The 213,825-nt window shown below is 41.1% G+C and overlaps 2 protein-coding genes across 4 annotated transcripts; one reads left to right on the forward strand and one right to left on the reverse strand.

Moving 5' to 3' along the window:
* The first annotated feature begins 413 nt into the window (after positions 1 to 413).
* DZIP1 (DAZ interacting zinc finger protein 1) lies at positions 414 to 52,476 on the forward strand. Its single transcript, XM_087814272.1, is given in 24 exon segments — positions 414 to 596; positions 1,254 to 1,348; positions 1,703 to 1,915; positions 2,676 to 2,911; positions 2,914 to 2,924; positions 3,038 to 3,595; positions 8,123 to 8,207; positions 11,043 to 11,167; positions 13,857 to 14,018; positions 17,264 to 17,401; positions 19,170 to 19,232; positions 25,262 to 25,402; positions 25,862 to 25,910; positions 27,083 to 27,139; positions 28,956 to 29,012; positions 33,781 to 33,840; positions 38,428 to 38,567; positions 41,460 to 41,622; positions 42,122 to 42,251; positions 42,839 to 42,892; positions 44,238 to 44,428; positions 45,654 to 45,784; positions 46,946 to 47,120; positions 48,988 to 52,476. Coding segments are annotated over 21 exon segments (2,589 nt in total). The 5' UTR covers positions 414 to 596; positions 1,254 to 1,348; positions 1,703 to 1,915; positions 2,676 to 2,889; the 3' UTR covers positions 49,065 to 52,476.
* Positions 52,477 to 54,063: 1,587 nt separating this feature from the next.
* Positions 54,064 to 157,855, reverse strand: CLDN10 (claudin 10). 3 transcript variants are annotated; one of them, XM_016224154.2, is made up of 5 exons: positions 157,627 to 157,855; positions 69,855 to 70,016; positions 69,680 to 69,761; positions 56,330 to 56,437; positions 54,064 to 55,727 (listed from the first exon to the last, which is right to left on the reverse strand). In XM_016224154.2, exons 1-5 carry the CDS (start codon positions 157,838 to 157,840, stop codon positions 55,607 to 55,609), a joined length of 687 nt encoding a protein of 228 aa, XP_016079640.1. In that variant the 5' UTR covers positions 157,841 to 157,855; the 3' UTR covers positions 54,064 to 55,606. The 3 variants fall into 3 exon arrangements, with proteins under 3 accessions (XP_016079640.1, XP_016079639.1, XP_016079638.2); XM_016224153.2 differs by lacking the exon at positions 157,627 to 157,855 and adding an exon at positions 76,535 to 76,783; XM_016224152.2 differs by lacking the exons at positions 54,064 to 55,727; positions 56,330 to 56,437; positions 157,627 to 157,855 and adding exons at positions 62,793 to 64,015; positions 76,535 to 76,783.
* Between the last annotated feature and the right edge of the window lie 55,970 nt (positions 157,856 to 213,825).

Here is a 213,825-nt window from a genome sequence, read left to right on the forward strand (position 1 = left end):
TCAAGGTCAGGGCTGCATTCGACAGCCCCTTGGAGGTCCCTTGCAGTTGCAGATTTCTGCGATTAAAAAGAGTCTCATCTTGGGAGTGAAATCAACTAGCTGAAGGCCAGGGTTAGAGTGAATCTGGTTTCTCTGCGAAAAGCCTTCTTGGGGAGAGCATCCCGCACCAGCCGCGGAGCAGCCCGGGGACCACGTGTCTGCGCCAAGAGCCGGATTGGCCCGGCGCGATTTAGCGCTGCAGTCTAGATGCGCAAGGTCCCGCCCAGCGGCCAGAGGAGCCGGGGCGCGCCGAGGAGAGGCAGGGAAGGATCGCGGAGGGGAGGGGGGCGGGAGGGGGGTGGGGGATCCAGAGGCGCCAGCGGCCTGGAATCTGGGAGGGCCCCGAGCTGCGCCTGGTGGCTGCCTTGCCACAACTTGCCCAGACCAGACAGGCTTCGTCCTGCACCTTGGAAGGAGCCGACTCGCTGCTCCCCGCTCGGCTGCTCCTGGGCCTCCGCAGGCCTGCCTGCACCGGCAGCGCGCCCTCGGTCTGCGTCCCCAGCTTCGCCCCCGTCCGCTTGCAGCGCCCGGCGCCCGCCCAGGAGCGCGCAGCTGGGGTGAGCCGAGGCCTGGGATGCGCCAGGCGCCCTTGGGAGCCCGCGGCAGAGCGGGCATCTTGGTGTCCACGAAGCTGGGGCCTCCTCGCGCTTCTCCATCTGCGAGCAGAGGCACTGCAGACCCCGCCGGCGTGGCCGCCGCAGCCCCCATTCCCATCTGCTTTCAAAGGGGCGGCGCCGAGGCCCAGGGGAGCCCGCGCCGCCCGGCCTTTGCCTCTGCGGGTTCGGGAGCCGGCCCCGGGGTGCGCCCCGTCTCGGCCCTGCCGGAGGATGGGGGACGGAGGGAACGGGGAAGCGTGCCCCCTTCTTTCCTGTTCCGGCCATCTTGGGAACGAGACTCAATCCAGGAGCGCGAGTGGCCAACCCCGCGGCGCCCGGGGCCGGGGTGGTGGGCGACCGCGATGGGTGCCCCGGGTCCCGTGCCTCCTCCCGGACTGCATTGGGTGGGGCTGCGTGGGACAGCCCCCCGCGTTCAGCTCCAAGGGCTTGGTCCCAGAGCACGGGTGAATCTCCCTAAAAGGCCAGAGGCCCAGAAAATAACGGGGTTAACGGCTGGGAGCTGACATTTGCTTGAAGCGCCTAACTCGTTTCATCATTCTTGATCCACATGTTCGTTCCGCAAATTCTTAAGGCCTCTGCCTGCCTGTCCTGTTCTAGGTGCTGGGAGATAACGGCGAGCAAGAGACCTCGGCCCTTGTTCCCGCGGATCCTGCAGCCCGGTGGATGGAGGCCGCCGCCCGCAGACCTGCCAGGTCGGTATCCCCACGCCCGTTAAACATGGCACAGCCGGGCCTAGTGCCGACAGCTTGCTCTAGTTTAGGTATCAACCAAACGGAAGATGCAAACTTTGAATCTAGATCTTTAAGGCTGTCATGCCGGCTGCAGTGAATCCGTATTAGCTCTTTCCCCCCAAAGTGCCATTAAAGGTTATTTCCATGTACGGTTCCTATGAGGTCATCTGAAGCGTGTGCTTGTTTCCTGGATGCTTTCATGCAGGCTGATTTCTAGTTACAGTTTCTGGAAAGTGGTAAAAATATTTGATATTACAGCTTTGCTCCTGGTTACTCTGAATTGTATTTTTCTTTCCTCTGTTCTTTGGCTGTTAGGAAAGACAAAAGTTTTCCTGATGGTTGGTCCAAGCCGGGGCTCCCCGGTGGATTGAGGAATGTCTGGCTTTTCCTCAGCTCCTTGATCTCTGTGGTAGACACAGGCAGCCCTCTGAAGACCCCAAGAATGAGAGGCCCGAGGTCTACAAGTTGCTGCTAGAAATTTTTTAGCCTCTCCAAAAACAGAATGCAGCTGCCACACAAGTTTGCAAGGTAGATACCAGAGCCCTGTAAAACTTGATGGTAAAGCTGATGGTTCAAGTTCCCCTCCATGTAATTTTTTTTTTTTTTTTTTTTTTAACTTTCACATTTTGAAAATACACCCTTTTGGAAAGACAAAGTATTAACTATTCGGGGAAGTTTTTAGGTTTGTACATCTATCAGAATGTTAACTTAGGTGGCCAACTCATAGAGAAAGAAAGAGTCCATTTAAAAAAGTATCTTTCATGTAAGAAATTTAGAAAGCCTACCATAAAATATAATTAACTACACTACGAATTTAATTTAAAAAAAACTTTATTGCGGTATTTACAAAATGCACCCTTATTTTCAGTGTGCAATTCGATGAATTTTGTCAGATGCCAGGGGAACCAACAAAACAATCAAACTAAAGAATATTTTTATTATACCCCGAAGTGTCTTTGTGCCCTTTGGCAGCCAGTCCCCCTCCATCCCACTTAATTTTACATAGTTTCGTTGCTTAATGTTTTCTGAGTTGTGTGTAAAGAATGAAGATGAACAGATCTTTCTCATCCCCAAACCTAAAGCGAGTAAATAATAACCAGAGGATGGCAACCAGGACCCAAAGGTCCCGGGTGTGTAGCTCCGCGCGCTTTAGGCACCTGGCGCGTCCTGCCCTAAGGCCCAGGAGGGTGGCGCCGGGGGAGCCGGCGCCGGGGAAGCGCCCTCTCGGGGTGGGCGCGGGTGTTCACTGGCGCTCAGGCGGGGCCCTCAGCTCTCCTCCCGCCCGCAGGGCCCCGCGCGCACGCTGACCGCGCGGGGGGGCCGGCGCGCCCTTTGCTCCGAGCCGCGGCGGCTGGGACGCTGCCATAGCAACGGCCCGACGCGCACACCGAGGCCGCCGCTGCCGCTGCCGCGGCCGCCGCCTCCGGGCACCTGGGCTTCTGCTCCGGAGGAGAGGGGCGGCGGCGGCCCGGACGCTGTAGACGAGACCGCCGTCTCCTCCGATGCCAGCAGAGGTGGCCGGTTTGCCCCAAGCATGGTAAGAGGCCGGAGGCCCGGGGCCGCCCCCCCGCGGACGCCTGGCTCGGGGTGGCGGGGTGTCCACGGCGCTCGCAGCTCCCCCGCCACTCCCGCCTTGTCTCCTTCCCGCAGCCCTTCCACAAGCAGGTCTACTACCCGCTCGCCGACGGCTTCGAGGGCCCCGACGGCCCCGGGGGGCCGGCGGCGGGCGCGGCCGCCATGGCCTGCTTCCCCCCCGGCGCGGCCTCGGGCCCCCTGCCGTTCTTCCAGTTCCGGCCGCGCCTGGAGAGCGTGGACTGGCGGCGGCTGAGCGCCATCGACGTGGACAAGGTGGCGGGAGCTGTGGACGTGCTCACGCTGCAGGAGAACATCATGAACATCACCTTCTGCAAGCTGGAGGACGAGAAGTGCCCGCACTGCCAGTCGGGGGTGGACCCGGTGCTGCTGAAGCTCATCCGCCTGGCGCAGCTGTCCATCGAGTACCTGATGCACTCGCAGGAGTTCCTCACGGCGCAGCTGCGCGGCCTGGAGGAGCGGCTGCGCCTCAGCCTGGCCAACGGCGAGCAGAGCAAGGAGCTGCTCGCCAAGCAGGCCGCGGAGATCAAGTTCCTCAAGGAGGAGTGCAAGCGCAGGAAAAAGATGATCTCCACCCAGCAAATGATGATGGAGGCCAAAGCCAGCTATTACCAGGTGGGAAACTGCGAGGTGATTACAATTCATACCCCCCCCCCCCCAAATCCTCAAATTCCCACTGGCCCGGATATTGAGAACCGTTTATATCCTTTTTTTTTTTTTTTTTTTTTGCTTTGTTTCATTTTTGAGATTTGTACTGTAGATTAGAAGAAACAGCCTATTTAAATTAACCAAAACAGTAATTTTAACTAACAGATGACATGGTTCGTTACCTTCTGTAGGCTACGCTAGGATTAATGATTAAACAAGTAAGGTCGTCTGCTGTGCTTTATTTAAGTCATGCAAAGGCTGGTTGTTTAAGAAGCTGTTTCCTGCTTCTAATCGGAGTAATGAAAAATAAGCCATGTGCGAATTGCAAATGATCTGGAATGATTACCTTCGTGGGCTTTTCTCATTTTTTATTTCAGAATCTTTTCAAATTTACAGAAACGTTGCAACAGTAGTGCAAAGAACTTCCTCATACCCTTCAGCCAGATTCACCAATTATTAACATTTGCCACATTTGTTTTATTTCCTTTGCCTCTATGTATATTATTGATCCATTTTACAGTAAGTTGCGGACTCCTAAATATTTCAATGTGTATATTTATTTCCTAAGAACAAGAAAACTCACCAATATAACAATAGTATTTTAAAAATTAAAAAATTTTGCTTTTCTGTTAATCTCCAACTGTTATGGGTTGGGCATTGAATCCAATTTTTGAATGTAATAGAAATCAACGTCTATGTCTTTTTCATCAGTTAGGTGGATGAAGTGCAGAAGGTATCAACAATGTTTGATAAAAATATCGAAGTAAGCAACAGACGGACAGGATTGACTTGATACCCTTACATTCTAGATATTTGGCTAAATATGGCTTAAAACATCTCAGTGGATTTGGGTAATAATGAATGCAGAGAACTGGGTATATGGTGCAGAAAATAGTGCTTCGTACTGACCCAACAGGAGTGTTGAGAGAAGTGTACTTAAAAGAGGTGAACAGTTGGGAAAGAGTACTGTTAGTGTTTACCTTTGGGTACACAACCCTGAGTTATGATTGTCAATGAGACTTGATGTTGCTAATGGCCTGTTTGTTTCATAAATGCTATTTAAAATCTAAATATTTATAAATAGTGCTGAAATGGCTCTTTATAAATATGTCTTATAGAATGAATTTAATGAGTCTATTTAAACATTAAAAAAAGTTTATCTTAAGATTGGTAGTAATCCAATAAAATGTTGAAACCTTTAACATATAGAAATTTTATAAACATTTTTTCATTCTTTTGGTTACCATAGAAACAGCTGTTAGTAAATCAAGATTTTCAAATGTGAATGCTATATAAGGATCAAAAGGTAATGGCTCAGTTTTTTCAAATGAGTGACACCTACCAACTCTAGTCCGGTCAGCAGACTCTGAATGACAGTGTTAGCTGTATGGTGTGTGCAGGTGTGACAAAGAACAGGTAGGAGGCACCAGACCATCTTTTCCTACATAGCACAGATATACTCTGCCCTCTATTAAGTGGCTTGACATTGTCTCACTATGGAGTCTTTGAGCACTTTAGGGTGACATTTCCAGAGTTAACCTTCCTGGCTTTAATTCCTAGCTGTTCCACTCTGTTAAGTGTTTTAACTTCCAAAACTCAATTTCCTCAATAAGAAAATGAGAATATTAGTAGTAGCTACTTTTTCAGGTGGTTCTGAGAGTTCCATGAGATATTACATGTAAAGCATGAGGAAGGCTCAGTAAATAGCATCTGACACATAGATGTTGGTTTCTGCAGTGGCTTCCCAGTAGTGAACTATGACTACCTATGATCTTTTTGTGAATCCTCAGACTTTTTTTAGGAGCTCATCATATAGTGGGGGTATAAAAAAGCAGGCCAGAGGTCACTGTGCTGATGCTATAAGAATCAGTGATTTAGGAAGGGGCAGTCAAAGACTGTTGCTAAGAATAGTTGGCACATAAGCTCGCTGGGGTTCCATGGTTTTATAATAATTGAAACTCCAATTTCGTAAGCATGCAGTCATGAATTTGTGTTTTCTGTTTTATTTATTTATTTTTATATGTTTTTATTGATTTCAGAGAGAGGAAGGGAGAGGGAGAGAGAGATAGAAACATCAGTGATGAGTCATTGATCCGCTGCCTCCTGCGCGCCCTCTACTACTGGGGATTGACCCCGAAACCCAGACATGTGCCCTAACTTAGAATCGAACCTTGACCTCCTGGGCTATAGGTCAACGATGTTCAATAACTGAGCCATGCTGACTGGACTTTTGTTTTATTTTTAATTGATCTTAGAGAGAGGAACATCGATCTGTTTCCTCCTGCATGTGCCCCGACTGGGGATTGAACCCACAACCTGAGTATGTGCCCTGACAGGGAATTGAACCCACCACCATTTGGTGTACAGGATGACACTCCAACCAACTTAGCCACACTGGTCAAGACATGAATTTGTGGTTAAGTAGAGACCTCCAATAGCTGAGGAAGTCTGATGGTCATGTGTAAAGGCCTGTGTGTACCAAGGACCTGGCTATCAAATTATATTTTTAAATTAAAAAATTTTAAAATAGTAGTGCATCATAACAGGACTTAGACTCATTCTAAGAAGATCTTTCATTTTCATAGCTGGAAGACTCAGGTGCATCTATCTCCATGTTCCAGCAACGCAGGCAGATTTTGGAATCTGCCAGTGAATTTCTGTTACTGCTTCCAATTATTCAGCCCCTTGGAGTTGAAGATGAGTGTTGGGGAGTAGAAAAAGCATGCATTTTGCAGTCGGAGAGACATAGGTTAAAATATATAATTGATAATACTGTAACTTAATTTTTCTGAGCTTTGATTTCTTCATAAAGTGGTGGCCATGTTGATTTAAAAAGATAAAGATGTTACAGGACCTAGCTTGGAGCTAGGTACAGTGGAAATGTTGGTTTCTTTGTACAAAGTTCCCCACTGCCACTGTCTTTGAGAGGTCTCAAAATTCTGGAGGAATAGAGAACCTCCATTTTACTTCATTTTGGTAAAGGAATCCTGAGTTCTTGTGTCAATTCCATTACATGAAATGTTTTTCATTTTTTAATGATTTCGAATGGAAGTTGTGTTAAGACAGGTTTCACACAGCGTATAATCTACATGCCGTCTACTTTGTTAAACCAAGTGTACTGAATGTAGTTTGACTCATTCTATCCTTGGAGTTGTCATGGAAAGAGCCTTGGATTTCTTTCTATGTGTATAATAGTACCTAGCTTTTCTTAATTCATGTCACTCTCTTCTTTTCTAAAAATGCTTTAAGGGATACTCTTTGAAATAGTTTATATCATTCATATGTATATCAAATTCATATAGCACATATATTTATCATATATATAAAACTATCTTTTTAAGAAAATGCAAAAGGTTTTAGAAGAGAGGGGGGTAACCTATAGACTTAAGGGATATAACAATCAGTTGCAGGATGTGGCTTTATTCGGATCCTGATTGAAAACAAACTAACATTTTTTTCTAAGACAATGTGAGCAGTATTGGGGAAATAAACAAATGATTGGATATTTGTTGATATCAAGGAATCAACAGTCACCCTTTAAAAGGTGGAATAATGATATTATGATTGTGTTAAGGGAAAGTTCTTTTAGAGATAAATTCTGAAATATTGACAAATGGAATATATAATATCCAGGATTTACTTCAGAGTAATCCCAGTGTGAGGCTAGAGATGAAACAAGTTGGATTTTTGCTTAAATTTCGAATCAGTATTTAAGTGGAAAAAGAGATTTGGTGGAATTGATTCTTTTTCAGTAAATTCATTTTAGGAGGCCAAGTATTTCTAAGCATTTGTTTAATCACTTATTGATGCTGGGCTTCGGAGACAAAGCTGTGAATAATATAGACAGGAGTCAGTGCTCTCAGGAACCTAGAGGGATTAGGCAGAGAAAATAAACAAGTGACGTAAATAAACATGAAAATATTAACTGGTGAGATGTACAATGATGGAAATAAGAGAATGTCACGGGTCAGTGACTGGCAGAAGGCTCATCCTTGAAGATCTTGTTAAGGACTTGCCACTCACCCCCAGCATGGAAAATGCTTCAGAAACGACATCCTGAATGACAAGAAGGGGTCAGTCATGGGAAGGTCTAGAGAGGGTTGAGGCAGGGGACTAGCTCATGCAAAGGCTCTGAGGTTGGCCCACTTGAGAGACAGAGCGAAGACTAACCTTGCTGGAGTGTCCCCACAAGTTGCTGGTGATAGGCTGGGCACCACCGGTCTAAAGGGAGTGGCATTAGGGGTTCTGGAAAGCACCATGATGGGCTACTTTAACACTTAAGTGACAGCTACCACTGCCTGGTGCTCAGATAGGAAGAATGCCCTTGGTTTATATTTGTCATTTTAGTCATGATTTCAGTATCCCTTGCCAGGATGCCATCTTGGGGGCGGGACAGTCCCCAAAAGGCAGTGCTTAGGTATCTGAATTCTAATTGAAGTGAGGTGGAAGGATACTCGTTATGGCCACTTTGATTTGTTGCTCTCTCCTTTTCAGTGCCATTTTTGTGACAAGGCCTTTATGAACCAAGCCTTTCTACAAAGTCATATTCAGCGCCGCCACCCTGAAGATCCTCACCTTGGTAAGTAACGAGCTCAACTTTAGTGAGCTGTTTTCTTTCCGGTAACCTTTTCTTTTTCCAGTGCATTTCTCAACCTTTTTAAAAGAAAATATCGCTGTCCCTGTCCATTCATGAAGGAAATATCGAGCCCCTACTATGTACCGGGCACTGCACTAGGGGCTGGGGACACAGCCCCAAGTGAAACAGACTAAGTCCTGGATTCTAATGGGAGGGGCTGAGGAAACACACTCACATGAATGAGCGATTCTTTTAAAATGGTGGCAAGTGCTAGGAATAAAATAAGTCAGGAGAATGGGACGGAGAATGACTCCAGGTAATCAGCAAAGGCTTCACTGAGAAGGTAGTACTTGATCAGAGACCAGAGTGATGAGTAGTTCCCATTCTGGGGAAAATCTGAGAAATGAATATGCCAGGCAAGGGAAGCGCACTGTGAGGGTGTGAGGGGGAGGCGGGACGGTGTGCCTGAGGGCCAGACAGGGTTGGTGGAGGAGATGAGCAGGGCAGTGACAGTGGTGACGCTGGAGAGGAAGGAGCCATGTCCCATGGGGCCTTGAACACCCTGGGCAGGAATGGCGGTGTTTTTATAAGCCTAATGGAAAGCCACTGGAGGATTTTAAGCACGGGAGAGATTTGTACAGCCTCATTTGTACCTGAGAAGGAGCGCTCTAGCCGCTGGGGGCGAATAGACAGCAGGGGCAACGGTGGAAGCAGGTGGAAGAGTGAAAGGGCTGCAAGAGCAGCTGCAGGGAGAGATGATGGCAGCTGGACCACGATGGTACCAGGGGAGATGGGACAAGTGAAGACGGAGAGAGTATGTTCCAGACACAGCCCATGGAGATGTGACAGCGTGAGAGGAAAAGATGAAGCAAAGGCTATTCTGGGTTTTTGCCTGTATATTTGGATGCACGGCAATGATATTTCCCAAGATGGGAAACCTAGAGGTGGGAAGCAGATCGAGGGAGGAAAGAGAATGGAGAGCTGTGCTGGCCATGGCTAAACTAGGCACACATACAATTGCCATAAAAGTGAAGATGCTGGAGGTCTGGAGGTCAAGGTGGAGGCCCAGGCTGGAGGTAGAAACCTGGGTGTCTGTCGTTAGCAGAGCTGGCTGGATGAGTCACCTAGACAGAGAAGAGAAGATAGCTAAGGGCCAGCTCCAAGGCTCTCCCAACACTGGGAGCTCAGTCTATTCTCCAACAGCTGAGGAGAGTTAAAAATAGCAGCTATGGAGGCAGGAGGGAAACCTGTGGAGTGTGTTATCATGGAAACCAAGGGAAATAAGTGTTTCAAAAAGGAGGCAATGGTCAGTTGTATTGAATGTTCCTGAGACACAGAGTATGATGAAGACTGAGAACTGACTATTGTTATCACTATGGCTGTTGGTGAACCTTGACACAGCAGCTTGGGTGGATTGGTGGGGACAGAATTCTGAATGGAGTGAGCTGAGCTGAGAATCAGGCGAGGACATGGTCATGTTGATTACAGACATTTATTTCAATAGTGTTTTCTGAGAAGGAGAGAAGAGACATGAGGCATTACCTGGAGGGAAATGCGGGATCAAGAGAAAATGTTTTGTTTGATGTGGGAGAAACTCAGATGTGTTTGGGTACCAATGTGAGTTAACCAGTGTGTAGAGGGGGAAACTAAAGAAGCAAGAGAGGGGAAGGGTTTTGTGGTTTATCAAGGAACCAGGTTTCCTGGTACTTAAATGTTCTCAAAAGTAAAGAATGCAAGGTCTATTTCTCCACAAGCAGATTAAAGCATTCTGTAGATTGCTACAGTAATCCACAGAAATTTTCATTCTGATTTACATATTTTTAGTATCTAGCCGTGCGTACTCCTGGTGTGTTGTTCAATGCCTACTTTCCTTTCCCTTTTGGGCCAGTCTGTTTCTGTTTCTGCCTATTTCAGGTAAATAGATGTATTTAGGAAATAGCTAAGCTTTTTGTAAGCAATATGAACAGCATAAAATTCCATTTATAAGCCATGGACTACTGATAAAATTTAGCGGTATATTGGAGAAATTGGAAAGATTAGATATTTTAATTAATCTACCATTCTTCAGTGTGAAACTGACTTTCTTTCTCTTCTGTTTCAGTACCTTATTCTATCTCATACTCGTTTCAGAGAGCACTTCACACTCTGAAATGAGTATTATTTCTTCAGGTCATCTTTGAGATTCTGACTTTCTACTTTGGTTTCCATACCTTTCATGTCTACACTCACAGACACATGTATATCCATTCAGTCATGTGTACATCTGCATGTAAGTACATGTACATAAATATTCCTCCCTTCACTTGTTGCTTCCTTTTACAACTTTTCAGTACCACGTTTTTGCCCTGTCGACAGGTTATGGCCCGAGTTTGCATCTTGACTGCCAGCCTCTGCTTGTATTAGCGCTGATGGGGTTCTCAGGGGAGTTTGGTGGGAGCAGAAGGATGGTGACCATAGAGATTTCAATATGGTGGTACCTGCAATGGAAGCCACTGCTTCCCTTCTCTGATTGAGACAGGCATCTTGAAGAAGGGCCCAGGGTTATTCCTTGTCACCATTACTGCTCCCTGAATGGGCTCTCCCACTATCTCTGTGGGATAATCCAACCTCAACACAGTGGCTGAAAGAATCTGCTAAAAATAATTCTGCGCCCAATAATAAAAAGGAATGCAAATAAACACTAAGTAGCAAAAATTGGCTCATGTGGCATGGAAAAAGTAATCTCCCAAGTAAGAGCAGTTTCCTTTGTCTTATCAGTAGCACTCTACCCCATAAGTTTTCAGATAGGTTTCATAAGCATAGGTTTCATAGTTTAACAAGATGTTTCTATTGCAACAGACTATAAGAAAAAGGAGTTGGCCCTTAAGCTCCAGAATGAGGTTGACATGCTGAAGGAGCAGCTGCAGCTCACCAAGTCTCAGTTAGAGGCTTCACAGCACGCCAACGCAGTCCGATACTCTAAGGTATGACACCAGATTTCAAAACAATGGTATGTTGATCAGTTGCCTCCTGCACACCCCCTACTGGGGATCAAGCCCCCAGCCCGGGCATATGCCCTGACCGGGAATCGAACCTTGATCTCCTGGATTCTAGGTTGATGCTCAGCCACTGAGCCACGCCAGCCGGGCTGTTGGGAGGTTTTTGATTACTGATTCAATTTCCTTACTCCTTACTGGTCTGTTCAGATTTCTTGTTTCTTCATGATTCAGTCTTGGTAGGTATGTTTCTAGGATTTTGTCCATTTCTTCTAGATTGTCCAATTTGTTGACATATAATTGTTCCTTGTAGTCTTTTATTGTTTTCTGTAATTCTGTGGTATCCATTATAATTTTTTAAAATATGCATTTTAAAATATATTTATTTTACTTATCTCCTCTTTTATTAATAATTTTATTTGAATTCTCTCTCTTTCTCGGTTAGTTTATCTAAAGTTTCTCAACTTTATCTTTTCAAAAAACCAACTCTTAGGTTTGTTGATCTTTTCTATTGTTTTCCTGTTCTCTATGATATTGATTTCTGTTCTAATCTTTATTATTTCCATCCCTATGCTAACTTTGGGCTTGTTTGTTTTTTTCCTAGTTATTTGAGGTGTAATATTAGGTTGTTTATTTGTGAATTCTTTCTTAATGTAGGTGTTTATAACTATTATACTTTCTTAGAACTATTTTTGCTGCATCCCGTAAGTTTTAATATGCTGTTTCCATTTTTGTTTGTCTCAAAATATTTTTGATTTTCTTCCTGATTTCTTCTTTGACCCATTGGTTGTTCAGGAGTGTGTTGTTTAATTTCCATGTATTTGTGAATTTTCCAATTTTCCTCTAGTTACTAATTTCTAGTTTCATTCCATTGTGGTCAGAAAAGATGCTTGAGCCCTGGCTGGGTAGCTCAGCTGGTTAGAGTGTCATCCCAGTTAACCAGGGCACATACAAGAATCAACCAATAAATGCATAAATAAGTGGAACAACAAATCGATGTTTCTTTCTTTGTCCCTCTCTCTCTTTTCCTCTCTCTGTCTCACATCAATAAAAAAATAATAAATAAAAGATGCTTGATATAATTTCAATCTTCTTGAATTTGTTAATACTTGTTTTGTACCTAGCATATGATCTATCCTGGAGAATGTCCTGTGTGTGCTGAGAGGAATGTGTGTCTGCTGCTGTTGGATGGATGTTCTGTATATGTCCTTTAGGTTCATTTGGCCTATAGCACCGATTTTCAGCTGGCATGCCACAAGAATTTTTGAAGCATGCAACATGCAATACCTGACTGTTTAGTCAGGAGCAATGACTAATAGATTGTCAAATTAAAAAAATGACAACAGCTAACATAACAATAGCCATCCAGTGTGAATGAATCAAAATGATACCTTTTTTTTGTCAGGTCAGCAAAAAATATATTTTTTGGTGTGCTGCAGAATTTTAGTAATTAGTTTATGTGTGCCATGAGATGAAAAAGGTTGAAAATTGCTGATCTATAGTGTTGTTCAAATCCTGTTTTTCTTCATCGATTTTCTGTCTGGATGATCTATTCATTGTTGAGAGCAGAGTATAAAGTCCCTACTATTGTGTTGCTGTTTATTTCTCCTTTCTGTCCTGTTAATATTTGCTTTATATATTTAGATGCTCCAAAGTTGGATATATAAATATTTACAACTCTTATATTTTGGTGATGAATTGACCCATTTATTATTATAGAATGACCCTCTTTGTTTCCTGAGAACTTTCTTTTTTAATGTAAGCATTTTCAGCTCTAAATTTCCCTCTGGGTACTGATTGGCTGCTTCCCTTTTCCGGTGCGTTGGTTTTGTTTTGTTTTGGGTTTTTTTTTGTGTGTGTGTGTTTGGTGTGTAATTTTCATTCATCTTAAAGTATTCTAATTACCCTAGTGATATTTTCTTTGACCTATTAGTTTAAAAGTATGTTACTCAATCTTCATGTATTTTTATTTTTCAATTTTCCTTCTGTTGATTTCTGATTTTACTCCATTGTGGTTGAAGAATATACTTAGCATGATTTCATTCTTTTTAAATTTATTGATACTCATTTTATGGCCTAATACATGGCCTCTCCTGCTGAATCTCCTGTGTGCACTTAACAAGATTGCGTATTCTGCTATTGATGGGTGCAGTGTTCTTTCTGTATATGTTTGTTAGGTTGAGTTTGTGTATAATTTGTTCAGGTCCCCAGTTAGGTTAAAAAAAACCTGAAGATCAATGAGAAATCAAAGGCTGCTTGACTAGACCTTGCATTTAGCTTGTATAAATATGAATTTGTGTTTTGGGGGGATGAGTGGGGCTACTATACCCAAATTGATATAGTAGCAATCTTGTCAAGAAAGGCACAGTAGACTTTTTCTTTTAAAATATATTTATATTTTACATACTGTTGTATGTCTACTCAACAATTTCATAGATCACAGAACTCTTGATACTTTGTGCCTCTGCATTTGCATTTTAAAGGATGTAAGGATATGTATTGCCTTTGGTTTGTAAAAATCATTGTGTGCAGACCTGCCATTATATGAAGTGTTACTGCATGCCTTACTGAAAGATGCAATACTAGCTTACACATTTGATTTATGCCCATTGATTTAAAGTTTTACGTATTTGTTTTATATCAGAACTATTAAAGTCATATTTTAAAATAATTTCAGGAATATGATATTCAGAAAGCAAAAGAGGAAGAATTTCTAAAGTTATTTCATAGATGGAAAGAAGAAGAAAGGGAGAAATTTGTTGATGAAATGGCAAAATTCAAGGAAATGTGTAAGAAGGAGTTTAAAGAATTAACTTCCAAGAATTCAGCATTAGAATCTGTAAGTATTAAGCCAAGAAGTCCTCCTAGCAGTGGTGGAATTGTTGCCTTGAAAGGTGGCGTGAGAATGGCATTTGACTGCCTGATCCAGGAGTTCCTTAATCATTCCCAGGTCCAGACACCCCTCTTCCCTGAGAGTCTTAAGGGAGCTCGAAGCATACAGAAGACATAGCAAGTCAGAAAAGTCATTTCTTTTAGAGGGAGCTTTGTTCCCAAACCTCCGTGTAGAATACTTGGTACATTTGGTCGGATGATAGAAGAGGGACCCTCTTTCATTAACCAGTTAGATTTAGAAAAACTTAAACCATAAACCCTTTCCTGAGTTTTGGAACTTTCCAGGAAAGGCTGACACAGATCACCAATGTGGGAGGAAAAGGGAGCCCATCCAGAAAGACAAGAGGGAGAACCTTTGCCAGGCCTGGCTGGTGAGGAAGCGGGCCTGGAGCAAGCTGGATGTGGCTAAACGAGGTCTCCTCTCCTGAGGAAGCAGCCTTGCTCCACACTGCGCTGGTTACACACATGGATGACAGACACGCCTTGCAGGGCTGGGACCTTCATCTTCTGTGAGCTCCTCCTTCAGACAGTGGCTGCTGTCACCCAGCTGAGAATGATTGGAGCTTGCTGGACAGCTCAGTGCTAAGTGATCCTTAGGGAAAAAGGAGACAGGGGAGTCAATGGAAGGTCCTTGAGCTCCCTCTAGGGGCGAATACATTTTATAAACTAAAATAGATTTTTGAGATACTGCTAAGATCCTTCTCTAAAACGCCCTGAACTCTCACATAAGGGTGGGAAAACTATGACCTGTGAACCAGATCTGGCTTACCTTTGTTTTTGTATGGCTAACAAAGGTTTTTACATTTTTAAATGGTTGAAAAAAGTCAAAAGAAGGATATTTTATGACATAGGAAAATTTTACATGAAGTTCACATTTCAGTATCCACAAGTAAAATTTTTCTTAACACAACCATGCTCATTCCCTTCCATTTTATCTATGGTGCTTTTGTGTTGGACCCATAGAGTTGAATGGTCTTGACTGAGACCCTATGTGTCTCACAAAACCAAAAATGTTTGCTGTCTGGCTCTTTACAGGAAAAGTTTGACAGCCCCTGTCATATCTTTATAGGCACAAGGTTAACAATAGGTGAAGGTGAAATGGATGTGTATGGTACTATTCTTTCACCTTTCTTGTAAGTTGTAATTTGGACACACACACACACACACACACACACACACAAATGGGGGGTGGAATAACATCAGATGGCTCATTGTGTCTTTTCTGTAGAGATTCCTTCAGGCAACTTCCTGTGGGTTCAGTTATCCCCCTATGACCTTTCCTTGCCTGCTAGTGTTCTTCCTCCTAAGCATCAGAACCCATAGGCCATAGTAATTTCTCTATCCATGGTTTCTTCTACACCCAAACCCCAGGGTCCTCTCCTGAACTCATATCTGTGGCTCCTTCTCTAAGGGGGTGCCCTGTTACCCACAGGAGTATATTCTGATACTAACCAATTTAAGACTGACTTCTTTCATCTTCCCCATGAATGCCACACTCATTTTCCCCCCCCTTGTGATAATCCTCCAGTTACCGTTCTTTTGCCTGAGATTTCCTCCATGGGCCTGCCCCCTGCTCCCTGCCCCCCAGATAATTGTGGCATAGGACATTTTCCCACAGCTGTACCATTCCTACCTAAAAAGAAAAGCTTTATTGAGATATAGTTCACATTCCCACCTAAAGAGTACAATTCAGTGGTTTTTAGTGTTCACAGACTTATGCAACCATCATCATGGTCATTTTAGAACATTTCATTACTCCAAGAAGAAACCTTGTACCCATTGGCACTCTCCCCACACCTCCCCCTTGGCCCAGCCCTTGGCAACCATGGATCTACTTTCTGTCTCTGGATCTACCTGTTCTGGACATTTCATATAAATTGAATGATACAATATGTAATCTTTTGAGAGTGGCATCTTTCACTTTGTATAATGTTTTCAAGATTCATCCTTGTAGTATTTATCAGTATTTTACTCTTATTTTTTATTGCCTAATGACATTGCATTGTATGAATATACCATATTCTATTTGTGCATTCTTCAGTTGATGGAACTTGTGTTGTTTGCCCTTTATGGCTATCAACAGATTTTAAAATTACTATTAAAAATAAATTATTAAAAATAGTTTTTGATGACCTGGACAATGTATATTGCAGGATGCCCTCTATTAGAATTGATTTGATATTCTTCTCACGGTGAGACTGGGCTTACAGACTTGGGGAAGAAGACCTCAGAGTTAAAGTACAATTTTCATCACATAATATCAAGGGTATATACCATCTACATGATTTATGGTTATTGATGTTGACCTTGACCACCTGGCTGAGGTCGAGTTTGTCAGATTTCTCCATTGAACAGTAACCCCCCTGCTGCCCCCCCCCCCCCCGCCCTAGCCAGTTTGGCTCAGTGGATAGAGCTTCGGCCTGCAGACTGAAGGGTCCCTGGGTTCCTTTCTAGCCAAGGGCATGTACCTCGATTCCGGCCCTGGTCGGGGTTCATGCGGGAGGCAACCAATCAATGTGTCTCTCTCACATTGATGTTTCTCTCCATCTCTCTCTCTCTCTCTCTTCTCTCTCCCTTCCACTCTCTCTGAAAAGCAATGGAAAAAATATCCTCTGGTGAGGATTAAAAGGAAAGGAAGAAACCTCCCCCTATTTCATACTGCACCCTTTGAAAAGAAGTGGCTATGTGCAGCCCAGACTAAAAGAGCGTAGAACTGTGCTCCCCCGCCCTTTTGTTTTTGAAGTTAACATACAGTATTATCTCCTGTGCTTATTGCTAGTAACTTTGGTACTAACATACAAGCAAAGGGTAAAATTAAAATGTTTTGTCCCTAGTGGATTCATGGATGCAGTCTTGGGTGAAGCTGGCCTCATCACTAAATTATCTTGAGAACCAGCTGCACCCAGTTCCTGTTTCTGGCAACTGTTACATGCCAATCAAAACATTTAAGACCCATTGTCTAAGATTAGAAAGTTAGGTTTTTCTTTCCCTTTTCAATCCTGTGCATGTTCCTTTGTTGGAAGACACAAAAGAAGAAAACCACTGGGAAGGAGAAGCAGGAGAAGCACAACGAGCATCCAATAGAATAGTCAGATTTAAAACATGGGTATGTGCTCCCCAATTTTATTCTCTGTCTCGGTCTTGCAAAAGTATAAACATTTGTACCAGTGATTTTTGCATTTCATTTTCCAGCAATTGTCAGAAATCCAGAAGTCCAACCTGCAGATCAAGTCTAACTTAGGCACGTTAAAAGATGCCCATGAGTTTAAAGAAGAATATCCCCAACATCCCCAGGATTTCCAAAATGTGATGCAATTTCTTGATAGTCAGGTATGTAAAAGTGGGAGATAAATGTGGTAGAGGCCTAATTTTTTAGTGAAATGATTTACAGCAAGCGTCTTCTACAGAAAAAGTATTTGTGTCTTTCAGTGACCATGAAGGTGGCTGATTCTATTTTCTTGTCCCTAATACACGTGTAATTCATAATAGGTGTTCATTAGCTATTTGTTGACTGACTAACAGATGTGCATACAGAACAATTGGCAAAATTGCTTCATTTTCCCCTGAGATAATATCTATTTGAATTGGTTAACATTACCTCAGTATTTATTTTTCATACTTCAGACATAGGTCTCAGTTTCAAAAGGCATATTGAAGCACTAACTTTATTTTTAGAGCTTAAATATACAACTTCATTGGTGGACAGATGATCTTTTACATTGATCAAACATAATTGCAATCATTTGAAAGTGAACCTCCATAATCAGTGCAGTCTTCGTACTGGCTATTTGGTCATACTGGTTTAGGGAAACATTGTGTTTTACCAGGAAACAAATAGAGATTAAAGTTTATGACTTCAGGATCCTTTTAAAAAACAATACGTGATTTAAAAAAATAAATGTTTTTTTGAAATACACACAAATGTCGGTGCTGCTTGCTTTGCCGCTTACATCGTGCCTGCCTCCCGCAAATCTGCCTTCCACGCCACAGCCAGGCTGACCGTGTTGCTATCCTATCTGAAATTTTTCAGTGGATCCCCATTTTTCACAGAACAAAGTCTCGAATCCTTAACCAGCACTCCAAGTCCCTGAGGATCTGGACCCTGCGTCACCTGCCACCTTTCTTGGCTTTACCTCGACATTCCAGCAGCACCAAACTGCCATGGTTCCCAGAACGCGGCATTCTGTTTCTGCTTTTGCTCCCAGTTTCAGGACCCGCAGCTTACTCATTCGGCTGGGGTAGCACCTCTTCTAAAGTGTTCTCCTGGACCTCTGGGGTTTTGCATTTTTGTAGTTCCCCAACAGGGACCCGATCACATGCACACTGCACGGAAACTCTCTCTGTTATGCCCACCTCCCTCATTGACAGGGAAGGACTTTCCTCTTTCTCCTCTCCTAGCCTGCTAGGGGCTGCCCAGCGAGGTGTCTGGTAGATGGCAGGGGATCAGCTGTTGACAGTTGCTCCCAGCAGGCTGGTCTCTCACGAAGTAAAGGTCTCAGTTGTGAAATCCTAAGGCCCTACCTAAATTTCTCCTGTTTCATTCCTATGAGCTGTGTTGTCAGTTCAGAACCCATGGACTTAGAAAACTTGGTGTTTCCTTTTAGTTTCTTAGGTTGGCCAGCCTCGCACCAATATTTTTGAAAACAAAATTTTATTGGAACACAGCCATACCCATTCATTTAGGTATTATCGCTGTTCTGCTACCACTAGCAGTAGTGACCCAACCATCTGGCTCCAGAGCCTTAAATACAGGGGTGGGCAAAAGTAGGTTTACAGTTGTTCATATGTAAAAAGACATGCAGGTTATGATGATCACAAAGCTTTATTCAAAAGAATGTCACAATGCAACTGTAAACCTACTTTGCCTACCCCTGTATTTACTATTTTCCCCTTAACAGAAAATGTTTGCTGATACCTGCCTTAGATTATAAGATTAAAACCAAGACAAATGTTTTTAAACATTTTGGACTCTATGGATTCTAAAAAATACCTGATAACATTTTACCAAATAGTTGAGTTTCATAGGTACTCACCAAAGAGGAAGATTCCATTTATATTACAATTGCACATAAATTACTCTTGCTTTACTGTTTCCTAGGAAAGCAAGTGGACAGCTCGATTTCAAGCTCTTAATCAAGAACACAAAAAAGAGAAGGGTCAGGTAAGGATTAAGAAAGCATCCTATGTTCATTGCAGCATTATTTACAATAGCCAAGACATGGAAGCAACCCAAATGTTCATCAATAGACAAATGGATAAAGAAGAGGTGGTACATATATACGATGGAATATTACTCAGCCATAAAAAAGAGTGAAATCTTGCCATTTGTGATAACATGGATGTATCTGAGTGTATTATGCTAAGTGAAGTAAGTCAGACAGAGAAAGACAAATACCATATGATTTTACTTACATGTGGAATCTGAAAAATAAAGTAAATGAACAAAACAAAGAAGCTCGTGGATACAGAGAACAAACTGATGGTTGCCAGATGGGAGGGGGGTTGGGGGAATGGGTGAAAAAGGAGAAGAGATTAAGAATCACAAATTGACAGTTATAAAATAGTCACAGGGATGTAAAGTACATCATAGGTAATATAGTCAATAATATTGTAATTATGTATGATGTCAGATGAGTACTAGAATTATCGGGGGGAACACTTCGTAAGTTATATAAAGGTCTAATCACTAGGTTGTACGCCTGAAACTAATATAATTTTGTATGTCAGCTGTATCAGGAAAACACAAAAACAAAAAGAAGCCAGTGGTCTATAAGCGGGTCAATTTTGCAAAGACTATTTGCTTTTCTTTATAATTAAGGTAGTATTTTTCACTTCATAAAGTTTGTGGTGAAATGTGTAGCAAAAATTAAAATTACTTATAGTTTCAATACCAAAGATAATCACTGCTACTGCTTTGTTATAATTTCTTTCAATATTTTTTCTGTGCTGTAAATGTTGCATTTCTATAAGTTAGAAACCCATACATGCAATCTTACAAATTTTGAATTATGCTTTATAACTTTATATACTTTTCACTTAATATATCCTATGTTTTAAAATATCCTTTTTTCATGATTACATTATGATCTTAGAGATGAAGCATACATTATTTAATCATTTCTTCATTGTTGAATGCGTTTTTAATTTTTCCATACAGAACAACAATCTAAATAATTTTTAAATAAAGGCAAGGATTATTCACATTAAAATCATTTTTATGAAAACAAAATTAAATTATAACAGTGATTCCCTTTCACCTGAATACATCAGAAATTTAAGTGTTAAAGTGACTTCACACTAGTGCAAAACATCTAAAGTAGATTTATTTAAGATCCTTTTCTTTAGGAAAAATTGTTTATTTTTTTCACTTTAAATTATATGTATTTTGTAGCCCTTTGTCTTAGTCAGGGTGGCTTAAAAATAGGTATTTATTTCTCAGTGTTCTAGAGGCTAGGATTCTGGGTGTTAATCAGTTCAATTCCTGGTGAGAGCCCTCTTGCAAATGGCCACTGTGTCCTGATATGGCAGAGAGAGAGAGAGGAGAGAGAAGGGATGGAGGGAGAGCAAGCTCAGGTCTTTTCTTTCTTTCTTTCTTTTTTAAAGTATATCTTTTTTATTGATTTCAGAAAGAGGAAAGGAGAGGGAGAGAGAGAGACAGAAACATCAATGATGAGAGAGTCATTGATCAAGCCCACAACCTGGGCATGTGCCCTGACCGGGAATCAAACCCCGATCGCCTGGATCCTAGGTCAACGCTCAACCGCTGACCCATGCCTGGCCAGGCCTCAGGTCTTTTCTTATAAGGGCATCATAAGGCCCTACCTTCATGACTTCATCTAAACCTAGTGACCTTGCAAAGGCCCCATCACCTAACACCATCATGTAGAGGGTTAGGGCTTCAACATGAATTTTGGGGGGACACAAACATCAAATCTGTAAGGCCAAGGGAAAGAGATTAAACACGACCTGTACTCTAGGGATGGGAACTTGAGCCATTTTAGATTTCTGCCTCCCACACCACTCCCTTTATTATTCTCACCACTTCATGAGTACAGCTCTGATCACTGTTGTAGATCACTTTTTGCTTATTTGTTTACTTGTTTAGTTTCTGCTTCTCCAACCAGATCAGTAGCCTTTCGAGGGAGGGGCTCTATTTGGTTCTCTGTTGTAGTCTCAACATTCATTAATGTGCCTAAAATGTGATTGAAACTCATTAACTATTTGCTCAATGAGTGTGGAAGGTTGCTAGATATCCAGAAGCGGGATCATTCAATCATGTTTTTATGGATGGAGAAATGCTGATTGTAGGGTTCAAAAGAGCAGGGCTGAAAGAGTTGTCTGTTGGAATGAGCATGGTATTTGAACCCAGGCCCTCTTAACCTCAGGGCCTGTTTGTCTGCCTCACTACCTTGCTTACCTGTCAGGTGTTAGGCACTTAGCCAGCTGGGGTGGGGACAGGGCAGTGATACTTAGAGTGGTTGCTTTTCTGTAAGAACATTCTAGCTTTCCTTTGAGATGCTCTTGGGTGATGGTTCCTACAGAGGGTTGCATTTCAGAATGAACTGAGGCTCTTTTCCAAAACACACATGTGCTTCTCTACCACATGAGATTCTCCTTCAGTAGGTAAGTCTGGGATATGCATATGTTTGGGGGAAAACAACAAAAAATCAAATCTGGACAGTTCTGTGTTGGATCAGCTCTTAGATAATTTGAAGTTCCTACTCTTATTGTTCAAGGCATCTTAAAGCTTTGGTATTTAGGGGCTGAATTCAGGCTTCCTTATTAATTGGGGGTGAGTTTTAATCTCTGCTCTTTTAAAGTTTCCTGAATTGAATGCAAGTTGCAGAGTTTCACACTTGCCACTATAAGTCGTGATAGTGGGAAGGACCGACTGCTGGCAGTTCAGAGGAAGCGTGAGAGGCCCTTCTGGTTCTGAGGAAGGCACCTCTTTTCCCGGATTGGGAGTGTGGTGTTTGGCTGCCGCTAGGCTACGCTGCGCCTTTGTCTGGTCGTTTGGTTTTGTTTGTTCAGAAACTGCCTACTTCTTCCTTCATTTCTCTTAAACCCTAACAGAGGGGTGAATTCAATCAGTTTAGTAATCTCTGCCCGAGACCTGACTGTTAATTATTCCACATGATTGGTGCCTGCTGTTCCTACAATGCACATATTGTATTTCTCTGTTTAAGGGAAGTTGCGTTTGCCAACTTTTTATTACTTTACCTAGATTCTTGGCAGCCTTTTTTTTTTTTTTTTTAAAACAACATTGGTAGGAGTTCAAAGGAAGTCACAGATAAATGATGGTATAGCCTTTTGACCCAACATTAGGCTCTCTAGAGCTTGGGAAGTTGTAGAATGGTCATGTAAGGGAAGGAGGGGGTGATGTGGGCTGATAGGAAAAAAGCAAAGATTTGAGTGGTAGGAGGTTGTAGCAGATGGACTCAAGAGCTGCAGACTTTTTGAAGTACTATCTGGCTATCCTTTGCTTAGATGATCACATTCCTCGCTCAGCGAACTTTTCTGTACCTTTGTGGTAAAATTCTCAATTCTGCTATCAAGGTGGTGCCATCCAGTCTTCTATCCTAGGTCCTCTTTGTTCTTGGGTCTGGGAATGACTTCTATATTGTTGATCCTAAACCTCTACCCAGAACCCTGGACATCTTTACGGGCTTTTACTTCTGTTTTCCAGCTCAGTGTTTCCTAAAATGCTTTTGGGGGCACTCTTCCAGTGATAGGTAAAAATGTGGAGGTTTTTGTCAATATCCTCCTTGGGGGAGAAGATTCTTAGCATCCGCTAGGATATGAAAGGTTATTTTTAGCCCTCACTCAGGAAACCTTTTCAGCTTGGTTTAGCCCAGTGTCTGTCCAATCTCATATAAGCACAGAGCCCTGCAGAGGGGGGACCCTGCAGTGTATTGATGGAGTGCATTAACTTTTTGTTGTTGTTATTATTTGTGTTTTAAATGTGATTGGACTGTTTTTTAGAGCAGTTTTAGGTTCACAGCAAAACTGAGCAGAAGGTATAGAGTTTCTAAATACTCCCTGCCCCCACATCCCATTAGCACAGCCTCCCCCACTATCAACATCGGTACCAGAGCGGTACATTTGTTACAATCAGTGAGCTTACATTGACACATCATTATCACCCAAAGTCCAGAGTTTACTTTAGAGTCCACCCTTGGTGTTCATTCTGTAAGTTTGGACAAGTGACATGTATTCACGACTGCAGTATCATACAGGATAGTTCCACTGCCTGTTCATCCCTCCCTTTCCCCTAACCCCTGATCTTTTTATTGTTTCTGTAGTTTTCCCTTTTCCAGAATGTCATGTAGTTGGAATCATACAGGATGTAGCCTTTTCAGTTTGGCTTCTTCCACTTAGTAATGTGAATTGAAAGTTCCTCCAAGTTAAGTCATTTCTTTTTAACACAGAATCGTATTCTTTTGTCTGGGTGGACCGCAGTTTATTTATCCATTTATCTAGTAAGGGCGTTTTGGTTGCCTCCAAATTCTGGCAGTGATGAATAAACCTGCCATATACACCTGTATGCAGGTTTCTGTGTAGACATGAGTTTTCGACTCCTTTGGGTAAATACCAAGGAGCATGAATGCTGGATTGTATGGTGAGAATATGTGTAGTTTTGTAAGAAACCTCCAAACTGTCTTGCAAAGTGGCTGTGCCATTTTGCGTTCCCACCAGCAGCGAGTGAGTTACTGCTCCTCCACATCCTCACCAGCATTTGGTGTTTTCAGTGGTCTGGATTTTGGCCATTGTAATAGGTACATTGCTGTTACTTTTTGATTTGGTGATTTATTTCTTAAGGCCTGGGGGCTGCTTGATTCTATACAGGTATTATTTATTAATATCTTTCATGACATAGACACTACATTTGGGAGTGTTGACTTTGAAGCCAGATGTGGAAGTTCAAGTCTGGGCCCTTCCCCCTCTAGCTGTCTGAGTCTTGACTAGCTACTTTCCCTCTCTAGATGTGAGTTTAGACAATGGGGTCAAAACTTGTGTCCTAAAGGTTGTGGTGTGGATTCAACAAGGGGAATTGCTTAACACAGCCTCTAGCACATGGTCAGTGTTTGTTAAAAAAATCAAGCATGTTAGGAAATGCTGCTCTAGACGCCTTTTGTACCCATCACAGGCATGGTTACTTCCCTCTTTATTTGACCTGTATGCCCTTGTCTCCATTTCCACGCTGTAGACTTGGAATGTCCTTAGCTCCAATTACCAAGTTTCCACCCCCCTCTTTGTTTAAACAACTACTGAAATTGCTTTGAGAATCTTTCCTTAAATTATTGAAAATAAATTCTTCTTGAATTATTTTCTTCTAATATATGATCCTCCCCAACATTAGCCTCTGAAGATGAATCCATGAATCTTTGCGTCTCTCTGTCCTCTGCATCTCTCCCTCTCTTTCTCTTCTTCCTTTCCTCCTTCTCTTCTTTCCTCTGCCCTCCTCCCTCCACCTTCTTTTCCTCAGTAAATATTTAAATTTAAAAAAAAATATATCTTTATTGATTTCAGAGAGAGGAAAGGAGAGAGAGAGAAACATCAGTGATGAGAGAGTCATTGATCAGCTGCCTCCTGCACGCCCCTGACTGGAGATCGAGCCCGCAACCCGGGCAGGTGCCCTGACCAGGAATCGAAACCCCCCCTCCGCCCCCCCGATCATTTGGATCCTATGTCGACGTTCAACTGCTGAGCCATGCCTGGCCGGGCTCAGTAAATATTTATTGAGAACCTGCTAAGGACCAGAGATTGTGCTAGTTGCTGGACACATAAACATAATCATAATCAAGATGGGCTCTGTGGCTCAAGGAGTGCACATTTGAGCCCGGATGGCACATGTGGGCATGTGAAGGACAGGACTGCATGGGATCGAAGCCACTCTGTGGGAGAAGCTTTGACTCTTTACCATTGTTCATCCCTGTGTTGTTTTATGTAGTGTGCTCAAGTTCACCCAGATGTTCACACTACCGGTGTTGTCATCTGAGCTCCCTGGGAACAGAAATGAAGCCCCTTGTACAGCCAGGGCCTTGGTACCCACTGATCAAAGATTTACTCCATGACTTAATGTGCACAGACAACATAAGGCCAGCAAGAAGGCAGGGCATGTCCATACAGACTGCAGAAGACAACTTACATGCAATTTGCAGACTGATGCTTCTCTTAATTTTTTCCCAGCTCCTGTCACATATAGAGAAACTTCAAACCTTAATGATAGACAATCTAAATGCAAATAATGATTTCTATAAGAAAAAGATGGATGAGCAAGGGCAGAGACTCCCGGAACAGAATGAACCGATTATCAATCAGAGACAACAGGTATTTTGGGCTAAATAACAGTACTGTTTTTCTTTAAGCAGAGCAATTTATCTGAGAACATGTGCCTTTATTTTAGAACATTTGTAAGTTGGATAAGACAAAGAAGATGGAATATTTTTTCCCTATGGTTGTTTGTAAAAATGAATTCAATCAAATTGGGTTTTAAAAGGTATTTTCAAATACTGTAGAGCAGATTTATTCATTCAATTAGAATTCAGAACAAGTTAGAAGGTTGATAAGAATTTCTTTTAGTAATAACTTTGAGAAGCAGCCAAATCCAAATGCTTCTTTCATAAAACTTTTGTCTCCCTGTCTTTAAAGTCCGTGTGTCCTCCGGTGTCTTTGGAGGATTTCATGAGAAGGTTAAATTTGCTAAGTCCAGTATCTGTCCGTTATTATCCAGTATGTTCCCATCTAATTTCAAACATGTATCGCTAGAAGACTGTTTTTTCATTGCAGATGAAAGAGTTTGCCAGTAAACCATTAAACAGTGTCATTGAACCCAAAGGTAAGTGGACCAGGACCCCAGTGCTGGAGGCAAGGCTGGACTCCTTAACCATTTCCTGGGCATCAAAATGTGGGGCCGCAATGTGTTACGGTGCTAAGATGGCATTCCTCTGGTTATTTTAATTCGGAAGATCTGTTATCACAGCCCCGAAAGTTGTAGAATTTTAAATCACTAAACGGTTATTGAATGGTCTCCTATATTTTTCATCAGAATATTGTTACGCCCAGTAACCATTTACCCCTGTACTTATGTGCAGTCAATGGAGTTTTGATTAAAAGGGTCTGGAGACAGACTGGGCTCAACTCCCATCTCTGGCACTTTGTAGCTTTCTGAGTCTCTGCCTCAGTTCCCTCAGCTCTAAAGTTGGAACGTTAATAATAACTACATCTTAGGCTTATTACAGGGATTACATGGGAGAACATGTAAAAAGTGCACTTATTAAACATTCATTAGTGTTCGCTGTTGTTACTGATATTAAAATCAGTTATTTTGAAGTACTGTAGAGGCTTACTGCATTATCTTCAGTTGCAGTTGTTTGGGGTGAAAGGTTTGTACTAAGCACATAGTGAGGACATACTCAACCTACTAACTGTAGCAATGTTAGCACCCATTTCTGTATCTTTCAGGAGATAGTCTAGATGGGAGACTGGCAACCAGAAGTACAGGGTCTCACAGTAAAACACAAAGCTTGCCTTCTGCCTGGTCTCCTTCCATGTGATCCCAGTCTTGTTTCATGCATGTCTCAGGCTGTTAAGGCATCTTGTCAACTTGAGGTTCACTAGCTGGGGATTGGAAATGGGCATATGAGCTGGGGTTCTCTATTTTAGGGGCCTCAGGAAAGACCTACACACTTGTTTCCTTTTTATTTTGAGAAAAAGGTTTGGGAAGGGCCGTGGTTCCCTAAAACTTCTCTTTAAGTAGTGAGAGTTCAGATAGTGAGGAATACCTGTATATTTAGTTAGATAACATAAATATTTGCCTGAAAAGTATTTTTAGGAAAAGTTAGCTTTATAAGGATTTCTGTTAAACATCTTTAATCTATTGGGTGAGTTGCTATATGTTGGTAAATGTCACTTATTGTTTTGTGGGAGAAACAGATTAGGGTAAGTGCTGGCAAAATATAATCCATAGCTTGTGATTTTTGTCATTAATTTATTCTTTTGTTATTTCAGGGAATCCTTTAACCTGGCAAACTGTTGAATCTAAACCAACTGCCCCAGCTGTACCCAGTAAGTTTCTATCCTTTAAAAGACGGCATTTAAATTCCCGTAGTGGGGTCTCCTGGCTGGAGCTTTTTTGGGCATTTAAATTCAGCTCTGCAGGCATTTACTTTTTTGCCGCTATCTTATCTATTTTTTGAGTTATTTATGAAAAGTAAAAACATTTATAAAGAAAATGTATTGTTTATTATTAAAGTTATCTTTTATTCGGCCAGCGGGGCCCACTCCTTGCCGGGAACTAAAGTTCTCTTTCGTCCGATAAAGGCTATAGTAAGCTCAAGGTTCTAACGATATTTTCTAAAGTGCTAAACCAATCCATAATTTCTATTTAGAGACTTTTCCTTGAAAACCATTGTGTTTGGAGATTACATAATGATCTATTTTGATTCCTGGCTTTTACCCAGTTCTACAGCCCAAGACTGTAAATATCCACATGTCTTTGTGGTGATTTTGGTTAGCCATTCCTATTATTTTGCAGTTCCTAATAAAGGGACAACTACAGATTCTTTAGCATCGCTCCAGTTCATACTTTTGGGTTTCCCAAGGTGATACACTGTGTGAAGATGTGACTGTGCGGTGGCCACCACATTTTGGCCTCATTGGGATTCTCAGTGCCACAGGCTTTGAAGTGCTGTTCCCTCTGTCACTCACTCAAGTTGAGCTCAGCACAGCTGTCTCCTGGAGCAATCAGGATGTGGTTATACTCCAAAAAGACATAACCTGTACTATTTAGAATCAAACAGGTTGTTTTTTTAATATGAGATATTTTTGTTTCTATTCAGGAAAGTGTAAGGGCAGAGGAAGTGAAGGAGGAGGTGATCCTGGGCAAGAGAGGACATGCGAGTGAACAGGGATCTGAATAAGGGGCGAGCCTGCACTGAGGCTACGCACCGAGTGGCACCTTTTATGTGCGCCCAGTACTGTGTAATAAGGAAAGAACATTGATGAATGTGATTGGGAATTTGGCACCATTGACCAGAAAATGCTACTGGCTTTAACCACTCGTCTGAGATGCTTCTTGAGGATTCTTTTTTTTTAATATGTCTTTATTGATTTCAGAGAGAGGAAGGCAGAGGGAGAGATAGAAACATCAATGATGAGAGAGTCATTGATCGGCTGTCTCCTGTACGCCCCCAAGTGGGGATCGAGCCCACAACCCTGCATGTGCCCTGACCAGGAATTGGTCCACGATCGCCTGGATCCTAGGTTGATGCTCAAACTCCAAGCCACTCCAGCTGGGCTTACTGAGAATTCTTGATGTTGCTTTTGTAATCTGAAGAGATTGAGAGGTGCTGAACAGGAGATGGTAGTTTAAATTGGAAGAGTAGGGCTGAGGGGAGAGTAGAAGCTGGACATATATCTTATGAAATGAAAATACATTTCAAAGAAGGATGAAAGATTAAAAGGCACTCAGTTATTATTGTTCATACTTTCATTATACTTGGCATAATATTGGAATAATAGTGTGTTCTAATAAAACTTTATTTATAATAACAGGTGGTGGGCTGATATGTCCCACGGACTTTAGTTTTCCAAACCCAGTAACTTCTACTGGTTAAAATTAAACAGCCTGACATAATCAAATCCCAAAGAGGCATATTTGTGAGGGAACTCTGCTCCCCTTCACACAACTGAGTATACTAAAACCCATTGAACTGTGTATTTTAAAAGTTATTTTAAATCTATTATTAAAAATTGGTTTAGATTAATTTGAAACATTTGTCACTTATAGTCTGTATATATTTTGACTAATTTGAGTAGTATCTGTTACTTCCGTGTTCAGATGCTGATGCTTTAATTATAGAGATTTTTTATGCTGTTTCAGTGAATGCCCCAGCCCCACAGACTTTGGATACTAAGTCAAGTCTAACAATGGCACATGGTAAGTTTCAGTAAAGTCTCAGTGTTTTATGTGCAGTTTCTACCCTGAGTTATATAACTTATTAACTGAAAGTGCTTTTCTGTGGGGGTAATTATGCAAAACAGAAAACATTTTAGTGAATGCAAAACAGTTAATAAAACATCAGTCTTCCTATTTAATATGGTAAACTGAACATACCCACGAAAGTCATAATGTGTAAAATGTATATGTTGCTGGATTCACCAGTAGAGATTTAAATTTTGAGTAGTACTTTCATTATTTATGATTTTTGGTGGAAAGTCATAGGTATTGGGTGAGAGGGTGACTTTCTAGACCAGCAACCAGCACATGCCACAGGGCATATGTGACTGTTTTTATAACTTTCAATGTGGCAGCAAGTCAACTTTTTAAAGTAAACAGTTTCAGCGATTGGTTGGGAAAAATCTAAAAAAGACATGTGATGGAAACCAAAGAAAAAATAGGAACCACTGGACGAAATTGCTGCCAGGATTCAGTTGTTGGACTAGACCACTGGGGTGATAACTGTTATTATTTTCACCCCATAGATAGGGTGAATATTTGTAGCCATATTTTACTTTCATACAATTAGGTGCTTATGATTTTTGTAGTGTTTTTAAATGCATTATTTTCCTATGGTCTGCTGTAGATTATAGATGAATTAAGATGGGAGAGGGACCATCTTTTTCCTGTTTTACCTAATGATTACTTCATTCCACATTTGTTTGTAGCCCTTTAATCAGACTTAAATCCATGACCAGTTGAGGCGAACTTTTTGTCTTCATAAATACTGTGGTTCGTATATGATGGCCTTTTTACTCCCTAAATGGCACATGAAGTATTTATTGTCCCTTGTTTTCTTCCTAAGATCATTTCAGGTGCATCAGTTCCCTTGAGCGTATGTTCACAATATGTGATGTGAATTCTCCACACTTTGGATGTTATTATTTATGTGTTTAGAATATGCAGGGGGGTTTACCTTTGGACCAGTAACAGATCAAATGTACATTGGACTTCTATAAAGTTTCTTGAATGATGAAATACAAGACAATTTTCTCTGGCATTACTGTCTATTCATATTTTATAATCAGGTCTAAAGTTTCTTAGGGTTAATTTTTATAAAGCAATAGCTGGCCACTTTTCTTTTGTACTTCAATAGTGTTTGGTTTCCTTTTCTCTTTTCTACTTTGCTAAAGTTAGCTTTCTGTATAACATTATAAAAGTTCCACATTTTCTTTGTTTTATATTTTTGGTGCCTGCTAAAGGACACACAAAGTCATTATGCTGAGCTGTCTGGGGTTAGTTCAAGGGTCCTGACAGATCTGTTGGTTCTAAAGCAGTGTGTTCCATCTGGACCCTGCCCTGATTGGGCCAGGGCCGCGGGAATCAACCATGCCCTCTGGCTGGCATCTGCTGGGATTGAAATGCTGCTTTTAAATGCCAGCCAGACTTGGCACGGGGCCTGCAAACCTTGGATTGGGATCAAAGCTGATCCATGCACATCTCAGTGGGCAGGACCAAGGCGTAGGCTTCGCTGGGGCTCACTGACCTGCCCCACCCCACTTGTGTTGGGGGTGCAGGGGGGTTAGTCATGTATTGCGTAATGCTAATTAGCATGATTATCTCTATCTTTCCTTTTATTCCAAATCAAAGCTTGGGGAGGTTCTTTGCCATAAGTAATGCCATGATTACTCATTGTCTTAGGTTGGGTTCCTTGAGAAATAGACTCAAGGGGAGGTTTGCAGGTGGGAGGTTTAGTAGGCAGTGCTCTTGGACAACACCTGCAAGAGATGCAGGACTGAGAGGTGTAGCTGCAGTGGAGCCCTCAGCAGATCTTACCAGGAGCTTTAGAGCTGGGATGGCACTTCCAAATTTTCCTAGTTTGAGGTGATCAGTTATTGGATGTGGGTTGCCCCAGGAAAGGCGTTGTGGGGAGATGCAAGGGCTGCTCCCTTCAGCTGAGACAAAGCAAAAAGCAGCAAAAGCTAGCAGTAAAGCACTAGATGTGAATTAATGGTGCAGATGAGTTACTTGGCTGAGCATAGAGTGTGCAGAATAGATTTGAAAGAAATAAGGGTGGTTGAGACTGTTCATGGCAACCACTGAGTTGACTGTATTTGTTTAGGGCTGTTCCTGTGACATTGTGTAGCCACTAAGTGTTCTGAAGCTGGACAATGCTCGATTGGAGAGCTGGGCTTCAGGAAGCTTAGCCTGGCCAGAGTATGTTCAAAGAATCAGAGCTGGGGAGACCAGTGGGAATGTTAGTAATAGACTATGTGAGATTCCTCACCTATGAACAGGTATGGTGGTGAAACCAGGGGGAGTAGACATAGAGCTGTTCAGTGGAATTGGTGGAAAGGCCGCACAAGTGGTTATGGGGCAAGGGTGAGGGTAGGGGCAGAACATGATGAGCTCAGACACTGGGTGGCAGTGCTGTTTAGAGAATCCAAAAGACAAACTCAGCAAGCACCAGTAGGGAGCTGTCATGGCTTCATGGCCAACAGCCTGGACTTTGCAAGCAGGCAGTGTGGATCCACAGTCGACTCATGAAACAATAGGCTTGGGTTTCCTTGCCTGCTAAACAGGGGACTGGTAACGGCTCCTTCAGTGAGCTGTAGAAAGGGCCGCGTGGAGCAGGGCCTTTGGAGCAGGCAGCACTCACTGACCAGGCACTGGCTCAGTGTTGGCGTGAAGGGGAGGTGCGCCGCCCAACAAAGGCAGCAAGTGGGAGAGAGGACGGAGTACAGATCTGAGAGTTTTTCTTCCAAAGGCAATGGTAGGAAACTGATAGAAGGATTTTTCTGGAAGCATCCAGCAAATTCAAAGTCTGGACCTGTGGCTTACACAGCATAAGAATGGCAGGCCCTCCCCTCCCCTCTTGGGACATCAGCCTGCTTGTTTTGGGAGCCAGGGCCTAGCTCACCTCACTTCCTCAGCCTCAGTAGTAGGACCCCGGGTTCAGGAATCTACCCTCCTCCAGGACCGCACCCTACCTACCACAGCAGGAAAAGTCAGAATTTTGGCAGTTTATCTGGACTCGAGAGAAGTAAGTCACAGAATTAGCCATATAATATAATGATAATAAATATGCACATGATTATTTTTTTGAGATTTTATAGAACTTTCCTCATAACCTTATTTTTATTGTTTTCAATGAAGTGTATAATAAAATATACACCATGTGACAGAAAAAACCTGAAATTGATTGTCCTCCTAAAATTTCTGTTTTCAGCAGTTCAAACTAGTAAAATAGTCAATTCGGGCATCTTTAAATCTCTATGCTGAGTAACAACTTTGAAAGCACATGTTTGGTGTTCAGTAGTTGTAGTGCATGGATGGACTTAAATGCTCCTTATCAGGGCCGTGTTCCTGTTTAAAATTAAAGTGAATTCCTACTTAACTAGTAGTCTGTGTTCCAAAAGTTCACTTGAAAGCACACTTGAAACCTATATGACCCTATTAACCAATATCACCCCAACACATTTCATTTTAAAAAGTAGTTTAAAATGTATTTCTTCCATATAGCCAATGTTAGATATGTTGACTAAGGTTGCTAGCCAAGCTTTAAGAGCCTATTTATATATGCCTAAATAACATATATGTACTTAATTGTATATGCCTTTATATAGGGGTGCGTGTGTGTGTACATGTATTTGTATATGCCTAAAATAGAGTGCCAGGAATAACCTTTAATAAATTAAAAGCCAGACCTTTAATGTAGGAGGTATTAAATCTAAGCTAATACGTGCAAAACACTTAAACCCATGGCTAGCAACCTGGTTAGCACGCAATAATTGTTGGCCAAATAATTGTTCTTACCTGCCACAAACTCTGGCGTCTGATGGTAGAATGAAATGACCTCTGCCCTGGGGGTGCAGGCAGAGAGCTCCCTTGGGAGGTGCCTTGTGTCAGTTTGCAAGGTGAACATGAATGAACCATGCACCCCCCTAGAATAAACAAGACTCCTTGGTTACATTTCATTCCGTGTCTAATGCCTGACTGCCATGGTTAGACCTTCAGCCAAAACCTGACCTTCCCCATGAAGGAACTTAGCCTTTGTTGATAGAATGGGGTTTGGCTTTATCCATGCTGCCTGAGGGTTTCCTTGTGTCTGCACAGTAACCTTTCCCTGGGAAGTCACCCAGAGGCCTTGTCTTCCCCACCACTGTTCTAAGATGGGATTGGGAAACGCCCATCTTCAACAGTCATTTGCAGCCTTGTCCTGGTGCCTCTCGGAGCAGAACTAGGTCTTAAAACCTGGTTTAGGGACATGGAGCTATTCAAGAATGGGTCTTAGCTCTGCTGCTGACCCTTGGGCAGCCTGTCCTTGCCCTTTACCATCCTGGTCCTACCACTTAAAGGCTCGTGAGAAGTGGGAGTCCCACGGTTCTGGAAATGTTTTATGTGTTTATCTTTGGGAAGTGAAATATTTTCAATAATTTTCTATTTAGCAACCTGGTCCAGTAGTGTCCTTGTGCATTAAAAGAATCATATCAGGCATGAGGCTGATGAATGCAAAATGTTAACTTAATTGTTTAAAAATATAATATCCTGAGAGTGGGGTTAATGGAAAATACATAGAAAGAGAAGATACCATGAAAAGTGAGCAGCTTTAACTGACTACCTCAATATTTTCCCCCCAGTAAATTCTTGCTCTTTTAGATGTGATTAAAATACTATAGAACTATAGCTTTCAAAATTGTTTGAAAGTAAACTGATTTTACTTTGCTGTTGTCCTGTTTGTACTATTCTTATCTTTCCTCATTAATAGAACAGGCATTCTCATCGCACATACTGGAACCAATAGAAGAACTTTCAGAGGAAGAAAAAGGTAACAAAGGGCTTGATCAGGGTTTATATCTGCATATATTATATTTAGATGCTAAAACCCAAGCCTTGAAGACACTATCCAGTGGATTTTAGTGCACTGTGTCAAAATTAGGGAAGATGTTTAGGTTTGGATTATATTTTCAATCCATATATAGTATTGTGTCATCTTACTCCCCTAATACACTGTTATATTTCCCCTTTGCTTTATTGTATTCTTAGCACATGAATAAGTTCCCCTTGTCAGGGAACTTGGAAAAAAATTAAGCCTTTTATGTCAATGCAGATATGTGACAAGTCGACACATGTGCATCAGGTAATACAAAAATATTCTTGTCACAGTAATTATTTCTCATACCCTGAATCTCTGAAATGAATGGGTGAAGTGCCCACTTCAACACTTATTTTTAATAGAAAGGAAAGCATAACATTCAAGCTCTGAATGTGGAATATTTACGTACAGAATAATGTTTCTGGTGGAATTTAGGAGCTATTACAGGTTTGAGGAGATAATTAAAATATTACTGTTTACTCATTTTATTAGCAGTTCTAAAATTTATTTTCTAGAAATTAATCTTTGAAGCTTATGAAAATCATTTTACAGTATTAAGAGTATTATCTAATGCTAGACTTGTAGTTTCTAAAACAATAGTACTTGAATCAGTTTATCATAATTTTCTCCTTAGTAATAATAATGCTTTACCATACATCACTTCTTTAGGAGAAAGCAAATTTTTCATATGTATATGAGCTCCGGTTTTGTCATTTTTGTTAGGAAGAGAAGTAAAATTATATATTCCAATATGTAAAGTCTTAATATTTGTTATAACTTCTTCTGTGTTCTCTAGACTTTTTCCAAAAATTTTTAACAAGGCTACAAATCCAGAAGTAACTAAATCAGGCATATCCATAATATCTATGTGATGTGTATTTTCACTTTACTTTCAAGTAGCATGCTTTCTCTTTCTTACGTATCATTCATTGATTTCTGGAACACAAAATATCTTATTCTCTGAAGAATTCATGAAATGTGTCAGGAAGTTCGTAAAAAAGGTCCAACATTTTGAAATGGGAGCCTCAGGTCGTATAGTTCATTCTCATTTAAAAAATGAGTCAGCTAGGTTCCAAGAGGAATCCTGACTTGTCCACCATCACCACTTCGGTTCCAGGTTCCACCCACTGCACCATTCTGCCCATGTTTCTTTTAGAGTTCTACCCAGAAAACATGAGACATGAGTTTGGGATCATTGACGGCAAACACTGTCATTGATTGTTGCCACATTAGAGGAATCAGAATGGGAAAGAAAATCTTTGCCACCATCCTTGGGTTCATACACAGTTCTAGTGGGAAGTAGTACTGAGGACCATCAAGAGACACCCCAGGGTCCCAATGCACCATTACAGAAACAGCGAGCACATCCTTCCAGTGCCTCTGCGGAGCCAGCATGCTGGCAACAGATTAATTGCCATCAATAAATTCCTCAGCTTGTGCTAACATTTTGTAGACAGTGCCTGTGCAGGTAGTGCCTTAGGCAGTGGCTTGCAAAACACTGGCTATTACCAAGAAGTAACTCATCCAGAAGATCGTTTCTGCATCCTTACTTATTGACAGTTGTGTTCTTGGTCTTGCTGTTTATATGGTGTTAGAGTGTGAGGGCCAGGAGATGGTGTCAGAGGCCATTTTATTATTCAGAAACTTGAAATGTGGAATAGGAGCTTGCTCCAAGTCATTGAGGTTAATTAGTGACAGGGCTGGAATTAAGTCCAAGTTTTCTTCTTTCTATAGTTTAATACAAAGAACAAAGTGATGGAGAGAGGCAAGCTGGTCCAGGCTCTGCAGGAGTAGCTGGGAGGTCTTAAGGAAAGTCTCTTCACTTCTTTGGTTTTGGTCCTCATGAAAAATGAGGAGGTTCATTACTAGATAATAAAGTCCCTTCCAACTCAGAAACTCTCCTTTTATTTTTATTTTTTTTCACTGTTTGCTTTGTGCTACCATTTATTTGCTTACCATAAATGCTATGTTGTACTGACAGAACTGATCACACGTGTGAGCTATTGTGCACTGGCCATCTGCTTTCATAAGTTTTTACATGTGTCATTAGAGGAAGTGCTGATACTTAGGAAGTTTTGTTTTGTTGATCTTGGTGAACAATACATGCTTTAACTGAAATCTTCAGCTTTTGTTGGTTTTCAAGTGATTAATTCCTTCTTTACATGAAAACTTGGTTATCACTCTTTTTCCTGTCCACTCTATATTCTTTCTCTTGCTTCCGCTGGCCAGCTCCAGCCTTCTAAGAGTCTTGTTTTCTAATTCATAAATGGCTTTCCAAAGCAAGGGCCAACATATAAAGTGAATCTGAAGACAGAAGAAAATGTGTAATCTGTAGTCACTGGGGAAACTAAGTCACCAAAAGGAACTTGTCATCATGGTTGAGGGTGAACCCAGATCAGTCAGCATGTGAACTCAGCTACTGCTATCAAAGACCTTACAGCTCTTCTCAACTGTGACCAAGCTGTTCCTGGCATCGCTTGACCCTTTTGTGTCTCCTTGGGTGCCGGGCCAGCCAGGGCCCAGAGCTTTTCCTCAGGCTATGCTTCTGTGCAGTAGCTTTTATATCCCAGATACTTGCCCCCCAAATTATCTCTGCGTATCAGGACAGGAGATGCTAGTATTTCAATGGTAGCACCATGACTTCCAGACTGTCTCTTGGTACCTCTTTTTATTTTTAGCCCTAGATAGTTGTAGACTCGGTGACCAACTAGCAGTCAAAGTCAGTGACACAGCCATTGGCTGTAGCTAAGTCATCTAGGTTATGATGCATTGTCAGTTTCTAGGACAGAAGTACTTTTTTAGGGTTGTTTCAGAATACTGGAAAACATTGGTTGGGAAAACAGCAGCATATGTGCCCAGAATATAAAATTTAAGATTATTTCAACTTTTAATCATATGTAATTATGTAAAATTTTATCATTTTGATTTAGAAAGCCACAGTAACAAAGCATAGGAAAGCGTCATCATGCAGGATTCCCACCCCCCATTTAATGTACACATAGTAATTTGACTAATATTACTGTCAGCAAAACCATTTATTAATGAAAGACAGTATTCTTTACCACTGGAATTGAACTAATGTTTAGAAAACATCTTAACCAAAGGCATTTTGTTTAAGATCTACAAATCCAAGTGCTGTACCTAAAAATCCCATCTACTGTAGTGGGTGAAGTGGGGGGAAATGGACTGTCTGTGGGGGCTGGCCTGCAGCCCCACACCCAGTCAATGGCATTTGGTGCTACTTGTATTAGGTGAGATCCCCCTGTTTGGAGATGAGAAGGTTAGATTCCAAAATGATAGTACTGTTGTTGTATTCCCCAGATCTGCCTCTGACCCTTTTGAGCAAGGGTCAGAACTGCCCAGTGTTGGGCTCTTTCATCAAACTTTCCGTATACTTTGACCTAAGGACTCAGTTCTTCAAGGTCATGTGATTATGCCCCTTCTCGGAACCCTCTTGAACTAGACATTTTTTTTAGTGGAGGAATAAAAGGGGAATAGGGAAGGAAGAGTAAGAAGAACCTGGCCTATTATTTTTCCTTTGTTTTAAATTATAGGTTGTTCAGGTGTGGGGAACCTTTTTTCTGCCAAGGGCCATTTGGATATTTATGACATCATTTGCAGGCCATACAAAATTATCAATTTAAAATTAGCTATGAAAACTCCTAGATTTATTGAATTTCGAGTCCAAATGATTTCATGGGCCATATGTACGGCCCTTGGACCAAACATTCCCCACCGCTGTAACAAAGCATGCTTTTCTTAAGACTTCTGTTAACCTCTTTTTCATTTTGGTAAATATTTTAAGAGGGATAGTTTCTCAGTTTGAAATTTTATATGAACTTCTATTAAATTTACTATATAAAACTTAATTATTTAAAATAAATTGAGCTTTTTCTACATGAAATGATACATAAACTCTAACTGAATTTAGGAAAAATGAATTGTTCAGGAAGTAGTAAAATAATTTTATTTGTTTTTATTATTTATTTATTTATTATTTTAAAAAATATATCTTTATTGATTTCAGAGAGAGGAAAGGAAAAGGAGAGAGAGAGAAACATCAATGCTGAGAGAGTCATTGATCAGCTACCTCCTGCACACCCCACATTGGGGATCGAGCCCACAACCCAGGCATGTGCCCTGAGTGGGAATTGAACCCCGATCGCCTGGATCCTAGGTGGATGCTCAACCACCGAGCCATGCCCAGGCTAATTTTAGAATAAAATGTTAAACTTCTAAATAAGGTTTTTTTTCATTGTGCTTCTTTAGAGACACATTTCTTGCATTATTTACCTAGGTATAATTCAGTTAAGTGATCAAGAAAGAGTCTTTAAAGACATTTGAAGTTTTGAAGCTGACCTAAGGAAGTTTTAAAAGCTACAGAACTTAAGCATTATATATTACACTGAATGACTAAAATATCCAAAAACTTAAAAGATTACAAATGCTTACTTGCTGTTTAAAAGTTGTTTTATTGTTTTCTACTTAGAGAATTAATGTATTTGTTTTTTTAACATATTTTTTGAAACCTTATTTCAGGAAGGGAAAATGAACAGAAATTAAATAACAAGAACCATTTCAGGAAAGCTTTGAAGAATAACCCCTCTCTCACTAAGAAAATAAGAACAATCTTGGAGCAGAGTTTGGTGCGGAAATTGGACACCTTGGGGATTAATGCAGTAAGTTTCTTTATTTTTGGAATATTTGCTGGTTTTGTTTTCTAAATAAAGAATCAGAGAAGAGAAGAAAGCATGTCAGTTCTGTCCACATTAGGAGACTGGAGGTTAATGCACCTTTCTAAGAGCTTCATGAATATTAAGTCATTTAAACATAGAAACAAATCTCTGAGGTAAGTGACAATATTATCTCCATTTTACAGAGGGCTTCAGGTCACACAGCTAGTAATGAAGGAGCCAGGGTTTGAATCTGGGTAGTTAGATTTCTGGTTTGGGGCTCTTTTTGACCATTTCATTCTTATACATGTCTTTTGGTGGACATTGGCATTCCTTTCTCTTGGATATCTATCTGGGAATGAAATTGCAGACTCTTAAGAGTATGCATGTTTCACTTTAATGGATATAGCCAAATAATTTTTCAAGTGTTAATGATACCATTGTAACTAACCCAGTTATTAATTAATTAACAGGAAAGGAGCAAAGGGAAGGTCAAATAATATAGGCAAGCCATTTGTGCCAAAAAGCTGCAGTTTAACACTCTCCAGGTCTGTTCCCTACAGACCCTGGGGAAGGGACTGGACAAAGGAAGAATAGACACACACTCAGTAAAGTCTAGGTGCTTACCTGTGAGTCACACCTGGAAGCAGGTCATTGGCCAGAATGGGCATGGCCACAGCAAGGGTGAGAAATCTGAGATACATAAGCTCCTGAAGAAAGGGAGTTCCTGCTCTTGGCCCTCTTGCCCTCTCGGGACTCCTGTTGCAGTGGGTGTGCTCTCACGCTCCCGCATTCGCCCGCATGGCCGCAGCCATGTGGGCCCCACACACAATGGACTAATGGACTGAGACTAGCTGGATGCTACATAGGACCCAACTCCACCATGGAACGGAAACTCTGGACACTTGCTTTGCTTCTAGTTCTGCTGGATCCCCAGCTGCACATTTTCCAGGACCCGTTTAAGGGAAATGGGACTTTAGAAACCGAGGGATATAACTTCATGCAAATAAAAATCACTCATTCTCCCGTGTGAGTCTTAGAAAATTATTTTTCTCATGATATCGTAAGAAACGGACCTCCAGCGCCCAGTGGAGAGAGAAATCCCCCACTTCAACTAGCAACAGAGAAATTCCATCCACACAATTTTCTGATAACATTTGTACCAGTGTACACTATTCCTATCAGTGCATGAGAGTTTCAGTTGCCTCACATCTTGCACCAGCTCTTAGTGTTGTCAATCTTTTAAATATCCGTAGACTTTTTTTTGGTGGATTTTGACCGCCCTTAGGGCAGTGGAAATCAAACATATTCATGAATGTTAATAATTCCTATGTGAATTGTTTTGTAGTTTTCATGTTGGTTATTTGTGTATGGCTTTTGGGTTTCATTTGGGACATTTCCTTTCATCCCAAGATTATAAAAACATTTAATATTTGTTGTTTTTCTATCTGGCCTTTAACTATTAAGTTTAGAAACACTGAGTTGGAGATATAATCTTATTTCCAGTTTGATTATCCCAAAATCATTTGTTGAATATTCTTCTCTTCCCCCATTTATTTGAAATGGCACTTTTGTAATATATGAAATTCCTGTATACATTTGGAACTTTTTTTTTTACTTTCATCCTTTTTACCCTGCATTTTTGTATTTCTTTGCCAACAACACACTGATTTAATTGCAGTAGCTTTGTCCTGAATTTTAATATTTGTTATAGGCCATGCCTTCTTCATTAGTCTTCTTATTTCAAAATTTCTTGGCAGTTCTTCCGTATTTTGTTTTCCAGTGAAGTTTAGAAACAGCTTCTGCAGTTCCAGAATTATCCCTATTGGGATTCTGATTGGAAGTCCCCTAAATTTTGTATAATTTAAATTTTGTATACTAATTAGGAAAATTGACATCAGTATAGTATTGGATGTTTCCATTCAGCTACAGGGTATAGGAAGACAGGCATTGAACAACTGCTCACACAGACAGGGTAGATCCATGATGATGGACTGTAGGACATGCAATGAAGGAAAAGAAGAGGGGATAGAATAACTGAGATCAGAGAAAACTTCTTGGATGTGGCACTTGATCTGATGACGGAGATTTCTATCAGGGCAACTGGGAGGATGGTGGGGTCACTTCATCCTGTAACAGGCAAGACTCAGGGAAGGGGGGAGGAGGGGGAGATGGGATATGGGTGTGTTACACTGCTATTGAATATACAGCCCTTTAACTAATTTTTTTTTTTCTGTCTACATACCCATCAAATCCAGATAAATTTTCTCAATTTACCTCTTTAATTATGCTGTTTTCATAACTGAAAACCTCTGATTACTTTCTTTTACTTGTGGAATAACCTTTAAACTTTTCAATTTGGCATTCAGTCTCCTTTTCTGATCCGCTCCCCATTCCTTTGTAGTACTAGGCACTGGACATGCCTTGACTATTTCTTCCCCAACACCTGCCTTTCCTGCAAGGTGCCTCCAGCCCAGTCCCTACCCACCTGGAATACGCCCTTGTTTCTGCTTGCGTGACTCTACCCATCATCCTTCAGGGCACAGCCCAGTCTCCCCCTCAAGCCTTCTAGCCTCTCTCCATGGAGCTCCTCTGGCCTTGTGGACTCACTTGGTCCCTATCACCCACCTTGATTGTTGGTTAATCAGCCATGTGCAACCACACACACCTGTGCATTCACAGCCAAGTACTGCTAACCGGTAATCTGCAAGTATCACACGCCTTATGTGCCCACTGCACTGTAAACTCCTTTTGGGGCCTGCACAGTATGTTATATTGGGGCATCCTCCACCTTACATGCAGCAGTAAGGACTAAAGGTTGGCAGTTAATGCTGCAAATGTCCATGAAATGAAAAACGTCACAGGAAAATTGACTAACTTAACATTTTATTCCTTCAGGATACACGTGGTATTCCAAGTGATCAATTGAATAGAGTGCTAAGAACCATGGAATCGAAAAGACATAATCAAGAAAGACAGATACCTAACATTCAGCAAATTCGAGAATTCCTTGAACATCAGGTCAACTGTAAAATTGAGGAGAGAGTATTATTGTCTTCAGGTAAGGCTGTTATGAACTGCCATTTCATTTCTGCAAAACAGAACAATCTTTTCATAATTTTAAATGGTTCACAGACTTTGGCACTTAATTTGCAACTTTATTACTGTTTCAATTATTAGGTGTCGGATTTTTTATCTTGATTTTACATTTAAAAGAAAGCCTGGCCCAGCTGGGCGTGGCTCAGCGGTTGAGCATCGACCTAGGATCCAGGCGATTGGGGTTCGATTCCCGGTCCGGGCACATGCCCGGGTTGCAGGCTAGGCAGCCGATCAATGACTCTCTCATCATTGATGTTTCTATCTCTCCCTCTCCTTTCCGCTCTCTGAAATCAATAAAGATATATTTAATAAAATAAATAAATAAATAAAAGAAAGCCTGTAGTGTGGCCTCTAGACCCTAGAAATGGGCTTGTTCATTTCAGTGCCAGCATAGACAGTATTATAGTCTTTTTTTCTGCTTTTCATGCAATAAAGGCTCATGAATGACACTACTATTCCAGACAGGTACAATGCTTCTCAAGTGGATATCATTTCAGCTGGAGAAATTTCCAAAGCAATACAATTTCCTCCCAAAAACAAACAATTGATTAGACAAAGACCTGTTTTCACTGATAGAACATCTGTTCCAAAGTGAGTATTTCTTAACCCTAAAATTTTTAGATTAATGTTTATTTTAGTCAGCTCGGGCTGCCATAACAAAATACCACAGAGCCAGGTAGCTTAAACAATAGAGATTTATTTTCTCACACTTCTGGATGCTGCATGTCCAAGATCAGGGTCCCAGCCTAGTCAGTGAGAGTTCTCTTCCTAAGGCTTGCAGGAGACTGCCTTCTGGCTGTATCCTCACGTGCAGGGAGAGTGAGCTCTGGTCTCTCTTCTTCTTATAAGGACACTAATCCCCTCATGGGGGCCCCACCCTCGTGACCTCAAACCCAGTTACCTCCCAAAGGCTCCTTCTCTAGATGTCACCACTTCAGGGGGCTAAGGCTCAACATACGATTTTAGGGGGACACAAACATTCAACCCACAACAACATTTAACCCAACAGAGAATCACAGTTGTAATTTCTAACCATGTCTCATTGGTATTGGGAGACTCTTGTTGCTCACCCTCTTTAATATATGTTAAAAGGAAAAATCACCAGTTACATAGAAATTTATGTTAAATTACATTATTCACTCATGCTGTTTAGAAATAGTTTTCTGGTTTTTTTTTAGAATTAAGAAAAATATCATAGAAGATCATCTTCCCAGAAAGTCTTCAACTATTACGTGAGTACTTGGGTGGGAGGAGATCATTTTAAAAATTCTTTCCACTGAACGTCCCTTTCATTGTAAATTAGTATGCGCATTGTGGTTAACTAAAGCTTTAATTATTAAATGTCATAATTAATTTGTTATTCCTTTGTGACATTTGTTTCTTTATTAGTTATTACATAAAGTAATAGTACATATCACATTGTGGCCTCCATTAAGAAATGAGACCACCCAGGGTGATTTCCATTACCCTCCTCAGTGTCTAGTAATTTTCAATAAGCTTGATAAATTAAAGGAATGATGTTGACTTTTAATGGCTGGATCCATGCTGGTATGGTCAGACGATATTTTAGCATTCTGAGGCTCACGGTTTCTTAGGGCACTAAGAATCCTAGCTCAGTCACTCATTAACTCTGTGCCATTGACTCAATTGCTTACCAGTTTAAGTCTCAGTTTTCTTATCTGTAATATGGGATGGTGCTGCCTTTGCCTTAGGATAGTTCTATAATTTAGTAAGAATATATGAAGTGGGCTTGGCCTCGGTGCTTGACACTTGCGGGTACCCAATATATTATAGGTATGTTATTGTTATTAATTATGAAGAATACTAATTTTATAATTAAATTTTATCATCATTGACTTATTCTAGAGATATTGACGCTATAAATCTCTTCATTGAGGCCTTATGTGTGTATATATATAGTAGTGACAGTAGAAATATAGTGGAGACAATATAAATAATGATTTACCCTTCAAAAGCACTTTTCATATATGTAATCTCATGGGAAGAGCCTTATTTCATGGGACTTAGTATAACTGAACAATGTCTGAAATCTAAGTGCTCAGTGAATATTTTTTAAATGAATGAACACTGCTCTGAACTTTTATTTCACTTTAAAATGGGGGTGACAATTCATGTGATAATACAAACGAGATTGTAGAAGAAGTACTTTGTAAGATGCAGTGTAAAGGTAAGTTATAAATAATGACACTATTTTAAAAGGTGGAATAGTTTTATTGCCAAAAATATTTTTTTCCCACTGAGAAATAGTTTTCTTAGGTATGTAAAAACCAAGAATGTTAAGAACATATAAGCTTAGATTTAGAGAACTGTCATAACTTCAGTCAATTTTGGTAAATATGCCAAATGGTTGGCAGGTCTGGATTTGAAACGGCTCTTCAGCCCTTTGCAAAAGTCCTGGGCCTTGCTGCCATCTTGTTCTGTGGCCGCACTGGCCTTTGTTTGTTATGCTCCCTGGGAATTACCTGAGAAAACTCCTACCACTTTAAGAGGCACATCATTTGTAAATCCTGAAACTTCTGAAAACGGTGCCCCCTGTTTGGGTTTTGATTTGTTCAGGACGCCTCCTTTTAGTTCAGAGGAAGAGTTGGATTCTGGCGACCTGGTCCAAGCATACACATCCCCAGACTTACTTCATGTGCAGTCATCTAAAAACAAGAGTAGCTTTGGAAGGAAAACGGTCAAAAGTGACGCTGACTGGACTGAAGGAAGTGAAATTGAGGACGCTGAGATTTCTCCCAAGCCCACAGGTGAGCTTTTATCATTGAAAATCCTTTTGGAAATCTGGCTTAGGGCCGTAGTTCTCAACCAGGGGCACCACACACAGCAGTCTGAGCTGGAAATATGCTCGAGGAAAGGATAGGGCTTATCCAAAAGCTATTGCTGCCTCAGGAAAGTAGACAGGGCTTAGCAACAGATTGATATTCAAGTGGAAGGAGAGGAAGGAGTCTGGAATACCTAGGTGTATTTGTCTCCTAGGGCCGCTATAACCAAGTACCACACACTGGGTGGGGGGTGGGGGAAGCTTAAACAAATGCAATGTATCGTCTCAGTTTGGAGGCTGGAAGGCCAAAATCAAGGAGGCAGAGTTGGTTCTTTCTGGGGGCTGTAGGGATATGTCCCATGTCTCTATTCGTGGCTTGTAGATGGCCATCTTCCTATGTATCATTACATCGACTTCCCTCAATGAGTGCATTTGTGTCCAGATTCCCCCTTTTTGTAAGGGCACCAGTCATGTGGGATTAGGGCTCACCCTAAGGACCGCACTTTGACTTGATTATCTCTTTAAAGGCCCTATATCTAAATAAGGTCACATTCTAAGGTACTGGTGGGGTTAGGACTTCAACATATGAATTTGGAGAGATACGATTCAACCCATAAAACTGGGTGACTATTAGCTGTTCTAATATGTTCTGCCGCCTTTTGGAGATGCAGTACTCAAGGAAAATAAGGTCCAAGTGTGTGACTGCTGTTAATTTCCTGAAGGGAAGTGGCAGAAATTCTGTTTAATGTAATTAAAAAATATATTTTAACTATATCAGTTGTAATTACTTTATTGTATTGTATATAATTTTTATATTCATATACTTATATAATTATGTAAAATATAACTAATTCATTTAAAATAATTAATATTGCTTTTGAAAATATCCATATGAATATTCCATTCATGTAGATTACCTCACTGAAATGAATGTTTCTGATCAGTATTTGAATGAGACTATCCTTCTTTGATTTAAAATGAAAATTTTATTGCTTCTGGTCTAGAGGATCATCATTTTTTAAAGGATTTTATATGTATTTAGTGTAACATTTTTAACCCCAAAATACATCAGTTGAGTTTATTTTAATAGTACATAATTATTTGCTAAGTTTAGACCTTCAACATTGCTTGTTAGGCTATTTTAGAACTGAAGATAGATGCACTAGATGCATGTTTTTAAAAACTTTTCCTATTTTCTATTGGTCATATAGGAACTGCGATTAAAACATTAACTGAAAAAGTTGAAAAGACAGTTTCAAATCAAAGAAATGTGAGTAAGCCAATTGGTGGGATTAATGTTGCTGAGGCATTCATCAAAAGAGAATTAAAAGAAGAACTAAAGGTGAGATCACTTTTACTTGCTAAGTATAAAAGAATTTCATCTTTTAATGAATACATTTTAATTTTATTTTTCGTAGTTTAGAGGTTGAGATTTTTACCATTTCTTGTTTTCAGTATTGCCTTTCTTTCCATTCCATAGAGAATCAAAGATATTGGAATTATAACTGGTAATAATATATCATATGCTTATCAAACTCTACAGGTTTTCAGAATCCTGTTTCATGTATTTGATGCTTGCTGATATTAGATGGTTTGTGCACAGAAACTTGTGACTGCCAAGAATCTGGGGCCTCTAGATCTGAGTCCAGGGACTTTTCTGCTACCAGGATGTGACCTGGAAGTAAAATAGGGACTTTTCAGAGTTTAGCCCAACTTGGTAGTCGTTGGAGAAATCCTTCAGAAAGATGTGTAAACTGAGTGGAGGGCAGAGCCCAAGCTCCATGCCTGAATAGAGGAGAGGCCCGACCACATTCCGAGCAGTTCCAACACCAAGGACCAGAAGTGTTTCTGTGGATGGAGATCTCCCATTGTATTTCTGGGCTACACGTGTTGACGGGGTCTTCCAGTAGTAGTCGTCTTTTCTTAATTTTTCATTTAGATTAATTCTTTTTCTGCTTGTCTATAGAATCCAGAGCATTCTGTTGAACTTATAGTAGTTAGTGCTATTTGTGTTACACAAGCCAAGTATGACCAAAAGCCATGTATGTATTTCAAGGCAGAGCTCATGTGTCTCCCTAAGAGAGTGGTAGATATGCATGCCCTTTTGCTTAGGGGCTATTTCTGCAGGGCCCACATGTGGATTAAATGTCATTATCACAGGGAAGAGCTCCAGAGCTGCCCTAGCTCCTACTTTGGGGAGCATCCTAACTTTACTTCTAAAATGTAATGTTTTTGGAGTTTTCTAAATTCATGATTGGTAGAGTAGGAAACACACATTTCCATGGCAAGAAACAAAACAAAGGTTTTTCCCTTCTATTTTCAAAAGATCGATTTCTAAATCCATTTCCTTGCCCTCCAGAAATGACTAGAGCAGGGATCCTCTGAGCTTCCCAGGTTCTTAATTATTCAGTGTCAGCAGCTTGATCTGGCCAGCAGAACAACTGAGGGGCTCTCCCATGTCCCACTTCTTTAGGAAACAATATTCTCCATGTATTTCTTTTAGTGCTCAGATGTGGATGACGATGACTGGGACATATCATCCTTAATAGAAGAAAAATCTCTGGGGAAAATAACTGGGAAGGAGCAGAAAGAGCCTCCGCCTATGAAGAATGAGTCACATTTGACTCAAGTGCCAACTGCCTGGGGTGCACCTGTTCCCAGAGGGCCAAAGAGAGAAGGTGTGCCACTTTGCTGTCTTGCAGAAGAAAACTTGGTCCACTTTCTGCTTATTTGTGTTTCATCTCTATAAATCTCTAATTAAACTACGCTAATATATCATCAACAGAAACACACTGTTGGCATAACAAAGACCTCGATACTTTATATTACTTTAGTAATGGCTGAATGTGTACAACTTACTGACTTGTGTATATTAACTAATTATTTTTATTTAATTTTAGGCCTAATCTCTAGTATTTAAATTTTTTATGCTATTTTTGGAAATGCCCATATAAATAAACTCTTCATGTAGGTGCCCCATAGAAATTAAAATTCTTGACCATGTACTTGAATGAGGCCATTCTCCTGGCAGTCTTCCTGCATTAGTCTGTTTACATATTAAGTGTTATTTTCTTTGAAGGAAGATTTTTTTTGTGGTGTTGTAGCCAGTGGGATAAATGACAAATGAAACCATTAGTAGAAATTGTTATTGGATAAGTTCTAGAGTCTGCATAAATCCAGTAACTTAACTCTCGATACATTAAATTAAAAAAATTTTTTTCAAAGTAATTCTTACACATGGTGAAAGTGAAGTCGTACAGAAGGACTCCTTCACCTGCAGTGCCTCTGATGAGAACCTCCCTGTCTGAGTAATGGGGTTAGACCACTATTTTTAGACTTTATCAACTTGAGACATTAACTGTTAATGTCATGCTAAGACAGAAGAAGATTTGGCTCATTTTCTCCATTCACTACATTTCTCATGCCCACTCATCAGTATTTTTGTACCTGAGTTTGTAATTTTATTTTTATTTTTTTAAAATGTGTTTTTATTGATTTCAGAGAGAGGAAGAGAGAGGGAGAGATAGATAGAAACATCAGTGATGAGAGAGAATCATCAATCGGCTGCCTCCTGCACGCCCCCTACTGGGAATTGAGCCCACAACCCGGGCGTGTGCCCCAACCAACCAGGAATCGAACTGTGGCCTCCTGGTTCATGGGTCTACATTCAACCACTGAGCTACACCGGCAGGTCCTGCGTTTGTAATTTTAAACTAACACATGTTAATGTTGACGGGCCACTTGCAGCAGTCTCTCTCACCCGCCCCACTTTGAAATGAACCATTGCTTCCTCTACCCTTCACTTCACCTTTTCCCTCCACCAGTGTGTCATCTGCGCCTTTACTTTCACGTTGTCTAATCATAACACCAGCCTCTGTTCTGGAACCGTCATTGAGTTGTCTGTGCTATGTCTGAATATCAGTTCTAATAGTTGAAAAGCCAAAAGGCCATTTTTACGGTACAGTGACTAAGTTCACAGGGCAGAGAGACCCTCTGAATCCATTTCCTTTTTCTTCTCCCAAAGCCATGACCCTAAGCACCTAAAAAACAAAAAAGCTAGCTAGAATCAAACTCAAGTGGAAGTCGCTGCACCGTACTATTTCAATGGCTCAAGACAGTTTTTAACTAACTTCATATTTAAGCTCACCTACCCTAGGAAATCTATTTTTAGCATTTAATCCCTATTTGGCTTGTTAATTTTATTCTTTTTTTTTTTTTTAACCACCTACTCAGAGTCAGTAACAAAAACAACAAAAGCAAAGTGAGTACTGTCAACGTACAGGCCCCGTGCCAAATGCAGGGAAGGATGGATGCAGGCGGCAGCTTCCACACAAGTATCCCGGAGAGTACCCCAGAGATGGGCCCATTTCGTGGTCAAATTGCCCTGCAGCTTCCTGCACAGCTCTGGGGGCTGGGGGTGGGGACTGGTGAACAGACCTAGACACTGAGTGACACACTGCAGTATGAAGTTAGGATTTTTGCAGGCTGGACAATGTGCTTGTTTAATCATTGGGACCTCTTCCTCCTCTCTCCCTCCCTCCACAGGCCTTCAAGATGAATTAAGCACACTGAAAAGCAGCTTAGTAACTGTGACTGATTGGAGTGACACTTCAGATGTGTAACTATAAGAAGATCCACATGTCAGAAGATCCAGGTGCCAACAGTATTTCAGCATCACAGCATGTCAGTAACTTGCCAACACGATACCAATGCTCCTGCCTTACAGCGCTTCCCACGATAACTGGGAAGCTGATTCAGAGAACAGGGGTCTCTTTAATGGCACCTGATACAATATCGAAAAACAAATTGTCAACAGTATTTTTAAGCATAAAAAATGTCTAAGGCTTCTGCTGCTTAAAAATAGCGTGTCATTGAAGTCATAAAAAGTTTTTTCTTTAGACTGGTACTCTAGTGTTTCAGTGTATTTTTTCCATCTAATTTTTAAGCGAAAAAATTTTAATTCTAGCAGGCAGGCCTTGGTTTGAATTAAAACTTTATGTCTTTCTTATATATGTTATCACACTGCAAGTGTTTTATTATAAAATTCTGTGAGTATCCTTAAAACTGAATTAGTGGAGTCAGTGAAATCTTAAGGGTAGATTGGTTATTTTTCATATAGAACTTTAGAACTATAAAAATATAGCTAGGCCCATGCTAAATACATTTTCCAGAAATACCTTTACCATGTTCAGCTTTGAGCCATTGTAAGCATGTTGTTATAAAACAATTATTTTAGAACTTTAAATGCCATTTCTGCAGCATAATGTTTACCTTGGATATTTTATGGATAAAATGTCACTATTTTTAAGATGGATTCGAGAATTAGGTCTCCCATCCTCTCTAGCTAGGCCTCCTCCATCAATAAACCTTTCTTTGCTCCAAACTCTGATCTATTGAGTATTCGCCTTTCTTTTGAAGCACTGGCACATGAACTTCGGGCCTGTAAGAAATGGCGAGCCAGCCAGGAGCTAGTGTTTCTGGTTGATTCGCCCCCACTGTACCATCTGCCTGCATTGCCTTGCACCCTGCACCCCCACTGCATGCCACCGCCTCACCCCCTCCTACGAATGCTGTATTTAGAATAAGGAAACATTTTTGGACTTCGGTCAGCTGTCTGTGAGATATAAGCAACCCCCCCCCCCCCCCCCCGCCTTAGAGCAGTTTGGTAAACTATACCTTTGTAAGCAATATTGAAACATATTTTTCTCCCTACCTGATCCCTCGAAAAAAATCTGTTTGTTATAATAGGACACAGATTGGAAACTCCTGATGAGGCTCTAACTGGAATGTCATGTCTGAGAGAGAGATGCACAGACTCTGGATGTCTCCAGAAAATGCTAGGGAATTAAGGTTGACGTTGGAGGCTGACCAGAAAACAGCCTGGTACCTTTCTCACATGGTTCATGGCAGTCTTTCCAGTTAAGGAATGAAGGTTGCTTTCCTGGGAGATGGCAAAGGAAGAACCTGAAGATACTTTAGGGGACCTTGAGAACCTGAGGAATTCTCCCACATTTATAGGTATTGCAGGCAAATGCTGATGGCCAACTACGTGGCTTGGCTTCTCAGCCCTGAGGGGCTAATTAAGGTTCAATCTGGAGATTGCTTATGAAATTCCAGCAAAGCAGACTTAAAAGAGCCTATATAATAATTTGCTATTCTTGTACTTATGCAAATAACAGACCAAATTTATTGAAACTAGACATATGCAATGAATTAGTTTTAACTTGGTTATTTAATAAAATGAGGGTTATTTTAGAGAGAAAAATTGTTTCAATAGAAACCATAATGTACAATTGTGGATATTATAGTTTGGTTAACTGTCTAAAGTTTTATTTTTTTCACCTGTGGACTGAACTGGATCCTGAAATTTTCTAGTGGAGGTGTTTGGTTGCAGCCCTTTCTGAACTAGTGTTTCATTTTTCTCCCTTCCTTTGCCTTGGAGTTATTGGGAACTAAAACTTTTTTCTGAGCCTTGTGATTGCAGACTGTAAGTAGATGACATAATGTAAACTTCCGAGAAATCATCACAACAGCTCATATTTGGACGGTTTAGGTGACTGATGCAGTGTAAGCCACACAGAGCGCTTACCTGAGCACCGGATGACATCATCAGGGACGTTTGGACTGCAGACCAGTGGAATCTGTCAAATGTTCACTGCCTACCTTCATTCCAGCAAAAATGAAGCTCTGAGCCTTTCATCTGGAGGTCTTCTAGACTGAGCCTTACAGACTCAGAGACTGACTTATGATTTGCTCTGATCATTACTTAGGGTACATGTATCCTGGCCTACTGTTTCTTCCACCATTGCAGTAGTCTGTTTGTAAATTGTATACCCAAAATGCCCCCTCCAAGGTTCAGGGATCATCTGGAAAGGGATGGGTGTGTGAGATTGTAAGAGCCAGATAGGAAAGCCAGATAAGAGGGGCACCATGGGCAGACTGATCTGACTCCATTTTACAAACTAATCGTCCCTCTTTATTGAACCTGGATCCAGTTGCTCTATTTCCCTCAAGGTTGAGAGATGAACAGAAAATGGGGGAATTATAACAATGAAATGCTTCCTTTCTCTGATGGCCTGCAGGCTAATAGTTCCTGCTATAAATATGCTACTTAACTAGCAGAATTCTGCTTGAGGCTTGAGCAGCCCCCTTGTCAGCAAAAAGGTGGGGAAACAGGCACAGGGTAATGACTTTTTCAAAGATTCACAGGAGTCTCCATAACTGGACTCAGATCAATGGGACTCAATGGATCCACCAGGAACAAAGGGACTGAGAAATTTCCCGCTCTTCCTTAGAGCCCTTTCAAGGCTTACCTGTCTATGACAGCACCCACCCCTTGCCTTGCCCCTTCCCCCTTCCCTTAGTGATAAGAGATGCTTGGATTCCAGACTCTCTTAAGAAGGATTTGAGAATTCTCCCATCTACTAAAGCTAGGACCTCTTCATCCATAAACCTTTCCTTGCTTAAAAAACAAAACAAAAAAGCTATTTTAGGTGCTGATTTATCAAGATATGAATAGAAAAAGCCTGGCCAGTGTGGCTCAGTGGTTGAGCATCGACCTAAGAACCACTCCGTCACCAGGTCACAGTTTGATTCCTGGGCAGGGCACATGCCCAGGTTGTGGGCTTGATTCCCCAGTATGGGGCATGCAGGAGGTAGCCGATCAATGACTTTCTCTCAATCATTGATGTTTTTATCTCTTTCCCTCTCTTTGAAATCAATAAAAACATTTAAAAAATATGAATAGAAAACATTGAGTCATTACTGAATCCATATGTGTATGTAGTTTTTTTTTACTTTTTAAAAATGTCCAACCTATATTATAAAATACCTCAACTGATTTAGTTCTTAACAATGGCATTGCCAGTGGTCAGAAAGTTCATATAAGGTGTTTTTGCTTTTTTTTTTTTTTTTTAATAGTTTGTGGTACTATCTGTATTGTTTCCCAAAAAGTAACATTTTAACTAAATGGTTTGTTGGGTTTTGGATTTTTTTCATTCATCATCCTTCTAAGTAAAGCTCTCCATTACTTCATTGTGACTTTGGCTGACTTATTAGAGATGATTTCTGAGTTAAACTTAACCTTGTTGGGGGATTTAAGGCCTTGTTAGCTATGCCATGTAACATCCTGATCTAAAGTTAGAGCAATTTATCTGTTTCTATCCCATCTCCTCCCATCTTTTTTACTTATAGTCCACTGACGTAGAAGCATGGAGCATACTGACGAATCTCAGAGGGAAGAGGGAAGGGAGGAAGAGATTAACCAAAGAACATATATGCATAACCCATGGACACCCATAATAGTGTGGTGAAGGCCTGGAGAGGGCGGGTACAGGGTAGAGGGGTCAATTGGGGAAGAAAAAGAGGGACACGTATAATACTTTCAACAATAAAGATAAATTTAAAAATAAAAACTACCCACAGGGGCCATTTTATGCAAATGTATACACTTTATATATAAGTTTCTAAAAGTTTTAAAAGCTGAATCAAATTATCATGCAGGACAGAAAAAACTTACAAAAACACACTGTGCCTAAGAAGGCACACAGGCACACAGGCCGCTGTGCTCATTCATTCAGTCAACAGATTGAGCTGCTTGGGTGTGTGTTTTTTTAACATGCATTATTAGTTAACTTTGAGACATAGGACATAGTTATAATAATCCTTATCCTAATGATAAGAGAAACAGAGTTACTAGGTACCTTGCCAAAGGCTATATAACTAGAAAGTGATAAGAGCAGGTTTTAAACGGGGTGTCAACTTCATGTTTTGTGTCTGCCAGGGACAGGGTTGGGGAAAGTGATGAACTTCTGCTAAGTACACCCCAAATTTAAATTTAGTCACTATATCTGTGTTGTAAAAGCCAATCCTTTAATTTACCTGTTCAGTCCTATCGTTTTGTCTACTGGATCTGGCTTGTTCATTTTTCTTTGGACCATCGCCTGATATTTCCCTCACTGAGGCACAACTAGCGTGTCTCTGCTTACCGGCTGAGCTTTTCCGTACTTTTACTCCCTCTTCTCCCTAAATTCTTCAGGAGCTAGAATAGTTCTGTTACAGGCACCTCTCACAGACACCAGAGAGGTGTTATGGGACAGCCCCGAGTCAGAGGGCAAGGGCTGTCCCCACCTTGATTCGTGTCATGCTCATAGGAATGAATTCAAACAAGTGATTCCAGATAATTGCATTGTGGTAAAGCCAATTTATTAAAAAATTAAGGAAATTTATTAAAGAAGCAAGGCAAACAAATCGACTAAACTACATCCGAGTCTGGTGGGGGTTCAAGGGGTTATATACCCTTCTGTGTATAGATTCTAAAATTCCTTTGCTAGGAATTGGTACAGGTTAACTCTGAAGGTCTCTCCTTTTGCTTTGTTATGGCTTTCCAAGAAAGTATGAGAAGCACCTGGCAATTAAATCCTAAGACTGCTGGCTTCTCTATTTAAACAGCGGGATGGGATAAGACTTCACTCTTCCTTCCCCCCTCCCTCTTCTCTGCTGCCTTTTAGTTGGTTTCAGGATGGATGAAGCTGTGTATTCTCCAGGTGCATCAGGAGTCCCCCTTCCCTTCCCCTTCCTCTCCTACATTCTTTGGAGAGACATTAACCATCTGCTCTCTAGCACCCTTGGTTGGGGGAAGGTAAAAGCTTGCTATTTACAAGCTGGCTGCCGGCTGCCAAACTGTCTGGCCTTGTTTAATTTTCTTGTCTCAGTTTCCCCATTCCTCCTGCCCTTGCTTCTTACTATCCTATAACAGTTCAGTACAATCTAAACACTATCTTTACTAGCACATCTCTGAAATTTTAAAATTTGTTTTAAACACACGGAATAAAACCCTGCCCCTACACTGGCCTGTGGCACCTAACTTCCCTTTATTGCTTTCAGTTCATTTGTGTCCCTGGGAAAGATATTTCAAGTATTATCATGGTTGTGTGCACACACACACACATATTTTTTTTTGGTAACAAACATGTTCATTTCCTTTTCTTTCCACTGAGCACCTCCAAACAATGTGATTTTCCCTTTTAAGTCTTTCGTGCGTCAGGAAAATGTTATTTTCACCTATGCTGTGATTGGTGTGGAAAGTTTCTTGCTCACAGGTAACACAGATACCAAGTCTTATTCAAAGCCTGAAGCTATATATTTACCCTCTACTGCCTCAGTTCAGAGTCCTGTTTTGTCACTCACTGTGGCAATTTACTGAAACTCTGCTTTCATTTCCTCCTCTGTCAATTCAGGTTGCTACCAGTACTAAGAGGGCAGTTGTGAGGATGAAGTGAGTCAGGGCACGGAAAATGCTCAGAACGGTGCTGGGCATTTGGTGAAAGGGCTGGTTCTAGGAATAAACCACTGTCTTTGTTCAAAAATCACTGGAGCACCTTACATATTTGAAAAATGGTCTCTCCTTGACCCAGTTAGTTCCACACACAGGACCTAAGAGACATCAGAACTTGGCCTGTGGGTTCTGTGTGAGGCAGGTGCCACGCGGGCTCCGGGCCTTCCTCTGTTGGCTTCAGAGTCAGCCATGACCAGCGTGTCTAGCTCGGCTCTTGCTGACGCTCCGCCCCAGAACCTGCTTTCTGTATAAGAGGAGCCGAAGCAGTTACTTAAGGCGGACGAGCCAGGTAATGGGCCCATTCGCCCTTCCTTGAGCAGTCACTGAATTACAGTGGCGCAGAACGTGTAAGAAACCAGAAGTCACTACACGCAGCCAGGAACATGTCCATCAACCCAAACACCCTCTGAGGAATAGTCTCAGATTGTCCCCATACTGTTTACCAGACACCACTCCTTATACACTTTCTGTTAAATATATGGAGAAAGAAACATAAGGAATGGGGACAAAGACTGCAACATAGGAATGATTAAGACTGCTTTACAAAGTACATCTTGACCCCCTTGGGTACCAAATACACATGCTAAAAACGTATAAGATATATGCAAATCCTGTAAATAACCTGTTTATTTTTTTATAGAAAGCCACAACAGAAAATGATTAGTATATAACTATGTAAGAACATTTACATCCATATAATCAACACATTCCTCAAATTCCTATTTTAAAAATAGTTTGAGTGTTAATTATAGGAGGGCCCTGAAGGGATCATTTTGTGAATGGTTCACCTTTATAACAAACTCAAGACAGTTTGCAGCAGTGCTCTTTCTAGACGTAAGCATTTTTATCAAACTGTTTCGGAGGGTTTGTGGTTTTGATATCTCCTTCACCACGATACTTTGTCCGAGAAGACATGACAGATGTGGCCCCGTTGTACGCATATCCCATTCTGAAAGGCAAAACACAGCTGGGTAGATTCTGTTTTGCACGCAGGGCGAACAAAAATGGGAAGAAACCATCCTCCCCCTACTTCTGTCATAGCTAAGTTTAAGTCTCCTGATTAGTGAGCTTTCTTCCCAAGAAATACTTCAAAATCATTTCTGAACGGCTGGTGTGACCATCTCTGCCGAAGAAACTCATGGCTTTTTCATTTGTTCAGCAACTCTCCTTCAAAATTATGATTTAAAACTCATCTTCCCGGAACCTAGGAGACCGCATGACCTTCATCAGTGATTTCTATGTGAAAATTATGATGAGGCCAAAGGGATGCCCCTGTTGTCAGACCCATAGTTCTACTTCCAGAAATAGCTTTGGGATGTAAGAATGATGAACTCTTTAAAAAAAATCAACAACAAAAAAAACTATAACGAACTATATTCTATTCAATATAATATCTACTATTCAATACATTATACTATTTATTCCTAATCTTACCCAATTCTGGGTTTTTGAAGTTTCTAAGAATCATGAACTATCTATAACTTATCCCATGTGTAGTAAATTAAAATAGTATTATACTTTTTCACGGGCCACTTTGTTTCTTTTTCATACCTGGGTGTTTTGTTGTTGTCCGATATTGAAAAGCAAAATATGACGCCCCCAATTATGCAGAGTGAGGCTCCCGACCATCCAATAAACAGAGCGGCTCCTAATTCGTACCTGTGAGGAAGTTTGCACAAGTATTACGGTTTAGTTGTTAAGGGGGTGGGGCAGGTAAACAGTAACCCTACTAGCCAACATTTACTGAATGCTAATTATAATTTTTTGCTATTAGAGCTTGTACAGGAAGTAGTAACACCTCGTATCCGTATAATGCTTTCAACTTTTCTCAAAGTGTTTTTATAGCCGTCACATGATTATATGTCCCCAGAGAAACAAAGAATGAGAAAAGTAAATCCAAATCTCAAGGGCTATGTGTTTTCCCATGTTGCCTATCCCATTTTTGAAGAATAGTGGGTGGCTGTTTTAATAAAGAAGTGGTTCTCAAACTTTTTTGGCCCATACACTGCCGCTGCAAGGGAAAAAATGATCGCCATTCCCTACCTAAGGGTGCTTTTCATTGTAAAGTGAAGTCACAGTAGGAAGGGTCTGATCACAGAGAATCCAGAGGAGCTGAGAAAGGAAAGTAAGAAGTGAGTTAAGAAAGACATGCCAAGGTTGGCTCCCTCACCAGCCCAACCCCCTGAACCAGGTGCGGGGTCTGGGCCAGGATGCAGCATCCAGGACACACCACGACGTTGGTCGCAGCTGGCCTATGCCTGTCCTGAGTTTGCCTCATCTCTTTCCATGAGCCGGGTCACTATCCAGGCTGCGCAGGCCTCCTGGCGTGACCCGAGTCGCAGCAGTGGTGGGTAGTGTAACAGCATGGCCCCCGCCGGCTGGGGGAGCAGGAAACAACACGTACAGATGAGGGGCTTACGGTCCACGTGCCTATTTTCAGATCTGACTACAGAGGCAATTTCAGGGCCTGTGTTTGCAACTGGGAGGGAGAGATGTACACAGTACATGCTGCCCTGTAATCCCTCCTGTCCTCACTCGTGCTGCCTTTCCTGGGAAACCAAGGTGACTGCCGAAGCAAGGAACAGCTGCGAACCGCTCATCCCGCCCCGGAGCCCCGATTAGGCTCTGGGAACTGAGAAACTTCCACCGGCACCACCAAAGGCAATCGCGGAAACGGAAGGCTGCGGTAAGTAGAGAAAAACATCTTTAGTCTGCACAAAATAAACAGTCCAGAAGAAGACTGAAGAGAGGCGTGCACAGGTGAAAAAGAAGTGAGCTGAGCAGACCAAGGGTGTTGAACTGGCAGTTTTATAAAAGATACCTTCATTAAATATACCTCGACAAAGGATATCCTGGATTCCACATCAGCCCTGCTTTTATGATGTTTAACAAGATTATGCAAATGGAACAAGCTGCAGGTGCACATCATCTGACCTCCTTAAAACATCTAAAAGCCCTATAGTAAGCTGGCATCAGATCCATCCATTCTCTTCCTCTTCCTGCAAAGGCAACTAAAGGAATGAGCATACTGAAAATCTCTACTTGAAGGATATTATTATGAGGTTACAATTTAATGATACTTTCCATTTTTCTCTATTTTTTCCCCTCTAGAGTTCAGGCTATCTTCTCTCCTGAAACTATGTATTAGTATTACTTAGTGTAAATACCCTGGAAGAAACAGTCTGAGATTTCTCTTAAACGATTTTTCTTAAACTATCCTCTCTTAAAAAAGGATGCCAGTGTCAGGTACTGTGGTTGATTAAAAACAAGTCTCTAATTATCACTAGTGGTTAGTTAGAAGTGAAGGTGATAGAAATACTACACCACAGCTCGGCACTACGAATTCGGAAGAGCATGCCAACATGTGCGCAGTGTTGTTACAAGTCAGAGGATGCATTACCCAGGCAGCTCAAATGTCAGCAAGTATGTCTCTATATTTATTTAAGCATCTTGAAACTTTCTGAAGGGATTTAAGAATCATGACTTTGGCTTATATTAAACATGAGTTCACGTATTCCTCTTTTAAATATGTTTTAATTTTCTTTACGTCAGTAAATACAGACTATTCCAAGGAAAATATCATTTCCATTTGAATTCTTTGTGACTTTTGTCAGAGACAAACTTTATAAATAGTAGTACAGTTTACAGTTGAGGTCTTTAAGAGACTCCACGTCTATGCCAATAATTTTTAACAATTCGGATGCGAGGGCTTTTGTGACTTGGTTCCTTCTCTTTCAGAGACTTTTTTCTTCTTTGTTCTGTTAAAAATCATGTATAGCAGACTTACTCAAGAGTTACTAGAATCCACACCTATCGGCGTGCGTGATTTGGCACAAGTGGACTTCCATTAGTGAAAGACAGGAATGAGGGAGTGCAATGTAATATCCACGGAGCACGCCTCCGTGATACTGACTGGGAAAGTCTGTGTCTGCCTGGAACTCTTTCTGCATGTTTGGTAACGCCAAGAAGCTGACTTCAACACCTTAGGAGACCTTAGGAGGCTATCCACATTTCAGGTGATCTGTTGCGGGCCTTTCTTTTGTTAACAATATCCTCCTGGCCCTAGACCAGCTTTCCCACTGTGTGGCCTCCTTACTGAGCTGTTATAATTGCCCAAGTGTCTTCATTATTCTGAAAGGCTATAAACCCCTGATCCCCAGGTTGAGGAGAGAACCTCGTTTTATAGATCAGAACATTGTTTTTGGAGCATCTCTTAGATATTCTGCTCACTTGATAGGACTAAACAAAAGCTGCCGGTATGACTTTAATTCATGTGCGTAACTGAATAAAATTTAGTGAGTAATGGGGAAATGTACTTGTATACGTAGACATTAAAACACAGATTATGCACTAAAAATTTTCCCAAAAAGGAACCCAAAGATCAAAGGCATTAAAATGTCCTCTGAACTACTGGATGAAGTTATATGCTCATGCGCCTGGCTGCGCCTGGGGCTCCAGGCTGTTGCTCATGTCTCTAATTTCATGTTGAGAGAACCAGAACTAGAACCACCCTTGGTGGCATGAATTTTGATGCCTTTCATACTTCACCTCCTATTTCAACCCTGCAACCTTCACAGTAATCCTGAGGGAATGGACTGAGGAACGCCCATTATTTATATTCACCTATTTTTGCCCTCCTTGCACCCAAACCCGTTAGCCCCTGACCTGCCATCCACCAGGAGCTGGTGAGCCTACCACAGAAACAGGCTAAGCCTTGTGCTAATCATGTGTTTCAGGGTGGATGAGAGAGACATAGCTCTTTTCTCAAGGATCTTACAGCCTAGTCGGAATAGTCCGACATTAAGCAAATAATTATAGTAAAGTGTGATGAAACATAACAATAGAATCAGAAGACCATTTTTTTGCAAAGTAAACGTTACCCCTTTCAAATCCACATAGGTGTGGTTCAAGTAAATGCCCACAGTGACAAAAGCTACTATTACTGTCAGTTCACAGTACTGGGAATTTTGTGTGCCAAGATTTTTTTACACGTATCATCATATTCGATCTTCACTGTAATTCCAAGAGATGGGTTTTACAAATGAGGAACTGAAGCTCAGGGAAATTAAATTATTTGCCCCATGTCATCTCAGCTAAGGAAATGGTAGAAGAAGCAGGATTTTAAACCCATAACTGTTATGTACACCTTAGCTAAGTAAAAGATTTCATTAGCATAAAAATGCAATGTGTGCACTGTAGTTTTAGTTGTCATTTAGTTGTCATTTTCAGAAAGCTGTGTGTGTGCTCTTTCCCTGGCTCATTATGTTCCCAGTGGCTCAAGAGCTCTAGGGTATGGAATTTTTCTAAATTCCCTCAGGCTATCTTTTCACCCAGCACAAAAAAAAGGTGAGTGCAGTAATTAAACTCAGGACGTGTTGGATTTGAAAAAGAGAAAATCAGCTCCTCTAAAAACAAAACAAGAACTGTTTAGTGAATGAAAACAACCTCATCCTTTTAAGATCTCCTGAGAAGTGAAGTGACCTTGTTGAAAGTCACAGAACCAGAAGCCAGGTCTTTTGACATTCAGGATAGTGACCTTTTCCCCCAAATATATTGTCCCACTCCTCATTTTAATCAAGAGTGAGTGGCAGGAGCCAAAATAAATATTCCAATTACCTTAAAACAACGAAATATGTGAAAAAATATTTAAAGTTTAGAAAGTACACCTATATATTATCAATGTTAACATTTTAAGATTGAATTCCACTGGTTTGCCTTCTTTTATTTTTTATTTTCTTTTATTTTTTTATTCCTCACCCGAGAATACGTTTTTATTGATTTTAGAGTGAGAGAAAGGGAGAGAGAGATAAAAAAAACATGGATGTGAGAGAGAAACATTGATCGGTTTTCTCTGGTACGCACCCTGACCAGGGATTGAACCCACAACATTTTGGTGTAAGGGACCAACTGAGCCACACAGGCCAGGGCAGTTTGCCTAACTCAGAGGCTCATAAAATCCAAGGTCTATATAACTGCATGGATGGATTTTATAGTAAATAAGTACTCTAAAGACATTACCTACAAACACACATTTCCCCCAAATACTCTACATTGGTGCTTAGTGCCCACCAAGCTGTGTATCTCCCTGAGGATGTCACAGTCTAGTCTCGCTTTGCAATTCACATCAGTTACCAGTTCCTTCATACTGCCTGGAAGGTGCCCCAAGATTTCCCACTTAAGGCTGAACATGAGACTACTAAGAAGTGGCAGGTACCTCCCAAATGGTGACTAAAGTAGAATGGGATAATTTGAATAATAACAAGTCTACTTATATATGGAAACTTGATGGAGAATTATCAAATTTCGGACACCCAAAATAAAGACTGATTTTTTTAGGGGGAGCTGATTCTAAATTGCTTTTCTATGGCTAGTTTAGAGCAGACATGCATACGTTATCTTCCATGTGTTGTGACTTATCATTAGGGTAGTTCAGAATTCTACAAATTCTTTATGGTATATTAATGCAGGTACACTGTAACACTTATTGATCACATACCATGTGCCACTGTGGTGGATGTTTTACATATGCTATTTTCTTTAATCCTTAACATTCACAAGCAGGAGGTGCTATTCTGTCACCCAGACTAGGCTTGATGTATCTCCCCTAACATCACAGAGGAGCAAGGGCCAGGACCAGGGTCTGATTCTAAAACTTGCCTCTTAACTGCTCCGCCTCCTTCCCTCTCTGTAAAGTGTTCAGTAGGTGTCTTTACAGGAGTTCAAATTTTTGGCCAATTATTCATGGGAACTGAAGAAACCATCCATAGTATTACTTAATATAATATTAGCCAAGGTAAATTATAACTGAAAAGAAACATCTCACGTCCCCAAAATTACATAGTTCAATTCAAAAGCAAACCTGTGGTTTAGCAACTTTCATGCCATTGATCTCCTCTATTCATGTGGATAATTGGGGGTTTACTGGGCCTGTATCTTAAGTGAGAAATGATGTGCTGAGTCATAATACTCCAAGTAGGCACAATAACATGTTTACATGCAGACTTTGAAATCTGGGTAAAGTGATACTGCACAGGGGGCTGTGCTTCACAATGGGAAACTCTGAAGACAACCAATGCTGCCCTGAGACACTTGAGGGCAAGACCAGCACTGGCAAGCACAGGTCAAGAATCTCTATGTGTGGAGACAGGTGGGCACATCTGTTTGTGTGGAGGGAAAAATATATGGATGGACTTACAGCAAAAAAAACTTGGGTTAATTAAAAGCATATCTGCATTTTGTTCAGAATCCTCAGCAGCCCACCTGAAAACATTTGAGAACCAACCCAGGTGTTGGGGAAGATGTATGTAGAGTGGGTTCTTATGGGAAGATCTCAAGACTATCCATTTGACAATTTCAATTTGTTGTGTATCTCTAAGTGAATGCCATGATTGGGATGATTAGCAATAAAGAGAAGAAACTACACAAGCCTTATTTCTTCTAAATGGTTTCATGCTCTGAACTTGAGAGCCAAGCGTCTTACAACAATGATCTTTTCTACTAGGTCTCCAACATTTCAATATACATTTCTCTGTGGCTAACCTTAATATACTGCATAAAGTAATAAGTTGCTACATTAACATACTCTGCTTAAGGGTCAGTACCCTTTAAAATAATAGCTAACATTTACTGAGTGCTTACTATGTGCTATGCACAGTTCTAAACAGCTGAAATGTACGATCTCACTTAATTCTCATAGTAACCTCACAGTACCTATATTACCCCATTTTACATATGAGCACCATAGACCACAGAAAGGACAAGTAACTTGCTGAATTATACAACTAATAAGTGGCAGAGCTGGGGTTTACTCCCAAGTAACCTGAATCTGGGGTCCTTAATCCTTTTTAAAAAAACAATTTGTAGCCCAGCCAGCATGGCTCAGTGGTTGAGCACTGATAAGTCACAGTTTGATTCCTGGGTTGCTGGCTGGATCCCCAGCAGGGGCCGTGCAAGAGGCAGCCAATCAGTGACTCTCATCATTGATGTTTCTATCTCTCCCACTCCCTTCCTCTCTGAAATCCATAAAAACATATTAAAAAAATAATTTTTAAAGTTTTAAGTAAATTTACATACACAAATATGCACAGGTCAAATTTCACAAATTCAACATGCATGGGCAACCAGAATCAGTACCTTAGAGCCCTGCCGTGCCCCCTTCCAGTCACTGCTCCCCTCTCTGACATCTAACAGCTCAGGTTAGTTTTGCAGGTTCTTGTGCTTAAATAAGTGGAACCATGCTGCATGTACTCTTTTGAGTCCGGCTTCTTTCACTCATCACTGAGCCTGAGATTTATCCAAATGGCTGCAGATGGTTCATTCTCATGTCTTTGCACTGTCCCATTGCGTAAATGTACTCCAATTTGTTTACCCACTTTACTGCTGATGGGCATCTGGGTAGTTTATATCTTAGGCTATTACAAAGAGTGTTGCTATGAACGTTGCATGTATATTTTTGTAAAAATAGGGATGTGTTTCTGTTGGGTACACCCCTAGGAATGAAATTCTTGGGTCACGTGCCCAGATTTAGTAGATGCTGCCACACAGGTTTCCAACGTGATTGTATCATTTCATGCTCCCACCAGCAGCGTATGAGAGTTCTGGTTGCTCTATGTCCTTGCCAATAATTTTTAAACACTATGTCCTCAAACAAAAGTTGTTAATTCAACTAACATTTTGAGAGCCTGCTATGTGTCAAGTGCTCTTCGAAGTGGTGGGGACATCGGGGTTCTCATTCGTAAACAGTACATTACACGGCCTCCTCTCCTCATTCACTTAACCAAAATCTCCACAAGCATGCTCATGCCTTTCTACTCCAGGAAAGATGCAGACAGACAGACAGTCACACAGCACTGCTGACTGACCATCCTTGCTGTAAATGTGGAACATGGACTAGCTGCAGAGACTCCACCAATCAGCAAGATGCCGTCTCCGTTTTGAGATGCTCCTGGTCTGCTCTGAGAGCTGCACCAATAAGCAAGTGCTAATTGCCCAGCAGGATTATGATAGAAGCGTGAGGTGCAAGAGCAGCAGCCAGGCGGACCCCCACCAGAATGCAAGTCCTGCAGGAGAAGCAGAGGGTAGCCAGGATGTGAAAAGGAGAGGGAAAGGGCTGGAGGGGAGGTGGGGGGGTGGTAGAAGCTGAGTGACCAGAAAGCAGGGCATACTGGCAGGGATGGGGACTTCCTTACTGGTGAGGAAAAACAAAACACAATTCCGTGAGGATAAGAAACTCTGAGACTGAAAAACAAAACAAAACAAAACACAGTTGCCAAACACTTGATTCTCAAGTAGATTTTTAAGTCACGCTAGCATAACAAAAGCATCAGATAATTAGTCTGAAGTGGCCCGTGCTACCATCAAACAAAGTCACAGAACACCACCACCTTCATAATATTTAACAGCCGAGCTGTTTTGTTCACCTGGCCCTTCTATGGAATCTCTTATCCAAGAATCAATCTATGAGCTGTTTACCAATATTAATTCATTCTTCAAACAACCTCATGAGTGAGTAAGCTTAAATAAACAAACATCCATACTTCATCAAATTATAATAAGGACAGAAGAAAGAAGTTAAATATTTTGGCAAGGTCACCTAGGGAGATCAATATTCCTTTCAACTTCATCAAGGACAATTTGTGTAACCTAGAAATGTACTTCTTGAATTGTCTGTTGTTCATTTAACTTGACAGATAACAAGAATGAGAGAATTTACTGGGAAGTAGACATCCATTTATTTCTAATTATTAAATAGCCATAATAGAGAAAAGATTTTACCTTTGTAAAAGCTTAAATCCTAAGAAACTAAATATATGCCAGGAATGAAGAGTACTAGAGATAAATAACTTCATGGTGTTAAAAACTGTGCAGATAAGACCCAAACATGAGAATATCACATATACTAAATGAGAATAAATCTAAGATCACTATCACCTGTTTCCTCAGTTAAGGTAACTGGTTCAGTGCTCTAACTTTGTAAGCTCTGAAAACAAGTTTCTTTATGTCAATCAAATCTTACTTGGAACAGTTTATTTAAGAAAACAAAGCAAGACATTCAGGAAGTTAGTGGTTTGGACAACACCAAAAAGTGGAAATAATGTAATTAAATTTTAACATCCTAGTAGGGTGAATCACTAAGGGGTGTCTGTTACCATAAGCTTGCAGGAAGGTAGATTTTTTGTGTGGATTATGTAGGTTTTGTTATAATAAAAAGAAGGAAGTTGGTTTGAAACAGCCCAAAGGGGAGAGTTGAGAAATAGTTTTTAAGGCTTTGCAGGAGCCCATCCTGTAATCATAAAACATAATTGTAACTTGAATGACAGCAAGGAAGCAAAACAGAAGGAAATGGCAGAACACAACCAGACCCAGATGAAACTCTTTAGGCCGCAATTTTGTCAAATGACTGTAGCCTGGAAGAAAAATCTTCCCGATATGTGGTGGGAAAGGAAGGGTTTCAGAAATAACTAGCCACTGAACATAAAGCGTGATAGTGTTTGCAATACTATTGCCACAATCTTTAGTCCAACTATACATTAAAGCCACTCATTTTTTTCTCAACAAAGTGCCCACTGAGTTCCTTGCACATAGTAGGAATGTAGTGAGAACTTTTTGATGACCTTAGCTGTGTTTTTCTAACTTAGGCAACCACGGTGGGCCTTATATAAGTATGTCCTGGAAATCTACAAAGAAGATTCAATTCATTTAGTACAGAATTCTTAAGAAAAACGACAGCAGCAACAAGCCAGTAACAAAACTAGGTTCTGAGGCCTGACTCATTTTCCAGCACATTTTAGGTTCTGGGTATGGGAGAGCAAGTATATACTCACCAGAAATTTAAACTAGAGCATGTGGAGAGCAGCTATCTCTCACTACCCTTCCTAAGCACCCAAATACACATATGCTTTCTAGGGCTGAGGGAAAGATGCTAATTGGCCGTAGCTACCGTTAGGAAGATTAAAGTGTTAGCTAAGGATGGGAAAAGGAGAGTGAATGTGCCTCCGATGTCCATCCTCTCAGAGGCTTCCTCTGTCTGCGGAGACAACAGAAACCTTTTCTGCTAGTTATAAAAGGACTAGCACTACAGATAAGAGTCTCACTTACCAGGCACTGTGCTAGGCAAATAAGATAGAAATGAAATAGATGTTCTCTGACTTCAAGGAACTTACTCTTTTGCAGGTCAGTAAAGACACAGAAGAAAGTCAGACCCTTCCTACAGGAGTATCTTCCAAATTCCAGCTCACCTAGGGCTGGCCCTGCCATTAGCTTTGATTCCCCAACATATTCTAAGTTCATGTACAAACTAAATCAGAGGCACAGATCACTGAATTCTAGCAGATGCCAGCCAGGGAAGTGCTATCCCCTAGAATAGCCAACTGAAAATCTTGCTTTAAAGATTATATTTTAAGACTTATGAAATCCATTTTTTTTATGTTGACAATTTGCAGCTTATCGAACTTCTTAATTTTCATCTCCTCTACGAGAGGTGTTAATAAAGGGAAAACAGATGAAGTCAAGTTAGTTGATTTGTTGGTTTGTATACAGAAGTGAGTTTTATCTAAAGTAAGTCTCTGAATTCCTCTAGATGTCACCTGCCATTTTTATGCCTCTATCATTGTGGGTAGTTAGAATCTGATCGTATTTACAAATTTCAGGCCTTGACAATTCCTTGATCTAAGGGGATTATATGTAAGTCATGGAGGGCCTTTTTTTGTGCAAGGCACTGCCAGGGATACAGAGGTGAGTGAGAAAAGAAGTCCCTATCTCAAAGAGCAGGATTTAAAAAAAAAATAAAGTCAGAGAAAGAAAATATCAGATGATTTCACTTATATGTGGAATCTAAAGAACATCATAAACTGATGAACAAAATAGATTCAGTGACATAGAAGCATGGAGCAGACTGACAAATCTCAGAGGGAAGGTGGGGGTGGGTGGATGGGTAGGGAGAGATTAACCAAAGAATTTATATGCATATATGCATAACCCATAGACACAGACAGTAGTTTGGTGGAGGCTGGGGCAGGGAGTGGGTGCAAGTTGGAAGGGGTCAGTGGGGAAATCTGTAATATTTTGAACAATAAAAAAAAAAAAAAAGTAAAATAAAGTCTATATTTTCTATAAGGCCTTAGTTTGAAGGGCCTGTTCCTTGTAAATACTACTGATCTGTAAGTCGTTTTTCATAATTATTACCTCTGTGTTTTTAATTACATTAAGGTAAACTGGCAAATTGCAGGTGTTCTATTTTAAGTTACTGCAGAAGAGCTTAATAAAGACATCTATAAAGATAAGTCACATCTTAAATACAACATGCAATTCAAAAAGCAATCTTAATCATAGCCAATATAATACAGTAACAGCGAATACAAGGTGTTTGCTCTTTTCTAATCAGTTCTGAGCCTATATATATACAAATATATATGTATATATATATATACACCCTCTTTTAACTCTCACAGCAACTCTATGTGAGGGGTACTAGTATTATCTTAATTTTACAGATAAGAATACAGACACAGAGGGTGTGAGTAGGCATAGACAGAAAGAGAAATGCTGGAAGGCTGAGTGGGAACACGACAGTTCAATGTAGCACAAAGAATGTAGAAAAGAGGAAAGCCCTTCAGAGTCCATAATTTCTGACTTGAGTCAAACTAAAATCTGAAAGAATAAGAAACTCCAATGTACTAAACTGAATCAGGTGACTGAGCAAATAGCACGCACAGAAAACAATCATACAAAGGACAAGTCTAAGTTACGGTGCACACACAAATTAGCTTTGACCTTTTGAGGAAAAGTTAAATCTATTTTTAAGATTCTAACATCCTTAATAATTGTCAGGAAAATAAAAACAGTGATCTAGAAAAGATAATCCAGAAAAGTTAGCAATGTCTTTAATAAAATAAACCAAGAGAAATATAGTTTTGCTGTATATTGATGATACCAAACCCTGAAATAAAAATGTATTATTTAAATAAAAAATGATATTTCACTTAACTATCATTAAAATGTTTCTAATCTTCAAGAGCAGCCTCAGTTTTCATTCCAATGTTTGGTGTCATGTACATCTGTGCAAATCTCATTATCAAAAATAGGAGGAAATTTATAACGAACATAGGCAGGGGAATAAAAATTACACTGGGGTCTAAAACAGTTGTTTTTGTTTCCCATTTAATAAAATTTCAGAATAAAATGTATTTAAAAAAAAATATCTCTATTGATTTTAGAGAGGGAGGGAGAGGGGGAGAGAGAGATAGAAACATCAATGATGAGAGAGTCATTGATCAGCTGCCTCCTGCAAGCCCCTCACTGGGGATCGAGCCCGCAACCGGTGCATGCGCCCTGAGTGGGAATCAAACCACGATCTCCTGGGTCATAGGCCGATGCTCAACCGCTGAGCCACGCCCAGCCGGGCAGAATAAAAACTATTTCTAAATGTACAAAATAAACTCTCTTGATAAAAAATATATTAGTGTACTGTAACAAAAATTATAAAATAGTACAATATTATAAATCACGCATTTTAGAACATTCTAGAGTTTGGCCACATGGTTTGAATCATAGTTCTATCAGCTTTCTAGTTTAGTCCAAGTTCCCGTGTACACATTACTTGAACTCTTTCCTCAATTAAAAAAAAGGGAGTACGGAGAGAACCTGCTTCATAAGGCTGTTGTAAAAATCAAATAAAGAATACCTGCAATGCTCTGCCTGATACATGGTAGGAACTCAACCTGTCAGCTGCTACTTTCATTATATGTCATTATATAAGCATTATATAAGCATTTCATTATATAACCATTTACTCTTTATACATAAACTATGCTAAAGAGAGAACTAGAAAATCAAATTTTTGAAGATTTCTAAATCCACTGGAAAAAGTAATGTAGACCTGACCATATCTTTTAGTAATTGCTTTTTTAAAAATTCTATAATATCTGATCTGAAGACTGAAAGAGAATCACCAGGCTGGTGGACAGCAATCTGCATGCATACACACGTGGCCCTCTGCAGAGGCGTGTGGGTATATTCTCATGAAAGACAAAACATCTGATATATTATTATTTCTAATTTGGTGTCCCTGGGGTTTTCCCAATGTAAACAAATAAGCCTAGAGAAACTATAAAAAGCAACAGTCCATAGTTAAAACAACAACAACAAACAAACTGAGCTGTAAATGCCAAAGCATTCACCTGCAACTGAGACCAGTCACATCTGAGTGCGCCACTTCCAGAGCATTTTTTTTTTTTTTTAAAAAAACATTGCATCACGTACTGGTTTTTGTGTGTGTATTTTTTCTAAAGATTTAGAAATAAAGATTTAGAATAAAGATTTATTAGGTGGAGCTTGTTAAGACCATAGTTAACAGAGCAAATTTAAAAGGCTAATTAAAAATGAAAAATAATATTCCATTTAAATATCATTAGAACGTTTCTGATCTTCAGAAGCACAGTTTCCTTTCCATTTTAATCTCAATATTTGAGATGGAAACTGGCCTAGATGTTAGCATCTGACAAATACCATTCTAGATGAACAAAATCAAGGCAAGCTTTCAATTTTCTGCTGTCACACTTTATCATTCTTTCCTCCCATCCTACACCTCTATTCCACTTTTCCTCCATTCAGCTTCAATTTTATGATGCCTGGTGGATGAAGTTTAGATTTCTAAATCCTACACCTTAAGCTATTTAGAGACAAGACAGCATGTGACACTAATGTAGCAATTAAATGCCTCATTTGCCAAGGTAGCACATACAATGTTTACTCTTGAATTATGTCATCAAATTATGAGACAAATACGCACATCTCACTTTCTTTTCATAAGCCACGTAGAAAATTTCCATACCTTAATTTAGAATATGATTTTATATACATTTCCTGTGAACTAGAAACATACAGATTGAAAAGAGTACTTACTTTTGATCAACAAACAGAGGATCGAAGAATTCCGTTGTGATTTTGTTCGCGTACAGGGAACAGCCGGTCATTGAGCATAGCCCTAAAATGTATTAGAGAGAAAGGACCATGGTGAGTGAGTGCTATTTCATGAACATGGTGAAAGTACCTTGTTTGGGAGAAAGTTACTATTTACCTGACAGTATGAACACAACACCAGCCAAACAAGCGATTTTAGCTTTGGCTTTCTCTGAGCCTCCAACTTTGGTACACTTCATTCCAAACAGGGCAATTATGGAACCAAAAAAGCCCAGGCTGACAGCGGCAATCATAAGTCCTCTACAGGCCTGGATATAACCTGCAATTAGAGTAGGTCATTTATATTAACATAAAACAGGTAGCTGTCCAGGGAGAAATCCTTGTTTTATATTGTGCTCTTGAATGACTGTTCTGTTTTCCAAAAAATAAAAATAGACACATAACCATAATTGTTAAAACACGTGGTAGACAAGCAAGAAAGGAAAGCAAGTTAGTCTATACGGAATGCCTGTTCTACGTCACACACTTTTAAGTTCGGCTGATGTAAAATCCTCAGATTAGCTCTCTCGGTGTCATCATTCACATATGAGGAAACTGAGGCAAGCAAAGTTTCTATGACGTGCCAGAGATGAGTTAGTAAGAGGCAGAAATGGATTCCATTCAGATGTGACTACAAAGTCCACGTAACACCGCCTTTCACTGTGTGAAGCATCATCTGCCACTATCTCAACCCTCTTATTCTTCTGTGCATCGGAACTTTTAAATAGATGTTTTAATGGGTTTGATGTTATAAAATGTATACTTGGGCAGCAAGACCTCCCAGAGGGTGAAAGCAAGACCTCCCAGAAGGTGAAATCTCCCAGTATTAGTGAAAGTTTATAAACGAGACCAACTAAAATGTCATCATGAACCATAAGGAGTCTAAATTAAGAATTATTTTAATGACACTATGATTTTCAGGGCACATAGAATAAAATGTGGTTTTAAAAAACCATTGGCTATTTACAAGAAGAATAGTTTATAATTACTAAATTAACCGATTACGTGTAAATGGATGCTTTCAAAAGCTTGTTCCGTTGGTTTGTTTGATCATGTTTCCTACACCATTAACTTCCTTAGTCACATAGTTGTATTTGCACAGCCACGGCCCCGGTAAACCAGCCTGGCTTTCATCCAGACACTGACAAATGTTAAATTAATAAGATTTAAACTAGTAAACTTTTACACATATAGACATTTTCATTTCAGCCTGAAACAGTGCCATATTTCAATCTGAAACAGTGATGGCTTATACTAGGTGTAACTATATATTTGTTAAGCAAATGAACATACATGCACATTAGGTTTACATGTGGAATTAAACTTGTTAACCTGAAAAAAACTTAATGCCAAGATATTGAAAGTCACTTGTTATTAGTTCTCAGGTAAAAGCTAAAACAAATGATATTTCTAAGACTATGATAACCATAAATTCAGAAAATAAGGCCAGCAGGTGGCCTCCAGTCCAGGTTTCTTTGGGGAAGAATAACATTTTAAGTTTTAATCCCATTCCTAGGATCTATTTTAAGAGAGTTCACAGAAGATGCTCTATTTAATTGAACACATTTAGGCCCCCATAAATTCAGACTGCAGTGACAATAATCTTCTATTTTATAGCATGAACTACTTCCAAACAAAATAATTTCACTGATGATGAGGCTATCAAAAACATTTGCAACAGGAACACTGTTAGCACAACAGGATAATGGAGGCTTATTTTGGTAGCAATAACCACGCTGCAGGGCTCTCTGGGTGTCTGCTGCCCAGTACCGAGCCGGCTCTATTTGAAACTTCAGTCTTCAAGTCCCTGGGCCAGAACCCAGGGAGCAGGCAGAAGCCCAGGCACAGAGAGGAAGCCTGCAAGGTTAAAGAGTCTACCAGAACCGCAACTGCCTCGTCTCGTACCGCCAGAGCTGCTGGCGCAGCGTGTGGGTTCACTATTTTTTGAGCTTTATTTTAATCTATGGTTTTGAGGCGCTTTCGCTGACTCTGACTGCAACCACTTAACAGACAAAACAGTGTGTGTGTGATGTAACCTCAATAATATATGTGTAAAAAACTATCCTAGAAAACTTTATCATGCACCTTAATTTGCATTTACTTTAATAACCTTACAGAAAATGCAGGAGCCTGGCAAAAGGTTAAGTCCAACAGTGTGACCATTTAGACTACGAAATGCATTTTCCCAGATGGTAAACAGTGGTTAGAATCCCAGGCTGTTGAATTCAGTCCTTAATATGACTGGGAAAATAGTAAGAGTCTTTAAACTTTACTTAGCCACTACGCATAACCTTTTGTTCTGAGTTTCTCACTCAGTTCTCTCATCTCAGCCCTGGAAACTGCAGCAGAACTGGTCTCTTGGCACAAGTTCGAGAGTAGATATGGGAGAGCAAGGTTCTGATGTGGTCAGGCCCTTCCTCAGTACCACTCAGAACCCTGATTCGAGGGCAAAGTACCTCTTTCTGGTGTGAAAACAGCACCAATAAGTAAACTGCTAATTTGTAGCATGTACAAAAGAAGGCACTTTACCAGCACAACCATTGGCTAGATTTTCTGAATCGGGGAGCAAAGGGCAGGGATTGGGGTTCCTAGGGATGGCTCCCCTGGCAGCTATAAATGCAACCCAGGTGTTGGTAAGCCTGAGGTTTGTAAATTAGGGGTTACCAGTCCTTAACACACCCACAGACTCAGGCCTTAGGTGACTTCCAACAAACTCAGAGTTTATCCTTTGCAAGGCAGACTTCTACAACCTTGCTTTTCAACAGTTCCTCAGGGCAAAACTTATAGGTAAAACCATTTAGTGAAGTGGTGGTAAAAGCTAGTCAAGGAGGCCATTATTTTTGACAGGTCTAATTTACTGACACCGTTAATAGCTAATTAACACATTAGAGTGCTGAAGCATGAACTTATTTACTTAGAAGTTCTCTGAAGTATAATTTATAGTTAATTCTCTTGTAAGAAATGGCAAGCATTCCCACTAACAAAAATAGGTGGCATATACTAAAAAAAAAAACCGGGCTGAAAATTACTCTCAACTGAAGTTTAAGTGGTGTTTTGAAAGGAACATGGGTTAGCAATAAACAGAAATCACTGGCTTGTTCAACTGTGACACTTTTAATTAGTAAAATATAGTGGCTTTAATGAACTCTGTTAAAGGAAACCTTCAAGGTGTCCCTTAAAAGTTAAGGGTTTTCGCCCTGGCTGGGTGGTTCAGTTGGTTGGAGAGTCGTCCCATACGTCAAAAGGTTGCAGGGTCGATTTCTGGGCAGGGTGTGTACCTAGGTTGTGGATTTGATCTCCTTTTGGGATGTGTTTGGGAAGCAACCAATCAATGTTCTCTCTCACCTCAATGTTTCTCTCTCTCTCCTTCTCGCTCTAAAATCAATTAAAAAAACCAGATCCTTGGGCCTATGTTTACAGCTGCGAAGGGAGCTATCCCTGGGACTGAAAATTAAAGTTAAGTGTTTCCCAAATGATGTGTACCTAATTTTCCATTTCAAACTAGCAAAAATGAAAATAGCCACTTGGTGGAGACAATTTCCTAGTAGCACACATGATGGTATTAAAGGGAGAAGAAAGAATGTGCTTTTCTTATGCTGATAGCTTTGTGTACTTTTTGCAAATACTCTGAAAGAAGATTGTTATGGGGGGAAGGCATGAACTTTGAATTTCAGCTCTGGTTCTTCTATTTACCACCCACTGGGTGCCCTTGGTGACATTAGCTAATCACCCCGAGCCTCTGTTTTTTCATCTGTGAAATAGGGATAACTTTTACCTCATAAGATGAATCAAATTAACCAAGCATCTGGTAAGGGGATGGACGTGTCCTTGCCATAATACTAAGATCGAGTCTAAGCAGAAATTAGCGCCTGGGTCCTACCATGGCATAACATTAACTCCAGACATTTAGCTTTTCTCAGCCTCGCTTCCCTTATAGGAAATATACCACCTGACGACAAGGACTCCGAGCTTTGACCTCACATAGGAAATTCAGAATAATGGCTCCATCAGCTGCTTCCAAGAGACTTATTCTTCCATCTAAGACTAGATGAGAGAACCACGAGCTTTTCTCTCCCTTCTTGGCTTTCCTTCTCAATCCAGACCTTGTGCCTGGCTTACGGAGAGGGTCTGTCTGCTCAGGCCTGTGGCCCCCACGGCCCACGGCCATGTAGCCTCCTCCTGCTGCTGCAAAGGCAACGTTAGGAAGTCCACCTGCAGCACAGTCAGCAAGACCTGCCTCAGAACCAGCATCCAACAGACACGGCTGCCCTGGGAACACATGGCAGAAGGCGGACAAACGAGGGGACCTCTTTGAGAAGTTCCGCTTGTATATGGGGAATCAACCCCTCTCTATATGAAAATGTATCAGTGTCACTGAATCCCCATAATATTATTCTGAGAGATACAAAAAAGCAAATCTATCACTTTGGGGTAGGCAATGCTTTCCTAAGCCACAAAAGGCAGAGCCAGCAGGAAGAGTCTGATAAATCTGATTACAGTACACATTTCAAAGTTTTGTATGAGAAAAGTCCTCAGAAATTTAAAAGAGAAGCAATGGGCTGAGATTGCAACATATATAACAAATCAAAGGTTGACATCCAAATTAAAAAAACAACAAATCATTTAAACCAAGTAGAAACAATAGAACCGTGGGCATAGGACCTGGACAGGCAATTCACAAAAGAGGGGGGAAAAAGGTGAATACATGATAAGATGGTGAAAATCAGTGGTACTCAGGGACGTGCCAATTAAAATGATAACATGATAGTATGTCACCCATAATAGTGGGTGAAAAATTTAGTGGCTAGAATATAGAGAAATAGGTATTCTCATACACTGTTGGTAGAATGTAATTTGGCAGGATAAACTGAACACTAAAATGAATATTCTACTGCCCTGACAATACAATTTCTCAGTATCTACTCTATAACAATACACATACACACAAAAAGGCAAATATAAAGATTTTCAATAAAGCACTAACAAGAATGAACAGCTGGAAAGGGTCCAATGTCTAACTGAGTAAATGGTTAAATAAACCAGTTTGTCCAGACTAATGAACGCTATGCAACCATTACTTCTCTGTGTACAGACTGGGAAAGATACGTTATTAATTTTAGAATGCTGCGGAACAGTAGGTAGTGTGGTGTCATTTATGGTTTTAAAAGTCATTTCCTAGACACATGAGCACACATGGAAAGCTAGTTTGCAATCTGGGTTGTATATAAATGTCACTCCTCTATTTGCTCCATTCACAACTCCCTCTAGAGTTTAATAATTGAGGCTACGCCCTCCTTCCTCCTGCCCCCAAATCTTGCTATCATGTCCACTTTTACTTCAGATGTATTATTCTGCACGTAATAATACCCAGGGAGCCTTTATTTGTCTCTTTTCTATCTTGTCCCCCAACTGTCCTAAGAAGGAAGCCTATCTGGCATGCTATCTCAGGTAACAACACTACAGTTACAACAGAAGAATGGGTTTAAAACAGTAACTATCAACCCCATATTCCTGAATGTAAACCACAGAAACGAAGAAACAAGAGCCCGCCTGTTCAAAGCATCTACCTGGATGTGTGCTCTGCGAAGCACAGGAAATTTAACAGCAATTCTAGGGAATCGACAGTGTCCAGCTACTTATTTTACACAACAGGGGACAGCTGGGTGTCACCCATCTACAACTAGACACGTAGGCCCTTATATGCAGGTTCCATCAAATACCACGTTGAGCAACAAACATTTGCTTTTCGTGGCAAGCACCATCTTAGGGGAATTAAATCTTGTCTTTTATTTACTCAGCTATGCAAATAAAAACTTGCAGTGCAGTAATAAACGAAAAAGAAAACACCTCAAATCTAGAAATAATGTAAATGACTCTCCTTAAGTTTCTGCAGGGATCCATCCAGTCGTGTCCTGTAAAACCCTGGGAGAGCCTGCAACCTGAGCATTCATCCTGACCACGCTGACATCTACTCTTCTCTTGAAACTAAACAGAGTCAGCTTTCTATGTGAACATCTATCTACCTGTTGCTACAATACAATGCAATATAAAGCCTCATTAACAAAAACAATGTAGAAAACAATTTACAAAAGAACAGCACGAGGGAGACCTGGAGAGGCACTGACTCAGGGTCAGCCTCCGGTACAAGACTTACTCGGCCAGGACCCTCTACCCGCTGCGGCACAGCAAGGGCTACTTATTTTCCCAATATTTGGAGAAAGCATTAAAGCCCAGGCTGTCTCCTCTGTCGAAGAATTTTTAGGAGGAGAGGAATCACCCGCTATAAGATGATTTCTCCTGCCCACTTCTAAATCGGTTCGCGAACCGGCTAAAGGGAGCTCGGGCAAGCCCGACTCCTCCGGCCAGTCAGCGGCACCCTCAGAGCCCAGCTCTCCTGGGAGGCCCACGCACGAGACAAGCCCCCTCTGCGTGGCTCCGGGTCCTAACAGTCCGCAGGAGATGCGGGTCCACAACCGTGTCCTCGACTCTCAGGACAGCAAAGCTGCTCTTCTCCACCCCGACACCCGAAAGTCACCCACCCCATCCAGGCCTGTCTGCGTGTCCTTCCCACCCCGGGATCCCGGGCTCAGACAGGCGCCCGGGGACGGTGGGCGACGGAACGGGGGACTCTCCCCAGCTCCCCCTGCCCTTGGCGGGAAAAGGGACCGATCTCAGAGGAGTCTGCCCCACCCCCCGCCCCCGGAGGTCCCAGCGGGGGTCGTGAAGCGCAGCGGGCACCCCCCCCCCGCTGTCCTGGAAAGAGTGAGGGTCGGGGGCAGGGGCCGAGGGGGTGCAGACCGTCCAGCGCCAGCATGGAGGGGAAGTCCTTGCAGCTGGAGACGCCCGTGGAGTCGGTAACGCATGTCTTCCACAGGTTGGCCCAAAAGGTGGCGGTGGTGATGACCGTGCCGTCGTTGGTGGACACCTTCCAGTAGTCGGTGGGCACCGTGGAAGAGACCAGCAACCAGCCCGAGATAGAGACGGTGAACGCGATGATCTCCAAGGCCGTGCTCGCCATGCCGCCGCCGCAGCCGCGCCAGAGGTAGCGCTCCTGCTCCCGCTCGCGCTCGGCGCCCCGACCCCGCGCGCCAGGACCCGGACTCCCGCTCCGCCCCCCGCCCCGCCCCGCCCCGCCCCGCCCCGCCCCCCGAGACCCGCGGCTCGGGGCGCGCACGGGCCGAGGACGCGCCCTCCGAGGCGGGGAGCGCTCTCCCTCGGCTTTTAAGGTCGCTGCCCAGGTGGTCCCGGGCCCGGAGGCTCGGCGCCGAGGTCGCGAGGAGCGCGGGCCTGCGCGCCCCATAGCCCCCTCCCCCCATCTCGGGGGCGCGGGAGCGCGGAGCGTGGCTCTCGCGTTGGACAGACTGGCAGCCGGATGTGGACAACCTTTCGCGTCCCGCCCCCCCCCCCGACCTACCCCTGGCAAATAGCTCGGCTTCCAGAGTACCTTGTAAAAGAGGAGCAGAAAGAGCCTTTTGTGAGCCCTGGAAGCGCACGGCGCGGTAAGGCGGCCCTCGGCTCGCTCGCGCCTGTTTGGGTGACCCCGTTCGGCTTGTCGGGGAGGCAGCGTTCTGGCAGTTCTGGGCTCGAAATCCGCCTTGCTCTAAAGTTCTTCCGTTCTTTCTGGCCAGGTAGTATATGGAAAGTCATTGTGAAGAGGAGCTTGGCACAGACCTAAACTCAAGTTGCCCCATATGGAGAGCACGGGCCCCATCGGAGGCTGCGATCGATCCCGGCTGGAAGGTCCGTCGCGGCGCTGGGCTGCGGCTGCTAATGCGCTGCGCACAGGACGCGCTCAAGGCATTTTCCTGTGGGACCCCTCCAGCTCCCAGGTCCCCGTCGGTTCAATGAATGGATGCTTCTGTCACAGTGGAAACTGCTCTGTATCTTGTTTTTCCCACCTCCACCTTTCACGCCTAATTGAAGAGTTTAATTTATTCCTTCATTGCTGTCTCAAGGTATGCATAAAGATCAGGGTGTACTTTCGGCTCCTGAGGTCACAAATCTGGGCATAAGTGAGAGAGCAAAGACACTGGCTTTACTATAGGGTTATTATTTATCTATTCAAAGTTCTTGCAGTTCTTGGTATGAGCTTTCAGGATTCGCTTCTTGCCAAAAGTAACCAAAGGTCTAAAACCTGTAAATAAGTCCACTACAATAAAGCTAGTGGCGAACCCTTGGTTTCACAATCTGTGTGCAGGAACACTTTGGCTCTTTGTGAAGAATTTCTCAATTCCCCTTTGTCACTTTTTTTTTTTAACCAAATGGATACAGAATGAAATTTGAGGTGATTGGTTGCTTATGGAGGAGAGAGGAGGTTGGACTACAGAACCATCACAACTTAGATTTGGAAGGACCACTGAAGACCATTAGGACAAGCTCATACTAAACACAATCATCGTTTCTATAGAGAAAGATTACAGAGATGATATTCAGTTCATGCTTTAACCTTTAGAGCCATGGGTTGAGCGCAGGGCAAAGCAGGTGTTATGGTTTGGTTTGGTTTTGACAGCCTTTTAGAAAGTTTTTCTTCCTATTAAACCTAAACCCGTCTCTCCTTAACTTCCACTCAAATGCCTAATCTATACTCAGACAACACAGGGTTAGTCCAACTCTCGTGCGCAGCAGCCCTTGGGAGGTGTGCGTGTGTGCTTGCCTTGTGTAAATGGGAATAAAGGGAAAGATAGTTTGCCTGGTGGGATGTAGACATGATTATGAGGTAGGCAGTTAGTTAGACATGAGCAGAGCAAGGACAATAGGCCAGTTACAGAAGGTCGCCAGGGCGGAACATCCTGGACACCTAACAATGAAAAAGAACTGGTAGAGCAGATACTGGAAATACGAAAGACCACACCCCTGAGACCCCCTCTGAACCCCAGAATGGCAGGTATTGGAGATAAATATTGTTATTAAGGACTTTGCCCTTAAGACCCCTCCTCCACCCTAGAAGCCTCTGGTCATATAGGTCAGATTCTCCGGAACTTTTCTTCCCTGGCAGGTGGTTAGCCATGTAGTAGACCCCCACCCTTAGAGGAGAACAAGGGGACTGGAAGAAAGCCTCATCTAACCTCCATACAAGGACAGAAGATGACTGAACAGGCCCTGATAGGTCAGTTTAAAGAAGAAAGCAGTTAGCCCCCCTCCAAGGGGTTAGAAGGAACCCTAGCCCACTCCCAGGACAGCTCTTTGAGCTGCCCACTCAAAATTTCTCTTTGAATTTTCTGTCTCTTTGCTTTCCAAATAAATCTTCTCTAGCGAGTTGGAGTCTTGGCTCTGAATTCTTTCTCAGCCAGAACTCAAGTTCCGAGGTTGTCGAACCCAAGTCTGGCCTGACTCCCGGGTCAGACACCTGGTGCTGCTCTCGCCGCCTACAACAGTTCCACTACTGCATTGCTCTTGGTCCCAACCTGTCCTAGTGTCTCATGGGTTCACCAGTGGATCAAACTTACAAGCAGTTCAGGAAGCACCTACCTGACCTCATCCTCCTCATCTCCCCTTAGTATTGACTACAAAGTATCCTCTACTCTTATGTATGTTTTGCCTTTTTAAAGTGCTTTTATCATGTTTTTTTGCCCTCCAGCATATTTCCACAATTATTTCTAAGCCATATTCCTTTCTGAATAATCTATCTTTTTCTGATCCATTTTATTATTCAGAAAACACAAAAGTCATGAACCACGACATTCCCTGTGGAGTACCCAAAATTAAAAATTTCACAAATTTTGGTTTTGTACTTTATTTCCTGGCCTTGTTTGACAATCTCTTTGTTTGCTTGTGCCTTCCTCATGGTAGTTACTCACTAAAATCATTGATTCTTTTTTTTTCTTATAAAATGCTGACTGACTTTTGACACACACAAAGTGTAGTGTTGTGACCTTGAAGACACAAGCAGTTCCTAATTTATCAACAGGTTGGCTATAAATTCTATCATTTAGGAACAAAGGCACATTGTTTGTTAAAAGAAGGAACTATGAAGAATTGTTTGGTGTTTTAGATCAGTTCCCAAAGAGTTATTTAACAGATAATGTGGCTCTATCGTACTTAAAAAATCCATAAACCCAAATCACCACTGCATCATAGTTTCCAGAAGAAACAAATCCTGAAATCTAACTTGGATCTACAAGAAAGAACACTCCCCTGACCTCTCCATAGATCAAATCCCTTAAGCCAGAATCTCTGGGAGTGGCTCTCGTAGTGATCTTTCCAAAGCTTCTAATTTACAGCCAGGTTGGGAACCACAGCTCTGACTGAGATACACGTATAAGTGTATAACTTGTTAACTTAGTAAAACAGATGGTGTGCATTATAGAAAGAATATTAATCTCTTAGTTGAAAACTTGGAAAAAAGAAATATTCTTTTGCAGTAGAGATTGCGGTACACAGTTTCAACTTTAAAGCAGTTGAAAATATCACAAGCACCCCATAAATTAAGTGCTGAATGGCAGCACTATTAGTTCCTTTGCCAGCTCAAACAGACTAGGGTCGTCATGCCTGTGGACTTGATTAATTTTCTACCTTTACCCTTTGTTCATTCTATGAGGCCGGACAACCCTAAACACTTTTTCTTCCCTGGCATGTACTGCATGTTAACTGTAAAGAGTTATATTTTAGACCCCACAAGTGCCTGACCAAAGGATGAAAAATTCTAACTTTCTTTAATACCTAAAGAATATTATGTAATGAATCAACCATTTATTTTAGAATGTCTTATATCTTAAGCTTTTCAAAACCAGTTTAGTCAGAAGAAACCTAAAGATAGTACAGACTACCACATAATTTTACATAAGAATGTCCATAAAAAGACATGGACCAAATAAAGATTTTTTAAAAGAAGTAATAGATAAATGGCCCATTGCACTTTAAAATTATAGAGTCCCAAATAACCTTCGCAGTTAATCTGCAAGCCGATTTACTGAGTACCTTTCATTGGATAAATGCTTCCTTATTTTCTTTAGGATTCAGATCAATGAAAATTTTATTTAACTATTCATAACAAACTATTCTTAATTTAAATATAAAAGTGAATGCAGCTAAAAAGTTAATTCCCCAAATTATTCAAAGTGACACCTTAATTAACAATAATTTGGTCTTTACAAAAAAAGTTGTAGATTTTTTTCTTATATGAAAACTACTAATTTATCTATAAATTAATAAATTTGACATGAATAGATTTAACTTCCTAAAGTAAATGCTGAGCCTTTTCTTGAGACCTAAGCCACTGACATTAGCATCAGAAGTTATTTCTTTGGCATTATTTTGCTTACTAAAGAAAAATAGAAGAGTCCCCCACCCTAGCAGTTGCTCAGTAGGAGTGAAACCAGTTTAGCCAACTGCATAGGAGATTTGCAAAAATTCTTTACTTGCGATTCAACTCACCTGCCAAACAACACAGGTGTGCCTTTCAACAGCTCAAGGATTTTCTAAGCATAAAATTTGGTTTCAGTATACATTAGCTCCTTCCTAGTAGTGTGCATCTAATCAACTGAGAAGAAACTGAAGTCCTGATAAATGAAGCATTAGCTAAAAAAACCAGCTGCCCAGGAGCCAAATATTGTTACATCATGTCAGAGAAGACTTTAACACCGATACTAAGATACTAAAACAGCATATCTGTGTTCTTTTTCCTTCCATTTTCCCTAACACTCTTAGTTTCTCTTAATGCTCTACACTAATTCCATGATATTGGTAATCTACTTAGCCTGAAAGCCAGGGTGATAGACGTAGTTCTGAGAATGAACACTCATGCTGATCATTGCATCACTTATCATATATATGTCTGTATTATAATTTTTGCAAATTATAAGAAAACAAACAGTGCCTTATTTTGCTACTTGGTACCCTTTGAGGCTGTATTGCATCAGAATGTTTCAATGGGCCTATAACAAGTGGGTGCCATATATTTTGTGGGTTTCTTTTTCATGCATCTATTTATTTATTTATTTATTTATTTATTTATTTTTATTTTTAAATTTTTATTATTGAAAGTATTACAGCTATCCCCCTATTTCCCCCCAATTGATCCCCTGCCACACTATTGTCTGTGTCCATGGGTTATGCATATATGCATGTAAGTTCTTTGATTAATCTCTCCCCACCCACTCCTCCATCCCCGCCTTCCCACTGAGATTCATCGGTCTGTTCCATGCTTCTGTGTCTCTGGATCTATTTTGTTCCTCGGTCTATTTTGTTTATTAGATTCCACATATGAGTGAGATCATGCAAAACTGAATCAGGAAGAATCAGAAAACCTGAATAGGCTAATAACAACTGATGAAATCAAAGCAGCACACAAAAGCCCTGGTCGGACAGCTTCACAGGGGAGCTTTATAATTCTTTAAGTGGTAACGTTAGATAGTTTATTAAACATTTTTCTTGCTTTTTGAGGTAGGCCTGTAGTGCTATGAACTTCCCTCTTAGGACTGCTTTTGCTGTGTTTCATAGATTTTGAGTTGTGGTGTGTTCATTTTCATTTGTTTCCAGGAAGTTTTTTATTTCTTTCATGATCTTATTGGTAACACATTCATTGTTTAATAACGTGCTATTTAGCCTCCATGTGTTTGAATGTTTTTGAGTGTTTTTACTGTAGTTGATTTCTAATTTCATGCTATTGTGATCTGAGATGCTTGATATGATTTCAATCTTCTTGAACTTGTAGAGACTGGTTTTGTGTCTTAATATGGGCTCTATCTTTGAGAATGATCCATGTGCACTTGAGAGGAATGTATATTCTGCAGCTTTGGGGTGAAATGTTCTGTAAATATCAATTAAATCCATGTTACCTAGTGTGCCATTTAGAGTCACTGTTTCTGTGTTGACTTTTTGTCTGGAAGATCTACCCAATGAAGTCAGTGGGACATTAAAGTCCATGACTATGACTGTATTGCTGTTGATCTCTCCCTTAAAGTCCTTAAAGTTATTATTGATAGGCCCTTATTTATTGCCATTTTAATTCTTTTTTTATCTTTAATATATCTTTATTGATTTCAGAGAGAGGAAGGGAGAGGGAGAGAGAGAGAAACATCAATGATGAGAGAGTCATTGATAGGCTGCCTCCTGCATGCCCCGCACTGGGGATTGAGCCTGCAACCTAGGCGTGTGCCCTGACCGGGAATCGAACCTGGATCCTAGGTCGATGCTCAACCACTGAGCCATGCCTGGCCGGGCACCATTTTAACTCTTTATGCTTATGTTTCTCTCTCTATTTCTTCTTATTACAGCACTTATTATTATAACATTTCTTGCAATGCTTCTATTTGTACTTCTAATTACAGCAGTTCCCTTAACATTTCCCACAATGCTGGTTTGGTGGTGATAAACTCCTTTAGCCTTTTTTGTCTAGGAAGCTCTTTATTTCACCATCTATTTTGAATGATAGCCTTGCTGGATAGAATAGTCTTGGTTTCAGATCCTTGTTTTGCATTACCTTGAATACTTCATGTCATTCCCTTCTGGCCTGTAGAGTTTCTGATCAGAAGTCAACTGATAGCCTTATGGGAGCTCCTTTGTAGGTAACAGATTGCTTTTCTCTTGCTCCTTTAATATTCTCTTTGTCTTGAATTCTTGGCATTTTAATTATGATATGTCTGGGCGTGGGCCTCTTTGGGCTCTTTTTGGGGGGGATTTTCTGTGCCTCCTGAACTTGTGTGACCTTTTCCTCCACCAGGTTAGGGAAGTTTTCTGCCATTATTTCTTCAAACAGGTTCTCTAACCCTTGCTTACTTTCAATCTCTTCTGGCAATCCTATGATGCAAATATTGTTACATTTCATGTTGTCCCACAGCTCCCATAGACTGTCCTGTTTTTTAATTGTTTTTTCTTTTTGGATCTCTGATTGAGTGATTTTTTCCTACCCTGTCTTTTAATTCACTGATCCAATCCTCAGCTTCCTCTAATCTGCTGTTTATTCCTTCCAATGTATTCTTTATCTCTGCTATGTCAGTCTGCATTCCTGATTGGTCATTTCTCATAGTTTCCATATCTTTTTTCATGCTGTTGAGCATCCTTACAATCAGTATTCTGAACTCTATATCTGATAGATTGCTTATCTCCATTTCATTTAGCTCTTTCCTGGAGACTTCTCTTGTTCTTTCATTTGGGGCTCGTTTTTTTTGGTCTCCCCGTTTTGGCTGCCTATTTGGATTTGTTTTTATGTATTAGGTAGGTCTGCTATGACTCTCCAGTTTTTTGGAAGGTCTCTGGTGCAGGCCAATGCCAGTTGCTGTTTGTGACTGGCCTTGAGTACGTTGTTTGGAGCTATCAACAACCCATGGCTTGAGGTCCCCTCTGTTGGGGCTGGGTGTTTTTGGACAGGACCAAGATGCACACCAAAGTCTGATTTTCCAAGGCCTGGGTTCAGAAGCAGATCAGGCAAAGACTGAAAGCACTCTGAGGTCTGCCTCTGTCTGCAGGCTAATTGATCTTAGTCTCTTAATGAGCCTCAGGCTGTAGAAACTCCACCGGTAGGGCTTTAGAAACGCCACATGGTAGAGGTTTGCCAGCAGGGTGGGGCATTTGCTTTCCCCTCAGGCAAAAGCTACTTGGAAAGTAAATGCCTGGGAAAGATGTCCTCTGTAGTATGGGGGAATGACTCAGCACAGGAATCCAGAGGGGTGCCCTCTGAGCTCTATCTCTCGAGCCCACAACTCTAGATTCTCCTCCCACAGTTCCAGTCCACTCTGCCCTCCCTCTGCTGGAGCCCAAAGTGAGTGACTGCACATGAAACTTTGTGTGTTGGCTCTTTAAGAGGGGGCCTATATTTCCAGTCATTTCTCCCTTGCAGACAGAAACCCAGCTGCCTTTCACAGCCAGATGTTATGTGGGCACCTTTCTCAGTTCTGGTGCTCTGGGCTGGGAAGCCCAGCCTGGGGTCTAGGCCCCAGAGACCTCAGTGGGAACCCCCCACAGCTGAGATATCTCCCTGTACCTTCAGCTGCTGCCTGTGGGAGCCCAGCCAGCCCTCCCACGCCTCTATACTTCCTACCAGTCTCTATGCGGTCTCCACTTTTCCTTTTTGGTTATGAGGGTGCTTTCCAGCTCATCTTCAGTTGAAGTTGTTTATTCAGGATGTTTTTTCTCTAGTTTAGCTCTAATTCCAGTTTGGTCCCAGGAGAGTGTCAGTGTAGCTTCCACTCAGTCCACTGCCATCTTTAGTCCTCTCAAGGTGCATTCTTCTTTCATGCATCCATTTAAAACACACTCATTTCTCAATTCTGAGGTACCTTAGGACCATCTAGATTCCCCCTGAACCCCTGAACAGGGAAGATTTGGGCCCCAGCAGCTCTGAGTTATCTTGGTGAACACCCTTCCAGCTTGGAATGACTCTCAGTCCGGGATGCTGGAACCTTCCAGGGACTGCAGGTGGGTTGGTTATGTTTTGCTTGCCAATAAGCACCTTATGAATATTAATTCAACCTACCCATCTAGGTTGGGCATCACATAAGTCTATGTTTTGGGCAAGTTTTATTGATCTGAGTTGCAGTTTCCTCATTTGTAAAATGAAGGAGTTATTTTGGATGGTCTCCAAGGACACTTTGAACTCTAAAAGTCTCTGAGCCCATGATTCCTAATGAGCTCAACCAATCACAGACTAAATCAACAAAGAGAGAAGAGAGGCAAGAGTTTTCTTTTGGTGTTCTCATTACTTCCCTTTTCTACCCACTTCTTGACATTACTCCTCAGCTATACCTAAAGGGGGTGGATGATGGTGTGTGTGGGAGAGGAAAGAGCATGAGGGTAATGTTCTTAAAATCTCTATTAGTAGTGTTATTTTCAGTTCTTATTTTTATCAGAAACATGTGATATGGCATGGTGGTTCAATTCACTTAGGAAGTGGTGATATAGGGGACAGAAAGCAGATGGGAGAACTGATAAGACAGATAAAATTCTAGCTCTGTATGGTCTTAGGCAGGTTACCTAATTTCTTAGCTGTGTTCTTCAACTCTAAAACAGGAATAAATAATAGCTCCTTTTGAAATTATTGTGAGGATGAGAGACAATGTGTATAAAGGACCTGGAACATGGTAGATATTCAATTTTAAAAATGGGTATTATTCAGTTCACTCATGCTCTTTCATTTCCTTGCCTCTGTTTAAAGTGATAAAATCACATTTTCCCTAAAAGTGGTATTAGAATTAGACTGACATGCAGTAAATGATAAAGAATGGGCTGTTTTGCACCCAGCCAGGCATGGCTCAGTGGCTGAGCATCAACCTAGGATCTAGGAGATCGTGGTTCCATTCCCAGTCAGGGCACATGCCCAGGTTGCCTGGCTCCATCCCCAGTGTGGGGTGTGCAGGAGGCAGCCCATCAATGACTCCCATCATTGATGTTTTTATCTCTCTCTCTTCCTATCCCTTCCTCTCTCTCTGAAATCAATAAAGATATATTAAAAAAAGAACAAACAAAAAAAAAGAACATGCTGTATTGCAAATCTTAAAGTTAAAAAACATAAAGTGTTTATAGAGTGCCAACAAAGAAGAGGTAGGTGCTGAGAGCAGAGGGTGAGAAACCAGGAAAAGTGAGATTAGGGTTGTGTGTGTGTGACGGGAAAAGGTAAGTGTTTCAAAAGTGAGAAATATAACTAGATGACAGGTTATTTTAAGAACATTACCCTCATGCTCTTCCCTCGTCCCCCACACACCCCATCATCCACTCCCTTTAAATATAGCTAAGGAGTAATATCAGGAAGTGGGTAGACACTCTTCTTGGCTTCTCACCCTCTGCTCTCAGCACCTACCTATTCTTTGTTGGCACTCTATAACTACAGGACAGAATAAGAGGAATGGAAATACAAGGAGAAAGGAAAGGAGAAAGGGATTTTGAAAGAAAGAGATGGGAAGTGTTGCAGGGTCCTAATAAGCAGTGGAGGGGAAGAGTAAGGTGGCACTGAAGAAAGAAGACGAGTGGGCCCTGAGGAAAAGTGGAGGACTGTTTTCACAGCTCTCATCTTTCTAAGTTACTGTGAGTAAAGGGTGGGAAACAGCACTTTCTAGTGCCTATTATAAATGAAGAGACCTTCCTCTCTCTCTGGTCCTCAGAATAGACCTAGTGAGAGGTTTACTTATTTAAAAGTACTTAGAAGTCCCATGTTTACCATTTGGCTCACTTCATGGGAAAAATTATTGGAAGTTAAAAATGAATTCTTTAGGGGTCAAAAATGCAAGTTCTTACAGAAATATACCCATAAGCAAATAATTGTGAGGTGTTTATTTTCAAAATGTAGACTTTCTTCTATTTTTTATCTAATAAAAACGTATATGGGTACCTTTTGGATACCAGTCCATTCTAAGTACTTAATTCATTTAATAACAACCTTACAAAGTAGGTGGTATTTTCATTCCCACTGTACAGATCCCCATCTGTACAACCAAACCACAGAGAGATGAGACAACTTGCTCTAGAAGGTGGTGGAGGTGGGGTTTCAACTTAGCCAGCTTAGTTCTAGCGTCTACACTCCTTTGAAGTAAATTGCTTCCTCCCAAGACAACTCTGTAGTTTGTGTAGAGTATTCAGTTAATATCCGCTGAATATATGAACAAACACACGCACACACAAAATGAATTAAAACAATTCTAGGTCCTTTGTGTTTATCTTTATAATGCAGGAGAATGGTTTTTATAATCAGATTTGAACAGGGTACATACATTTCCTTATTTAATTTCATCGTTTGGCTAGATCTTGTAATAGGTGAATTGAAGTTCATTAACGTGGTGTTTAACAATGTCCTAGGCAAGGCTAATTCATTATATCACAGTTTGTGTTTGGAATATTTATTTTAAAATGTGTGTGCGTGTGTGTAGATGTATGCATGAATGTGCACATGTGTGTATTTTTTATGTGTACACACACTATGCACAGTTCATTAGAGCACTTCGTTAACTCTGTCTTTTCCATCCTCTCAGCTAGTTAGAAAATAATGGGTACCCACCCTTCTACCCTGTTATCCTGACTTGGGGGTGTTCTGCAGTCTGTGTTGTTTACTGTGCTAGACCTGTCTTTCTTGTGTTGATTTTGTTTTCTGGTGAAGTTTCACCCATATTTGCTGACAAAATGGGTGTTACAATAAAACAAAGGGAAAGTGTCCCATTCCGATGTTTAAATGCAAGGTGAGGTGTGTTTTTCTTGTTTGTTTGTTTTTTTAACTTTTTCACTAGGTCCTGCCTGGTTGTTTCTGGAACGGCCATGCTCCATGGCAGGTCTGCAGCAGTGCAGGATCATTCTTGTTTTTTCATATCCTTGCAAACACTTGCTTTTATCTGGCTATATAATTGTCATATTACTACTTTAAAACCCAAATTTGTCCATTCCCAAAGTTCATCTTCTTATTATGTTTAAATGATATCCTAGGCATTCATGCTTTAAAGACATTCAGAAACATGCTTTTAAAGATGAAAATACAAATATTAGAAAGTTCCAGACATTAACGTACCCAAAGTTAAAAGACAGGTTGTTATCTGACCATTTTGGGGTCTGTTATTGTTTGTTGTTCTTCATCGGCCTCCTCTTACCTTGCTGTGACACACACACCAAGGGCGAAGGAATGGCGGTTAAGAGATAAAAATAAAGGGGAAACAAGAGTGACATGTGAGAAAGGAGGGTGTTTTCTCTAATTGATAAAACAGTGACTGGGAGTGAAGCTGATAAGGGTAGGAGATGATGAAGGGATTTTTAATATGAGCATGTGTGTATGTGTAGAGTGAGGAGGGACGCAGGGCCATTGACCAACTTCTGCTTCATTGGGTTGCTTTAAGCCGTCTCAGTAGAGGTGCTTTAAGCCATCTCAGATAAATCTCTATATCTATCTATCTATCTATCTATCTATCTATCTATCTATCTATCTATCATCTATCTATCTATCTATCTATCTATCTATCTATCTATCTATCATCTATCTATCATCTATCTATCTATCTATCTATCTATCTATCTATCTATCTATCTATCTATCATCTATCTATCTATCTATCTATCTATCTATCTATCTATCTATCTATCATCGATCATCATCTATCATCTATCTCTATCTCTATCATCTCTATCTCTATCTATCTCTATCTCTATCTCTATCATCTCTATCTCTATCTCTATCTCTATCTCTATCTCTATCTCTATCTCTATCTCTATCTCTATCTCTACCTCTACCTCTACCTCTACCTCTACCTCTACCTCTATCTCTATCATCTCTATCATCTCTCTCTCTCTCTCTCTCTCTCTCTCTCTCTATCTATCTCTATCTCTATCTCTATCTCTATCTCTATCTCTATCTCTATCTCTATCTCTATCTCTATCTCTATCTCTATCTCTATCTCTATCATCTATATCTATTTATACATATCTGAGCATTTAATTCATCTAAAGAGCAATAATTAGTGTCACTGTTCTTGTGTCTTTGAGGAGATGAGGAAAAGGCAGAATAGCATGACTGAATTGAGCATTAAAGTCATACCAGCAGGACCAATTCCTTCTTTGCTTTTTTTCCTTTAGAGCGAACTTGTTCAAGTGTTGGAAAAGAAATCTGTGACCAGAATCTCCTCATCACCAAATATTATGTGTTAATTGCTAGGTGTGCCAAAAATGCAAGTTTTCTTGCCCACTGGTTTTTGTCTCCGTTTCCTCTACCATATCCTTAAAGGAAACCTCAGCTGGCATGGAATTTGCTGGGATGCCTTTAAGGAAACACTTGAGAAAACAGAGGTGATCAGAGGCTGTTGAACATCACTGAAATCTGGGAAGAATGACCAATTATTATGGGAATAGTGGCCTGAAAAAACTATAGCCAGGCAGTTTTTTTGATTTCTGGGGATTCAAAGAGATTGGGGAAGCCGGTGTGAGAGGATGAGATGCTCAAAAAGCCCATTTAGGTCACACAGTTTTTCCTCCCATTTCAAGAACAGCATTATTCATTCATTGAAACAATTCAAAATACATTTACTGGGTACTTGTTATGCTGCAGGCATCCTTCCTGAAACAAAACAGACAAAATCTTTGCCCTAATACAGCTCACATTCTACTGGCAGGGACAAGAGCAAGGTAAGAAAAATATTTAGTGTATCAGACTACACACTCTAAGGAGAAAAATTAAGCCAGCGAGCAAGGGGGGATGTTATAAGTGTGTGTGCTGGGGGAAGTGGTTTTTAAATTTTAGTTAGATAACCAGAGGAGCCTTCCCTGTGAAGATGACTTTTGGATAAAGACATGAACAAATGAGTGAGTTAGCCATGTGGATAGTTTCTGGCAGAGCACTCCCAGAGCGGCGGAATATATGCAACTTGTCTGAGCAACTTTGGAGAAGCCAGTGTGACTGCAGCAGAGGGAATGAAGGGGGGAGCAGTGGGAGATGAAGAAGAGGGGTAATGGGGTCGCTGTATGTGTCCGAAATGCTTCCATGAGTGTCTGTGGGTGTATCTGAGTGTCTGTGTCTGTGTGATCAGTCTGTGTGTGTCTGCATGTCTTTGTGTCTGTCTCTTTGTGTATTCATGTGTCAGTGTATGTTTCTGAGTGTGTGTCTATGTATGTGTCTGTTTGTGTGTCTGTCTGTGTGTGTCCATACTTTTTTGTGTGTGCTTGTGAATGTGTGTGTGTGGGGGGGGAGGGGGAACGACGGGGTGGCTGCTGGTGTATATAAGTGTGGGTAGCTCATGGAGAGCTCTCTAAGTCCTAATAACAATTTTGGCTTTTACTCTGGGTATAATGGGAAGACATTGGCAGTTTTTGTGAAGAGAAGTGATATTTGACTTAGGTTTCAGGATCACCCTCAGAATAGCTGGAAGGGAGGTCAGTGTAGAAGCCAGGACACCAGTGAGAGGCTAGTGCAATAATCCAACCGAGTAATGATGGTGATTTTGATCAGGCTGGTGGAAGTGGGGTGGTATGAAATGGCCTAGGGATGAGTATTAAGAGTTTGTTTTTAGACATGTTGAGTTTGAGGTGGCCACTAGCCATCCAGGAGAAGAAACCAAAACATGTGTGCTATATTGTTTTTAAACAGCAACATCACCGCCACCCCAAAAAACAAAAACAAAAACAAAAACAAATCTAGAGTTCAGGGCAGAATTTCAGGCTTAAAATGTATACTTTGGGCCTGGCCAGCGTGGCTCAGCAGTCAAGCATCAATCTATGACCCAGGAGATCAAGGTTTGATTCCTGGTCAAGGCACACGCCCGGGTTATGGGCTCGATCTCCAGAAGGGGGTGTGCAGGAGGCAGCCGATCAATGATTCTCTCACATCATTGATGTTTCTATCTCTCTCTCTCCCTCTTCCTTCCACTCTCTGAAATTAATAAAGACATATTCCAAAAAAAAAGTACACTTTGGACTCACCTGTGGGTAGAGGTTATTTAAACCATGAAACTAGCCAGATCCTCTTGGGCTGAGTGAAGATAGAAAAGAGATAGTCTAGGAGGTGAGGAAGAACCAATGAAAGAGCTTTAGAAGGCACAGCCACACAGGTTGCAGAAAAACCAGGGAGAGAGTTCTGGAAGCTATTCGAAGAAACTTTGTTTAAGGAGGAAGAAGTGGAGTGATTAATGGTGTCACACGCTGCTGAAGAGATAAGCTGAATAAAGACTGAAGAAAAATGACCATGGAGATTCTGGAGATCCTGGATGGGAGCTGTTTTGTGAAGAAGTTGGGGCAAAAACCAGATGGGAGTAGGTTCAGTGGAGAATGGGAGGGAGAAATGGAGGCAGGAAGAATAAACAGTGCTTTAAAGACAAGAGAGGAATGGTGTGGGGGCTGGAAGAAAAGTGTAATCATGAAAGGCTTTTCTTTTTAAAATTTTATTTTTTAATATGAAATAATCACATTTTAAGGCCTCCTGCTGGCTTGTAAGGTACTTTTGTGTCAATTCAGGAAAGGTGCCTCTTCCTCTGTGTGGCTGCAATCCCAACCCCAGGGCACACAGCTTGGACAGCAGAGTGTGGGCACAGGGGCCCCTGCCATATGCAGCCAAGCCCTGAAACTACTTCATCACCACCCTCTTCCCCACTGTGGCTAAATTCCATAAGAAAATAGTTCAGATGCAGCTTTTCCATCTACATTTATGCCTGTTTGACTTTGTACTGAAATATATATCTTAGTTTGATGCTGTTTGGAAACAATATGGCACACGTTTTATATATAGTTCTAGATTATTTGAGTTGGGAAGTACTTTAAAAATCATTTAATTCATCATTTTACAGAGGAAGAAACAAACCCACAAGTCACTTCTCAATGTGTGTTAAGTTATAAAGTGTATATTGAAGTATTATGTGAATTAGAATAACATTTGGTGTGTGTTATTCTTCAAAAGTGCATAAATTTGAAAATTTATTCAAGTTCAGTGCTGAAGAAAAATCTGAATTATAAGCAAGGTTTGAATATTTAAAAGTTGAAAACTATATTTGATGCAGGTTTTCCTCAATGATATATTCGTGCCAATGAAATATTTACAAGTATATTTCTAGGAGGTTTTTCATTTCAGGTAAATGCAGAGTCATCTGTATAAATGGCTTTTGAGTAGTAACATGAAAAGAAAGGAAATTACAATGGAGTTGTATGCTGATAATAGGGTAGACAGATAACAGGCACACCTCTTTTTGTGGTTCAAAGCAATTGCTGTTTCTATGTTTGCTTTAGGGTTTGTGGGAAGAATTAATAAAAAGATCTAAAAAACAAAGTTGATGTCATTTTGGCCTGTGATCACTATAACTGCCACACCTCTACGATTTGGAACATAAAAGTTTCTGACAAACAAATATGCCCTAAGCCAACTACTTCCCCACCATACAATTCACCCACATATGTAATCCTATAGAGTTAAGCTATGTTTTGTTTTCCAATCAAAACATGATTCTTTGAGATGGTAAATGACGTAGCCAATGAAATTTGGTTAAGCAACCTGAGTGATTTTCTGTTTATTAATTTCTAGAGTTTATGTACTGGAGAGGAGAAAAGCAAAAAATTAAATTCCATTACTTTATGTTAATTTCCAGATGTGACAAAGAGAATGAAATAAATTAAAGCACGGATGTTACAAAACTGAATATATTATGGGCATTTGATAAATAGTTGTTGGATTTAATTTTATTAATCAAAAAGGATAAATGGCAAAATATTGAATGGAATGTTAAGCATAAACTCTCAAAATCCATCTGTAAATGTCTAATTATTAGTTACTCTTAAAGTAAATAATCTTTTTAAATGAAGAAAATTCATATACTTTCAAATTGTAATTTTGCAACAAATATGGAGCCTTATTTTATACTTAAAATGATCAAATTAATCCTCAATAATTACTCCTTTTGTCTTTGAAAACCCACTGTATGTACATATATAAATAATACATTTATCACTAAAGAATTTTTCTATAGATGGTTTGCCATCACACAGTATGAATTTAGGAAAATGCGGTATGCTTTTTCATTTGTTTATTTTGCTCCATTTGTAAACAGAGTTGACTATTAGCATATCTCATTTTATTGCCCTTCGCAATACTGAGCTTCACAGATGCTGCGTTCTTATGAATTGAAAGCAAGACCCTCCATCAGCGAAGAATATATGATTATATGATTTGATTATATGATTATATGATTTGCTTTATTGCCATGGTCTGGAACCAAAACTGCAATATTTCTGAGATATGCCTGTACCTATAATCTACCAGGAATAGTTACATGGTAAATTTGATCACAGATTAGGATCATCAGTTTTTTGTATCCTTTTTCCTAACAGTGAATTAATTTTGGCTTTCAAGATGTTTGTATTTCACTAGTTTAAGAAAAACTGAGCTCAGTTTTAAGCACTGTGCACTTCCTCAATCCTACCTATTTAAAATGGCATTCCTGCCCGGCCGGGCGTGGCTCAGCGGTTGAGCATTGACCTAGGATCCAGGCGATCGGGGTTCGATTCCCTGTCAGGGCACATGCCCGGGTTGCGGGCTCGATCCCCAGTCGGGGGCATGCAGGAGGCAGCTTATCAATGACTCTCTCATCATTGATGTTTCTATCTCTCTCTCCCTCTCTCTTCCTCTCTCTGAAATCAATAAAGATATATTAAAATAAATAAATTAATTAAATGGCATTCCTTTCTTCCTCACCACCAGGAAAACTCTGACTGACTCTAAGTCACAGGCACAAGACTTCTCAAAATGGTGAATTTTAGACTCCCCCATATGTACTAATGTTCACTTTACCTAATCATGGGCAAATGTGATTGTGGCTCTTTGCTGATTATGACTTTTGTTTTACTATGGTTATGACTGTGACTCTGACTTTAACTATAACTTTTTTGATTATTTACTGAATATAGCATACACATTTCCAGTGCGATATTTTATTTCTGGTGAATAGGGCCAAAGAAGAACCTCATTTGTGACTACATTCAAAATCACATTGACTTTTGAAGTACATACATTCATATTCTGAGTAAAATAACCATTGCAATACATGTAATAATGGGATTTAAATGCCATCCTGCCCTAATTCCTATGGTTTTTAAAGCAATGAACATAGAATGCAATTTTTAAATATGAAAATATAAGCTCAATACAGCATTGGAAGGTGTTTTTTGTTGTTATTTTTTAAATTTTTATTGTTACACTTGGGTGCAATGTATAGAAGTAGAACTGGGCTGCCATTTAAAGGACCTGGCAACAGATACATAAAAAGATGCTCAACTTCAGAAGCTATTAGGGAAATGCAAATCAAAACCACAATGAGCCCTTCTGGGTGTGGCTCAGCAGTTGAGCATCGACCTAGGATCCAGGCAATCGGGGTTCGATTTCCGGTCAGGGCACATGCAAGGGTTGCAGGCTCGATCCCCAGAGGGGGGCATGCAGGAGGCAGCTGGTCAATGATGACTCTCTCATCATTGATGTTTCCATCTCTCTCTCCCTCTCCCTTCCTCTCTCTGAAATCAATAAAGATATATATATATTTTAAAAAACAACAACAACAACAAAAAACCCCACAATGAGATTAGCACCTCACACCTACTAGAATGGCTGTTATCAACAAGACAAGTATAACAAGTGGTGGAGAGGCTGTGGAGAAAAAGGAACCCTCATTCACTGCTGGTGGGAATGTAAACTGGTACAGCCACTATGGAAAACAGAATGGAGGCTCCTCAAAATATTAAGAATAGAACTACCATATGACCCAGCACCCCCTCTTCTGGTTATCTACCCCCCAAATTAGAAAACATTTGTAAAGATACTTGTACCCTTGTGTTCATTGCAGTACTATTTGTCTTGACCAAGACATGGAAACAACAGAAGTGTCCTTCGATAGATGATTGAATATAGACAATGTGGTACATAAATACAATGGAATACTACTCAGCCATAAGAAAAGATGAAATACTCCCATTTGTGACAGCATGGATGGACCTTGAGAATATCAAGCTAATGAAATAAGTCTGACAGAAAAAGTCAAGAACCATATGATTTCAGTCATATGTGGAATATAAAACTGAAAGCAACAAATGAACAAACAAACAAAAACTCATAGACACAGGTAACAAGATGGTCGTTACCAGTCTGGAAAGGGGGGGGGGAGGAGGTAGTAAAGGGTAAAGATGGTCAAACATTTGGTGACGGAAGATTTGACTTTGGGTGGTGAACACACAACGCAATATACCAATGATGTATTACAGAATTGTACACTTGAAGCCTATATAATTTTATTAACCAATGTCACCCCAATAAATTTAGTAAAAAAATGCAAATAAATAAATAAATAAATAAAGGACCTGACATAGTTCTAGTGCTGTCACACTGTGCTAATTTTTAATTACTTGGACCCATTTTTCCCCTCTGAAAAGTGAATGTTGAAAGAGTCTGTAAAATTCTGCCTACCTCTAATAATAGAGGGAGGAAAGAAACAGTGCCATAGGGGAATATTGTTTTTTTCTCCCCTTCAGACAGTGCCGGCAAAGAAAAAATAAGAAGGAATGTGGAGACAAAGGCAAAGAGAAATAGCAGTGAAAGGGAGGGTCACACACAGAGCAAGACCACAAGAGTGCGATGGAGTCACTGTACTCATATGGAACCAGCAGGAGAGTTAGAATCATCCAGAAATGTTCCTCACCACTCCAGAGATTCACCCATCAGTTCTCAATTTCATTCATCCTTACCTCAACCGTCCAACTCCCTCCTGGTTCTGCTCACTTGCCTCTTTCAACTGCAAGCAAAGAACAGCCACCTCAGCCTGGTCATTCCAAATCCCTCCCTGCCCCCAACAAGCGTGAGAAAGGAAAGGCAGAGGGAGTTTCAGTTTTACGTGCATTCAGCCTGATTCCCTTAGCTCTATGCTAGGGCATTGGTGCCTATGTTTATTTTCCTGGCTGGAATCAAGCGATTTGTAGAAGGTGCCACAGCAGGTTAATGACGGAGCCAGATTTAGCGTGCACAGCTGCTGATTTCTCAGTGTGGGCCCTGGGCCACAGGGCCACATGGCTGTTCCACCCGCTGTTCCAAATCACATATTTATCAACTGCAAGGAACTTCCTACGACTGTCGTTGTGAATGAGCTTTATTATACAGAACACATTCAAAAAAGCCTAAACGCCCAAACCTTGGAACTTTAAAAATACTACATATCTCTTTCAGCTCTAAACAAAAAATTGTCCTAGATACTAACCTGGAATTGTTGGTGTCAGTGGAAGGAAGCAATATTCCAACAAACATGAAACTTTACTCCATTACTCAAGCTCTTAAGTTAGAGGTTTGACCATATTTTTACAGGTGAAAAAGGGAGCCAATTTTAAGAATTAATGTCATTTCTCAATCAAAGCCATTAGCCAGCATCTAATTTTTGTTTTACTTTTCTGATATTTTCAATGACCTATATGCCATTTGTTTCTTATTTAATTTAGACTAGCAACTAAAAAGCAGTGTTTTGTAATTTGATATATATCCTGTTGAATTTCAGTGTTAAACAGTTCTTAAAGGTAAACGTTTGTTAAAGGAGCAACATTATTCTTTTTTTAAAAATATATCTTTATTGATTTCAGAGAGAGGAAGGGAGAGGGAGAGGGAGAGATAGAAACATCAATGATGAGAGAGTTATTGATCGGCTGCCTCCTGCATTCCCCCCACAATCTTCTGGCTCATAGGTCGATGCTCAATCGCTGAGCCATGCCAGCCCGGTGGCGGATCAACATTATTCTTTGCAAGTTTGATCAGAACCAAAAGAATCACAATCATCTGAAACTCAAAAAAGGAGTATCTTCTTAGTTCTACAGCTTTTCTCAAAACAAAACAAAACCAAAAAAAAGTGTTCTCATGACAATATTCTGGAGAGGCAGTAAATATAGCTCCAATGAGAAAGAAATAATTAGCTTTTATTGCCCATTTACCTTTACATATTATTAATGCTCTTAAATAATGCAACAGCTTTCTTTTAGCTGTACATTTCTAACTGGATCTTTTACTTTTATTATAAAATCAGATTCATTTCTAAACAAATTGATTTCAGAATCTGAGTTTTACACCCTTGAATGTGGCAAACCTTCTAAAGTCACATACCAACTGGAAAATGGTCATTTCAGAGAAAATATATTGAAAAATGCTCTATTTCTAAATGTTTCACTATAAATACAAAGGCTGTGAAAACAGAGTCAAAATCCAATCCTATCACGAGCCTCCTCAGTCTTTTTTCTGTATTGTTATAAAATGTGCTTGTGTCTTTGGCTCCTTTATACCCTCCACTGTCACACAGCTGTCCTCAAGCTTTTTTGGTGGTGTATGGACCTAGTTTCTATTGTTGGAGAGCAATAGAAAGTTTCAGAAACGTAACAGTTTGGAATCATCAAACAAGCTGAGTATTTAAAAATCGCCTTCTTGGTGGAGTCTACAGAAATGGAATCTAAGGAAGTTAGGAGTGTTGCCATGAGGGGTACAGCAGAACAAGGGTGTTGTTTGCTGCGGCAGGGGGCAGAGGAACAAGAGGAGTCATGGGCCCTAACCCAGAAAAGAAAATGTGACCCAGACTATGCCTTAGAGAAGATGAGATAAAACCTTACAGTCAGGAAAGGTGGAAGCTGGACAAGATGCAGTGTGAGAATCTCAAGGTGAACTTACACACTCACCTTGCAGCTGGATGGGGTGCATGGCAAAGGGGAGTTTTAGTGACAGGCGGACATCAATGTGATGAGTCAAAGTACAGCACCCTATGACCATATAAGGAGGGGAGGTATGAGCACTTCTTTGAAATTCTTAGAAATAATTTGGCAATGAATTGTAGATTGCCATTAAGTGAAAATGGAAAATAATGCTCAGCTTTGTTGTCATGTTTGTTCCCTATCAAAAATGTACGCACATTTTGGCAATGTCGTTTTAGACTGGTGCATTAAGAGGGACTATGAATTTAGGTCTTGCCGTCACTTAGTGCTGTTTGTATGTTGCCACTGGAGGATATGGCTAATCAATTGGCAAATAAAGTTTCAGTGATTCTCTACTCATAGTTGGTTTCATTTTTAGGAGCTAGAAGTCAAACAGAATGGTGTTGTTTCCCCTGGATAAGTGTTCATTGTTACCTCCTACCAGCAAATTACCAGGCAATTAGGTATGATAGAGAAGCTGGAATTTGAATTGCCAGTTACAGAAACAAAAATAAGCTAATAAATGCATTGGACCTGCAAATTTAGAAGTGCCATTTGTGGAGTGAGGTTATGCCTTAATCCATACATTTGAAGTACAGAATTTGTTTAAATGGATTTTTCTGTTAAGTAAGGGATACCTACAGTACATCACTACTATTGAAAAAATGACTTCTTTGCATTTTCCTTCCCTTTCCATAACTTGCATTTAGGAAGCCCACCAGCACTTCAGCACATCTTTGGCACATCTTTCCCCAGGCAAAATGTATGCAAATCACAGATAGACTCAACCTAAAGAAATAGCTGAGATTGGAATTCATGTCATCCCCTCTATTCAGCAGCTACACTGCTCTTTATATGTGAGAACAGCCATACATACTGGGTATTTGAAATATGAACAATTTCACCTATGACAAAAATAAAACAAAACAAAACAAAACAAGCAATTAGCTATTAACCATGCACACAGAAGGTCTGAACTATATTACTTCGCTAGTTATTCTTTACACCATAGTAGGATGGAAATACACCCTAAAGTTAGAAGATTGTAAATAAGCTGGATTTTTAAAAAATCCATTTAATGTTTAATTTTAAAATGTTTATCTTAATTTGGTTTGGCTCCACAAAATAGAAAAACGTTAGTTTCGACTTATTTTTTATCAGCAATAGCCTGGGTCTTCTCTGAAGATACCCTAAAGAAGCAAAAGGCTCTTAACTAGCACTCATACAATGGGATCGAATTCCTATGCACATGCCACTGGAATGATATTTCTGCCTTAAATTACAGAGGCTGTAAAATTTAAATACTCCTAGGAGCAAGGGAATATTTGTGAAATACAGAATTGTTCTATATTTCATGAGAAATTTGCGCCCTCTTTTGGATAAAAATTGTTAAGGCATTTAAATGTGAACTTTAAAATGCAGTCAATGGCTTCAAAATAAACACAGGTTTGTTTTAAAGACCTTGGGAAAGGAGGAGAAAGAACAGGTGGAAGGGACATTACAAAGACAGCTAACAGGGCGGCAAGGCAAACATTCTGAGACTGCAAGACAAAAAAGGCCACAAGAAGGACCCAGAATTAGGAATCCACAGTTCTCTTTCAATTACAATTGTATTGGGAAATTTTGCCCAATGTTAAATTACAAAGTAATGTTTCTTAGGGCCAGTATTCTCTAGAAAACACTGGTAAGCACTTATCTTCCTCTTAAGACTATAATTTTTACAAGGGTGAGGTGATCTTTCTACCTGGATGAGGCAGATCTCAAGGATCTTGGGGGACATTTTAAAATTTTCTACATTTTTCTTTTTCAACCAAGCTTCTTAAAAGGGTTGTCTATTATCACAGTCTCTCTTTCCACCATCCCATCCACTTCTCGACCTGCAGCAGCCTGGTTTCCTACTTTCCTCTCCCCACTGACACACCTCAGGCAAAGGTGGTAAACGGCTCCGTGCTGTCGGACTCACTGGACATTTCCTATTCCCTATCTTGTTTGACCTCTCTCCTCAGTTCCTCTTTTGTGAAATACTTTCTTCCTTTGGCTACCAAGACCCTATTCTCACTTCTATTCCTATGACTGTTCCATTACTCTTCTGTCTCCTGTTTTTTTTGTTTGTTTGTTTTAAATTTATCTTTATTGTTGAAAGTATTACAGGTATCCCATTCCCCCGCCCCCCAAATGTCCCCCTCCACCTCACTCACACCCCCTCCACAGGCTTCACTTCATTATTGACTGTGTCCATGGGTTATGCATATATGCATATAACTTCTTTGGTTAATCTCTTCCCACCCTCCACCCCCCTTCCCTCTTCCCTCTGAAATATGATCATCTGTTGCCTGCGTCAGTGTCTCTGGATCTATTTAGTTCATCAGATTCTTTTCTTCATTAGCTTCTTCATAAAGAAGACCCTTCAACTCTTTCTGTAGTGCTGGTCTGGTGGTGATGAACTCCTTTAGCTTTTTCTTATCAGTGAAGCTTTTTATCTGACGTTCAATTCTAAATGATAGCTTTGCTGGGTAGAGCAATCTTGGTTGTAGTTCCATGTTTTTCATCACTTTGAATATTTCTTGCCACTCCCTTCTGGCCTGCAAAGTTTCTTTTGAGAAATCAGCTGACAGTCGTATGGGTGCTCCCTTGTAGGTAACTAATTGCTTTTCTCTTGCTGCTTTTAAGATTCTCTCTTTGTCTTTAACTTTGGTATTTTAATTATGATGTGTATTGCTGTGGGCCTCTTTGGGTTCCTCTTGTTTGGGACCCTCTGTGCTTCCTGGACTTGTAAGTCTATTTCTTTCCCCAGGTTGCGGAAGTTTTCTGTAATTCTTTTTTCAAATAGGTTTTCAATTCCTTGGTCTCTTTCTGCCTCTTCTGGCACCCCAATAATACAAATGTTGGGCCTCTTGAAGTTGTCCCAGAGGCTCCTTATGCTATTTTCATATTTCTGGATTCTTTTTTCTTTTTGCTCTTCTGGTTGGGTGTTTTTTGCTTCCTCATGTTCCAAATTGCTGATTTTTATTCTCAGCATCCTCTACTCTGCTGTTGATTCCATGTAAATTATTCTTCATTTCAGTTCCTGTAGCCTTCATTTCAAATTGGTACTTTATTACATCATTGATGGTCTCAGTTGTTTTCGTAATACTCTTACTAATATGCTTGAGCATCCTTATAACCATAATTCTGAACTCTGTATCTAGTAGCTTTCTTGATTTTATTTCATTTAGTTCCTTTTCTACATATTTCTTCTGTTCTTTCCTTTGTGATATGTTTCTTTGCCTCCACATTTTGACTGCTTCCAGGCATTTGTTTCTATGTATTAGGTAGAGCTGCTATGTCTCCTGGAATTTGTAGAGTGGCTTTGTGTACTAGGTGTCCAGTAGGGTCCAGTGGCTCAGCCTCCCCAGTCACCTGAGCTGGGCTTCCTAGGTGCTCTCCTGTGTGGGCTGTGTGCTCTGAACTGTTGTAGTTGAGTCTTGGTTGTTGTTGGCATCACTGGGAGGAAATGACCCCCAGGCCAATCGGCTGTGAGGACCAGCTGCAACTATAGCCAAAGAGCTGCTGTGCTGGAGACACCCCTATGGAGCAGGATTTACTTCAGTGGAGCTTCAGTATTCACCAAGTTACCAAGTGCACCCCTTGAGTGTGTCACTGGTGGAAGTGGTAGGGTTGTAATCCAGTGTGGTTGAGTCTGACCACCAGGTGCACTGTCTCTGGGGCCTCCTGGGAAGTGCAAAGTCAGCCTCTGCCAGTGCCTTGCCCAGGGCCACCCAGCATGAGCTACACAACAAACCGTAGTTGGCTGCTACTTGTGCTGGGCTTGGAGGTGCCCAGGAGAGGCCAGGCTATGAGCCAATGGAGGCTGCCGCTAGTGCCAGGCCTGCGGCCACTTATCAAGCTGTATGGGGCCCGCTGCTGCTTGTTTGAGAGATTTTAGGAAAGTCCTAAGCATGAGGCTTGAGAGGCCACTTGCACAGAAAAGCCCCTGGAAATGGCTTGGATGAGCTGCAGGTGGGGAGGGGCGGGGCCTCCGGGAATCACGGGGCGGGGCCAAAGGTGAGTCAGGTGCTGGCGATTCAAATATGGCGCCTGCCTGCGGGCTGTGTGCGCAGAGGACTCGCCAAAGGAGCCACGGCCTCCGCCAGCCCTTCTGCCTGGGAGGAAGCTGCCCCTCACCTCTCGCCCGGACCTCAGGCAGGTTAGTTCCCCCCGAGTGTCCCGGGTCCTTTCAGGCTGCTGCCCGGCGCTGGGCTCAGAGGGAGCGTCCGAGTGAGTCCGTGCCGGGCCCTTTAGGAGGAGCTGCTGGGGCTCCCGCAGCCTCCGCGACCCTCAGGGACAGTCCCCGCTGGTTTCACAGCCCGGAGTTGGGGGGACGTTTCTTCCCGGCCCTGGAGCCCTGGGCTGGGGGCCTGATGTGGGATGAGACCCCTCACTCCTCTGGGAAACCCCCACCACCGAGATTCCCTCCCGGGTTTAAACCAGGGCACCAGGTGGGCCCTCGGCTGCGTCTCCCAATTCAGCCCCGATCCGCCCGCGTCCCCGCCCCTCCTCCCGGTCTCGGTGCTCCTTCAGGTCCCTGGTTGTGGGGATTCTGTGCAGCCAGATCTCAGGAGGCTCTGAGTGCTGGTGGTTCTGTATTTTAGTTGTGATTTTGATGTGGTTGCAGGAGGCGGCGGGTGCAGCTGTTACCTGCGCCCCCATCTTGTTTCCCCTCTGAGAGTTGACTTGGTTTCAATTCTTTAACACTTTGATATAAATACCTCTTTTTAAAAAATTTACTAAGGACATTCATACATTTGACAGGAGGATAGTGAAACATAGATGGACCAGATGACCCACAATGTCCCTTCCAACTTAAGATTCTAGGATTCTACACACTGTTTCCTTCTTTTGACTTAAAAAAAAAATCATTTCTTGAATTTATTTGATTAAGAAGTTATTCTGGCAGTAGATTCATATGATTATAACAATGTGGGTTTTTCTTTCTCATTGAGAGAGAAACACAACAAACCCAAAACTTTCTATGTGTTTTCCTATGTAAAAGATGCTGCTGTGCTGCTAGAGATATGATTGGAATTGAAAAGGAAAACTGTTTATTTGTCATGGAATCCAAAATCTAGCAGAGGAGACACACATCACTCAAGTGATCCCTCCGGTGATCATGTAATTATGTACTGAACCAAATCTTCTTGCATAAAGGACTACTGTGCTCTGAAGCTGTGAAAACAAAGAACCTGATCTGCTCTCTGGTTCAGGGAGATTGTCCCGGAGGAAATGGGCTGGGTCTGAGGCTTGATGAATGAGGTGGAAACTCCAGCATGGTGAGGAGAAGACACGTGCAGACAGAGCCAACAGGCTGTGTTGAGAGGAAGTCAGAGGAAGACCTGTGTGGAGGGAGGAGTTGTACTGGGGCTTGCTGGCCTTGAAGACTGCTGAGCATTTGAGTATTTATTCTTCACCTGCATCTCCTATAGGTGTGAACTGTGCTCCATTCTTCAGACGGTGCCCAATGGGAGTGTGGCCCCTGCAGGTAAGATCTAGGTCTTCCATGTCTGTGTCCCACAGGGTGTGCAGGTAGTGAATGCTCAATGAATGCTTCTTAATTTATTAACCTAAGGGTTTTCCCTTACATTTTTATACCTCTACAGTTACTGGAAGACACTAAAAAATGCCAACCTGATTTATCTTTTAATGGATGGAGTAAGTTAGTTGGTAATTTATTGTCAAATAGTCTCATCAGAAAGTAAAATAGCATTAGGAAGGTGGTCGTGTATCTAAAGATCACTGACAGAGCAATTCTTTCTTTTAAAAATCTACCTTCTTGTTTCTCAATATTTTCCTATGAAAATTTATAAATATATAGCCATGTTGAAAGAATTTTATAGTCAGTACCCATTGTTATGGATTAAATTGTGTTGTTTGGCCCCCTGCCTCAAATTTATATGTTGAAATCCTAATCCTCTGTGTGCCTGTATTTGGAGAAAGGGCTTTTAGGTGGTAATTAAGGTTAAATGAGGTCATAAAAGTGGGTCCTAATCTGATGGAATTCGTGGCCTTATAGGAAGAGGAAAAGCAATCTCTCTGTCATTCTAAGCCACTGTGGGAAGGTGACGATTGGCAACCCAAGGATAGAGTCCTCACCAGAGACCAATCATGCTGGCACTTGATCTTGGTCTTCTAATCTCTAGAACTTTGAGAAAATAAATTTTGGTTGTTTAAGCAACCCAGCCTATGGTATTTTGTTATGGCATCCCAAGCAAACTAATATACCTGTATATCAAATACACCACCTAGATTCTACCATTAATATTTTACTTGCTTTCCTCTCTCTCAATCTCTCAATCTCTCTCTCTCTTCCCATCTCTCCCTCTATCCATCTTTCAGTCCATCTTATTTTTTTGGAGCCTTTTAGAACGAATTATAGGCATCAGTACAATTTCTTCTCATTACTTCAGCATGCATATTATTAGCTAGAGATTAATAGTTTTTTCTTTGATGTAAAATTTATATATAATGAAATGCATAAATCTGAAGTATACATTTACTGATTTTTGACAATGCATACATCTTTGTAAATGAAGCAAACCCATACCAAGATACAGAATATTACCATCTCTCCAGAAAGCTCCCTCATACCTCTTCCCAGTGAATTCCCACCCCACCACTTTTCTTATTTTTCTCATAGTAGATTAGTTTTGTCTGTTCTAGAACTTCATCTAAGTAGAATCATCTAGTGTGTACTCTTTTGTATAAGGCTTCTTTCATATAGTATATTTTTAAGATTCATCCATGTTGTTACATGTATGAATAGTTTCTTCTCTTTTCTTTCTTTCTTCCCCCCCTCCCTGGACCTCTCTCTCTTTCTTTCTTTCTTTCTTTCTTTCTTTCTTTCTTTCTTTCTTTCTTTCTTTCTTTCTTTCTTTCTTTCTTTCTTTCTTTCTTTCTTTCTTTCTTTCTTTCTTTCTTTCTTTCTTTCTTTCTTCTCTCTCTCTCTCTCTCTCTCTCTCTCCCCCTCCCTCCCTCCCTCCCTCCCTCCCTCCCTCCCTCCCTCCCTCCCTTCCTTCCTTCCTTCCTTCCTTCCTTCCTTCCTTCCTTCCTTCCTTCCTTCCTTCCTTCCTTCCTTCCTTCCTTCCTTCCTTCCTTCCTTCCTTCCTCTTTTTCTTCTTTCTCCTGAGTAGTATTCTATTATCTGGAGATATGACAGTTTCTTTTATTTTTTAGATGAGCATTTGGGATATTTCTAGATTTCAGTTATTACAAATAAAGCTGCTATAAACATACTTGCACAAGTCTTTCTGTGAATATATGTTGTCATGGATAAATATCTAGGATTAGAATTGCTGGATTATATAGCAGGTACATGTTTACTTTTATAAGAAATTGCCTGACTTTTCCCCAAAGTATTATACTATTTCACAGGCTCACTAACAATGCATGGGAATTCCAGCTGCTCTACCTGTTTGCCAACATTTGATGTTAATTTTCATTTAGCCATTTTAATGGGTGTGCAGTGGTATGTCATTGTGGTTTTAATTTTCATTTCCTTGATAACTAATGATGTCGAGCACGTATTTGTGTGCTTATTACCCATTCAAACACATTTTGTGAAGTGTCTGTAAAAATCTTTTGCTCATTTTTTGTTGGGTTATTTCTTTATTAATGCAGAAGTGTGTTTTTTTTAATATGGTCTAGATAGCAGTCCTTTGTCAGATATATTTAGTAAATGTTGACTTTCAGCTTGTGTATTTTCTGAAAGTCATCCTTTGATAAGTAGGAATTTTAAATTTTGATGAGGTCTAATATATATTTATGTTCTATATAATACATATGATTTATATATTTCCCCCTGTCTTTCTTATGGTTATCACTTTTTTCTGACCTGTTTGAAACCCCTTTGCCTACCCCACATCGTGAAGATGTGCTCCCATATTCTCCTCTAAAACTTCATGGCGTTAACTCTTCTATTCAAGCTATAATCACCTCTAATCTTGCTATGTTTGGTATGAGTTGGGTCAAGGTTCATTTTCCCACATGACTCTAGCTATATCAGCACCATTTTAAAAAAATTCCCTCTGGATTACTTTGATGACTTTGTTGAAAATCAAATGCTATGTAAGTGTAGGGGTACTTACCTATCTTTTTAAAAATGTAAATACTGAGCAATCAACATCCAGAAGTTTTTCTCTTAAAGATCATCTCTTCATTTTACCTTTAAACACCATAATCTGGATAAGAATTTCATTAGGAGGGTATAATGACTTCTAATAGTCTATTAGAAAAATGGAAACCCTGTAACTTTAAAATATGAGTTAGCTTCTCTCTCTTCCAGGAATTTCACATTCTATGGATAATCAAATATATTGGAATCCTTATTTGAAGAAAAGGGGTTTTAAAAATGCAAAATAAAGAACTATGTTACTGCGAATATATCTTATTTTAAAGTTCCCCATATTTTATTATTTAATAAAGATGACCAGTTTCCTCTTATTAGAATCTCATGTGGTTGAACAGCAAGGGGTGTTTTTATGAATTTAGTATATAAATTTAGATAACTGACTTCCTTCTTTTATTTTTTATTTGTAAAGAAAGAAAAGTATGAAAGAAAATGAAATAAAGTATGGGGACAGATGTTAGTTAAATAGACTTATTTTGGTGACCATTTCCCAATAAATACAAATATTGAATCATAATGTTATGCACCTAAAACTAATATAATGTTATATGTCGATTATACCTCAATAAAAAAAAGAAAGAAAGAAAAAAGTAATTCTTAGACTGTTCCTATTACAATAGGGTATTGTAAAGACCAGCCAGTTTCCTGGGAATACTTTAGAGAAACATACGGATAAAACAGTAAAAAATGAGACAGTTGATAAAAACAAGGTGTTTCCATTGGACACCTGTGTATCAGGTGTTTCCCTTCGTGTAAAAGCATGCAACAGTGTATGAACTTTCTCCTTTATGTAATTTGGAGTTAGTTCTCTTTGCGCTAATGAAGGTAGAAGCACACTGCTCCTTCAGACTGAATAGACTCAGATGGGTGAGAGGGAACAGTGGATGCCAGTCTTTCTAGCCTCCACTAAGCGTGCCAACCCAGGTGGATTTGCCTGCTCTTGACTCTGGTAATTCAATACCCTCTTTCCTTCCTGTAGAGATTGCCTGACCACTTACAGCCTGCCATGCGTCTTTGTCTCATGCCATTCATAAATGTTGTGGTTTCAACACAAAGAATTTTAACATCCTTCACATCCCAAAATAAACAGCAGCTCTGAAAATGTCATAGGGCTTTCATTTAACAGGAAATGGATTTAAAGAATTCATCATGAAAACTTTCCGTAGCTCTCCCCTCCCTCCAGTTTTCAAGAACAAGCAAATATAAGTACTGGGAAATGTGAACCTAATAACACACTTTCTAGTTGGTGTTGGTGGGCATTAAAAATCATTATATGAGTGTGGCCTGATGTTTTAGTATACAAAATTGATGCACTCCTAATATCTTTTTAAATTTAAGTATAACAAACTCAGTGTTTTATTTAATAACAAAAGCGACTTTCCATAACAATTACATTGGGTTTGACTCTAGGATAATTTACCGTTTTACGCAACATAATTATTAAAAACAGTACCAAATGATCAGGTCTAATAAGCTGGTTTCAAGGGAGAACTATGTCTTGCTAAAGCAAGAAATAGCAATGCTAAACCCAAAACTTTTTGAAACAAATAATAGCAAAGTCAAAATCCTAATTGTATCTATTATTTGTATGTGAGCCCTGGGTAGGACCAGGGATTTTTGCAAACTTCATGCAGAGAACTAGGGGTGGAGGATGGGTGAGAGATGATTGGTGTCCTACAAAAGACTTTTGGGGACTGGAAAAGGACTACTCTTCATGAATGCTGCCTCATGAAGCCAAAAATAATGAGTTACAGGAAAGTCAGGTGACTAAATTATTCCAGCCTGGGGGCAGGCTCACCTAGGAAGCTAAGAATTCTACTGTGAAGGGCTGGAGTTCCCAGTGCCCTTGACAGTACCAAAAAAATAACGTATTAATAAGCCTAATGGTTCTTAACAATTCCTTTCAAGCCCTGTTTTCTATGTAACATGGCACATTCTTTTGAAAGAAGCGTGTTTACTCACTTCAATTAGTTGGAAATCTCACTTGCCGTGGAAAAAATATTTCATGAGATCTGATGAAAACATTCCGGGTCATGAGAAAAGAAAGCACCACTAACTTACTGGTGGAAGAAATTAATTCATAAGCAAAGCAAGAAGAAATTTTAATAATATCTGCTGAATTTACTTCTCCTGGTTATTTTGAGGACTTTGTTTTTCAATTTAGAAATTTATAGGTAATAGCATGTGTGCTTATGATCATATTCATACATAAATATTAGGGAAAAACTTGGTGTGGGCAGTAATATCTCACCAATCTAACCAGTTCTACATTAAAAAAAAAATTCTTTGTTTCCAGCTTTGTTTTCAAAAGAAACAAAACATCCCCTCATAGCCATCAATCAGTCATGTATGTTGGCACCTTTTCTAATTCTCTGGAGACAATCAAGTCATGCTGTGTTCAAGCTCTAGAGATCAGTTTGTGTGTTGTCTTAATGACCTAGCTAATTCCTTTCTTTAACTTAGTGTTATCAACTTATTAAATAAACTTTTTTTGTTCTTGCCAACTACCCATTTAATAAAATAGCCCCTAATGCAGTCGAATATCATTGGCTGGTTTTGCTCTGGTGTGATGCTTGATTCCACTGCCTTGCACTCCACACTTGACTGGTGGGGACATGCTCCCTTCCCTTGATCAGCTTCATGCAATTTGGCTGTCACTCCTTTGGGAGAAGATCATGCATTTATTTTTATTTGATCTTACTTGTCACAAATACCTTATTTGAATTTAACTTTGGGCAGAAGTTTGAATCATTCATTGATCTCCTGGCATCCTTTAATTGGTATCCTTTTTTGCTGTACTGTGTGTGAAAACCAAGACTTTTTTTGTGTGAGAGATAATGATCTAACTTCATCTTTATAAATTGATTTTGCTTTTATTTTATTTTTTATTGTATTTATTGGGGTGACATTGGTTAATAAAATTATACGGGTTTCAGGTATACAATTCTACAATATATCATCTGTATATTATGGTATGTGTTTACCACCCCAAGTCAAGTCTCCTTCTATCATCATTTATCTCCCCTTTACCTTCTTCAACCTTCCCCCCCCCCACTTCCCTCTGGCTATCACCATACTGTTGTGTCCATGAGTCTTTCTCTTTTTTCTTTGCTTAATCCCTTCATCCTTCTCCCTTAACCTCCAACCCTCTCCCCTCTGACAACTGTCAGTCTATTCTCTATATCCATGAATCTGTCTCTACTTTGTTAGTTTATTTTGTTCATTAGATTCGACATATAAGTGAAATTATATGGTATGTACTTGTCTTTCTCTGACTGGCTTACTTCACTTAGCATAATACTCTCTAGGACCATCTAAAACCAAGAAACATTTGACACCAAAATATGTGTCAAATGTTGCATATGATGGCATTACACAGATACAGTCACAGAGTGGAAATAAAAAGATTTTAAGCTAAGTATGCAAGTAAGTATTTCATGTAGCCCCAAAACACACAAACACACATTCAGATCATAGCACCTAATCATAGAGTCAAAATCTCCAGGTTGCCAGTGATCTTAGAGGTCAGTAGTTCAGCATATATCCAATTCAACTAGAGCAGTTGATGAACAAAAATCTTTCTTCTACAAATGCCACATTCCTCTTAGAGTGAAAGTTTGTAGCTGACAGTGGGTGAAAATGTGCTTTGCCTTTGGAATTGCAGATCTCAGAAACAGTCCTGCAAGATAGATAGATAGATAGATAGATAGATAGATAGATAGATAGATAGATAGATAGATAGATTTTAAACAGCAAATCTTTCAATAAATGCTGTTGGGGCAACTGGATATCCATACAGAAAAAAATGAAATAGTCCTCTATAGCACAAAATACACAAAATCCAGTTTCAGGTGGGTTGTGTACTTTATGTAAATGGCAAAAAAATCCACAATGTGGGAATATTCTACTTGATGGATGGCCTTGTCTCTTCAACGAATAAATGCCATTAAAAAATGCAGGGAAAACCATTATAAATTCAAAAAAATTTAAGAGAAATATCAACCAAGTGCACTTTGTGGATTTGTTTGGATTCTGTTATATATGAAAATTGCATCATGGTTATAGAAAAATAAACTTTATATTTTAAAATATGTTTTTATTGATTTTTTTTTTTTTTTTTTTGAGAGAGAGGAAGGGAGAAAGAGAGAGAGATAGAAACATTAATGAGAGAGAAACATCAACATTGATTGGCTATCTCTTGCACAACGCTGCTGGGGATCAAGCCCAAAACCCGGGCATGTGCCCTGACTGAGAATCGAACCTGTGACCTCTTGGTGCATGGGTCAGTGCTCAACCATTGCATCACACCGCCAGGCAAAAATAAACCAACTTAAAAAAACACACACTAAAATAAAACAATAGCACAATTCTGTGTAATTGAATTGAATCTTAAGCCAAAACTAGGTCAAAATAATTCCAAAAGACCTTACCCATAGCTTTCCCAACTGTACAGAAGCCTGAGGCCAACCTGTGGCACCCAGCTCCTTCCTTCACAGAGGAAGGTGTCTTACAAAATAAGAGGAACTTTGTTGCTGAGAGTTCTTGAGGACTCAGTCTTTTCATATTTGGGCTAAATGCTTCTGTAGTTTGGGAAATGTAAAGTCTGAAGATTACCACTGAGACTAAAGGAAGTCTTTGGAGATGTGGCTCTCACTGGAACAGAACTTCCTACGTTGTATAAAGTAACAGAAATTGGCTGACACATTTACACCCACTCGATTTGAAAAGTTTCATATGGACCCCTGTCACTGAGAGGTCAAGATGGCCCACTGTATTTAAGCAGAGTAAGTGCCAGGGTGTAACCAACCAAGGCAGGGATAGTTTGTTAAGATTCCATAATGTGAATGATTCTAGGTCTCTTACCTTATGAAGATCAACAGTGGAATTTGAATTTCAAAGCCATTTGGTAGCATTAAAATAAGTATATTTTGAAATTTAGAGAAGTTAATGCTGTGCTTTAATTTTACAGGCTATGACCATGAAATCATTTCTATGCCTATCTTTCTTTTAGTAACCATATAATTAAGTAAGCAGGTACACCTTATGGAATTTTAACCTTAATAAAAATTTTAATGCTTTAAAATAAGAATTCTAATGCCAGCATTAGAAAACTTTCTGGCCAATTGAATAAAGATAAGAAAAACTAAAATCCATTTACTGAAACGGGGAAATTTGCTAATACTAGATGTTTTCTGTATGTCAGACACTGTGTTAAGCACTTTATGTACATTATCAAATTTAATTATTAAAACAATCCTGTGAGGTGAATATCATCCCCATTTTACGGATGAATAATCTGAGAGGAAATAAAGAGTAGAGCCACAATTTCAATCCAGGAAGTTCTCTTTGGTTACAATACCCACAATTCCTTCTATCATGCCAGTTTTTTTTTATCATTGAAGAAATGATTAACTTTTATGATGATTACTATGGTGATTTTTTAAAATGTATTTTAGAATACACCAAATGAATCTTGTTACTGTGCCACCATTTGACATAACATATACATTTAAATATTAAAAGCTACTTAAGTCATATGTAACATAATATACAATTCAGAAAATTTATTTTAATATAGAATGTTTTGCATAAAACTAACCTACCTGAGCTGAAAGTTTTTATTAATCTAGAAAGTTTAATCTGGTATTATTTCTGATTTTTTTAACATGATGGAATCTATTATCACGCACATGGATGCACTCACTTAAGCACATACATGCATGTCATCTACATGCACACACACACACACACACACACACACACACATACACATACTGTATTCCGCAAACTACATTTTGAAGGAAAACACAAAGTCATAATTGTAAGAGCAACTCTCTTGTTACACTTTAGATTTTCATATGCCATTCATATCTGATTTCCATATTATGATTTCCATAGATACTTTTCATATATGATTCTCATTTACTTCCCATCTTAATCTTTAAGTTCTGCCCCTCCCTTTCCTCTTCACCCTGAATAAACCCTGAGATGTTCAGAGTATTTTACAACACATTATTTTAATTTACATTTAATTATACTACCTCCATGAATCCCTTTATTGATTGTCTTAAAACTCATCTATATACCCACGACAAAGTATTGCTCTTTGCGGCAGTTTGGTGTGGCGGAAAAAGGTTTGAACTAAGAGCTAGAAGAAGGGTGACCTGAGTTAGAAGCCTGTTTCTGCCACTTACTGCTCTTTGGCCTTGGGCAATTTTCCTCACCTCCGTAGGCTCAGTTTCCACATCTGTAAAATGGAGAGAATACCTCCCATGTGTACCTCCAGGGCTACCATGAAGATTTGGTATGAAAAACTGTTACATAATTAATAGCTAACTGCAGCAAAGACTGCCATGTTAATTCTCCCTCTTTTAAAAAAAAACTAACAGGGCCCAGATTTTGATCTTCCTGGCTAAAGCACGAAGCCTGAAGGCAATGGCTGTAGCAGCTGTCTTGTGACCAGACATGAGAGAAAGGTCCAGATTGTTACAGAGACCTTCCTTCTGCCTTCTCAAGCCTCTGGGCCAGTCCTGGGCCACCAAGCTTCAGATTTCTTGTTTGGTAAGAGAAAAATAACCCCCAAATGTTTAAGTCACCATTACTAGTTTCTGTTATGTGCAAGTAAACTCAATCTCTATCCAACACACTAACCTCTAAGGAGCTTGTATTGTGTGCCTGGCACTGTGCTAAGCACCTGACGTGTATTATGCTCTTTAATCCCCAGGATAGCCCTCCTACTGGGTACTGAGGTGCAGAGAGATTAAGCAATTTACCCAATATCACATGGCTTTACTGATGGTTGTCGTGTACTTATGACACATCTGTAATTGATTCAGTTATTTAATTATTGTCAGAAATACAAGATCACACCCTAAAACAAAAAAGAAATTTTGTGACTAACATCTGCCAACAATTTTGTAGCTCTGGTCACAGAGTTACCTGGTATCCACTCTGTCTTAGAGCAGGAATCAGGAGGCTGCAATTTCAAAATCAGACATTCTAAGTATGGAATATTTTCTCCCAATAGCTACACTTGGTAAGACCAGGTTTTGCAAATATATCCATGTAAACAATTATGGATATGATCTATGACCAAGCTTTGTGACTTAGATCATCGATTTTTTTGGATGTTAGAGTGGGCAGACCGAGCTCTTGGCCCTATCCTCAAGGATTCTCTGTGAGGGAGGATAATGATAAAAGCAATGGTTTCTAAACATTTATTGAGCACTAAAAATATGTTAGGTACAATTCTAATCACTTTACATGCATTCATTCATTCTGTCCTCACAACTGTGTGCAAGGCAATATAATAATATCTATTTTCAGGTGAGGAAACTGAGGCCAGGAAATATTAAGTTACTTGTCCCAAACTGCTAATAAGTGACAGAAAAGGAATTTCAATCCTGGAAACAGGCTCCAGGAATATGCCCTGTCTAATAAGAGAGCATTCATTAATTATCAGTGCATACACTCAATCTCCTGATTAGTAACATGAAATAGCTGCATTTCAGAGTCTCATCAGAAAACTCACCACATGTTTTAAAGTGTGGTGTGAAGACAGAATATTCATTGAGAATTTTCTGAAGAATCTGAGCTCTGTCCATACTCTTGGCTCAAGTTAGCACCATCATTTGGAGCTACATTGTTTTGATTCCCTTTAGAATTGACTTTGCTTTGGCATTTTTCAATTGACCTGCTTTGAGGGATGGTACAAGAACATTTTACAAAACTTTGGCATTTACTGTAATGATCTTGTTGCGACTGCTTTCTGCTCCATCACACAATGTCATTATATGGGTGAAGGAAAGAAAATCCAGCACAAACTGGCTAAAGCAAAACTGATTGGAAGTTATTGGCTCATGGAACCGAAAAGTCTAGATGTGCTTCAAGGATGGCTTGATCCAAGCTCAAATAATGACAGCAGGATTTATTTTTTCTCATTCCTTTTCTCTTTATCTTGACCCCATTTTCAGAGAAGTGCTGTTCTTGAGATCTCTAAGCAGCAATAGAAGTTCCAGGACTCATGCCCTCTCAAGCGGAAGTTCAGAATCTCTTTCCCGGAAGTCCAAGTGGTCTGATTAAAATTGATTGGGTCATGTGCTTATCTTTGAACCAATCCTGTGGCGAGGGGAAGACAGTGCATTAAATGGTCTTGTCTGAGTCACAAATTGAACCCCTGATGGGGGTGGTAGAGCCAAATCCACAAGACGGTTATTGGAATAAAGGTAGATAGATGTGGGCAGCAAAACCAGCAGACTGCACTACATTCCACTTTAGGAATGTCTGTGGGAGAAATTCTGGCTTAATTTTCTTTTATGGACACTCTGACCATTGTACCTGATTGTGTGTCCCATATGGTAAGAAGGAGTCTTGGCACCATTATCTGCTGGTCACCTCCACTTACCGTAAAAGGCCTCTGACATGCAAGCAGTTTTATTTCATTTTCTAATATTATTTTCTTCTTAAATTTCTTATGTTTTCTTTTATATTGTATATATTTTTATAAGCTGCTTTAAAGTAATGTTGGAAAGAGAAAATGTTATTGGAAAGCCTCAAAATGTTATTTTCAATACTGGATATGTTAATACTGTCTAAATGTCCAGCTAAAGATTACAACAGCTAATATCTTCCAGAAAAGATTAGCACAGATATTAATATGATTCCTAGTTATATTTCTATAAGAAAAAAATAGAACATTTTTAGTCTCTGCCTAAATTATTACCAACTATTTCCTACTTGTCTCACAGACAAGTTTCTCTTTAGTTTTTAAGATTCAATTTAACTACAAGCTTTTCTACCTTGATGACACCCTTCTCCTACTGCCAGGTCCCCAAGGTCAGCAGGTGTTCATCCCACCAAGCTCCTGTTATTTGTCTGTGGGAAGAGCTTCCAGCGGACGAGGGCTGCCTCATTCATGTGTCGGTATCTCTATCTCTTAGCACAGTGCAGGAGTGACTCTTCAGTAAAAGTTCATGACAGAAAGGAAGAAAGGTGGGGAAAAAGAAAGGATGGAAGGTAGAAAGGAAGGAAGGGAGGGAAAGAAGAAAAGAGGAAGGAAGGAGGGTGGAAAGAAAGGAAGAAAATAATCTATTAATCTAGAGAATGGCTTCGTCACAAGTGACTCTACGGGTAGATATTGCCTGTGGTTAGTGGAGGTGATGAGTCATGTATCTGCCAAGAAGAGACCTCTCTCCCATCATAAATTTTGATTAATTCTTAATTTATATAGTAAAGGATTCATGATATGAGTATGAAGACATTAAGAAGATGGAATTCACCTTGGGCCATTCTATGCATGCAGAGATCCAAAGTCATTTCCTTAGCTGCCTGCAGGTTTCCTTGCTTCCCCAAAGAAGTCCTTGAGAATGGCAGAGCGACCAAAATCTCTGTATAGTATTTGTTTGTCTAGTAATAGGCACTTAAAGGTTTTTGGTATTTGGCTTTCTTTGGGAATCGCTTAAGTTTTTCATTTCCTTGTAAATATCTTTGGTAAAAACATTATCCTCTTAGATTTCAGAGGAAATTTTTAAAAAGTTTGAAAGCATTCACAAAGTAATATGTTTTTGGAACACAGCCATTCATTTGAAGATGTGTCTCTTTAGTCTGAATCCAAATCCTCCAGTCACCACAAACCTTAAGTTTACTGCTCCTCCTCTGTGAATCCTTTCTGCCTTCAGCTACGATCTTCAAAGTTCTCAGAGAGTTTGGACTTGCATGCTGTTTTTTATGTTTTATAACATAGTTTAATCTGTCTGAAGATTTCGAATATCATGGCCATGAGCCAACTGATACAGATGAGAAATATCCTGTTACTGTGAAGTTCTAGTTTTTTGCTACTGTTTGGTTGGTATACATTTATAACAACATTTATTTGTATATTTTAACATATTATTTTGAAATTATACAACAGATCTTTGTGTTTAAAAAAGCTTTAAAAAACAAGCTGGCCTGATCTACCTGCCATTTCCCCCCACTTGATAATTATTAAGAGCACATTTATCTGACAGAAAAGTCCCTGTTACTCTTGAAAGAAAAAGCCTTATAAAAACACCATTACTGTCTGGCTGGTGTGGTTCAGTGGTTGAGCATCACCCTGTGAACCGGGAAGTCACTGTTTGATTCCTGTCAGGGCACATGCCTGGGTTTCGGGCTCTACCCCCAGTGGGGGGCATGCAGGAGGCAGCTGATCAAGATTCCCTCTCATCATTGATGCTTCTATCTCTCTCTCTCTCCTTTCCTCTCTCTGAAATCAATTAAACAAAACAAAAAAACACCACTACTACAAAATCTTCCCCAAAATATCCTGTCTAACCCTCCTTACCCATGCAAACAAATGAACAAACAAACAACAAACTCTAGGCCCTCCTTCACATATTTTTCCTCTGGTGAGTCAGATGTTTTTAAAATGTGTCAAATAACAATATTGGACCCGTTGTTGGCATTGTGGTCACCAAAGACCACAAGAGCTAAATTGTCAAATAACTTCAGTTACTGGAGCAAGGAACTTATTATCATTTTCATAAGTAAGTGTCCTCAGTGTGGGGATTTTATAGCACCTAGTTTATGTACTTACATTTCAAAGAATTAAAATAACAGTTCTTCTCAGAAAAGTGGTGTATAAAGAAAAAGTAGATTTTTAAGTCAATTTGGAACCAAATAGGCACAAATTCAGCAGACGGCTAGGAAGAAACTCACTGTTCTCAAGCCAGTCAAGGTCCAAGCTTTCAGCATGGGGCGCTCCTCCCTCTGGGCCTGCGCTGGACAAGCTGCCATCAAAGGAACTAAGCTGATGAGGGTGGATGGAGAGCAGTGAGTGAGGGGGAGAGAGGCCAGAGGAACTACGGATCAGATAGTATGAGACTTTGTAAGTCAAGGTAAAGCATTTAGCTTTCTTTCATGAGAAATGGAAAGCCATTGAAGCTTTAAGCAGGTAAGGGGTGTATGTGACATGAGTGGAGTTTTTGTTAAGAGGCTCCCCTGGCTGCAGTATGGGGAAGGAATTTTAAGGGGATGGGGCAAGCGTGGAGGCCTTGCGGTGCCTCAGGTGTGAGGTGATGTGGGGGAAGGGAGAGAATCCCTGATTGCTAGTCTTTGCTTATTTCTGTGGTATAAATACTACTACTGTAGCTGGTTTCAAGCTACCAAGGTCACACCCATGAGTTGGCAAAATTTTGGAACTGTCACAGTCAGCTCTGTGGGCAGATGTGAGCTGGCTCTAGCACCCCACTGCATTGTCCTCTAACATACGTGACTGCCTCTGTCCTTTAGGCACCCATAAAAAGCCGTAATAAATAAGAATATTTGTTTGTACATTTATTTTGTTGTTGTTGGTCTCTAAAGCTTATAGACAGAGATTAGAATGTAGGGTCTATCAGCCCAATTCTTATCAATATAGTATGTTTTCTAAAAGTATTTATGAATTAATGTTAAGAGCTAATTCTACACACAAGGATTTCCTTTTTTTAAGCTTTCTTACATTTAAAATACACATATTTTCTTATTTTGGGGCAAAAAACTCTCTATTTACTGCTTTTAAAATCCAGAAGACCAAGAAGGAGATAGGCTGTTGGGTGGGAAGGGCCTGAGAGAGAAAGGCTGGAAGGGTAACAGGAGCTGGAAGAGTGTCATGTGGTATGAAGTGGAATGAGCTTAAACCCCTCAAGTGAAACTATTTCTTGTCTTTATGTTAATTAGAAAACAAGCCTATCTTTGGTATAGAGCATGTCCTGCCTTTTGTTATATAAAATGTAAAATTTCTCCCTCAGCACTGTGTGCCCACTGCCTCGCAGAGAGCCTGGCAGATGGTGGGCACTCAGCTATTTATTGAGTAATGAATGATGCAGAAGCTTGACTCTGGGTTATAAGGAAGGGCCATGCTGCAATGGTAGGAAAATCCCAAATCCAAGTTAACAGAACGTGTTTTTAGTGTATACCAGGTATTGGTAAAAAACTTTAGGCACTTTCTGTGTATGGAAAGCTGAAGCTTCTGCATTCTGGTTCAGTGCACTCTCCCAGGTAAGCCTGTAGGGACGTGAAGTCCAGGCCCAGGAGCACCACCTCCCAGCTCACCTGAAAACAGGCAGCGGAGGCGGCCCTGTGTCCCCGGGAAATTCACAGGGCAGCATCCTGTGCGGCAGAAACTAAGCTATTTTTCTTAGGTGAAATTTCTTGCCTCATCCAGCTTTCCTTCCAGGCCTGCCGGGGGTTGGCCAAACACACTGATCCCATTTCCAAGAAAGAAAGAGAGAAACAGAGGAAGGAAGGGAGGGAGGAAAGGAAGGAAGAAGAAAGGAAGAAAGAAAAGAAGAAAGATGAGTGAAGTTTTACGTTAAATGTTTTTTCCTAGTTATACCATTGGCCTGCGTCCTCAACACCAACCAAAGGGAATCCTCCTCTCTTTCTCTTACTGAAAGCTATTGCAAGAAACTCTTGCACAAAGGAATGCTTTTCCGTGAAACCAGTTCCCTATCACCCAAGTTTCTCAACATTTGTTTTTGTTAATAAACTGTCATAGGTTTGAAAGGTGTACTTGTTTTCAGGCAACTTTTTTTCTCTTTCCTGTTTGTTCTCTGCCATTCTATCATAAGGTTTGCTTTTTTCACCGAAAGGAAATCCCACAATTGATACTTGGACAAATGATACTAATCTGTATTTATAGTATCTCATTTTACTTAATGCTGTTTTGGGTTCTTACAGCTGACTGACTTTCAGATGTATGGAAAGATTGGCTAAAGTTCTTGCAAAACTGGTTGTCAAGTCCTAAATTTTGTAGATGTTCCAAGAATCTTTGAGTTAAAAAAACCCAAAAACCTGCATTGCAAAATATTTTATTTTCTATAACATTCTTATGCTTGACAAATACATCATATTCATAGGGTACATTAGAGTTCAACTACTTTTTTCCCCCCCATTAGAGTTCATCTTCATTTACATTTGTCTGACACAGCCTTTCTAACACTCTGAAGCTTTCTTATTACCCTTGTTATACCCGGAGGCCTGAAGCCTGAATAACTTGCCTCAGGTAGCAAGGTAGTCAGTAATAGTGGTAAGCCTCCAATGACCCACTATATCTTATCGCTTTAATTTCCTTTCCCTTTGGCTTACATAAAAATAAACCTTTTAGAATCCTATGTTTGTATTTTTGTTAATGCCTCTTAACCCCCAATATAGGCTACTTCCTATGGTTTAGTCTTTGGCTCCCTATTTTTCTTCCTTTATAGTCTCTCCTTTGGTGAACACATCCATCTCTGTGGCCTCTATGCAAATATACACATTCAGCTCTGATGTCTGTCCTGAGGTCAACAACCTGAGCTGCATATTGGGTATCTCCAGTGGGGAAATATCTAAAGCACAGGCTTAAAACAAACTCCACCTCTGAGTCCATTTCTTCTGACCTGGATGGGAAGTGTTTCAACAAGTTCATTCACACCACAGGGTAAGGCCCACGAGAAGCCAGTATGATTGGGTGAGCACTGGGAACCCATTGAGACTCTCAGTTGTACCTCTCTTTTAATCATTCATTATTGTGTCCATTAGAAAGAACGGAGATGCTAGAAACAGGGCATCTTTGTTGAGAGACCCCTTTTACTGAGCATAGTGCACTGAAAGAGCATGAATCCCCTCCACCTACAACATGCTCCTAAGCTGCTCCACACTGTGAGCATCAGGGGGCAAATTTCTAGAAAGAATGATTGGCTGATCACAGATTTGAATAACTACCCCCTCCCGTCTTTGATTTGAGAGGAGGGAAATCCTAAAAGACTAGACTTTCTGGTATCAAGCAGGTGGGAGGACAGAACATTGAGATTTGGGGTATGACTGTAATTATGATCTCATTTGTACTCCTAGATTAATGGTTTTTAAAGCTCCTTTTTCTAGACGAATTGCAGACAATAGTCCCAAGTCAGGAACTAAGAATTGAGCTAAACCCCTCCTTTTTCCTTGCTTGTGAAATCTAATGAGTACCCTGTAAATTTGTCCATTTTATAACATGTGCAGAAGTAAAATACTATAGCAGAAAGAATGGGAGGAGTGCAAGGAGCATTACTATAAAGTTCGTACATTAGGCGATATAAATTCAAAGTAGACTGTGATAAGAGTACATATGTAATCCCTAGAACAACTATTAAGAAAACCCAAGAGGTACAGCTAAAAAGTCAATAGAGGAAAAGTAATAGAATGGAATACTAAAATTTATTCAATTAACCAAAAAAGAAAAGAAGGAAGGAGGAACAAAAATCAAATAGAAAAGAAAAAAAAATTCCAAGGAATATGTAGACTTTGCCCAATCACATCAGTAATTATATTAAATGTAAATAAATAAAACATTTCAATTAAAGGCAGATATTATTAGACTGGATTTAAAAAAAATCAAGACCCTATTTTATGCTATTTATAAGAGATGCACTTTGTTTATTTTTTATTTTTTTAACTATGTCTTTATTGATTTCAGAGAGGAAGGGAGAGGGAAAGAGAGAGATAGAAACATCAATGATGAGAGAGTCATTGATTGGTTGCCTCCTGCATGCCCCCCACTGGGGATTGAGCCCCAAACCCAGGCATGTGCCCTGACAGAGAATGGAACAGCAGTCTCCTGGATCATAGGTCGATGCTCAACCACTGAGCCACACCGACTGGTCAAGAGATGCACTTTAAGTATAAATACACAGACAAGCTGAAGGTATAAATATGGAAAAGATGCTCATGCAACACTAATCTTAGGAAAGCAGGGTAGCTCTATTGATTTCAGACACAGAAGACTTTAAGACAATAAGAATTACTAGAGATGATTAGGGTCACTTCATAACGGTAAAAAGTCAATTCATCAAGAAAGACCAAGTAAAGCCCTTGATAGTATCCCCTCACATTCCACCTCCTCTCTATTTTGTCTTATCTCTTAGCTCAGTTCAGGACTTCTGATTTCTCAGCAGGATGATGTCTCTTCCCCATTCCAATCCATCCCAGCTACAAATTCATTTTTAAGACAAAAATAGGATCACTTTGCTAACTAAAAACTTTTGAGGGTTCCCAGTCATTAGCTGGATAAAGTTCAGACCCTGTCCTTAGCTTGTTATAGGCATCTCCCAGGCTTGTCCCAGCCAACTATCCAGCTTTATTTCTCACTGATCATCACTTATCACAGCAGTAACTCCTGCTGCAGAACAAGCAATGCTTCTCTCTGGGGCATACTTCTTCCACTTGCCAGGGATACCCTCCTTTTACCCCTCCATACATTAATTAAGCCCCTTTCATACTTGGCTACAATCTGTACATGAACCAGCCCCTATTTTGCTTTTTCTCCCCCCTCACTCACTATACTGCAGCACACTGGACTCAAATACACCACATTCGGTCCCACTTTAGGGTCTTTTCATTTACTGTTCCCTCTTCAAGGTGTGCTTTCTTCTTAATCATTACATGCTAACCCTGTTGAGCCGTGCAGGCCTCAGATCTAGTGGTTGCTCTGCACAGTCCTTCCTTAACCTCCCATTCTTTTTTTTTTTAATTAAATTTTTTTTTTTTTAATTCTCACTTGATATGTTTTATTGACTTTAGAGATAGAAAAAGAGAGAGAGAGATGTGAGAGAGAAACATTGATTGGTTGCCTCCCTTATGTGCCCTGACAAGAGATTGAACCTGCCACCCAGGTGTGTGCCCTGACAGGGAACCGAACCCACAACCTTTTGTTGTACGGGATGATGCTCCAACCACTGACACACCCGGCCAGGGCTAACCTCTCATTCTTAAGCAGCACCCACCCCCTTACTCACTATGCATTGTGCGATTTTATTGCCTTCACACGTCGCACCATTGCCTCAAATTCCCTGTTCATTTATTTGTTTGTCATGTCTCCTCGCCCCACTAGATGTAGACTCCATGAGAGTGAGGATCTTATGGGTTTTATTCACTGATCTATTCTTAGATCCTAAAACAGTGCCTGAAACATAGTAGGCAGTCAGTAGCAGTGAATGACTGTTAGGTAGATACGGAGGCATTTGTTTCAGGGGAACTTTTTACTAATGCTAAACTCCTTTCCTAGGTTTCAGACATGCTTTGTCAGTGCCTTGCAATATGCATATTTAATGAGATGGCCCCAGCTGCTGATTCCATTTGCTGCCCCTTCGGCAGTTTCAAGCCTTCCTGTAAACCCTCTGCAGGGCTGGTTGGGTCTACACCAGTGTCTGTCTCCCTGACTGCAGGACTGCAGCCTACATCATCAGATCCGTCTATTTCCAGTGCCTGTCAGAGAGGCACAGAAAGGAGCTTAATAACTGCTGCTGATCAGGATTTGCGAAGCCCTTTTAAGCATGACACCACACATTTTCATGGACTCTTTAAAATGTATTACCTGGTCCATTAACAGATGAAAGGATAAAAAAAGAAAATGTAGTACATGCAATGGAATATTATTCAGCCTTAAAAAGCAAGGAAACTGTAACTCATGCTACAACATGGATGAACCTTGAGGACATTATGCTAAGTAAAATAAGCCAGCCGCAAGAAGACAAATTCTGTATGATTCCACTTACACGAGGCACCTAGAGTACTCAAATGCATTGAGATAGAGAGTTAATGGCATTTCCAGGAGTTGGGGGGAAGGTGAGTAGGGAGCTAATGTGTAGAGTCTAAAGTTTCAATTTTGCAAGATGAAATGAAAAGAATTCTGGAGTTTGGTTGCATAACAGTGTGAATGTACTTATCACTGCTGAACTGTACCCTTAAAAATGGTTAAGATGGTATTTCATGTGTGTGGTTTTTTACCACAGTTTAAAAAAAAGCACAAGGTGAAGGTGGTAAATTTTACGTATATTTTAGTACGATAACTTGGGGGGGAAATGTATCACTCGTACACATATTGTGTATGTACTTGTACTCGAAGCTTAAATTCTCTTCAGAATGTCTTCTACTATGATTCTCCTGGGGAAATATGGAAAGTAAGGATCTGGAGTTTGGCGTTGTGGACTAGGGCGCAGGTGGGGCGATGCTAATGATGCTAGGAGATGAGAGCTGGATTGTGAGTTCCCAAGGAGTACTTGCCCCAGACCATGACGCTGACCTTTCAGATCCTTTCTCAGGAAGAGCCTCACTTCATAAGTCTTAGAGGACTCTAAGGGTCTCCAACAAAGAAGCTCTATTTTTGTTTGACTAGATCCAGAAGTTAATGGATTGTAAAAATTTTCTCTTGGTTGGCTTCTAAAAATCAACTTGTATTCTATTTCTCTCTATGTGTGGTTTTTGACTGTTCTCAGGTTCAGTATCATTTTAATTTAAGTTTGGCATCATTTTAATTTTCTTAAGACTTCTCTTCTCTACTTTGATTTTTCCCAGAATTCCCCCACCTAGTATTCATTCAGGAGCCTGCATTCTTTTGAGAGAAAAATATTTGGAAACTTACTCTTTGACTGTAGAAATGCTGAACAGGTTTTAAACACTTGGATTTCCCGGCTGGCACTAATCCCTTGCCTTGTTACATAAAGGGACCCCACATACCCTTGAAGTTCCAGGGGAACATTTGTCCCCTAAGATTGTTGGGTAAGGTAGATATGGATGTACAGTCGCTATTCATGTTTAAACAGGACATGAATGGTGGTATTATTTACTGTGAGTACTGATGTGTCAGCATGGAGCACAGGGTGTTAAGCAGGCCTGCCGCCCTCATTGTGTGACTGGTCTGTCCTTTGCAGAATTACGCTCCATTTCCTGCCCAGTCTGTGGTGGTTGGCACAGCATCCTGGCACCAAAGTCAGCGGTCCCTTCTCCCTTAAACCCAGCCACATGACTTCAGATTCCTGGCACATGTTTGCAACATCTCCTCTTGCTGTTTCTTTCAGCGCTCCATTGCCCTATAGGAGCCTGCAATCCAAAATAGAGGCTTTTCCTGGCCAGTGTGGCTCAGTTGGTTAGGTGTTGTCCAGTGCACTGAAAGGTCACTGGTTTGATTCTCAGTCAGGGCACATGCCTGGGGTGTGGGTTTGATCCCCAGTCAGGGTGCATGCAGGAGGAAACCAATTGATGCTTCTCTCTCACATCGATGTTTCTCTCTCTCCTTCTCCCTTCCTCTCTCTCTAAAATTAATAAAAAAGGAAAAAAGTATTTAAAATAGAGGCTTAACCCTGACCCAATGGTAAAATTCAATATTCAACCTAAATAGAAATTAAGTATTCTCTTATAATAAGTGTTATTATCAATATGTTTCTTAATAATTGATAAATAAATTGTTCAATTATACAATTCATTGTCAATGATAACATTTCACGAATGTAGCTAACTTTTCTTTGAGGGTTTACTCCGCATTGCATTTTGTCTCTCTGTATCATCACTTAGTCTTCACAACAACCCTATGGAGTAGGTGCCATTACTACCCCTGTTATATCAGATGAGGAAACTGGGGCAAGGAGAGATCAAGAAACTAGTTCGAACTCCCACAGCGAGAAAGTGGTGGAGCTAGGATTGAATTTGGCTGGTCTGTGTTCCTAGTCAGGCAGTCTGACTCCAGAGACTGCCCTGGAGTATGTGTCCCGAGGTTCATTGCATACAACACACCACAGACAGTGCAGTGAGAGAAATGAGAGGGTGTATTATGGACTGAATGTCTGTGTCCCCTTGAAATTCACATGTGGAAGCCCTGACCCCCACAGTGATGGAATTTGGAGATGGGACCTTTGGGAGGGAATTAGGTTTAGTTCTCTCTGCCGTGCGAGGACTGAGCAAGAAAGTGGTCCTCTACAAGCCAGGAAGTGGGCCCTCACCAAGAACCAAAACTGCCAAGCAGCCTGATTTTGGACTTAGCCTCCAGAATTGTGGGAAATACATGTCTGTTGTTTATGCCGCTAGTCTATGGTATTTTGTCAAAATAGCCCAAGCTAACTAAGGCAGGGGATGGTGTTCTTTAATCAAATCAATTTGGAAAATGTGCTATACATGCTCCCTATCTTAAAGGACTCACAATGTCTCTTTAGGAAATCAAAGGCTCTGAAAAGTCCTGCAGTAAAGAAAGCTGTTTAAATTTGGTTCAGCAACTGCTTCTTAATTTGACTATGAGACATCCCTCACTTATGAATATTTCACAGAACACACTAGGAAGGTGTTACTGGGAGTGAATAAAACGCCTCAACTATGGCTGTGTGCTTGTAACTGCTCAGTGAGGAAAGAAGCTTCTGCAGCAGAAGGTCTGGCAGGTGAGATCAAGAGGAGGAAGCAATGCAGGCAGACCCTGAGAATGACAGAGCAGAGGGCTGCCTCCAAGAGGATGGCAAGTGGCACTGCAGGAAAAAGAGGAGCCCAGAGATTCTGGAACGTCTGGGAAGTTACAGAGAAAGATCTACTTACTATAAGGAAGTTGTTCTTGGGTAAATCTGGGGAGAACTAACTTTGAAGAGCAAAATTTGGGTCCTGCCCTGGGTGGAGGATTTGACTTTAAGAAGAGAAAGAATGTTCTGGAGTTGTGTTAATTTGAATATAGGAAGATAGGGTAACAAGTGACTCTCAGAGACATCCCTCAGAATTATTGTCATCCACTGTGCACAGCAATTTAAAACAGGCTGATTTCCTAAAGTGTCTTAATTTCTTTCTAGAGAATTACACAATGTACACTCACATAAAAGACCCAGTTGAGCCAGAGAGCAAGGAGTTTTTGCTTGGTCACAGCAGCACCCAATAAATGTTTGCTGAATATATTGAAAGGACATGATTTGGGTTTTGCATCTTTAAAATTAAATATTAATTATTCAGTAGTTAGACATTTTTAATAGTTTATTCTCATCATAGGAGGGAGGCGGTGGAGGGGAGAGGTGTGGTTGGTGTCAAAAGACAACAAATATGCACAGAAAGCCATCAAATTGCTGTGAGATTGCATAATGAGATTTCAGCCTGCTGTCAGCTGCGGGCTCGACTACAGGGCCCTAAAGAGTCCCTCCAAACCTCACATCCTGCTTCTTCATTCTTCAGAGCACGCTAGAGCAGGTTTGGAAAAGAAACTTCAATTCAGACGTAGGCGCACTTAATACAGTTAAGAGGGTCCATTTGTGATGGGTATTTACCATGTAGATTAATTGTGCAAATAGATTCCATTTGCTTTATTTCTTAAGCCGAAGAATATAAAAACATAAGTGGCCTCAGCCACTTAACACTGGAAATGTTGGCATAGAAGAGGTAAACCTCCAGATAGAGACATGGGCTGCCTGTGCTCTTTATTTAAAACAAATTGAAATTTGTTTGAAATTAACAATTTTCCTTGGAATTGGAATGTATTGAGGCTTTATGCATAACATGCAAAGCAAACAGGCTATTTTCTATTTTTGTGTTCATATATTTAACTGTAATTGAGAACTGCATACAAACGGTGTTTTCTCTTGTGGAGTCAGCAAGTGCCATTATCATTGGTGCCATCTATTGGTTAAATGTAGTATGAGAACCTTTACTGGGCACAAGACATTGAGCTACTGTGGGGGCAGGGAAGCTAGTAGAAGGACAGATGAGACAGGAATTCTGTATTTAAGAATGATAATGAATCTAACTTTATGAGACAACTTTCAAACACTGGCAGGGTATTTGATGAGATTGAAGAATTATTGCTAATTATTAATTCTTTTTAGGGGTGATGTTGGTATTATGGTTATGTTACAACATCCATATCTTTTAGAGATTTGGCCCTCAGACCAAATCCAGTCCATTATCTCTTTCTGTATGGCCCGTGTAATACTTTCAACAATAAATATTTTTTAAAAAAAGAATAGTTTTTACAGTGGTAGAAAGATTTAAAATAAGAATATTTTGTGTCATAGGAAAATTATACAAAATTCAAATTTCTGTGTTCATAAATAGGGTTTTATTGGAATACAGCCATGCTCATTCATCCGCACTTTGTCTATGGTTGCTTTCATGCAACACCAGCAGAGCTAAGGAGTTGCATGGAGACCATATGGCTTGCAAAGCCTAAAAATGTAATCTCTGGCCTTTTGCAGAATAACTTTGCTGACCCTGCCTTAGAGTTTTGCTATTCTAAGTGTGGCCTGAGGGTCTGCAGCATTGGCTTTGCCTGGGAGGCTGTTAGGCATGCAAAATCTTGGTCTCTACTCCAGACCTACTGATTGGGAATCTTCAGATCCCAGATGATTCCTACTCACATTAAAGTTTGAGAAGCACTGGTTTTGAGGGCCCTGCTTGGGTCATCCTCTGGTTGCACCCTCCCCATGGTGCCAGCAGCCAGCAAGGACAAGGGGCTGTGTCTGCCTAGAGCCCTTGTCCCCCCTCTGGGCCATGCTCTGAATACCTAGAACCCTAGAATTCCTGCTTCCAGCACCAATGCAGGTCTCCTTTGTGGGGTCCATCTCCTAGCCCAACAGGTGGTCGAGATACAGCTGTTTATGGGGTGGGAAGAGAGTGGCCGGCTTGGACTTGCAAGCTGGGTGCCTCTTGATTGAGCTGCAGATTTCTAATGGCACAAAGAGGGTCAGAGGCAGAGGCAGGAAGAGAGCGGGGAGGGCGGGGGGCTGGGAGTTGGCTCCCTATGCTCTCACCATTTGGCTTGGAACTCCAGAGTCCAGGAACCCGAGCCCGCAGGTAGTTACAAAAGTATATTTGAGCCTGGCCGGGTGTGGCTCAGCGGTTGAGCATCGACCTAGGATCCAGGCGATCAGGGTTCGATTCCCGGTCAGGGCACATGCCCGAGTTGTGGGCTGCAGCCGATCAATGACTCTCTCATCACTGATGTTTCTATCTCTCTCTCTCCCTCTCCTTTCCTCTCTGTGAAATCGATAAAAATATATTAAAGAAAAAGTATATTTGATAGTTTGTTAGCTTGATTTATAACTTTTAAACATTTAAACATATAGTATGAGCCAAGAGTATAGTATGCTCTTGACCTGGGGCCCACAAATGTTAATGGTGGGCCTGTTGAATGCTTCTCAAAGTGTGTCCCACGGACCACCTGCATCAGAATTCTTATGGGCTGTTTGTTAAAAATTCAAGTTCCCAGGTCCCGCTTGCAACCCCTTATATCAAAATCTTTGAGGATGGAGTCTAGGAATCTGCCTGCTAACCAGGGGAGAAGGGAGGGAGGTAGCCAGGGCAGAGGAAGATGCTGACAACAATCTTAAGGAGCTTACTGTTTCTCTCATTAGCACTCTTCATAATCTGGCCTGAACCCACCTCTGGGTGTTGACTGCAGGGAGAAGCTTTCTGCCAGAATGGCAAGGGTGTCTCCTGCCAAATGTGGGGCTCTTGGAGACTGCCCTGCAGAAGGAAGTATCTGACTCAGTGCACATTAGGGAGCAAAAGGAGCTGTGGGCAACAGGAGGGACTCAGGGATTCATGCTGAAGCCAATGCATAAGTCTTTGGGCAGGTGAGAGCCCCTGGGTCCTGCAGGGGACATGGCAGGAGCTGGGACAGGCTGTACTGTCCCACAGGCCTGGATTCAGATTCTGCATCTGTTTCTTAAGAACTGTGTGACCTTGAGCAATTCACTTAGGCTTTGTAGGTCTTTTTTCCTTGTCTGTAAAATGGGGACCCCAATACCTTCCAGGTTTGCGTTAGAATTAGATGTGATAAATAAAATCACATCCTTGCCACACAGAGCTGAATGGGGTGGCTGGCGTTTATTATGAAGCTTGTTACCGTACTCCTCTGTGCTTCCTGATGCTTGATATCGTAGGCACTTGCCACTGGTTGATAAGACAAGTTTCCTCAAACCCCAAGCACAGGAAGCCACCTGGGCTGCAGTTACAGCCTTGTGCCAGATCAGTGTTTGGCTCGTGACCCTGAACTCCCGGAGCCTCCCCGTGAAGGAGCAACTCCTGAAGTCACTGCCACGCTGCTCACTGTGTACAATTCCGAGGCTATCCCACCCATGAAGGCAGTACCTTGGGACTCACTCTCCTCATAAGCTCCTGATGAATGCTGGCCTCTGTGAAACCTCCAGTGACAGCTGTGCCGTACTAAAAACCACCACTAGGAGGAAGCAGAATCCAAGCGTCCGTGGGAGGAGAGGGGAAAGGCTGGGAAATGCGAAGGCAGGAAGGCCACCCGGGAGCCAGATGGCTAGGATACAAGCCCCGGCCTCCCCCGCAAGATCCACCCCGCCCTCCACACACATAAATGCACACTCTTGGCCCTGCACTCGAGTCACCTGATCGCTGTTTACTCTGTTTCCTTGTAGAGGCACACTCCATTATGTCTTTTTTAAAAAATATATATTTTATTGTTGACAGTATTACAGATGTTCCTCATTTGCCCCTCATGTGTCCCTGTCCACCCGGTTCCTGCCCCACGCCAGGCCTTCACCACACGATTGTCTGTGTCCATGGGCTATGCACATATGCATATACATTCTTTGGTTAATCTCTCCCATTAAGTGTTAAATATGGTAAAGGTAAGTGGTTCACAAATTTAGCTGCAAATTTGAATCACCTGGGGAGCTCTATAAAATCCCAGTGCCAAAGACTTAAATCAATTAAATTAGAATCTGTGGGGTGGGGAGGCATCAACACTTTCTAAAACACCATAGGTGATTCTACCTTGCAGCCAAATTTGAGAACCGCTTGTAGGTAAAATATCTCATTTCTTCCCACATGGCAGCTGGCTTTCATTGCTAGAGGCCCCCTCCAAGAAGCTTCCCTCACTAATCACGCATTCTTCTTCCCCTCCATCTGTCCATGGGTCTGTTTGTCGTTGGTGCCAGTGCTTTTCATATTTGAATATGCATAAGGATCACCTGGAAATATTGTTAATATGCAGATTCAGACTCAGTAGGTTTAAGTGGGGCTGAGATTCTGTATTTCTACTAAGCTCCCAGGTGCTGCTGCACTACTGGTCCATGGGAGTTTATAGAGCTCCCCAGGTGATTCAAATTTGCAGCTAAATTTGTGAACCACTTACCTTTACCATACTTAACAGGGTTTGTAGGACAGCAGCCTCTGTTTGTGCACATGTGCCTTTGTGATTGTTCTACTGTTCTGTGTTACTTTCCTGCCTTCCCTGCTCCAGTGGGAAGAGTGGTTGGTTTCCAGCTCTTCCGTATCCTGCCTCTCATTTCACTCCCACTCAAGTCCCAGGACCTTGCCGATTCTGTGAACACAAGACCCTGTACACACACAGAAAAGATCTCAATGACTGTTGAACGAAGAAATGAAGACATGTAGTGAGAAGAGCTCTGAACTTGGAGTTTGAGACCTGGCTCTGCTACCTACAAGCTATGAGAACTTAACCAAATGACGACCTCTCTGAGATGTAGTTACTCCACCTGGTTAACGTATTTCATAATCTCACTGTGAAGACCAAATGAAACAATTTTGTTAGAGTTCCTTTTCATGAACATAGTAGCATCCTCCTTTCTCTCTATCTCTCTTTCACTTGTCACCATTGCCCAGGGTTCCAGCCTTGCCCTTCACACACTCCCTGGGAGGTCCTATCTATCCAGGACTCCACATCTCCATCCCCAACTCAGACTTCCCTCTTGAGTTCCATATGCCTAATCAAATTGTCAACCATATGTCATATTTAACACATCAAAAATCAAGTGTATTTTTTTTTGCACCTCCCAAAACACCCCCTTCTCTCATATATCCCATCACCATTAATTCCCAGAAGGACAGTGGCGCATAGAGAGGGAAGAAGTGATCTAAGGTGGGTGGCAGGGGTGTGAACTAAGCTGGAGGAAACTTGAGATGAGCATAGAAGACCACCCAGCACCCTCAAGGAGGCAGCCGTCAATCATAAGTCAACTCACAGAAGGGTTATAACATTCCAGTCCCAGTGGGCAAAAAATAAAGAAATACAAATCTAAGGACCTTTGATCTGTGCAAGTGGGCTTGGGATTGTGGGAGCACAAGAGGATAACCAACCCAGGAGGGTTTAGCTGAGACCCTACCCACAGAAATGGAGCTGGAGAGCATGAGGTAGGAAAGGAGCCACCTTCTGGAGCTTTAATCTGGGCACCCCTGCCCTACAGTGAAGGGGCGCAATCTCACCAGAGGCCATGAGACCCTCTGAGAAGAGAGCACCCAAACTCTTCAAAACCCTGCAGGCCACTTTCCTGGCCTAGGAGAGGAGTAGAGATGCCCAGAGGTGACATTACTCAACAAGGGTGGTGGAGATGGTGGCACAGGTCCTGGCACTGTCTTCCTCAGCAAATGGCTAGAGGATCTGATGGGGGCCATCGAGGCTCATCTTCCCCCAATTTTTAGTAACTCAACAGAGAGTTGGGTCAGCAGATTTGTTCGCTCCTGTTAGGGGTTGCACTGTGTCTCCCACACCCAAATTTATAAGTTTTCCCCTCATCACCATTTATCCCCCTTACACTCCCTTCCTCCTCCCTCCCCCTCTCCCCCAACAGTCACCACACTGTTGTCTGTGTCCATGAATTCTTTCTCTTTTTTTTCTTTTTTGCTCAATCCCCACCCCCCACCAGAGCTGCCTGCCTGCTCTCTGTCTATGAGCCTGTCTCTATTTTGCTTGTTAGTTCAGTTTGTTCATTAGATTCTACATATGAGTGAATTCATATGGTACCTGTCTTCCTCTGACTGGCTTATTTCACTTAGCATAATGTTCTCCAGGTCCCTCCATGCAATTTATATGTTGAATTCCTAATCCTCAGTACTGCAGAACGTGATCTTAAGTCATTGCAGATGTAATTAGTTAAGATGAGGTCATTAGGGTGACTGTTGTCCTTATAAAAAGGGGAAATTTGGACACAGGGAGAACACCATATGAAGATAAAGGCAGCAAACATGGTGCTGTGTCTACAAGCCAAGGAACGCAAAAATCTGTCAACAAACCACCAGAAACTACGACAGAGGCACAGAATAGATTTTCACAGCCCTCAGGAGAGGAACCAACCATGCCCGCAACTTGATTTTGGACTTCTGGACTCCAGAACTGAAAGAGAATACATTTCTATTGTTGAAGTTGCTCAGCTTGTGGTACTTATGGCAGCCCTAGGAAGAACAGGCTGGTAGCACCACTGCACCATTGCCTGTGGGCCTTCTGCCTTTCTGAACATGAGGCTCCTTCTTCTTGGCCTTGCACCTGCTCCCCTCCCCGCCGGAAGCAGAGACTAACCTGTTCTCACCTACCCCAGATTCATGCGGGCCGTCCTCTCCTCTGCGCTCATAGACACCTCTTCTCCCCTCCAGTGCATTGCATTGTAATTCTTTCCATTTCTGTTTCCCCCACTAGTGGGTGACAGGGACTTGTATCCTCCAGAGCTTAACAGCCTGACACAGAGCAGGCCCTTGACCAGATTTTGTGGACTGAGTTCATCACTAATTCTCAAAGTGTGATCCTTGGACCAACAGCAGCAGCTTCAGCTAGGTACATGTTACAGATGCAAATTCCAGCTCCCTTACCCCCAGGCCTGCTGCCTCTTAAGACTCTGGGGCCCAGGTTTCACAAACCTCTGGGTGATTCTGATGAACCCAAGTTTGAGATCAGTTGAATTAAACCAATGAGAACTCAATAAAGTAAGGTGTGAATGAAATTTGCGATTATTTTTCAGCTTAGGCTGAATCACCACAGGGGTGGTGACTGGCTGCCGTCACTAGGAATCAATGGGCATTATGCTGCCTGGGGTTTCTGTTGCTCATATTCCTCAGCCCTTGGTATATTGTCATGTTATATTGCATACCCCCTCCCGAGGGTGTTGTCAGTATACACGAAGTTCTCAGGAGTATCCGGAGGAAAACCCAGTGATCAGAGGGAGCCCTGGATTCTAAGTGCCATGGTTGGTACAGTCAGGCTCAATGGTGCCAGGTTCTCATCCAAAGGCCTTAAATTAAAATCATTTTGTCAAAAACAAAATAAAACTCATAGATACAGAGAACAGTTTGGTGGTGGTCAAGGTCAAGGGAAACTCCCAGTTATAAAATACTCATGGGGACGTAATGTCCAGCATGCTGACGATAGTTAATACTGTATCATATATTTGAAAGTTGCTGGGAGAGTAGATCTTATAAGTTCTTATCACACACAAAGAAGTATAACTATATACGGTGATGGATGTTAACTAGACTTATTGTGGCGATTATTTTGCAATATATACAAATATTGAATCATCATTTCATACACCTGAAACTAATATAATGTTATATCAATTATATCTCAATTAAAATTTTTTTTTGGTCAAGGGAATCAGAACCCTATTGCCTTAGAGTTTCCATTTTACCTGTAGCAGTAAGTATCCTACTCTCTTTTAAAATTGAGTTTAAAGGAGTAGATGATGTGTTCCTTTAGCCTTTAACTTTTTGTCTTTTGGTTCTTGAACATGTGTATTATGGTTAATATTTGGTGTTTTAGAAAGAAAGACAAAACATTATTTTATGAGCTTCTTAATGGGACAGCTGCTTGCTATTAATGTTTTTCTCCCATGGCCTACCACCAGGCCAGGCCCCTAGTAGGTGCTCAAAAAATAATGGTTTTTGAGTACCCAATGAAAAACTCTGAGGAGACCTTAAGGAGCTGGGAAAGTGCTGCTGGGGACTAAAGAATAGCCACAGGCCAAACTGGAAATTACCGTGAAAGCTTTGGGAGGGCGCCGTGACGAGCTGTTCCACCATCTGATTCCTGCCTTTCTCTCTTGCTTCATCTGGACCTTGTCTCTCTCCAACCTATGCTCCAACACGTCATAACCTCTTTTATTCCTTGATTTCACCAAACTCTCATTTGTTCTGGACCTTTAGACCTGTCTTTTTGTTGCCTGGAAATTCCCCTTCTCTGTTTTATTAACTAACCCCTCCTTCAGGTCAAAAGTGAAATATTACTCTGACCAGCGAGACTCCTCCTCTTCCTCTGTGAGATTAAAACCCTACTCGTGTCCGTCCTCACACCCGTCAGCGTTACTGTATCGGATCCTTTTCCCATTTCTCTTCCTTCTTCAGCCTGGAAGAGCAGCAACTGTGTCTCCTTCATGTACCCCCAGCACCTACCTCCCAGCCTGACACACAGTATGGGGAGCACGTATTTGTTGGATGGTTTTGAAAGTGCACAGGCATTAGGTGAATAACTCCCAGATTTGTCTACTACTTTTTTATCCTTTGACTGAGAACTTAGCTGCTAATGAACCTTGGGTGGGAGGGGGTATCAGAAGAAGGGACAAGTGTATATGATTTAAACAGAACACAGTGAGAGAAAGAAGGAAGAAAAGAACTTGGCAGTTGAAGTGCATGGCCAACAGGAAGTGGCCATGATTTTACCAAAGCCCATCCCTTTCATTTGTGGAGGAATATCATCTCTGATATGTTGAGTCTCTATGGGCCAGCCTGTAAATAGAAACCGAACTTGGAAGAAAACCAGAAGGGAAACACATGTTGTGTCTCTGTATAAATGGTTGCTACTCTCTAACCTAAACAAACCACTTTAATTGGGACATCACACAAGTCATAGAATTAAAATCTTCCATCCAATCTCAGGATTAGAAGGGATATTGGATGTCCCCAAGTTCCATCCTTGGACCTCTGCAAGAATCCCCTCTGCACGTTTCTGATAAGAACTCACTAGCCTCAGTTCCCCACCTCTCTAACTTACAAGGCAGCCAATTCCATATTTGGAGAGTTCTAATTATTGGAAAATTCCCATTAGCTCAGTGCCTTGTGTGTGGTAGTGGTTTATTGAATTAGATAAACAAACACAGAAGCATTTACAATCAGGACAGTAGACATTATTTCAAAGTACTGTCATGCTGTTGTTTTTTATAAAAGATTATGGAAAATTGTCTTAAATGTTTGAAATAGAGTCTCTAGTCTTCACATTGTACCAGATACATGTTCTCTTCCATCTTTATTACCTGGACAAGTTAAAAAAAAAGTAGACAATAGATTCTTTCTTGGTATATAATCAGAGCCAATTACCAAATATTTACCAAATGACTGAGCAACTTCTCATAAATATTTACAGAGTGTCTGGAGTCTTGAGATTAAACTTTCAGATAGAACCTCCTGTGCTCATTGCAAAAATGACAGTCTCCTTCAACATTCACACAAGGAGAGCAAGGGAGCAGGGCACAGAGTAATGGGAGGGAGATGGCAGGTTCTTTTCCAGTTCTGCCCCTGCTACTAACTACCTGTGTGATTCAGGCAAGTCATTAGACTCTGCTGGATCTTAGTTTCCTCCTCTGCAAACTGAATTGATTAAACCAGGTGACCTGTAAGGTTCAGTAGCACTCTAACCCTCAATGGCTCTAGGACTTTGAACTCTCCTCCTAAAGACTACAGCCTCATGAGTGAAATTAACCCTCAGCAGGTTGGGTAATTGATCATTAGCAAGCATCTAACTCCTACTAAATATGGATGATTAAGTAAAAGCAATTATTATGAATCTAACTATGTATATATCCTTCCCTGAATTAGGAGAAAGTTGAGTTAATAAGTAGGTGGCTACAACATTCAGATCATAATCTCTCCAAGGTGCATCACTTCTATCTTTAAAGTTGGCTAAAACTCCCTGGGGGTCAGCTGAATCTGGAGTTTTAAAATATTTCTATTTTAAAGCCACAGTAGTTGGACTGTATAGTCCTAGTGGGGTATTTACCAAGGAAACAAAGAAAAAAAAGCCAAAGCAATCCAAAAAGTGCATAGAAATCTCAAATGGTCTTCAGTAAATTACTGAAATTAATAGCATGATTTTTTCATTAATATTATATTTTCTGACAGTAAAATATAGCTATTATGCAACAATAATATGTTTAGTAGCAAAGGAAGTTAAGTACATATTTTTATTATGAACCAAGATTTCAGTACAAGAAAAAAGAGATATAGATATCAAATCAAAGAAGTTAAATAGAAAACTGTATTCCAAGCTTGAATTAGAAATATTAGTAAGAAGACATATGTATTTTCTGTCTAAAAAATTATTTCTAGCTATGTCTGTTGCAAAAGCCTAGATACCTTGACTAGTCCATAGCAATGAACACCCTTAGCACACAGGCTGCGCCTTCTAAATGACTTTCCCACTAAAAGGAACAGAGCTCCTTGGAGAAATGGCTGGTCCAGAGTCAGGGATGAGCCTGGAACATCTCGTTATACCAGCAAGCAAGAATCTAGCAAAGACCACAAGGTCATGCCCTAAAGACTTTGGAACCAAGTTAAGGAACCCATAGGCCAGAGATTATACAATTTCAGCAACAAGACACATAGTGCAGAGGGCTAAAACACATTGAAAATGCTAAAAATGTAGGAGTTCATACAGTTATAACGAACACACACATCTCTTTGAAGGAAGCTAGGAATCCAACTCATTATTCTGAAAACTGGGAAATAAAGAGAAAGTCAAAATAATTATTCATCTTCTGCAGAGCTATACTGAAGTTGTTTTGAAGGGTAACCAAAGAGTTTATGAAGTTAATTTCTTCTATTAGAAAAGTTGAGCTAATAAATGCAGAAGAAATAATGCAATTGGAATATCAGTATTTGCAACCTCTAATGAAGTAATGAATCAAGGTAAGTGGTTTTCAGTGGCTGCTAAAGGATTAGGTGGAACAATGATAGGGAATTTTATAACGAATGAACCAGGCTGTGACACCTGAGCCCACAAATTATTCTTTTTTTTTTTTTTAAGTATATCTTTATTGATTTCAGAGAGAGGAAGGGAGAGGGACAGAGAGAGACAGAAACATCAATGATGAGAGAGTCATTATCGGCTGCCTCCTGTACACCCCTCACCAGGGATCGAACTCGCAACCCGGGCATGTGCCCTGACCGGGAAGCGAACCTTGATCTCTTGGATCATAGGTTGATGCTCAACCGCTGAGCCACGCTGGCTGGGCACCAATGATTCATAATATGGTGAAAAAGACAACCAGGCTCAGGAACCTCCTGATGTGATGCAATAGGAGTCACAACACTGCCTACGCAGTATTTCTGAAACAACAACAACACAATTAAACCTGAATATGATCAAATAAGCCTCTACATTTAACTACCAGCTTATAGGAACTACATCTCCATAGGGATATGATCAATAAAAAACAGACTATGGGATAGTCTACAGTTCTATAGATATTATTGTTTTTCAACAAACTGCATAAAAAAGAGAGGGGGTGACCTATAGATTAAAAAAAGATTTAAGAGCCCAGCCGGGCGTGGCTCAGCCGTTGAGCATTGACCTAGGATCCAGGCGATCAGGGTTCGATTCCCGGTCAGGGCACATGCCCGGGTTGCAGGCTACAGCCAATCAATGACTCTCTCATGATTGATGTTTCTCTCTCTCTCTCTCCCTCTCCCTTCCTCTCTCTGAAATCAATAAAGATATATTAAAAAAAAAAATTGAAATTAAAATTAAAAAAAAAATTTAAGAGACTTATCAGCCAAATGCAGTGTAGGGGCCTTATTTGGATACTGACTTGAACAGACCAACTATAAAAAAAAAATAATTGTGAGACAATTGATGATATTTGCCTGGATATTTGATAGGGTATAGAAATATTGTTATTTTGGGGGTGCAATGATTATGTGTCTATGCTTTTAAAAGTCCTCATTTTTTGAGATATATAATGAAATATTTATGGGTAAAATAATTTTGATATCTGAGACTTGTGTCAAAATAATTTAGCAAGGGTGGGGGTAAGGGTGAGGGGCAGAGGGGGTACAGAGGAAACAAAAGTAGTCATGCATTGCTCACTGTGGAAGGATAGAGGATCAGAACATGGGGGTTCATTACATTGTTTACTTTTGTATATTATTTACATACTTTTTTCACAAGTAAATCCTTTTTTCTTTTCTTTCCCAAATATCATTGTCTACATTGGACTTATATTTTTAAGGAACCAATTAAAACCTATTTCTTTTTTGTCTGTTACAAATGTATTTTCGTTTGCCTCCTAAACTATATGATTTTAGCTCTCCTGCCTCTATCTCATGAAAAGGGTTCCCATTAATTTTAAGACATATTTACTTACCTATAGTGATTTTTAAAATTATTGAAATGCATATTATACATTAAAAGCTCCAATGGTTTCTCATTGCCTTGGGATAAAATGCAGGTATCTGCTACTTTGCTCACCATAATCAAGCTCCACCCTAGATGTCAGACAGATTCTTCCAAAAAGAACAGAGGGAACACTTCACAACCAATTTGTAAGGCCAGTATTACCCTGATACCAAAGGCAGACAATGAGATCACACAAAAAAGAAAACTATAGATCAGTGTCCACACTCAATGGACACGAAAACCCTCAGCAAAATACTAGCAAACTGAATCTGGAGGATCCATTTCCATCTAAACCTAACCCTGCAATGTAGAAGAAGATGGTTGCCTCATTGGAAGCAAATTGTATAGATTTGTGAACCTGTAAGGATTTAATTTAACTCATCAAATATTTCTTGAGTACCTACTTATGCTGAAAACAAGTGATCTCCAGAGATGTGGAGGTGACTAGGAATCAGATCTGCCCTCATATTCCAGATTTAAGGTATAGTCCTCCCACAGGCAAATAGGCAAATGTATGCATAACAATAACAGAGGTGGACATAAGACAGGTACAATAAACTGCTACTGGAAGGCAGAGGAGCAGTTGTGGGACAATAACACCACCAAAAAAAAAAAAGCCGAAAAAGAAAGTGGTTTTGGGGGGGAATGTGATGAAACATTGGTTTGGAACTTGTTCTATGAATGGCATGGTAGGACCGCTGCGTGTCCTACATGTATGTATATATAAGCTCCATCTTTCTCCTGGTCCCCCTTCTGCTTCAAATTGTCTTTGAATTTAAATCTCTCTTGAAGAATCAAAACAATGACTTGGTTTTCTTTGATTTGCCCCACAAACCAAGCAAAATGCCTTACACATAGAAGATGTTTACTGAATATTTGTTGGATGGATGGATGGAGGGATGGATGGATGGATGCATATTCAAAAGTCCTTGAGCAGAGGTTTTACCTTTGCTTCTTGGAGTTCCTTAGAGCAAAGTGGGGGAGTATAGAAGAGCAGAGATTGGAAAGGGGTTGCAAGATTTATGGGGAAAACAGACAGATATAAAAGACAAGAAAGAAGAACCAGCAGAAACTAAAAATAAGTTGCATTTTGGAAAGCAAGGAATGTGAGTTGAGATGGCTAAATGATCTACTTGGCGTGCAAATAGCATGTAGTTTTACATTTAAAGGATATGAAATCAAAGTTTAACCCTAAATGACACGTAATTTTATTGCTCCTAACATTACATTTAGTAAAAGCCTCTTTCAGCTTGTTTGTGCTTGTCTGGGACTGTTTGGCCTAGTACAGTTATTTTTATTGCGTGAGATAGCATTTGCTTTCGTTATCAAACCAGAGACTCTGCTAAATCATCCTGAGGTCTAACTTGACTTGCACGACATGCTGTTTTGTAATTAAATTAAAATCACAGGATGTTTTGGATTAGAGAATCTTCCTTCACCCAGATCTGAGGTTAGTAAGAGAGTGTGACCTGTCTGGAATAGAATTCCCTCATCCAAAACATCCGGAACATTTCACTGGGTTAATTTGCAACTTACTGGCAGATTTTTGGCCCAATCTTCTGAAGATTTTCTGTCTGTTTCCATTTCTCTTTTCAATTCAGGTCCATATGCATTTATTCAGCTCTCTTATTGAAAATAATATGAAAAGTATTACGAGTCAAAAGAATAAAGAAAATGGCACATAAAATGTAAGGAAAGGAAGAAAAGTAATGAGCGAATAAATAAGTTCATTCATGAATAGAGAATTTATTCATGAATAAATAAATTCATCCATCCAACAAATGAACTTACAGAGTCCTTATTTGTAGCATGCACTGAGCTAGATAAGTACTGTGCAATATAGAGAAAATTATAAGTAAGCCATTGCTTCTGTTCTTTAGAAGTTTAGAATTTTACTTTTTATTAAAAATTTGCCCCTGGACAATTTAAATTTAAATCATATTGGTGTTTTAATCCAATTAAAAATTTCACAAAGAAATAACCATGAACAATTTCCTTGCATCTTTAAAAAGATGTTGAACATTCTGTGTGAGAAAAGCCTAACAAAATCACATTGCTCCACTGGATAGGATATGTGTGTTTTGGTTGGAATGAATCCTGTGGCCACTGGCCAGTAGGCTACAGGAAAAGAATTTTTAAAATATTTTTTTCCATTAGGGGCTGTAGGAAATAATCCTTGGTACAATATATCAGGTCAACTTTGTTTTCTCTGAGTATTGCCATAAGCCTATGTAGCTTTAGAAGGAATTAAAAGATAATTCAAGACAAAAACAAATTGTCAAGTGGAACCAAATGTTGACATAGCTCTGAAACATATTGAGAAAATTTCCATTTAACCCGTCTATGCCCCAGCCTTGGCTCCTTGTTTGTCAAACTCTAGTTCTTCATTCTTCAATGAAACAAAATATGAGAAGCATCAGAAATACCGTGATGGAGTGTTACTAGAAAGGTTAAGAAGGTAAGGCAGATGAACATCCATACAGAAAGGATGGCTGTTACACATCTGGCATCTGAGGGCTGTTCCCACTGCCCCCGCGTCTTAGTCAGTTTGGGTGACTCTTACAAAGTGCCACAGGCTGGGGGGCTTTTAAACAACAGAAATTTGTTTCTTATAGTTCTGAACACTGGGAGTCTGAGATCAGGGTGCCAGCATGGTGGGGTTCTGGTGAGGACCCTCTTCTGGGTTGCAGGCTTCTCACTGTATCCCCATATGGTGGAGAGAAAGCAAGAGAGCACTCCAGGGTTTCTTTGGTAAAGGCACTAATCACCTCCCAAAGGCCCACCTCCTAATACCATCACATTGGGGCTTGGGGTTTCAACACATGGATTTTGGGAGGGACACAAACATTCAATCCATGTACCCCCCTCATTTCCTCCTATGCCCACTAAGGCCCAAATTCCATGAGGACTTTGTTTCCCTTGTTTTCTGCTGTATCTCTAGTGCCTAAAATGAACAGTACACAGCAGGGGCTCCATTATTATCTGTAGAACAAAGGAATTAATAAATGAATGTTTATTCTGCACTGGATAAAAGAAATGTTGAATCCAGTGCTAAAGACCAAAGAAAAAACTTCCTTGCATCATCAGTTACTCTTGATGCCTGACTTCCTTCTAGTGTACTCCATCCATCCATCCATCCAGCCAGCCAGCCAGCCAGCCAGCCAGCCAGCCAGCCAGCCAGCCAGCCAGCAACTTGCATTTAAAATGCCTTGTTTTCCTGTTACTCTGCTACTTATTGGATTTATAAAGATGAAAAAGATAAGGTATAAGTTCTCAAAGAGCATGCAATCTCAGCTCTAATAGGATTCTGAGGACAGGTAAGAGGAGAAGGGAACCGATGCACCCAAAATGTGAAAAATAGAACTAGCATAGTTTCTGGATAGAGAGGAATTATAGAGAACAATGAAAAGTGAGGTGAATTGTAACAGGACATAGGCAAACTGTCCATCAGAGAAAGATGGGAGGCCTAATTACATGCCCTCACTCCCAGGAGTCCAGGACCATGAGTAAGGCTGAGTTCCAAGCCACAAGATGCTAATATGTAACAGGAAAAATAAAACAAATGTGCAGGTGATAGTAAGACACAAAGTAGTGTGAGGCTGGAGCCATAGGAAAAGTCTGACAACCTATAATGTGAATCATAAGGAAGAAACATACTCTCTCTCCCTTTCACGTTGTCAGATCGTATCTGATATGTATAAGATGCTATGGGGAAAATAAAGGCAATTAGAGGCTGGAGCCTGTCCTCTTAGACCTATAGTACAGCAGGGGAGATAGAGTGCATTCATTTGTAATTTGCCCTGGCTCATACTAGCTCTCAAGAGCCCATTGCTTAATTTCTAGGAATTCTGCAAGCCAGTTTAAAAGAAAAAAGTATGTAAATTGACAATTGAAATAAATTATGTTGAAAACAAAGCTAATAAATACTCAAAACTCATCACTTTTAAAAAAATTTTAAAAATATATGTTTATTTGATTTCAGAGAGAGGAAAGGAGAGGGAGAGAGAGAGAGATAGAAACATCACTGATGAGAGAGTCATTGATCGGCTGCCCCCTGCATGCCCCTGATAGGGGATCGAGCCCACAACCTGGGCATGTGCCCTGACCAGGAATCGAACCCCGATCGCCTGGATCCTAGGTCAATGCTCAACTGCTGAGCCACGCCCAGCTGGGCTTTTTTTTATTTTAAGTAATAGACTTTTTTTAAAATTTAAAATATATCTTTATTGATTTCAGAGAGAGAAAAGGAGAGGGAGAGAGAGAGATAGAAACATCAGTGATGAGAGAGCCACTGATTGGCTACCTCCTACACGCCCCTGATTGGGGATCGAGCCCGCAACCTGGGCATATGCCCTGACCAGGAATCGAACCCCAATAGTCTGGATCCTAGGTCGATGCTCAACTGCTGAGCCATGCCCGGCCGGGCCTCATCACTTTTTAAATTATTATCATGCTCTTAAGATTTTTAGGTCTGTTATATCTGTATAATTGTGTGCTACTTGTATATCTTCCCAAATCCTCATCAGTGACATAATGTTGGTAGCTTGAAATTGCCATGGTTGAAGTATTTATAACATTTATACCACAGAAATTGGCAAATGCTACAAATAAAGACTTAGTTCATTCTTTTTTATTTGCTGGATTTAAGAAAATTATGGAGACTCTGGCCAGGTGTGGCTCAGTGGTTGAGCATCGACCTAGGATCCAGGAGATCGAGGTTCGATTCCTGGTCGGGACACATGCCGGGCTTGTGGGCTCGATCCTCAGTCGGGGGCATACAGGAGGTAGCTGTTCAATGACGACTCTCTCATCATTGATGTTTCTCTCTCTCTCTCTCTCCCTCTCCCTTCCTCTCTCTGAAATAAAGATATATTTTAAAAAATTATGGAGAAAAGATTAAAAATTCAGATTAAACCTAAAAGTTTATCATGCCTGAAGCCATTACATTGTAAGTAGCAAAAAAATTTTTTTTGGAGAAAATATTCCTCCAATATTCAAAACTATTATCCAATAAACAAATAAGTCACTCATGTTGATGACTACCAAGTGATATACCAACATCCTTCTTCATTATATATTTTGCTTTCATGTGGCTTGCTATAAATCAAATATAGATGTATATTTAACAATCCTGTGGGAATTACACTTGCTTGCTAATTGCAACCATTAGTTGGCCATGGATACAAAAGTTCAGCAAAAGTCAATAAAAGCATTCTGTGAGAATCAATGGGCTACATGAAAGTTATAAGGAATATCATACATTTTATTATTATTTGTAAATTATGTGCTATGAAGTCTTTAATCAGTAAAATTTATTATAAATATATTTGTGTGTATACATATGCATATATAAGTATGCATCTATATCTATATCTTTATCTTTATACACACACTTTTTTTGAAGCACTGGTTGTTAGATTTCACCAACACACCATTGTCCAAAACTAATGAACAGGGTGGAAAGTAATAAATGCCAAAGAGAGATGCATGGGGTTGTGAAAGCAGATTCCCTAGGAAATGGGGAGAGCTACCACAGGCTTCACAGAAGGGATGAGAACCAGTGGAGGCAGAGGAGATCAAGATAACCATTTCCTTGGAAGCCTTTGGCTTCGCTTGTCCAACTGGTTCCTTGAAGGAGGCGAGAGGTGCCATTCTAATGATAACAATGCCACTGCCTGCCTGAGGCTGTCACTGTGTTCTGTTTCCTGGGAACTAAAAAGGTACACAGGCTCTGAAAACCACAAAAAAGTGTATAAGAAGATAGAATGAGCTCAGGACTCATCAAAACCTCCAGAAACAAAAATATTCAACTTGTGGGACTCTGGGGGCTGGGTAGTATAAAACAAACTGTAGAGAGAATGGGAAAGTTCCACTAGCAGAAAAAAATCAACTAGCCAGGGATTTCTCTAAAAGAACATTTTTCTTTTACTAGACCTGCAGGCTTGGAATTCAAACGTTATTGTGAAGGGGAGGTAGAATGAGGCACCAAAATAACTTTCACATTTAAAAATCACATACTATGTATGGAGCTGGACAGCATCTTTGCCCTCCTATCTATTCAGATTCACAAATTTTCATAGGAGTCAAGTTTTCTGAAAGGAACAAGGACCTTGACAACCACCCCCACTTCCTTTTTTATTCTTTGGTACTCACACACCACCCCTGTCTATTACCATCTCCACTGAACCTCTAAGGTGAGCCCAGAGTGTGGAAAGGACAACACTTTCCTTCCCAATGTGCGATCAACTCCATAACAGGCTGGGAGAGAGGGAGAGGGGAGCCTGCAGTTGTGACCTTGTCTCAGCGTTAACCTTCTCTAAATTGCTGGAGAGGAGTGCACAATCCTGGACCAACGTGACAGCAACTTGAAATGCATGACTTGGACAGCCTGGTGTATTTTGAGAGAAGCATCTACCATAGGTGAATTAAAATTGCTACCAGCCTTGGGACCCTTGGGACAAGTCCATCTGCAGTTAACATAGGGAGGGAAGGAGGGAGGGAGGGAGAGGAGGAGACATGATGCAGGTAAGGCAGAGGCCTGGGATGTCCAATGATGGAATAGGACCTTGAGGGAGAATTGATGGCACTGGAATTCTAAGTGGGAAGAACTTAGGCACAGCAATGTTGTTGAGAGAGCTATCCCTGCCTTTTCTAGAAGCTATTTTTGCATAGAAAAAATAGTTTTACTCTCCTTGTGTGTTTGTTTAGAGGAAAGGCTGGTGGAGTTTGAGGGTGGAGTGGTGCTGGTAGTGGGACTTGAGCCAAGCAATAGCCCTGTTGAGAAGAGTCTGAGTTTCCCTGAAGATAATAGTAGGTAAGAAATTGTTCAGAGCATTGTTAGGAAGCTCAGAGATATTTAGGGCAGGGACTTCTAGAAAAGTCTGAAGTTTCTGCCTGTGTTCCATTTGAATTGTGTCATAAAGGTAAAGATAAAAACATTTGTTCCTATAGGCTGCTGTAGTGTAGAGCATAATATTTACACATGGGAAAAAAGAAAATAAAAGTGTGAGATATATGAGGGGCTACAAAGTTAAAAAATACATATTGATTAAGGGAAGAATCAAGATTTATAAACAGGAAGAGAAGATCTGTCAATTAAGTTAATAATAACAAGTAATTACAAATATCTTAACAAGCTAAGGAAGTGCAGTTGGTGGTGGGGTATGTGTGGTCAGGGAACAGGGTCACAATGAGAAAATCCTGACAGGAAAAAAATTCAGGAAGGAAATAACTTATTGTTAGAAAATGATTTCCACTCCTTATCTCAACCATTTGGGTTAAAATAAAGTAAGACACATGAAAGAACAACCATTTCCAAAACCATCATCCTCAGACATGTCCTGCAATATAGATAACCAAGTGGGACCGGGCTATCTCCAGAGGGCTGTGGCTGTAATTTAGTCTGCTTTCAGTGAATGGCACTTTGTGTTTACCTTGCACTTTTTGCGGGGTTGCTCAGAACAAGCAGAAACTTGCATCCTCACAGAAATGGCCCTGTAGTACAGCCACTCTTCAGAACCCAGCAGACAAGGAGCCAGAGAGGTGGTTTTTTCTGCTGACGGTGGTCATGCATGGCTGGATGATTTATGGACAAGACCAACAGCCACATCCATATCTCAGAGTCATTAACAACCAGGTGAAGGACTCAGCCCAGAATCACTCGCAGGAAAAAGTCCTCAGAGAGAGAGTCTGTTTGAATGATCAGAACAATCGGAGCCACTTTGATCACATTCTGATTTCTCAGCTGCACCTTTTAAATACAGGCAGGTTCCTACACCCAAAGGGAGCACTGTGAATGGTGCCTGAGACTTTTCATAATGTTAACATCTTTGTGAAGAGATCAGACGTGATCTTTGAATGAAGGCAAACAAGACCAGGAAGAAGGGCAAGGAAATGTCCCAAATTTCAAAGTAGCCATTGGTAAGCTTGGTAGCAAACCCCAGGTAAATTCTAGAATAGATAATTAAAGAGATGGTTTTAGATCTCGTAGTAAAGAAAGAAGCTCTTGATGAGAGCCAGCATGATTCCCTAAGAGCAAGAAATGCCACCTCAATTCCTCTTTTGATGAGTTTACTAGGACTCTTTGAAACTTATATCATGCTGTGCTGTTGGCCAGGAAAGAGAAACATGGGTCTGGCAACCACCTGGATAGAGTCAATAATGGCACCAAGGATAGTGAGCCTGGAAAAGGTGTCTATGTCCTATAGTCCTGTCCTTGCTCCTATTCATTCAACTCAACAAATAATTCACTAGCTCAACATACAACTGTAGAGCATGGACTTTATGCAGGCACTCTCTGGCAAGGGATAGAAAGAAATTGCTCCAGCTGTGTCCTCAAGGGGCTTATGATCTACTGGTGGGAAAGGACCAGTACACAAATAACCACAACACAAGCTAGAGTGACAAAAATCACAATAAGGAGAGTACCAAGTGTCATGGGGGATAGATGAAGACAAAGGTTTCTTCCAGTTAGAAGGTTAAGTAGGCTTCACAAGGGAGATGGCATTCGAGGTGGAATTTAAAGAAGAGAGAACGGAAATGATGAAGAAAGGCATTTGCCCCAAATGGCATGACCAGGGCACAGACTAGAGAAAAGGTTCAGCACATAGTCCAGTCAGATTGAAACAGGGGGGCTAGACAGGAAAGTCAGGACTGCTGTGACACATTCCTCTTGCTGGGAATCAGCCATGGGGATCCTTGATGGGCAGGCATTCAAGTGCTTGGGTTCAGGGGTCACACAGTCAGGCATTTGAATCTTGCCATGACCACCACCTTAGCCATGAGACTGGGCAAGTTATGGAACTTCTCCAAGTTCCAGTTGCCTCAGAACCATGGAATGGGCATGATTATGGTGCCTAACTCAGAGGGTCGCTCTGCAGATTAAACGAGACTATGTAAGGAGTAAATGCTCCCTAAATGCAGCTGAATAAAGCTCAGAACTAAACTGGAGGAAGCTTTGCCTTTGCCACTTTCATCTGGCAGTGCTGTATAGCCTTGATTAGAGCAAGCTCAAGTGCAGAAACCGTCTTTCTAATATTTGACCCCAATCTAGATCAGCAGGGAGAGCCTGAGCCAGACACAACACAAACCTCGGGGCCAGGAGGATGGGAGGGTGGCGCGGGCAGATTCTATAGGATTTGGCAGTAGACCGGGTGTGGGGTCAGCAGTTTGGGGAAAGCAAAGTGGACAAATATGTGCTGCCATCCTTCTGGATTTGGGAATCTGGGAGCAAGTGTAGGCCTGGGTAGGGGATGTCTTCACCTCTCTAGGAAGAGTTCCACAGATACCACAGGGCATATGCAGAAGGTTTAGGTGATGCTAAAGTGGGGAATTAGCTAACCACTGGGAGATTGGATGACCACATCAGGATTCAAAGCAGTTTGGAAAGGTTAGACTTGTGGGTTGAAGCAAACAACCCCAATAACAGCTTACTCATATATTAACTCGTTTAATATTTTCCATAAGGAGATACTATTATTATTTTCATTTTATAGATGAGGAAACTGAAACAGAGAGAGGTTAAGTGACTATAGCAAAGTCACACAGCTAGTAATGGTAAACATAGGATTTAAACTGGAAGTCAGGTTTCAAGGTCTGTGCTCTAGAAAGAAGAAAGGGAGGAAGGAAGAAAAGAAAGAAGGAAGGAAGGGAAGGAAGGAGGGAGGGAGCAAGAGAAGAAAGAAGGTAACTAGTCATCGTAGCACATGTACAACGTGCCCGATTCACCCAAGTAAATGCTTAAGAAGCTGTACGACCTGGATGGAGGTAAGATGATTTAAAGGGTGTGTTAGTAGGAAAAGATGATGGTGCGATGGAAGGTTATTTCTAGGCACTCCATAGGCCTGTGAGAGGCATCTGGGGATGAGTCAGGAAGCTAAATTTTTTTTGCTGACGCCTGCTCCAGTTGAATTACTTCTTAAATGGTTCTGAGGAGCAGCAATCTTCAACTGTTTCTGTTCAGTGGGCCTACATTTTTGTCTGTGAAAATCTTGGTCTCTAGATCTGTCTTTTGATTCTGACGACTATAGTGTGTGATGTGTGTGAGGTGTCTGCATGGTAAGTGGTGTGTGTTAGGGGGGTTAGGTTTGGAGCCTACGTGGTCGTGTAGAGATGGGTCTATAGGTGTCTATGTGTGTTATGTCTGCATGACAAATGTGAGTCTGTGTCTGTGTATGCATGTGTGTAGGTGTGTGTGATTGTATGGCAAGTGGTTGTGTGTATATGTGTAGCCTGCATGGTGAATTAGTCATGTGTGTGCTGTGTAGAGGTGTCTCCATGGCTTGAGTTTATATGGAAGTATAGTTAGCTGTAGAACCAGCTGCGTCTGTGTGTGTGTGCGTGTGCCATGTGGAGTGAGCACTCTAGTGTGAATCTGTTTATACAGTGGTACCTCGGTTTTTGAACGTCTCCATTGAGGAACATTTCGGTTTAGGAACGCCATAAACCCAGAAGTAAATGCTTTGGTTTTTGAACATGCCTCAGGAGTCGAACATGCCACGTGGCTTCTGCTGAGGGTAAGATCCTGAGGCCTAGCTGTCGGCTGTGGATCCCTAGGTTTTCGAACATTTCAGAACTCGAACGGCCTTCTGGAATGGATTACATTAAAAAACTGAGGTACCACTGTAATTCTAGATGGAATTGGAGCAAAACCTGAATGGCTCACCACCCTGGACAAAGGTAGACTACTCCCCATCACTCCCGAAGGAGTTCCTGAAGGCGCGGGAAGCAGAAGCAGAAAGGACATGCCAAAGGAGAGGCTACAGTCCTCCACTCCTAGGAGCCCGGGGGCGCCCCCTACAGGGCAGCATTGGTGCTGCAGCTGTAGTAGGGAGTTTTCCCAGGAGGGCACCATCTTCTCTCTGGCTCAAAACTAGCCCAGTACTGACTTGAATCTGGGATAGAGGGAACAACTAGGATAACATGGTATTTTCCCAGGTGAAATAAATGGATTCCAGGTCATTCTATAATAGCATCTACTGGCTCCTCTGTGTAGCTCCATCTCCTACCAAGGCCACAACCAACCTCCTTCCTATTTGTCAACTAGCCCATGGGTGTGATTTCTGCTTCACCCCTTCCCACTCCCTTCTCCTTTCCCTCTGAATTCTCACAGCTTAGAGACATGGTCCAATAGCTCTTCCCAAGGCACGGGGTGGCAGAAAAGCACGTTCTGGTGAGGGAGCAGAACCAGGGAGGCAGAGGAAATGGCTTAGCCAAGCTTAGAGTCAAAGCAGGCAACTGGGTCAGGACTGAATGTCCAGGCAGGCTAGAATTAGGTGGGAGGCCAGAATAAAACAGATCGACTGCCTGGAACTCAGACATCAGCTGCCAGAACAAACTAACAGGCCCGAGGGCCAGGTTTAAACAGGAGAGTAGGCATCAGCTGACCTCCAGGAAGCAGGAGGCTGAGCAATGTGGGAAGAGCACGGAGCCAGGGCACAGGGCCAAGGAAGGATCTCAACCACTGCAGCAGAGAGAATCAGTTTAGTGGGGACATTTCTAGGAGTCTTGTAGATTAGGCCGATCCCAGATATAACTGGTTCAAGGTTTGCTGGTGGAAGTAAAAGAGAACGTCTGGCTGTAGTAAGACAGGGCGAAAATAACTTTCCATTTCCCCCACCTACCTTGCCAAAAGTTCACATTTTGTGTTCTAGAGAAAATCGGTGTCCCAATAGGATGACTGGTCTGGTTATTGTGCATGGACTATATTTGGTACATATACGTAAAAAATATTGACCCAAAGACATTCAGTTAAAGACAGGACTTGACTTCTTGTATCCCCCTGGCCCCCATCACTCAGCTCTGTGCCTGGATTTAGAAAGAGCCATTCCTTCCCCCAGCAAGGATTAGTTGTTACACTCCTTGGGTTTGCTTAGGACCCTTTAAAATATCAGAGATAGAGAATTATATATCTATTACATGAATTCTAACATTTATTAATATATTGTTTTAAATAAAATAACATTAATAAAACATATATTATAACATTTACTACTTTAACTCATAGTTTCTTCTGAGCTGTGCCCATCTCCAGGGCAGACACAAGGTCTTTTGTTGCCGGGATCTGAAGTGACCCACACAGAGCCCACCAGCTATCAAAAATATTTAAGCCAGTATGCTAATCAGGAGTTTTAATTTTTAAGTATTTCTCTTTGTTGTTACATGTTCACAGAATCTCAGATCTCTCAAATTGGAAGTGACTTTAGAGATGATCTAGCCTGTCTTTCCAGTCAACACAGGAAATATTCCTACCAGCTCTTTAGCAGAGGATCATCAGCTGCCTCTGGATACTTCCAGCTGGCTCTTTGTGAGACAGCCTGTTCCATTGCTGGGCAGCGCTAACAGAAATCTCTTATTCATAGTGCCCACAAATTGGATTCCCTAGTGACCTCTACCTGTGTTTAATACTTGTCTTCTTTCCTCTCCCCCTGTCCCTGCCACCATGTTCTTCTCCTGTCCTCCAGGTGAAACAGTTTCCCCTGTGAAGTTATTTCAAGATCTCTCACCCTCCTAGTTACCCTCCTGTACAATCAGAGAATGTGGTTTATGTCCATGTCCTTAAAATGTGGCACCCAAGACTATGTAATTTGACTACAGAGTATGGCAGGGTAGAGGGTGGCTGTTACCTTCCTAATCCTGGTATTCTTTTACTATTAATGGAACTTAAGATTGCATCAATAATCTTTACAGCTGCTAGATTTTCCCTTGTTTTTTGTTTGTTTGTTTTTGTTTTTTCAAATATATCTTTGTTGATTTCAGAGAGAGGAAGGGAGAGGGAGAGAGAAAGTTGAAACATCAATGATGAGAGAGTCATTGATCCGCTGCCTCCTGCACGCCCACGACTGGGGATCGAGCCCTCAACCCAGGCATGTGCCCTGACCGGGAATTGAACAGCGATCTCCTGGATCCTAGGTTGATGCTCAACTGCTGAGCCACACCCAGCTGGGCTCCCTAGGATTTTATTAAACATTTAAAAAGCACAATTTTTAAAAAAAATTAAATTTAACCAAACAGTGCCCTCTCACTCTATATAATTGATTTTTTTAAAAAGTCGAACATTAAGTTTAGAATCTGATCACTTGCAATTTTGTTATGTATTGGAAAATATTGTACTAGGAAGAAGGACTGGAACTTCTGTTGGGACATGCTCTTCAACCAGCTTTTTCTTTCACTGCCCACCCAGTCTCCAAGGCAGGCATCCTCAAAGGCATCCTTGACCCCTCTCATTTCTCATGAATCACTGAGTTACTAAGTCTTATCAGGTCGACATCTAAATATCTTCTTGTCTGCTCCCTCTGGGAGTTAGTCTAAGAGTGAGTAATAGAAAGTGTGCAGAGGAGATGCAGCGAAGCCTGCTTGTCACATATGTGGTCAGGTGGGCAACACGCAGAGAGAGAAGCAATGAACCCCATGGGAAAAAATCTGAACCTTTTCCACACAAAATATTCACCAGGAGAAAACAAGTACTGAAAATCAGATAAGCATGTGAAGCCCTAAGGAAAGGTGCAATAGCAAAGCACTTGCCTTGCTGACCTACCTATGCAAACAACTCGAAAGGATCTAGTATCCATACTGTACCAACTATATTTTCTGCATTCTCAGTGCTCTGGCATCTAGGGCCTCAGTGATGACAGGAGGGGAAATTGCCCTCCCGAGGTGAACCAATTTTTAGAGATAACAAAAAAGTGTACCTTTCACAGGCAAAGCAGCAAATCCAAAGCCCACACACCCAATTACTTCTTTTATCAGGCTTTCACACATCACACATCAAGTCAATATTCCCCTACCCTAGCCAGCCCAGGGCCAGGCACTAGACAACTTGACACAGCTCCTACACCCCAGAGCCTGTTAAATCATTCAGACTAGCCAGTCCTACACCTGCTTAGGCTGGTAAGCCTGCCTTGCTCACTGCTTCCCACGAAAACCACAGTAAAGGCTCTTGGCTCTTCTCTGCGGTTGTTCCTGGTCCTGGGTTTATCCAGTTCAATGCTTGGAGACCCACAAAGATGGATTCCATGCCCAAGAAGATCAGGATTAAACACTAAATGTACAGTAGCGTCCCCTTATCTGCAGGGGGTAAAATCCAAGTGGATGCCTGAAGCCGCAGAGAGTACCAAACCCTAGGTAGATTGTGTTTTTCCTATACATACACACATATGACAAGGCTTAATTTACAAATGAAGCACAGTATGAGATTAACAACAATAATAATGAAATAGAACAATGATAACATCATACAGTAATAAGTTACACGAATGTGGCCTCTCTCTCTCTGTGTGTATCTCTCAAAATATCTTATTTTGCTCACCCTTCTGGTGATGATGTGAGATGCTACAATGCGGACGGGAGATGAAATGTGAACGGCACAGTCCTAGGCGGCTACTGAGCTGACAATACATCAGCAGGAGGGTCAAACCAGCATCAATTGCTTTTTCCTTCCTCACAGTTTCACAGGGAGATTTGTTGTTGCTGTAGGTCTTGGCACCCTCGGCACACAATTCCTTTTCTTTCCTTATTAAGCTGAGAACTTGCACCGTTTCCCTTAAAGAAAGCACTTTACCGCTTCTCTGAGGCTTATTTGAATTGCCAGCATCACTACTCTAGCACTTTGGGGTCATTAGTAAGTAAAATCGGGGTTCCTTGAACACAGGCACTGTGATACCTGGACAGTCCACCTGATAACCGAGGTGACGACTAAGTGACTAACAGGCACAGAGCGCCTACAGCCTGGAGCCCCCGGACAGAGGCGCGAGTCACGTCTGGGCCTGGAAAGAGCAGGGCCTGGGAGGTTTCATCCCGCTACCCAGAATGGCATACAATTGAACACTTATGAATTGTTTATTTCTGGCATTTTCCATTTAATATTTTTGGACCACAGTTGACCAAAGGTAACTGAAACTTCAGAATGTGAAACCGCTGGTAAGTGGGGTGGAGGGCGGATTACTGTATATATAAAATGTTAGGATGTAACTCAGTGAACAATTTCTTCTTCCTTTTGTTCAATCCACAAACCTTTATTGAGTGACGACTAGGAGTCAGCCACAGTGGTGGGTTCCAAGGATACAGGATAAATAAGATGAGGTCCTGGTCTTTAAGGGACGAGCTATTAATGCAACCAAGCTGTCCTGAATATCTCTGATGCTTCCAAAAAAGAACATCCTTGCAGCATACTGACAGGATTCCAGGTCTAATCATGGGCTGTGTTGGCTCCAGCACCACCTTCACCACCACAAGGCATGGACACATTTCAGCATTGTGCATTCCAATTTCTTGGCATAGAGACAATTTTATGGGTTCATTCTGTCCAGATTCTATTGTGTCTTTGAGTGTGCCAGTAATCATATAAAATTATGCCACTTTTTGATGGGACAAGAACATGTCGATGTTCCTTAGGCTCATTTTTGGGTTGATAAATGCCAAGGACAAAACTTTTTCTATATGCTTTTAAATAACCTTATATGCATCTGAAATACAGCAATCTAAAGTTAAAATTAACTTTAGGCTTATCTATTGAAATTAAGTCTCAGAAAGCAGAGTCAGAATCTTAGCAAATAGAAGCCTCTCCTGAGATTAAAGGCAAATGCCTTCCAAAAATGTAGAGATGCATTAAAGGTATTAATTTTGAAATATTTCTGAAGCTACTAAATTACTAAAGGTAATTTTCCCTCATTGACACCATAGTTTTCATTTATTCATTACTGTTGTTTGAGATTTTTGACTGTTAATTTAATCATGAACTAAGGCACACATTTCAACTAGCAAGAAATCTAAAATCATGACATCAGATGCCTCCTAGCTATTCCCTGTATGTCAGTAAACACCCATAGAAAACCCCTTTTTCTCTAGCAAATGCCATTCCTTTTCACCCCCATTCTATGGCCTGACTGATAAGGGAATGGGGAGAGGTGAAGGAGTTATGAGGTGAGGAGGGAAGGTTTATCTTATAGGCAGCCAGCATTATTTGAGTGCCAGCTTCCAGAATAGCATTTGGTTTCATTCCACTGAAATCCTGGCACCTATACTTGGTCATATGGTCATTTAAGGTCATTTAAACCTATCTCCACCCAGATACGGATAAGATTCTAAACACTCAGAAACACAGGAAGCCAGACAGCCAAGATAATAGATAAGGGGAGAAAAAAGAAGGAGTCATCTTCTGAGTAATTATCTTAGAAGAGCCTTTTACAGCTATAATTCTTGGGTGAACTTCTATTGCCAGGCGGTGAAGCATTGTGATGCTCTTGAATTGAACTTTAGGTTGAAAGATAGTTTGAGGAACTCTTGGAGTGCAGCTCTCTCAATTTACGGAGGAGGAAATTTATGACACAGAGTTTCATTGCCAAAGTCGAGGTCTCACAGCTAGTTAAATGAAAGAGTCAGAACCTGAAGCTCCATCCACTGAATTGCAATCCAGTGATCTTCATTTTTGTTGCCCGAATATATGTCTTAAATTACCCCTCAATTCATGACACTCCAGCCTTCCTCCAGGAATACAATTTTGCCTTCGTGACGAGCTATCTGTCTCACTCATTATTTTGTTCATTCAGTCATTTTTCAAATATATATCCAGAGCTCACTGTGTGCCAGGAACACAAGCAGAACATAACAGGTCAGGTCCTCAAGGCGACCCACCACTTAGCTTTAATTTCTACTTGTAGCAATGCCTTCTGGATCCAGACTTCCCACCAGAAATCACTGCTTTTCTTGCTATGAAAAATGTTTTACTTTCATGCCTATTAACATTGACATGAGAGAAAAACAAAATATGACACAACAAGAGATGTAGCTATTAAAGAGAAAACCACAGGCCCCAAATGGAGTCACTTATGATAAAGCCCATGACGCCAAACCTAGACTTAATACCTAACCTAACTGCAGTTTCAACTTCAGTCTGGAATTATCAGGTCAGTCCTGATGAGGTAACCTGTCAGGTGGGCCCCCTCCATCACTCCCAAAAGAGACTAAGGCAGTCTGCCTGATAAGACCACTCTCCTCAAAGAAAGGTAACCTTACCTGAAATAATCTTTTCTTTTCTTTTGCTAATGACTTTTTTTTGTCCCACCCAGTTTCTGTCCATAAAAACCTTCCATAATGTACAGTTTTTCAGGACTTCTCTTAACCTGCTGGATGGGATGCTACCTGATTCATGAATCACTCAATAAAGCCAATTAGATCTTCAAATTTCCTCAGTTGAATTTTTGTTTTTTAACAGCCCATAGTGGATATTGCACCTAAAGACAGTGAAGTGCTTTTGAAATCGAGTCAAGAAGCTTCCAGACTGCAATGAGGATTGAATTACAAGTCTCCCTACGGTAATTTCCTGAAATTGATTCCACAGGACTATAGTTGGAGGGGGCCTGTGTTTTTCGCAATGACTGTAAATGCTCCTTGTTCAAAGAGGTTCTGGCTTACATCAAATCTTTAAAGGGTGCAGTCACTGTTCGTCTAAACGAGTCCCCAAAAAACCGTGGTTATAAGAGGGCATCTAACAGGGTTAGCAAAAGAAAGGTACAGAGCTGGCAATGAAATTATGTAACCAGCAAAGAAAAAAGCAAACCCCAAAGCCTAGCAGCTTAAAAAGGTTTCTGTTTTTCTTTCTTAGAGGGCGCTTCATCTGACTTAAGTTTAAGGAGATTCATCTCAAATTGACAACGTAGGATTAAACGGCTTATTATTTTAAAATGCAATATAACCGTGTGCCCTCCTCTTTGGCTTCTGAGCTCTTGTCTCAGTTTGGAGTCCTCGTGGTGTTTGAGGGCCTGTTGGTACAACCAGCTTTCCCAACACCCCCGTGGTTATGTTTCTAAATAGGAGTAAGGGAAGCGCCACCAGCCAGCCAGCCTGTGGGCAACGGTTCCGTGTGAACAGGAAAAGCAAATGTGTGTGCCCATTTCCTCTGGAAATACGATCGGTGCTCCTGATGTTGAAAACAGATTTCTGTAGAAACGGGCTTTTATAAAGATTTCAACTCAGGATGAAGGTAGTAGAGAGATTACATCCAATTAAATTTTGCACATTCTAATCAAAGCTTTGTCAGCAGACGAGAGTTTTGAATTTACCTCTTACGTGCAGGGCGCACAGCAGATATATTATACATTGTTTTTACTATCAAGAAGCAAAATTAGGGGTATAAAATTTTAAGGGTGGAAGATTATTCGAACCACCATGGACACTACATAGTCACAGAATTTCTGACTCGGTGTTTTCTAAGATGTGTTTGGGGAAGCAGCCGTTGAGGGCATACAGAAGTCCACCATGTTCTTTAGCCCACTTTGGAGCTAGGGCTCAGTGCCTATTTTTCATAATACCTGGATTTTGTTAGGGAATATAAAATGTAAGGTAATCAGGCAAAACATTTTTTTTTAAAAGATGAACCCAGTAAAGAACAAAAATAAAGACTTACCCACATGACATATCTTTTACCTGCTGTCCAGGGTGGGGCTGGGCCAAGAGGGGACCAAGGAGAAAGAACAACCACGCGAGGTGTGCAGAACCACAACAGCGTCTCCACACACTCTTCTGCTTTTAAAATTACCCCTTGTGCCGATTTTGAAATATCCCAAAGTAAGTTTTGAAGTTGGGACAAGAGAGACATAACGTTGGCCCTAAAGTGGGTTCATGTAATTTGACAGCCTAACTGCTATCTAAGCTTTAGCAGTTCCGTTGGTTGTCACTAGCAATCTCCTGGCTTTAACTAAGTATCCCCTCTCTATCCTTTGGCAGGTACTGTGGACTAATGACCCGAATACTTGACATAAAACTCCCATAAAATAGTATGCTTTAGTAACTTCCTAGTTAAATTTTTATTTCATTTTCTTTACTGGGGCCAAGGTACAATTTTGCCATTTGAGAGTGAAAAGTCTATATTTTATAAAATACCAGGGGCAATTTTTAACATAATAATAAACCCACAACGTGTGGCAGATTCGTAAATATATTAAATGGGCAGAAAGCAGAGGCACATAGTGATTCTTATAATAACATCAAAGCAAATAACTCTTTCCCTGGAGGTGTTCTGAGGTATGGAAGAGCCTTTTTTTTTTTTTTAAAAAAAGTTCCCTCTTTAGGACACATGCATTTGTGATAGAACTTCTAATACACACAACCATGAAAGCTTGCCTACGTATTTTAGAAATAAAACCAAGTAACAAAAAGGAAAAGTTCATGGGCATTGTCCTTCGCTTGGCTACTTTTAAATTCTCCTGGTTCTTCTCTTTTATCACTAAACATAGAAACCCCTCTGAAAACAGAATTCCTTCCTCACTCCACACTGTCCGTCTTGTCATGTGCTTCTCTCATGTTCAATACATATATGAGTATATATACATATATATGCACACATATGTATTTCATGTTCAGATGGCCTGAGGAAGCATAGGATAACCTATGATTTATTATATATAGATCATTCCTCCATGACAGCAGGCGCAGGACAAACTGAAACTCGCTTTTAAAACAAGTTTAAAACCAGTCACTTCACCCTTTCCTGTGAGTATATCATTTGCATTAGGTGTTTCTAAAAGATCCGTGAGCTTATTCTTAACTTTTCTTTGCCATATAAAATACATGACTTAATTCTTTCAGCCAACATCCGTACACCTCATCCATCCTGGGCAAATCATGGCACTTTAATGAAGCACCCAGTCCTCACAGAGTTAACAGCTTACTGTATACAGCTAGTTCAGTACAGCAAAGGGAGAAGTGACATTTTACTTCAACCCCAAACAAAGTTATTATATTTACCTTGTACTTGGAAGATAGTAAAGTGTGGCCGGCAATGGAAAGAACCCAACGCATTACCTGCGCAGTTCATCCACAGACCCTGGTAAACCCAAGTGGCAGTAATCACCGACGATGCTCGGGTGGTTACTTTCCACTCATTGGACGCGGTGGCAGCCACGAGAGCTCCAAACCCTCCAACACCAAACACCAGAGCCGAGATCTGTGCCCTGAACATCTCGCTCAGCCTTCTCCGGTGACACTGTCCAGACAGAACACTGGTGGTCTAGGCATGCAGCGGACAAATGGCACTTGGATAAGTGCTGCAGCAAGTTAATGTGAGTAGGTGACTGTATGTCAGACTCGGGTGGCCCGAGGAAGTACCAGAATTTAAGATAGAGTCTGATTTACCCATGCCATTTTAAAGATAGCCTTAAGATGATCTTTCTAATTTCCTACATGGACATTTTACTAAAATTTTGTAGGTGGATTTTAAAGGTTTTGATTTCACAGGTTTTATTTTCTCCTGGCACCATAGTTAATGCTTAATTTTCTGTTATCCTGAAGCTTAACGAACCATACAACTACCAGATATTACAAAGTACAAATTATACAGTAACAGTTAAGGCTTTTTTTTACCAATTGCTGTAGTCTTGCATGCTTCTGTGTCTTTACAGAAATGGAATCATTGTGGGCATTCTTCTGTAACTTATCTTTGCCACTCAATATTATGTTTGTGAGATTTATCTCTGCTTGGGAATGTAGCTATTGTTCATTAAATATAACAACTGAATATAACATTTTATTAAGTGAATAGACTACAATTTATCCATTTTCCTGGAGATGAACATTTATGTTGCCCTCGCCCCACAGAAATTGGTACAGCTTTAAACATTCTCATAAATTTTCTCCTTGTGCACATGTGCGAGAGTTTCTCCGAGGTATATCCTAGAAACAGAATTGCTAGGATGGAGGAAATGCCTTCAACTTTGTAGATCATACTAAATTACTTTACTGAGTCTTTACAGGAATTTACCTCTCACTCTCGGTGGGTGAGTCCTCATTTCCTTCCTTCACGGTACTTGGTACTGTGGTGTTGTCAGATTTTTTTTTTCTTTTGGCCACTCTGATGGATGTAAAGGCATCCCATTATGATTATTAATTTGTATTTTTCTGTTTATGAGTGGGATTGAGCATCTTTTCGTGTGTTTATTGACTCATTGTGTTTTTTCCTATGAAGACATTTGTAGCTTTTGCTCATTTTATCCATTGAGTTGTTTGACTTTTTATCATTTAAATTAGTTATCTATTTATTCTGGATAGAAATCTTTTGTTGATTATTTATTTGTGGTTTGTCTTTATGTTGCCATTTGATAAAGTGTCTTAATTTTAATGTAGTCATATGTATCAAGCTTTTACTAAGTGATTTGTGCTTTTGGGAACTAGATTAAGAAATCCTCCCTTAAATATAATAAATACATTCCCCTTTACTCCTATTTCAAAGTTTTAGCTTAAGTTATATATCATCCAGAATTATTTTCGTGTGTGTGTTTTATGGTTTGGTATCTATTTCATTTTTTAATATGGAAATCCAATTATCTTCATTTTTACTGAACAGTCCCTTACTTCCCTGTTAATCTGCGCTGTTACCTCTGTCATCTCAGGTATCAATATTTGCATGGTCTGTTTTTGGATTCTCTACTCTGTTCTATCTACCTGCTTAGCTGTTCCCATGCCAATACAAATTTTGTTGTTGTTGTTAATCCTCACCTGAAGATATTTTGCTTTTGAGAGAGTGGGAGGGAGGGAGGAGGGAGGGAGAGAGAAAGAGAGAGGGAAAGAGAGAGACACATTGACTGGTTGCCTCCTGCCTGCACCCTAACTGGAGGCAGGGAGCAAACCTGCAACCCAGGTATGTGCCCTTGACCAGGAATCAAACCCGAGACCCTTGCCCAGTTCCACGCTCTAACCACTTGCCCAGTTCCCTTGCCCAATCAAACCCTTGCCCAGTTCCACGCTCTAACCACTGAGCCATGCCAGCCAGGGCCAAATTTCTTAATTACTCTAATCTTATCAATATATCTTGAGATCTTGTTGATGGCTCTTACTGTGCCCTTCTTTTTACAAGAATGTCTGGGAGATTTTTAAAAGCTATTTGCTACTCCTTATATACTTTAGAATAATTTTGGTGTGTATACAGTTATAAGTAGACAATTATTTTTACTCAATACTTTGATGGTATAATTTCATTTTCATCTGATTCCTTTGTTGCCATTGAGAAACCAAAGTCTGATTTATCATTTCTTTTAGATTAATCTGTTTTCTCTTTGGCTGTTTGTTTTTTGTTTTTTTAAATTTATCTTTATTGTTGAAAGTATTACAGGTGTCCCATTTCCCCCCCCCCAAATGACCCCCTCCACCTCGCTCCCACCCCCTCCCCAGGCCTTCACCCCATCATTGTCTGTGTCCATGGGTTATGCATATATGCATATAACTTCTTTGGTTAATCTCTTCCCACCCTCCACCCCCCTTCCCTCTTCCCTCTGAAATATGATCGTCTGTTGAATGCATCAATATCTCTGGATCTATTTAGTTCATCAGATTCTTCTGTTCATTAGCTTCTTGTTAAAGAAGCACCTTCAACATTTCCTGTAGTGCTGGTCTGGTGGTGATGAACTCCTTTAGCTTTTCCTTGTCTGAGAAGCTCTTTATCTGACCTTCAATTCTAAATGATAGCTTTGCTGGGTAGAGCAATCTTGGTTGTAGTTCCACGTTTTCCATCACTTTGACTATTTCTTGCTACTCCCTTCTGGCCTGCAAAGTTTCTGTTGAGAAATCAGCTAACAGTTGTATGGGGGGGCTCCCTTGTAGGTAACTGCTTTTCTCTTGCTGCTTTTAAGATTCTCTCTTTGTCTTTAGCCTTTGGCGTTTTAATTATCATGTGTCTTGCTGTGGGTCTCTTTGGGTTCATTTTGTTTGGGACCCTCTGTGCTTCCTGGACTTGTGAGTCTATTTCTTTCCCCAGGTAGGGGACGTTTTCTATTATTATTTTTTCAAATAGGTTTTCAATTTCTTGCTCTCTTTCCTCTCCTTCTGGCACTCCAATAATATGAATGTTGGGCCTCTTGAAGTTGTCCCAGAGGCTCCTTATACTGTCTTCATATTTCTGCATTCTTTTTTCTTTTTGCTCTTCTGGTTGGGTGTTTTTTGTTTCCTCATGTTCCCAATTGCTGATTTGATTCTCAGCATCCTCTCCTCTACTGTTGATTCCTTGTAAATTATTCTTCATTTCAGTTCGTGTAGCATCGATTTTCTCAATTATTTTTGTCATACTCTTACAAATATCCTTGAGCATCCTTATAACCATTATTCTGAACTCTGTATCTGTTAGCTTGCTTGCATCTATTTCATTTAGTTCCTTTTCTAGAGATTTCTTCTGTTATTTCCTTTGTGACATGTTTCTTTGCCTCTGCATTTTGGCTGCTTCCTGGTGTTTGTTTCTATGTATTAGGTAGAGCTGCTATGTCTGCTGGAATTTGTAGAGTGGCTTTGTGTAGTAGGTGTCCTGGTGGATCCAGTGGCTCAGCCTCCCCAGTCACCTGAGCTGGGCCTTCTAGGTGCTCCCCTGTGTGGGCTGTGTGCACTATCCTGTTGTAGTTGAGCCTTGGTTGCTGTTGGTGTCCCTTGGGAGGAACTGACCCCCAAGGCAATCAGTTGTGAGGACCAGCTGCAACTATAGCCAAAGAGCTGCTGTGCTGGAGACACCCCTGTGGAGCAGGATTTACTTCAGTGGGGCTTTGGTGTTCATCAAGTCCCCCCCTTGAGTGTGTCACTCGTGGAAGTGGTAGGGTTGTAATCCAGTGTGGTTGAGTCTGACCAGCAGGTGCACCGTCTCTGGGGCCTCCCGGGAGGTGCAAAGTCAGCCTGTGCCAGTGCCTTGCCCAGGGCCACCCAGCATGAGCTACACAGCAAACGGTAGTTGGCTGCTACTTGTGCTGGGCTTGGAGGTGTCCAGGAGAGGCCAAGCTATGAGCCAATGCAGGCTGCCGCTAGTGCCAGGGCTGGGGACACTTATCAAGCCATATGGGGCCCGCTGTTGCATGTTTTAGAGATTTTAGGAAAGTCCCAAGCATGAAGCTCGAGAGGCCACTTGCACAGAAAAGCCCCTGGAAATGGCCTGGATGAGCTGCAGGTGGGGAGGGGCGGGGCCTCCGGGAATCACGGGGCGGGGCCAAAGGTGAGTCAGGTGCTGGTGATTCAAATATGGCTCCTGCTTGCTGGCCGTGTGTGGGGAGGACTCGCCAAAGGAGCCATGGCCTCTGCCAGCTCTCCTGTCTGGGAGGAAGCCGCCCCTCCAGCTCTCACCCTAACTTCAGGCAGGTTAGTTCCTCCCCGAGTGTCCCGGGTCCTTTCAGGCTGCTGCCCGGCGCTGGGCTCAGAGGGAGCGTCCGAGTGAGTCCGTGCCGGGCCCTTGAGGAGGAGCTGCTGGGGCTCCCGAAGCCTCCGCGACCCTCAGAGACAGTCCCCGCTGGTTTCACAGCCCGGAGTTGTGGGGACGTCTCTTCCCGGCCCTGGGGCCCTGGGCTGGGGGTCTGCTGTGGGTCTGGGCCCCCTCACTCCTCTAGGAACCCCCCACCGCCGAGATTCCCTCCCAGGTTTCAACTGCGGCGCCAGGTGTGGGCCCGCGGCCGCTTCTCTGGGATTCAGCCCCGATCCACCCGCGTCTCCGCCCCTCCTCCCGGTCTCGATGCTCCTTCAGCTCCCTGGTTGTGGGGCTTCTGTTCAGCCAGATCTCAGGAGATTCTGAGTGATGGTGGTTCTGTATTTTAGTTGTAATTTTGATGTGGTTGTGGGAGGCGGCGGGTGCAGCTGTGACCTGCGCCCCCATCTTGTTTCCTCTCCTCTTTGGCTGGTTTTAGGATTTTTTTTGTCTCTGGTTTGACAGTTTCACTGTGATTTTCTAAGTGTGGATTTTTTTTTTTAACTCTTCTTTAAGATTTACTGAAATTCTTAAAACTGATTATTCATAGCTTTTATCAGGTTCAGAAAACTATTAATCCCTTCCTTGTCAGATGTTACCTCTGTCCCTAACTCTTCTTTATCTCCTGTAATTCTAATGAGATCAAGTTTTTACTTTGTCCTATGTCTCAACCTCTCTTTAATATTTTTTATCTCTTAATCTCTCCATGGTGCATTCTTTGAATTTTTTCAGCCATATGCTCTAATTTATTAATTTTCTCTCCAGTTATGTGCAGTCTGCTGTTAACTCATCCAGAGTTTCCAACTTCTATTACTAATCTTTGTAATTTCTAGAAGTGCCATTTTATTCCTTTCAAATCTGCTCTTTTCTAATCTCTTGTTCTTTAGTAATAATTCAAATGCCCTGTTTAATTTTTTAAGCATTAAAAATACTTAGTTTGTGTTCTGTGTCTCATTATTCCCAGATCTGTAGCATTTGCAGGTTGTATTGATTTGTTTTTTTCCTACTGACTCTCTCACTCATGGGGGTTTGTAAAATGTGACTGTGTGCTCATGTTCCTTGCAACTTTCTTTGTGGTACTGTTTTGTGGCCTGAGTTGAATATGTGTTCCACCCGATAGAATTTAGATTTGCTTCTGCCTGTTTAAGAATTTAGATTTGCTTCTGCCTGTTGTTTAAGAATTTAGATTTGCTTCTGCCTGTTGTTTAAATTTAGATTTGCTTCTGCCCAGGAAGTGTTTAAACTAAACTCTCAGCTTTTTCTAGGCATGCAGTTAGTGTGAATTCTGGCCCTACACCTGAGTGGATGTCAGCTTGTGGTTAGGTATTCCCAGGTGACTTCCTTTTGTCCTTCTACTCAAATCCAGTATTTAGACAGGACATTTCCTTACCATTGCCAGGGGAGATAGTGATCATGATGACAACGGTGAATAGTGATGATGTTGGAGATGGTGAAGCAATACTTTTTAATTTTGCTCAGGGCAGTCGTTGACTTGAGATGAGAACAACTTTATGCAGTGTTCTCCGATCCAGCCTACAATCTTTCATGATGCTAGGGCTAGTGTTCCCTGCCCATGGCCCATTGGAGATTAAGCTCTAGATGGCCAGGGATCCTTCCGGGTAGTCACTGTCATCACAGCTGGCTTACCTTTCTATATTTGTGATTTCTCCTTGTTTCTTAGCCTCAAAAGATTTCCTTTACTTTCTTACCAGCTTGGGTATACTTTAAAAATATTTTTTATTTTTGTTGTTGTTTAATCCCTTCACCCTTCTTACCTAGCCCCCAATCCTCTCCCCTCTGACAGCTGTCAGTCTGTTCTCTGTACCCATGAGCCTGTCTCCACTTTGTTTGTTAGTTTATTTTGTTCATTAGATTCTACATATAAGTGAAATCATGTACTTGTTTTCTCTGACTGGCTTATTTCACTGAGCATAAAACTCTACCAGTTCATCCATGCTGTTGCAAAAGGTAAGATTTTCTTCTTTTTTATAGCTGAGTAGTATTCCATCTACTTGGACTGCTTCCAAATCTTGGCTATTGTAAGTAATGCTGCAATGAACATAGGAGTGCGTTGTATCCCTAAAACCTATATTTAATTTTATTAAACAATGTCACTCCAATAAATTCAATTGAAAGCCAATAATTTTTTTCCCCAAATATTATTATTATTATTTCTAGAAAGATTCTGATACTGATATTAGAGTGACCAGTCCTTTCAGCCTGCCTAAGCTGTATAGGTTTTAGCATTCAATGCCCTGCTCCTCTGAATACCCTCATCACAGGGAAAATGGCTGAATTCCTATTTTTCATCATCAGACCATAATCTCCTGTCACAGGCCCAACAGATTTCCTGTTTCTGCCCTAACTTCCCCTCATATTACCCCCTGCCTTCACACTGGAGACAAGCCTGCACTGTCCTGCAGAGGGCTGGGCCCAGCATGATTTGGACCTGGTGCTCTCTGCACCATCCCGCAGTTACCAGCAGAAGGCACCCTCCAAATTACAGCTCACAGTCTGTACGCAGAATCCCCCTTCCCTGAAGCGCTCAGAGTTTCTCCCTCCCTTGAAGTTTTAGTGCACTGCCCTTCCAGGCTAAGGTGTGTATCCCTGTTCCCCTCCCTCCCTCCCTCCCTCCCTCCCTCCCTTTCCTTCCTCCCATCCTTCCCCTCGTGTCCTTCTCTTGCTTCCATTTCTGATTTTAGGCCCAGGTTGGGTTAATCGTACACTTCAGTTCATGACGTAACACCCCCTTTGCACTGAGTGAGGCCACTCTCTTGTTTAATTTATTCTTTTTACCTCTATTCTCCGTTTCTACTTTCCTCTCTTCCACAAATAAACAACTCTTCTCTGGCGTTCACAGTGCCTTCTATTAGTTTATAAAATGATGTATAAAATAGCTTGTTCTGGTAATGTGTCTCACTGTTGCTTTTTCTTGATGCTACACTTTTAAGAATCTTCTCCATCGCTCAGCACATCTGACGATCCTAACCCCTTGCTTCCAGCAGTCACAGAGTAGCTCCTGGTGAGCAGCCACCTCAGTGTCCCCTGAGGGACATGGGTTTGCCTCCCACTCTCAGCCACACTCCAGGAACATCCGGTGTTTGTTGTCTTATGGACTTGTGAGAATTCCTTTGGGTGCGTACCCAGGAAAGGAATTACTGGGTCATAGGGTCTGCGTTCCCAGTGCTCAGTTTGCCAAGTGCTCCATACCGCCCCTCGCAGTAGCGGCGCTGGCCCATGCTCCCTCCGTAGAGCGCAGGGATTTCTATGGACCCTTACATCCCTGCCAACACTGAGCATGATGCAACTTCCAAATCTCCGTCAGGCTAATAAGTGCGAAGTAATGTCATTGCTCTAATTTGCATTGATCTGAAAGCTTGAATTGGAACATCTCTTTACATGCTTTTTAACCTTTAGTTGCTCCTCTTCTAAGTTTGCCCACTTTTGGGCAACAGAAGGAGACTTGACTTGGGGTGGTAAATGCACAATACAGTATACAGATGACGTATTGTAGAATGGTGTACCTGAAACCTATATAATTTTATAACCAATGTCACCCCAATAAATTCAGTTAAATAAATAAATTTGCCTTTTTTTTTTTTAAAGCATTCCTTATTGATTTTCAGGCATTCCTTTTGCATACTCTAGATATTAGCCCCTTATCAGTTTTAGGCATTTCAAATATCTTCTCCCAACCTGGGATCTGTTAGTTTATCTGGGGTATTCTTTGTGACACAGATTTAATTTTAATGTAATCAAATCCCTCAAGTTCTGCCTAAGAAATCTTCATTGCTGTAGGACACTAAGATGTCTTCCTGTGTTTTCTTTTATAGTCCATAATCCCTTGTTCATAATTCTGAGAGCCAGTAATCGTTACGATGAAGGAACTCAAGTTCAACACCCCTGAGGGGTCCCTTGGTGGCCCAAATGTCCCCGCCCTCCATTTTAAAGGTTGATTTTGCTATTCACCTATCAGAGGTAAGGCTTTGTCATGAAGAGTAAGAGGTAAGGATTTATCATGAAGAGTAAGAAGCTTCGGCATCAAAGCCCTGCATTTGCATATACTCATGGATTCCCGAGAATGGCTGGGAGTCCTGGACTGTTGTGGGTGGGGAAAGAAAGGCAGGTTGCAGCCAGCCAGCATCTCTAAGTAAGCATATCTGGTAAACTGCACAAAGAGGCCTCATAAGAAATCTATTTTGTTGAATCTATTTTGTTGTGATTTCTTTTCTCATTTTAAATAAATATTTACTTTCACACCAATTTTTTAATTTCTCCAAGAGAGCCCTCAAAACTGCATAAACCTTAATTCAACCCTGAGTGGACCTTTATTTTCCTACGTACATTTTAGAGTAAGTTTACCTATTCTTTATGTCATAGTGTAATAAAATTTTAGTGTTTTTAGGCATCCATGAAATAAAGTTGACTATGCAAATGGAAAGAAAGTAAATCTCTAGACATATGTTCTCATTTATAAATTTATTTTTATTTTTTTAATTGATTTCAAAGACAGGAAGGGAGAGGGGGAGAGAGAGAGACAGAAACATCAATGATGAGAGAGTCATTGATCAGCTGCCTCCTGCACACACCCGACTGGGGATCGAGCCCACAACCCAGGCATGTGCCCTGACCAGGAATCAAACTGCGATCTCCTGGATCATAGGTTGATGCTCAGCCACTGAGCCATGCCCAGCTAGGCTCATTCATAAATCTTGAATTACCTTTAATAATTATTCTTTGGATTATATTTGGACTTAGGTAAAAATTAATCTTTTAAACCCTTTGGGTAAGATATCACAGACATCAGATATTCTTTTTTAATTGAATTTATTGGGGTGATATTTGTTCGTAAAACTATATAGGTTTCAAGTGTATGACTCAATAAAACATTGCCTGCACACTGCATTGTGTGCCCATCACAAAGTCTGACTGGGAAATAGCAAGTTGTTGGCACTGGACAAATGAGGGCAGGGGTGGTGATAAAGAGTTATTTCCCAAGTTCCTACGTCTCCCTTAGAGAAAATAGTCATTAACAATAACTATATTATTTATTCAGTGTCACCGAAAGTTATCTAAAATCAGGAGGCATTGCTATCCCACATGTACTTCTCTGATATTACACTAATGTAACCACAGCCATGATAATAGTTTTACTGCAGGAAATTATAAAATGGATTGCCTTGCCAAATGTGTTTTCACTTTGGCACACTCATTTTAAAGTGGCTTTCAGAGCAAATATAATGGACTCATTATAGGTGGTAAATTGAATAGAGGTCTCCTAAAGCAATCAGTGCTGGGATAAATTAACAAAGCAACCCAATCCAGGATTGTGGTGGGATAAAAAAAAAAAAGTACTGTTGAATTATTTGTCACTTATTCAACAAATAATATGACGCATGATACTACGCACATAGCATGAACGAGAAAGTTCAGATTGATGGATTTGGACTGGATTTTCCAGAAAGCCATTGTGTTCGCCCAGTTCTTACTCCTACTTTGAAGTTGGTCAGTTGCCACCATGAGCAGTGAATCGAATTGCTTGATTTGGCTTTCTACTTATAAACAAACAAAATTAGGAGCAGTTGTTCCAAGCACTCTTGTTTGCCATAGAGTCAGGCAGGATCCTTCATTAGGTCCAGACAAGTGTGAGCTGTGCTGGTTCTCTTGATATTTGATGTTGCCCAAATCTGCCCTCAAATGCACAGTATGGAGACCCTTTGGGGACATTCCTCCTGAGCATCCCTGGAGGGTGGGTGGGAGCCTGGAGCTAAGCTGACACCTCGGACTTTCATCCCCAAACCGCAGCATTAACATAATCACCCTCAACTGCAAAGGAGGCGGAACATTACATCAACCAGCCTCATCTCCATCCTGAGCCGCAGCATGGACAAGATAAACGCAGTGGGGAGGAGTACACAGAACAATCATAAACACTCCCAGCCCCAATGCTTATGCTCATGCAGTGCACCGTTTCTTCTCCTTGTTGTGAAACACAGCACACGTACAAGAGAGTGTCTGACGCGTAACACGCCACACTACTGCGAACGGGTAACGTGCTTGCCAGGGGAACTCCAGCTGCCCCCATTCAGGGAACTGCCTCGCTCTAATCTTCATTAATGACCTGCCCATTCGTATTTAGCATTTGCCTCCTAATTCCAAGTCTGTTTTGAAATTGTTCTTTTTCATGGACATTGGTTATCTGGCCCAGGCGTCTGATTCCTTGATTCTCTATATGGGTCTGGGATGAAGTTTTGTTTGTTTTTAGCAAACTCCAGACCTTTTCCTTCTTAATTGTCATGGGTTAACACATCATTGGACCTTACTTGTCTCAGGCCGACCCCTCCATCTCACCCCACTAGGAGAAAGGCCTAGAGAGATTACTCCAGAACCGTATGTACAGGCGGAGAAACAATGTGAGTGACGGTGTGTTCTAGTGTCAGGTTGCCAGCTCACAGAAAACCTCCCTTCCTTTCCTTGAGAAACTTTCTGAATTCTTCAGGAAGATTAAAGATCTTTCTAAGCAAATGCTTATGCTGGTTCAATATTTCATACCACACTTAACAGTGCCTCCTAAAATGAAGCCTATCTCCAGATTACTTGTCAAAAATCTCATCCTATCTCCACATATCTTTCTGTATTAATATGAGTTTCATATAGACAGGATTTTTGATGATAACTTCATAACCATATCATCATTTGGTGCCGGAACTGCCTTGATTATGTTGTAGTGATTGAAAGCTCGACCTAGAATTTAAAAGCATACTTCTATTTTATATGGAGCTGGGTTGGAATTGGAGGCTGGTCTCATTGTCAAACCACGTGTAGCATTGGACTCTGAGCAAGGGGCTTGGGAATGCAGCTTTGCCAGCCTCTGCTCCTGGGGATGGCTGCTCGCAGGCGCTGACTTTAAGGAGCGAGGGCCGGTGGTGAGGGACAGGCAGGGCTTTGGGGCCAGGCAAAGCTAGGTTGGCGTCACGCTTACTAAAAGGTGTGATCTAAGGCAGTCTATTTATTTTCAGCTCTTAAAGAAAATTGTGGTAACATAAAATTTACCATTTTAACCATTTTTAAGTGTACCATTCTGTGGCATTAAGTACTTTTACACTGTTGCGCAACCATCGCCACCAACCTTTTCCAGAATTTCTGTATCTTCGCAAACTGAAACTCTGCACCCATTCCACAATAACACTGCCTCGCCCTCCAGCCCCGGCAACCCCGCCTTCTATCTCCTAGCTTGAATTTGACTACTTTAGGTGTCTCATAGAAGTGAAAATATAGTGTATTTGTCCATTTGTGTCTGGTTTATAATGTCCTCAAAGTTCACCCACACTGTATCATGTTCCAGAATTTATTTCCATTTTTAAGGCTGGATAATATTTTGTTGTATGGATGGATACAACACATTCGTTTGTCCGTTCATCTGTCAATGGACAACGGGAGCTTCCACATTTTGGTCACTGTGAGTAACACACAATGGACATGGGTGTACAAATATCTCTTCGGGATCCTGCTTTCAATGCTTTTGGGTATATACCTAGAAGTGGAATTGCTGATCATATGGTAATTCCATGTTTAATTTTGTGAGAATTTTTTTTTACCTTTTTGCTAAAGTCTAAATACTATTAGAAAGTGTGCTGTTTGCTGAGTTTTCATACACTGAGCACCATATAACCAGAACATTTAACCAGAGCACCCCACAAGCACCACCCACCATGTTCTCCCAGTTTCTACCCCACACCATTAATCACCACTCTCCCAACTTTTAACGATACAGGTCAGTTTCATTATCAAAACTATTTAAATTCTTTAAAGTGGGGATGAAAATACAAACTTCTCAGTGTTGTTGAGATGATCCATTTATTCATTCAGTGGAGTGCCTTTGTGCATGAAGCTGGGAAAAATAAGATCTTTCATGGACTATAATTAATAAGCACATGTGAAAAGCACACATGGTGCTTGGCATGTAATTGATACCCAAGAATGCTCACTGTTGGCGCTCTCCCCTCCCCAACCTACTCCTAGTTATATCATATAAGCAGCCTCTTCTCTACCTTCACATTGGGCCCTATCTGGCTGGTAGATCAGAGACACCACCAGGGTCCAATGAACACAGAGCAATCCAGGCAAACCTCTCATCTGATAAACGTCCAAGTCACATACCAGAAGCCTCCTGTGGGGGCCGGTATGATCAGGAGCCTGGTCTCTGTGTGCGCTTTCCCCAGGGGCGTGGAAGGGCTTCACAACAGCTCTGTGGTTGGACTGGAATAGACTCCCCTCCCAGGAAGATAGACAAATGGCCAACAGATACATGAAAAGATGCTCAACTTCACTAGCTATTAGGGAAATACAAGTCAAAACCACAACGAAATACCACCTCACATCTGCTAGAATGTCTGTTATCAACAAGACTGGTAATAAGTGTTGGAGAGACTGTGGAGAAAAAGGAGCCCTCACTCACTGCTGGTGGGGATGTGAACTGGTACAGCCACTATGGAAAACAGTGTGGAGGCTCCTCAAAACATTAACAATTGAGTTACCATATGACCCAGCAACCCCTCTTCTGGGTATCTACCTGAAAAACTGGAAAACCTTTATTTACAAAGATATGTTCACCCCCATGTTCACTGCAGCATTACTTATGGTGGCCAAGGCATGGAAACAACTGAAGTGTCCTTCGATAGACGATTGGATAAAAAAGATGTGGTTCATATGCACAAATACTCAGCCCTAAGAAAAGATGGAATACTGCCATTTGTGACAACATGCGTGGGTCTTCAGAATATCATGCTAAGTGAAATAAATCAGAAAAAGTTAAGAACCGTGTGGTTTCAGGCATGTGTGGGATATAAAACCGAAAGCAACAAATGAACAAACAAGAAAAACAAAAACTCATAGACACAGACAACAGTGTGATGGTTACCAGAGGGAAGGGGGTGGAGTAGTAAGGGGCAAAGGGGTCAGATAGGTGGTGACAGAAGACTTGACTCTACGTGGTGAGCACACAGTGCAATATACAGATGATGCATCATCTAGTTGTACACTCTTATTGACCAATGTTACCGCAATAAATTTAATTTTAAAAAAAGGAACTGCTCTCTGGGAGATTTCTCTCTGTTTGTAACACGGCCTAACAGCTTTCTGGTGCCCTGACTCCTCACACTGATGGCTGAGCTGAGAAGCACTGGATTTTTAAGCCTGTGGATCCTTTGCAGGAGAGTTGATTGGACTTCGCAGATGGAGGGTGCTGGGCACCGGCACACAGCAAGTCAAGGGTGAGCTCTTAGACACCCCCAGGAACTTGGCAGGTGTGATAGAAACAGGGGTGCCACGGCATGTCCACCAGCACCCGTGTAGGATGTCCGTTACAACCTGGGAGAGGGTGTGAATTTTTAAACTGCTACCTCAGAGGCCCAGCACATTTTTCTTTTATAAAACTTGCCAAATGTGTAGCAGGACCCACATGAGTCCAGGTTGTGAATTAGTTTGCGATTTTTGCCTTTTCTGGGTTCCCAGCCTAACTCTGGCCATCTTTTCCTTACCCTTCCCTTCCTGTTGGTGGCTCCCCATCGACTCCCTTCTCTCCTTACGCCCCTCAGCGCCAAGCTGCTCTCAAGAGGGGGCTGCTATCATCTGCAGGCTACTCTAGATTTAGGTCTGTATGTGTAATGCCCAGGGATGTTTCCAGCTCAGTGACCAATGGTTTAAAGCTGCCCCCCACTTACCTCCATCACTCTAAATAAAATGTGTTTTGCTAAAAAGATGCAGCTTCAAGATAGTCTCCTAGCGTCTTTTCCAACAAATTGTCTTTTAGTCCACCCTACGTAGAAATTCTGGTGCCCCGATGACTTACCCTTATATACTTGTGTAGAAAATTACTTGGATGTGATGTTAGCCTCTTAGAGCTCTGCTGAGGCAGAAGCCCCCATGGGCCATGGAACAGAAAGTACCAAGATCCAAAAGGCACACAGGCTTAGGATAGGGTGCGAGGGGAATACAAGGGCCACCCTGCCTGAATCATGCAAAGTTCATGTGTCTTCCCTCCCTCCCCATCTCTCCCTCCCTCTCTCTTCCCTTCATCAGCCTACTAGCAGCATGGATGTGAGGACAAGTGTAATTCAAGCACGGGGCCCAACAGAAGGCCAACACACCACCTGCTTTATCAGACAGACACGGGGTCACACACCCCGGGCCACAGCTGCAGCTTGCCAGTAGCCTGCTGAGCAGCTCTGCGCTTCCTCTCCCTTTTCTTGAGCTGAGCACACAGCACCACTTGTGAGTTTCATCCATCCTGCCTATTTTTCTTGTCTTCGCCGGCAAAGTTGACTGTTGCCAAATGATACACCAAGCACACATTGTAATACTTGACAGGCAGGCTTTGGTCTTTATCAAAAAAATTCCCAACATTCACAGTCACGTAGCAGAGGTTTGGGGAGAAAAAAAGCACCTTCACGTTGTCTCGAATTTATACCAGGCAGGAAAGTCAATCCTAACTTCCACAGAGGCGTCACGGAACACTACCAGGCGTTCCAGTAAGGACGAGCAATGTGTAACTAGGTTTTGCTATTACTGTCTCACATTTGACATTTATTGATTTATTGAAATGTGGAATATATATACACATATATATACATATACATACACACACACATGTATATATGGAGGTCTGTTTTCACAATGCTGTATACTTCTGAAAAGTGCTATTATCACAGTACTTCACCCATGCCTGGTTGTTCTTCTGTGCCATTGAACAATACTGAAAAAGACGCATCTGTACTGTTAACAATAAAATGTTTCTTGCAATTCATTCTTGTTCCTGCAATCCTCCCCTTTTCTATTTCTTTCTTTTTTAAATATATCTTTATTGATTTCAGAGAGAGGAAAGGAGGGGGAGAGAGAGAGATAGAAACATCAATGATGAGAGAGTCATTGATCGGCTGCAGCCCGCAACCCGGGCTTGTGCCCTGACCGGGAATCGAACCTCGATCGCATGGATCCTAGGTCGATGCTCAACCACTGAGCCATGCCCGGCCGGGCCCCTTTTCTATTTCTATTGGTATGAACATGTGCACTCCTTGTTTCTGCCATGAGTCAGTAAAAATAGAAACATGAATTTCTTTAAGCCGATGTGAATTAATGTTGCTCTGTTTAAACAAAAGCAAACGAAACAAAACAAAACAGTGATCTCTGTTGTCACCCAAAATAAACCAATGATATGTCCCAAACAGATGTAATGTTGTCACCCAAAATAAACCACTGATACGTCCCAAACAGAGGTAATGTTGATCCCAACCATTGCCTAATTTGGCCACGAGATGGCGCCATGCACCTGTACGACACTGGCTGCTGTAGAGTCAGGCTGTTCTGCAAGCTTTGGGTTGGCCGCAGGTAGGCCAGGTGGAGAGGTGGTGACTCTGAGAAGGGATGTGAACATCATGATGAACCCAAGGAAGTGAATGAAGGCTGAGAACAGGGAGGTGATGTACAGTAGTGGTTAAGAATGTAGATTTTGGGATCAAATAGCTTGCTTTCCAGCCCCAGCTCTACCACCTTCCCAGCCTCCGTGGTCTTGGGCACTTCAAGCTGTAGCTTTCTTATTGAGAAAGTAAGAAGGCTTGCTCAGGGTAGGTCTTTTTTTGGGGGAGGGGGGGAGAATAAACAGAATGATGCTGTTCAGCACGAAGCACAGCACCCTGAACTCACTAAGCACACAGTACTCATGTGGGGGCCTAGAACGTGGTAGAAATTCAAGACTATATCGTGTTTGTTGATGGGGACACACCAGTGAGATTGGTATACACAAAAGATTTTTTAACTCAGTTATCTCTATTATTTCTCATTTTGAATAAAAGGGAAATGAAAGCCTAATCCATCCGACTGACTTATCCACAGCCAGCTGATAAAGTCCCTGAAACGTATGCACCCCCCCACCTGTCAGCAACACTGCCGGAGAAACGTCCTGCCAAGGTGAGCGCTCGTTCCCCAGGAACAGCCCCAAACTGCTGAAGACTGGGCTTTGCTCCCCTCCTCCAGTCACATGCCACACTCATTAATCTCTTATAAAAGAGAATAGAGAGTTGCTGGAGGGGCAATGTTTCAGGTTATCAGCTTAATAATTTATTTGTTTTGAAGAAGAGGGAGGAAACGAAGAGGAAGAACAAAGTCCATGAGTCACACCTGGCATGGCCTTCACACGTGTGCGCAAGGGCAAGGAAACAATTGGCTTCTCAGTGTGGCTCCTTTAGAGATTCCCTTCCCATTTTAAAGTTAATTTAAAAATATTTTTGTTTACCCTTAACAGTATCGTAGGCTGCAATAATCATCAGAAGTAGAGACTCATAAGAAAACCTAATTGTAGCGATAATTAATTTGGTTGACATTCTGAGATGTCATTCATTTTGGACAAAAGCTGTGGTTTCGGACAGATATTACATTCCTTCCAAAATAAAAGGGTGCCAATTTTTATACTTCAAGATACTTACTAACTCAGCTATAAGCACTGCCGTGCTCACTAGAGAGCTTCATCCTTTCTTTGTCTGGTGGAGGCAACAGAAAAGCCGTATCAAATTACAGTAATTCATGTAGGAAGCAAAAGAAATCTTTCCTTCCTACGCTTCACCACCATCTCCAAATATACTCTGGGTTTTGGTGGAGAATTACCTGGAGGTCAGGGCACAGGTGGATGGCAAGAGCTCTATTCTCTAGTTTGCCCTTGGGCCTGGGCTCCAGCTTCCCGATGCCAGAATCCCAAGACCCCTGCTGGGGTGGGGGTGGGCCCCCCCAGATCACCTGAGAAAGCCCAGAACTACTTCCTCTCCCTTCCAGTCCAGCACAGCCAGAACCCTCCCTCTTAAACAGTTTGTCCGATGAAAACCGTACCTGTAATACACAGCTGTGTCTCTGTGTCTTTGCGGGTGCATGTGTGTTTAAAATATGTTTTAAAGGAACTTAACTAGGAATTGTTGAATGAATCACAATTGTATTTAATCCTTCCTTCCTTCCTTCAAATTCCAAATTCCAAATAGTGGTATTATCGTAAGCTCTTCAAATTCTGGCCAAAACAAATCTCTTGGGGTTTTGAAAACCCTCTGTAACTGATAGTTAAGCAAGGCTTTTTTAGGAGGCTGATGTAGCTCTGTAGCCTAAACTATGTGGTGGCAAAGGAAGAGAGAGAAAATTAAGAAATTGCTTGGTGGTAGAAACTTTTGGATTTGGAAATGGACTAGAGGAGACAGTGTCAGTAATCACTACAGTGTTCCGGGAATGCATATCTGGCCATGTGGCCGTGCAGCCTCAGGATAAGAAGATGAAAGGCAGAGAACATGTTTTGGAGGAGAGAGCAAAGACATAGATTTGGACGTAAGAAGGCTGAAATGCCCATGCTACGTCCCAGAGGATAGGTCAAATGGTCAGTTGGATATCAATGCGCAGAGCTCAGAAACGGTGTCAGGGCTTCCTTCTGAAGAGGCTGACCGGAGCCGAAGGGAAAGCGAGGAGAGGAGAGCATTCCAGCAGATCCTGTAGGCTAAGGCGGCGAGTCCCGTGAAGAGTCCAACATGTGAGGACTAGTAATTATCTACTGGATTTAGAACATGGAAGTCCCTGGTGATTTTTACAAATGTGGGCTTGGGGCCATTGTGGAGGCAGAAGGCAGACTGAGGCGAGTTGGTATCGAACGACTAAAAGTTGAAGGAGTTGAAGAGTAAGCGTGGACAGTTTTTTGAAATGCTTTTCTAGAAGAAACAGGCCTAAGGCAGTGACCGAAGGGGATGGTGTGTTTAAAAGAGTTTTGTTTTGAATTGAAATATAATTGGCATATAACATTGTATTAGTTTCAGGTGTACAACACAGTGATTCAATATTGTATATATTGCAAAATGATCAATACCATAAGTCTAGTGAACAGCCATCACCATACAGAGTTAAAAAAATTTTTCTTGTAATAATCTGCTCTCTTAGCAACTTTCAAACGCACAATCCAGCACTAGTTACTATAGTCACCATGACGGGCATCACATCACCAGGGCGTGCCTTGTAACTGGAAGTACTTTTGACCACCTGAGGCCCATTTTGCTCACTGTTCTGCCTCTGCCTCTAACAACCACCAAATTTGTTCTCTATCTATGAGTTTAGTCTGTTGTTTTTTAAAGATTCCACATGTAAGTGAGATCACATCGTGTTTGTCTTAATCTGTCTGATGTATTTCACTGACATAATACCCTCAAGGTTTTAAGATGAGCAAAACTTCTGCCTGTTGATGCGCTGATGGCAATGACGCAGTAAAAAGGAAGAATTTGGTGATGCAGAAGAGAGATTGGGCAAAACTGTAGAAGCCAAACTTTGAGAAGTCTTAGGGGTGAGATTCATCTTGGGAGCATTTTGGGAGCCATGGGCCTTTGTCAGGGAATCTGGGAAAGGGGTGTGCCCAATTTAGGCTTCTTGCACTAGATAAGGGTAAGCTGAGATTCAAAGAAATTACACAAGGTCAGGGTAAGCCAGATGCCTCCCACTCCCAGCCCCCACCATGCTGGCACCTCAATTTTAGACTTCTAGCCTCCAGAACTGTAAGAAAATAAATTTCTATTGTTTTAAGCCATCCAAGTGTTGGTACTTTTTATGGCAAGCACAAGGAAATTAATGCAATTTTCATTTATCAGCAGAGACATGGTTCTCTGCCTTCTGTGATTCTCCCAAACCTTTGGATCAATAGGACATACAGAGAGATTTATGGAGAGGGAGAGAATGGGAGGTCTCACGGGTGAGAAGTCTCGGGATGACAGGTAGATCCACACCAAAGTCAACACAGGCAGCACAAGGGGTGTGGGAGTGACTCTGGCAGGGCCTTGAGGCCTCAAGGCTGTACCTGCTTCTGGCGGCACCTGCACCACACCCCCAGAGGGATTCCCCACGCCTGGCATACCCAGGGCTGGGCTCCTTGACCAGGAGATGGCATGTTCCTAATCATACTTAGCATGCAAGCTTAAACTGACAGGCACACAAATAAGATAACGCTAATTATACTGAAGTTTTGAAAAGTGTATTGCAGGCATCATGACTGGGGAGGCAGGGTGTGTGTGTGTGTGTGTGTGTGTGTGTGTGTGTGTGTGTGTGTGTTCTATGGCTTAAGAAGAGAAGAGAAGGCCTGAGGTAGTTTTTTTAGGGAATGAAAGAGTGAACTTATTTGTGAAGCACAGTACAATTTCTAGCTCCTTAAAATCCATTTAAGGTTTGTGATAACATCTGAAAATAAGATCAGTTTGCCCAGGTGGGTGAATTCTTCAGCAATGCTCAGCTGCACGCAGGAGGAGGTGGGGCTGCCACTATCTAGAGTTGGGTTTTTTCCAGACGGTCCAGCTGAGGGAAAGAAAGTTGCAGGTGTTTGCCAAGAAGTGGTTGTAATTCTAGGCCATGGAATCTGTACCGACACTGGAGACTGGAGATGATGGGATCCACGGATAGGGGTCTCAATGAGGCCAAACAGTTGTTCCCTTGGGCATCTTGGAGCTAATAAGCAGAAAGGATAGGAGATAGGTTTAGAGAAGGGAATTCTGAATTTGAGATTTTGGAGGGGACATACTTTCTGGTGATGACAAGATCTAGGGTTTGGCACTGAGATTGGGTGGCTGAGATCGATAGAGTGGAGGAAAAGGTTCATGTAGATGAGATAGTTAAGGAAAGAAGGGGGTGGTGTGTAAATGCAGAGAGTAATGGGAGTGGAAAGACTGAGTCAGGAGTTTCTCTTTAGTGACTAGGGGCCGGTGAGTTGTTTGATAGTAGAAAGTGGAAGAGAAGGAGCGAGCAGTGGCCTGAGCACCGGGTCAGCCCAGATCATTTGGCGAGAAAAGGAGAAAGGTCTAGAAGGCTGGGAGAAGGCGTGGAACCCACTTAGATAAACGGCGTGTGTGAAAATAAAGAGAACCTCTGCCGAGAATGATGGGGAAGTACATGTTGGGGAAGGAGGAGGGGACCCTGCAGAAGAAAAGGTGGGAGTGTATGGACATTCGCTGGATACAGAGCGGATGTTCCAGGGAACTAATGGGTGGGTTTGGGGCCATGAGGATGAGGAATTGGGTCACATCAGAGGAGGTACGAGGCAGTTTGGGGGGGACATCTACATGTCTTGCTGTGCCAGAGGGACTCCAGGATGTGAGTCCTGACATTTCTAGCTCAGTTGTTTAAAACATTTTTCTAGATGGCAGAGAAAATACCAAATAGTAGGAAGAAAACAAGCCCCTATTCTGTTCACTCAAATCACTTGCATCTGGAGTTTTGGGTCCTGAATTTGTTCAGTTCAACACTAGGAGACCCACAAAGCCGGATTCCATGCATAAGAAACCGGCGTTAACAATAAGTGTATATCAAAGAAACTATTAGGAACACTGTGCTTTTAAGAGCGCTGTGCTTTTTTTTTTTCTTTGGCCTTTTGCAAAGACGTCTTCCCCCCCCCCCTTCTCTTTCAGGCCAGGAAAGCTTGCCAAGCCACAAAACAAATATCAGGTAATTAAGAACTGGTGTTGTTAACAAGGCTCTTCTGTTTTCATTCATAATAAGAGAGCTCCCAATTTCCCTATGGAAAAGAGGTCTTGATTTCTATGATAAAACCAGTACAAGGAAAGGATGGAATTAATTGAAGTCCCCTTTGGCCTTTGCCCAAGCTGGCTCCAGGAGAGTTTGTCAAGGTAGAGACATCTCTTGGAGAACTCAGGTTAGACAAAAAGCCACTCTGGGCAGCTCCCTGGGGAAGCGATCAAATGAATTAAGAACTTTCCCTGCAGGTCACAGGGGAACGTGTCAAGGACATTGTTGATAGGTGCAGCAAAGTGCCTCCCAGGTCTAGAATGGGGAGACTGTCCTTGCAGACCTGGTGAAGGGCTGTGCCTGCACCTGGAGGGGAGGCATTGCTGGGCATGCATTTACGACCACAGTGACTCCTTCACTCACCTCCCACAGAGGAGCAGGGCTGAGGCCAAGAGAAGGCTTGCCATGTCTGCGCAACCGGCCCCCTGCGTTTCAAGTGAGCTCAGGACTGAGAGATAAGGAAGGTGATGAAAAGAGTCTGAATGAGCATCCTCCCTCCTCACAGCCCATCTTCCCCCTGCCCCTGCTCCCTCTTCTCAACCCTCCTAGTCCGGTCTGCCCTTGAAATTGCCCTCACACTTTCCTCTTAAATCCATTTAGGTCTCCCCAGAGTTCTATCTCAGAGCCAAAATCTTCCTTAAGCGAACTTATGTGTTGTTTAAAAGGATATCCCTCAGTAATTGAATGACTTTACCCACAAGGGCAAGGAGAGGAGCTGAGGATGGACATGGCGTGAGGGTCTGACAGATCGATTTGTTACTTCTCTCAGCTTTTAAAAAATTTAGTAAGTTTCTCAGCTTTTAAACTGGGGTATGGGGCAAATAGTATGCAGCAAAGGCAAACGTCATAGGATTTGCACCAGAACCAGGTCCCCCACAATGGGGACAGGTAGGGAAGATTGCCCTTGGCGGTCACAACCTCCATCTGGTAGCCCCTCCCACCATGCTAGGCCTTTGGTATGTTCACACCTCTCTTCAAAAGCATTTTTTTAAAGATTTTTTATTGATTTTTAGAGAGAGCGGGAGAGAGAGAAACATCAATCAGCTGCCTCCTGGGAATGGAGCCTGGAACCCAAGCATGTGCCCTGACCATGAATCGAACCCGGGAGCTCTTGGTTCGTGGATCCACACACTCAACCACTGAGGAACACCGACCAGGCTCAGAATTATTTTTAATTTCCTGTGGGGAGCCCGGCGGGTCCTCCCCGGGGGGAGTCCCGCCGGCTCCCCACATCGGGACTCCCCCCGATTTCCTACTTTAGATGTTGGTGAAAAGCTATCTCATTAGGCTATTGCATAATAAGAACATTAAAAGGAGGGATATCAAGATAAGATTGAAGCTATTTATCCAATGATTCAAAGGGAAGAAATAAATCATTCCAGTAACTGCCATCATGTAAAATTTCAAAGTGCATTACTAAGCTGATGGCTTGTGAAGATTTAGAAAAGGAAGCAGTGATCATGGGGACTTCTTTGGTTTAATAAATATAGAAATGTAATGCTGACTTAAATTTGTTCATTTATAAAGGTTGGTAGATTAGATGAAAACTGTAGAGAGATCTTTTACTCAAGTTTTAGCAGGCACCTGACAAAGTTTCTCAAGATATTCTTGAGAATATAGTACTGCATATATATCTACAGTATTGGCCTCTACCAAAGTCAGCTCCAGGATGACTGGGTATTAGATAATGTTAGGGTGATTATTAAATGTGATAAAGGTACTGTGATTATCTTTTTAAAAAGTCTTTATCTCTTAGAGATGTATATTGGAGTATCTTTGGGTGAAATTACATTTATCTGGCACTGCGTTAAATACTGGAGTCACCCCAGCAGCAGTGGAGAATTTAATGAAACAAGATGGACAAAATCTTAGCAATTATTGAAGCTTGTTTCATGGAGATTCATTGTACTATTTCTATTTTTAGGTATGTTTAAAAATTTCCATGATAAAAGTTTAAACACATACTCCTCATAATAGGATAAGAACAATGTTGGTTGAATAGAAAAGAATAAAAAAGAGTAAGTTGAATAAATTTCCAAAGCTTTAGCATTGTAATATAATGCTACCCACATTTCTAAAATATTGCACAATTTTATTGACCTTTTTTGCTTCTTAAATCTCACACCTTCCTTTTGGAGTCTTTTTTTTTTTATATACTAAAGTATATTTGGAAGAATGTTCTGGGAATGCTAAGCCATCTCTGAATCTCTGAATTAAAGGATTTTAAAGCCCTTGTGCTATTCAGGAGGAAGACAGAAATATTCAACAGAAGTGGTGAGCCCTGGCCAGTATGGCTCAGTGGTTCGAGCATCGACCCATGGACTGAAGGGTCCCGGGTTCAGTTCTGGCCAAGGGCACATACCTTAGTTACAGGCTCCATCCCAGGCCCCAGTGGGGGTGGGTGTGGGAGGCAACCAATCGGTGTGTCTCTCTCACATCAATGTTTTTCTCTCTCTCTCTCTCTCTCCCTTCCACTCTCTCTGAAAAGCAATGGAAAAAATATCCTCAGGTGAGGAGTAAAAATAAAAAATAAAAATGAAAAAATGTAGAAGTGGTGATAATGGACCTCCTTATCTAGTTCCTGATTTTGAAGAGACATTTTCTAATTTCTAACTAAAATATGATATTTCATATATGTTTCCTGTAGGTTCTCTTTACTAGATTAAGGGATTTCCACTCTAATCATAGTTTACATTTTTGGGTGGAGTGAGGAAACTTAATTGTGCATTGGTATTGAATGTTATCAAATGATATTATAACCTATTGATATAATCATGTAGATTTTCTCCTTATATTTGTTATAGTTGAATTATATCTTCTGGTATTAAACCATCTTTGGATTGTTAAAGTAAACTTACTGTACATTATTAAAATATACTGCTGGTTGGTTTTCATTGCATTAAATTGTTTTAGGATATTCTATTATGGTTTTTTTACACATCCTATGTTAATCTTAAATTTAAATTCTTTCCTTCTCTCCCTTTATCTGGTTTTTGCTTTTGGTTTTTTTTTTCCCCCCTGAATGATTTTGCCAGACCTTTACCTATGCTGTTATCTTTTTCAAAGAACCAGTTTTGGTTTCCCACTATATGTCTTTGGGGGTTATTTCTTTCCATTTATTTTTAAGTTTACTACATCATGGTAAAATAAAGTTTTATATATGATATCAATTCTTTTAATCCTTTTGTGGCCTAATAAACTCCTTAAAATGATTCATAGGCACTTAATTCTCTGTTTGTTGGGAACGGAGTTCTCTATATCTATTAGATCAAGTGTGCTAATTTTACATGCATATTAATTTTGAATTTGATCTAGAGTTTCTAAGGGGAATGCATTAAAATCTCTAATTATATGTGTGGGTTTATCAAATGATAGTTTGATTCTATATACTTTTTATTGTCTGAAAAATTTTTTTATTTTGTCTTTATTTTTGACAATGATTCTAAGTGTAGAAGTCTGGATTGACATTCTTATTTCAATACTTTGAAGATGTCACCCCGTTTTGTTTTGTTTTGTTTTGTTTTTGTTTAAAATATTACAGATGTCCCTTTTTCTCCCCAATGACCCGTTCCACCCCGTCCCATCCCCCTCCCCAGTACCTCTCCCTACCATTGTCAGTGTCCTTGGGTTGTGCATATACGCGTATAAGTTCTTTGCTTGGGTTGCTCTCTCCCCCTCCACCCCTCTGCCATTCGTCAGTCTCATCCATGCCTCCATGTCATTGTGATCCTGTACACTTTGATTTATGTGTTCATGCTGAATCATTAGATGCATTCAGATTCAGGGTTGTGCTGTTTTTAAACCTGTGATATTGATCCTCTTTATTCTCAATAACATTTCTATTCGCTATTTATCTGCTATGTATTAATGTATTGTCAGCTTGGGCTGCCGGAGCAAAATCCCATACGTTGGATGGATTAGACAATAGAAACTTATTGGCTCACAGTCCTGGAGGCTGGGAGTTTGGGATCAGAGTGCCGGCCTGGTTGATGTCTGGTGAGCGGTCTTTCTGGCTGGCAGATGGCTGCCTTCTCTCTAGGTGCTTATGAGACCTCTCTTCAGTGTGTGCTCCCAGCAAGGGAGATAGCTGTGGCCTCTCTCTTCTTTTAAGGGCATAAATCCTATCAGATCAAGGCCTTACCCTTATTTCCTCATTTGGCTTTAATTACCTCTGTGAAGGCCCTGCCTCCAAATAGTCATATTGGGGGTTAGGGCTTCAACATAAAGATTTGAGGGGACACAAACGTTCAGTCCAGAACATTTAATATTGTTATTTCAACTTTATTTGGGGAAAGGTTTTCTTACTATATCATTTACCTTCACGTTAAATCTTTGATGTTTAAAGTGGATTTCTTATATATTTAGATGCTGTTTCTTGTTCAATCTGAAAAACTTCTAAGTATAGAATGATGAATGTAATAATATAATACATATTTACATATATGATAAGTAGAAAACACTATGCTTACATTTTATTGTCATGTTTTTATCCTATTTGAGATGGAGGCTCCTAATTTTCTTCAATTCTGGACAGTTCTCAGTCAATTTCTCTTTAAGAATTACTGTTTACCTATTCTCCCTTACTTCTCTAATTTCATACATTTCAAAGCATATGCCTCATCCTCTAGAACAGCGCTCCAACCCAACAGGGTGTTTTCCACCGGGAAGTGGAGCCTGGTTTCCTTGGATGTGGAGAAGAGAGTGATTCTACTTGTAATGGCAACATAGGGACCTTTGTTGTTTCACAAGTTTTTTCATTTGTCCAAATCCACACAAATGTCCCCATTTGGATTCTCAGAGTCCCAGTTCTTCTCAATTAATGCTCTAGGTTCACATCAGAAAACTGGAGAGGCCACTAAATCAGTTTCTTTTGTAATTCTGTAGCCCAAACCATCCAGATGTAGGTCTGTATCAGTCCTGGCTCCAGGAGATCAGTGAGTCTTTCAGGGCCATCATGAAAGTTCTCAGATTCTCTTACTGCCTTAAGCTGAGTATTTAAAGTCCTGAGTTTGTTTTTGTTTGTTTTTTTCTTTAAGGCTCTTCAGTGCAGTCAGAAGTAGCCATCCAGCCTCGTGGTCCTTGCACCATTATTCCCAACAGAAATGTTAAGTTCAATAACCACTCTGTGTCCCCAAGCCTTGTCTTCGAAAAGGACTTCATCGTAGGCAACCACAAGCCATAAATTAAGCATCTGTTTGCCACTGCATGTCATAGACTACTATGTCCTATGTTCATCAGCCATGAGGTCATTGATGTATTACAGCCCAATCAGTTTAATGACCAATCTCAGGTTCCCATCTTGAGTGTGTGTGTGTATGTGCATGTGTGTGTTACAATTCCTGGTACCAAATACTGCAACAGTCACTATCTGGTCCAGAAAAACATGACTCTGTATTTTCAAAACCATTCTTCTGCACTGAGGAAGACAGAGTGAGACCCAGGTTTTTAAAACACTGAGACTGCAGGTAGAGGAAAGTGTATGTGATGATTCTCCAAGAACAGGGGCCACACTGCATTCTGTGTGAGTGGGGAATGTGGGTACTCAAGTGTTTCATTGGAAAAATGAAAGTGGGGTGACAATGTTTGTACTTGGATTTGATGAAGCAGGTCGTATGGATGGGTGTACATGATTTTTTCCTAAATTGGAAGTGACAGTGATGGTGATGGTGATGGTGATGGCTCCTTCACGTAAATTGCTCCTGCTCTTTCTGTCTCTTCCAGCCTTTGGTACTTGACATATGTTTATCTTTCTAGAAACGTAGCCTATCACTCTAATGTACTTTTAAGCTCTGAAGACAACAACCAGGAATTATTTCCCTCCCTAGACTCATAACCTTAAAGCACAGTGGTGCCTGAGGGGTCAAGGAAGAAGTAAAGACATTCACCCCATTGCTCATCCCTTTGATCTCAGACAACTGAAAGGATAGATTTAAAAAAATTAAGTAACAGAACTCACAAAGTAGTAAATGATTAACAGAGAACAAGTCTAAAATGGATTATTAAAGTTAAACTAGTCAGGGATTTTTGTTTGTTTGGGAAAGTCCCAATTCTTGTCTATTTTTGTATCTACTCAGTTTCTAATGAATATTGCACAGTTGGTCTTCATGTACCCAGCTGCTATTTGCTAAGCCAATACACAGGCAAGTTTCATAACTTAAGTGCTATAATAACAGAAGCAATAAAATGTTAAACATTAGCCTTGGAGGTGAGCAGGTAGGGGATCAGTGTCAATTAGTTTAAAAAAATACAGAGTACTGATTTAATTTTGTGGGTGAAGAATACAGATTTTAAGTTCAAGCTTCCATGCATTTCATTATCAAAGCAATGCAACTGAGCTGATTTGTGTCTGTAGCTAGGGAGAAAATGAAACCGGAAACATCAAGTGACTGGCTCAAGGTTAAGCCATTTAGCTAAAAAAGCTGCCCCATCGATATCTTTCTCTCTCCAAACCTAGCAGGCAACCTAGCCTTTATCCACCCAGAGTATCTCTGAACCAGCGAGTCACTCCTTATTTTCTTGCCCTCCTCTGTACGGTTCTTGAAGCTTCAGAATATACAGCTGCCAAAGTTTTTTCTGTCCCCATGGGATGCCATGTGATGTTACCTAAATCAGTGGGAACATTTTGATTGATAAATTCAGTCACATGTGCTTCCTGGGGTTGGTGGGTGGGAGTGGGGAAGATTTTCTGCTTCTGAAACTCTAGGAGAGGGAGAATAAGCCCATAAGAACAATCTTATTTTTGATTAAGGAATCATCCCTAAATAATAAAGAAAGATGCTTAGTTGGGGAAATTGTTTTACCATTTACCTTTTGGTCTCACTTATTTCTTTCCAGATCCCTAGCAATCCTAAGAAATTACCTTAACATTAGAGAAACAGGTGTTGGTGGTGGCTATTCTAAAAAAGAAGCCCAAAACGATTCTGGGGAAGAATTTTTTGCCTATTATTGCCTTTGAATAAAATTAGATTTTCAAAAATATAACATAACTTTGACAGTTTTCTAGTTCCAAAATATCCAGGGACTGGATTTATCCTTGAGAGAAGAACAAGTCAGACTGGGACGTCAGGCAAGAAAGGGCACTGACTCTTGAGAAATGGAAAACCAAGAAATTGAGCCCCCACACCCATGCAGCTTACTGCTTTGAAACTTGATAATTAAGGCAAGATGCATTTAGTGGCCATTCTGTTAGAATTCACAGCTGGTTCAACAAAGAGAAAAATGGGATTGTTTTGAGTACAGAGTGTGCCCATCTTTGTCTCCATGATACCAAACCACCTTTGTGGCAATTCAGGGGAGATGTCTATTGTTTCCCATCCCAGAAAACTAAAAACAGCAAAGCCAAAGCAACTATCCTACAATCCAAACTAAGATGAATATTAAAAATGACCATTAAGTTCATACTGTATGATACAGGTTGATATAAGAGCACAGATTCTGAAGCCAGATTTCTGTGTTTAAATCCTAGCTCTCCCCTTTACCTCACAAATTTTCTTAAACCTTCTATGTATGTTTTTTTTCATCTGAAAAGTCAAGATAGTATGGGTCACAATGCAAAATATATTTTTTTACTATATGTCTCAGTCTAATAAGTTGGTGTAGCAGAACCTAGGACCTGGATTCAGGAATTCACATAGATTTGAATGCTGGTTTTGCCACTTACAAGTCATAAAAGTTTTGGGGGAATTTGCTTAAGTTCTCTGTGCCTCGTTTTCTTGCCTGTATAATGGAAGCAATCATAGTAATTACCTCAAAGTGTTGGTAGCTACATTTATAATGAGCTAATTTTTGTTAAGCACTTAGATCATTACCTGAGATAAAGTAAGTGAGCCACCAGTACAGCCATGTGCCGCATAACAACATTTTGGTCAACGACAGACGTCATATACAACAGTGGTCCCATAAGATTATAATGGAGCTGAACATTTTCTGTCACCTAGTGATGATGTAGCCCTGTAAAGTCTTAGCACAACACATTACTGTTTCCTGCTATTCTCAGCCTGTCTGTAGTAATGCTCTTGGCTAGAAATTCCTGGGGGCGCTCACCTGGGCCCCGGTGAGCTTCCCACAGACATCTCCCCTTTCTAAACCAGTGGTACAACTGGACCCACCCTTGTGGTTCTAGTTACAATTACCCTACAGCAATAACCATTAGGAAACTTTGAAGAAAGAAAGGTTTTAGTACCTACAGGCCCTAAAGTGTACAGAGCAAGTCAGGCAGCACACAATGAAGTCTCAGGGGGAATGTATGGGGAGGGGAGTGGTGGAGAAGGAGAGAGAACAGGCCTGGGCCTGGGATTCTGCTTTAATTGGGGTCCAGGGTTGGGGTCTAGGGTTTTCGGGCTTACTCTTTGTTGGTGAACTTAAAACAGAAGAGTGGAAATTTAAAGCTCAGGAAGAGAAAAATAGCAAGTAGCCAAGTGGTCAGTTATGAAATCAAACAAGATCTCTAACACCAAGTAGCCTCAGTGGGGGAGGGGGCCTGGCTCTTTATCTAATCCTGTCTGGTTAGACAGCTATCATGTAAGTGGACACCTCTTTGAAGTGGTTGTCTCCACAATCAAAGGACTACATCAAACTACAAAGTTTTTGCTCTTCAACAAAATGAAAAGACAACCCACCGAATGGGAGAACATATTCATCAATAATACATCTAATAAGGGGTTAATATCCAAAATATATAAAGAACTTAGAAAACTCAGCGCCAAAAACAAACAAACAATCCAATTAAAAAATGGGCAAAGGGCCCATCCGGTGTGGTTCAGTGCTTGAGCGCCGACCCATGAACAAAGAGGTCACCCGTTTGATTCCTGGTCAGGGCACATGCCTGGGTTGTGGGACTGGATCCCCAGAGAGGGGGGTGCAGCAGGCAGCTGATTGATGTTTCTCTCTCTATATCTCTCTCCCTTTCTCTCTCTAAAGTAAATAAAAACATATATATTTTAAAGTGGACAGAGGACCTGAATAGACACTTCTCCAAAGAGGACATGCAGATGCCAATAAACATATGAAAAGATGCTCAAAGTCACTAATCATCAAGAGATGCAAATTAAAACCACAATGAGATATCACCTCACACTGTCAGAATGGCTCCATCAACAAATCAACAAGCAACAAGTGCTGGCCAGAATGTGGAGAAAAGGGCAACGTCATGCAGTGCTGGTGGGAATGCAGACTGGTGCAGCCACTGCAAAAAATAGTATGGAGTTTTCTTAAAAAATTAAAAACAGAACTGCCTTATGACCCAGCAATCCCACTTCTGGGAATATATCCAAAAAACAAAACAGTAATTCAAAAGAATATATGCACCCCTATGTTTATTGCAGTGTTATTTACAAATAGCCAAGACTTGTAAGCAGCTCAAGTGCCCATCAGTAGATGAGTAGATAAAAAAAATGTGGTGAAAAGGTGAAGGGATTGAGCATAAAAAACAAACAAGCTCAAAGACACAGACAATAGTGTGATGACTACCAGAGGGAAAGAAGGGTGGGGGGGAGGAAGAAGGTAAAGGGGAGAATAAATGATGTTAGAAGGATACAATATAATATATAGAAGATGTATTATAGAATTGAAACCTATGTAATTTTATTAACCAATGTCACCCCAATAAATTCAATAAAAATTTTAAGGTTAAGTCAGGCAATTGCTTTGCAAAAAGAAAAGCTAACTGTCTGGGCTTACACTATAAGTACTGGCACATTTGTGGTAATGCTGGTGTAAACAAACCTACAGGCTGCCAATCATATAAAAATGCAGCACATACAATTACAGTAGTGGCAACACCGTCTAGGTATGTGAAATCGCATTCTATGATGTTCGCAAAAAGAATCACCTGAGGATGCATTTTGCAGAAAGTTAGGCAGTGCATGACTGCATAGAGATTTGTTGTTTTTGTTGGTGTTTTTGTTGGGTACTTCCTTGAGGAAAGGCTTGAGGATAGTAGGCAGCATAGCGTCAAAGTACTGATTGTGGAAAAAATAAAACCAGACCAAGCAAAAACAACTTTTCAGGCAACACATTCAGAATCTGTTTTACCAAAATATGCAGGTTTTCCCAGCTTTATGTGTTGCCCAAAACACAATGACAACTTGATCACAAGGACTCAATCTTGGATTTCCTTTTATCTCTAAGACATAATATGGTGGTTGGTATGTAGACTGTTAGTTAAATCAGACTGAAGGGCTTAATACAGTGGTGGCCAGGGGATGGGAAAAGATTGGATGTAAAGATTTGCCAAGGGGAAATAAACAGACTACTTGCTTGACTAAAGGGAGAGGGGATAAACATGTGTCAATTAACTGCCATAGAATCTCAGTTATTAGGAGACCAGTTCAAAAATAGAGAGGGGGAGAGAGAGAGAGATTGGTCAAGAATGGCCTCCAGTTTGGTGGTAAGAAAACAAGTTCAGGAGTTTGAGATGCCTACAACAGAGAAGGGAATGTCCAATATTTTCCTCATAGTGTGAATTGTTAAGGCCAAAAGAAATGACAGCTGTACCCTCTAACAAGTTAACCACGCGGTCTTGTCCCCACAGTTGGGATTCTTATAATGTCCTAGAGTTTGGGGATAATCAAATGCCCAATGCCAGGATCTACTTTGGAAGCATGTTCCTTGCACACTTCCCAGAGCTGTTCCTCTAGTATCAAAAGCCTGGGTCACTGCTGTCACCGAGCTGTGGATGTCAAACTAAGAGAGTGGAAGAGGTACAGGCTCACTTAGCTGTTTTTCTGGCCACATTGGCTTAGAGATAAAGTTAGGTGATGGAAACCTAGTAACAGTCCCTGGCTTAGCCCCATTTGTAAGATCAATGGAACCCTGCCTTCTCTAAGCTTCAGTGGGTATTCCTGGGCAGTGTCACACATGCTCATGAGTGGCCTTGGCTTTCTCCCTGTGGCCAAGGTGTCAGCTACTGTCTCTCAGGGGTGTTGTGCCAGTGTCTAGCCTCTTGTCAAAAACATATTTGTTGTTCTTCTAAGACAGCAGTTTCAGAAAAAACTCACTCAGGGTTTGGGAGAACCACCCCTCTGTCGGTGCCTTAATTCTCTGCCAGAACTCACTCAGGAGGTGGTTGCCTGATGTATTTCAGGGAGTGCAACACTTTACTTTCAAGGTCAGTGTAGCTTCCAAGGAACCAGACAGAGGTACTAACGGCTGGGCTGGTGTCCCATCTGCATTGCACCACTCTACCATGCTGCATTCTGCATACCCTTCTCGATCCAGACAAAGCTTGTGCACCTGGATTCTCTCTCCCAGAAGAGCAAACTTCCCCATGCACAGGATGGCCTTTGTCCCTCAATGCTTTAGCTCTGGGGCCAGTGATCAGTGTTTCCCACTCTGTTCTCTACCCTTTAGGCCTCTCCCACCACCCTCACCATCTCCACCACCTCCTCCTGGACATTCCAGGACTTGACTCAATTTTCAGGTGGGACCCCACGCAGTCACTCTCTTTGGGGCCCTTATTGCGACCAATATTTCCATAAACCCTTCCGCTATTGCCCAGGCAAAATATGGGTCCCCTCCTTCCCCTTTAAACCCTCCCTCAAATCACCCTCTTGTAAAGCCTGGCACTTCTGAGGCTGTCCTTAATTTCACCAGGCAGGGGGGGGTGGTAGAAAGGCAAACAGCCAACATGACTTGGAGGGCAGATCTTTGAACCTCCCTAAGGGAGAATTGTACAGGGTCTTTTCGAAATAATAGGAGGAATCAGGTTTCACTCTGTGGCCCTTGTGACAGATCCTTAGTCCCCAGTCCAAGGTTAATCCCAACCTTGAGGATCTGTCTTTGGCCCCTTTAGTGACACAGGATCACCAGGTTCTATTTTCAGGTATTAAAGAATTCACAGTTCATGAAATCTGCAAAATAGTCTTGCCTACATTTAGTAATGCTGTTTCTATTTTACATCCTCATTTATATATTTGATGTTGGGTCATGATTTGTCTTCTTTGAATGGTGTTGGCTTTCTAATGATACTTTATAGAAGACGGTGATTTAATCTGTTAATGCACTATAAACCATTAAGTACTGATCACTTACAAAAAAAAGTCTTTCATCAAAATGTTTTTGCTAAGTCACCCTTACTTTTGAATTTTCAAAGGGAAACATAATGTAGATCTTGCTGGAGTAGCTTCTTTTCTGTAATTTCTGACTTAGTTTGGTTCTAAATTCCAAGTGGGGTGAACTCCAGGGCAAATATAAAGTCTTGTATCTTGGCTCAGACTAAAATAACTATTCAGATCCCAGTGTGTAGCTACAGATCACAGGGCCTTTCAATCCGTGCCCTTCCTCAGTAAACTTTTGATTACAATTTAAAGTCAGTCCCTCTTGGTTTTCTCAATTCAATTTGAAATTCAAGTTAATGAATGCGTCGTAATACACTGACTACTAATGTGGGATATATAACAACTGGAATAGGAACTGACTTTAAGGTTTCCTATGACTCTGTAAAAACGTCCAAATGATCTGACCAGAAAGTGAAGTAGGGACACTGGTCTCAGGTGGGATTCTTGCGACCAGGGTTAAGCTCCTGGGTGGACAGGACTTGATTTCAGCAGCAGCCCTTGGAGCCAAGATGTGCCAGGAGGCAACATCTGAAAGGAAATTAAAATAAAAGAAGGGGCAGACAGCACAACCCAAGGCATCAATCGAAAGGGCCCAAAGAAATGATGAAAATGTAGATCCAGGGTGAGGTCAGAAATGTTCAGAATCAGGCCCAAATAAAGTTCAGAATGAAGGCTGGGGTCAGGGCCAATGGAGATCCCCTGAGCCACTAGAATGCAGCCTCGGTAACTGTCCATGCCTTGCCTTTCACTGTTCCCATGGTATTGAAAACTGACCAAGGCAGTTTGGTTGTGCACAGCTATTAGATTCTTTTTGGTAGCTTCTGTAGCTGCCAAAAGTTAAGAAGTAGACAAAGGCTAACTACTCCCCCACAACCTTGCTATTGAATTTTAATGACAACTGATTTCAGATGGAATTCTGCCACAAATAGAGTCACTTATTAGGCAAACATTTATGAGCAAGCAAGCATAAAAACAGTCTACCTAACTTGTTCTGTAAACTCCATGAAATCCCAGTTCTCTGTTCTTGTAAATGCTCTGACTACCCTTTAATTGAAAGGCTGACTTGAGACAGATAAGGCATTCTGGACACACAAGACCATTCTAGAACCATGCCTTGGGACCCATCCCAAAAGAATAGAGGAGACATTTTTCAAAGTCTTATTTATACCCCGTTCACGTAAGGTGTGGTTTACATGATCCTGTCTAAAATATGCTAGTCTACTCATATAGTTTGAATACCACTGATTCACCAATGAGGGTCTATTTCTAGCACCATTTATACCAATTATAAGATATTTATTTCACCAAATGAAAACACCTTAGTTTACACTGGGTTTGTTTGTTTATGAGAGCTAGTACAACTTGGTTTCTAAACTACAGTAGGATTGCTTAATATGGTTTATCACTTGTATCTTATTTACATATCTTTACAGAGATGTTATCTTTCCCAGTTATGGGTTGAATTGTGTGTCCACCCAGCCCCCAAAAAAGAATATTGAAGTTCAAACACTTCAGCCCTCATCTGTGAATGTGACCTTATTTGGAAATAGGGTCTTTGCAGGTGCAATCAAGTTGAGGTTATATTTGATTAATGTGGGCCCTAAATCCAATGACTGGTGGCCTTATAAAGAGAGACTCTATCTTATTTATTGTATTTATTTCATAGCTTTCCCCATTATTTGAAGTTATTATTCTCTTGCAGTTCTGGAGGCTAGAAGCAGCAGCAGTTCTCAGCGTGGGGGTGGGGAGGTAAAAATATAGATTGATGGTGCTCCCCTGCTCCCCCAAAGGGAAGCAAAGCCACCAGGTAAGAAAAGGTCTGAGTGATGGTAGGGTGAAATTAGAATAAAGTATGTAGTAAGGAGGTCATGACCCTGGGGCAATTAGATCTAATCTAGTGAAACATATAGAGAATTTCCAGCCCAATGCTCATGCACAAGGTCAAGGCAACAGAACTGGGTAAAGGTGTCTCCCAGCTGAGGACATAACTGAGTTTTCAGCAATCTGTTCTTTAAGGCCAGCTGCATTACATCTTTTGCTATCAATAAGATTCTTGACCACAATCAACTTGGGAATGGAATACATGACCTTGAATAAAGCATTCAGTAGGTCCCATAGGTGGTAGGGCTAGTACAAATATGGTGCACAACGGGATCAAATTCAAATGCAGAATGTGTCTACTCTACTGCGAACAAATGGCTGCCCTAGCTATGATAGAAAGGTCCAAGGTGTCAACATGCCAAAGATAACTGGGGTGGGCTTTGTATATCTAAGGTATGGTACTAAGTTGAGGTACCTACCATATTGGTTGCTGCTGCTGTGGACAAGCTGGACACTCAGTAGTACAGCAGACAACTTAGCTTGGTGAGAGGAAATCTGTTACTGAGCCCAGGCATGGCTTCCATCCCTAGCACCTTTGCCACTTTGTTCATGAACTCATTGAGCAAGTCTAGAAAGAGGCTGAGCAAAGAGTTGTGGAGTGGAAACACCTGATTTGAATACAGTGAGGGACTTCCAGTGAGCATTCACATGAGAGAAAAATATCTCACTGTGGGACTATGACTAAAGATCCATTCATTCATCCATATATCTTTCCTATAACAAGTCTCCCAACCATTGAGTCATACCATCTGGCTAAAATTTTAGCCATGGTAGGTAGGTAGGTAGATGATAGATAGATAGATGATAGATAGATAGATAGATAGATAGATAGATAGATAGATAGATAGATAGATAGATAGATAGATAGATAGATAGATAGAGATGATAGATAGATAGATGATAGATACATACATACATAGATAAATAGATATATATATAGATACATACATACACAAATAGAGATGATAGATGATAGATAGATGATAGATAGATGATGATAGATAGATTAGATAGATAGATAGATAGATAGATAGATAGATAGATAGATAGATAGATAGATGATAGATAGATAATAGACAAATAGAGAGGAGGGAGAGGAAGGAGGGAGGGAGTGAAACAGGGAAGGAAAGAGGAAGGAAGGAAGGAAAGAAAGAAGGAAGGAAGGAAGGAAGGAAGGAAGGAAGGAAGGAAGAAAGAAAGAAAGAAAGAAAGAAAGAAAGAAAGAAAGAAAGAAAGAAAGAAAGAAAGAAAGAAAGAAAGAAAGAAAGAAAGAAAGAAAGAAAGAAAGGAGAAAGAAAAAGAAGCAAGCCCTGGTCGGGTAGCTCAGTTGGTTAGAGCATAGTCCTGAAATGCCAAGGTTGCAGGTTCGATCCCGGGTGAAGGCACATGCAGGAAGCAAACAATGAATGCATAAATAAGTGGAGCAACAAATGATGTCTCTCTTTCTCCCCCTTTCTCTCTCTCAAATCAATTTAAAAAATAAATAAAGAAAAAGAAGTGGCATAGACCTTTATCTCAGGTCACCTTTCCTAGGCCATGACTTCCAGGCAAGTAGGTAATGAATGATATGTATGTACCACTAAAATTTTTTATCATAAGGCAGGCCAGTGAGCAGAGAGGGGAGACTGTTCCCCCTTTCCATTTCACCATCTTGTCCTTTCAGCCTCCCTAACTGAAACACTACACTGAGGAGGGATCTCCTAATTTGGTTAACTCAAGGGTTGGAATTAATTCAAAAGGGTATTTCAGTGGAAGGGAGTGGCTAAAGCTTTTGACAACTTGTCTTTTTCCACATTCTAAAAGAATTAGGCCCTTTGCATAAAGATCTCTTTGTGGGGACTCCCTAGTGCCGACAACATTCCCCTTGCCCTTGGTATTTAATCGAAGGCCCTCCTTCAACTCTTTTTCACGGGAATCTCTACCCATCTCCTTTGGGAAACACATCCTAATAGGAAAGCCTCATTCCCGTGAAGGTCTTGTCTCCTGAATCACTCTCCATTCCCCTAGCCAGTCCTGCAAGACTCCAGTCTAAGTCAGTTTGAAGCGGTGGGTGTTCCTTGGGACACAGGTCAATAGGATAAGGGGTTCTGAAAAAAAAAAAAAAAAAAAAAAAAGCTCCGATCTGTTGCCTCCTGGGTCTAGTATGAGTATGGGCCTCCAGGACACTGAGTCTCCTTTAAGAATCCCACCTGTGAGAGGTTTCTGACGGTCGCTTCTTGAAGTCTTTGACCTGAGAGAACTAGTACGTCTATAAAACTCCCCTGGCTTCTGTCAGGAGGTGAACAGGTTTCCAAGGGCAGACATACCTTTTCAAGGGAACAATGCAGACCACATTCATATTTAAGAAACAAAATTTCCTTAACTAGCCCAGCGCTTCTCAATTATCTAGGTCTCTAGGAGATACCACACCTGATTCTGGGGCAGCAAAGGGTTTGATTTCTTCCTGGCCTGCTAGAATATAAGGGGACTCCCTCACCTTTAATAACTCTTTCCTTTGTTACCCCTGGAGACAATTCTGACAAAGAGAGAGACCAGGTTCCTGCCCTGGGCCTGACGGATCCATGCAAGGAAGGCTCTGATAAAATATTTTTGCCTGTTTTGCTCTTTTCTCCTTTGGGTAGGGGATGGCGTTTCTCCTGAAATGAGCAGTAACACCTGGTGCTCTTCAGTTGAGGAAGAGGGTTGGACACGAGTTGAAACGGAAAGGAAATGGCCTGGATACTGGGGTGCAGAGAGAGCCAGGTAAGGGCAATGATGACATCGTCAGCAAGGAAAGAGTGTCTACGGGCCTGTAACACGGAGGGTGAGGAATAGGGAATGGAGGTGCAACCGGATTATACACCAGATTATCTAGATTTAAGGGGAGCTCTCGTTATATTCCTATTATTGTCCCTTAGTCTTCAGCAAAGTGGTGTTTCAGCTTTCCCCGGTAGCTGTTTTTTAAACTTTGTTTTGGTTTTGGTTTTGGTTTTTAACCCTCACCTGAGGATATTTCTTCCACTGCTTTTTTCAGAGAGAGTGGAAGGGAGGGAGGGAGAGAGAGAGAGAGAGAGAGAGAGAGAAACATCAATTGGTTGCCTCCAGCTTGAGCCCTGACTGGGGTGGAGCCTGCAACTGAGGTACGATCCCTTGGCCGGAGTGGAACCCAGGACCCTTCAGTCCGCAGGCCGATGCTCTAACCACTGAGAACCCGGCGAGGGCTAAACTTTATTTTGTTTTTAAAATAAACTCTGCTATGGTATTTTTTTAATATATATATATCTTTATTGATTTCAGAGAGAGGAAAGGAGAGGGAGAGAGAGAGATAGAAACATCAATGATGAGAGAGTCATTGGTCGAGCCCGCAACCCGGGCATGTGCCCTGACTGGGAATCGAACCTTGATCACCTGGATCACAGGTCAATGCTCAACCGCTGAGCCACGCCCGGCCGGGCTGCTATGGTATTTTAAAGGAAGGATGTGACCGGGTCCTTATCCACTCCCCAGCTAGATAGTAAATGTCTTATCTTGCTCTATGGCATTCTCCTATCCTGGCTCCCAAGTCCCTGGAAACCCGCTGCCTCCCCTCTCTGAATTTTCCAGACCCCAAGTGGGAAGTCAGGGCTTTTCCACTTTACTCATAGCACACGCTGATGGCATGGGAGTCTCCCCTACACAGCTGTTAGCTAAACTGGCTTCTATAAGGAGGCGAGGCACGAGCCATACTTGAAGGAGGTTCTATCATATCCCCCTCCCCTTGCCTTCATCATCGTAGAGGTTTGGGGGTGATGCCAATTAGTGACAGGAATCTTCTACTCTCTGCCTCAGTTTGGGTTTTAATCTCTCTCATGTGGAGGAAAACTTGGTGGACTAAATATTCTTGATAATTAGCCTCTTTATGCCAGCACCAGTGTCCTTCAAACTAAAAATGTAAGAATTCCATTCTTTCATTCCTTTTTGCACTTTGCGTGGCATCCTATTTCTTCCATGCCACGTGGTATAGGAGGAAGGGTGACATAGTGGCAAAGGCATTACAGACATGCAAAAACGACTTCCTGCTCTTACATAAGGGCATCTTGCCTGTCAGTAAGACGACAGGTCCAGATATCAGGCCATTCCCACTGATGCTCAGGGAAACAAGAGAGATGGTACAGAGAGATGAGCTTGTGACACATGGGATCAGACAACAGGCCCCAAGAACTTCAGAAGTTGTTCAAGGAGACAGAAAATCCCATTAGAAACTGCTGAAGGGGAAGAGGAATCCACTGATACAGCAACACCCACAGTTAAGAAGCTGCCAGATAGGATTTAGCCCACAAAGGGTCTTTAATGTCCATCTTGGCCCTGTGTGAGCTTGTTAAGCAAAATATGGACATCAGGCTGGAAGCTGAGGAATGCAACAAAACAGAAGCTGCCTAAAAAGTTAATGTTTTTCAGGAGTCTTCCTATCCCATCTAGCAGCAAAAGTAACAAAGCTCTGAAATTGCCATGGAGACCTAAATCAGCTCTACAAATGTTGGCTCCAGCCCGGCTTCTGGAGATCAAGTAAACAAAGGTTTTCTTTACCAGATAAAGTTCCCGGATTCCTGTGCTAATAAGTACTGTTAATCTAAGCAAGAGGCTGGTAACTACAGAGACAAAAATATTAACTTAGCATATTGTAAACATAATAAGACATCCTAGTAGCAACAGGAAAACATTACTAGCTACTATTTTTAATTTTTGGAGAGTTCTTTTAAAAATGCATTTGAAATAATGATTAAAGCTAAGATAAAATGCTCTCTCCCCTGTGTGGCCTGTGAATCAGCAGCAACTGCTTCAACTGGGAGAGGGTGAGGAATGCTGACTCTCACGACCCTACTGAATCAGTCAACATTCTAACAAGATCCCCAGGTGATTGAAATCTTTGGAACAATGTGAGTAATATGTTAAGATAATATTTACTTCCTATATGATCCAGGTTGCTTGTAACTTTCACAAAATTGTTCTCCTAAAAATATGGCATACTTCAGAATTTCAAGATGAACATTTACTTTTAGTTTGGAATCATTTATATGTTGGGAAAATTAGCAAAGGCAAGTTGCTTCTGATTTTCAGATCTTCGATTTGAAGGAAAATTAAAATGCTGCCTTTTTTTCTTTATTTGAGAGTAAAGAAATTGTGCAGGCCTTGAAAACTAATTCCAACAGTGACTCAAGGATAAGATATGAGAGTGTGAGGAAGGTTGTGAACTAGACGTTAAGCTCAGGTGGCAGAGAATAGGATTCTGGACAGAAGGGCATCAGGCTTCCTCTGTATGAGAGCAGGGCACATTCAAACAAAACCAATGCCTCATGCTCACTGGCCGCGCCTCTCACTATATATGTCATTGTCCAGAGGAAGATATAGCTGTTACCACAACTTTAAAAAGCAAGACCGAGTACAGACAATCCCCAAAGTCTGATGGTTCAACTTACAATTTTTTGACTTTACCAAGGTGTGAAAGCAATATGCATTCATTAGAAACCATACTTTGCATTTTGAATTTTGATCTTCTCCTGGGCTACTGATATGTGACACTCAAGTGATGCTGGGCAGCGGCAGCAAGCCGCAGCTCCCGGTCAGACGCGCCGTCAGGAAGATAAATGTTCGATTCTCTACCCTGTACGGCGTTGCCAGAGTTTCTTGGATATTGTGTTTTGTATTTTACATCCCATCATGCCTACAAAGTGCCCGTCTGTGTCTCCTGCTTCTGATGAGAAGAATAGGACGGCAAGAACTCTTGAGATGAAACTCAAGATAATCTCCCAACTGTAGGCTAATGTAAGTGTTCTGAGCACATTTAAGGGGGGCGAGGCTAAGCTATGATATTGGTAGGTTAGACGTGTTAAATATATTCGCAACTTATAATATGTTCAACTTATTGGGATGTAACCCCATCGTAAGTTGAGGAGCATCTGCACTTCACCCAAAGTTGCAAGTGGATCTTTGTCAGGTGCTCATACCTGAGAACAACTCTAAACAGTTAATTTAAGGGGTGGTCTTGTGGTTCTATAGTTTTAGGAACTATGTTTTTCCATGTGGAGCCTCTGGAGCAGAAGGAGAACTAAGATGAGAAATACTGTTATGATCACCAGGATTGGCCAAGATAGAAAAAGGTGATGGATTTAATGGATTTGAGCTCTAACTGAAAGTAACTTCAGGGGAAAGTCTATGTCCCTGCAGCAGGTAAAGGGGCCTGAGCCAAGGAGAGGTTGCAGGAGAGATCTGTAGACTCATGACATTGCTCCTGTAGCATAGGCCCTTTAACCATAGTTCATCTCATAACCATCTCTAGGTGCCTGAAGGCTTTCAGGAGCCCTAAACCTTCTTAAAGGTCCATGTGATCATTCCACATGGTATTTCTTCATGGATGTGTGGTTGGCTTTTACTCTTGTGAAGTTCAGTCAAAATCACCCGAGGTTGCCAAGTCAAGACGGCAGCCCAAAATACTCACATATGAGCACCAATGGTCAGTAGAAATCTCTATCCTGCTCTGTTATTAGCAAGTCATCTTCAGTCTGTGTGTGCTATGACATGTTCCTCCACAGCATCCAAACACTGGCAAATACACAGATTCAGCAATCCTGAGATGCCCCAAATACCCCATATGTTAGGACAATACAAACAATAGGCTTTATTATGAGACAGGAAGCTTGTCTTTGGCCATTGTGGAACTTTCTTTTCCACTATGAAACCTTCCCCTTTCTCCTTCCAAGAGAGATCTCCCTGAGGCCACCACAGAGAGAGAGAGAGAGAGGGAGGGACAGAGAGGCACATTACAAACCCTGAAGAAGTAGTTGTTTTGCTCAATGCACAAGACCATTCATTCCTTTGCAGGATTTAAAGCAAAACTCCCTTGAAAGAAGAATTGAAGCTTCTGAGTTCAGTTTTCCAAGTGAGAAAGTTAAAGGTCAAACTGAGGATTTCTTGGCCAATTAAGCTGTAAAATAGTGTCACTGAAATGAAGTCCTCCACTGGGACATCTCATTCTGCATGGTCTTTTCACACATAGCAATACAACTTAGCCCCTCAGAAAGGCACTGATAATCAAGGTCCGAGTTACAAGGAACAGAATCCAGCCCACTGACGTAAGCATGAAAAAATTATTAAAAGCATTTGAATAGTTCACAGAATGTCCAGAAGGAGCAATAATCAGGATTGGAGGCTATGTCCACAGGAAAATATGTCCAAAACTGTGCTGCCCAAGTGGGCGTGTGACGGTGTCCTTGCTGCTGCTGCTGGGCGTAGACATGGCCCCTTGCATCATTCCTGGACCCTGGACCCTGATGTTAGAACCATCACTGCCATCCCTTTGGAAACTTGCTGTAGCAGGACTACCTGTGCCAGAATAGAGTACAGCCAGGACTGTCTCTTTGCATCATTATTTTCTGAGTCAAAATCTTTTGTGGGTAAGTCCAGTTGGCAGAGCTTGGGCAGGTATCTAGCCAAGAAGGCAGAAAAGAAAACATTGCTGAGTTACCTTTCTTCTCTGCTGGGCTCAGCCCCAATTTTTGTTCTCCATGCAATCTCATGATTTAGAAAAGGTGATACAACCACATCAGGAGATGAATCTAAGCTTTTCTGGAATTCTATTCCCTTGCCAGTGATTGATTTAGGAAGGAACATGTGATCCATTTTTTTAAAAAATATATCTTTATTTTAATTTTTTTTTAATTAAAAAAAAATATATATCTTTATTGATTTCAGAGAGAGGAAGGGAGAGGGAGAGAGAGATAGAAACATCAATGATGACAGAACCATTGATCGGCTGCAGCCCGCAACCCGGGCATGTGCCCTGACCGGGAATCGAACCCTGATCACTTGGGTCCTAGGTCAACGCTCAACCGCTGAGCCACACCCGGCCAGGCAATATATCTTTATTGATTTCAGAGAGAGGAAAGGAGAGGGAGAGAGAGAGACAGAAACATCAATGATGAGAGAGTCATTGATCGAGCCCACAACCCGGGCATGTGCCCTGACAGGGAATCAAACCTCGATCTCCTAGATCATAGGTCAATGCTCAACTGCTGAGCCACGCCTGCCGAGTATGATCCAATTTTAATCAATGAGATGTGAGGCTAAGTCTGTAAACAAGGAAAACTTCTGAGAAATGTTCTTTTTTTTTTTTTTTAAATATATCTTTATTGATTTCGGAGAGAGGAAAGGAGGGGAAGAGAGAGACAGAAACATCAATGATGAGAGAGTCATTGATCGGCTGCCCAGCCGGCAACCTGGGCATGTGCCCTGACCTGGAATCGAACCCCGATTGCCTGGATCTCAGGTCGATGTTCAACCACTGAGCCACGCCCGGCCGGGCAGAGAAATGTTCTTATTATTCTTAAAAAGAGACACAAGTCAAAGATGCTAGGTCCTTTTCTTTCCATTCTTTTTCTGCCTCTACATATTGATGTGATAGGCTGTAGTGCTTGGAGCTTTCGCAGCTTTCTTGTGACAAAGAGGCAAGGTAACTGACATTCCAAGGATGACAAAGCAGTAAAGCAGAAAGGATCTGGGTCCCCAGAAATAGTATTGAACCACCCTTATAACAACTGTGCCTTTCAAGATAATATATTCCATTTTGTTTAAGCCAATTAATTGAGTTAATTTTCAGCTAAAAGCATTACGTCTGATACAGGAGGACTCATCATCTCCATTTTGCAGACAGAAAACTACGGCTGAATTGAGTTAAATAACTTTCTAAAATTATATAAAACTTTGAATACAAAGAAAGTTTATTCTTTTTTTTAACCCTCACCCAAGAATACTTTTTCCATTCCTTTTCAGAGAGTGGAAAGGAGAGAGAAAGAGAGAGGGAAACATCGATGTGAGAGAGCCATATTGATTGGTTTCTTCTCACATGCACCCCAACCAGGGCCTGGGATGGAGTCTGCAATGGAGGTTCATGACCTTGGCTGGAATTGAACCCTGGACCCTTCAGTCCTCAGGTCAGTGCTCTAACCATTGAGAAAAACCAGCTAAGGCAAAAGTTCATTCCTTTAATAGTGATGAGTACATGCCTTATTTATGAAATCTTCTATGAGTATCTGAGCCCCTGACAATCATCTTCTTTGTGAAAACCCAATAGTAGGTAGCACTTACCCTGCAGGGCCTAATATTCAGTTATACCCTGGGTTACATTATTCTCTAAGTGTTTATCTTTGTCCCCAACTAGAAAATAAACTCTTTTAAAGCAGATCCATTGCTTCTCTGATCAAGCAAGGAATCAGGATCCACAACAAATGCTTAGTATAGACAAGAAAAATTAATTGACACATGACCAAGTTTGGATTGTACTGACACATTAATAATCAAATTTTCTGAGGATAATGTAAGTAATTAAAAATTCTCTTCAGAGTCTTTTTTTTTCCTTTCTAGGGAGTCTGCCATAATTCACGTTCTATGTGATTAATAATAAAATTATAATAACAACAGCAATAGTAGAAACTGCTATTTATTTAGTGACTATAAGCCAAATTTATGTGTGTATATATAGACACACATATGTCTAGATAGGCACAAATTTGTTTATACACACATATATATCTCCTTATATATATAATTTTTAATTCTCATAACAGTCTTGTGAGGTACATGTTAACATTTCCATTTTATAGGTAAGGAAACATTCTCTGAGAGAGCAACCTGGTCATGAAAACCAAATAAAGTGTTCCAGTTCAAATTTAAAAACATATCTTTTTGGCTCCAAGGCCATACTTTTTCTAGTCTACCATAGTGTTTCCATGTATGCTGCCTAGGAGGGATGGAATTGACAGTGACAATTCCTTACTCCCCAAACCAGGCCCAGATGAGCTTCTAATAGGATCAAGTGGTGAGAAGACTATCACATGAGGAAAAGTAGGCTGTCCACATGTCTACATGGTGCTTCATAGCATTTCATTTAAGTATGTTAAATGATAAAAAGATTTCAGTCCTTTATACCACAAAATAAAGCAAAATTTTCTTCACCCAAAGCCTTCCCTAGACACCAAAATACTCAGCTCTAACTTTAGGAAAACAAAACAGAAGAAACAATGCCCTAAATATCCTCTACACCAAACAGAGCTCCAAAGTCCTGTGTGTTTATCAATGACCCTCGGGGGGGTGTGTGTGTGTGTGTGTGTGTGTGTGTGTGTGTGTGTGTGTGTGTGTGTGTGTGTGTGTGTGTGTGTGTGTGTGTGTGTGTGTGTTAGGGAATACATTGGGAAAGACTGGCCTGCTCTCTTAAGGCGACAGATCAGAATAAGAGTGGGGTGCTTAGCACCATTTCCCCCCCCATTAAGCAGTCTAGTCACATCGAACCTTGAGTATTTCAAGGGCCCACACCAATATTTAGGGCCAAAAAATAATTTTCAGCCTCAAAATATCAAAAGAAATCTGCACTATGGATATTTAGAACTGTTTAATTAAACATTCATACAATATAACCAGTGGCAATTCCATTCATTGCCAATTTTAGTGTTCACAAAAGTTTTGTAATTGAAAACAGTAGGTCTGATTTACTCACTGCACAGGAATTCCTAAACATATGCTATTTATGTGGCTTTCTATAGATAGAGATATCAAAGCCAATCTCAAAATAAATGTGTTACTTGTAGCTACATAATTTCAAAAGCAAAACCCTTGCAACAAATGGCTCCAACAAAAAACCTTATTTTATGTAGGATGTAAGTGCATTTTGACCATGTTTAATGTGGGAAGAGACCCACTGGAAGTATGCAGGCGTTGTGAGAATGCAACTTGCTCCTTGGCACAGGCCCATGTTTAGACGGGCCCTGAGCTCAGTTTAATGCTCTGCTGTCATCGTTCTGGAAGTCTTACTCATTTTTGAACAAAGAGCCCCACATTTTTATTTTGTACTGGGCCCTACAAATTATGTAGCTGGTCCTGTCTAGAACTTAATAAGATTTTAAAAACAGACCTGGGTGGAGATATGTATCATTCTAAAACAATAAAGATGTTGCTTGTCTTTGCTTTGGCTTGTTTTTAGGTCCTTTGTTTAATTCATTTGAAAAATGCTTGAGATTTTTGTATTTCGTACAGTGTAGCCTAGATTTTAAGAGCTCGGGTAGCGTTATACCACATGAAAAAATAAAAAATTCTGTGAAAAGTTGACATAAGTGGAATCATTTTAAAACAAAGCCAGAGCAGCCATTCCAGAAGAACTGACTTGCATGTCTTGTTCCTGGAAAGCTTTGAATATCTGAGCTGGCTAAAATAGCCTATGGACTGGGCCAAACCAACATTGTCTTGTAAACAACTGTTTGCAAAGCTAATAGAAAAGCAGGCAGCCTGACCACAAGGACTGATGATTGATTACAGACTCTCTTTTGGAATGTAGAACCAGTAACCAGCCATATATAGCTAAAAAAAAACCCAAAACCCTCAGCTTGTTAACAACAATAGAAATTTCTTTCTTCTGTTCATGTAATTATTTTCCTTCCTTTTCTCATGAAAACCCCTTGCCTTCACCCTTTAATCAGGACATTATTTGGGCTTCTGCCTGAATCTGTAATCCCCAAATCACAATTCTTTTTGTTTCCAAATTAACCCTGTTGCCTCTCATTTTGACTTCTTAGTTTTAGATTAATAACTCCCATTAACCAAAGATAGACTAATGTCAGAAGGCATTACAAAGAGTGCCAAATATTTATGAAAAACAAAGAGTACTTCAAACTTGAATTCAGACTAAGCATTTTGAAAGGTATTGGATGCCAAATTGCACTAGGATAGGAACCAAGAGTGAACAAATATTACCTCCACAAATTACATTTTAAGAGGCTGCAGAACATTTTCACCTAGTTCAGATAAAGTTTTGAAATGGTTGTATCCATAATCCATCAAAGCTCTGTCTGGACAAAGGACTGCATTTTTTGCTTGGGGAAACCAAGGGAGGAAAAACCTTGGGGCCACATCCTGCTGATATCCTAGGAGACTCAATAGCAGGATAAGGTCCTGAGTGTTTGGGGTGGGCACACACCAACACTTGACCCTCCCCTTTCCTCCCACGCCCTGTGGAGTCAAGGGCTAGGTGAGGACACTGCCAATTGTGGACATAAAAGGAAAGCTCATTCTAGGCACTGATGAGTTTGCACATGCATCCTAGAAGTCTCCAGTGTTCTCTGGACAGGTTGAAGGGAAGGATAGCCATTGGGAACGGTGTTGTTCAACTTAATCCTCAGTTTTATTATATAAATAAAATGTATTTTAATTTGCTGGTCACATTTTTCCTCTAAAAATAATTTCTACTCATCATGGAAAATTTAGAAAATATAGAAAAAAATAGAGGAAATCACTCATAATTTCACTTCTTTAAGAAAAACCATTGCATCATTAACGCTTGGATATATTTCCTTCTGGTCTGTTTTTCACAATATTGTACACATGGATTGTACACATATAATTTTGTTTCCTTTTTCTTCTTAAATGTCACAGCAAAATCAGGATTTTTAAAAGTGAAAAATAAGATGGTTGTAATAAGTCCAAATACATCAATTATCAAAATAAGTTAAAATTGATTAATTTTACCAAATAAGAGAAAGAAATTGTCATGTTGGATGAATAAAAGCAAGATTTATGTTGTTTACAAGAGAAAAACTAAACCATAGGAGCCATTAAATTGAAAGAAAAAAACAATAATCACATACCAGGTAATACTACCTAAAAGAAAGCAGTAGCCATAGTCATTTTGCACAAAATATATTTTATCCCTAAAATAAGATCTGAATAAAAGTGAAATATTACATGTCAAATCTTGTGGGATGTAGATAAAGTGTAATTAGGAGTTATCTTTATTTTGCAACAAAATAATTATTCCCTTTTTTTTTTTTTTGGTATTCTTGGCATGTGTTTCCACCCCACCCCACCCACCTTATTGCCCCAACCCCTACCATACACATATTTTTGAGAAAGGCATGATCAAAATAATCTTATTTACATAGTTGCTATAAAATGGTTACAAAAGCATGTCTCCAATTCTAAGTTAATAAAGATTATTTATTTACTTTAGACCTTCTGAGTTCACCAAAGGAAATTATTGAAGGAAAGGTAAATTTCCCTCCCATCCTAGACCCCCTTCAGAGGCAGCAAATACTGTGTTGTTAAGTTCTTTATGCATATATGTGCACGGATGATGTACTTACTGTTTTTGTGTATTTTTTTTTACAAAGGGAATATATAATACTATTCTCCCTCTTGCTTTTTTCATTTTGTGATATATTTTGGACAGCCTTCTATATCAGCACACAGTGATTTACCTCATTCATTTTGTTTCCCTGGTAGTCTTCTGTATTGATAATGCCCATATTTATTTAACCAGCCCTCTGTTGATGAGCACACACACACATTTTTTGCAGTCTTTTCTATTACAACCAATTCTGTGATAACATCTTTCTCCAGCAAAGTCGACACACATGCATGACTATATCTTTAGACACATACTGGAAGTACATTGTTGCTTTGAAACACATGTTCCATTACAATTTTGATAATATTTAAAAAAAAATTTTCACCAAGGTATATAAAGGTGCCTGTTTCCACACCCTAGTCACCACTATACATTTTTGGTCTTTTGCACTCTGAAGTGAAAAATTGTATCTCATTGTTGTTCTAATTTGCATTCCCCTAATTAAGAACAAGGTGGAACATCTTTTCTCTAGTTAATAAGCAATTTGCATTCCCTCCCCAATGAACAACCTTCTGGATCTTTTGTTTAATTTTCATTTGGGTTGTATTTTTCTTGCCAACTTTTACAATATCATTATAAAGTAAAGGAATAACCCCTGCCTTGACCGGTGTTCTCAGTGGTTAGAGCTTTGGTCCTCACACCCCAGGGTTGCAGGTTTGATTCCCGGTCATGGGCAGGTACCTGGGTTGCAGGTTCGATCTGGGGCCCCAGTAGGGGCACATGCAAAAGGCAACCAATTGATGTGTCTCTCTCACATCCATGTTTCTCTCTCTCTCTCCTCCCTCTCTCCTGCCCTCCCACTCTCTAAAAATCAGTGTGTGTGTGTGGGGGGGGATTAGGAATAACGCCTTTTATCTGCAGCATAGCTTGCCTTTACTTTTTATATTTTGGTGTGATTTTTGCCCTGCCCCAAACCTATTTTCAGTGAATCCATTTTAAAATGTATATATTTTTTATTGATTTTAGAGAGAAGAAGGGAGAGGGAGAGATAGGAACATCAATGATGAGAGGGAGTCATTGATCGGCTGCCTCCTGCACATCCCCTGCTGGGGACCGAGCCCACAACCCGGTTATGTGCCCTGACCTGGAATCAAACCGCGATTTCCTGGATCATAGGTCGATGCTCAACCTCTGAACCACGCCAGCTGGCAGTGAAACCATTTAACAGTCTTATTCTCAATGGTGTCTGGGTTTATGTTTTTTGTTTGCTTGTTTGTTTGTTTTAGAAAGTCTTCTCTGAGCCAAGTTTATTAGAAAGAAATCACCCATGTTTATTTCTAGGATTTTCATATATTAATTTTTTTAAAAAAATATTTAAGCCTTTTTTCTGTAGGGAAGCAAATTTGCCACCCTAAACTCTGACTCTACAATAAAGATTAAGAAACAATGGACTCAGGAAGATACTTTGACCTTCCCCCATACTGCCTAAAAGAGTTTAGATATAGGCCCAGCTCCAGGAAGGGAGCTATCACCATAGATAATTATAGTATAATGAGAACTAGGTGTGGTGGGGGAGACTCAGCAGGGCCTAGAGATCAATCTCTTGGCCTAGCAAACATTTGTTCACCAAACATTTGCTTTTGCATCTTTATGTGGATTACTTTCCTCCCCTTTGAAGTCCCAAATAGTTGTCTTTGTCTCCTTGTAACCAGAAAGGGGATCTGACCCTGAGTGGGTCTGCCCTGGACTGGCTGGTAGTATGTGGGTTCTTGACTTCATGCAGGAAAGATTTCACACCACAAGTCCCAGGTGATTTTTAGAGAACATTTATTAAAGCTGGGGACAATGAAACAAGGAAGGGACTCAGGTAGAAGCAACAGGAGAGGTACTAGGTGGGGAAATGAGCCTAGACTGGGCTGCTTTGGCTCACTAAGAAGTCAGAGATAAGGGGCCTTGGGGACTGGGTCGGGGTGAGCTGGGGACAAGCTGCCGCTGCCCATTGCTGCCCTGGTTGCAAGCCTCATAGGATCCCTTAGGGTTTAGGAGATGCCTGCCTGTGGGGGAAGAAGAGGAGGAAGGGAAAGCTTGGGTGTGCTCCTGGCAGGGGGAGCACATGCTCAGGCTTTGTTTTGAGGCTTTACAAAGGCTGGGGGTTTAGGGGAAGTCTTGGGGAGGATCTCAATAGAATATTCATCAGCTTTATGCTGATGTGCCAAAATGAGATATATTCCTTTAAACTTTATCTGTCCCTGGGTGTGGTTGGCCAATGATACTAATTGGACTTATGCTATCTGTCTCACTGAGTGGGGTGATTTAAGCTATTTAGCCTCTGGTTGGGGAGAAGTATAAACCATTTACTCTTAAGTGTCCTTTGTTACAAAAGATAGGATTTTGTGATTTGCTCGATCACTGTAAACTGCTTAGTCTGCCTGAGTTTCCCTATTCCACTTGTTCTGGCTTCCTAGCCTGTCTCATTCTTAGCTCAAGATGGCAAATAAGCCTCAACTGTCCACTTTGCCCTTGGGCCCCATATTCTTATTGTTACTCTCTCCTGTTAATCAGTCTCCCGCCCCCCCCCCTTTTTTTTTAAATTGAATTTACTGGGGTTACATTGGTTAATAAAATTATATAGGTTTAAGGTGTAGAATTCGATAATACATCAACTGTATATTGTATTGTGTGTTCACCACCCCAAGGCATGTCTCTTTTCATCACCTCTCCTGCTTCCCTCACCTCTATTCCCTCTAATAACCAGACTGCTATCTGTCTATGAGGTGGTTTTTGTTTTTTCCTTCACCTTTTTCACCCAATCCTCCTACCCCCCCCCCACCTCTGACAACTATGAGTCTGTTTCTATTTTTCAGTTTAATTCTTAGACCAACCAGAAGAACCTAGAATGGGAGAGGAAAATTTCTTTCTCCCCAACAGATCCACATATATTCTTTCGGTGTATGGTGTGATGTATGTATCAAATTTTGTCTTTTCCAAATAGCTTGTTACCTTAGCATCATTTATTGAAAAATGTATTCATTCTTCAATAGTTTGAGTTGCTGCCTCTTTCATACACTATATTCCTTCATGTATTGTTGTCCAAAGTTGGAGTCTATTTTATTTCATTGCTCTGTTGGTGCCAAACTGTTGTAGGTGTTGGAAACAGCACCAGGTGTTATACTGGTGGGGTCAGACTGGACCTGGATTCAGCAACCTTTGTACTCGAGTTCCGGCTAGGAAAGAATTCAGAGCCAAGATTCCAACTATAAGAGAACGTTTATTTCGAAAATCACAGAGGTAGAAAAAGTAATTCGTAGAAGAAATGGGCTTAGGAAACAAGGTAAAGGAAGGGGCCTAGGAGGCTGGGAGTGAGGAAGGTAATGGCAACTGCCTTGGAGGGGGGAGAGGGAAGGGAAAAGGAAAGGGAGAGGGAAAGGAGCAGATGTGCTCCCAGGAGGGAGCGGCCTCTGGGTCCTCAGTCCTAAGGGTTTAGGTTGGAGATTTTAGGGGAGGTCCCAGGGAAAGATCTCAATAGAATATTCAGCAGCTTTCCAGGTGTGCCCTTTTAGGGTTGGGGTCTCCACTGATTGATTGGTCAGCACCAGGGCAAGGGGTCATTATGTAATGCAGCTGCTCCTGAGGTCAACCTTGGTATTGCTTGTCCAGTTTTTTGATTTCGGGGCCTGGAGCTGAAATACAACGGAGGCCTAGATGTTATCTTTATGGAGGGAAGGTCAGGGGGTCCACACAGCATGATAAGCAATATGCTAGGGGAGGAAAGGTCACCCTGGGGGTAAGGTCCCACACTACAGTTGTCTTTTGCTAAGCACCCAGGGCTTTCCATCCTGGTGACCTTCTGTACCTGGCCCACCGTCCTTGCTTTGCTCATGTCTGTCTAACTGCCTATCACAAAACTGCTTTAATTATTTTAGCATAGGTTTTTGCATTTCTTCTCTGAGCTGTCAACTCTCTTTTGTCTTATCTTTAAGCCCTTAAATTTCTTCTCAGAATTTTTGTTTCAGGCAGGTCATGTTTGATTTAATGTATTAGTTATTTCTGATGGCATCTTGGCCCTGCATCAGGGCCAAGGCTAGTCTTTAGGTACATAGGTAGGATCCATTATCCTGGGAGAGAGACTGTTTACCTTGGAATTATCTCCATTGTGCAGGGAAGAGCTATGTGACTTGTGTCTGTTAATTACATACATGTATGACTAGTAGGTGTCTGAGTCCTGTGACATGATTTATCTTGAAGTAACCTTGATTGCTCAGTTTAGAACCACGTAAGTTATTACATACAGTGACTAAACCCTCATTTCAGGTAGTAAAGTTTAACTAGAATTTTTCTCTTTTGAGTGGTTTCAAGTCTCTGCTGTGGAGGAAGGGAGGAGTGTGAGTCTGGTCTGAATCTAGAACATTCGAGACCCAGCCTTTCAGATTCTGGCCAGTATTATGGAGAGTGGTTGGGTTTGTGAGGTAAGATAGTAAATGCCTATGGTTTTCACACTGTGCTGTGTGCCCAGGCCTATTTGAGTGTGAGGCCAAACTGACTGGGAGGAAAGCTTTATCCAAAATCTCTGTACAATGGATCTATTCATCTCTGGATGCAACCCCAGAAGCAGAGGATCAGGCCTCCTCCATCATTCTGAGGGAAGAACCTGTTTTAGGACATTCAGGACACTGACTCCCTAGAGCCAAAATCTCTGTAATTTCCTACTGTTTATATAGGTTTGTTAGCACGAGCTTTTTCTCAGCAGCCAGGGAACTGCTGGGCCAGCCCAAGCTGGAACAGAGGTCTGAGCAGGAAGGGGCCTTCCTCCTAGTGATCTCAACCTTGAGCTTTACTGGAGGATCCCTGGTGCAGGAAAGGGAGGTGTCCAGGCAGAGGAGAGTATGGACTCCCCCTTACTGCATTCTGGAGATGACTGGGCACATTTCACTAAATCATAAACACCACACTGCTCCATTAAATATTACACACTGAGAGCACATAAAACAGCCTAGGTTTTGAGACTCTAAGAAACAGAGGGAGGCCCTGGTCGGTGTGGCTCAGTTGGTTGGGTGTTATCCTGTGCACCGAAAGGTTGCTGGTTCTATTCCCGGGTGGGGCACATCCCTGGGTTGTGGGCTTGATCCCCAGTAGGGGGTGTACAGGAGGCAGCTGATCAATGTTTTGCTCTTGCATTGATGTTTCTCTCTCTCTCCCCCTCTCTCTTCCTCTTTCTCTAAAAATAAAAATAAAAAAAGGAGGAGGAGAAGAGACAGAGGGAGGCATTACTTTTCTTGCTTTCGGAAATAACACTAAAAAAATTGTAGTTATAAAGAGTCAAAATATGCCACCCACAAAAATGTCACTTTGGCATAAGGATTATTTTGAGCTGGAGGCAAATGAAAATCAATAGAGGTAGAAAGAAGTTTTCTTGGAGCTTCTCTAAGATAAATAACACATCTTCCATTAGTTACCCTAGCATATTTACCTTTCCACAGCCGGCCATTCCTAAAAACCTAATCCCCCTTTCATTTGTCTTATCCCTTCGTTGCAAATTTATATATATATATATATAATATGTCTTTATTGATTTCAGAGAGAGGAAGGGAGAGGGAGAGAGAGAGATAGAAACATCAGTGATGAGAGTCACTGATCGGCTGCCTCCTGCACGCTACCTGCCAAGGATCCAGCCCGCAACCTGGACATGTGCCCTGACTGGGAATCCAACTGAGATCTCCTGTTTCATAGGTTGATGCTCAACTGATGACCCACGCCAGCTGGGTGCAAATTTATATTTCTTTGTTAAGACACTATATATACCCTTAGTTATGTTTCCCCCTCAGAGAATTCCTTTATTGAAACTTTTTGTAAGTTTTACCATAAAATTTTGCATACATGATGAAAAATGGAAGACATACCAATTACATGTCAGGAGAAAAATATTTTAATGGTTTTATATAGTGTATTGGCTAATTCCAGTGGATCCTCATCTCTTACCGTTGATGTTATCTCCAGTATTTGAATTATGTGACAGAGTTTATTTCTGTCTTTTATTTTTTAATTTATCTTTATTGTTGAAAGTATTACAGATATCCCCTTTTTTTCCCCTTTTGATCCCCTCCACCCTGCATCTGCCCTTCACCCCCCAGGCCCTTACCACACTATCGTCTGTGTCCATGGGTTATGCATACAAGCATATAAGGTCTTTGATTAATCTTTCCCCACCCACTCCCTCACTGCCACCTTCCCACTGAGATTCTTCGGTCTGTTCCATGCTTCTGTGTCTCTGGATCTATTTTGTTCTTCAGTCTATTTTGTTTATTAGATTCCACATATGAGTGAGATCATGCAAAACTGAATCAGGAAGAATCAGAAAACCTGAATAGGCTAATAACAACTGATGAAATTGAAGCAGTGATCAAAAAACTCCCAGCAAACAAAAGCCTTGGTCCAGACGGCTTCACAGGGGAGCTTTCTAATCCTTTAAGTGGTAGGGTTAGATAGTTTACTAAACATTTTTCTTGCTTTTTGAGGTAGGCCTGTCAAGCTATGAACTTCCCTTTCAGGACTGCTTTCGCTGCGTCTCATACATTTTGGGTTGCTGTGTGCTCATTTGTTTCCAGAAAGTTTTTTCTTTCTTTCTTGATCTTATTGGTAATCCATTCATTGTTTAATAACATGCTATTTAGCCGCCGTGTGTTTGGAAGTCCACCCCACGTTCTAAGAACCCTTGTGGGTTACTCATCCCTGAGTCTCTCCCATATGTATGCACACTGCACATGTTCACAAACTGTTTCTCTCTCATTAATCTGTCTTATATCAGTTGAATTTCCAGGGTCCCAGCTAGATAAGCTAAAAGGGTAGAAGAAAAATGATTTATTTTTCCTCCTCTGCATGGTAAAACATGCATAACTTAAAACTTACCATTTTAACCATTTTCAAGTATACTGTTTTGTTGCATGAAATGTATTCACATTGTTATGCAAATGTCACCCCCACCCATCTCCAGAACTATTTCACTTTCCCCAGCTGGCACTCTGTACCGTGAAAATTAATAAACAGAAACCTCATTTAAAATGGAATCTGAAGGCTAGAAGAGAACATTCTCACCTTGTTTCACTCAAACCACATTACTCTCCCCAACATGAAGTGATAGTACTTTACTTCTCCAGCAGGAGGAAGGAAAGATTCCTCCTTGCAGGGTAACAGCTCAGCCAGTGGGGGACTGCCACAGGTCAGCCAATGAAAAGTCACTATACTTCCAACTTTCAGTTTCTGCCAATGGATTCTTCATGTACAGTAGCCCCTCCCAAGTCCATGGAAGAGTGTGTCTCTGTTGTTTCTCTGGACTTGCATGTGGTTTGCCATTAAATTGTCCTGAATTATTTGTTGTTCCCAAATAAACCCATTTTTTGCTGGAGAAATATCTGGCTGTCAATTTATTTAAGGTCAATGTACTCATTCCCCCAACCCTACCCCTACCAGCCCCTGGTGACCATCATTCTCCTTTTTGTCTTGTTGAACTTGCATACTCTGGGTACTTCGTGTAAATGGAATCCCAGTATTTGTTTTTGTGATTCTCATATATCTGGCCACCAAATGTGTAGTTTTTTCTCCCACACCAACCAAACCTCCAACTCTCTGGATACCAACTGGGTGTTGCGCTGATATCCATCTATTAGCTTATATTTTTAATGACTGAAAATTGAACCAACAAAATTCTTTCTCCTTTATCTCCTGAAGATTAATTTGCATTTTACATGTACATAAAATGAGTAATGGCAACTAGTATATATTCAGCAAATACTGCAGTTAGATAGGAAAATCAGAGCTGTTGTTTCCATGTGAAGTATGAATGAAGAATCTAATTCTGGCCAAAAGTTTATTGTACAATAGGTAATTATGTAGTTTGTGCCATTTTTAGCCTTTAAGGTCTGATATTCTATAAAATTGTGGTTTCTTGGATTTTTTTTTTTTTTTTAATCCATGTCTCTGCTGGACAAGTTGATTTATTTGCCATTCTTATCATAACATCTGTATTCCAGGTTTGGAGAACACAGTGTTCCAATCATTCTACTCAACATGGCTTTGGTGGCTCCATTTCAACTAGCTTTGAGGCAACTGTGCTC

This window comes from Miniopterus natalensis, chromosome 2 (assembly GCF_054644295.1).
Source record: "Miniopterus natalensis isolate mMinNat1 chromosome 2, mMinNat1.hap1, whole genome shotgun sequence".
In the NCBI taxonomy this organism is placed as follows: Eukaryota; Metazoa; Chordata; class Mammalia; order Chiroptera; family Miniopteridae; genus Miniopterus; species Miniopterus natalensis.

Coding starts and splice junctions, on each gene's coding strand:
- CLDN10 (XM_016224152.2), bottom strand. CDS start 76,754: ATGGCGAGCACGGCCTTGGAGATCATCGCGTTCACCGTCTCTATCTCG. Junction 70,017..76,534: donor CTCCATGCTGGCGCTGGACG/GTCTGCACCCCC, acceptor CTCTAATTGCAG/GTTATATCCAGGCCTGTAGA. Junction 64,016..69,679: donor CCTCTGTTTGTTGATCAAAA/GTAAGTACTCTT, acceptor TTTGTTTTTCAG/TCTCAGAGTTTCTTATCCTC.